Below are 288,358 nucleotides of genomic sequence, written 5' to 3'. Positions count from 1 at the left end.
CTCTCTCAAATAAATAAATAAAATCTTTAAAATTTGCTAAGAGGGTAGATCTTAAGTGTTCCTATCACAGAATAAAGATGATAAATAAAGAGGGCAGGAGGAAACTTTTGGAGGTGATAGATATGTTTATGGCAAGGATTGTGGTAAGGGGTATATAGTTATCTGCAAACTCGTCAAGTTGTATGCATTAAATATGTACAGCTTTTTTTTATGCCAGTCATACCTCAATAAAGTGGTTTTTTTTAAAAATTTAAAAGGATGGAAACAAACAACAAAGTTGTTCATTAAAGGGGTCAAGGTCTGGCAAGAAGGGGACTATATTAGTCACCTCCTTGCTCAGTGGTTGGCTGGGAGCAGCCTGTAGGAAGACTGGTGCCCAGGCCAGCACGGGGTAGATCCGGGATGTCAGCAGCTGTGGCCCTCAGTCATGCATGCCCCCTCTGCAGGAGATCTGAATGGCGTGTTTTCCTGGCCATCACAGCCTCCTGCCAGGTCCCCTGAAGGATGCTTATATCACTATTGTTTGTATGTCTTGTGAGTCATGCACTAATGAGGCTGGATTGAACCTCAGAGATGATTTCATCGAATGTCCTCATTTTAGAGATGAAGACAGACAGACTCAGAAATTCTAAATAAACTTTCCCAAGGTAGCACATCTCACATTCCTGGCCCCAGGATTAGATGCCAGGGGTCCTGCCACCCTGCATGGTGACAAGCAAAACTGTGCCTTCCCTTTCTAAGAGCTCCTTAGGGGTAGTGAGTCCCAGGTAGGACCACTGAACAGCTCATTGATACTAGAGTCAGAATTATTATGCAGATAGGACCCCTGTATAACGCACTTGCGTAGCAGAGAGCACCATATAACAAACAATACCCCACGGAACCTCCCCATTCCTGCTTCGGGGAGTGGTCTGCATCTTGGTAGCATTTATCTTGCTTATAGAATCTCCTTAGACATCGTGGGGAGGAAGACCATTCTAGGCAATTCTGTGATAGTTCAACTTGCCTTTTTTTTTTTTTTTAAGTAATGTTTATGGCCAACATGGGGCTCAAATTCACCACCCTGAGATCAAGAATCACATGCTCTATGACTGAGCCAGCCAGGGATCTCCACATGAGTGGGTGAAGAGTCCTTCAAAAGCAAACTGGTCCTTTTTCATCCTTTTCCCATACTGGCCCTCCCCACCTTTGCCCCCATCTTTCCCTTCTAAATAAATGACATCTCTCCCTCCCTACCATGTTTCCTGCTTCTCTTAACACCCAGCAGCAGCCAGAGAATATTTGTAAAATGTCAATCAGATTACATCACACACTTGCTTAAACCCCTACTGCCCTTAAAATAAAATCTGCATTCGGGGCGCCTGGGTGGCTCAGTCGGTAAAGGGTCTGCCTTCGGCTCAGGTCATGATCTTGGGGTCCTGGGATTGAGCCCCATGTCCGGCTCCCTGCTCAGTGGGGTGTCTACTTCTCCTTCTCCCACTGCCCCTCCCCCAACTCGTGCTCTCTCGCTCTCTCTAATAAATAAGTAAAATCTTTAAGAAAAATAAAATAAAATCTGCATTCTTTACCATGCCTTACAAGGCCCTTTATGACCTAGCCCCTACCTACCTTGCTGATCTTGGCTCCTACCGTTGCCCTATTCAATCACCATATAACAGCTCTGCTCTCTCTTGCTCTGTCCCTTAAATATGCCAAGCTCAGTCCTGAGCTCCTTTGTTGTTCACTCTGCCTGGAATATTCTCCCCAGGGTTTCTCTCAACTGGTTCCTCGATTCAGGTTTTAGTTCAAATGTCACCTTCTCAATGAGGCCTTCCCTGGCCATCCAAATGAAAGTAGCCCCCCTCCCACTATTATCCTCTAACTATTACCCTGTTTTATCTTTTTCATGTCACTTACTATCTTCTTTGTCTCCCTCATCTAGAATGTCAGTTTCTCTCACTCTCTCTCTTTTTTTCCTAAGATTTTATTTATTTATTTGACAGAGAAAGAGACAGCAAGAGCAGGAACACAAGTAGGAGAAGTAGGAGAGGGAGAAGCAGGCTCCCCGCTGAGCAGGGAGCCCGATGCGGGGCTCGATCCCAGGACCCTGGGATCATGACCTGAGCCGAAGGCAGACGCTTAACGACTGAGCCACCCAGACACCCCTCTCTCTTTTTTAAAGATTTTTATTTTTAAGTAAGCTCTACACCCAATGTGAGGCTCAAACTCACAACCCCAAGATCAAGAGTCCCATGCTCTACCCACTGAGCCAGCCAGGTGCCCCTAGAATGTCAGTTTCATCAGAGAAAGGGCTGTGTCTGTTTAGTTCATGGCTGCATCCCTAATGCCTGTCTATCCCAGCCTGGCCCAGGTTGGGGTCTCAAAAATATGTATTGAATGAATGAATGGTACCTTCGATGTACACAGGCTGTGCACATCCAATGTTGTTGCAGATTTTGATCATTGACTTAGATGATTAACTAAACAATCTTGGCTTTCAATATCCAGCATCCCAAATGCTGGGGTTATTATCTCAAACACTGTCAATTGTCACTATTGACTTCACCTCTCAAGTGATAGACAATATTTGCTAGTTGACAATGGAATATGTGTAATTTCAAGAGACTATTTTATAAACAAATGTGTGCGGGGCCCCTGCCCTCTGATGACGACTATCCTAATTTTATTGGATTGGGGGCTGATAATTTTTTTTAGCCTCTAAATTCAGTAAATACCTCCTCTCCCCCATCACATTTATACAAGCTGCCATCTCGAACAGAGAAGCAATCATGTTCTTTGAAAAACAACTAGTTAACTCTCAACACTTTTACATAAATTTTTAACAACCTCAAAAGTAAAATCAACATTCGTAAGTAATAGAATAAGGTGAACTACAATGATCATGTGAGCAAGAAACAAAAGGCTGGTCCATGAGCAGACAAAAATGTCTTGCTTCAATTTGGGGTGTGGGTCAGGAAGGTGCTGGTGGGGGGAGACGACATCTTTTTGTACTGATCACCAATCCCCAAAGGACTAAAGAGTCTTGCTGATAGAATTCTATCCAGGATAAAAGAGGAGGGAAACTTTTCTAAGAATGCTCACCATCCTAGACATTTCTGCTTTTTTCTCCCAAGGAATGTGAACTATCTTGTTTTACATTTTTTTAATTTTATCATTTAATCCATTTGCACGGCACTGTTGCAGAACATTTGAAAAACACATTCCAAAGCAGAATTCACTGGAAGGAAAGCCATTGGCTTCAAAATCCAGTGTCCAGCAGGGCCCTGGACCTAGTGGGCACTCAGTAAGTATACTAACCAGATCCAGAAGTCCGGAAAGGGTCCCAAAAGGAGATCAAGCCCTAGATCCCAATGGCTCAGTCATTGCTTTGAGAGCTCTAAAACAATACGAATTGAAGTTTCCACACGTACACACTCAAGAATTTTCCTAGACAGAGACCAATAGACCACATGCTATTACTGTCAGAAGCCCATAGTGAGGCTTAGATGTAAAGATAGTGGGCAGGTTTGCTGCAGACGAACAGAACATTGACTTTTCTAACCATTCTGTACACATTGCGTCCGTAAAATGGAGGTTATGGTGTGTGTCTGTCCCTGGATCTCCCCTGAGGGGTAGGGATTCCAGACTCTTGAAAGTCTCAGGTGGTGTTTGTGTTGTTGCCAGGTGGGGACCAAAGGCAAAAAGCAGTTGTTCCCGTGATTAGGTCCAGATTAAGTACAGCTTTATGGGCCAGGGCTGACATCTTGAATCCTAGCCTTCGGCAGATCAGCAGATGCCGCAATTCGCGGAGGGCAGGGATAATTGATTCTCTTGCTACTGGCCGCGGAGGAGGGGAGCAGCTGCGGTCTGCAACTGTTGAGGCAGATCGATTTCAAAGGAGGCCTGGTTCGAAGAAGCCCGTTGCAGGAGCCGGGCCAAAAGAGAGAGGCGTGGGTGACCACGGTGATTCCCCAGGGTGACACTCGACCTGAACCCAAGGAGTGAGAATCACACCCTGGTTCTCGATTCTGAAGTTAATCATTCACAGCGGCAGCAGCAAGCCTCTGGCTTGAGCAAGTACAAAGTACAAAGAAATGGAAGGAATGCCACCCCCACCCCTCCTCCACCCCACCCCACCCCACCCCCCTCGCGGGCCCCAACCTAGAACTTCCTTTCTGCGGAGAGACAGTGACCCGCACTAGACATGGATCTATAGTCTCCTCTTCTTCCAGGGCATACATTTCCCAGCCTCCCTTGCGTTAAGGGTGGCCACGTGACCGAGCTCCTGCCAATGAAACATGAGTAGAAGTGGCCCTTCTCAGGCCTGGCCCCCACACCTCCCACCCCAGCCGCCGCTCTCTCTTCTCACCCACTGGCTGGGTGGAGACAGCTTTGGGCAGCTGGGGGGGTGGGGAGCCATGGGTGGAAGGAGCCAGGCCCTGAATGACTACCGTCCATGGAGTAGGATTTGGGGATTCCCTACGACAATTAACGTACCCTAAATAACACTTCTGGGACTGCGACTGCTAGAAACCCTTCCCTGACAGAGGCTCACAGTCTCACTGAGGGAGTTGCTGGTGGGCCAGAGGTGGTTCCAAACGCGGGAGCTGCCTTCAGGATGCTTGCGCTGCAGGGCGTCCTGGCTTCCCTTCTGCACCCCCTTCCGGGGCTGCTGCCAGGGGAGAGGCAGCCTCCTCCACCAGGCGGGGTGAAGGCACTGGGGCTTCTCTCTATCCAGGAGCATGCTGGGAGAGTCTTTGGCTCCGCCCCCATGCCTTCTCAGTCCAGGGAAATGCTGGGAGAGTCTTTGGCTCCGCCCCCATACCTTTCCCTTCCAGCCTGGGGTGTGTGTCTGTGGGTGTTTGCCTGTTTGCTCATTTTTAAACGTGTGTGTTATAATATATAAAACAAAAAATTTGCCATTTTTACCATTTTCTTGTTTTTCTTCCTTGTATTACATTGTAGGACCCTAGGCCTTGGTAAGGATCACATCCCCGTTCAACTTGGGTCAATGACAATTTTCTTTTTAATTTATTAAAAGATTTTATTTATTTATGTATTTATTTATGTATTTATGTATTTATGTATTTATTTATTTATTAGAAAGAGAGGGAGAGAGAGTGTGCACACAACTGTGGGGGGTGGGGGGAGAGGGACAAGCAGACTTGGGGCCGAATGTGGAGCCCACAACCCTGAGATCATGACCTGAGCGGAAATTAAAAGTCAGAAGCTCAACCAACTGAGCCACCCAGATGCCCCTTTTCCTTTTCTTTTCTCCTTTCTTTTCTTGCCAAATGTAAGCTCTATGCCTAACATGGGGCTTGAATCCATGACCCTGAGATTAAGAGTCACAATGCTCTACCAACTGAACTAGCCAGGCCCCCCCAGAGACATTTTCCACAGCTACTTTTCCTCACACCTCCCAACGTAGTATATGGTGGCCATCCTTTCTTTCCCCTCTCTCTGTTTCCAGAATAGCCTCTAAACTCCACCAGTGCCGGAGCTGTAGATGGGCACTTCATCATGTGTGTGGGGCTGGCTCCCACTGTACAAAAAATTCCAAAAGGTACCTCGTTTTCATTCGCCCCCTAGCACAAACCTTAGGGTGTAATGAGCCTTTTCTGAGTGAACTAACAGGAAGTAGCCAGGCACTTAGGGAGTCTCAAAGAGAAACATGAGGACAGTTGGTGAGGATTCAGTTTTGCTTCCAGAGGAGGTTCTGGTTAGGACATGTTTATACCCACTCCAGAATTCAGTGACCCAGAAATCACAATGTGTATGTGGATAGCAGCTTCTCTCTTGCTTCTCCCCCACTGACAACTTTTCTACCAAAATTACTCCCCACTTTTTTTTGAGATTTTCATTTTTTTTTTAACTACTCTCTATACACAACGTGGGGCTTGAAATCATAACCTGGAGATCAAGAGTTGCGTGCACCATGACTGAGCCAGCTGGGCACCCCTATTCACGACTCTAGACACCCGCTTCTAGAAAAGCCATCTTTCACTGTTGCTGTTGAAGCATCCAGAGTTCCACTGGGGCACAGTTGTTTTTTTTTTTTTTTAATTTTTTTTTTATAGATTTTATTTATTTATTTGAGAGAGAGAATGAGATAGAGAGAGAGCACGAGAGGGAAGAGGGTCAGAGGGAGAAGCAGACTCCCTGCTGAGCAGGGAGCCCGATGCGGGACTCGATCCCGGGACTCCAGGATCATGACCTGAGCCGAAGGCAGTCGCTTAACCAACTGAGCCACCCAGGCGCCCTGGGGCACAGTTTTTAGCACATATTAGAAAAAGACTCCTTCTCTGGCATCTGCAGCCTCGCCCCAAGATCCCTAGCTTGCCTCGTGAAGGAAGGCTGGATTTTAGCCTCCATCTAGACCCCAGCCAGGTGCTTTGTGCAGTGCCCAACTTGCACACCTACAGTGCTGGCCCCTTCCATCTGACTACTGAAGTTTTCCTCCCAACATTGCCATGAGTTACAACCAGTCCCTCCCTCCTCCAGATCAGCAGTGTCATCCTGGGGGCCCAAAGGCATAGGCTTAGGGATCGTAAGGTGATTGGAAGTAGAGGTGACTTGAGTTACACTGTGTCAAATAGAATTCTATGGACTGACCTGAGAACACAACTCTCTCAACATCATCATTCCTATGGGGGAAATGTATTCCTAGGTCTTTTCAAAAAACCAACTCAGAAAAAGTCATAGGGCTTGACTATAATGCATTTGACTTCCTTCTCATCCTTAGGCTTGTGAATGTCTGTGGTTCACTCTAACTTTGGCCGTGGCAAGCTCAGATTTGCTCTTGGCTCCCTCAGACTTTGCCCTATGAGTTGCACAAACTGTGAAGAATAGATTTCTGGATGTAATGTTTTCTTTGAAACTTGAACTCCACACAGAGGATGTATCTTTGTCAATGACTGATTTAATTAAAAAGTGGACAGGCACTGATTATATGCATTTCTCTCTTGCAATGCTTATTTTGGTGTCTTCCTAAAAACTGATGTTTTGTGGCTGATGGGTAAGGAGAACAGATGTTCCAGCGTGGCCTTTTCTCCTTGATATTTCTCATCTGGGCATCATCATAATATCAAGGGACAAACAAAGCTGAACTCAACACCATCACTTGACCTCCTTTCTGATTTATGAATTCTCCTGCGACCATGCAATTGGAGAAGGCCGGTTCTGAAGTGTGTTTTGAATGTTAATGTCTTTTCATACTGGTCTCTTTTTTTGGTCAGCCACCATGTGTGTGTCTCCCTTAACTTGCTGACTAGAAAACTGAAACATACTTCTAGCTGGCAGCCAGCAACAAAGGGAAAAATTGTCTAAAGAGCTATTTAGCTGCCTGCATTGCCCCCCACCCCTCCCCCACCAACACCCCCTCACTTACATGAACAACCATCACAAGAATCTAAGCTGCTTTTGTATTAATGTCGGTCATGGCATTTCTCACAGGGTTCTGTGAGCACTGAAACAGTAAGGATTCTGCCATCTCGGAGTGTACTGTTCTGCCGGAAGAGGAGTTTGAGGGGTGTCTCCCATCCTCTGGCAAGCCAGATTCCAGGTTAAAAGAAGTGTCTAGAAACCTGGCTCAAGGTTATGTCCTTTTAACTCTGTCTGCTTCCTGGCTCCTTGGAAGCCAATCAGGATGGGTTCAAGGAATTGGCAGTGACTTCATCTGAAAGCATTTTCCCGAAACATGTAAATATTTATACCTCAGGGGACGCTCTGACTCCAGAAAGGCTGACCCCCAGCGGGTGCTCTGTGGAGGTGAAGCAGAACCCACAGGACACGCTCAGGGGAGACAACGTCTTACCTACCTGTCAAGAGAATTTTGAATTCCAGTGACAGGAACGATCCATAATAGGAAAGTTCTGTAGCAATGAGAAGCAGGGGGGTGGAAACCAGGCAGCGCCTGAAGAGTCGGGCTTCCAGATGTTAACTCGCTGGTGGAGGAGGCTCCTGGAAATATCCTTACCAATGGCAGTTGGTCTCTGAGTTTGTCCTGCTCTATGCTTTCTAATGGCATGCTGCAGATGTTGGGCCGTGAGAGCCCTGGACAGAGAAAAGAGGTGGTCAAGTGTTCAACACAAGGCTTCAACAGAGGACTTTAGGGCCACCTGGCGACAGGAAATGAGAACACCCCCCTCAAACCCGGACCCGCCCCTGGGAAGCCTCGCTATTACCTGGCAATGGAAGCAGAAGCGGAGGCAACCGAGTTCTGTCTGGAGAATCGCTGGCCGGGCTGAGGCTTCTGCGTGAATAAGCTTCCCTATCATTCAGCACTTTCTTAAGACACCTGTGCTTTTTGGCTGCCACGAGGGGGGAAAAAAGCCAAGCTCTTGGCAGCCTCCTCTGCTCTGGCGTTAACAGCATCACGCCAGTCACTTCCAGAGATTTATGACACTTTCTTTGTGTGGTTCCCATGCAGACATTAAAACACAAGATGAATTTTGTTCAAACGGTCTATCTTCTCTTGTAGTTTTTGAGATTCTGCTGGTGCTAGAATCACTCGCTTTATTCTTTCTGACAGCTAGAGGCCAAAAGGCTCAGAATTCATAGATTATGACGTTTATAAACTTCCTGTTACTCCAGATTTGTCCCGGTTCCCACTTTAACTTCTCTCATGCCTCCCTGAACCTTTCTTTCATGGATGGTATCACAGTTTTTAACTGTAGATTTATGTGTGATTATTTATTTTACATCTTTCTCCCATTAGACTGTAAACTTTATGAGAGGACAAGCCACATTTGTTTTGCTCATACTGAATCCCAACACCAAGCACAGAGAATGACATATGGTTGGGATCCAGTAAATATTTATTAAACGAATGCACAAGTGAATGAATGAATAAATGAATGAATGAAGCTTGAAGAGCCCAGAGAATAAGTCTAGTGCCATCACTTAGTAGATTAAGACACAAAACTAAAATGATTCATCTAAGTCTATGAAGCTTGCTTTTTTTTTTGCTTTATGTATATGAAGACACATTGAATTTGTCAGTTAATTTCAAATTATTAATTAAACATATATTCTGTTGTATTAGGGGATCCAAAGATGAATAAAATTCAAATCCTATTTTTAAAAAAAACAGCAGTTAGGGCGCCTGGCTGGCTCAGTCAGTGGCGCATGCGACTCTTGACCTCAGGGTTGTGGGTTGGAGCCCCATACTGGGTGTGGAGAGGACTTAAAAATAAAATCTAAAAACAAAACCAAAACAAACCAGCAGTTAAACTGTTAGGATAACAATAGTGACTATTCCTTAAGTGCTTACCAAGACATTATTTCATTTAATACTTACAACAGTCCTATGAAGTAGATCTTATTGTCCCCATTTAACAGATATGGAAAGGTGAACTCAGTAATAATATTGGTAAATTGTATTAAGCTTTTACTAGGTGCCAAAATTGTTCTACATGTTTTACCTCCATTTATAAGCACATTTAATCCTCAAGGCTTGACTAGGGAAGGAGCCACTTCCAAGCTCACTCATGTGACTGTGGTCAGGACTCAGGTCCTCACTCACAGTTAGCCAGAGACAGTTCCTTGCTAAATGGGCCTCTCTATGGTGGTAGTCACAACATGGCAGCTTGCTTTCCCCAGAGCAAGGGCTGAGAGAGACAGAGATCAAAGTGAAAGTCTTGGTAATGTAATTTCAAAAATGAGTTCCCATCATTTAATTATTGCTGTTTTCTATTCATTTTCCATTCTAGTCACTAGGTCCAGCCCATACTCAATAGGAGGATATTAAATAAGGGCATGAATACCAGGAGGTGGAGATGACAGGTCATCCTAGAGACTGCCTACCACAGCAAGGTTAATTTAATAACCTAAAGTCAATCAGTATAATTTGCCATATAAATAGTACAAAGAAGAAAAATATGATCACTTCAACAGATGAATAAAGTATTTGTGATATTCATTGATGATTAAAAAAAAAACCTTAGGGCGCCTGGGTGGCTCAGTCGTTAAGCGTCTGCCTTCGGCTCAGGTCATGATCCCAGGGTCCTGGGATCGAGTCCCACATCGGGCTCCCTGCTCTGCGGGAAGCCTGCTTCTCCCTCTCCCACTCCCCCTGCTTGTGTTCCTGCTCTCGCTGTCTCTCTCTCTCTGTCAAATAAATAAATAAAATCTTTAAAAAAAATAAAATAAAATAAAATAAAAAAATAAAAAAAAACCTTAAACTAGAAATGGAAGGTACTGTTCTTTTTTTTTTTTTTTTTTAAGTAGGCTCCATGCATGAGGCCCAACACAGGCGGAACTCAGGACCCTGAGATCAAGACCCAAGCTGAGACCAAGAGTTCCGCGCTTACCAGACTGAGCCACCCTGGTGCCTCTGGGATTACTCTTATTCTGATAAAGACATGTGATAGATTGCATTAATAGCCTTACTTTCTCACTCCTCCTGTACCACACCCTTTGCCACATGACTTTACAGGGTCCTCCCATCATGGGCAAAGTTACTGTTGATTGGATTGAGTCATATTTGGCAATAATATTTGGGATATTAGCACATGTGCTGCCAGCAAAGCTCGTAAGTGGGATTGCCTACTTCAGTTTGTTCTACTATTTAACATGAGAAGGATCAACCCAAGCTAGCCCACTGGCTCCAGAGCTTATTTTTAAAAGTCGGGGGTGGGAGGTGGGGAGCGGGTACACCTGGATGGCTCAGTAGGTTGAGCGTCTGCCTTCAGCTCGGGTCATGATCTCAGAGTCCAGGGATTCAGCCCGGCATCGGGCTCCCTGCTCGGCAGAAAGCCTGCTTCTCCCTCTCCCACTCCCCCCTGCTTGTGTTCTGCTCTCGCTGTCTCTGTCACTATCTGTCTCTCTCTCTCTCTCAAATAAGTAAATAAATAAAGTCTTTAAAAAAAAAGGTAACATTTGTAATGGTATGAAAAATAATCAAATACCTAGGAATAAAACAAAATATTTTTTTTTAATCTATTTGACAGAGAGAGCAAGAGCAGGGACACAAGCAAGGGGAGTGGGAGAGGGAGAAGCAGGCTTCCCGCCGATCAGGGAGCCCCGATGTGGGGCTTGATCCCAGGACCCTGAGATCATGACCTCAGCCGAAGGCAGATGCTTAACGACTGAGCCACCCAGGCACCCCAAAACAAAAGATTTTTAACGTCTCTGTACAGAAAACTATTGAGAGAAACTAAAGAAGCTATATCTTAAAACAAACAAAATACAAAAAAGGAGGGTTATATCATGTTCATGGATTAGAAGACTCTATGTTTTATTTATTTTTATTTATTTATTTTATAGATTTTATTTATGTATTTGACAGAGAGAGCACGAGCAGGGGGAGCGGCAGGCAGAGGGAGAGGGAGAAGCAGGTCTCCCACTGAACAGGGAGCCCAATGTGGGGCTCGATCCCAGGACCCCGGTATCACAACCCAAGCCAAAGGCAGACGCTTAACCAACTGAGCCACCCAGGTGCCCCAAGACTCTATATTTTAAATATGTCAGTTTTCCCCAAATTGATCTCCCCAAGTGCAGTCCCAATAAAATTCCCAAAAGGGCTTTTGTGAAAATTTACATATTGATTCTGAAATATGTTTGAAAATGCAAAAGGGCCAAGAATAGCTAAGCCAATCTTAAAAAAACAATATGGAAAGATTTAATTTTCTCAAAAAAGTTAAACCAATGTAATTATTATACAATAATATTAAATCAATATAAGTAATTATAAACCAGGGCAACTGGCTGGCTCAGTCAGTGGAGCATGTGACTTGATCTCAGGGTTCTAAGTTCAAGCCCCATGCTGGATATAGAGATTACTTAAAAGTAAAATTTTAGGGTGCCTGGGTGGCTCAGTCAGTTAAGAATCTGCCTTCAGCTTGGGTCATGATCCAGGGGTCCTGGGATAGAGCTCCTCATATGGCTCCCTGCTCAGTGGGGAGTCTCTGTCTCTTTTCCCCTGCCCCGCCCCTCTGCTCCCGTGCTCGCATGCCCTCTCTCTCTCACTCTCAAACAAATAAATAAAATCTTAACAACAACAACAAAAAAACATAAAGAGGGGCGCCTGGCTGGCAGTAGGTAGAATATCTAACTCTTGATCTTGGGGTCATGAGTTCAAGCCCCATGATGGGCAAAGAGTTTACTAAAAAAATAAATAAATAAATAAATAATAAATAAATAAATAAATAAATAAATAAATAAAGAGGTCAGTACACACTCCCAAGAATGACTAAAATTACAAAGACTGAAAATATCAAATGATGACTATGGAACAGCTAGAACTCCCATAAGTTGCTGGTGGGAGTGTAAATTACCACAACTACTTTGAAAACTGTTTGGTAGTATCTACTAAAGGTGAACATATGTATGTACTATAACCTATTATCTCCACACCTACGTATATCCTGAATGAGTAAGCATATGTTCACCAAAAGTCATGTACAAGGTGTTGATAACATTATTTATAATAGCCAAAATTTGCAACAATCCAAAGCCCATCAGTAGTCAAACAAACTGTGGTAGTCATACAATGGAATATTACACAACTATATATATATATATGATTCCATTTATATTAAATTGAAAATCGGGTAAACCGAATCTGTGTTGTCAAAAGTCCATAAAGTGGTTCCCTTTGAGGAAGGGGAAAGGGATCGTGATTGGGAGGGTGCCTGAGAAGCTTGATGTTGCTAGTGTTTTTTAATCTAAGTGGTGGTTGCATGGGTGTATTTATTTTGTGATGATTCATTGAACTGTACTCCTAAGAGTTATGTGCTTTTACGCATGTAAATTATACTTCAATCGTAAGTCTTCACTAGTGAGTTGCTGGGCTGAGCGCAGGGGAATGCCAAGGTCTGATTGGCTGAAGCCTGGACACCTCAACCAATCACTGTGGCAAGGGTGACGAGACATCTTGACTGATTGTACGCAAGTATTTTTCCACAGGGGTACTGTTGGCATTTGGGGAAGATAGTTCTTCACGGTGCAAGACCGTCCCACAGCACCCCTGGCTCCCCAAACATTAAATGTCACTAGACACCTCATCCACACACACCAATTCCCAATTTGGAGTGGTGGGGGAGCCCATTCTGCTTTGTCTGAAAACAATCCTTTTACACGGATTGGGACCAACTCTTGGAGCTGAAGTAAATCCCACCAAAGTCAAAAGGCTGATACATAATAAAGGAGGGTGCAGTGGCTTTGGGGAGAAAACAACAAAGGCCACTACATACTGATGAAAAACAGGGACTGAAACAAACATTAATCACCCCCCTTCTGTCTGCTCCAGCGTCTTTCATTTCTTTAAGAGGGAAATTCAATCTTCCGGGGGGAAGTAGTGTGTTCAGTGAGTGAAAATACTTATTTAATTGCTTTGATTGTTGAGAAACAGGTAAATGAAAATAATTGGTGACCTGGACGGCTTTTCTTTATTTGCAAGTTAGTCTAATATCTTAAGTGTCTATAAACTTGCGTCTGCTCAGAAAGGAGTTAATTTGACACATGCTGTTGTGAATGTACACTTAGCCTCTGAAAACTAATTTAAATCACAAAAAAGGGGCGCCTGGCTGGCTCAGTCGGTTAAGCGTCTGCCTTCGGCCTCAGGTCATGATCCCAGGGTCCTGGGATCGAGCCCGGCATCGGGCTCCCTGCTCGGCGGGAAGCCTGCTTCTCCCTCTCCCACTCCCCCTGCTTGTGTTCCTGCTCTCGCTATCTCTCTCTCTGTCAAATAAATAAATAAAAATCTTTTTAAAAAGATAAAATAAATCACAAAAAATTGGGGCTCCTGGCTGGCTAAGTCATTAGAGCATCTGACTCTTGATCTTGAGGGCAGTGAATTTAAACCCTACGTTGGGCATGGAGCCTACTTGAAAAAAAGTTTTTTTAATTTAAAAAAATGATCATTTTTGGGGAGCCTGGGTGGCTCAGTCAGTTGAGCATCTGACTCTTGATTTCGGCTCAGGTTGTGACCTCAGGGTCCTGGGATCAGCCCCAAGGCAGGCTCTGCGCTCAGCGGGAGTCCGCTTGAGGATTCTCTTTCTCCCTCTCCTGCTGCCCCTCCCCCGACTCACGTGTGTGTGTGTGTGTGTGTGTGTGTGTGTGTGTGTGTGTGTGTGTGTGTGCGCGCGCGCGCGCATAAATGAATAAATAAATCTTTTCAAAATGATCTTTTTGATGAAATGTGGGAACATGGAAAAAGATCAATGCTATTATGCAAAGTAGAGGACACAGGATACGCAGGGGCATGCACACTATGAAGGCAAATATATAAACCGTGAGTGCCTCTGACCAAGGATGGAAAGATGTTTTGCAAAAAGAATTGGTAGTGATCGTTTTCTCTTTTCTCAAAATGATCCCTAAAACTGTTGCATGGCCTTCTATGAATGACAAACTAAAAAAGAAGGGAAAGCCTTTCTTCCCTTGGAAAAAATCCCATTTTTCCTAGAAAGTACCATAGTTGAAGCTCTACTCTGATGAGGTTCTTTTTTTTTTTTTTTTTTAGATTTTATTATTTTTTTGACAGAGAGAGACAAAGCAAGAGAGGGAACACAGGCAAGGGGAGGGGCAGAGGAGGAGGGAGAGGCAGCCTTCCAGCGGAGCGGGGAACCCAATGCAGGGCTCGATCCCAGGACCCCGAGATCATGACCCGAGCCGAAGGCAGACGCTTAATGACTGAGCCACCAGGCACCCCCTCTGATGAGGTTCTTTAAAAAGGACTAGTCCACTTCATCGGCTGTGCTGTTGGGAATTCTGGCTTCTAGTTCCAGCCCTGGGGACAGACTGATGATAGACCTCATGCATGTCCTGGAAGTTTTCCATGTATGAAGCTGAGAACGGTCCCACCTGCTGCTGCCATTTACCTCAACGAGGTACATTTAATGCCCAGGAAGCTCACTGTGGTATTTCGTATTACTGTCTTTGAGACATTGGTGTTTATGAAGGAGAAAGAAATAGTATGAGTGCTGGCGTGTTGTTAGAAGTGAATTACTTTAACCAACTTTATTGTGCGGCTTCCATATGCAATGGACAGTATTTGGACTTATGAGGTATACACAAAAATGTCTAAATTACGGTTTCTGCCTTCAAGGAGCTTAGAATCTTATAATGATAAAAAATATCTAATATTTATTAATGGTTTACAATGTTACAGGCACTAGGCTTTATGTACATTCATTCTGTACAAATTAATTATGTATTATTTATCATTAAGATGTATTAATTAATATGTAATGAATTTATTTAATCCCAACAACATCCTAGGGAGGTGAGGATTATTAGCATTGTTTTATTTTATTTTTAAGTAAGCTCTACACCCAGTGTGGGGCCTGAACTCATGACCCTGAGATCAAGAGTCCCATACTCTACTGAGTGAGCCTGCCAGGGGCCCCTATTAGCATCATTTTAAGAAAAAAGTAAATTATGCAGTGCCTAGCTGGCTCAGTTGGTAGAGTGTGAAACTCTTGATCTCAGGGTCATGAGTTCAAGTTTCATGTTGGGTATAGAGATTACATACATACCTACACAAATAAATAAATAAAAAGACAAACTTAAAAAAGAAAAGTACATGTTCTTTATCACTCTCCTATACTGTTGCCCATGGATTAGTGTAACTGTCTTCCTCAGCTAGCTTGTAACCAATTAACCCTGTACATAGGTTCTGATCTATGGAATGATACTTTTTTTTTTTTAGTTCATGTCTTTTATTATTAACCCATATACAATTACTTGTCTTCTGGTTTGTTGTAGCAATAGGTCAGTCAACATTTGCCACAATAATGTCTGTCAAAGCAGTGCCCAGGTGGCTCAGTCTTTGGGTGTCTGCCTTCAGCTCAAGTCATGACCCCAGGGTCTTGGGATCGAGTCCCACATCGGGCTCCCTGCTCCGTGGGAAGCCTGCTTCTCCCTCTCCCACTACCCCTGCTTGTGTTCCCTCCCTCTCTCTCTGTTGAAAAATAAATAAAATCTTTAAAAAAAAAAATGTCTGTCGAAGTGACTAGCCATAAAAACTCCAGCACCACACTCATCTGAAGGGCACTCCCGATGAAGGCAACTGATTTTGCCATTCTCATCCATCTTATAGTATTTCAGGATGGCCATTTTAACCTTCTTTCTCTTATGCTTATTCTTCTTGGGAGTGGTATAAGACTTCTTCCTTTTCTTAGCACCACCACGAAGTCTCAACACAAGATGAAGAGTGGACTCCTTTTGAATGTTGTAGTCAGACAAAGTAGGTCCATCTTCCAGTTGCTTGCCAGCAAAGATCAGTCTCTGCTGATCAGGAGGAATTCCTTACTTATCGTGAATCTCGGCCTTTACATTTTCTATTGTATCCGAGGGTTCAGCCTCGAGAGTGATGGTCTTTCCCATAAGGGTTTTCATGAAAATCTGCACCTTGGTGGAGGTTCCACCACAGATGGTGGATCGGAAAGGCAAAGTTTATTCATTTTTTTAAAATAATCTCTACATCCAACATGGGGCTCAAACCCACAACCCCAAGATCAAGAGTGGTGCATTCCACTGACTTAGCCAGCAAGACACCCCACACAAGGCTGTGCTTTATCCTGAGAACTTATTCATCTTCTAGCTGCAATTTTATACCCTTTGTCCAACATCTCTGAAATTGTCAGTTGATCTAGAATGGTGGGATAAAAGTCATCACATTTAGTTTGCAATTAGGTGTTTTAATATCTGTTATTTTGGGGAAGGGAACGATGAACAACGACCAAATGTCATTAATAAACAATCTTTTCTTAGTGTTATAACTTTGCATTGTCAATTTTTTTTAAAGATTTATTTATTTGTCAGAGAGAGAGAGAGGGAGAGAGTGTGCAAGGAAACAGAGGGGCAGAGAGAGAGGGAGAGAGAGAGAATCCTCAAGCAGACCCCTTGCTGAGCACAGAGCCCCATGTGGGGCTCAATCCCAGGACCCTGAGGTCATGACCTGAGCTGAAACCCAGAGCCCACCACTTAACCCACTGAGCCACCCAGATGGCCCGATGTTGTCAATTAAAATATTTGTCTTTTTTCCAGAAGGGATTATAGGTTAAAGACCAGCTAAAAGGAGAATAGGATACAAAACTAGGTCTTTTTTGTGTTCTGGCTCTTCTTCCTTTTTTTTTTTTAAGATTTTATTTATTTAGGGGCACCTGGGTGGCTCAGTCGTTGAGCGTCTGCCTTCCTTAACGACTGAGCCATCCAGGCGCCCCTGTTCTGATTCTTCTGATCTACACCCCGTTTATGTCTCCTAAAGTCACAGACTCTCAAGTTTAGAAAGAATCTTAACTCCCCACTCAGTGGGAAATTGGCTTGAGATTCTCTCCCTCTGCCCCTCCCCCCATGCTCTCTTAAATAAATAAATAAATCTTTAAAAAAAGAAAGAGGGGTGGGGTACCTGGGTGGCTCAGTCCTTAAGCGTCTGCCTTCAGCTCAGGTCATGATCCCAGGGTCCTGGGATCGAGCCCCGCATCGGGCTCCCTGCTCCGCGGGAAGCCTGCTTCTCCCTCTCCCACTCCCCCTGCTTGTGTTCCCTCTCTCGCTGTGTCTCTCTCTGTCAAATAAATAAATTTAAAAAAGAAAAGAAAAAAAGAAAAAAAGAAAGAAAATGGGGAGCCTGGGTGGGTCAGTCCATTGGGTGTCTGCCTTTGGCCCAGGTCATGATCTCAGGGTCCTGGATTGAACCCCTCATTGGGCTCCCTGCTCATCAGGAAGTCGGCTTCTCTCTCAACCACCCCCCCACTCATGTGTGTGTGCTCTCTCTCTCTCTCTCAAATAAATAAATAAAATAGAAGAAAGAAAGTAAAGAAAGAAGAAAGAAAAAGAAAGAAGAAAGAAAGAAAGAAAGAAAGAAAGAAAGAAAGAAAGAAAGAAAGAAAGAAAAAGAAAGAAAGAAAGAAAGAAAGAAAGAAAGAAAGAAAGAAAGAAAGAAAGAAAAAGAAAGAAAGAAAGAAAGAAAGAAAGAAAAAGAAAGAAAGAAAGAAAGAAAGAAAGAAAGAAAGAAAGAAAGAAAGAAAGAAAACTTAAAGGGCATTTATAGTCCTATATTTTTCACACTGTGGATCCCAACCTATTAGAGGTTGTAAAATCAATGGACTGGGTTATGACAGGCATTTGCAAAAAATCAAGCAGAACAGAGTAAAACTGAATGCATACGGTAAAGGTAACTATCATTTAGCAAAACTTTTGTTTTAATTATCGTATTCGTTTCATAGGACTGCCATAAAAGAAGTACCACAAACTCTTGGTTTAAAGCAACAGAAGAGGGATACCTGGGTGGTTCAGTCCGTTGAGCGTCTGACTCTTGATTTCAGCTCAGGTCATGATCTCAGGGTCCTGGGATCGAGCCCCGAGCCCTGCATCGGGCTCCCTGCTCCACAAGGAGCCTGCTTCTCCGTCTCCCTCTGCCTGCCACTCCCCCTGCTTGTGGTCTCTCACAATCTCTCTTTGTCAAATGAATAAAAATCTTAAAAAAAATAAAGCAACAGAAATTTATTTTTTCGCAGTTCCAGAAAGTAGCAGTCCAAAATCAAGATATCAGTACGGCCGTTCTCCCACTGAACCTCAGGGTAGAATCCCTCCTTTTCTCTTTCTGCTTCTGATGGCAACCAGCCATCCTTGGCTGTCCTTGCTTGCAGCTGCATCCCTCCAGTCTCTGCCTGTCATCACATGGCCTCCCCTCTGGGTATGTGTCTCTGTCCAAATGTCACCCCTCTCAGAAGGACACCAGTCATACTAGATTAGGGCCTACCCCAATGCCCTCAGCTTAATTTGATTACATCTGCAAAAACCCTATTTCCAAACAAAGTTACATCCACAGGTACCAAGAGTTAGGACTTCAACATATTTTGGGGTGGGGGGGTACACAATTCAACCCATAACAATTATACATATGCAAAACTTATGTACGGAGTCACAGTGTGAAATGTGTTTAATATTAATTGTGATTTAAAAAAATCCGGCTGGCTCAGTTGGTAGAGCATGTCACTCTTGACTGAGGGGTTGAGTGTGAGCCCCACACTGGGTGTAGAGATTACTTTTAAAAAATATATCTTAGGGCGCCTGGGTGGCTCAGTTGGTTAAGTGACTGCCTTCGGCTCAGGTCATGATCCTGGAGTCCCGGAATCGAGTTCCGCATCCGGCTCCCTGCTCAGCGTGGAGTCTGCTTCTCCCTCTGACCCTCTTCCCTCTCGTGCTCTCTATCTCTCATTCTCTCTCTCTCAAATAAATAAATAAAATCTTAAAAAAATAAAATAAAATAAATAAAAATAAAAAATATATCTTAAACACTATTTAACCTCTCGTCCAGTTCTTAACCTTTCTGTAATAACTTGCCAATAGTAATTGGGACTATCCTGAGCCCACCAAGTGGCTGATCATCTCAGTAGACTCTCCGGGGGTCTATGGACAATTCTGATTGTTGGCAGGGCTTTTATCAGGGAAGAATTTATTAGGACTGCATACATAACTCCCAAGAGACCTAACAAGCACCTGAAACCACAGGATAGATTTTTTTAGTTGCAATTGTTGCAAGTAAGTGCTCTTTTGGAACAAATTATTATATGACTTGAAAGTAGTCATACCTAGTGATGAAGAGGATGCAGATTTTGTAAGAATTAGTTTTAAAGGCTGGGGGGTGTACTTGACTGGTTCAGTCAGTAGAGCATTCGACTCTTGATCTTGGGGTGACGAGTTCAAGCCCCATGTTGGGGGTAGAGTTTACTTAGAAATAATAATAATTAGTTTTATTTTTTATATATTTTTTAAAAGAGATTTTTATTTATTTATTTGTCAGAGAGAGAGCACAAGCAGGGAGAGCAACAGAGGCAGAGGGAGAAGCAGGCTCCCCACTGAGCAAGGAGCCCAACTCAGGGCTCCATCCCAGGACCCTGGGATCATGACCTGAGCTGAAGGCAGATGTTTAACTGATTGAGCCACCCAGGTGCCCCGAAGGTAATTTTTAGAGCTTGAAAGACACTTTGAGTAACTGAATCTTTTGTGTCTCCAGGACATTCAGGTTGGAAACAGTCCTACCAGTGACAATCCTTACCCTTCTGAGATTCTCGGGGGGGGGGGGGGGGTAATACTTATACTTTGGGAGGAATCAGAGGGGTACATCTTAGAATGAGAGGAAAGAAGGTATGGAGTTTGAAAAGATCTCATTCTGAAACAACTCCTTTCCATGTCCCACCTTCACACCTGTGAAGGAATCAGTACCACCTAACCTGCTTCTCCGAGGTGGAATCAGACCTGGGGGTCTTTCATGACTCTCCGCTGTGTTGTGTGCTTTACACTATAAAGCTTGAGCCAGAGTTCTGATTTGACTCTGCTGGTCATTTTCCTAAGATCTGGATTAGATTTTATTTTTTCAACTCTCACATGAGGGGCTGAAAGTGGAGAAGGAGCTTCACGGAGACACTAGTCATTCTAAAGTGCTTGATCAATGCTGGGACTCAGGGGCAGAAACCTCGGGGCTCTGAGCACCCAGGTTGAAATGAGCCTTCTACCTTTTGCTTGCTTCCGCAACAACAACACAGTCCTGCCCCTTCAGAGATCTCTTTCCCCACCTCTCACCCCACCTCCACCCTAATCTCTCCTCCAGGCAATGGGAGGACACACTTTGTCCTCAGGTTGGAAAACAAAACAGTCTCTACCCTCTGGCACAGTTGATGCAGCTGATTCGTTTGGGCTTTTTCTGAAATTAAAAAGGATCCCTTTTTTTACTCCCGGTGAATGGGATGAAAGCTCAAGTGTTCCGTGTCAGGCAGGGGAAGTCAGACTTGTGTTTCAGTCATGCCCCCGAGTTTTGCTGGCGCCAGGCATACGTGGCCCGTCTCCATGCCCCTCCCTCCAGGTCTTCCATCCCATCAGCCCTCAGGGTACTAGACTAGAAGAAACCAGGGCTCCTGCTCGTGGAGTTTTCTTGACTTCTTGTCCCCCCATCCTGTCCACTTCCTGTTTTCCTTTGAAGCTCCCTGGCAAGGTGTTATTTTGCATGAAGAATATGGTGGGTTTATGGGCACTATCAGTTTCTGGTGAATTTACATTTTAATCTCTGCCCAGGCTCTAACTTTGCTTCCATGGAGCCGCACGGTTGTTGCACAGAAACGGTGGGGTCCAACTGAAATCATACATCAAGGCGCTGATTACGCGCGAGACGCTGACCTTGAGCTTAAGCTACATGCTGTGTGGTGATCCAAGCCATCTGCACTCAGCAACAATTGAAAGCTTCAGATCTCTCAGGCGTTTCCTTCCTCTGATTATAACTTAGGGGTTGCAGCAAAACTCAGAAGGAAACAGAGTAGACTGTGGTGCCATCTTGATTTCTGCAGGGCAGTTCTGAACACAGAAATCTCCACTTCATATCTCCTCTTTTCTCAGCTGAACTGCAGGTACTTACCAACTAACAAACATTGTGCATTTAATCATTCTGATTGCCTGCCTCTTTTGCGCAGAGGGGAAGAGGGGCCTTTTGTTTATGGAGCCAAAGATTATGAGGTAGTTTGTCCTGGAGAGCTCAGACCTCTCTGTTTCCCACATCTCCCTTCTGGCTTCTCCTGCCTGCTCTTCTTACCCACAGAGGTTTTGTTGCCTTCTACTAAAAATGTCTAAATAGAGAAAACAAAGCAGAAAAAAGGAAAAGAAACTCAAGGCTCCATTCTTCACCTCCTTTCTCGTCCCTTAAAATTTCCACATCTTTATGACTGTGACTTTACCTGTGAATTCCAGAAGAAATGCATACAAATAAATACATTGAACCAAAGTGTGGCAGAAGGACACACTGTCACTCCTGGGAGGTGGAGGTGGGGAGGAGTAAGGAAAAGTCCTTACAAAGAGTAGACTTCTGATGGAAAGCATCAAGCTCTGAGCAAATCCCTGGGAGGGTCGGCTGGCTGGAGCACAAATAACACCATACCCTCTGCAGTATTATTCTACAGCAGCACTCTGGAAAAAGCATGAAAAGATTCTTTGAACTCAGGCTCTCCTGAAGGATGGAGGCTGCCAGCTTCAACCCAGGGACACCAATAGGGATTTCTTGGGTGACCTCTAAAAAATCCAAGACCATAAGGATTTCTTTCTCTGCCTGGGCACCAGGTTGGGGAGAGAACTTGGGGAATACGGTACTTTTTTTTTGAAGGTTTTTATTTATTTATTTGAGAGAGAGAGCAGGAGCAGGGGGAGGGGCAGAGGGAGAAGCTGACTCCCCACTGAGGAGGGATCCTGATGTGGGGCTCGATCCCAGAACCCTGAGGTCATGACCTGAACCTAAGGCAGACACCCAACTGACTGAGAACCCAGGCGCCCCTACAGTATTTTTTCTTAAGCGTGAAGATTTTTTTTTTTAAAGATTTTATTTATTTGAGAGAGAGAGAGAATGAGAGATAGAGAGCATGAGAGGGAAGAGGGTCAGAGGGAGAAGCAGACTCCCCGCTGAGCAGGGAGCCCGACGCGGGACTCGATCCCGAGACTCCAGGATCATGACCTGAGCCGAAGGCAGCCGCTCAACCAACTGAGCCACCCAGGCGCCCAAGCGTGAAGATTTGACAGAATAGCTTGTAACTCAGGTGCCAGTAACTGATGAGGGGGAGAAAATGAGACATTTCTCTCCCAAGTGCTTGATCAACACTCTTACTGAGTTTTGCTTAACATGTCTTTGACAACAGTCATCACAAAGTGTTAATGTCTATAAAAACTTTTATATTGCATCTCACTTGATCCTACTTTGAACCTTCTGAAATAGGTGTTTTCATTTTCTTTTAAAAAATTAGAGGGGCGCTGGGTGGCTCAGTTGTTGGAGCATGTGACTCTTGATCTCAGGGTTGTGAGTTTGAGTCCCACACTGGGCGTAGAGATTACTTAAAAATAAAATCTTCTAGGTGGCTCAGTTGGTTAAGCGTCTGACTCTTGATTTTGGCTCAGATCATGGTCTCAGGGCCCTGGGATTGAGCCCCACGCCAGGCTCCACACTCAGCAGGGAGTCGGCTTGAGATTCTCCCTCTCCCCCTGTCCTTCCCCGACTCATGCCCTCCTGCACTCTCTCTTTCTCTCTCAAAATAAATAAACGAATAAATCTTTTAATAAATAAATAAAAGCTTTTAAAAAATTAGAAAGTGAAAATTCCCCATAAACTCATTCTCCAGAGATAATCACTGATATATACTATACATAGTATTATTAATATCATCCTCATTTTGAGGATGAGAAAATCAAGATTCATGAAAAGTAAAATAGGTCCGCCTGGGTGGCTCAGGCAGTTAAGCATCTACCTTCGACTCAGGTCACGATCTCAGGGTCCTGGGATCAAGCCCCCATCGGGCCCCCTGCTCAGTGGGGAGTCTGCATCTCCCTCTCCCTCTGCCACTACCCTACCCCCCACCGCTGGTGCTGTCTCTCTCTCAAATAAATAAATAAAATCTTTAAAAAGAAAAAAGAAAGAAAAGTAAAATAGTTCACCCAAAGCCGAATGTTCTATCTCCAAAGTTGCATACCCTTTTTAAGTCTATTTTCCATGTCCCCTCCCCTTCTTTTTTTTTTTTTTTAAAGATTTTATTTATTTATTTGAGAGAGAGAGAATGAGAGATAGAGAGCACGAGAGGGAAGAGGGTCAGAGGGTCAGAGGGTCAGAGGGAGAAACAGACTCCCTGCCGAGGAGGGAGCCCGATGTGGGACTCGATCCCGGGACTCCAGGATCATGACCTGAGCCGAAGGCAGTCGCTTAACCAACTGAGCCACCCAGGCGCCCCCTCCCCTTCTTTTTTTATGGAGTGGTAGCTGATGTGTGTGTGTGTGTGTGTGTGTGTGCATGCGAATGTGTGTGTGTGTATGTGTGTGTGAATACGTTACATTTATTTTTAACTTTTCCCCAAGGAAAAAAAATAGCTAATAGTTTGAAAACAATCTGATGTGCCTCTTTTATGTACAAAACAGCTGTGCTGTCTTTCCAGGTTATAGACAAGTGCAATGTGAAATACATAGTTTTTTTAAGTAGGCTCTATGCCTCGGACGCCTGGGTGGCTCACTTGGTTAAGCGTCTGCCTTCAGCTCAGGTCATGATTCCAGGGTCCTGGGATCGAGCCCTGCATTGGGCTCCTTGCTCAGTGGAAAGCCTGCTTCTCCCTCTGCCTATGGTTCCCCCTGCTTGTGCTGTCTCTCTCTCTCTGACAAATAAATAAATAAATAAAATCTAAAAAAAAAAAAAAGTAGGCTCTATGCCTAATGTGGGGCTTGAACTCAGGACCTGATATTAAGAATCAAGTGCTCTGGGCGCCTGGGTGGCTCAGTTGGTTAAGCGTCTGCCTTCGGCTCGGGTCATGATCCTGGAGTCCCGGGATCGAGTCCCACATCGGGCTTCCTGCTCAGCAGGGAGTCTGCTTCTCCCTCTGACCCTCTTCCCTCTCGTGCTTTCTATCTCTCATGCTCTCTCTCTCTCTCTCAAATAAATAAATAAAATCTTAAAAAAAAAAAAAAAGAATCGAGTGCTCTATGGATGGAGCGAGCCAGGCACCCCTAAAATACATAATTTAATTTAAAAGACCTGGGTTTTGGGGCACCTGGGTGGCTCAGTCAGTTAAGTGTCTGTCTTTGGCTCAGGTCATGACCCCAGGATCCTGGGATTGAGCCCCGCATCAGGCTCCCTGCTGAGTGGGGAGTCTGCTTCTCCCTCTGCCTGCCGTTCCCCCTGCTTGTGCTCTCTCTCTCTGTCAAATAGATAAATAAAGATTTTATTTATCTATTTGACAGAGAGAGACACAGTGAGAAAGGGAACACAAGCAGGGGGAGTGGGAGAGGGAGAAGCAGGCTCCCTGCCGAGCAGGGAGCCAGATGTGTGGCTCAATCCCAGGACCCCGGGATCATGACCTGAGCTGAAGGCAGACGCTTAACAACTGAGCCACCCAGGCGCCCTAGATAAATAAAATCTTAAAAAAAAATTAAAAAAATAAAAGGAAAAGGACTGGATTTTGTTTGTGGGTCACCATAGGATTAATGTGTCTGATAATAATTAATAATAATTAATCCATAGGATTAATGTGTCTGAAGCCTGGTGGTGTCACAGTCCCCCCTCCCTTTCACTTGCGAGGTAAGGGACAGATGCTTCAGTGCAGAGAGTGGTATTCTGTTGGTATTTGCCAGGCAGGCGGCTGAGCTTCCACAGTTGTGGCTTCTATACTAAGATGCGAGGTCCTGGTTGGTTTTTATCATTCCGACCACTTACAACATGTAACTGTTTGAAGAATATGGAAACTGTAACAGTTCTATTTTTGTTCTAGTTAAAAATACTTCAACATAGACAATGGTATCTCAGCTGAGTAGAGATGATAGTATTTGGTTGTTTCATGGTATTAACTAAATGAATACCACCCCCTGGCTGCCTCTGTAGATTTCTATATTTATCAAAATCCATTTGTTAAAGGAGTACATCAGGAAAGAGTGAGTTATTCCAAGTTCTGCTTACATGGTTACTGAGAATATAGAGAGGGAATAGAAGGAAAATATCACAGGGGAATATTTCTTTGCATTTGGGCTTTTGTTTGCTGTGATGGATGGAAGATTGAACAGTTGAGTCAACTGTACATTTAGTAGTCCATTTCTGCTTGCAACAGAGTTGCTGGGAGCTGTGTATAATCATTATTAAAAATATCCATTATCAGGGCGCCTGGGTGGCTCAGTCTTTTTTTTTTTTTTTTAAGATTTTATTTATTTATTTATTAGAGAGTGAGAGAGAGAGAAACAGCATGAGAGGGGAGAGGGTCAGAGGGAGAAGCAGGCCCCCCACTGAGCCGGGAGCTTGATGCGGGGCTCGATCCCAGGACTCCGGGATCATGACCTGAGCCGAAGGCAGTCACTTAACCAACTGAGCCACCCAGGCGCCCCATGGGTGGCTCAGTCTTTAAGCGTCTTCCTTCAGCTCGGGTCATGATCCCAGGGTCCTGGGATTGAGCCCCACATTGGGCTTCCTGCTCAGTGGGAAGCCTGCTTCTCCCTCCCCCACTCCCCCTGCTTGTGTTCCTGCTGTCGCTATCTGTCTCTCTGTCAAATAAATAAATAAAATCTTTTTAAAAAATTAAAAAATAAAATAAATTAAAAAAATAAAAATATCCATTATCAGAGAGCCTGGGTGGCTCAGGCTGTTGAGCATCTGACTCTGATTTCGGCTCAGGTCATGATCTCATGGGTCATGGGATTGGGCCCTGAGGCTGGCTCCACCCTCAGCGGGGAGTCCACTTGAGATTTTTTCTCTCTCTCTCTCCCTCTTCCCCTCCCCACCCACCCCCACCCCCCCTTTCTAAAATAAATAAATAAGGGGCACCTGGGTGGCTCAGTTGGTTGGGCGTCTGCCTTCGGCTCACATCATGGTCCTGGAGTCCTGGGATCAAGGCCTGCTTCAGGGTCCCTGTACAGTGGGGAGTCTGCGTCTTCCTCTTCCTCTGCCCCTCACCCCCACTTGTGCTCTCAATCTCTCTCTCTGTCCAATAAATAAATAAAATACTTTTATTTTTATTTTATTTTTTTAAAGATTTTATTCATTTATTGGACAGAGAGAGACACGGGGGAGGGGGGAGTGGGGGAGGGAGGAGCAGGCCTCCCGCTGAGCAGGGAGCCTGATGTGGGACTCGATCCCAGGACCCTGGGATCATGACCCGAGCTGAAGGCAGACACTTAACTGACTGAGCCACCCAGGCGCCTGCATAAATTATTTTTAGACAAAATTGGGGTCCTGATGAATATTTTGTTTTGCATCCTACATTTTTTACTTGATATTAATTCATGAATATTTTTCCATAATTTCAAATAAGATGATTTTAATGTCTACATAATATAAACATACAAAAACTATTTTATTTTTTTAAAGATTTATTTATTTATTTTAGAGACAGAGAGAGAGTATGTGCTCGCACATGCCTGCAAGGGAATGAGGGGGGGTGCAGAGGGAGAGGGAGAGGGAGAGAGACAGAAGCAGACTCTCCACTGAGTGTGGAGCCCAACGCAGGGCTCCATACTAGGCCCCTGAGATCACCACCTGAGCTGAAACCAAGAGTTGAACGCTCAACTGACTGAGCCACCCAGGTGCCCCCAAAAACCTATTTTAATGTAACTTTCAATGTGGTTGAATACATTTAATGCATATCTTTTATTTCCTACATTTTTTTACATGTCTTCTTTTTAATTTTCAATCTGCAAAAAGCTGCTTTGACCCAAATTATAAGAAAACCTGAAGGAAAGAAAAAGAAACCATTACAGTGCCTTTTGAAATATAATAAAACAAAGTATTCAAATAATACCAAATGTGTTACATAAATCAAAGAACAAGAGCAACATGGGAATTTAGGTTGCAAGTTAATTCTCTTTTTCATGTAAGAATATTAGAGTAACCAAATAGTTAAAAATGACACTCCATAATTAAAGTCTAAAGATAATAGTCCTATAGTTAGGGCCTTCCCACATGCCAGTATTGCTTCAACAAACATGAGCATACTTTTAAAACATTTATGGATACTGTTTTAAATTAACTTTTTTCTCCCATAAAGAAAAAATGTTCAAGGCTTGCCCTGTAACAATGCATTCTGTGACTACTTGACGAACATTAACTTATTAGCTTAATTCTTCTCTATAGGAAGGAATGGAGCCAAGACAGCAAAACATTCTCAATAACCACTATGTTCTATCATGATTATTTTGTAGACATAGCCCATAAACCTGACTTTCAAATAAAGTAGAAGGGACACCCTTGGCTTCCAAGTAATGAAAAGGGGGACAGATGAACACACACACAAACACACACACACACACAGAGCCTAAATGCATAGTAACGTTTGTAACTAGTTCTTGATGATCCATTACATAGGAAATTGAGAGTTTTAAGTTGATCTAATATGAGAGCTCCTGGCTGCCTCAGTGGGTAAAGCATGGGACTCTTGATCTTGGGGTTGTAAGTTTGAGCCCCATGTTGGGTGTAGATATTACTTAAAAATAAAATCTTAAAAAAAAAAGCAAACATTGATCTAATATATATACTATTTAACCACAGTGCTGTAGTAAAAGCTAAGATACTATGAATTCTTATTTTTTTAATTTTTTTTATTAAAGATTTTTTTTTTAATTTATTTATTCATGAGAGACAGAGAGGGAGAGAGAGGCAGAGGGAGAAGCAGGCTCCCAAGGAGCAGGGAGCCCGATGTGGGACTCGATCCCAGGACCCTGGGATCACGACCTGAGCCGAAGACAGACACGTAACCATCTGAGCCACCCAGGCGCCCATGAATTCTTATTTTTTAAGATTTTTTTTATTTATTTGAGAGAGCAAGAATGAGAGAGAGTACATGAGAGGGGGGAGCGTTAGAGGGAGAAACAGGCTCCTCGCTGAGCAGGGAGCCCTATGCGGGACTCGATCCCGGGACTCCAGGATCATGACCCGAGCCGAAGGCAGTCGCTTAACCAACTGAGCCACCCAGGCGCCCAAATATTATGAATTCTAGTCTCATCTCTTGATGTTAATTTCCTCTGTAGTCTGTATAAAATAGTTGAACTGGCTGATAGGAAACCTGAATCCCAGTATCTGTTCAACTGTGATCCTAGACATATCGCTTAACTTCTCCCAGACTCAGTTTCCCATCTGTGAAGTGTCAGTAATTACAGAGCTTTTAGGTGAAGCAGAGATAACTATGTGAGAAAGTGCCCTAAGCATTTAAAAAAGCATGGCCTGGGGCGCCTGGGTGGCTCAGTCGTTAAGCGTCTGCCTTCGGCTCAGGTCATGATTCCAGGGTCCTGGGATCGAGTCCCACATCGGGCTCCTTGCTGAGCGGGAATCCTGCTTCTCCCTCTCCCACTCCCCCTGCTTGTGTTCCTGCTCTCGCTATGTTTCTCTCTGTCAAATAAATAAATAAAATCTTAAAAAAAAAAAAAAGCATGGCCTGAGATACATCAAGCTATTATTACTATACTCCTGTTATTTAGAAATGCAGCAATTAACTGAAATACCACTCAATGACATAGCGAAGCTTTATCTTTGAGATTTTTAAATAGCTTTGAAGATGAAAGGATGTTGAGAGGTTTCTTCATAGGAGCTCAAATCCCAGCTGAAGTTGTTTTTTGTTGTTGTTGTTGTTTTAGACTTTCATTTATTTGAGGGAGAGCGAGAGAACGAGAGAGAGAACACGAGAGGGGGGAGGGTCAAAGGGAGAAGCAGACTCCCCACTGAGCAGGGAGCCCAGTGTGGGGCTTCATCACAGGACTCCAGGATCATAACCTGAGCTGAAGGCAGTCGCTTAACCAAGTGAGCCACCCAGGAGCCCCTGAATTTGTTTTTAAATAGTGTAAGGGTTTGATGATTGTATTTCAGTAGAATTACTAAAAATAGAGATCTTATATTTCTTTAAAAAATTTTATTTTGAAACCTAACCTGAGAACGAATTGTATAATGAATCCCCATGTACACATCACTAACAGTGAAAATTTGTCAAGATTTTGCCATCCTTATTTTATCCATTCTTTTTCTTTCTCTTGCTCAAGCAATTCCCAGACATCAGGTCATTTTATCCATACATACTTCAAAATATATTTCCTTTTTTAAATTTTTTAAAGTTTTTCTTTCTTTTTCTCTTTCTTTCTCTTTCTTTCCTTCTTTCTTTCTTTCTTTCTTTCTTTCTTTCTTTCTTTCTTTCTTTCTTTCTTTCTTTCTTTCTTTCTTTCTTTCTTTATTTCTTTCTTTCTTTCTTCTTTCTTCCTTTCGGAGAGAAAGAGCACACACACATGTACTCTCTCAAATAAATAAATAAAATCTTTAAATAATAATAATAATAGGGGCACCTGAGTGGCTCAGTCAGTTAAGCGTCTGCCTTCAGCTCAGGTCATGATCCCAGAGTCCTGGGATCAAGTCCTACATGGGCTCCCTGCTCAGCGGGAAGCCTGCTTCTTCTCCCTCTGCCTGCCATTCCCTTTGTTTGTACTCTCTCTCTGTCAAATAAATAAATAAAATCTTTAAAAATAATAATAATTTTAAAAAAAGAAAGAAGCAGTGTCTTGCAGTAGTTTTAATTTGCATTTTTTTTGTGAGTGTGACTGAACTGCTTCTTGTTATTAATCTTAGGGCTGTTTTCGTTATTTTTCTGTGAACTATCTGACCTTATCTTTTGCCCATTTTTCAATTGAGTTATTGCTCTTCTTGATGTTTTAGAGTTAAGAGACTATGGATTATAGATATTTGCTGTCTGGGACAAAATTTGCAAAGACCTTTTCTTGGTTTGTTATTTACCTTTCTCCTCATTTAAAAAATTAGGGCATAATTTATACACAGTAGAACTCACCCTTTTTAGATCATGAGTTCAACAAGTTTTGACAAATGAATACAATTGAATAACCCACCACAACCACAATCAAGATTTAGAACAGTTCCTGTCATTTGCTTTTGACTCTGCCTATCATATTCTGTTTTGCCATGATTTTGTACTTTTTCTTAGTTACTATAACCATGACTTAATGTAAACAGTTTCTTTCAACAAATATTTCATAATTCCCTCCTGGGTTTTAAACAAACATTATACAGCCTAAATGTATATTCTACCTGGGGAGGTGAGGACACATATAACAAATAAAATGCATTTTTTTCTGTTAAAGGAACTTCTGCTTAAAAGTTACAAGTTTCTTTCTCTTTTTTTCGTCAAAGATTTCATTTGTTTATTTGAGAGAGAGAGGGAGTGGCAGAGAGAGCACACCAGCAGGGGCAGAGGGAGAGGGAGAAGCAGACTTCCCTGCTGGGCAGGGAGCCCTGGGACCCTGGGATCATGACCCGAGCAGAAGACAGACGCTTAACCAACTGAGCCACCCAGGCGCCCCAAAAAGTTACAAGTTTCTATAGCAACGGTGAATAGGATTGCTGTTTTCTATCTGAAAGATTATGGGGCAAGCAGTAGGCTGATGAAGCAAAAAGGAATATGGCAACCTCTAAAAGACTTTGGTAGTTTGGGTACTTCCAACATGGTAACTGAAAGGGATCAGGATATGCCACTCCAAAATATGCCACTTTGGCATAAGGATTTTTTGATTTGAAGGCAACTGAGCACCAGCCAGCTTGGGTGGGGGTGGGCAACTCTAAAACCAGAGTATAAATTTCCCTTTTGTAAAGGATATTTACATTTATAGAGGTGATTTTCATTTGTAAAAGTGTTTTCCTCTCCCTTTCTAGAAAGAGAATGACTCCTAAGACAGCTTTTATCCCCTGGGACGACTTGAGTCTGCTTAACAAACCTCAGAAACAACCCTGATTTACCATACACTCCCTAGTCACCGCCCTACAACCCACTCCCCCCAAAGTCCAAACCCCCCATCTCCACCCTGATATAAAGATACATAAGCTCCCAGTCTATCCGCCTCTTTGGGTTCTCACTCCTTTTCAGTGAAGCTTCCATATGCATATACATATGCAATAGACCCTTTTCTCCTGTTAACCTGTCTTTTGTCAGTTTAATCTGTAGGGCCCCAGATACTGGACCTCAGTGGGTGGAGGAAAAAGTTTCTTACTTTCTCTTCTGCGCATATCCCTTGAATGCTAGAGTTTAGCGGAAGATTGAATTTGGCTTCATTGTTTCCCACAAGAGCAGTCAGCAAGAGCAAAGTTCAAGGATTTGGAGTTACTTTCCCAGTGCCCAACCAGCGCTCAGCCTCTGGGCTGATCTGAGCGAGTCCCTCAGAAAACCACAGGAAGTTTCACAAGCAGTGGGCAAGCTTGTTTGTCTGCTCCTCGCGGGTTGGGGTTACAACACAGTCCCCCTCCCCGCCCCCAACTCTCTCTTCCCCAGGTCACCTCACTGGTAGTTCCCCAATTCCTTCTCTTTCAACACCTTGGCCCTCACCTCTCTGGTCAACTTTTCTCAACTTCAACTGTTTGCTTCAGCAGGAGAACAGGCTGTGCCTATTTTTGCTGGCGACCTCTCATCTCTGAACTTCATATTCTCTTCCTCTCTACCTACCTCCTTTATGACTCACTCAATCTCTTCACGCTTTCTCATCTTCGGTTTGCATCTTTTTTTTTTTAAGATTTTATTTATTTATTTGAGAGAGAGAATGAGAGATAGAGAGCACGAGAGAGAAGAGGGTCAGAGGGAGAAGCAGACTCCCTGCTGAGCAGGGAGCCCGATGTGGGACTCGATCCCGGCACTCCAGGATCATGACCTGAGCCGAAGGCAGTCACTTAACCAACTGAGCCACCCAGGCGCCCTTCGGTTTGCATCTTGATGCATTCTTCATACATTTATTGATTGCCTGAGTACAGTGTGTCATTTTTATGTAATTGTCCCATGGGATGTGATAGAAATTACAAGTGTTTGGAGGGCAGCAAATATACCTAACACTTACTTTGTACCTTACCAGCTTCTGTGGTGCTATGCATGTAGTGAGGTCTGAATAAATACTTTTTTAATTTTTATTTATTTATTATTATTATTTTTTAACGATTTTTATTTTATTTATTTGACAGAGAGAGACACAGCGAGAGAGGGAACACAAGCAGGGGGGAGTGGGAGAGGGAGAAGCAGGCTTCCTGCTGATCAGGGAGCCAGATGTGTGGCTCAATCCCAGGACCCTGGGATCATGACCTGAGCTAAAGGCAGACGCCCAACGACTGAGCCACCTAGGCGCCCCAATAAATAATTTTTTTAAAAAAAGATTTTATTTTTTTGAGAGAGAGTAAGAGAGAGAGAGACCATGAGAGCGGGGTGAGGGGCAGAGGAAGAAGCAGTCCTCCCGCTGAGCAGGGAGCCCGATGTGGGGCTCCATCCTGGGACTGCGGGATGGTGACCTGAGCCGAAGCCGAAGGCAGACGCTTAACTAACAGCCACCCAGGCACCCCCTGAATAAATACTTAATGTCATGAAGAAAATGGCAGTTGCTGAGCACCAAAAGAGAGCAGGGGAGCCGAAGTGCTCCTCCAGAAATCTCTTTCCATTGGCAATTGTTCTCCTCTTCCATGTGGGCAATTCATACAGCCCAGTTAAACTGCCCCTCAGGCCTCCTCCATAGCAACTCTGAGCTCACCATTAGTTTTCTATTTGTATTTATTACAAAGGATCATTATCTCCCTGGAATGTCTTTCCTGAGCAAAAAAGCATTTCTGTTTATCTAAAGCTGTAGTGTCAAGACACAGATTTCAAAGTCAGATACCTTGGGCTCTGGGTACAGGTACTACTTATTGAAAAAGAGTCGTCAGATTTCTGTCTTGTATTTGTGATAAACTGTCCATCTTTTGCCACAGAACACTTGTTATTTCTTCATTCCTTCCTCCACCTCCCAATCTCCTGAGATTAATGAAATCTCAAGCAAAACTTGCCAAAAAGGGGCGCCTGGGTGGCTCAGTCAGTTAAGCATCTGCCTTCGGCTCAGGTCATGGTCTCAGGGTCCTGGGATCGAGCCCCGCATCGGGCTCCCTGCTCAGCGGGAGCCTGCTTCTCCCTCTCCCTCTACCTCTCCCCCTGCTTGTGCTCTCTCTGTCTCTCTCTCTCAAATGAATAAATAAAATCTTAAAAAAAAACTTGCCAAAAAATGTCTTTTTGTTCTTCAGAAGTTAGAAAATGAACATGTCTACAGAGGGGGCATCACTTGACAAGAGGTGTCCCAATCGTGGATGGTGACTCTTCCTCTTGAGGACAGTAGTAATCTCCCAGGCACAGGCTCTGTTTTTAGATGCCCCTGCAAGAAGTAATGCCAATGGGAACCGGCCACAATAATGGCAACTACTCAGGGCTCCTGACTGGTGCGGTCAGTGACACATGTGACTCTTGATTTCAGGGTCAGGAGTTCAAGCCCCACATAAGAGATGACTTAAAAAAAAAAAATCTTAAAAAAAATAATGGTGACTACTCCATGGCAAAATGAATGCAGGTTCTCCCTCCTTGTTTTCAAAATAAGGCATGTAGAGCTACTAAGCCTTTAGCAGAAGCCGAGGGTAGGGTGGGGACTTAAATTAGTGGAAGGACTGATCAAAATAAATTTTGGAAATTCAGTGTCCTGGTCAATTGAATAAAAAACAATCCTCTCTCATTTCAAACTTCAAATAGCAAATCTCTCTCACACAAATACACTCTATTTATTAAAATTAATTCACTGCAAATTATTTCTGACTGACAGAGACCTGGTTTTTTGAGACGGTCTGACTCGACTCCCATTCTAGACTGGTTGAGCCCCGAAGGCAGTGTAGTCCAATGGTTGGGGGGGGCGAATTTAGGAGCTAAGGCAGCTTCACCATGTGGTAGCTGTATTGGGTACTGCCTGCTTCTCTCTCATCAGGGGAAAATGAAAGCTGTTGTGAGCAGTCAGTGAGTTAATATAGACCAAGCACTCAGGATCAAGCACATAGCAAGAGCTCAGCAAATGTTCAATGAATTTATTATTATTTTTTCCTTATTGAGGGATCCTCTTTAGGAATAATGTCCTAGAAATTAAAAACCACAACACCAATTGCTTCAGTTTTTGTCCTATAGGATTTCTTTCATTGGATATGAATAAACTAGTATTTTATTTTATTTTAAAGATTTTATTTATTTATTTGACAGAGAGAGACACAGCGAGAGAGGGAACATAAGCAGGGGGAGTGGGAGAGGGAGAAGCAGGTTTCCCGCGGAGCAAGGAGCCCGATGTGGGACTCCATCCCAGGACCCTGGGATCATAACCTGAGCTGAAGGCAGACACTTAACGACTAAGACACCCAGGCGCCCCAATAAACTAGTATTTTATTTTATTTATTTTATTTTTTTAAGATTTTATTTATTTATTTGACAGAGAGAGATAGCGAGAGAGGGAACACAAGCAGGGGGCGTGGGAGAGGGAGAAGCAGGCTTCCCGCTGAGCAGGGAGCCCGATGCGGGACTTGATCCCAGCACCCCGGGATCATGACCTGCCGAAGGCAGACACTCAACGACTGAGCCACCCAGGTGCCCATAAACTAGTATTTTAAAGAAGGCAAACAAAGTGTGTTTACTCAGTAAAATTCCCAATTATTTGAGGAACAACCCACCGAATTAAGTTTCAGTTTCAAATGCCCTTTGAAAGTCCTGTATGTTTGCCAAAATAATTCACTGTTAGTGTTTTCTTTGGGGGGAAGGGCAGAGGGAGAGGGAGAGAGAAAATCCCAAGCAGACTCCATGCTGAGTGCACAGCCTGATTTGGGGCCGACCCCAGGACCCTGAGATAGTGAACTGAGCTGACTTCAAGAGTCGGTCACTTAACCTGCTGAGCCACCCAGCCATCCAAAAATGTAATTATTTTTTAAAGAATGTAATTATTTGGAAAATTGCAATTTTTTATATGTCCTTTGGTTTTCTTTTCCTATTATAAAATTAAGAAATAAATTCAAAGCATATAAAAAACACAGACAATACTGCAAAAAAACACATTTCCAATACCCATACAAAATACACATTAACATTTTGTCGTATTTGTTTTCATCCTTTCTCTCTTTTTTTTTAACGATTTTATTTATTTATTTGAGAGAGAGAATGAAATAGAAAGAGCATGAGAGGGGGGAGGGTCAGAGGGAGAAGCAGACTCCCCATGGAGCAGGGAGCCCGACGCGGGACTCGATCCCGAGACTCCAGGATCATGACCTGAGCCGAAGGCAGTCGCTTAACCAACTGAGCCACTCAGGCACCCATCCTTTCTCCTTTTAATGAAATAAAATGCCACAGCTCCAGGTAAAAATTGCTCCCCATTCTTCTTCCCTTTTCTCTCCCAAATTTGGGGTGTAGTCTTCCCATTTCTGTCTTTTGGTTTTTTATCTTTGCATGGAGACAGGCAATTATTTTTTTTGAAGATTTTATTTATTTAACAGAGACACAGTGAGAGAGGGAACACAAGCAGAGGGAGTGGGAGAGGGAGAAGCAGGCTTCCTACGGAGCAGGGAGCCCGATGTGGGGCTCGATCCTAGGACCCTGGGATCATGACCTGAGCCAAAGGCAGATGCTTAACGACTGAGCCACCCAGGCGCCCTGGCAATTATCATTTAATGAGAGTGTTAAGGTCAAGGGCTTTGAGGGTCTGAGATATTAGGTAACATGATTAAGTATCAGAATGATGAAAGACTTTTTCACCAGATAGGTGCTTTTCCTTGGCCAGTTCTTATCAGAGTAATGAAGGGATGAAGAAGCCTAAGATGAAATCTACTTAGACACAGACACCAAACATGTGGTTATCCCCCACTCTCCAGACGTGGAACTGGGGCTTAACCAGGTTAGACAATTTGCTGTGGGTCACACCGTGTTAGCCTACATTTCAACATAGTGGTCTGATTTTTCTTTTTAACGTAAGCTCTATGCCCAACATGGTGCTTGAACTCAGGACCGCAAGATCAGGAGTCACATGCTCTACCCACTGAGCCAGCCAGGCATCCCTAGCAGTTTCTAAGCCCACATCTTTAACCACCTAACACACTGCCTTCCAGGTATTATATTGTTTATTTCTGTTGCTGTCACGAACAAAATGGAAGTAACCAGTGATTGTGGATGCCACAGGCACTATTTCTGACAAAGCAGAAGAGACACTAGCTACCCAGTGCATATTTTCTAAATACCAGTCCTGAAGTAACCAACTTCTATCATCTTTATCACAGAATTTTTGAGAGAGATTTTAGCACATCTCTTTTTCTTCTTTAAGGCCATTTTAAAGACCAACCCTTTGTGATGGGTTTGTTGGTTGGAATGTGACAGAGTGAATTTTCTAAATTATTTCCAGGGGAATAATTTATTTATCATCTTGAAAATCTTTTTTTTAAGATTTTATTTATTTATTTGAGAGAGAGAGCGAACATGGGCAGGGGAGAGGGGCAAAGGGAGAGAGAGAGAGAGAAGCAGACTCCCCGCTGAACAGGAAGCCTGACTTGGGGCTTGATCCCAGGACCCGGAGATCATGTCCTGAGCTGAAGGCAGATGCTTAACTGACACGGAGCCACCTAGGTGCCCCTCATTTTGAAAATCTTATTTCTGATTCTCTCTGTGCCTCCATTGATTCTACCCAATGTTGATGGAGAAGATTAGAACTTGGCAGAAATATGATGAGAGGGACGTTTCCAGCAGTAAAAATAAAGAAATGATAGGAACATATAAGGATGATATAGGCTGACTCACCTGGCTTAGACAATAAAGAAAATATATTGTAAGAAGGAGTCCTAATTAGGGCAGCTTCAGAGTTGGGTAATTCAAAGACCCATGTCATTTCTTCCCATCATCCTGCTTTGAGCCTATCAGTTTTGTCCATCAAATGGCTACAGAATTCACAGGTACCACAATCAGGCATGACAATGTCCAGTGCAAGAAGAGAAAGTGGTTTTGTTTTGTTTTGTTTTGTTTTGAGTCTCTTTTCAAGGTGAGGAAACTTTTTCCAAAAGCCACCCAGCCAACTTTCCATCAGGTCTCAATGTCTTAACAGCTATGAGACCTGCTCACACCTACACACCTAAAGCAATCCCCAGCAGGTGTCATGGGACCACTGCAACTGAGTGAAATCAGGCCTTACTCCTGACCTGGGATTGGACACCCTTCCCTGAGAGGGGAGGATTCCTGAACTAGAGTCCTTGTTTGGTTAACAAGGAAGTGGATGATGGATGTTGAATATACAACAAGGTCAATATTTGGGGCAAAAAAGACTAATATTTGCTTGGCCCTATTCTATGCCAAGGGGCTTTACAGGGATTCTCTTTTTTTTTTTTAAAGATTTTATTTATTTATTTGAGAGAGAGAGAGAATGAGAGATAGAAAGCACGAGAGGGAAGAGGGTCAGAGGGAGAAGCAGACTCCCTGCTGAGCAGGGAGCCCGATGCGGGACTCGATCCTGGGACTCCAGGATCATGACCTGAGCTGAAGGCAGTCGCTTAACCAACTGAGCCACCCAGGCGCCCCTACAGGGATTCTCTTGCTTAATCTTTATAGTAAACTAAGAGAATAAAATGGAACATTGTCTTCTGTTTTTTTTTTTTTAAGATTTTATTTACTTGAGAGAGAGAGTAAGTGAGAGAGCATGAGCAGGGAGGACAGGCAGAGGGAGAGGGAGAAGCAGACTCCCCGCTGAGCAGGGGCTTGATCCCACAACTCTGGGACCATGACCTGAGCCGAAGGCAGATGCTTAATGGACTGAGCCACCCAGGAGCCCTAAAATGGAACATTGTTATTCCTATTTTAGTCACGATGAACCTGAGGCACAGATAAGCTAATTAAATTGTTAAAGGTCAAAGAAGAGTTAGGTGACAATATTATCATTCACACTCAGGTTGGCCTGACCTCCAAGTCCACACTTTTTTTTTTTTTAAAGATTTTATTTATTTATTTGACAGAGAGAGACACAGTGAGAGCAGGAACTCAAGCAGGGGGAGTGGGAGAGGGAGAAGCAGGCCTCCCGCTGAGCAGGGAGCCCGATGCGGGGCTCGATCCCAGGACCCCGGGATCGTGACCTGAGCCGAAGGCAGACGCTTAACGACTGAGCCACCCAGGCGCCCCCAAGTCCACACTTTTCCATATGATATAGGTATCAAAGTAAGTTATCTGTCCGTGAGGTCTTTATGCTAAATCTCTCTGATAAATTTTCTTAGTTCTTAGCACATCTTAAGAATATTACCTACAATTATAGTTATACAAATGTAATCATATTACTCATGTTGTTTCACGACCTGCTTTAAAAAATACTTGCTGAGGCGCCTGGGTGGCTCAGTCTGTTAAGTGTCTGACTTTGGCTCAGGTCATGAATTTAGGGTCCTGGGATGGAGCCCTGCATCCAGCTCCCTGCTCAGCGGGGAGTCTGCTTCTCCTTCCCCCTCTGCCCCTCCTCCCACTTGTGCTTGCTTGCACACGCGTGTGCTCTCTCTCTCTCAAATAAATAAATAAAATCTTTAAAAAAAACTTGCCAGTTTCAGGGGCACCTGCTGGTTCAGTGGGTAGAACAAGCGATTCTTGATCTCAGGGTCCTGAGTCATGAGTTCAAGCACCATATGGGACATAGAGCTTACTTAAAAAAAGAAAAATACTAAGAAAACCCCCAGGCCTAGACAATTTCTTTCTTTTTTTTTATTTTAAAGATTTTATTTATTTGACAGAGAGAGACACAGCTAGAGAGGGAACACAAGAGGGGGAGTGGGAGAGGGAGAAGCAGGCTTTCCACAGAGCCGGGAGCCTGATGCGGGGCTCGATCCCAGGACCCTGGGATCGTGACCTGAGCCGAAGGCAGATGCTTAACAACTGAGCCACCCAAGGGATTTCTTTTTAAGATTTTATTTATTTATTTGAGAGAGAGAGCACAAGCAGGGGGAGTGGCAGAGAGAGAGGCACCCAGGCGCCCCATGAGACCTTGACAGTTTCATGAGTGGAAAATGTATCTTGTTGTTTTCATTTGCTTGAGTTTTCATAAGCCTTAACACTCTGTTCTCAACCCAGCAACCAAAGGAGTTCTTTAAAAAGGTAAGTCAAGGAGAGCCTGGGTGGCTCAGTCAGTTCAGTGTCTACCTTCAGCTCAGGTCATGATCCCAGGGTCCTGGGATTGAGCCCTACATCAGGCTCCTTGCTTGTTGGGTTGCCTGCTTCTCCCTCCCTCTGCCTGCCACTCCCCCTGCTTATGCTCTCTCTCTCTCTCTCTCTCTGTCAAATAAATAAATAAAATATTAAAAAAGAAGTACGTCGGATCATGCCATTCATCTGCTCAAAATCTCCAGTCATTATTCCTCTCAGAGTGAAAAACAAAATCAAAGCCTCTGTAAGTGCTCTTACAGCATTATAGGAACAGTAAGCTTTCTGTCTGTTATCTTTTGTACTGAAATTCCTACAACTTTCTCTTCCAATCACCTACTCAGACACACTGGCTTTTTTGTTCTTATTCAAATATGCCAGGGGTGCCTGGGTAGCTCAGTTGGTTAAGTGACTGCCTTCAGCTTGGGTCATGATCCTGGAGTCCCGGGATCGAGTCCCACATCAGGCTCCCTGCTCAGCAGGGAGTCTGCATCTCCCTTTGACCCTCCCCCCTCTCATGCTCTCATTCTCTCTCTCAAATAAATAAATAAAATATTAAAAAAAAACAAATATGCCAGCACATTCCTACCTCAGGGCCTTTGCACTTGCTGTTCTCCTTGCCTGAAATACTTTCCCCAAGGATATCTACATGGCCAGTTCCCTTACTGCCTACATGTCTTTGCTGAAAAGTGACTTTCTCAGCTAGAGCCTAAATAACAAGTTTATATAAAACATTCTTTATCTTTCTTCCATGATTTATGTGAGAGTACTTATTACCTTCTAACACACTATATAATTGTCATCTTTGTTTTGCCTGTCTCCCTCTAACCACACTAAAACATATGCTCTACTAGGACAAAAATTTTTGTTTGTTTTGTCCAGTGATGTAGCCTTTGTGTTGAGGTCAGTGTTTGGCAGATAGTATATGTTCATTTTTCCCCATTTTTTATTGTTATGTTAATCACCATACATTACATCATTAGTTCTTGATGTAGTGTTCCATGATTCATTGTTTGTGCATAACACCCAGTGCTCCACGCAGAATGTGCCCTCTTTAATACCCATCACCAGGCTAATCCATCCCCCCAACCCCCTCCCCTCTAGAACCCTCAGTTTGTTTTTCAGAGTCCATCATCTCTCATGGTTCATCTCCCCCTCTGATTTACTCCCCTTCATTCTTCCCCTCCTGCTATCTTCTTCTTCTTCTTTTTTTTTTTTCTTAACATATATTGCATTATTTGTTTCAGAAGTACAGATCTGTGGTTCAACAGTCTTGCACAATTCACAGCGCTCACCATAGCACATACCCTCCCCAATGTCTATCACCCAGCCACCCCATCCCTCCCACCCCCCACCACTCCAGCAACCCTCCGTTTGTTTCCTGAGATTAAGAATTCCTCATATCAGTGAGGTCATATGATACATGTCTTTCTCTGATTGACTTATTTCACTCAGCATAACACCCTCCAGTTCCATCCACGTCGTTGCAAATGGCAAGATCTCATTCCTTTTGATGACTGCATAATAGTCCATTGTGTATATATACCACATCTTCTTTATCCATTCATCTGTCGATGGACATCTTGGCTCTTTCCACAGTTTGGCTATTGTGGACATTGCTGCTATAAACATTGGGGTGCATGTACCCCTTCGGATTCCTACATTTGTATCTTTGAGGTAAATACCCAGTAGTGCAATTGCTGGATCGTATGGTAGCTCTATTTTCAACTGTTTGAGGAACCTCCATACTGTTTTCCAGAGTGGTTGCACCAGCTTGCATTCCCACCAGCAGTGTAGGAGGGTTCCCCTTTCTCCACATCCCCGCCAACATCTGTCGTTTCCTGACTTGTTAATTTTAGCCATTCTAACTGGTGTGAGGTGGTATCTCATTGAAGTTTTGATTTGGATTTCCCTGATTGTGCTCATTTTTTTAAAAGATTTATTTATTTGAAAGAGAGAGAAGAGAGAGAGAGAGAGAGCACATGAGAGGGAGGAGGGTCAGAGGGAGAAGCAGCCTCCCTGCTGAGCAGGGAGCCTGATGCGGGACTCAATCCCGGGACCCTGGGATCATGACCTGAGCCGAAGGCAGTCGCTTAACCAACTGAGCCACCCAGGCGCCCCTGATACTATGTGCTCATTAAATATTTGTTGTCTAAGTGAACATTTTATTATTTTCATTTTTATTTTAAGATTTTATTTATTTGGGCGCCTGGGTGGCTCAGTAGGTTAAGCGTCTGCCTTTGGCTCAGTTATGATCCCAGGGTCCTGGGATCATGTCCCACATCCAGCTCCCTGCCCGGTGGGGAGCCTGCTTCCCCCTCTGACCCTCCTCCCTTCTCCTGATCTCTCTCTCTCTCTCAAGTTCTCGCTCTCAAATAAATAAATAAATAAAATCGAGAGAGCAGCATGAGAGAGAGAGCAAGAGCCGGGGAAGGGCCAGAGGAGCGGGGAGAAGCAAGCTCCCCACTGAGTAGGGAGCCCAGTGAGGGGGCTTGATCCTGAGACCCCAAGACCCCGGGATCATGAGCTCAGCCTACGGCAGATGCTTAAAGGACTGAGCCACCCAGGTGCCCCTACTGAGTGAAAATTGTAATGTACAAAAGACTGATAAGTTACTTCTATTTTTCCTTTTATAAACTGATTGTCATGTCCTTTGCTTATTTTCCTATTAGTTGTTCACAGTTTTTATTGATTTGTATGAGCTCTTTGTATTGTAAAGATATCAGTTATATGGTAAATATTTCCCTCAGTTTTTCAGTGTTTTTACCATTATGTGTGTGTTAAAAATATTTAAAAATTTATGCAAACCTACAAATCTTTTCCTTTGTGATCTTGTGTTTTATTAGGATAAGTTTACAAAAGAAAAATTTTACTTTTAAATATATTTAGTTAAAGGGTGAGCTGTGCTGAACATGTTTTTTTCCTATATTGATTATATTTGAGTTTGTACTATTTGTGCTTAAAGAATGTGAATGATTTAAACTTGTAATCACATTTATAGGATAATTTTTCTCCTGTTTTTTTTGTTTTTGTTTTTTAGTAAGTTCTTTTTTTTAAAGATTTTATTTATTTATTTAACAGAAAGAGAGTGCACAAGTAGGCAGAGCACAAGCAGAGGCAGAGGGAGGAGCAGGCTCTCCGCTGAGCAGGGAGCCCGACGTGGGGCTCAATCCTAGGGCCCTGCAACCATGACCCCAGCCAAAGGCAACGGCTTAACCGACTGAGCCACCCAGGTGCCCCTGTTTTTTAGTAAGTTCCAACCCGAGTGTGGGGCTTAAACTTATAACCCCTGAGATCAAGAGTCGCATGCTCTACCCACTGAGCCAGGCAGGCATTTCTCTCCTGGAGGGCTTTATTGGGTGAGCAAGAAGGGTTAAACTGGGGCGCCTGGGTGGCTCAGTTGGTCAAGCGACTGCCTTCGGCTCGGGTCATGATCCTGGAGTCCCGGGATCGAGTCTCGCATTGGGCTCCCTGCCCAGCAGGGAGCCTGCTTCTCCCTCTGACCCTACCCCCTCTCTTGCGTTCTCTCTCTCTCTCACTCTCTCTCTCAAACAAAAAAAATAAAAAAAAAGAAGGGTTAAACTGTTACTGAAGTGTCTCCTTTTACATTGATTCAAGGAAAATGATTTGATGTACAGGATGATTAAAATTACAAAACATTTGTGTGTTTATAATTTTTGCATATATTTATTCAGTTTTTTTAGATTTATTTATTTATTTATTTGAGAGAGAGAATGAGATAGAGAGAGAGAGCATGAGAGGGGGGAGGGTCCGAGGGAGAAGCAGATTCACTGCCGAGCAGGGAGCCGGATGCGGGACTCGATTCCGGGACTCCAGGATCATGACCTGAGCCGAAGGCAGTCGCTTAACCAACTGAGCCACCCAGGCGCCCTATTTATTCAGTTTTAAATATATTCCATTTAAGATGAAAATACAAGGTTACTAGGCTATAAATTTAAATCATTAGGATCTTATATCACTGGAACATTCATGGTAATGGAGTCCCCTTACAAATCCTATTGTGTGTTTTTTTTTTAAGATTTTATTTATTTATTTGAGAGAGAGAGAGAATGAGAGATAGAAAGCACGAGAGGGAAGAGGGTCAGAGGGAGAAGCAGACTCCCTGCTGAGCAGGGAGCCCGATGTGGGACTCGATTCTGGGACTCCAGGATTATGACCTGAGCTGAAGGCAGTCGCTTAACCAACTGAGCCACCCAGGGGCCCACAAATCCTATCGTGTTTCACAGTAAATTCTTTCAAAGCTGAACTTGGTTGCATACATTTTATTTAGTCCACCCCCTTCCTTGCATTTTAAATGGTAAAAATGTCTAGTTGCATAATGTGACTTTTTTTTAAAGACATCAGTTTTTATTTTTTTAAAAGATTTTATGTATTTATTTGAGATAGAGAGCAGAGCAGGGGAGCAGAGGAAGAGGGAGAAGCAGGTTCCTCACTGAGCAGGGAGCCTGACGTTGGGCCCGATCCCAGGATTCTGGGATCATGACCTGAGCTGAAGGCAGACTCTTAACTGTCTGAGCCACCCAGGCGCCCTTAATGAGACATTTTGAATTTTTTAAATACTAATTTCATGAAGTAAATTTTAATATATTTTTTATCAAGAATACTATCAGAAAAATTTAGAAATATTATTATGATGCTTTTAGGAAAGAAAATGCCAATTCTTTCTTCCTTCCTTTTTTACTTTTTGTTGCTTAAAAGCACTTCTACTTCATTATTCAATTATGCCTTTTTGTTAAAACTGATTCTGATGATGTGCTGAGATATAAACATCCAGTCCTTTGGAACTTAAAAATAATACCATGAAAAAAATCTTTGTTATGGTATGGTGGATCATAAAACACTTAATTTAATTTATTTATTTAAAGATTTTTTAAAAATTTTATTTTTATTTATTTGAGAGCAAGAGAGAGAGAGAGCACAAGCAGGAGCACAAGCAGGGGGGAGGAGTAGAGGGAGAAGCCCACTCCGGGCTAAGCAGGGAGCCTGAAGTGGTACTCGATCCCAGAACCCTGGGATAGTGACCTGAGCTGAAGGCAAACACTTAACCAACTGAGCCACCCAGGTGCCCCATAAAACACTTTAATGTATTTTTCCTTTTAATATTTTTCTTGCAAGTATTCAGAAACTTTAATTAGCTCAGGTTGGGTTGTATCCCTCTTCCCATCCACAATAAAATAAGTTACTTAAATTCTTTAATGTATACATTACCCTTTTTTTCTATACATTACTCTTAAATTGGAGGTATTTAATAAAGATTAGGTTAATGTAATAACAGAAGCCAAATGACAAAAATCTATCGCAAAGTAAGAAAATCATCTTATTCTCTTACATTAGGTTATGTGCGTGTCACCAGCGATCAGTTTAGGCTGGGTAAGACAATATGGAGTTAGAATTCCTGGTTTCTAATTATTCAGTAGCTGTGTGGCTGGGAAGAAGGCTTTTTAATGTTGCAGTATCTTTAAAATGGGCTCTAACTCCGAGGCCTGCCTCTTGCAGTTGTGAATCACTTGGGGTAATGCGCAGCTTTGCAAGCTGGGTGTGTAAGCCTGAAGGTGGAGCAGGTTTGCAATCCTTCCTTTTGCCTGGGGATATGTTGACTCAAGAGCCAGCTCGCCCCTCCACTAGCGCATAAACGGGCACAGCTGACTGGGGCCAAGCAGAGGACCTAGAAGGATCTCTGCAGACCTTCAGATAAACACAAAGCAAATCAGAATGGCTCCAGGCCTACCACCTACAGCTACTTTCCTCTTTACACCTCAGCTGCTCTGGGTGTAAAAAGCATAACTCAGTACTAACTACTTTAGAGCTGTTTTGAGGATTAAAGGAAATATGCATTATCTATCTTTCTTGCATAGAAAGTTCAGCGATAATGGTGAAAATTCTCTTTTCTAACCCTTCTCTTCCTCTTTTAATGAAACCTCTTCTAAAGCCTGCGCACCCCAGCAGTGGCGGTGAAGCTTCAAAACAACCCCTTTTCAAGTCAAGATCTCTGCAAGGAAACTAGTATGATTTAAATCAGTTCAATAACACCAAGGTGTAAACGACTGGTAACCACAGGGGGCGTGGCAAAAATTTTGCATTCTAAAATAAGATTAACTGGAAGGATTTCGGAAAATATGGATTTTCTTTTTTTGGTAGGAGGGTGAATAGAATTCCCTGAACCCATTACCCCAACACAGAAACCATGCCTTGTAGGATCGTGGGAGGGAACATCGAAAACGCACATTTAATTAATAAGTCCTTGAACCACAGAACGAATTCACCCTCCACCCCCTTCACCAAGGGGCCTCTAAGATCATAACGACCTTGGCCGTCCTTATCTGAGAATGAACCTTCGCTAGAGAGAAGGCGAGAGGGAAGACCGAAGCTCAACTGAATTACCAGAAAGGATGTTTTCATTTGAATAAACTCTACCCAGTTGTTACCTCCCCACTCCTCTCCGCCTTTAAACCCTTCTGGAGGGGCGAGATGCTGGGGTTCAGGACGAGGCGAAACGGCCGCCAGAGGCCCGATGGGCTGGGGGATCCCGGGCGGGGCAATCTCCACTGCCGCCCGCTAGACCCCGGGAGGGGTAAGCAGGGCGGGGACAGCGGCGAAAGTTCCCCGGTCTGGTCCTCCCCAAAACCCGAGCTAGCGGAGTGGGGGGGCGGGTAGCCGGATCAGAGAGGACTTGGCAGTTTCCGGGAGGCTGGGGAAGCGACCCGGGGCACAGCCCGGCCAGACGCCGCGGTCGCAGTGGGCGTTCTGGGTTGCACAGACACTGCTGGGAAAGAGCAGGCTGGGAGGGCCGGCCGCACCACCCCCACCTGCGGCCGCGCGGGGAGTGCCCGGACCGCGTGGGCACAGCTCCCAGCCTCCCGGGGAGGGGCACACGGGAGTGGGCGGGGCCCCGGGAGGCGGGGTCGCGAGGCGCTGGGAGGCTAAAGCCGCGCCCGGAGCCCGGCGGGGAGGCGGCGGGAGGGGCCGGCAGGGCCGGAGTGAGCGGCGGCCGCAGCTGCAGCAGGACTGCCCGCCGGCGGCTCGGGGCCGCGCGCCGGGAACCTCGCGGGGCGGGCGGGCGCGGCACCCCCTGCCTGGCCGCCTGCGCCCCGGGGAGGCGGCCCACGCGCGAAGGGACCAGCAGCATGAGCAGCGGCTACAGCAGCCTGGAGGAGGACGCCGAGGACTTCTTCTTCACCGCCAGGACCTCCTTTTTCAGGAGAGCGCCCCAGGGCAAGCCCCGCGCCGGCCAGCAAGTGAGTGGCACGCGCGGCGGGCGCCACAGCCGGCGCCCATAGCTCCCGGGATCCCCGATTCCACGTGTATCAGTGGGGCGCGCTAGGCATGCCCGCGGGGAAGGAGCGGGGGCGGCCGAGAAGGGGCTTCTGCCTTTTGGGATCCCGGGGTCGTGCCTGGAGGTTGTGCACGTGGGCGTGCGGGCGTGCGCGGGGGGCGGCCAGCGCGAGGGAAGGAGGTGGAAGGGTGGGAGACCGAGGGCCCGCTCCTGCCTTCCGCGCCAGATGGCCTCTGCGGCCCTGCTTCGGGCGGCGGACTGCGGGAGAACACTTCTGAGAGCGTGGAGGCGTCCCCGGCCACTCCCGGCGTTTCCTCTGCGTCCCGGCAGTCGGTGGTCGGGGTCCTGGCTCCAGACTCCACTGGGAGTCGGTTCAGTTGGCAGTGAGCCCCCGAGTGGCTTGGGGGCCATGGTAATAGCCACGGGTGGCGTTGGCGACCTGGCCTCCGCTACCTTCCGGGTCCAGCACCTTGGTGGTGGGGTGGGGACGACAGCAGGCGCTCCCTAGACCTTGGTTGCGGGAGTCAAGGTTGTGCGTTTCCTGCAAAGTCAAGTTTATGAGTGCCTTCAATGTTTTGCAAACAAGTTCCGGTGCTAGGTAAAAACCAGCCGGGTAGAGTTGAGCCTTAGGCCGGTTTCTTCCTTTTTTGGAGGAAACATGCCGTGGGAAGTATGACTTGGGAAAAGATGGGAAGGGAACTTGGGCCGGTTTCGCCGACCCGGACTGTATTTCCCTGGAAGGCTTTCCCGAAGCGGGCCACTTGGGGTGGACTTCTCAGTCCCGCGCGTGAACCCGCGGCCTATTGGCCCGGGGAGCCACACCAGGAAGCCCTGCCAACCCAGCCGTGCTCCCATCAGATTAGTGAGGCTGTAATGGAACAAATTTGTTGCTCTTCAACAAAAGGCGCTCCCCGGACCATTGCTATGAGACCTCGTCCTGGAGACTGGAGGCAAGGAAAATCGTTCAGAGCCGGATGATGAGTTATGGGAGGGGTGAGGACGGAGTAATGTGTCAGGGTTTCCTCGCCAGACCTTTTAAGTTTACTTAACCACTTTCTGAGGTCAAATTTCTTTTTATGATTCGGAAGTTCTAGTCTTTTGCAGCCTCTTAATCCCAAACCAGGAGGGGGAGAGGGGATGGTGAAGGGCAAGAGTGAAGTCAAGTGCCCTTATTCAGTAGCACGTAATCCTGAGTCAAGTTCTGGGGCGGTAGTCTGTCCTCTTTATTGTTTCTAAGGCTTAGGACTGTGCTATTTACTAGTCACTTTGAGCGATGGCTTAGCTCAGGCTGCTGTGACAAATACCATAGACTAGGTGACTTAAACACAAATATTTCTCATAGTTCTGGAGGCTGGAGGTGGATCTCGGTGCCTGGCTGGTTGCTTGGGTTTTGGCGAGGACCCTTTGGCTCGGAGACTGCTGACTCCTTGCAGTGACTTCCCATAGAGAAAGGGCTAATTTTCTTCTTGTAAAGAAACGGATCCCATCGTGGGGGCCCCCTCATGGCCTCATTACCTCCCACAGGTCCCACCTCCAAATCCTTTCGCATTTAGGGCTTCCTCATATCAATTTTGGAGTGGGGGTCCACAAACATTCAGTTCATAGCAACTGATCCTTTATTTTCCGTAGAGTGTATTCTAATGGCTTGAGTTTGCTCTGAGGTTTGGAAGGCAGAAATACTCTTCCTCTCTGTCGGTTAGGGAAGAATTGCTTTTCCTTGTGCTTCTCTCGCTTGGCTCTTCTCTCTTGGCCTCTCCAGTCTTTCTTTCCTCTACTTTGTATTTTCTCCTGCCACTTAAGGCTGCCCTCACCATTTGACTAGAACTTGACAGAGGTGGTGTTTGAAGTTGATTCCAGAGGTGGCTCTTCTCCAGAAAACTTGCTGGTTCTCAGATTCTCTAGGTATGTGATGCTCCTTCACAAGGGCCAGAATATCCAGTTTGAATTGTGGAAGCATGTTTTAGTGCTTTAAAAAATAAAAATTTCTTTTTTCTGGGTTTAGACATACAGTGTTTCCATTCATTAATCTAGCATATATATTACATAATGTAACTTAGCTTTTAGAATTTAACATTAATATGTATTTTGGAGTATTGTGCTGAAAATCAGGACAGTAAGAACTAGTTATTTGCTTGAAGGGCTTGTTCTTTATATTCTGAAGCTTTATTGCCTGTGTGTTCCCCCTCCTAACGATAACACATGCAAGGTGCTGAGTTATGGGACTTACTTGCCAGGTGGCAGAAGTGTTTGAAACTGAATTTTTGTGGGCATTTTGGTTAAATTGACTGAATGTGTTAAAATTCCTGATGAGATTTGTGAGTTAAAGAAGTAAGACTCACAAATATAAAGCGAGGCATTCTAAGTATAGAACATTTCTTTTACCTAAGGTTAGATAATAGGTAAGCCTTTTTCATTTTATTTATTTATTTTATTATTATTTTAAGCAATCTCTACTCCCAGTGGGGCTTGAACTCATGACCCCGAGATCAAGAACCAGCCAGGGGTCCTGCGTTTTTCATTTTATTATGCTGGTGATTATAAGAATAAGATAAGCATTCCTTTTTTTTTTTAATTTTTATTTTTAAAATTTTTTATTTATTCATTTGAGACACAGAGATACAGAGAGAGAGAGAGCATGAGCAGGGAGAGAGGCAGAGGGAGAGGGAGAAGCAGGCTCCCCACTGAGCCAGGAGCCCAATGTGGGGCTTTGATTCCATGACCCTGAGATCATGACCTGAGCTGAAGGCAGACGCTTAACCATCTGAGCCACCCAGGCGCCCCAAGATAAGCATTTCTAACAAAGCATAAAAGCGAAACTTATCCTTTCTCTAGAAAGGTGGAAAGAGAGATGTTGCCTTAAGGATCTATTATTGCTAATAGTAAATTAAAAAAAATTTTTTAATTTTAAGTTTTAATTTTTTTGGTGCTGAACCACCTGGTGAAAAAGCCAGGAAAATTCAGTTTCTAGGACTCCTGAAAATATCCAGAGAGAGCAAGATGTTTGTGGTAAATGCAGGATGGAGAAAAAGGGGGAGGGGGATGAAGAATTTCTTTTCTTCTCTTGCCAGGCAAAGAACATAGCCCAACTTCTTTCTGTCTCCAACAAAAACAAAAATCTTATGGTTATAAGGAAAATGTTACCCTTTTCTTATGTTGGTACACTCTTAAAAAGAGAAAAAAAAGGCTTAAAAACCTGTCTGGAGGTCAGAAACAGGAATGAGAGGAGGCCTTTTTTGTGGCAGTTTGGTTGTCATGTTGATTGCTGTATCCCTGGGGCGTCCATTGGTACCGGAAACACAGTGATTGCTCAGTGAATATAGTTGTATGAATGAATGTTTTCCTCGTTTGATAATAATTGTCTCATTACAGGTTTTTCAAATGTACCCTTTCTTATGATTCTCACAATAACCCCCTGGAAAATTAACTTAATGAAAGGTAAGGCCTTGTTAAGTGATTCCCCAAAGGGCCCACATACTTTCCTTTTGGTTAATTCTCAGCCACCCCCCCAATTTTTTTTTTTTTTTTGAGAGAGAAAGAGCACATGCACCTGTGTGTGCGGTGTGGGGGTGGTGCTGCAGAGGGAGAGAGACATTTTTTTTTTTTAAGATTTTATTTATTTGACAGACAGTGAGAACAGGCAGGGGGAGTGAGAGAGGGAGAAGCAGGCTTCCTGCCAATCAGGGAGCCCAATGTGGGACTCGATCCCAGGATCAAGACCTTAGCCAAGGCAGACGCTTAACAACTGAGCCACCCAGGCGCCCAGAGAGAGAAAGAATCTTAAGCAGGCTCCACGCCCAGAGGGGAGGCCACTTGGGACTCATCTCACAACCCTGACATAATGGCCTGACCTGAAATCAAGAGTCAGATGCTTAATCAGCCGAGCCACCCAGGCGGGTACCCCCCAAATTTTAAAATTTGATTTTCTCTTTGCAGATATGGACATCTATAATTTAGGATTTTCTTAAAATGTCGACCGCCTGTTCCGCATATATGTTCATTACAGTGTTCATAATTCATGCTTGTGGATCCACTGTTGTTTCATACAGAACCGAGAATGTGGGCAGTTCTGTAATTCATAAGCACATTCAGACTTCCAAGAGTAGAAATGGACTAAAATTAATATAATCTATTGGAACGTAACTTACTCCATAGCTAAGGTAATCACTTTTCTTTCTGAGCCTTGGCTAGTTAATAGAAATAAGGAAATGAGACACTCTTTTTGCTTTAGCAGAATAGTCAAGAAGTTTTTTTTAAAGATTTTATTTAGTCACTTGAGAGCGAGCGAGCAAGTGAGAGTGAGCGCATGAGCAAACACACACACACACACAGACACACACACACACACACACACACGCTGGGGAGGAGGGTAGAGGAAGAAGCAGAGTCCCCACTGATCAGGGAGCTCTGTCCCAAGACCCTGAATCAGAACCCAGACTGAAGGCAGATGCTTAACTGATTGAGCCACCCAGGTCCCCCGAATAGTCAAGAAGTCTTAAAATTGTCTCTGAGCCACTCACACTTCTAAAAAGGTTATATTGAAGAATTGTTTATTAAGGCAAGCCTGTGCGACTCCACATAACAGGTCTCAAGTTCACCCTGTGGGTACTTTCCTTATTATAATTTAAATATTTTTCTGACTTGCTGTTTGGTTCTGTGTCTTGGTGCTAGAATCGACAGTAATGAGTTGCACTGTTTTATTCATGTGTCCATTAGAAGCTTTGGCAATAAATCACTGGGGGTAAAAGAATGGTTTACAACCTCAAAGGTATTTTGACTGTACTAACTCTTACACTCATTTTTGATCCCTATATTGTCGAATACAAACATTCCCACCAGTCCTTTTGCCTGGTGCACGGTGATTTGCACATTTCATCTCCATGTCTGATAAATTCTGTTTATACACAGTACGTATTAATCCATTGGAATTTTGTGTTTGTGTGAGCAGAACTCACAAAGACACATTCCCTTAACTCAATTTCAAGAGAAAATTAGTCCCCTCTTATATGAACAATACATTCTATATCCCGTTTCTTCTTCTGGCTGACTTGCAAGATTTGGAATTATTTGGAAAGCAGTGACACAAAACATTTATGAAAAGAAAAGCTAAAAATATCCAATAATGTGCTTATTCTTTTTAGACTTCCTTTGGCAGTCAGTGCATGTCATACTGTAAACATTCATTTTCTGGGAGAAGAAAAAAATGAAGCCGACCAAATGCTTTCTAATGTGGCGTGGTCCCCAGCTCTTAGCCCTGAGCATCAGCTCTTGCCTCCCCCCGCCCCCGCCCATAAGTAGCTGTCTTTTGATAAAGTTCCTGGTTTGAGGCTTGCTTTTCACTTCTGATTTGGCTCAAGACCATTATCTGGAAAGGGGGGGAGGTGTTCAGAAGCAATGGTGAAGTGACGGAGCAGGATAGGGGATAGATGCATGCGAAGGAGCTGCTGTTAGCTAAATTGGCCTGTTTGTATCCTTATCTCATTGAAGAACTCTGTACAGTGCCTAGGAAGAGGTTTAGTTCTAAGCAAGCATTAGCAATGTGACAAGGCCCTGCTTCTTGTTCATTCTCTGATACAACTTTTTATTTTTTTTTATTAAAGATTTTATTTATTTATTTGACAGAGACACAGCGAGAGCAGGAACACAAGCAGGGGGAGGAGTGGAAGAGGGAGAAGCAGGCTTCCCGCTGAGCAGGGAGCCCAATGTGGGGCTCGATCCCAGGACCCTGGGATCATGACCTGAGCCGAAGGCAGACGCTTAACAACTGAGCCACCCAGGCGCCCTGATACAACTTTTAAATAACTGCATGTGATGAGGACTAGTCATACTAGCCTCACTTCCTTTCAAGATCCATGATTCCCCATCGTAGAACCTTGGCCTGGGATTGCTGCCCTCCATTCTCCCTCCCATGTTAATTTACCTGTCCCCTCAGAGAAGTCTTCCTGAACCACCAGTCTGAAGTTGGTACCTGTACCCTCTTAAAGCCCTCTGTTCTTTCATAGCAAAAATTATAATATGTTATATTTAGTTTAATGAGGACAAAGACTGCCATGTTCACGGAGCACATAAAATAAATGCTCTGTTCTTAGTAGGTGCTCGAAGGAGTGAAAGCCTACTGATTTTGGATGGAAGTCGAAGTACTGGGTACTGGGAATGTTCCTTGATACACAAATGTACACAGTTCTTCCCCCTCCCCCAATTAGACCATAAGCCTCCACGGTGTCTTACACATTAGTAGTCATTTAAAAATAGATACTAGTGGGGCGCCTGGGGGGCTCAGTCGTTAAGCGTCTGCCTTCGGCTCAGGTCATGATCCCAGGGTCCTGGGATCGAGCCCCGCATCGGGCTCCCTGCTCCATGGGAAGCCTGCTTCTCCCTCTCCCACTCCCGCGGCTTGTGTTCCCTCTCTCGCTGTGTCTCTCTCTGTCAAATAAAATCTAAAAAAAATTAGATATTAGTAATAAGTGTTAATTACTAGTTTAGGTATAATTCACTTCATATATTTCCTCATTATTTTAAGAAAGCCTTTCTTTCATGATTCAATACTTTTATTCATTTGAGAGAGGGAGCGTGAGAGAGCGAAAACATGAGAGGGGGGAGGGTCAGAGGGAGAAGCAGACTCCCTGCTGAGCAGGGAGCCCGATGTGGGACTCGATCCAGGGACTCCAGGATCATGACCTGAGCCAAAGGCAGTGGCTTAACCAACTGAGCCACACAGGCGCCCCTTGAATTTATTTTATAAACAATTTATTTTTGCTATGAAGGGAAAGAGCAGAAGGTTTTTTTAAAGCTTTATTTATTTATTTATTAGAGAATGTGGGTGTGCTCCTGCAGAGGGGAGGGGCAGAGGGAGAGGGAGAAGCTCCCCGCTGAGCAAGGAGCCCCCTGCTGAGCAAGGAGCCTAATGAGGGGCTCGATCCCAGGACCCTGATATCTTTTTTTTTTTAAAGATTTTATTTATTTATTTGACAGATAGCACAGGTAGGCAGAGAGGTAGGCAGAGGGAGAGGGAGAAGCAGGCTCTCCACTGAACAGGGACCCGATGCGGGGCTTAATCCCAGGACCCTGAGATCATGACCCGAGCCAAAGGCAGACACTTGACCGACTGAGCCACTCAGGTGCCTGGAGAGCAGAGGGTTTTAAGAGGGGAGGGGTGCCTACTTTGTTTTGTTTTGTTTTATTTATTTTTTAAAAATATTTTTAAGTAATCTCTACACCCAACATGGGGCTTGAACTCAAAATCCCAAATCAAGAGTCACATGCTCCACCTACTGCCAGCCGGGCACCTCCATTTAATAATATTTTTTAAAAGCTTACCAAATAGAACATCTAATTTTTGTTTAAAGAGCTTGCTCCTTTAGCGCAAAGGAAACTCGTATGGGTTGACAGTTTTTCGGGGAACCACCTCTGTTGTGTGGAGTGTGATAAAGCTATACATCTGTTTAGATGGAAAGTTTACTGAGGTGTATCTCTGTAAAACAAGTCCCATTTTCCTGTTGACATCTGTTCAGAAACTCTAGATGATTGTGTTCCACAGAAACCTCATCATCCTCAAGGATAATGCGATGCATTAAACAGAGTTAATATTAATACCACTAACCAAAGTTTAACCATTCTTTATAATGAGGTTAGTTTTCCAGGTTTTTCTTAATAGTTAGCTCTGGTTTGGCTCTCAGTGGCTAGTCAAATGGTTTTTGTTTACTTGTTAATTTTTTTTTTTTAATAGAGAGGGCCAGAGATGCAGTAGGAAGGATGTCCAAGCCCATAAACGATGATCAAAATGGGATAGGCATGTAAAAATGTTACGAATAGAAGAGACCATCATTCTAGATTTATTTATTTTAGAGAGAGAGGGAGTGCACTTACAAGTGGGGGAGGGCCAGAGGAAGAGAATCTTCAAGCAGACTCCCTGCTGAGGATGTGACTTGATCTCATGACCCATGATAACATGACCTGAGCTGAAACCAAGTCGGATGCTTAACCGACTGTGCCACTCAGGCGCCCCTAGAAGTGACCATTATTCTAAAACTGGAATGGCCAGTATGGTAGCTACTGGCCACATGTTGTTGAGCACTTGAAATGTGGCTGGCCTGAATTGAGAGGTGCTGTAGGTGTGAAATATGCACTGGATTTCCAAGACAAATGAAAGAGAATATAAAATATATCAGAGTGATTGTTTAATATTGCTTCATGTTGAAATGATGATATTTGGGATATGCTGAGTTAAATAATTTTTACCTGTTTTTTTTTAACATGGCTACTGGAAAATTTAGAGCTATGTATGTGGCTCACATTCTGTTTTCTGCCGGACAATGCTGTTTGCTAAAGCAGAGCTAACTCTTGCCAGGGGTTTCGATCTCCCTCGTCTAGTGGCTGCAAATGGATGGATGGGTTGCCAGCCAGGCGTCCTGGGAAGATTTTTCTTCGTGAAGGGGAACTTGCCTTTTACTGTTGGGAATAGTTTTTCAGCCTATCGTGGGTCATGCATACCAGCATTTTGAGGTTATGAAACTTGTGTGTGGGGAACGTCCCTTTTTTCTGACCTATGAGCTGATAGGTAAAACTGTCTTAATGGCATTTTAAACTGCAACTCTGCCTTAAGTTTACAGAGAATGGGGTTCATTATTTCATAGAGTATTAAAACAGCAAGAGTAATACATATTTTATGGACTGTAATTGCTAACTGCTGCTACATGATTCAGTCAGCTAAGAATAATTTACTAATTATATATTGCAGCACTCAGTTGTTTTTTTTTTTTTCTCCAGACGCTAAACAAAGTGAGATAATTGGAGGAGGAAGAAGGATGAATTTGGGAATTGGAGGCCAGAAGAATAGATTGAGAAGATCTGGATTTAAGAGGTTTAGAATGCAGTCCGCAAAGTGTTTTTCATGAAGTTAATGTGGGTTAGACAATGTTTGTGTGTGTTAAGATTGTAAGGTAGTTTTCTAAATTCATTCCCGTGTTTACGGAATGTTCACAATGTGCTAGACTGGTGCTAGGGTTTCACTGAAGAAAACAGAAACCTGCTCTTAGGTTTAGTTGGTAGTCTGAGGGTGCCTGGATGTCTCTGTCAGGGGAGCACGTGACTCTCGATCCTCTGGGTTGTAAGTTTGAGCCCCATATTGGGTATAGAGTTTACTTAAAAATAAAATCCTTAAAAAAAATTTAGGTGCCTGGGTGGCTCAGTCGGTTACGTGTCTGCCTTTGGCTCAGGTCATGATCCCAGGGTCCTGGGATCGAGCCCCGCACGGGCTCCCTGTTCAACAGGGAGTCTGCTTTTCTCTCTGCCACTGCCCCTCTCCCCTTTCCCCCCTCGCTCCCTCTCCCTTGCTCGCTCGCTCTCTTAAATACAGTCTTTAAAAAAATTTTAGTTTGTAGTCTGTATAGATCATTTCTCATCCATGTGAAGAACAAGATCTTAGTCCAAAATTTGGCTCCCATCTTTGTTTTGTATGTCCTAAAAAGTAATTTTTCATAAACATGTCATTTTTACTGGAAGGATATTAAGGTTTTATAGGTAGCTGGAGCAATATGTTTTTGAAGTTTTTTTTTGATAATAAAGAGTATTCTAAAAATCGCATCATATAGTTTGGGGGAAAATGGTGCATTATCTTACTTTCCTAATCCAAATACTATTTTTCAGAATTGTTTTCCTAGTTTTGTCATTTGTCCTTTTTTAAAGTAATTTCTACCCCCAACATGGGGCTAGAACTCATGACCCCGAGTTAGGCGTTTCATGCCGTATGAACTGAGCCAGCCAGGTGCCCCTCATTTGTCTTGTTACATACATACAATCATACTGATTTTTTTTTAAATCCCATTTAAAAAAATTGTGGTAAAATAACACCTAAAATTTGCCATCTATACAGTTTTTGTTTACATAAACCATTTTTAAGTGTTCAGTGGTGTTAAGTATCTTTTCATTGCTATGTCTCCAGTTGCCAGAACTTTTTCATCTTGGAAACTGAAAGTGTCTCCATTAAGCTGCATGCACCCCTCCCCCTCCACATACTCTTGGCAGTCAGCGTTCCATTTTCTGTTTCTATGCATTTGACTATACATCTCATATAAGTGAAATCATGTAGTATTAGTATTTGTCTTTGTGTGACTGGCTTATTTCACTTAGCACAATGTCCTTAAGGTTCACCTGTGCTATAGCATTTGTTAGCATTTCCTTCCTTTAATGGAATATTCCGCTGTATGTATATACCACATTTTGCTTATCCATCCATCAGTCAGTGGGTATTTGGGGGCTACCACCTCCTGGCTATTGTGAGTAATGCTGCAGTGAACATGGGTATACAGATACCCCCTAGAGACCCTGCTTTCAGTTCTTGCAGGTATATACCCACAAGTGGCATTGCTGAACCATATGGTAATTATATTTTTAACTTTTTTAAGGAATTCTGACCTGACAAATTTGAATCTTGCTATTTAAACTTAGAATTAACGAGCTCTTGCTGAATGATTTCAGCTAGCACAGCTATCGTTTTCACGTCTGCCTTGTATTTTACTGAATAGGCATTATTTTCCAAATGTTGGAAAACTGGAATGTTTCTGATTTTTTTTTTCTTTTTTGGCTACCAAACATAACAATGTAGTGAACATTTTGAGCGAGAAACCTTTTCCATATGGATTAAATTTCTAGGATAGATGTACAAAATGGAATTTTGCTTAGCAATGATGATGGTATGGCCGTTTTATACCTCTTAGTTATCCCCTTAGTTCTACTTCTCATATCGCTAATTGAAGGCTGTATTTTTAACTAGTTTCCTTGTGCCCCTAGCTCCACTGGGTGTTGTCATTGAAATAGAGGGAAAACTGGGGCCCCTGGCTGGCTTAGTAGAGCATGCCACTCTTGATCTCAGTTTGTAAGTTCAAGCCTCACTTTGGGCCTGTTTACATAAAAGAAAAAATAGAGGAAAAACTTTGTAAAGGCACCTCATTGTTATTTAGTTGCATTCCTTTAAACAGTAAATTTAGTATTTTTCTGTACTACTAAGTGGATCTTCCTCTTGGTGTGAGCATTGTTCATGGCCTTTGACCATTTGCGAGGCAGGCAGGAAATCTCCAGAGAGCCTGTTCTTGAGTCCTGTGCATATTTAGCTGGGTAGATGGTTCCCCTTTTTTTTGTGGTCAGCTAAACTTCAGGTTATTTTTGACTTATTCTGTTCGTTACAAAGGGACATTACATATTCTGGCATTTTGAAATACTATAGAGTGTGCTCAGGCTGACATCACTGAAATTTGGAGCAAAAAAAAAAAAACCCTACCCCACTTTACTCCTATAATTATGAAAGGAAAGGCATTACTAAGAAAGCATCAGTGTCCTCTGAATACACTGTGGAATACAGAGGGTGGGAGCTGGATGATGTGTCTTTTACTAACCATGTTAAAAAAAAAAAAAAAAGTGACCGAAAGTGCCTGTTTATCGTTGAATTTCAATAAATTTAGTGCCAGATTTCCAACCACCCTGGTAGAAGTCAGAAGAACCTAAGTTTTATAATTAGACCAGGTATTGAAAAAAGGATTGTAGGGGCACCTAGGTGGCTCAGTTGGTTAAGTGACTGCCCTTCAGCTCAGGTCATGATCTGGGGGTCCTGGGATCGAGTCCCATGTCCCTGCTCAGTGGGAAGCCTGCTTCTCCCTCTGCCTGCCATTCCCCCTGCTTGTGCTTGTGCGCTCTCTCTCTCTCTCTCAAAAATAAATAAAATCTTAAAAAAAAGGATTATAGGACGAACTACTAAAAACCCCACCTACCAAAAAGGAGTTTTATACTGTTTACTTATAAGCTTATTGTCTTTTGTTGAAACATTGCAATTAGATAGAGTCTGGCATCGATACTTTAAGTCTTGCCTGTGTCAAACATTTTCGCTTAATCTTTTATAATCTGATTATTATAATCCTGGGTTGCCCTCATTTAATTTTTTTCTTGTTCAGAATATTTTAATTAAGTGAATCTTGTAAAGAGATGTAAGGAATTATTTCTGACTTTAGATAGATCATGAACCTTCCTTAGTCCTCATTCTTAGACAAACAAGTTTACTCTGAAAGTTTCCTATAAATACTTGTTTCGAGGAATCCTTCTTGTTATTTTGCCAGTGAAGTCATAGAAATTCATGTGTGTCTGATTACAGTTCTCAAACAGCAAACCAAAAACTGAAAAACTTGTATGAAAATAGAAAACAAAATAGCTGCATGCATTACATAGGAGGAAAAAAATACCAATACTAAAAATGAAGTTTAGCATTCCACAGTGTTGTACAGTTTGTGGAGCTTTCCAAGGGACTTAAAATGCAGTTGATTTCTTTGGACTCTAATTTCAGTGGAATTTGGTGAAGAGAAATTAAACCAGCAGAAGTTTTATTGGTTTAGACCTTCAGCAGATTGCAAGTTTTAATGGCATCACAGAGGTGAATTCAGGGATATTTGACTGGAGTTGGTCATTTCCCAGCTATGGGAGAATGTAAATATTATGTAGGTGGTTTAAAGAAACAATAATATTACTTTTGTCCATTTAAGGTCTGTTTCTGTTTGTTTAGACAGGCTTGTGGGTCACTTTTTCTTGCCAGTTTTCCTTTGTGGGGAGTTTACTGCCCTTTCAGATCTCTCTGAAATTTGCAAATTGCTTTCTCTGCTGACCGGTGTTGGCCACGCGGTGCAGTTGGTGGGAAGGACTGTGGTGGTGGGCCTGCTGCTGTGCGAGCTGGGGTCCTGTGGGCTCTGCTAGAGGAAATGCATCCTATGAACTGTACCCAAAGCATAATTATTCCTGCCAGTTGGTGCAGAGGATTAGAGGGAGCTCTTCCAGGGGAAAGTAGTACCTTTCAAGAAGACAAACGTAGGGGCGCCCGGGTGGCTCGGTCGTTAAGCCTCTGCCTTCGGCTCAGGTTATGATCCCAGGGTCCTGGGATTGAGACCCGCATCGGGCTCCCTGCTCAGCGGGGAGCCTGCTTCTCCCTCTCCCGCTCCCCCTGCTTGTGTTCCCTCTCTCACTGTGTCTCTCTCTGTCAAATAAATAAAATCCTTTAAAAAAACAAAAACAAAAAGGGAAACGTAGCACCAGTGTCAGCAAATCAGCTTTAAAATTAATTCTCACTGGAGGTAGTTCTGTGCAGTTTTATTATTAATTTATTTATGACTGTGCAGTTTTTTTTCATTTTTTATTTTATCTTTTAAGATTTATTTATTTGACAGGGAGAGAGACAGCGAGAGAGGGAACACAAGCAGGGGGAGTGGGAGAGGGAGAAGCAGGCTTCCTGCTGAGCAGGGAGCCCGATGCGGGGCTCAATCCCAGGACCCTGGAATCATGACCTGAGCCCAAGGCAGACGCTTAACTGACTGAGCCACCCAGGCGCCCCGACTGTGCAGTTTTAATTAACAATGGATCTTGATCTTTTGAGGTGAGGGCTATTAAAAAAAAAAAAAGGGGAACTGGATTTTGTTATGGGCCAAGAAGGGGTGTGTTCTTGACTGCTGACAGGCAGCTCTGTAAGGCAGCCTGGATTTAAATCCAGGCTAGCCAGCCGGTGTTTTGGACAAGGCCTTGCACCTCTTCAAGCCTCAATCTGTAAAGTAGCACCATGCCTGGCACATAATCTGTAATAAATATTAGCAATTAAAAAAAACTAGCTATTTATTTTTAAAAGGTTCTTCCATATATGGTCATGCACTTCATTTGAGTTTTGGGCTGAGTGGAGAACTGACCATGGATGGGAGATTCGACACTAAAGAATGAAAGTGGCAGGAAATTGGGTGTGTCTCTTTGGTTTTATTGACCAAAATGAACTGGGAATCTCATTGTCCTTGATCAGGAAGAAGCTTCAGTCATTCTTGGAGGCTTATTATTATTATTATTATTATTATTTTTTTTTTTTTAAGCCACTTTCAGTCTCACTGTAGTTGCTTTGTTTTCTGGTAAAGGGGTTGTTGTCTCCTGACCAAGCCGGAGGCCACCTATCAAAGTCTTCACCAACTTGTTTTCCCTTAAAGCCAGCCACCCCGGTGGAAAGAGGATGATCAGGCCTGTGAAAATGTGATTCTTTGGCTTAAGGGTTTATGTATAGGTTACTGAAGGGTTTTTTTTTTCTTCTTTGTCTTTCAACTCCCCCTGTTCTCCCTCTCTTACCTGCCTCTGGCCGCAGAGTTCTCCTCAAGGCTGCCGGCTTGACCTGGTGACAGATTTTGCTTCTTCCTGAGGGCTTTCCTTTTTCCTCCAGGAGGTGTCAATCACCTTGCGCTCATTGTTTAGGGACTTAGTCACCGTTTTGTTTCTGGTTTTCATGAGCTCAAATCCAGTGAGGTAACGGAGGGGAACTGTGTCACTCTCTGCAGAGGCAGAGCTGCGACTGTCATTCGAATCCCACCTCCACGCGTTGTGGCTGTGTTCCCAGCTGCGCTGCCCCCCCCCGCCCCCGCCCCCGCCCCGGGCTCCCACCCACAGTGTGTCAGCATTGCTGCACATGGCCGCGGTTCAGAAACAAGCCTGCTGGTGAGCTGTTGGAACACAGGCATCAAAGATGCTCAGCGAGTCAGTCTCATGATCTGTTCGGCGAACTCTTCAGAGTTCATGTATGCTCCATAAAACTGGCGTGAGCGGTGGAATCTGGTGGGGAAACCTCTTCCTTTGGACCACGTGAGCCTCTTGGGGTTTGTTCTTCCCTCTCCATCCCCAGTCGCCCCTTACTTTGGTTGTGTTTCTTAACAGTAAATTGGTTTTCTAAAGCTGGCTTTATATTCTTAATGCCACTGTGAATATTTTTAATCACTTGAATTGTAAATTAGCTGAACTGTAAATTTTACTGATCTGCTCCTATGTAAATATTATCACTTATTTGCATAAAAAACTTGGGACATTAACTAGCGTGTGAGTATGTGCTCATTAAAGGTTTACTATTCTAGTAGTATTAGCATTATTAAAAACAACTTGCTAGGAGCTTTTACTAAGAAAGTGTGATTTGGTAGAAGAATCTAGGCATCTAGAATTGGGAAATCTTCTTGGTTTTGAAACTCTGGGAGCTTTGAACAGGTTCCTTAACTTCTTGATTATCAGCTTGTTAATTTTTTTTTAATATTTTTATTTAAAAGAGAATGATAGAGCACTCGCTAGAGAACATGAGCTGGGGGAGAGGCAGATGGAGAGGGGCAGAGGCAGACTCCCTGCTGAGTGGGAAGTCCAACTCAGACTCCCCCATGAGCAGGAATGTGGGGCTGGATCCCAGGACCCTGGGATCATGACTTGACATTTAACTTACTGAGCCACCCAGGCGCCCTCAGCTTGTTAATTAAAACAGTTAATATAGAGGGGTTAAGTAAGATAATGTGTGTGGAAAGTATTCCCAGGTTATAAATTGTTACATAATTGCAAATATGACTGCATCACCAGTGTGTTTAAAGACTATAAAATTGTTTTCTTAATATTATAAATTGATTTTAAATTCTCAACCTATGGTAGTATTGGAGGTGACACTTGATAAATAGTTATTGAAAAATAAATTTATCCCCCATCTCACTCATGTATGTCTATTTTTAATCTGCAAGGTAGTGATTTGGTTTTTTTTGCTTTGTTTTTTTTTTAGGTTTTATTTATTTTATTAGAGAGGGAGAAAGCACAAGCAGGGGGAGTGGCAGGCAGAGCAGGCAGAGAGAGAAGCAGCCTCCTGGGATCATGACCTGAGCCGAAGGCAGAGGCCTAACTGACTGAGCCACCCAGGTGTTCCAGCAAGGTAGTGATTTGTATTTGGGGACCTGAACATTTTACATCTAAGCAGCAAGTTTAGACTAACCTTATGAATGAATTGTATGAAGCACTCTGATGCTTTGGAGAAAGATGATATTCTAGCTCATTATTGAATGATTCAATGCACTGGGGGCTTTGAGTAAATTTAGTTCTGAGCCTTCCAGATTATCCTGTGAGCTTCATGAGGGCAGACATGTCTTTCTTGTTCACCACTATATGTTCATTGTTAGTGTGGTACTTGTCACAGGGCACAGAATGAGGTCTGTTACTTTTTTTTTTTTTTAAGATTTTAAGTAATTTCTACACCCAGCGTGGGACTTGAACTCACAACCCCAAGGTCAAGGGTCACATGCTCTGCCAACTGAGCCTGCCAGGTGCCCCTGGTATTTATTTATTTATTTATTTATTAAGTAGGTTCCACACTTAATGTGGAACTCCAACTCATGACCCTGAAATCAAGGGTCACATGCTCCACTGAGCCAGCCAGGTGCCCTGTCTTTATTTGTTAATTGACTACCTGGTTTTCATTTGATCAGATTTGTGTCAGAATCATAAGCAAAAGAAGTTGGGTGAAGGCAGTGAAACATGTTTCTTTCAGGGGGAATAATGATAAAACAATGGTAATAAATTCTGTATCATGTGAAAGTGAGACATTTAGGTGAAATGGAAAATCTATTGGGCTAGGGATGTGGAGACCTGGGTCCTAGGCCTGTACTTTGTTCCTAAGAGCTAACTTTGGAAGTTAATGATTAATTGATTCTAGATCTGAATTTCTGATTGGAGGGAAGGTAAATCTTAAAAGTGTTAAAAAAGTCTTGAAAAGGATTATGTGACATGTATTGAAATGCCAAACGAATGAGTTTGGAAACAGCTGTATTAGGTCATATCTGGTTGGGTGGGGTTGAACTTAAGTGAATTGGTTAGTCATTGGTGTTTGAGAAATGAGTAGAATATGTAGAATTTTTTTTTTAAGGTTTCATTAGTTGAGAGAGAGATCTGGGGAGAGGGAGAAGCAGGCTCCCCACTGAGCAGGGAACCTGATGCGGGGCTTGATCCCAGGACCCTGGGATCATAACCTGAGCCGAAGGCAGACACTTAACCAACTGAGCCACCCAGCGACCCTGTAGAATTATTTCTTTTCCTAAAGAGGGAATGTTTTGGGAAAGAAATCAAGGGGGTCCTGGGTGGTTTATGGAACTCATCCCTATATAGTGCCAATAAGAATGGGTTTTGTGCAAGCCAAAGGGAACACTTAATTGTTTTGAACTTCTGTATTGCAGGATTTAGAAACATAGTGTCAAGAACTATTTAAGAAAGAGCCAACCAGCAGTGCCACATTCCTCGAGAACAGGGCAGGATGAGTGTGAGAGTCCTGCGCTTATGCTGTACTTCCTGAAGGATGAGTGCTTGTGGGCAGGTGCGCATTCCCATTTGGGAGTGAGGAAGTGTATTCATTTCCTGTGGAAGATTAAATTTTGCCTTTTGTTTCCAGTGTCTCTTTTATTCCAGTTGGGTCTGCATTTACTGTTGCCAGGTAAATGTTCCAAATAGATTTTTTTTTTTAGCAAGTTAAATTCTATTATAAAATATCAGTCTATTGTCTAACTCAATATATCCAAACATGAGGCTTCCAGAGGCTTCTATCCCTTTGCCCATACCCTGTGTAGAGTGCCTTACTCAGCCTCTCCATTCACTAATCCGTGGCTGTCCAGTTCAAGGCTCATTTCTTACAATGTCTTGTCCTCTGATTGCTACAGGTATATTTAAGTATTGCCCTCTGACAAGAATAAAAGCTCTTGAGGGCTAGGGGTCTTTGCTTTCTAGAGTCCATATTGAATGATCTGTGAGTGTGATGATTAACTTTATTCATTATTGAGACATTGTCTTTCCTGAGAAGAATTATCTTATTATTACTGTTTTTAAGGATTTTATTTATTTGACAGAGAGAGACATAGCGAGAGAGGGAACACAAGCAAGGGGAGAGGGAGAGGGAGAAGCAGGCTTCCCGGCCGAGCAGGGAGCCCAGTGCGGGGCTCGATCCCAGGACCCCGGGATCATGACCTGAGCCGAAGGCAGACGTTTAATGATTGAGGCACCCAGGCGCCCAAGAAGAGTTATTTTTAATCTGAGCAGTTTATTTAGAACTTTCATCTGTTTCTGATGTCATACAGACTTCAGGAGATACTTCAGCAAGACCCTATAGGGAAAGATATTTCTTTAAAATTGGACTTTTAAACATTTGAGGGATTACTGAAAATTTAGAAAGACAACTATCTCTAAAGGTATGGACTGGGTGGAATGGTTCCTTTTAATGGGAAGAGTCTTAGGTTTTCTGCTATTAGCTAGAAGGAACATGCTTAAATGCATAACTATAGGAAGTTTTGTTTTTAGTCATGGAAATCACAAAAAATTATTTTTCTAGTGACTCCTGTTCTTTTCGTTAAGTACATCCTAGCGTCCCTGAAATTCTGTGGTGCGCTCTAGATTTGGAAAATGTGTGATGTGACAATACGGATGGCAGATTCTGTAGCTGCTCCCATTTTGTGTTCATTTTAATTTGAAATGTTGGCTGCAGAAAAGGAGTATTGTGTCAGAATCGTTTATGTGAATCAAAATGGTGCATTGGCATTTTGTGGCAAGTAGAGTACCAAGACTCCAGACCCTTCATGTTAACAGTTATTAAGCATTATTTGAAGTATCTCTGAGTTTACATATAGGCATTGCATTCGTTTAGGCACTGATGGATTTTAACAGTTTCAGTGATCAAAAGGGGGAATGTGGGCTGAACTATAAAGTAATAGATTCCCCCAGCTGTGTAATTGATGTCATCAAAAAAGGTAGACACATAAAGTTAAAACTGCTTCAAAATACTGACCTGTTCTTTGTGGCTATTAGGACTTGCAGGAATGAGTTCTAGCCCGGCCTCAGTGGCTGTCTGGTGATTGAGGTGGAATGGAGGCAGTGAGAGTGGGGATGAAGTGGAAGAGGGGCCAGATTGAAGATACTGGGGAACTGGAGGGATTTGGTAACTCTGGATGTGGGTATTGGGGTGGTGAGAAGGACAAGGATGAGTTGTGGGTTTCTTGGCTTGGGTGACTCAGGAGGTGATGTGGTCACTTGCCAAGAAAGGGAATATAGAAGAAAAATGAGATTTGGGAGAGAGGGTAAGTTCAGACAACCTGTTGACTCCAGGCAGTCAATAAATAATGGATGAATGAATCGGGGTAAAGTTTTTTTGAGCTGTCTGTAGGGCATCAGATTTTCCCAGGCTTGTCCATAAGATAGAGGAGGTACACCTGATCTGGGGAGAGAGCTTTGGGATTTGTTGAAGCCATGGGAGGAGGAGGAGGACCCAGGCAAGTAGGACACAGTGGCATTTAAATGGTAAGTCCCGAAGAAGGGTGTGTCCCCAGAGAGCAAGTGGAGGGGCTAGAGAGGTGAGAAGAAAGCCAGGGGAGTGGTGTCCTGGGAGCCCAGGGAGGAGCCAGCCTCAGGAACAGGGGCTTGGTGAGTAGGGCAAGTGTAGCACACAGAAAAGCCAGGGAGCCAGGGACTGAAGTTGAGCCAGTAGGAGTCTCTGGAGACCTTGAGGAGCTCCTCTTCAGTGACCTGGAGGGGCAGTCCGACTGCAGAGGGAGGAAGAGTGAATAGCTGTGGAGGAGACAGGAAAGTGAGTGCAGGCTGCTCTCCAAGGTTTGGCTGGAAAGGACTGTGCCCTAAAATGAGGCCATGGGCATGTTGTCATCATTTTTATTTTTTTAAAGATTTTATTTATTTGACGGAGAGAGAGAGAGAGAGAGAGAGAGAGACAGCGAGAGACGGAACACAGCAGGGGGAGTGGGAGAGGGAGAAGCAGGCTTCCCGCGGAGCAGGGAGCCCGATGTGGAGCCCGATGTGGGGCTCGATCCCAGGATCCCGGGATCATGACCGGAGCCGAAGGCAGACGCTTAGCGACTGAGCCACCCAGGCGCCCCTGTCATCATTTTAAAATGAGACACCTGAGTAGAAAGAAAGTGGATGGTGATTAGAGGATATAGGTGAAGGACAAGGGTTCCTCGAAGGAGATGGCTGTCTTGGCTGCGGAAGGGATGGTGTTTGGACCGGAAGTGGGGGAGGACTGCTTAGAAAGAAGATGGCCCCTCTCGGAGAAGAGGGGAGGGGTTGAGTCTGGAAAACATGTACCTGATCTAGGTGGTGGGGACTGGCAGCTTGAGTCGTGGCAGATGTGCACTGATCGAGCAGGTGGGTATGCGCGTGCGTGCGTGCGGGTGTGTGGAGAGAAAGCCAGAGGCACGGAGACAGAAAAATAAACTAGCAGGAGAGTGGCGGGTCTGGTGGGTCTGGAGGACAAGGTGACGTTGTGGGTGGAGCAGATGGGGAAGGACACACCTGTGGGTGTGGTGAAGGGCTGGGAAAGGAAGCAGGCTCTCAAAGGGCCTTCCTTGCCCGGCTTATGGGTAAGGGGAGCCATGCAAGGAGAAGTAATGAGGTCAGATCGATGATTTTGCCGCGGATAGTAGTTTACGGCAGAGTTTGGGCAGAGACAGGGATATTGTTTGGGAGGCTATTGAAGTAACCTGGGTGAAGGTCATTCGGGCTTGAAATGGGGCAGTTGAGGTGGGAGAGGTGAGGATTCCTGAAGTTGACTTCAGGTTAGATGGGCATCTGTTTGACCAGGTGGGGAGAGAGGGGAGGAAATAGGTATGTGTATGGGGTGGCTGAGGACGGTGCTGCCCTTGTGGAACTAGGAGGAAGATAAGCCAGTCTAGCGACGTGGCACAGTTCAATTTCAGGCACATTTCAGAACATTTGTTTGTGTAGCATCTAGTTGGCAACTAGAATGAGGGGTCTGAAGCTCAGGAAAGAGATCTCTGCAAGAGACCGATTTGGAAGCATGAGATCATCATCCTTGATTTGGAAATGGTTAAAATTTATTTGAAGGAACAAGAGAAAAATAAATACTGATGTGGATATGGACTATAAAAAGTCAACTTTTCAGACCATTTCAGTATATTATTAACTTTCTTAGAATAAAGTCTTTGATGACCAGAATGTGGATGGGCCCCCTAAATAGCTCAAAAATTAATGACAAAAAGGTGTTAGGAAATAAATTGAAGAAAGTTTCGATATAAATGTTTTTATCTTGATAGTTTTTTTTCCTATTAGGTTGAAATCTCTTTTTTAATCCTTGTTTATTTTTGATAAGAGATTTGAGAAAACTGATGGGAACTAGCTGGTTGTACTTTTGACATGTCTTTGAAGATGAAATATACTCTCTTGAGTGTGCCATCATGGCATTTTACTCCCCAGGTTTGGCACCAGTGGATACCTAATAATTAGATATTCTAATGCAGTGTCCAGGGATGGATTTAAAAAACAAAACAAAACACTAAAGTGGTTTTCAGGAAATAGGCTGATTACAATTTATATTTAGCTAAATACTTGTTTGTAAAGCCTTACTTTGGATCTGCCATAAAATACACATATTTCTGTTTTCCTTCCCAAAATGTAGGAGCAAGTAATACTGCTAATCTGTGGAAATGTTAACTAAACAGAAGTTAAGTCTTTATTTTTTAAAGTTTTATTTATTTTCTGTTTATATATTTTTAAAAGATTTTATTTACTTATTTGACAGAGACAGTGAGAGAGGGAACACAAGCAGGGGGAGTGGGAGAGGGAGAAGCAGGCTTCCTGCCAAACAGGGAGCCCGATGCGGGGCTGGATCCCAGGACCCTGGGATCATGACCTGAGCTGAAGGCAGACGCTTAACGACTGAGCCACCCAGGCGCCCTTAAGTTTTATTTTTATTTACGTAATCTGTATACCCAGCATGGGGCTCAAAGTCATGACCTGGAAATCAAGAGTCTCCATCTCTTACAACTGAGGCAGCCAGGCATCCCCCCCTCGGGGGGGGGGGGGAAGTAAAATCTTTAGATCCTTTGGAAGTTGCAGCAGTGTGGTGGGTGCTTTAGAATCCGTATAGAGCTATGGGTGGTTCAGGTTCTCCCTTAACCCCCTGCCTCTGTTCTGAACTGCCTGCACTACATGTTGATGTGTGCTGTAGAAGAGTCCTGCTTTTATGGTATCAACATTTATTTTTTCAGAGATTGTATTTATTGAGAGAAAGAGAGAGCATGCACACGTGAACGGGGGAAGGGGCAGAGGGAGAGGGAGAGAGAGAATCCCAAGCAAGCTCCGTACTGAGTGCTGAGCCTCATAGGTATACAGTAGTTCACAATACAGTGATTATGTAAAAGTAGTGTGAATGCCTTTATAGCTGACCATCCAACTTTATTTATTTTTAAGATTTTATTTGAGAGACTGTGAGTGGGCGTGCGCGCGCCTGCACATGTATAGGGGGAGGGACAGAGGAAGAGGGAGAGAGAAAATCCCAAGCGGACTCTGCACTGAGTGCCCAGCCAGTCTCAGGGCTCAGTCTCACCACACCGAGATCATGACCTGAGCCGAAACCAAGAGTCGGACACTTGGGGGCACCTGGGTGGCTCAGTTGTTAGGCGTCTGCTTTCGGCTCAGGTCATGATCCCAGGGTCCTGGGATCGAGCCCCATGTCATGTCCGGCTCTCTGCTCCGCGGGAAGCCTGCTTCTCCCTCTCCCACTCCCCCTGCTTGTGTTCCCTCTCTCGCTGTGTCTCTCTCTGTGAAATAAATAAATAAAATCTTAAAAAAAAAAAAAAGTCGGACACTTGACCAACTGAGCCACCCAGGTGCCCGTGACTATCCAACTTTAAAAGATAACACTTTGTGGATGTAGTTGAAGCTCCTGGGTCTTCCTGGTCCCATTTTCTCTCCCGTTCCCTATCTCTCCAGTTTTTTTTTTAAGATTTTATTTATTTATTTATTAGAAAACGAGAGAGAGAGAGAAACAGCATGAGAAGGGAGAGGGTCAGAGGGAGAAGCAGGCTCCCCGCCGAGCCGGGAGCCTGATGTGGGACTCGATCCCAGGACTTCGGGATCATGACCTGAGCCGAAGGCAGCTGCTTAACCAACTGAGCCACCCAGGCGCCTCCAGTTCTTTTTTTTTATCATTGCCATCCATGTATTTAATACTTTTTACTACAGGTGTCAATGTAAATATTAATCATCAATAGTTAGTGTTACTTTACATGTTTTTTTAAAACTTGTGGGTGTGGTGTCATTGCATATTTTCTTCTGTAGTTCGCTTCTATTCAACTTTGTTGAGATTCTTGCTACTCCAGTTCATTCTTTAAGTGCTGAACACTTAAGCGTGTCCATTTTATGTTGATGGACATTTTGTATTTCCTCCCATTTTTCCCTATTACAAATTACATTGCAGTACACTTCTTTTACATGTCTCCTTTCACGTGTGTGTGAGACTTTCTGTAGGTTGTAATCCCAGGAATGGAATTGCTTAGTCATAGAGAAGGGAATGTGTATCTTCATGTTGGTTGGGCAGGTTCTTCAGTTCCATCTTTGAATTGGACAGCTTGAGGATTTATTTATTTTTTTAAAAGATTTTATTTATTTATTTGACAGAGACAATTGAGAGAGGGAACACAAGCAGGGGAGAGTGGGAGAGGGAGAAGCAGGCTTCCCGCTGAGCAGGGAGCCCGATGTGGGACTCGATCCCAGGACCCTGAGACCATGACCTGAGCCGAAGGCAGACGCTTAACGACTAAGCCACCCAGGCGCCCGAGGATTTAATTTTTAACTTGTATGTTAGTATTTTCTTGAAACCATAATGGACCTATGGAAATGTGTGGTTTGGGGAAAATTTGGAATACAGAATACGTCATATTTATTATGTGTTAGCTTTATAACTTTAGTGATGTGTACAGTTCCATTTAAATGATACGGTTTTATATTTTCACCTCGGATCACAATGAAAGCCTATAAAAAAAGAAATCACTAAACTGTATTTCTTTGGTTATCTGTGCTCACCTGAAGTTACACAGTGTGGCTTGGTTGGGGGGGGTGGTTAAACATTTTTATTGAGGTATAATTGACATGTGTTAGTTTCAGGTGTACAACATAATGATTCAGTATCTGTATATGTTCCAAAATGATCATCAAATCACCTTGTTACAGAATTTTTTTTCTTGTCATGAGAACGTAAGGGCTTAAAAGTACCTTAACTGCTAACTCTCTGAGCTCCTTTCAAATATGTGCCACAGTGTTAGTAATTGTGGCCCAGTACTGTACTGAAAATCTCTTCTATCTCAGTCCTCATTCTATCTCAGAGTGATCAAGCCGAATGGAATGAATGAAGAATGGCATAAATCCTGATGGGGATCTTTTTGAAGTCACCTGGCATGCTCCCTTTGGGTGAAAGAGGGTTCTGTTTTCTTAACATGGTCTTCCTCAAGCTGCCTAGGTTTAGTTTGTGGTTTCCAAGAGACTTGTTGGACTGGCTTTAGGCTGATACTAATCAGTTTCTTCATATTTCCTCCACGGCTTTTTTTAAATTAAATTAAATTTTTTTAAGACAAGTTGGTGGGGAGGGACAGGTGGAGAGGGAGAGAGAATCCCAAGCACGGATTCCCAAGCAGGAGCCAGACAAGGGGCTTGATTTCACAACCCTGAGATCATGACCTGAGCTGAAATCAGGAGTTGGACACAAGCGACTGAGCCACCCAGGCGCCCCTTCCCCCATGGCTTTTTTTTTTTTTTAAGGTTTTATTTATTTATTTGACAGAGAGAGACAGTGAGAGCAGGAACACAAGCAGGGGGAGTGGGAGAGGGAGAAACAGGCTTCCCGCTGAGCAGGGAGCCCAATGTGGGACTCGATCCCAGGACCCTGGGACCATGACCTGAGCCGAAGGCAGACGCTTAACGACTGAGCCACCCAGGCGCCCTCCCCCATGGCTTTTTATTTTTTTTTTTATTTTTATTTTTTTTTTTTTTAAAGATTTTATTTATTTATTTGAGAGAGAGAATGAGATAGAGAGAGAGCATGAGAGGGGAAAGGGTCAGAGGGAGAAGCAGACTTCCCGCTGAGCGGGGAGCCCGATGTGGGACTCGATCCCGGGACTCCAGGATCATGACCTGAGCCGAAGGCAGTCGCTTAACCAACTGAGCCACCCAGGCGCCCTAAAGAACTTCTGTATAGCGCTCTTTTCAGTCAGATCCAAAAACCATTTGCTATTATGGTTTAGTTGTTTCTATTTCCTTCTGGCAGGACTCAGTAAGAGAACTACTTCTCATGGACCTTGGCTACAAGTTTTGCCATGTGTCATGTCCTTAGTGGAAGTAGGAGGAAGATAAGCAGGTAAGACAGGAACAGTGTCGTCTGTCTCTCTGACAGATAAATTCTTTAAAAAAGTTTTTTTTTTTTTTTTTTTGCGCATAGCACACATTTACTAACCAAAGGAATGATCCTAATTAAATCAACACTTTGAAATAGATGCATGTAAAATGTTTGTGATAAAGATAATTGAACACAGTAATGAAAAAAAAAGCAGTATGGAGATTTGCTCATTGAACTGAGCTTGTTCATCCTCACAGCTAATTCCTGTCCACAATGAGGATGGAATTTTTGCTCTACTTTTTCATAGACCCGAGTACAGGTGACATTATTCATGACACATTCCACCACTAACTTCCCATTTTCCAATTTTCTTGTGATTGTGCTTTCCTTCCCATCCCATTCCTGATGTTGATCCAACGCGCCGTCTGTGAAGGTGCAGACTTGAGTTTTTCTGCCATCAGCTGTAGTTTCTTCAAACTTCTCTCCAAGGTTACACGACAGCTGTGTTGTTTTTGAAGTGCTCTCAGTTTTTATGGTGAGGTTTTTGCCGTCAGAAGAGATGGTACAATCTGGTTTGGCCATTGCACCCACTTTTCGCAGAGCCATTCCCACTCCTACCTCCTCCATGTATTCGTCAAAGCCTTTGCTTTCCACTAAGCGCCATCTTCTACCAGCTGCTGAGTGGTGGCCATGGTGGGCGCGGCCGGCGGGCCTAGCGAGCAGAGCAGAGTGGGGCGTCGGAGTGTGGCTTCCCGCCGGCGCCCGTGGCTGCTTTATCTAAAAAAATTTCTTTATGTTTATCTACAACACGACTTGATATCCACAGTGAACTGATTATTACAGTCAAGCTAATTAACATGTCATTTCCTCATGACCATTCTTTTTGTAATGAGAGCAACCTGAAATCTGTTGTAGCATATTTCCTGTTTAGTACGATATTAACTATAGTTATGCCTGTACATTCGCTCTCTAGACTTAACTCATTCTACAGAACTGAAACTTTGTACCCTTTGACCAACAAACATTAGCTTGTTAAAGTATTCAATACACAGATATTTACAAAAATTTTTAACTGGAAAAGATTTTTAAAACTGCATGTATAGTTTAAATACAAGAATAGAAAAACCCCCCAAAGGATTTATCTCTTTGGGTGATAGGATAATCTCATTTGACTTCTGTGTTTTTTTTTCTCCTGTAATTGTCATTTTTCTTTAGTAATAGAAAAAAATTTGCATATGATTTTATTCTGGTGTCTGTGGGTAAAAACACCCAGAGGTTCCTGGCAGGTTAATCCTAAAAAGGACAATTTGATTTTTCACTTTATCTTAGAGTTTCATTTGTTCCCCTTGATTGACTAATTATTTAAATAAAGTTAAGATTCACTGTGGCATGCATACAGTTGTGTCCAAAATACTCTTTTTTACAGTGGCAATTTCCTAAGGGTATCCTTCAAATTGCATATATTTGTTAATCTTATTGTGGTATTTTGTTTTTCTTAACTGTAGTTTCCTGTTCTTTGGATTTTTTGCATGTCGACATTACTGAAAATAAATATTTTGCTTTGCAGGGTTAGTAAGCCAGACAGAGTGGTGTTGCTAATTCAAGGAAATAGCCTAAGCCATCATCAGTTAAAATTGCATAAAAAGCCAGGTGTACCTTGATTAGAGGGTTTTTTTTTATGTTAATCACCATACATTACATCATTAGTTTTTGGGATTAGAGGTTCTAAGGTAGAAAGCCAGGAATATTCTATTCTTTTTTTAAATTTTATTTATTTTTGAGAGAGAGAATGAGAGGGGGTTGGGTGAGAGGGAGAAGCAGACTCCCCGCTGAGCAGGGAGCCTGACGCGGGACTCGATCCCGGGACTCCAGGATCATGACCTGAGCCAAAGGCAGTCACTTAACCGACTAAGCCACCCAGGTGCCCCAAGCCAGGAATATTCTAAATTCCTGGTGCCCATGCTGTTAAAACTGTTCCTGCAGTGAAGGTTGGGAGAGCGAAAGAGTCCATGGGTGGGTTAGGAGGAGTGAGGGCCAGCAAACCACACCTGCAGTGCCCACAGCGGGAGCTTACGCTTCTCAGCAGTGTTGTGTGTTCTCTTAGCAAATGGTTTAAGTAAGCCCACCTCAGGTATATATGCCATATTGATCCCGATGACCTTCGGTGCACCTCGGCGTGCCCGGAGGTTTGTATGGACCCCCCGGTATGAGAAGCACGGCCTAGACAGCTTGGGTTTTTTCTTAAGGAATCAGGTGGGAATTGTTGATGGTTTGCATGCTTTGAGGGAGCTTCTAGGTTTATTCTACTAATATCAAATGCCTGGTGGGCTGAGAATTTTTGAGGATTGGGCTGAAAGAGATTGAAGGAAATGGACATGGACAGAGAATTATGGCAAACCCATAAAGTGATGAGTATGTGCTATATGGACCAGTCGGTACTGTATTAAGTGCTTTATTACATTACCTCAGTTGATTATCATCCCAGAAATCCTGTGAGATAGGCCTTGTTGTCCGCTTTCATTTACAGGACAGTACACTACAGATGAAGTTAGCCTTTCTTTAAACATTTTTTTCATTTTGAAAGTTTTTATGTGCTTTAGGTATAGGTTTTATTAAGTGAAATCTCTTAACAAAAAAAGGAAAAAATACTTTGTTCCTGAGGTTAAGAATGGAGCATATTTTATCTTCAGACACAGAATCTTCATCTTTATTTATGTAGATATTTGAATTTTGAAAACTGAGGTATAACTAGAATAAGTAAAATGTGGAAATCTTAATTGCATAGCTTAATAAGGTTCTCTTCCTCACACTTTCTCTCCCTGCCCCCGCTCATTTCTGTACCCCAAAAGGTTCTTTTGTGTCCATGCCCCCCCCCCCCTTTTTTGCAAGTATATGTGCTGCTGAAGCGAGCACTTTTGTGTCCGTTCCTAATAAGTAATCTTTTCACCTTTCGGCTTGAACCACTATTCTGATTTTGGTTACTATAAATGAACTTTGCTTCGTCTTGAACTTCATATAGATGAAATAGTACGTACTCTTTCTGCAGCTGGCATCTTTTGCCCAATGTAATGTCCTATGGTTCAGCCACATGTGATTTATTCATCAAACATAAACGAAGGCCATATTTGTTTTATTCACAGGGTTAATTGTTTTTTGGTCCTTCTAGGAGTATGAAACAGAGTAAGTGGGAAATAAGTACAGATTTCAAGAGTGCTGTATGAGGTACCCAGAGAATGCATATGGCTGGCCATGATCTAGAAAGTGCAGAGGAAAAGTCTTGATACGCTGGTACCAGGCTTTGTGTAGAAGATGGAATGAGACCGGCACTTTGAAAAGTGGCTGGACCTCAGACACGTGGGTGGCAGAGGTTGGGTAGGGGTGGGGTGGAGTCTGTGCTCCCAACAGATACTTGTGTTTGACGCATGCGCGAGATGGATGGCGGGCATAAACTTGGCGCCCAGACCTGGACCAGGTCAAGGCGGTGCTTTCTTGAATGTGTGGCCATGAAGCCTTTGAGATATTTACCACTTCGGAAAGATTCATCGGGCAGTGGTACGGCATTGCAGGGATGTCGGCTGTGTAGCGCTCAGGGTCAGGAGGAAGATGTGGGCTGGAGAAAACACAAAACTGGTTGTAGCTGTGAGAGTGGACCAAGGCTCCTGGCTAGAGCTCTGGAGTAGTGGGGTTCACCAAGGGTGGGTGTCAGGATTGCTCGTAAGACTCCTGGAAGTGTACTGGGTGGGCCCGCCTAGGAGCTTTGATCGGTGCTTCGGGGGTCACGGCAGCTGCTTGGATTTTTGAAAAGCCGCTGTTTATTCTAATGTGCTTTCCCTCCCATGCTGCAGGGGGCAGTCAGTGAGGGAAGTGGGTCTTGGGCTCCCCTCTAGGACACACTCCCATCCCACTGGCCGGAGAGTCAGAAGACAGAAATCTTGCTATCTGGGTAGGCAAGAGAGCAGTGTTCAGTGTGTCCCAAGGGACTGTTTCCAAAGTGGTCATGGCGTCCTTGCTTAAACACTGCCCGAACAGGCAGCTTGCCAGCTTCCCAGGCAGCCGTTTTGGGACCAGTTTGAAGATCAGCAAAAGCTTTTCGATGGAATAAGTCAAACCGTCTCCGTGTATAGCTGTCGCAGAGTGGGCCTTGCAAGGAGCCCAGGCTAGTCCACCCTACATGTGATACTCATGGTTATGACGACGGTTTTCACAACTGCCCAGTTTCTTTTTCCCGTGCTCCCCAAGGCTTACTACTCTGTGTAGCTTTTGTTGTGATCCTCTTTAAGATGTTCCTTTTTCCACTATTGCTCTTCAAATAAGACATTACCCAAATTAGGCATTTTGACCAGCGCTAAATAGGGAGGGACCATTTATTCCTCTCTCGTTATATAGATAAGATACTTAAGCATTTTTTGAGGTGGAGTGGAGGGATCACAAGTGTAGACCTTATATATACCTTTAATTCATCTTGGATTCATTCTCTTCTTTGAGCCGGTGGATCTTAACTTTTGTCTGGCCCACCCTCGCTGATCCTCTGCAAGCAGAAGAGGAAGCAGAGCCTCAGAGCCCTGCTGAGGTTGCCTTGCCTTGATGTCCCCATCTCATGACTCCCGTAATGTGTTCAGTTCTAATCTGACAGATAAGACCAAATTCGAATATATTTTTTAAAGATTTTATTTATTTGAGAAAGAGCGAGTGAGAGAGCACAAGCAGGGGGAGCAGCAGAGGGAGAGGGAGAAGCAGACTCCCCACAGAGCAGAGCTCAGTGTGGGGCTCGATCCCAGGACCCTGAGATCATAACCTGAGCCGAAGGCAGATGCTTAGTTGACTGAGCCACCCAGGCGCCCCTCAAATATTTAATCAATACTTCACTCATGAATTGTCCTCGGTTGCCAAAATAAAATTGCCTTTGCACTCTAGGAGATGTTTATTAGGAAAGCAGTTTTAAGGGGTCTTGCCTTTTTCTGAAACTTAAAGAAGCAGTTGTACTAAACTTGCACCAAAGTTTTGGATGTTTCCTATTGATTCTTACACATATTTGCTTACAGTGTATCACACTCATTGGAAAGTCCCTGCCCTGAATATTTACTTGAGTCACACTGTCCTATAAATTATATGACCTGGGCATGTAAGGTTTTATGGCTGGATTTTTGCCCCCCCTTTTTATTTTTTATTGATTTACCCCCCCTTTTCTTAAAGATTTTTTATTTACTTATTTGACACACACACAGAGAGAGAGCATAAGCAGGGGGAGCTACGGAGGGAGAGGGAGAAGCAGGCTCCCCACTGAGCCAGGAGCCCAATGTGGGGCTCGATTCCAGGACCCTGGGATCATGGCCTGAGCCGAAGGCAGATGCTTAACCATCTGAGCGACCCAGGTGCCCCAAAATATTATTTTAAGCTGTCCTTTAATGTTTAATTGTGGACTTGATGATTGTTATGTATAAATTGTCAAACCTTTTTTTCTTTTTTTTAAGATTTTGGTTTTAAGTAATCTCTACACCCAATGTGGGGCTTGAACTCATAACCCTGAGACCAAGAGTTGCGTGTACCACCTACTGACCCAGCCAGACCCAAGCATTCTTTCTGAATTATTTGGAAGTGCTAAGGCAGCACCTTGAAATTTATAACACACTAGTTGGTGGTTAGGTATTAGATTATCCTGCTTTTCAGTGTATCAGCAATTGCCTTTTTGCATAGGGCTGAAGAGGGGTGGTATCAGAGCTACAGATTAAAGAGCTGAGGTGCTAATGGCAAAATAAACGTTGTAATCCTAAGGTTTCTTGAATAATGTAATTTTCCAAATAGACGACATATTTTTGTTTTGCTTTGTAGAACCAGGTCTGTGACTTCTTTAAAGGCATTGTTTTTAAACTTTCTCTATCTTTCAGTGTATGCCATAAGCAGAGTGCTTGCTTCGTGGCAGGTCTGTTTTTTTTTTTTTTTTAAACATACTCTAGGACCACGACTTTACAGGCATTATGTCTGTTTTTTTTTTTTTTAGAAGAAACATTAATTTATTTGCCCAGCCAGTGCTTGCACAGACCTCAGATTTGGGGACTTCTTTTCATTTAGGGTTGTCTTTTGCTCCCTTCTAACTTTAGGAGAGTTCCTTTGAATATGTGATGGGATTATGTCAGGTTCAGTAATCACATACTTCCTATCTAATGGCTTAGTCCTTGGAAGACTGTTTCAGTATATAATTTTCAGCGTAATTCTTTCTAAAGTTTTGGTATCTTCAGTAACCAGTCAGTAGCATATCTATGGAACGATGTCTGAGGATGATGACCGTGGATTCCCAACTCAGGGTTGCTCTCAAGGATCACCAAGTTGGGGGCGCCTGGGTGGCTCAGTCGTTAAGTGTCTGCCTTCGGCTCAGGTCATGATCCCAGGGCCCTGGGATTGAGCCCCGCATCGGGCTCCCTGCTCGGCAGGAAGCCTGCTTCTCCCTCTCTCACTCCTCCTGCTTGTGTTCCCTCTCTCGCTGTGTCTCTCTTTGTCAAATAAATAAAATCTTTAAAAAAAAAAAAAAGATCACCAAGTTGGTAGAGAGCAATTGTTAGTGGCGCTCCTCTGGATCAAGAGCAAATTCCTTTTGGAAAAGGGTATTATTGCTTTAGTGTCAGATTTGCCAGTTCTCCCTCTGTTTTCTCCATTCTAACTCCCACTAAAATCAATTTAGTAGCGCTGGGAGGAGTAATTTCTACCTTGGCACAATAATCTGGCCACTAGTCTAATATATATATATATATACACACATGCACACACACACTTACATATATATACACACACACTCTTAAGATTTTATTTTTCGACAGAGAGACACAGCAAGAGAGGGAACACAAGCAGGGGGAGTGGGAGAGGGAGAAGCAGGCTTCCCGCTGAGCAGGGAGCCCAATGTGGGGCTCGATCCCAGGACCCTGGGATCATGACCTGAGCTGAAGGCAGATGCTTAACGACTGAGCCACCCAGGCGCCCCCCAAGATTTTATTTTAAAGTAATCTCTACACCCAGTGTGGGGCTTGAACCCACAACCCTGAGATCAAGAGTCACAAGCTCCACTGATGGAGCCAGCCAGGTGCTCCTGGAATGTGAGACTATTAATTAGATATAAACTTAGAGGTAGCATAATGGGAACGAGTAGGCTCCAGGTACTAATGGGGACAGAGTTTCTTTCTGGGTCTGAGAATACTGTGAACTTAGATCTTGGGGACGTTTGTATACATTGTGAGTATACTAAAACCACTGACTTGTATGCCTCACATGGGTGAATTTTATGGTATGTGAGTTATATCTAAGTGTGTAAAAAAGATCCTATTAATGGATTTTTAGTGCAAAGAAGATTCCAGAATTGCTTGTGATTTCCTGCCTTCCTTTTTCCATTCTCCAGATCTCCCAAAGTAGTTGAAATAAAGATAAAGAACATTAAACACTCTTATCTTCTGGTGGTGGGGAAATGCTGAGTGGCCCTGAATTTGTGCAGTGAAAGTTGTTTACACAAGCCTGCGTCTGTAAGCCCAGAGATAAGAAAAATCAGGCTGAAGGCTCATTCAGGCAAAAAAGTGATCAGAAAATCACGCAAACATGTCTGATGGAAAATCTGGGATTTCCTGATACTGGTCCTTTAGTTATGGACCATTCCAGGCTGTCAACAAAGTAGTTGTCTAAAGTAAAATTCTGACACACGCTACAATGTGGATGAACCTTAAAGACATTAAGCTCAGTCACAAAAAGACAAATGTAGTATTCCATTTAGGAGAGCTACCTAGAGTAGTCCGATTCATAGAGCTAAAGTAGAATGGTGGTTGTCAGAGGCTGAGGGAGAGGAAAATGGGGAGATGTTGTTGAACAGATACAGAGTTTCAGTCAGGGAAGGTGAAAACGTTCTGGAGATGGATGTTGGGGATGGTTGCACAACCGTGTGAATTGTACTTAATGCCGCTGAACTATACACTTGAAAATAGGTAAAATGTGGGGAGCCTGGCTGGTTCAGTCAGTAGAGCGTGTGACTCTTGATCTCAGCGTCATGAGTTCAAGCTCCATGTTGGGTGTAGAACTTACTTAAAAAAAAAAAAAAAAAAAAAATATATATATATATATACACACACACACACACACACACATATATATATATATATATATAACAGGGGCACCTGGGTGGCACAGCTGGTTCAGCATCCGACTTAGTTTTGGCTTAGGTCGTGATTGTAGGGTTGTGAGACTGAGCCCTGAGTTAGGCTCCACACACCGCACAGAATCTGCTTGAGAGTCTCTCCTCTTCTCCCTCTGCCCCTCCCGTTCATGCTCGCTCTCTCTCTCAAATAAATAAATAAATCTTTAAAAAAACCTATTAAAAATGGGTAAAATGTTAAATTCTATGTTGTCTGTATTTAAACACAAAAAAGAACTCCATTAAGAGTAAAATCACTGGAGGGGCCCCTGGGTGGCCCAGTTGGTTGAGCCTCCATCTTTTGATCTCGGCTCAGGTTTTGATCTCAGGGTTGTGAGTTCAAGCCTGGTGTCAGACTCCACACTGGGCATAGAACCTACTTAAAAAAAAATAAAATCACTCTAAGGGGGTGGGACACAGGGGTCTGGGTTCTTTACCAGACTGCGCACTAGTTTCAGTGGCTTAGTTTCTGCTACTGTCCTGAGTGTCTGAGGAACAAACCAGATGCTCAGTGAGGTCTCCAACTGCTGTACCTTCCTTCTCATCCTTCCACCTGTCCTTCGTGGAGCACCTCCTGTGTCCCAGAAATTGAGCTCTGCACTGGAGAAAGATGAAAGTGTGCCCCAAGGCGTTGAAAATCCTGAGGGAGGTTGGGAGAGATGCGTTTGCTTTTTAAAAGTGTCATATTGCATAGTGCTCATCTGTGGTGTAGTGAGTGTGGGTGGCACTATTTAGGTAGTGTTTGGGGGAGGGGTGTGACCGTGAAATGTCTGGAAACCGAATTTAAAGTACTAAAATCAATACATGGCTGAAATTTGATACTCACAGATGCACTCTTTAAAAAGACAGTGCCTGTAAAAGAGTAAGAGTTGTTTATAGCCTGAAAATTCTTCAGGAAAGAAAGAAATCCTCATGGTGCCAGAGGAGCTAGGAACTTTCTGTGAGGAGCCACGAGCATGAGGATGAGGCAAACTATCTGGTGGCTCCTGTTTCCTGAGGCAACAGAAAGCAAACACAGCTAGCTGGTTCCTCAAGGAACTGATGGACTGGCCAGTGGAGGACACCAGAATACAAACAGGAGACAAAACGTGTTTACAGAGTGTCCTATCACAAAATACCGTAGACGAGGTGGCATATAAACCACAGGAGTTTACTTCTCACAGTTCTAGAGTCTGGGAAGTCCAGGACCAGGGGCCCGGCAGAGGGTCTGGTCTGGTGGAGGCCTGCTTCCTGGCTCACAGCAGCATTTTGCTGTGTCCTCATGTGGTGGGGGAGGGGGTGAAGGAGCTCTCTGGAGTCCCTTTTCTGAGGGTTCTAATCCCTCAGGACCTGATAACCTTCCAAAGGCCCCCGCCACCAAATACCATCTCCCTGGGGATTAGCACTTCAACGTACAAATTTTGGGAGGATGCAGACATTCCGTTGTAGCACAGAGTAATATATAAGTAATTGAAAATAACAGATTATGGAAGGGAAGCCTGAAAGTCCGATGGGTCAGTGACCACGAGCTTGGACAGTCTGGTTTCAGAACACATTTTAGACGCTGTTAATGTTTTTAGGGAGAGCTTATTCTTAGAGGCAGTGTTCATCTGTTAAATAAATTCTTTACCCCGGGGAGGAGGAGGTGCGGGAGGGTGGTGGAGAGGTGAAGTGAAGCAAGGATGTGATATTTTTGGAACAGTTTGAAATACAAAGTAATTTCCTGATAAGATTAGTTTCTCCTAAGTTAAACCCCAACTGTGGTCACTCTCTTAGTAATGAAGTAGTCAAAGCAAAGTGGACAAGCTTAGAAAAACTGGGTCCCTAGCTCTTGTGCTGAATTCTGAGACTGTGTCCTAAGCTCACTTGAAATTCACTTTAGGATAAGGGATGGATCAGTTTTTGTGGAGTACCTTATTTTGATTTGATTTGTTTGCGAATTTTACAATAAATCAGTCTGTTTTCCCCGTCAACTTTTCCACATTGGTGGTGGGGGGGAACGTTGCACCTATTTGAAATAGAGCAAATTATTTTTTTTATTTTGCAAATTTGAAAGAAAATGTACAAGAATGCTAAGGATTAAGAATTATTAACATTGTAACCCAGCAAATCCTGGGTTGTCCCCCCCCCCCCCCCGAAAGGGACATTAGAAAATAATTACACTAAAAGATATTTCTTTCTACTTGCTAATTTCATTATCATTCACCAGTTACATTAAGAAGCTGTTGTAATAGGCATTTATTTATTGATTTATTTTTAAAGATTTTATTCATTTGACAGAGACAGTGAGAGAGCACAAGCAGGGGGAGCAGCAGAGGGAGACGGAGGAGTGGAGTCCCTGCTAAGCAGGGAGCCCAACACAGGGCCCCTGAACCCAGGACCCCGGGATCATGACCTGAGCCAAAGGCAGACGCTTAACTGAGCCACCCAGGCACTCCTGTAATAGGCATTTAAAAGGAAATTATTAAAGAGCTGTCTCATTGTGTTTAAGGGTATGAACACAGAAGTTTATGTTGGCTTGTATTATAAGAAAAGTGTTGTCTAAACCTGGCTAGGTGCTGTTAGAAACAAATGCAACTTTGTATTTCATAAGTAAGGTTACCACTAGGTCATTAATCTGATTTCTCAACCTTTAAGGAGTAGGTCATACATCTTTTCTTATTTTAAATAGGTGGTGAAACTGTCATTTATCTTTTAAATGCAGGGAAATTTCTTTTTAAAGTAAATTTTTCCCAGTGACTAAGATAATACGGACTCAATGCACAATACTTGGAAGTTAGAAAAAACTGGAGACGTTTCTGGAAAATCTCTTCCTTTCAGGCGGTCTGTTTCAGGATAACTTTTGGTTGTGTTTTGAGGAAGCTTCATCCCTGCTGGTTTGCTTTTATCCAGACTAGCCATCCTTTCTGCTTTGTATGATACATTTGTGGACAACTTGTCAGAGACCCCCTGTCCGTTTCCTACCTCCTCTCTGGTGTTTTGAATGTGGAGGATTTGGGAGGCAATCACCTAGCCTCACCCCATCAGCTTCCTGTCTTTTTCATGGGTACACAAGGAACTTTACTTTGCATTTTTTTTTAAAGATTTTATTTATTTATTTGACAGAGAGAGACAGTGAGAGAGGGAACACAAGCAGGGGGACTGGGGGAGGGAGAAGCAGGCTTCCCGCCGAGCGGAGAGACCGAAGCTGGGCTCAATCCCAGGACCCTGGGATCCTGACCTGAGCCGAAGGCAGATGCTTAACGACTGAGCCACCCAGGCGCCCCTTTGCATTTGTTAAACATTAAAGCCAGTAAGGGTGCCTGGCTGGTTCCGTCCCTGGAGCATGCTAGTCTTGGTCTCGGGGTCGTGAGTTTGAGCCCCACATTGGGTGTAGAGATTACTTAAAAATCTTAAAAAGGGGCACCTGGGTGGCTCAGTCGGTTAAGCGTCTGCCTTCAGCTCAGGTCACGATCCCAGGGTCCTGGGATCGAGCCCCGCATTGGGTTCCCTGCTTATGCAGTCTCTCTCTGTCAGATAAATAAATAAAATCTTAAAAAAAAAAAAAATCTTAAAAAAACAAAAAAAATTAAAGTCAACAGAACATACTGCAGCAACCCTCTACTTGTGAACGTCTGTTCTTAGGGTTTGTTTCTAAGTCTGGGGCTTCGCAATCAGAAGGCTTTCTGTATAGGGGAGAGCCCTTCTGTGGGAGGCATTGGGTTCCGATTCTGGCCCCACTACTCAGTGGAATTGTAGCCATGACAGACAGGTTCTACTCGGTTTCTCCTGTGCAAGGGTAATAACGTTTGTTAGATAAAATTATACACGATTTACCGGATGCATAGCAGGCTTTCAGAAAGTGTTCTCTGAGGGCGCCTGGGTGGCTCAGTAGGTTGAGCATCTGCCTTTGGCTCGGGTCGTGGTCCCGGAGTCCCGGGATCGAGCCCCATGTTGGGAATCCCTGCTCGACGGGGAGTCTGCTTCTCCCTCTGCCCCTCACCCCACTTGTGCTCTCTTTCTCTCCCTCAAATAAGATATTTTTTAAAAAAAGTGTTCTCTCTATTGATGTTATGCCCAGCAAAACCTGTTTGTTTCTTTCATTCAGAAATGTTTGTTGAATACCACCTGTAGGCCAGGCTTTGCTCTAGGTACGGGACACCAAAACGGGGAAAAAAAATACCCCTCTCCATGGGGAGCTCAGATTCTTGTGGAGGAGGCAGTAATAAACAAGATAAATGCCTAATATATATGATATATTAAGTAGTGGTGGGTTCTAAGGAGAAAAGAGTATAAAAGCATGGAAGTGTGTGTGTGTGTGTGTGTGTGTGTGGTGGGAGAGGAAGTGTGGAGGTACTTAACCTGTAATGTAGCTGCATGTTGTTTCCATGTGTAATGGGTCTTTATGCTCCAATTGGAGGCCAAAACTTGCCCCTTTCTAGAAGTGGAACTTCTTTGCTGTTCCTGGCATGGTTCTGGGAGGAGGTGGGTTCTGATGTTGCCTGCCTGGGAATGCAGGCTCCAGTAACAGAGGGTTTGAGAGGTACGTGTACGTGCGGTCTTTGGATATATCACGGAAAGTTCTTGGAATAGTGTCAAGCATTCAGTAAATTTTAGTTCTTATATATTAATGCTGTTTAGCTATTCTCTGTCTTTTGTTATAAAACTGAAAAGTTTTAAATAGAAACCAGAGGGGCCACTTTCTTGGAAAAATTGCCCAGTGTTAGGAAGCAGTAAGTATGTCGGGGTCACGTTTGGAGCACAGACATGATGTGGACCCTCCTCCCCCCAGTTTCCCACACTGGTCACTTCTTTCTCCAGATCTCTCATTTTCTCTTTTTTCCCCTCTTGAACCCCTGCGGCCATTTGGAGGAATAGATTTTAAGGCAGGAACCATGGTTAATGTATGTAACAAAGACCATTTGTGTTACTATCTATTGAAACAGGAGGCGGAAGGAAGAAACACATTCTCGAAAGCATAGTCAGGTTTCTGAAAATGCACTTGGTTAAAGAGAAGAGGATAAAAAGTCTAGTAAAGGTGTGGTGCGCGCTGACTGACGGAAGAACAGAACACTCTTCCTAGGCTTGAGCCATGTCTTACTGAACGGCTAAATACGAGATTGGAAAAGTAACAAATCCATTCAGGGATGTGAGCTTATTCTGTGTGATCTATACCTTCAATTTCTCATTATTTCTCAGTGATGCTTTCTGGTTTAAGGAATATGGATTCTGTTACTGGTATTAAAAATTAATACTTAAAAAACTTTATCGAAGGCTACTGCTAATTATTTCAGTTCTTTATACATTATGTCTGCCCCAGTTTAATAATGGTCACTAAATCAGTTTTGTTTTTTTAAAGATTTATGAGAGAGAGGGAGAGCCTGCATAAGGGGGAGGGGCAGAGGGAAAGGGATAAAGGAGCTCAGGCAGACTCCCTGCTGTGCGTGGAGCCCCACGCGGGGTGCTAGCCCAGGTCCCTGAGATCACCACCTGAGCTGAAACCAAGAGTCAGATACTTAACCGACTGTGCCGCTAAGTCAGTTTCATTTTTTTTTAAGATTTTTTATTTATTTATTTAATTGACAGGGAGACACAGCGAGAGAGGGAACAGAAGCAGGGGGAGTGGGAGAGGGAGAAGCGGGCTTCCTGCTGAGCAGGGAGCCCGACGCGGGGCTCGATCCCAGGACCCCGGGATCATGACCTGAGCCGAAGGCAGTCGCTCAACCGACTGAGCCACCCAGGCGCCCCGCTAAGTCAGTTTTAATAGTAAATAAATGTCTGTTGAAAATATTAGAACTATCCCCCTCCCCCCAAAAAAGAAAAATCAAGAGGCTCAGAATTAAAAGATACTGGGTTCTTTGTTATCGTATTTTGTGAGTTAAATTATCCTCTAAAATCAGAAAAGCAATGATGTATAGTAGAAAGTTTAGCATGGTTCTGGGTTAGGATGTCAGCCTCTTTCTCAACCATTGCATAAAAGTGGAGACTGATCTTTGTCTCTGTTTTCTCACATGTGAAGTAATTATTACTATCCCAAAAGGTGGTTGTGATGATTAAATGAATTAATAAATGTGTAAGTGTCTAACACAAGGTAGATGTTAAAATTAAATCTGATTGATTTGGCTTCTGTCAGGAAGAGTTTATTCACTCCTGATGTTGACTTTGAGCGCCGTCAGATTGCCCAGTTGATAAACGTTAATTTTTATTTATTTATTTATTTACTTATTTTTTTTCCTTTAAAGATTTTATTTATTTGACAGAGAGAGAGATAGCAAGAGCAGGAACACAAGCAGGGGGAGTGGGAGAGGGAGAAGCAGGCTTCCCGCGGAGCAGGGAACCCGATGTGGGGCTCGGTCCCAGGACCCTGGGATCATGACCTGAGCCGGAGGCAGACGCTTAACGACTGAGCCACCCAGGCGCCCCTAAACATTAATTTTTAATGTTAGATTTTAATTTAATGTTACTGTTAAGCACTGGCTTTTTTTAAAAATTAAAACAATTTTTTTATTATGTTAATCACCATCCATTACATCACCAAGGCACTGGCTTTAATAATACTGCTAATAGGGAGCGTCTGGCTGGCCTAGTTGGTGGAGCACGCAACTCTTCATCTTGGGGGTCGTAAGTTCGAGCCCCGTGTTGGGTGTAGAGATTACTTAAAAAGGAAAATATCTTTTTAAAAAAAATGCTGCTGCTAGGAGTGGTGGTAATGATGATGACGGTAGGCAGCCTGCCACTGTAAAGTGCTTCGTGTGTGTTACCTCGGTTACTCTGAACAGGGACCCTCTGAGGGCAGGTTTTTCTAGGATGATCTTTTTTTGCTGACAAGAAGCAGATTAAGAGATTTAGAAAGTCATGAAAAAAAATGTTAAGGGATCACTTTTTGTTGGTCTAGAGTACAAGAGTCAAAAAGTCACGGGAGGTTGTTGATAACAGTTGGCAGCGAGAACTTTCTTTTGGAAGCAGTTCAGTGTTTGGCGGGACAGAAGCCAGGACTTGGCTCAGCGTGGGGCTGCGACACCTAACCACGCTTAAAGCACACGGTATTGGGCTTTTCGAAGGCTGATTAGATGGCATCCCAAAGGTCTGGGGTAGTTGCATAGTCTTCCTGAAAATTCCCAGAAAGTGTCTGCTTTTGCTTTCTTCTGCATTGAGCTGTCCACCTGGAAAATAAGTGGCTTACCGCTGGTTATTATTAGTTCGCACAGGGTTGAGAGCCCAGCCTGTAATCTCTGTTTTGCAGGGAAGGAAGTAGGCTGGAAAAGTACAGCAGACAGTTTGGTCCCCAGACGTTCCGGGCAGGCCCGAGACGGTCATGATGTGTACGTGTTCTCCTTCATTCAGGGTACCTGATGTTGGGGTTCTCTGGGCCCCTGGGAACTTGTGGTGAACCGGCAGTTGGCCTTCGTGACACTTGGCAATTTAGAACTTTGGATACACCCAATACCCTAGTTACCTGGAAAGGAAAATTCTAAGTTCTAGAATGCAACATTAGTTTTTCTCCTTATGTTTGTGCTTATTTCATCTTTGAATGCTGATCTTTTAGTGAATACAGAGAGAAGTTGATTTAACAGTGTTTTAAAAAGAGACCTAACAAACCAATATGAGCACCTTGACTGAATCAAAAGCAGCTCTAAAAGATCTTTCTGGAACGGATGGGGAACTCTTAATATGGAATGGATGTTAAGTTCTTAACATCCTTGATAAACACCTTAACACCTTGATAAAGGTGTTTTGATTATGTAGGAGAAGGGCCTTATTTAGAGGTTCATGCTTAAGGGTATAAAGGGGGAGTGCCCTTAGGTTGGCAGTTTATTTATTTTTAAAGATTTTATTTACTTGACAGAGAGAGCGAGAGAGGGAATGAATATAAGCGGTGGGTGAGGGAGAAGCATGCTTCCCGCCGAGCAGGGAGCCCGACATGGGGCTCGATCCCAGGACCCTGCGATCATGACCTGAGCCGAAGGCAGACGCTTAACCACTGAGCCACCCAGGCGCCCCAATGTTGGCAGTTTAGAAATGGTTCTGCAAAAATAAATGAAGCGCTCTTCCGCCTGCTGCTTCACCAAGCTCCTCAGGGGCAGGGTCTAGCTTTGGGAAGATTCAAAGCACCTTGTACAGGCACTCCCTAATCTGTTCATTGAATGGGGGAAAAATGTGAATAGCACAACCACTTGAAAGTACTAGCAGCAACCATTTCAAACTGAGCTGTTAGGTTTTCCTTGCAGACTTACTGACTGGCAGGAATCCAGGAATGAGGGGGCAGTCTGGTTCCTCATGGGTATTTTCAGGAAATCAGGCTGAGTTTGTAACAGATCTGAAAAGGGAGGGGCAGGGCATTGGGTGGTCCCGTCCAGATCTCCAAGACTGATGTATTTTTGCAGAAAATAAGCAGGTGCCACTGTGCGCAGTGAAAGCTGAGCTTTCTGGAACTTCCCATCCTATTCTTTGGAATTTGGTTTACTCTCAGGCTGGGCTGGTAGTCAGAGAGGTTTTAAGAGGCTGGTGGGTAGGCTTGGCGCTGCTCTCAGGTTTTGAAGTGTTGTTTAAGCTGTTCTTGGGTGGTATGGGAAGGGAGGGAAAACTTACCAGTTTGTGCTAATTTATTGCCTATTGCTCATAAGTGTTTTACCTTGTTCAGTGTTTTCTCAAGAAATGCAGTGAGAATAACAGCTATAGTCAACTTTCTTCCTTAATTGCTAAGCGAATATGGTGTTTAGGCAGAGAATGGGATTAGTTACAGAATGCTGATTGTTTATCTTCTGTTTAGGGTGAAAGAGATGAGGCACAAAGGAAGGGAACCATTTTGTTGATATATAAATTTGAAATTTTGTTCGTTTCTTTCTTTTTTTTTCTTTCTAATGAGACATTCAGTGGTTAACTGAAACAGCCTTCTAAAAATACCCGTTAGCAGCACAGAAAGTATTTTCTCTTTGTCTAAAATTAGCTGATTTGAGCTCTGTAGTCTGGTTTCCTAAATCCTTCCATGAGGTGCTCTAGCCGCTTCTCTAGTTTTATGAGCTCTGGGTAACATGTTTGGGGAAGCAAACTACGAATGACTTTATCTTTGACAGAAGAATTTACAAATATCTGAGGCTGGTTCCAGTTTAGATCTCACCTCTTCCAGGAAGCCTTCCCAAGCTGTTTCTGTCCTGTGCTCTCCTTTACTTTACTTTTCTTTTTTTTAAGATTTTATTTATTTTTTAGAGAGAGAGAGAGAGAGAGCGCGCGCGCACACACAAGCTGCAGGGGGATGGGTGGGGGGCTGGAGGCAGAGGGAGAAGCAGACTCCCCGCTGAGCAGGACCCTGGGATCATGACCTGAACCGAAGGCAAACACACTCAACCGACTGAGCCACCCAGGCGCCCCTGTGCTCTCTTTTCTGTCACCTGTCTTCCTCGATAGCACTGCTTTCCACGTCCCCCCCCCCAACCCCGTCCTGAAGGGCATAACCTGTGCCCTGCTCACTGTTCTATCCCAGTGATTCACATGACTGTTTGCTGAATATTTAGGCGCTTAACAAATATTTGTCAAATGTCAGAATTGGTCCATTTACTGAGCAGAAAGAAAGGGAGATATTATTTGGTGGTGGTGTTGACAAAGAGACCTATCACTTCACAGGAAAATTAAGGAAGTGGGAGCTGAAAAGAAAGCAGGAGAGAAACTGGTTGAGTTGGGAGCAGCCCGGAAGTGTTGATGAGGTTGGGGTGTGGTGGTAGAAAGAAGCCCACTGCCTAGTGGCCAGGCTGATGGGAACACCTCCATACCCACGTTTCCTCTGCCTGAGCCCTAGATGGCACTGGACACTTCTGGGGTGTGTTTATGTTTCTAAAATACTATATGTGCTTTCGAAAAATGTGGTTTACCTGCCTCAGGTGGGAAACAATATTGATTTTGTGAAAGTTAGGTATACTTAGCAGTTTGCATTTGTCAATTTCTGGAAATGTTTTTTAGTTATTTGGAGTGTGTGTGCTTTCTCTTCCAGATCCCTTGAAAGAAGGGGGTCCTAGCTTCTCTTTTAGACTCATAGCATTTCTGTCTTAGAAATGTTCCCATTTTACAGCCGTTGGAATATTCAAGGAGGACCACCTGTCATCCCATTTCCCTGCCCGAGTTCTGGATCAGTTAGTTGAGAAGGAAGACCGGAGTAAGGAAGATGGAGACCACAAGTTTACCTTTATTGCTGATAGTAGATGAAGCTGATAATGGAGAATGTGGCCTATTCCCGTGGGCAGGTGGTCTCCCCGAGGCTGAGCTCCAGTGCTGGGCTGGGGATAGCCCCGCTACGGGTTCAGAGCAGAATGTCGGCCCCCAAGTGAGGACAGAGGGAGAGGATGACCCTGCATGCACACCCGCTTGTCCTTCCAGACCCACTGAGGGTGGGTGCTCCTTCCTTGGGAGGAGGCAGGCTTATGGGGGGAGAGAGGAGGCCTTTTTCTATTAAGATGTAAGAAAATGACACCTGTAGAGGGGATGTCCTTTCCTAAAGTCACACAGCTAGTTGGCAACAGATTTTTCTCCTGGGCTCTAGAGGCCATTGGTATGCATAGAAAGGCCATGGTTTTGGAGCTGGCCAGGCCCCCCTCACACGCTACCTCTGTGACCTTTGTGTTGATTTACGCATCTGCACAATGGGGTTCATCTTCCTGCCGCAGGGACTCTTGGGGAGGGTTACAGTTGATTAACCCATGTTTAATAACCTGGGCTCATTCTCCATTTCCTCCTCATGAGTAGTGCAAAGCTCACCCAGCCTGTCTGCAGCATTTACCAGCCCGCATGTTCTCTCTTTTTAATCCTGGCCTAGAGCCTCAGGAAACTTAGTTATTGGGAGGTGGTTCTCAGCAGCGTGGGACTTGGAAATTGAGTATTTTAATTTTGATATTTTGGGAGGAGAAACCGTTGTTCCTAAGGAAGCAAAGTGCTACATTGAAAGAATTTTCCATGTCATACACACCATCGACAGGACTTGGGCGTTACACCTGGAATTGATTTTGTAGTCAGGAGTTGAACAGCGTGGCCTGTTTAACCTTGGGGAGCAGATGCCGTTCAATTCCAAATATTCTTATTTCTTTCCTAGGACATTCTTTAAGTGTCTGTTTTCAAGGTTTTGTTACACATGTTAGAGGACTATGAAAAAGTTCCTGGGGGGGGCGCGGGTTGGGGGCTAGGTGGAAGGGTGAAAATGGGAAACATTCACATCTTTGTGCAAGGAGGGACCTGGTCCAGAATGTGTCAAATGGGATGGAGCCCTGTGTCCACGTTTCTTGGGGTGTCCTGGATTAAACCCTCCCGGGCCTCCCCGGGATGCTGTGGCCAGAAGAATGCAGCTCTAAGCAGGCGCACATCCTGTGTTGAGCCCTGTGTGTTGACCTTCTCTCTCAGTGTCTGCTCCTTGCTTCCCGTCCAGATCTTCAGGTCAGTGAGGTGCAGCTGTGAGGCTGTGTCCACACAGCTTGGATCCACACACGTTTGCCTCAGACCCTAATGCTCAGACGTTCATTCAGTGACGTTCTGTTTCTCACCTTTCCACTTCAAGCCTGCCTTTTGCATTTTGTGCGTTCCCAGCCCCCGTTCCCCCACCCCCAGCCGCGCAGGCTGGAGGGGCCTGGTCCCACAGGCGGGCAGTGGCGGAGCCCCAGCACTGAGGAAAGGTGGGGCGGGAGGGCACTTCCTCCGGGGGCTCTGGACTTCCTGCGCGGGCCTGGAGGGAAGCGGAGCTGGAGGGTGTGTGAACCCTCAGGGTTGTACCAGCAACACAAACGTTCCTGCGCAACAAAGACGGTTTAAAATGCTGTAAACACCTCTTTACGCACCCCCCCACCCGCCCCCTTACTGGCAGCTCAATTTCCAGGGCAGTTTTGGGGAGGGTAGCTTTTAATTTATAAATTTGTTGATGGGAGAGGGTGATGGTAAAAACCGTCTTTCCTTTTGACAGTCTTGGGCCCTAGCAGTTTTTTGTTTTTCCGTGGTTAGAGAGGCTCTTTTCTTTCCCAGACCACAAGGGCCTATGTTTACCTAGGGCTCTGGTTGGTTCTCCTTAGCAGCTCCTACGAGGGTTTCAATGAGTGTGGCTGGCTGTCAGCATTGGGGGCAATGGGGGCCTTGCCGCCCTGGGCCTCAGTTCCGAATGTTGTCGTTTATCTGGAGGCGTCAGCATTATCAAAGTGTGTCCGTTCATGCTGACAAAGTGCTGACTTGCTTTGTGTTTACCTTTTTTTTAAGGTTATTTTTAATTTTTAATGATTTTATTTATTTATTTGACAGAGACACAGCGAGAGAGGGAACACAAGGAGGGGGAGTGGGAGAGGGAGAAGCAGCCTTCCTTTGAGCAGGGAGCCCTGATGCGGGGCTCAGTCCCAGGACCCCGGGATCATGACCTGAGCCGAAGGCAGACGCTTAACGACCGAGCCACCCAGGCGCCTCTATTTTTAATTTTTTAATACGTGAAAGTCTTTTCTTTCCCTGCTTCACAGTCCTACAGACTTCCGGAGAAGTTTTTGAAAATTTTGTGGAAGTTTTGTGCAGAAAGGAAAACCATCTCCAATCTCAGCATTCTGGCATAAGCACTGTTAACATTTAGGAATATTTCTTTCTAGTCTTTAGGCACGTTAAAAGATAAAATTCAACTGAGTAAATTTTATAAGATCTTATTGGCTTTAGTCAGTGATTCATGAATTGGGTGGCATCCCATCTGGCAGATAGAAAGGAGCTTGGGAGAGCTGTATGAAATGAAAGGGGGGGGGTTGCACGCAGGGTGCATGGGACAATGATGAGGAAGTTAAAAAAGCAAAGAGCAGATTGTGGCAAGGTCACTTTCCTTTAGGGGACAGCAGGGATCTCTCAGGCTGATGACCTCACTAGTGCGGACCAGGTGTTTCCAAATTGACTGGTTTGAGGTTCCGCTCCTGGGGGAGACTGAAACTGTAAGTTGGGTATTAAATCTTAGTTTAGGGACTTGGGCTTAGCACAAGTGACTCCATTTTGGGCTTGTCCAACTAGGCACATAGTTTGTCATACTGGATGTACAGTTTCTCCTCTTATTTTTTTTTCTTTTCCCATGAAAAACTCTTCTGTAGGGTTCATGTTAACAGCTCCTGTAGGGTCCCTCTGAGATTTGAAAGTATTATTAGCTATTTCCTCAATGCTGGGAATACAGTTTCTAATTTTTAAACTAATTCTCTGTGGTCCTGGCCAGATGACTAATTCTCTCTTTCTTTCCACCGCGGGGGCTTGAACTCATGACCCTGAGATCAAGACCTGAGCTGAGATCAAGAGTTGGATGCTTAACTGACTGAGCCACCCAGGTGCTCCCAGATGATGAATTCTCGAATAAATTGCTAGCTGTATTAGTGCCTCACCTTCCAAAATTTAGGTTGAACACAGTGTTTCAAAACAGCTAAGCCTCCAGAAGCCAGCAGTGTGTAGACCTGCTCTCATCTTGCTTTCACTGTCTCAGTCCGTGGTTGGTTTTTCCCTCTTACTGCTTTCTTGACTTAATGGGCTTTGGATCAGACGGACCCGGTATGAACCTTATTTAGCTTCTGCACTGACTAACTGCACATCCTTGTAAGCCTCCATTTTCCTATTTGCAAAATAGGGATAATAGTGGTACCCAATTATAGAGTTATTAGAAGAATTCAGAGTCAGGTTGTGAAGGGGGTGGCACAGTGTCTGGAGTTTGGTGGTAAGATTCACGGAGGGCAGCTGCTGTCTCACCTTCTGCCCTTCCTCAGCCCCTCCCAGGGACTTGGGTTGGCTAATTTTGCTGTCTGGTTTTGGAAGTGTGGCCAGAAAGGAAAGGGAAGCAGAATGGGGGAGGTATATCGAGAAGACCTTTTTTCCCCCTAAGTGCCTGGAAAGTTTGACTGTTTGTTTCAGGGATTGCCAGAACCCTCAAGGCAGTAGGTCTGGGCTGGGATTGGCCTGGGCGAGGCCCTTGGGCATTCTTCTTGTAGGGGGTCCTCCCTCTCTGGTCTCTATTCTTCTGGTCTTTCTTTGGGTGAGTTTGGGTGTCACGTAACTCACCCAAGCTGCTGACTGTGGCCAGCCTTGTATCCCTGACACTCTTCCTGTGACTTTGGTGTTTCTCACCCCATCTACGACTAAGCAGGAGGGCAGGAGAGGATTTCTGTAGAAAAAAGATACATGCATACAATTTGCTTATGTGAAACCCTTCTAGGTAATAATTCGCCTGCTTTTTATTTGAATTGCTGTAACATCTTTTACTTCAGAGTACTTGCACCTCCTTGGTAGGAGGATAGAAGGTGATTCCTCAGACAAAACCAACACCTGGGGCTGTATTTGTAAAAGAAAGGCTGCTAAGGTGAAGCTGGATGTGAAGGTGTCTTCTGAGAACAGAGGGCAGCAGTGGGGAGTCTTTGTCCTTCCTCAGGTATTGCCTGCCTGCCGTGTGGAAGAATGAGGCCTTCTACATGTGGTACTTCAGTCAAGCCTTCTAAGGGCTATGAACAGACTTACTGAAAAGAGCAGCCTTGAGTGGAGTGTAGGGGAGGATACTTCAGGAAAGGCGGTGGAGTGAATGAATGGGAATAAGAGTGATCGAAAACGGTTTGAACCCTCGTGGCCCCCTTTGGACTTGCAAGTTTGTCTCTTTAAAATCTTTCCTGATCTGGACATCTGGCCGGTTATGGTTCCATAACCAATCCAAGGACTGACGATTCTTTCCCATCCTCTCATGGTGCCACCTCTGTACGTCAGATGGTATGAGCGAACTTTACAAGTGTGTTTGGACTAGTGCATTAGTAAGGCTGCAATGAGTAAGAATTGAGGATTTAGAAATCCAGGCCTTAAGGAGTTAAATGTGACTTCCTGGACATTGCCCTCAACAAATTGCTGTCATCCACACTTTTTAACTCTGTGTTGCCTGAAAACATAGAACTGGTGTTAACTTAGATTCCATATACTATTAAAAAAAAAAAAAGCCAAAAACAAACCTTAGACTCCATATTATAATTGTAAAGGAAGAGCGCCAAGTACTTTTGGATAAGCTTGCTTCTGATAATTTTTCTTGTGAGTGCTGGCCCATACACATTTCTAATTTTCTCGAGACACTCTGTTCTCCGTTCACATTAGGTTGATGACTCCTATTTGCTTGCAGGCCTCTGCCCTTGATTTTCAGATTCCTGCTCTTGGTGGAGCTGTAGCAACCCAGAGCCGGCTCAGCTTCCCAGATGGGCTCCACCTGCCTCCTCCTGGTTGCTGCAGCATTCCCTCATGCTTCCTGTCTGGCTCGCCTCCAAATGAGCCTGCTCATTTCCTTTCTCTGGAACCCCCCCCTCCCCCTTATAGCCAAGGTTCAAAGGTTCCATAACCAATCGAAGGATGGGGAGGTCATAGACCTGACCTGCAAACTCTGACCTTTGTAAGAGCCTCCGGGATCTCTGGCCTAACCTGAACTGAGACTGTGGCTCCGGAGCCACGTTTAAATTGCTCTTAGCCAGTGGCAGGGGCTGGCTGCTGAGCAGTGAGAGGTTTTTAATCTAGAATTTAGGGAGGACACTGTCACCGCTTACCAGTGTGGTGTCTTTCTCACTTCCCTCCTGGCTTCCCAGGGGTCACTTAGATCATTTTTTCCAGTTAATTTTCCTAATACACAGTGGCGTAGATAGAATATTAGTAAACTGGGGCGCCTGGCTGGCTCGATCAGAGGAGCGTGCAACTCTTGATCTTGGGGTCGTGAGTTCGAGCCCCACGTTAGGTGTAGAGATTACTTAAATAAATAAACTTAAAAAAAGTATTAGAAAACTCATTGCTGAAAAGGACAGGGACCATAGTCCGGTGCTCTCTTAATAATCAGGGAAGCTGTCCTTGAGGACGCGCTTTCCCCTGGAAACCCAAGAACCCACCACTTCTCCCATCCTGACGGAAACCTCAGAGAGGTGGCCCGAGGCGGGCGAGTTGACTCACCTGTGGCCGCATTCTTTTTCCAGTTGTCAAAGCTGATGAGCTGGATTGGGATGTGCTTGCCTCTGAGGCCTTTAATAATCTTTCCTTTCTTTGTTACCCAGCTCACCTAGAATTTGAGAAAGTTAAATCAGTTGTGAAAATGTATCACCTTTCAGAAATGAACAGCATCTTAATTGACTCCCTTTGAAAACATGTCGAACTGGGATTTTTTGAAAACATGTCTGAGTGTAATCTGGTATGCCTTGAGGTTGGGCTCTCTGGCGGGGGCACTCTGAAGAGACTGGTCCCCCTCCAAGTTTGTTTTCTGGCTCCAAACAAATGAGTGGCTGTTTGACGATTGGCACGCGACCCGGGTTTGAAAGCACAACCATATAGGGTATTGCGGACTGGTAACCAGGGGCTTTTAAAAGTGAGGTCATGGAAGGCCCAGATGAAACTCTCTTCATGTGGATCACAACTGCAATTAATCTTATTAACACCCTGGGCCCGGGCCTGCTCTCACTGCCCCTCGTGTGTGAGGGTAGTTAAGGGGCATGCTTTGAAGGGCTCGCTTCTTTGATGGTGCAGATGGAGAACAGAAGCGTATAAAACTTTGTTTCTGGTGTTACAAAGGCCTTTTGTGTGCCCTTGCAGATGCATTTAGTTTTGAGAAGCAAACAGAAGAACCTCAGGCAGATTGATAAGCTGTACAAAAGCAGGGATGGATTGCAAATGCAATCTTGTAGATGTGGGCTCTGTGACCAGATAGCATCAATCCGTTGAAAAGGAATGTGCGACAGCCGCCTTCCAGCATCGAGCTGGTCCTAGCACTGTAATACGGAGTGGAAGGTTTAAAAAATGCTGTCAGGTTATTGGGAGGCAGGAGTAAACACAGGAAGCAGCTGATTGAAGAGGTGCTGCGGATGCTAGATCTGCATGGATGGGGTAGCCTAAGGGCTCCTGAGATAGGGAAGTGAGGGCTCTTCTGGTTAGGATGGCTTCCTGCGTGGGGTGGGCCTCGATGAGGAGGATCACAAGGTGAGGGGCAGGGTGGTGTGTGCACACGAACTCTTAGGGGAGAGTTAAGTGTGGCTGAGTGGTAGGGGTGAGGCTGGGAGGCGGTAGACCGCTCCTGTTGTCCTCTCTCCCAAGTGCATGTAAGAGAGGCCTAGTACAGTGCTCCATCCTTATAAGGTTACGGCCTGGTTCTATTTTTGAAGTCCATTTAAAAAAAAAAAAGTCATCTACAATACCCACCTAGACTCCCTTCTGCTGTTCTCTTTGTTGTTTTAACAAGTAGCCTTGAGACAAAGAGGTGGTTTAAAATTGTCAAGTTCAACAGATGTGGTTTGGGTCTGCTAATATCCCCAAATGAATACAGGATCCACTCACTAAGTGAATAATTAATTAAAGAAATATCTGTTCTTATATAATGTACCCATCTGCTCCTAATTAATGAATTTCACACTGAGAGCATTATTACAGGTCTGTTTTCTTTTAACCTGCGGGTCTTCTCCGACCCGGAGCATTCCAAAGTGCTTTGGGACTCGCCCAGGGGGTGGGAGAAGGGGAGGAAGACGAGCAGCACCCTTTCTGTCCACAGAACATCCCGGAGGAGCAGTGTTCCCCGGGGACGGGGGCTGTGGGGGGCGCTGTGCGTATTGCCCTCCCCCTCTCAGCTGCCCTCCCCCTTTGCCGGCTGCTTTTCCCACCCGAGATCGCACCGGGGCCTCTCTCCGTACGAGGAGGGGGAGGGGGCTGTGACAGTCTTTCCCTTCCTTTTTCTTTGCTCTTGGAAACGGGAACAGCAAACATCTTTTATGACCTGTAGCTCGGAAGGTGAACGTGGGCAAGATGAGCCCCTGAACCCTCGCCTGAAGGGAAATAGCACCCCAGCTCTATATCCCACTATTTATAAAAATCTTCCCATCTGGCAGGGGGAAAAGCCCTGGACTGGCCAGGATGAATCAGCACACCCTGGCCGTCCCCCCAAGATAAGCGTGAGTTCCTAGATGGGGCGCCCAGCCGATGGTCAGCACCGGTGCCGGGAGAACATGGCTGCGAGCAGCACCCTGTACTAATAAGGTCATGAACAGCAGCACCGAGCTCCCCAGAAACGAGTGTTCCTGTTCGTTCCTTCAGGAATAGAATGTCGTTTGCTCCACAACGGTTGTCTTTTGACTTTAGCTTCTTATTTTACATTGCTCTCTCATAGCTTTCCCCCACCTTGTTCTTCATTTACACCCGTGCACGTTACAGTCTCGATTCACGTTGTCCAGTTGAGCCCCACGAGCCACACATAACTATTTACATTTAAATTATTTACAGTTAAATAAAAATGAAAATTCCGTTTCTCATTTCAAGTGCTCACATGCCTCACGTGGGCTGGTGACTATTCTTTTGGACAGCACGGTTCTGGAACGTTTCCCTCATTGTAGAAAATGCTGTTGGATGGCGCTGATGTATATCAGCAATGCTGATCCTAATTTGAGAACTTTCTGGGCTCCCTCAGCACCCCTACCTACTTTTAGATCTTCGAGGTTGTGGAACCAAAAGTGAAGAACGTCTGACAGGCATCGAATGTACGTGCAAAGCTGTCCCCTGTGGCCCTTCTCACGCCCAGGACATGCTCCCAGCCTGAGAGACCCTGTCCGTGGCCTTAGCTCTGTGTGAGAGCCTTTCCTGTCTTCATCATGGGGTTTCCACTCTGCACACTTACAGGACATTTCAGGACAGTTTTTTTTTTTTTTCCCCCTGCTAAAATGTAGTGCAGGAGCATCTAACTTGATTCGTGGAGAGTTTCTTTTGACCCCCCAAACTGCTTGCTCACTAGCTGCTCGAAATGACTTGCTTAAGTGCAAACCTGCTTTGGTTTGCTGATAGGTCTTTCCCTGAAGGTTGGGGAAAGCTCTCTCCCAGAGAAGATTGTTCTGTTTTGGTGGGGTCTGCAACGCTTCGTTTGCTATCTTTGTTGGAACAGAGCCTGGAAGGAGGACCTTTAAAGAAGTCATTATCAAGGCTCCGTTCCACTGGAGCTGGCCCTGCCTCCATTCCATCTGCAGCAGGGGCCCCGTGCTCCAAGACAGGGCAGTACTTGGTGTTTTATCCTGTACCCAGGACAGGCATTTTTGTCCTCTGGGTAGTGCCCGGGGTCTCCCAGTCTGCTGGGGACATCATCAGGTGACTGTCCCTTCCCCACCTGGAAGATGCGATTGAAAGTAGGAATTCCCGAGTTTGGAATCTCGCCTCACCTCGAGGGAGCGCCTGTTGGCCTGGTAAATCTGCCCTCTTCCACCGACACAGGCTCGCCCTCACACCTGCCGGGAGTCCCAGCGGCTGCACGTGGAGCGGTGGGCCCAGCCACAGAGAGGCCTTGACACTGTTTTGCTGAGTGACCGTAGTCAGGCACTGTGCGCCCATTGCCCCCCACTCAGAGGACCTGTGCTAGTTGCGTTTTTTAAAGGGGCCGTAGCTTTATTTTTTAAAGAAAACGTGCAAGGGAGTGGGGCGGGAGTAGGACCGACTTGACTGGGCTGTGGGCGCGGAAGGCAGAGCGGCGGCCGCCACAGCTGGCTGTGTCCTGGCTTTCAGCGCTTGGCACCGAGCCGGGCGCCAGAGGGCACTCAGAATTGTTGAATAGTGAGTTGTAGTGTATTTTCGTAGCAGCTCTGTAAAGTACGCGTTGGTTTGCGCATTTTACAGAGATGAGGAAACAGACTCCGAGAGGTTAAATAGCTTGCCTTTGGCCACACAGCTAGGATGCCCCCCCCCCCCCCCCCCCCCCCCCCCCCCGGCCACGGTGGAGCGGGAGCCAGTCCTCTTGGGCGCTCTATCTTGTCGTCGTTGTCAGAATTTTAACTTAAAACGTTAAGTTGAGATAACATTTCGAGTTACAGAGAAGTTAGCAAGAAGGGCACGAACAGTTCTCAGACCCTTGGCCCAGAATTGTACAGGGTGGTCTGGATTTCACCTGGGACGGCCCAGCGGGGGGCGGGGCGGGCGGGGGACGCGGGCAGCACCCTGTACTTCTAAGGTCATGAACAGCAGGGCGGCAGAGCGGGGCCCTGTCGGGGGAAGTTCCCGGTGACCCCACCCAGGAAGCAGGCAAACCCCAGAGCAGCCCCCGGGTTTGCTGGGTGAAAACACGGGAGGAGAGGCTAGGGTTCATCATTTTCCGCGGAAGAAAGGAGATTCTGGAGGGTTGGGAGACTATAAAAGAAGAGTGGCTTATAAATAAAAGAGAGGACCTGCGGCTGCCCACGCAGACGCCCAGGGGCACGGCTCAGCAGCCTGCGCGCTGCGGGGACTAAGGCTGCACTCAGACGGCTGCACCCCATGCGTTTCCTGTCCTTGCCAGCGCAGGTCAGGGTTAATGTCTGTACTGTTTTCTCAGTTTTCTGTGTGTGCACTTGCCACACAGGTTTTGAAAAACCCCTCCTTATGTTCACCTTTTGCACCCTTGTACACACTCTCCCCCTTCTGGGTTGCATGTTTTTTCTCCTCCTCCTAAGGCTGTCTTCCCAAAGGCATCGCATTCGGAGGAAGGACAGGAGGATTCTTCCCTATGGGAGAGGAAAGAGGGGTGTCCTCTTTTAAAGGGGTAGGGGTAAAGATTTGGAAGTTTTCCAGCTCCAGAGACTTCCTCCAGTTCTGATACTAAAAGAAACCAGTGTTCTCCGCTCCGGGGCTTGAGCTTGTGACTTCTGTGCCTTTCCCCCTGCTTCCAGACTCCTCCACCCAGAAATTGCTTAGTTATCATTTCAGAAGCTTTTTTTCCCTCGCTCTTCCTCACTCCTGCTCAACCTGTGCTGGACAGTAAGTGCCGTGATGGTGGAGGTGTGGTGCCTGATGTCCCCGCGCTCCAGCTACGGCCTGGCACACAGCAGAAGCTCCGTCAATATTTGCTGAGAGAGCCGCCCTTGGTCTGTGGCTGAGGTGTGCAATTATGTGAGGTCAGTAAACTTCACATAAGAGAGGAGATCTTAAAAGTTCTCATCACAGGAAAAAAAAATTGTAATTATGTGAGTTGATGACGCCTGTTAACTTGTGGTCATCGTTTTGCAGTATATACGTATGTCAAATCCTTTTGCAGTACACCTAGAACAAATACAGTGTTATATGGCAGTTATATCTCAATAAAAAAAAAAAATCAGGGTCCCAGCCTTTTAGGTGTTAGCTGCTTCTCTGGGATCTATTTTCCAGTTGATCCTTTAATAACAGGGTGTTCTGCCTTGAAAGGATCTTGGAGGTCCTTGGGGCCACCTCTTTTCTGTTATTGCTCGTTATGGTTTCCTTGGTTTTTAATCTCTGAGAGGGAAGGATAGTTGTTACATGAGCATGTCTCAGTTATGCCTGTGTGGGTGATCCAGGGAAAGTTTCTCTTTCCAGACCAGCTAGGTCCTTCGGTTTCCCCCAAGCTTCTGGGAATGCTGACATGAGGAGGCCTAGGGATGATGGGTGCTTAGCTAAGCATCCGCAATTAAGAACTCACCAGGGGCACCTGGCTGGCTCAGTCAGTATACTACTCTTGATCTCAGAGTTGTGAGTTTGAGCCCCACGCTGGGTGTAGAAACTGCTTAAAAATAAATTCTTAAAGAAAAAAGAACTCAGGGCGCCTGGGTGGCTCAGTTGGTTATAAGCAACTGCCTTCGGCTCAGGTCATGATCCTGGAGTCCCAGGATCGAGTCCCGCATCGGGCTCCCTGCTCAGCGGGGAGTCTGCTTCTCCCTCTGACCCTCCCCCCCTCATGTGCTCTTTTTCGCTCTCTCAAATAAATAAATAAAATCTTTAAAAAAAAAGAAAAGAAAAAAGAACTCACTAAGTTGATTTGACCCTGCCTCTTTGCTCTTAATCACTCTCTCTATCCCTTCTCTTTTTCATTCTTAGGCTTCTCATCTCTTATTTAGGCAGTAAGCCCCTAGGGTGGATATATGCTACAGTATTTGTGCAGTTAGCTATTTTGTTCATTTTTAAACATGAATTTATTTTAGATAGAGAGTGGGGTGTGGGAGAGGAGCAGAGGGAGAGAGAGTATCTCATTCAGGCTCCACGCTGAGTGACGTGGGGCTCGATCTCACGACCCTAAGATCACGACCTGAGCCATAATCAAGAGTCGGATGCTTAACTGACTGAGCCACCCAGGCGCCCCTATCTTATACATTTTTTTTTTTTAATTTTGTACATGTTTAATGGTGGGCCTTTGGTTGCCTTGATTTCTTAAATGGAACGAGCCATCTTGCTCCATAGGCCACACTGGTGAGAGCTGCAGCAGATTTTGCAAAATTGCCCTGTTAGGCTAGGAAGCACCTTTGAGATGATTCACGCCGGTCCCTTTGATTTGATAGGAAGTGAGGGAGTGGACTCGGTCAGTGAGCCGAGGGCACGGGATCAGTGGGCGACAGACGCTGGGTCAGAGCCCTGGCCTTGCTGGAACTGGGTGGGCTTCCTTGTCACAGCGCCCTCATGCCCCTCCGGGGCCACATCTCACACCTGTGAAGTGGGGATCTCTTACTGCCCACTTCTTAGTATTTGCTTTGGAGTCTTTGGACAGTCTGTACTGAAAAATGAACGTCGGAACAAAGCCTCATTATCCTTGTCTGCCATGGCCAGCAAACTGTGGATGGGAAAGAGCCGGGCAAGCAGAGAGGTGCGATGTGTGTTCCGATTTTCCTTAGAAATAGTCATTGAATCTTCTGAAAAGTTACTTTAATCTACGGCCTTTTTTTTTTACCCCTTTCCTAACCAGTGACACCAAAAATAGGATTGCTTTGGGGTTTTATGTTGGCAGACAGCATGCTCCCCAAGGAACTTTGAGGCTCACTCCTCCCGCTGGGGAACGAGGAAGCTGTCTCTGTTTCTCCAGCATTACCAACAGGGGCCCGTCTGACTTCACTCCGATGCTGCTGAACTTGGGAAGTTACTGACCTACTTTATAGTCAGCATACCCCTGTATTCAGGCTCTGAATTAAAATAACTTGACAGCTGAGTGTATCAAGAGCCATTTTATGTTTTTTGTTTTTTGTTTTTTTTTAGATTTTTTATTATTTGAGAGAGAGCGACCACACATGCACGCAGATGGGGGGAGGGGTAGAGGGAGAGGGACAAGTGGACTCTGCTCTGGGCGAGAAGCTCGGCCCACAACCCCAAGATCATGATCTGAGCTGAAATCAAGAGTCGGACACCTGACTGGCTGAGCCCCCCAGGCTGCCCCTAGAGCCCTTTTGTGTTCTTTATTAAAGTGTTCCTGCAAGTTCTTTGGTTGCCACGCTGTGCGGCTCAGAGCACTAGCTCCCCGTGAGAATATGAGGACCAAGGCCAGCTCGGGCAGCCTCCGGCTGTGAGGATGGCCCGAGAAGGGACACCTTTTCGGACGTTTTATTGTGGGGGATAAATCAGTCCATATTAGCTGCTCTTCTTCTTTTTGACTTGAAGACGGTTAGGACCCTTCATCCTTTGAGCTGCTACTCAGGGTTGCGTGTGATCATGTAGCCTTTCTTTAAGTCTTCAAACACCCACACGGGAACAGTGGGGGCCTGCTTGTGTTAGTGGAAACAACATAGAGGACCTGGTTAAATTGGAGTTTGGTCTGTTAACCTAGCTGGGTTGTCCCCGCACAAGCCACACACCCCCCGAGAGGTCTCAGGAACTGGAGTTACTGAGGGTTGGTAGGCTTTGGGTCCAAGCGTCACTGCCACGGAACAGCTAAGTTTTTACTGGCAGGTGAATTTACTTAGAACTTGATCTCCTTTGGAAACTGGAATAACATCTGCTTGGGTAGGTCGTTGGGAGAATTAAACACAACACAAGACAGGTGTCTTGGATAGTTGGCTTCATGGGGTCCCAGCACACTGGGGTTTGGCCGTCTGTGATTGCATAGCCATTGCATAATGTCATGTGTTGGTTGAGCTCTTTAGACAGTAAACCATCGGCGAATCCTTCAGTGGTGAGAGGGTTCAACTACTCTCCTGTCCACAGTGTGGAGAGTCAGAGCTGGGGTGAGACTGGAGGGGTTGGGGACGGTGAGAGTGGGTGGGCAGGGGAAATCTTGCTACTTGTATCTTGACATGAGGATTTGTTTGGAAGGTAAATCACCCTCTGGTAGTTGTGTGTAATTAGGTCATTGATTGCCAGTTAATATTACTAATTACCATACTTTTTGCTTAATGAATATGGTGAAGCTGTAAAGACCATACAGTTCATAGAACGTGCTAAAGAGAAGCTTTTGGTATACATCCGTAAGTATTGTTCAAAATGGAAATGGCCAGTCTTGCAGGTACTCTTAGAGAATGGTGTTTGTGCAGAAGGAAAATTTAGCAAAGACAGTTTTACAAAATAAGTGAAGTGTTGCTTTTAGCTGCTGATGGATTAGTTTTATTCGATGTAGCCCTCAGGAGGACTTAGTCTGAAGGAATGAAAGCCATATTTGGTGGATGACCCTGAGATTTGAAAGTGAGAGGGCGTGTGTGTTAGTGCCTGTGTGTGTATGTCAAGGTGAAGTGCTCCAGAGTTCTTGTGTGGAATGTAAAAAGAATCCTGGCTTATCTGCATTTTTTTCTGTGCTTGTTCATGTGTAGCATGGCTTGTTTTTCTTCTAGGATGTGGAGAAAGAGAAGGAAACCTACAATTACCTCAGCAAAGAGGAAATCAAAGACAAAGTTCATAAATACAACCTAGCAGTCACAGACAAGTTGAAGATGACCTTGGTAAGCACCCATAGTACTGTTTGCGCTGACACGTCAAAAGACAAATACAAACTGTTGGTATTACCATCTGTATGTTTTAAAATCTCTGAATAGCATTTGCGGAAGTTTAATGGTCAAGGTATGCAGGACAATAGAGTATTTCTGCAGTTTTCAAATTGAAGCTATATTTTAAAGTAGCTTTATCGCACCATCGGTTAATACTTTAAAGTTTTATTGTAAAAGCTTTTTTTGACCCTCTGAAGGATTTTTAGCATTGAGTATTGCCATTGCCATTTGGTACCTCAAATTCTAATAAGGCGTAGATCAGTTTTATCTTGTGCAAATAAGTATGAAAGTGTGGGGAAGGGATTTCATGCCCGTGGTTTAGAATATAATTGAGCTAAGATTTCTCTGGGCTGGTTGTCATGGAAGATGGCGAATGTAATACTCAGCCTCCTACATGTTGTTTCAGGCTTCTGCAGTGTGGTACCAAACACTGAAGCTCAGTGGGGGGTGAGGATGTAGGAGGAGGAAGGCACAGGGCTTAGTGACAGCAGAAGGAGAGCCAGCAACAGAGCCAGAGTATTCATGTGCCTCAAACTGGACTGGCGTCTCTGCTCGTCCTCACGTTTGGTGACTTTCCTCGAGGCACCTGCCATCCCTTGGTACCCGTTTCCAGGGCCCTTGGACTTCTGCCTCTCAGGCTATTGACTGTGAACTGACAGTTCAGTAGAGGACAGGGTGACTGGTTTAGAACAGGCCCTACTGAATTCTGTGGCCTTAGGGGGAGGAGCGTTACATATAAGCCCTTGTGATAAAGGATCCCTCCCCAGTGGGACTCCCCCAGAAGGGGGGAAGCGGGACACAGGATCCCAAGATTATTCTTCATTACTCCAACAGTGATACTGTTTCAAATGCACTTTTCATCAAAGGAGAAATACTCCACTTGTCATGGGTTTTTCTTCCCTCCCCCATGGAGATGAAAACATGCAAGTTTCCATCTTGTTGCAAAAATAGAAATTTGAGGCGTTGTATAATACTTTCCACAAGAATGAACAAGTGAATCAGTACTGTAAATTGATCTTGTGGAAAGGAAGAAAAATAATGGACCAACAAGGAGTTTTTTAATGTTTAATTAATTTAACTGTCTCATTTCTGTATAACACCTGAGGCTTTGTTTTAATAAAACATTAGAATACACTTTTTTCTAAATATACTGGATGTAAAAAGAAAAAGTGAAGATCAGACCATTATTACTATTTTTGGTAACTAAGAAATAGTCTACCATCAGTTAAGACAAGTGCTAAACTCAGCAAGTTGTGTATATTAAATATGTACAGTTTATTTGTATAAGAAGCATACCTCAATAAAATGGGTAAAAAATAGTATACAGAAGGAGTTATAAACACCACGTTAAGACAAAAAAGACAAGTGTTAATGACTATAGTTCACATTGTAGCTTCAACTGGTTTTGCACTCTTGCTGCTTGAAGCACCTGAGATATGTCGTCACGCGCTATGTGGGGTATGTGCTGTTTCCAGACGTTTCGGTGAAATTGATAATCTAGGACATACCGTGATAGCCACTAGGAATGAGATGGCTTGTTTGCGTACTGTCCCCTCCAGGCTTGTTTAGGTGTTCCCAAGTCCCCAGAGACCTTCCTTTTCTTTCTTTTTTATTTATTTTTTAAGATTTTATTTACTGAGAGAGGTAGAGAGAGCGCACGTGCAAGCATGAGTGGGGGGAGGGGCAGAGAGGGGGGAAGATTCTCTGATGAGCAGGGAGCTCGATGCAGGGGCTCCATCCCAGGTCCCCGAGATCATGACCTGAGCCAAAGGCAGACGCGTAACCGACTGAGCCCGCCAGGCGCCCTGCCACCTTCCTTTTCTGTGTAATCTGGTCACCAGCTGCAGATGTTTCCTTTGAGCATTTGGCCCCGGCATGTCCCCCATGCACGCGTGCATCTTGGGATTTGGCTGGCCTCTGCTCTGCTGGACCGTAACCTCTCCAGTGGGCCCTGACCTTTCAGATGTCGGCTTCAGAGGCGTCCGTCTCGGACTGCGGTCCTCACAGCACGAGGAGGCTTCTGTCGCCATATCTGCCCTACAGACCCTGGCTCTGTAAGCACTTTGCCGGGGTGGTGTTAACCTCCCTCTGAGATCCTTTCCTTGGGGGCAATCTCAGTGAAGTTCTGTCACAGAGCTGTAAAAGCACAGAACAAGAGAAAGAGGGTCTCGCCTTCTCTCTAACAGTGTGCTTTTCTTCCTGCTTCAGAATTCAAATGGGATTTACACTGGCTTCATTAAAGTCCAGATGGAGCTCTGCAGACCCCCACAGACTTCTGGAAAACTCGCTCCCAGTAGCAACGGCTGTATGAACACGCTTCACATCAGCAGCACGAACACCGTCGGGGAAGTGATTGAAGCCCTGCTCAAGAAGTTTCTCGTGACCGAGAGCCCTGCCAAGTTTGCACTTTATAAGCGTTGTCATAGGGAAGACCAAGGTATGCTGCCAGGCCTGAGATGAAAATGGTCTCTGCTTTTCTGTCTGTCCTCATGAGCAGCAGGAACACTGCTGGGTGTGTGTATCTCAGAGCCCAGGGACAGATTCTGGAAGCTGTGGTGATTCTGGCTTACACCTTTAATGTTTCCTGGCTTTCCTGTTCTTGAGTCGGACAGTTGTGGGTCTGAGGAGCTCCAAGGCATCCACACGTGATGGGCATTTGTGGAGGATTTTGTGATGTGTGCATGGGGGGATAGCTTTGAAATTTTTTTTTTTAAGCCTTAATGTTCTTCAGAACAAAAAAGGATGCCGCTGTGCTTGAACGTTTCGTTAGCACATTCCACATTTGATGTGCGTCCGCACGTGGGGTGGTTTTGGGGACTTGCGTCCTCTGAGACTTGGAGGATGGGGAGGCACGTGTGTGTTACTGCACATTTCAGACTTAACTGATGTCAGTGGCACAGCCCTGGGGTCTTGTGTTTCCTGAGCTCGCCTCACTAGCTATATGACCCTGGTGCAGTGTAGCACCCCCCACCCCCCAGAGGCACATAACAGTGGATGGATGGCATTCTCCTCTGCGGTCTGCCAGTCTGAACTTAATACCCACATTCAGCAGGTAGGAAGAGAATATTAAGTAACTGCGTGAAACTGAGTATGGTAGTCAGGTACCCGAGCAGAAATTGATAACCAGGGGTGGATGGCCGTGATTCAGTGAGTCACCAAGTGCTCGTTTGAAAATGGTATAGATGTGTGGGCAGTCAGCTACTTAAACTGTTTTTTGGGGAGTAGAGCCTACAGCAGCAATGGAGGAGGTTATAGTAACTTGACATGCTAGAAATATCCTTCAGTTGTTTGGGGATGAAACGCAGCTAGTTACTGAGCGTGCATACATTTTTTTGAGCCCAAACCCAGACCATGGGCTGGGCCCTGCGGAATACAAAGAGGAATAGGCCAAGGTTCCTACCCTCAGGAGGCCCTGGGCTCAGAAGCGTGGGGTTTACATCTCCAGGGAAACCAGTACCTATGATGCTTCATTGCCTGCCCACTGGGCTGGAGCTGTGCGGACAGGCGGTGGTAGCGTCGTGGGCCGGCAAAATCTTTCATCACTGCAGGCAGTGCTAGGACCGCGTGCGTGCGCGTGCGTGTGTGTGTGTGTGTCTGTCTGTCTGTCTGTCTCTCTCTCTCACAGGAGACACAGCTGTGTCTGCCGCCAGCCGAGCCCGCATTCGGACTGCTTGGTTTGTTTGTAGCTGCTCACAATTCTAAGTTAATCTATAGACAGATTCGCTCTGATTTCATGTCCTTTGCATGGTATATTTTTACTGTTTCTTAAAGGGGTTGCAGATGCTTTTGTAAGTGTATTTTCTTGCTTTCTGAAAGGAGCAGCAGAATGAATTACAGGCCCATCTTGGGACTAACTAATGCCCATTTAAATTCATTCTGGAGGATTATTTTCTTTGTAATAGAGGCACAGTGTGTATTTGTGCAGCTAGAACGGAGGTAGTGTAGATTTCATTCCGCCGCAGGCTGTTCACGGTGATAGGGGCAGGAGGACAGTGACTTGGTGGCTGGGTGACGGGGGCTGTTGCCTTGATCTGGAGGAGGGGCTGGAAAGCGGGGCGTACGGTCCGGGGATCGACGAAATACTCCAACGGGCTGCCTGTTTGCTTACGCAGTCTACGCCTGTAAGCTCTCAGACCGCGAGCATCCACTCTACCTGCGTTTGGTGGCTGGGCCCAGAACAGACACACTGAGTTTTGTTCTTCGTGAACATGAAATCGGAGAGGTAAGTGATCGTTCATTCTTGCTTTACACTGTAGAGAGCACCTGGCCCTGTTTTACTGCTCGAATCTAGTGACTTTATTCCTGCCAGGGGGTGGGCATCCAGCTGTCTCTCTCTATCTCTTGGCGTGTGTGTGGGGGGGAGCTGGTCTGTGGAGGACAGGTGTTTTTGAATTGACCGAAATGAACCCAAAGTTAGCCTATGATTGATATGTGTATATATCAATATCTATCTATCTATATTTTTAACTATTCTTTTTTTTTTAAAGTCTATATTTTTGCCGAGTTTTATTTTGTATTTTATTTATTTTTTTAAAGATTTTATTTACTTATTAGAGAGAGAGAATGAGAGGTAGAAAGCACGAGAGGGAAAGAGGGTCAGAGGGAGAAGCCGACTCCCCGCCGAGCAGGAAGCCCGATGTGGGACTCGATCCCGGAACTCCAGGATCATGACCCGAGCCGAAGGCAGTTGCTTAACCAACTGAGCCACCCAGGCGCCCCTTAACTATTCTCTTGGTTTATAATTTTCAGAGGTGGAAAGAGCGCAAGCAAGAGATCTCCCTCCCACCCAAAGAGCCCTTTTCACTCCTGCCTCCAAATTACCCTAATCCAGCTAAACAATGAAAGTCGATACTCTCCATATGTTTGCTGCTAACATCTCCAGGCTCATTCGTTTAAAGAGAAATAAAAGGAAATGCAATCAAAAAATGAAATGTCAAAAAAAAAAGGTGCAGTTTCTTTACCACGAAAGATCTAGAACTTTCTAAAATCTTTTTTTCCTTTTGCCAAAGTGATTTAGAAATTATGTTTGTATATGCATCATTTGCCATTTTCTCTCCAGGGAGGATTGAATTTAGGCCAGTTCAGTTGAAGGAAAAACGCCCTTTGTACTGTCCTTCTAGATCAAACGCCAGCTTTAAAACGACACTTGAGTAAATCTTGCAAGCCCTGGGTCTCTGTCTTCTGCCCAGACAGGAAATGGCATGAATTGTCTGTGTAGAACATTGTGTGATGCAGTGAGAACAGTTTCAGGTTAAAAGTTAGGAAACCAGGACTCTGCTTCCTGCTGGTCCTCTTGTTAGCTTAGGTTAGGTTTCCTTGGGTAAATCTTCCAGTCTTTTCAGCCCTCAGTTTTGAATTCTGTAAAGTGGGACTTTAAAAGGTGGTTTTGAGTCACAAATTAAAAGTATACATAAACATGCCTTGTAAATTGTTTATCTGTAAGTTGGAGCTTGATCTGGAGAGTTTTAGGAAGACAGTGCTGTTTTAATTAACAGAATATTCTGATGTAGAAAGTTTTGTTCTCCTCCATGTTTCTTATTTTCCTTAATAACCAGGGCAGAATTTTCCAGAAAGTCTTCTACCATTGTGCCTACTTGGTGGTTTTATTCCATCTGTTCTACTTGTATTAGGTTATCTCTGGTCTTTTCCCTCCCCACACCCCTGGGAGTTCCCCATCAGAAATTGTTCCTGGGGCACCTGGGGGGGCTCAGTCCGTTGAGCGTCTGACTCTTGATTTCGGCTCAGGTCATGGTTTCTGGGTTGTGAGATTGAGCCCGGTGGGCGTAGGGCTCAATGCTCCACACTCAGCGGGAGTCTGCTTGGGATTCTCTCCCTCTCCCTCACCCCCTGCTTGTGTGGTTGTGCACGCTCACTCTCTCTCTCTCTCTAATAAATAAATCTTTAGGAAAAAAAAGAAAGAAAGAAATTGTTCCTGTTTGAGGCAGTGATTCTCAGCCCAGGACCCAGGGCCCCCTTTTGGAAGGGGAGGATGTGTCGCTTGAAAAACAAACAAACAAAAACCCTCCCTGGTGATGTCAAGTACCTTTCTTGACCTTTACTGATCAATTAAAATTTTTTTCTTAAACCCCACAAATGTTTACTTTGTGCCTACTAGGTACCAGGTGCTGTTGGGGAAACAACTGCAAAGCCCAGATAGAAGCACAACAGCTGCAGTGTAGGTAAAGTGTAGGTGAGGGAGATGCTGAGCAAATAATTGTCGTACTGTTTAAATCTTTTGTGATCAGGGCTACGATCAGTGAGAGCTTCTAATAGACATCGTCCTGGGTGGGAAGGAAGGGAGGAAGGAAATCATGGAAGTCTTCTTTGAGGAAGTGGCGTTTAAGCTGAGACTTGAAGGTTGAGTAGGAGTTTGCCAGGCATAGTGGAGAACGTGGGTAATGTGAGACAGTGTGAGAACGAGGGGAGCCAGAGGGGTCAGGGTCTTTCAGACTTAGCAGGAACAACCAGGGGAAGCCAGTGAAGGGTTCTAGCAGGGGAGGGGCATGCCTAGATTTGCATTTTACGAAGAGTATTCATACTCAGCCTGGCTGTTGGGGGAACAGAAGAGTGGAGTGAGGAGGTCACCGAGAAGGGTGAGGTTCTCCCGGGGCTGGAGAAGAGGATGGTGAATACATAGGGGGCAGCAGAGGTAGTAGAGAAGAGCAGGCCAGTTGGAGAGCTGCTTCGGAGCCAGTCAGATTGTGGGAGGTGAAAGGTGGCGGCAGTGATGGTGGTGACTGCAGGGAGAGGGCAAGGGCAGTGGTTTCTGATGCCTCAGCGGTCGGATGGAGAGGGGCCAGGTCAGCAGGGACAGTGTCTAGTGCACCTAGGGCCCGGAGGGCTTTGGCCCCACTGAGAGCTGTTGTGGGGAACTACGGGAGGCAGGCAGAGGCACGAGTGGGCCTGGGTGCGGGGGGAGGCCCCCCCCGCCCCCGCAACTTGCTCCCGGCCAGCATGCCTACATTCTGACTTCAGCACCTGGAATTTTTCCTTCTTGTGTCCTTGCGCAGTGGGAAGCCTTCAGCCTTCCAGAACTACAGAATTTCTTGCGCATCTTGGACAAGGAGGAAGACGAGCAGCTGCAGAGCCTGAAGCGGCGCTACGCGGCCTACCGACAGAAGCTGGAGGAAGCCCTCAGTGAGGTGTGGAAACCCGGTTAAGCACGGGGATCCCTGCCACTCACCAAGGAGAGGCGCGGGACCTGCGTCTGAACCGGCAGCCGGCGTCTCTCTTGTTGGAGGGCTGTCTTCGTGCCCCATGATGCTAGGGTCTCCGCCCTTGATCCCTAGATCTAGTTCCCTCCACCTGGTCACGCAGCGTCCCGCGCCTTCGGCCTCTTCTGTCCGGGATTCTGCCGCTTGGTCTAACAGCCCTGCGGGGTCACCTCTCGGGAAGCTGTGAATCTGCTCTCATCTGGAGCAATCTAGACGGCTTGGAAGCATGACTCTGGGTTTTGTTTGGTTTATTTTTATTCCTTACTTTGTTTTAGTTAATTATGTGATGAAGTTAAGCTTAAGGATGTGCAAATGATTTTTTTTTTTAAGAAGCTTAACAAGGAAATCTATCTGAATACTTGTCCTATGTTGAAACTACCTGTCCATTTTTTGTTTTGTTTTTAAATGTCAGAAGCGATCCATGTGAATTGAAAGGCACGGGAAGCTAGGAACTCGGGGGCATTTGTGAAGGATTTGGTTGGGAGTTGGACAGAGAACGTGAAGAGCAAGTTTGGAGGAAGGCACCAGTGGAAGTGGGGAGCTCTGCGGGAATGCGGTTTGGGTGGAGGGGTTGATGGTCGGGGAGAAAGGTGTATTTGGTTATAGACGACATGAAAGCATTCGGTTTTGAGATGTTAAACCCACTGTGGTATTGACTGATTTGGTGGTAAGATGTGGGAACAGAACCAGAGCAAGTAGAAGTTAGACCAAAGGGAGGAACTGGGAATCCCAGTTTGCAGCTGCCCAGACGATGGAGCGTCCCGGCAGGTGGACCTCGCAGGCCCAGACGGGGCGGGGGTCTTGCAGCGGGGGCTGCCCTCTCTGGGGACCGGTCTCCGTGCTCCCCCACCCTCCCGGGGGGGGGGGTTGGCATCTCCGGGCGGTGGGGCACTGACCGATGGCTAACTCCTGTTACGTTAGGGCCCCGGTCTCCCCCACCCCGGCTGTCTTCTGAGTGGAAAGGAGACTGGGTGGAGGGTGGCAGTTTTCCTGTTAGCTGGGAGATTTGTCAGGTAGAGAGCTCACTGCCTACTTTTGTGACAATCAGTCCGCTTCTTTCCCTGTTTTCCCTCTTTCCTCCCCTTCCCCTCTTCCACCTCCACTCTTCTCCCGCTGCCTTTCTCTTTTGCAAATTGCAGTCTGTTCTTCCATGAGGTAGAATGGGGATGTGGATTATAGACCCAGGGCCATCAGATCCTCCTTCCAAAAGGAGTACTTGACTCTGAGGAGGAGGGTGGCCAGAAAGGGAGGACCCCCCCCGCCCCGCCGCCCACGAGCTGACCATACAAGAGGGGTTCTTTCTGGAAATGCTTTAACAAAAGTGCATGTTCCTACCAACCAAAGAAAGGCATGTGCAATAGAAGCCTTCCTTAAAGCAGCTTAAATAACCTCATTTTTTACAGCAGTCAATCCGAAAACAATAGGAAAGCCGTGCTGTGGTTCTGAAGGGGCCTTATGATCTATTTTTAGTCTAGATATATTTTGTTTATAAATTCCCAAGGAATTGTCAACACTTTGGTGACACCTAATGGATTCTTTTTGAAATTCCAAGGTGCTTCATTTCTTTGCCTCTTAAGTGAACTGTGCCTTTTAAAAATTGCATTTCTGTTCCCCTCTTGGTGGCACTTCTGACTTTTCAGAGAGCACCCATCTTGTTGGAGGCAGGTGTACGCGGTGGTCTGCTGTGCACACAGTTACTGTTTACTGAGACAATCCTATCTTCCTAAGCTTTTTATTAAGGAGAGTTGGGGAAAAAAAAATAGAACTAGCTATAAAATATGTATGGCTCATCTTTTTTAATTTTGCATGTAACTTCTTTTTAGTGCATCGATGAGGTTTTAGTGACATTATCATCCAACACTTTACCTTTATTGTTCAGGGAATGCCTTCATGATTTTTATACTGGTTTTACCGTTCAGACTGCGGCTTGGGTTTAAGTATACTGTTATCAGCCACCTGGTCTTTTAATTGCCCACCCAGTAAGCTTATATTTTGTGAAGCATTTGTTTCTCAGAAGAAGACACTGTTAGAACGTAAAGTAGTAGCTGATGGTTATCTGTGAATTTTTTTTTTTTTTTTTTTTTTTTTTTTTTTTACTTGAAGTAGATTGTCTAAAATAGGCATCCTCCTCTGTAGTACCCAGCACCTCGCTCCTTGTGTGCACTACAAGTTGCAGTTTGGAAAACTTGCTGTATTGAAATTCTGTCAGTACTTAGTTCTTGGAATACTGACGTTCTCTCCCAAACACTGGTTCCTGCAGCAGCATTTTTCATGCATAAAAGAAGAAAGGCCACGATGGCCAAAGATTTTTAAAAATCATTGTACTAATTCTTAGGTTAAATTAAACTAAGCTTTGCTGTAATACTGTTTACTCTTCAGTATGTGATGGTACCGGAATGTTGTTAAAATGAAGGGGTGGTATTGCAGGGGAGCATTTTAAATTGCAGAAGTAAAAAAGTTATAATATTTATAATTTTGATGAGTTTATTTTTATAGGGAAGATTTTTCTTCCCTGCAGTTGTGTTTCTGGAATGGCAAATTGTTTCCATTATTAAAAGTCGAAGTTGTTAGTTGATGCTTGTACATGTGTTTTTATTTATGATAATATGCCAGGTAAAAGGTCACAGGAGTGGGAGGAGCTGCTTTTGCAGACCCATGAGGACACGTGCTGGAACGCAGAGATTTACTAGGCTTGAGTGGGGCACATTTGTTCTCCCAAATGTTGCTTTTCCTTTGTCTTATCCTCTGGAGAAGAAGACCCTGGCTGAGGTCTGCCCATACCATACATTCCTAAAACAATTGTTTTAACTGTGAAATACACATTCAAAAGTGTATAAAGCACGTGAACAAAGAGTTAATTTAAAGTGGACTCCCTGTGGCCCCTACCAAAACAGGAGGGGATCGTCCGTTCTTTCAGAATCCTCTCCCTGCACCTTCCCTTCCTGCCTCTAAGTCTCCCGTCCTTGAAACAGACCACTTGCAGCATTAAAAGTGTATTTTTTGGTCAGCATGACTGTCCCACGCGGGATGGTGGGATGGGGAGTGTTTGGGGGTCAGCAGCGGTGATTGGGTATAGGCTCTGTGCCCACCTCCGTGCCTGCTCCAGGCAAGCGTTTTTACTGCTGCACTGCCCCCTAGAGGCGGTGGTGAAATAGCAAAGCTGTATCCATGGGTGAGGGAAAAACATTGCAAGTACCATAGCTGTTTTAGAAGTGAAAATATTATGATAGAAAATGATGGCTTTGTGTAGATCTCTCTGGTGAAATATTCAATGGAATCTAGTTTGGGAGTTCAGCCTGGGTTTTTGGAATTTTTATCCCTTAAAGGGAGTGAGCTTCCTGCCCTAGGCTTTTTGTCAAAATTTGTCACCAATTGATAACTTGTTTAAATTTTCGTATTTTGCAAAATCCTCAAGAATGGTATCTTGCCTTCTGTGTTAGAAAGAAAGGGGAGGGGCACCTGGGTGGCTCAGTCATTAAGCATCTGCCTTCAGTTCAGGTCATGGTCTCAGGGTTCTGGGATCCAGCCCCACATCCCTGGCTCAGCGGGGAGTCTGCTTCTCCCTCTCCTTCTGCCCCTCCCCCCCAATGCCTGCTCTCACACACTCTCTCCCAAATAAGTAAAATCTTAAAAAAAAAGGGGGGAGTCTCTATACTATAATCGCAAATTCAAAGTGTTTACAGTGTGCCAAGCATTACTCTAAAAACCTTAATATGTATTAACTCATTTCCTCCCCCGTGAGGTAGGTATTGTCAGCATCCCCATTTTACAGATGAGGAAGCGCACTGAGGTCCCGCAGCTTGCCGGCGGCCACTCTGAGAGAGCGGCTGAGCCAGGTCCTGGCCGCTAAGCTGCCCTGCCACTCCGCTCCCCTGGAAGCTCTGTCCAGTTCTCCAGTTCAAAGTGCCGATGAAAAGCCCCTTCTGTTGCCAGTAATGGGCAGCTCATCTGAAAGCAAGCCTCTGGGTACAGCTGGGATTTGTGGGAAATGGACAGCTTTGATGTCTGAGTGCTCTATCACCCTTTTGTGTTGTTCATTTAGCACCCCATTGAAGTGATTGTAAGGGATGTAGTAGTGAAGCATCTACCTGTATTTTCATTCTGCAGGTTCTGTTGTGCGGGAGGGACTGACAGGGCCGCGAGCCAGGCCAGTGTTCTCACTGCAGTTAATACGAGAATTCCCTGGAACCACCCGAAGGAAGAGTAGCTTCAGGGAGAATTCAGAGTTCCCGGTTGCGAAGGCTGGAGCTTTCCTCCCCCAGGAAAGGGGGAGGATGAGCCCCTCCAGAGGAACACAGGAGACCAAGTATTGAAAATGTTTAAAGCGCACACTTGTCTGGTGTGAAGAACCGCGTGCTTAATTAGGTGTGCGAAAGAGCAGCTTTGTACGAGGATTAGGGGAGGAAATGGGGTAATGGGGTAGCCGGAGGGGGGTGGGCAGCATTAAATAACTTTGAGATGAAATGTCATAGGCAGGGGTGCTTTTTTTTTGGCTGGTGCTTTTTGGTTCCATTTGGTTTTTTTGGCAGACCTTTCCCTATAATCCTGCAAGGTGAGAATGGCAGGGTAGAGGACAGACCCTTTTGATCTTAAATAACAGTTTCCAAAGACACTTGTGACTCATGTTTGGCTGAGGCAGGACTTGGCAGCAGCTGAACCCCAAAAGCGCCTCTCTCCTTCCCCTCTTGGAAATGTGAATATTGGCATTTTTACATGTTTACACACAAACAGCAGAACACTCAGGGCTCTTTGAATACTTCAAAAGCAATTGGGGTTTTGGCTTTGTTTTTTGGAAGGGAGTTAACTTTAACCAGAATAGTTCCTTTCAGTCTTTCTAAATGAGTTTTACCTTTAATGCATCTGGTTCTTAAGTGGCCCAGATTAGGGGGTGTTTGCAACCTCCCCTCGTTTTTGCCACCCTTAATTGGCAAGAGGGATTAATGAAATCCCATGCAGTTCCTTTTCTCTGAAGTAGAGTGCCAGGGGGCTTTGCTCTCAAGGGCTTTCTGATTTTCTCTTTTTCTTTTTTTTTTTTTTTTTAGAGAGAGAGAGGGTGGGGGCAGAGGGAGCGAGAGAGTCTCAAGCCGACTCTGCTGAGTGCAGAGCTTGATGCAGGGCTCGCTCTTATGGCCCTGAGACCATGACCTGAGCTGAAACCAAGAGTTGGAAGCTTAACTGACTGAGCCACCACGCAGGCGCCCCGAGGCCTTTCTGATTTTCAAGTGCAGTAAGATTTGCTTAAATTTTAGGAATTCTGGACAGAACACTAGAATCCTTGAATTATTACTATTGCTGGTAGGAAGGCTTCAGCTTAAACTCCAATGTGTTATACTGAGCTATAAATGGGGTCTTCAGATTTTTTTCAAAATGGCAAACTTCAAATGTTTCTTCTTGCATGTGTTACCTCTCAAGGAACATGTTCAGAGTCAGTGACTTTTAGGTAGTCGGGCATATCATCTAATGCCTTATCAATAAGAGACCCTTGTCGGAGAATACAAAGTCAGCACCGTAATGGGGGACTTCAGGACAGTCCAAGTTCCATTGCCTTTCTTCTGGGTAAGCTTTCTAATTGGGAGTTTGTGTGCTGGGGAGGGGAATGCGCTTCAAGGAAGACAACCAGCTAGGGTGTAGGGGTGTGGGTGCGGCCAGGAACAAAGTTTCTGTTCCCTGTGTCACCCCGTGCCCGCCACCCCCCACTTACTTTGTACAACTTTGTTCTTTTGTACTTCAGGCAATGGAGTGGAGGTACAGGTCTCACGGAAAGTTACTTCTTACGAAGCTGGTGCTTGGGAAGGGGCAGTTCAATATCTGTTGGAAGAGCTTTCAAGACAAAATGAGGTTCCCATGCTAGTCACGGACTGCCTCCAGACCTACTGGAGGTGCTAATTTAATTTAATTTAAATTCAATTAACATATACTGTATTATTAGTTTCAGAGGTAGAGGTCAGCGACTCAGCAGTCTCATATAACACCCAGTGCTCATTACATCACGTGCCCTCTTTCATGCCCATCACCCAGGGACCCCACCCTCCCTCCCCCCCCAGCAACCCTCAGTTTGTTTCCTATGATTAAGAGTCTCTTATGGTTTGTCTCCTCTGATTTCGTTTTATTTTTCCCTCCCTTCCCCTCATGATCCTCCGTCATCTTTCTTAAATTCCACATATGAGTGAGATCATATGATAATTCTCTGACTTCCCTTAGCATAATACCCTCTAGTTCTCTCCACATCGTTGCAAATGGCAAGATTTCGTTGTTGTTTTTTTTTTTTTGATGGCTGTGTAATATTTCATTGTGTATATACACCACATCTTTCTCCATTCATCTGTTGGTAGACATCTAGACTCTTTCCATAGTTTGGCTATTGTGGACGTTGCTGCTATAAACATTGGGGTGGTGCATGTGCCCCTTCGGATCACTACACTTGTATCCTTGGGGTAATAAATCCCTAGTAGTGCAATTGCTGGGTCATAGGGTAGCTCTATTTTTAAGTTTTTGAGGAACCTCCATACTGTTTTCCAGAGTGGCTGCACCAGCTCGCATTCCCACCACCAGCGTAAGAGGGTTCCCCTTTCTCCGCATCCCTCGAGGTAGTAATTTTAAAAAGGCAGATTTTTCTGCATCCCACCCCAAAGCTGAATCTGTATCTTCAGTACGGGGTTTGGAGAATCTGCCATTTTAACCAGTGCCCCATACTTGTTCAAATACTAACTGCAGATCATCTTCAGAGGGCTTCAGAGGCTGAAGAGATACATGCGTGGGCAACAGGCATCCCTCTTATGCTTTTTGAAAAACACCCTTTTTTACTGTAGTTGACACAATGTTACATTAGTTTCAGGTGCACAACATGGTGATTCAGCAGCTCGGTACACGCCACTGTGCTCACCACAAGCATAGCTCCCACCTGCACCGTGGCCTGCTGCTGGAGTACCAGTAACTGTATTCCCTGTGCCATCCTTTTCTCCAGGGATGTGTTCATTCCCAAACTGGAAGCCTGTCTCTCCCGCTCCCCTTCATCCATTTTGCCCAACCCACCCCATCTTCCTCCCCTCTGGCAAATGTCAGCTCTCTGTATTTATCGATCTGTTTCTGCTTATTTGTTCATTTACTTTTTTAGATTCCACACATGTGAAATCCCATGGTATCTGTTTAAACAATTTTACATTGCGAGTAATGGCTAGCCTGCAAAGAGGCTCCCTGACCTGCAGTCCTTAGCCCTGGAAACGAGTTTTACATGTAGTACGACCCTGTGCCCCTGACCACGGCTGGTTGGATCTTAGACTGATACAGGCTGTTGAATCAGTTAGACTTTGTCAAAATTTTAAGGTAAAGCAGCACAGGAACTGTAGTTAGTCAGCAATGGGTACTCCTCGATCTCGAGGGCCTTGTGCTAGTGGGGGAGAGAGAGCGCAGAGAAAGCAGGAGAACGGGGCAGAGGGGAGCAAGGGAGAGGCTCTGCGGCCTCTGCGAAATGGAGAGTGAATTCAGAACCTGCCGGGCATATTGTAGCTGTCACCTGCTCAGGTCCCCCTCTTCCCTCAGTAAAGAATCCTGTGTCTGCATGCGCTCTGTACTAACGTGCCCATTTCCGCAATGGGATCAAGGATAGAAACGGAAATTTATAGCACTAAATGCCTGTTAGGAAAGATGAAAGGGCCCAAATAGATCTCAGCATCCACCCTAAGAACTAGAAGAAGAAAGGCAAACCCAAAGTAAGCAGGTGAAAGGAAGTACTAAAGAGTGGTAATTAATGAAATAGAAAACAGAAACAGAAAACCACTGAAACCAAAAGCCGGTTCTTCTAGAAACTGAGCAGAATTAATAATCCTCTGACCGGACTGCTCAGGAGAGAAAGCGAAGGTGCAAGTTACCAATATCAGGAGTAAGAGAGGTGACATCACTACGGATTGTACAGATGTACTCGGGAGGTTCATACTTTAGGTCCTTGCATTGAAATGGTTGCTTAAAAATTACTGTTATTGTGTGCCAAAAAAAAAAAAATTCTACACATTCCTAATTCAGCCTAGTTTCTGAACTGCCTGCCAAGTGACAAGTGCCAGTGTTGCTGCTGTTGCCAGCGTCTCGGTTCCTCAGCAATGATCTGTATGTCAATTTAAGGCTTATGATCAATGATAGAATCTAACACCATTTAAAATTTACTTTCATATCATTGGAGGTACGGTAGAGTTTACACTTACTAAGATGAATTATGATTAAGGTTCCGTCCCTCCCCCCCTACTCCCACTGCCATCCCCCTCTCTCCCTCTCTTCCCCCTCCTTCCTTCCTTCCTTCCTTCCTCCTCCCTGACGCCCTCCCTTTTTTCCTTTCCCAGTCAACAGCTTGGAATGAACTGTAATTATATTTGAAAATTGAGTCAATCTGGGGCACCTGGCTGGCTCTAGAACATATGACTCTTGATCTTGGGGTTGTGAGTTCAAACCCCACGTTGGATGTAGAGCTTACTTAAAACAAGTTCCAAAAAGAAAAATGAATTAATGTGATTTACTGTTGGATTCTGTGGTATCTGTGTTCTTATAGCCACCTGTTTGTTTTTTTTGCCCTTTCACTTTATATTAGTTCTGTTCTTTGCAGAAAAAGAAACTTGAGTAGAACCTGAAGTGTTCATTCAACATGTATCTACAAATTGCCCTGGAGATGTTAGGTACTGGGTGGATTATGGTGGGAAAAAAACCTCATGGCCCCTCACTTCATGGAAACCAGAGTCCACGTGGAATACACACTGCTAAGTGTTGTGATGGGAAAGTGCAGAGTATTATTATGAGCATTTACAAGGTTGGAGAAGGCTTCCTTCTGGAAGTGAAGGATAGGAGGAGGTGCCTTCTAGATTCCGTAACTTGCGTGAACATTCTCTACACAATGGGGACTGGTTCCTGAAGTCCATTTGGCAGTATGTTGTATCAGCGTCACTCTTGCTGTTTTCCCTCCATTATGAGAGAAGAACGTGAGGGCTAAATAACTGTTTCTAAGTTAAGAGTTCACCTTCGGCAAGGGCAGAATTAACACTTGCAGTGGCACCTGCTCTGGAACAAACCCTTTTCCCCTGTAAGGTGGAGAGAGCACCACTTGTTTGCTTACCTCCCAGGTCTGATGTGAGGACCAAGTACAATGACGAATGTGAAGGTACTTTGTCCACTGTAGAGCCCAGTATCCTGTAAGGTGGTGATATTTTCCAAGTTCTTGTTCCTAAAGTGGTGTTAATTAGGGGCCGCTTTACCACCTGGCTGAAATGCTTACTTATCCTGTTGACGCTAAAATTCATCTAGAGGCATCACCTAGAATGCAGTTTCCAGAAGGGACATTTTCCCAAGCAGAAACATTTTTTGTTTTGTTTTGTTTTTTTAAACCCTTGCTTAGGAAAGGCAACAAAGCAAAACTAAGCAAAAACACTCAAGATTCCTGGGCGATTGGCAGACCAGTAAATCAACTTCCAGTGCCTTCCCTTGCACTCCCCATGGATACAGTGGCAGAGTGTTGTCATTCTTCCCGGACAAAACTGAGCCACAGTGCTCAGGGCAGCTGGGACTAGGGATACCTGTGCTGTCCCGCCACCCAGACAGGCAAGAGTGATGCTGAGATACCCAGACCAGAGGGCCACACGTAGGTGCAGCCTGGGGCCTTCACCCCTGTTTCTAGGCAGTGTGGTCAGGCATGCAGATGCTCCCCCCCAGTAGGAATCTCCTTGGGGACTGGACCATCTCTGCAGCTCACTTTGTAGCTCTCCCAGCTGCAGGGCACAACGTCTGCAGGGCTTAGCACTTCATAGTCCTGTCTGGAAACAGCCAGTGGGCAGCTTTGAGACAGGCAGCTGCTCTTCTGCAGGCCGACCGTGAAGCCATGCAGTGTTCAGCCCTGGCTGAGCTTCGCTAGGGCCTCCCGCGGCACCCCACAGGGCGGGCTGACCGAGGCCCCGTTTTTGTTTTCCTGCGCTGCACTGAGGACTGGACTTGGTACCCCAGGCTTCATTTTCCGTGGGAGCATCTGTAAAGGCAGAGCCAAAGGTTGAAGGCTACCGTGACAGATGACAAGTTTTGCTAAAAGAACCCCAGTTGTCATGTTGGTCTCTGCTCACCCCATCTGAGAGGTGCTGGCGGATGGGACTTCGGGGGAAGAAACGTGTAGAAAGGAGCCATTCCTCGGACTTAAGCAGGAACAGCGTGCATGGCGCTTCTGAGCTACTTGGCTAGCATTGGGACGAGGCCAGGGAGTCGTGAGTGATGATCTTGTTTTGGACGGCAGGGGGCTTCCCAAACCAAGTCCAAATGTGCACGTGCTGCAGCAGTGGAAAGAGCCGTTCGCTCCCCGCGCCAGCCTCTGTGAGGTACGGAGACGCGCTGGAGAGAAGACTGGGTATGGACTGGAGCCTGCCAGCCAAGAGTCCATTAAAGTATCTTCCAACATGTGCTGAGAACATTTAAGCAACCATTCCAACAAAGAAGCTTCTCCTTGGTTTTGGAACCATAGCTGGGAGCCAGTGTTTATTTATATCCTTCATGTATATAATACATGTAAAACTCTTTCCCACTTTGGAGATAAGGTGAGCCTCTACCACTACACAGCTCTGCCCCGTCTAGAGTACCTACAGTTGAGTAGGTTTTGGCAAAAGGCTCGCCTCAGTTTCTTTCTTGGTAAACTAGTTTTGTCACTTTATTAGTCCTATATTGCTGCATAACAAATTACTTCAAAATCAGCTTAAACATAATATTATATCACATGGTTTCTGTGGGTCAGGAGTTTGTGAAGCAGCTTAGCTGGATGGTTCTGGCTTGGGCTTCTCTTCGGGAGATTGTAGTTCAGAAGACTGCAGCCCTGGTCAGCACCCTGTCTTGACTGGGGCTGGAGGATCTGCTTCTGAGATGGCTTGCTCACATGGCTGGTTGGCAAGTTGGGGCTGGTCATTTGCAGGAAGCCTCAGATCCTCACCACAGAGACCTAACCAGAGGACTGCTTGGGTGTCTGCATACCAGAGTCATCCGAGAGAGAAAGAAGCGGTCAGGTCTTTCATGATCTAGCCTCTGAAGTCACACAGTATCACAGTTATCTTGGTTGCTGGCTTACCACAGCTGTTCTGGAAATAACATGAGGTGTGAAGAGAGGAGCTGGTTTTGGTTTCTTTTCTAACAGCCATGCTGTGGAATGGGATAGAAAACCCCTTGCATGGTAGGGGCACCTCCCCTTCTTAGTCTGAAATTAGTTTCCCTGTAAATCCAGGTATTAGGGACAAGTCCCCCCATGCCCCCCTTTTTTTGCAGTCTGTAAATATTTGCTTTATATATTTAAGGTGCTATGTTGGGTGCAGAAATGTTGCAGAAATGTTACAGAAATGTTTAGAAACATTACATCCTCTTGTTGTATTGACCCCTTTACCATTATGTAATGTCCTGCTTTATTAGCCTTTGTTTCAGAGTCCATTTTGTCTGATACATGTATAGTTGCCCCTGCTTTCTTTTGGCTCCTTTCCATGGACATCCATTCACTCGAGTTGTGTGTACCCTTACAGCTGGTGAGTCCCTTGTAGGCAGCATGTAGACGGTTCTTGTTTTCTGTGATTGGAGAATTTAGTTTTTTTTTTTTTTTTTAAAGTAGGCTCCACACTGGGTGTAGGGGGGTCAGCATGCGGGTTGAACTCATGACCCTGAGATCAAGACCTGAGCTGAGATTGAGTTGGACACTCATCCGACATGAGCCACTCAGGTGCCCCAGTTCATTTACATTTAAAGTAATTATTGATAGGTATGTACTTATTGCCATTTTTAACATTTTTTTATTATTTTTACTGCCATTTGTTAATTATTTTCTGGCTCTTTTGTAGCTCCTGTTTCTTCTTGCTTTCTTCCTTTGTAGTTTGGGGACTTTTCTGTAGTGGTATGTGTGTCTATTACTGGATTTTGTGTGGTGGTTACTATGAGGCTTACAGGTAACTCCTATTTCTACCAGTCTATGTTAAGTAGATAAGTTGGAACACATTTTTACCCCCCCCCCCGCTTTAATGTTCTTGATGTCACATTTTACGTCTTTTATCTTGTGTATCCCTTATACTTTTATTACTTTTACCTTTTAACCTTATACTACTTTCAAGATTAATCCACTACCTTTATACTTAGCTTTACCAGTGAGATTTATACTTTCCTATATTTTGTTGCTAATAATTAGCACGCTTTTTGGCTTAAAAACGTCCCTTTCACATTTCTTGAAAGGCCAGTTTAGTGGTGATGAACTCTTAGCTTTTGCTTGTCTGGAAAACTCTTTCTCCTTCAATTCTGAATAACTTTGCTGGACAGAGTATTCTTGTTTGGAAGTTTTTCTCTGAAAAGTCTGTATACTGTCCTAGATGTCAGGAACAGTAATCCACTTCACGACCAAGCTCACTGCCAGGCTGTGTAGGCACTCATATGTATAATGGAGGAGGGAAAAATCCTTTTTAGATCAGAGACAGCACAGTTTAACAGAAAGATGGCTTTGAAGCCAGATCTTCTTTGAAATCCTTATTCTCTAATTAGCTTTGTGAGCTTGGATAAATTCAGCTGAAGGAAAAAACCTATTCTGCAGAGGTCTTCTATCACAATAACTACTAATTACAAGCACCCTTTGAATCTCTCAATCCTATCAGCATCAGTCAGACCTGCCGGTTAAGAGAATATATTTTTTTAAGATTTATTTATTTTAGAGGGGGGAAAAAGAGTGTGTGTGCATACATGAGCGGGGGGGGGGGCAGATGGAGAGGGAATGAATCTCAAGCAGACTCCTATATTGGTGTGGAGCCCGATGTAGGCCTCGATCTCACAACCCTGAGATTACTTAAATGAAAAATCTTAAAAAAATCGATCTGGTAGCGTCTGTACTTAGCCTTACTTTGTCTATACAAAGAAATACTCTTTTTCATTGGATTCACCTTGTGATACACTCAAGTTACATTTTTGGAATTTACCTAAGCAGTAGGAAAGTATATAGAAATATACTTATGTTTGGACTTTTTTTTTTTAGATTTTAAGTAATTTCTCTACCCAATGTGGAGCTCGAACTCACGACTCCAAGATCAAGAGTTGCATGCTTTACCCACTGAGCCAGCCAGGTGCCCCTCAAATTATTTTGATAGTGATCTGGCAACTCTACGGGTGTCCTCTGACATCTTATTTTTCTACCTGGTTTTCATAATTTGTAAGATACAAGGCAACCACCTAGGTCAGGGATTGGCAAATTCTGGCCTGTTTTGGTAAATAAAATTTACCAAACATAACCACTAAGTACTGTGTTCCAACAGGAGAGGTAAGTAGTTGTGACAGAGACATCCCTTGAAGAACAGGTCTGTCAACCCCCGTCTAAAGTCCTTCTTTGTTTAGGGCAGTGCATCACATGAGTGGATATCAAGGGAAAGCACCTTGGAAGTTAAGCTTAGTTTTATCTAATTTAAAGTCTGCCAGGATAAGACTTTTTTCCTGCAAAGCTATAAATGCTTAAAGATTTATCATTTTTCTCCATGGAGCTCATTCAAAGCTATCGGTCAGTAAGAGAGCATGTATAGAAGAGCTTTCTAGGTAGAGACTATAGCACCCAAGGAGGAAAGGCCCGTCTTGAGTCCTAGGTGAGTGATGAAAAGATTAACCAGCATCAAGGGGGGGGGGAGATCTTGTCAAAATTACTACTTGTGGACTAAAACAAAGGACACATTCCCACTGGAACAGAAATAAATTTTAATTTGTTGAAAAGTGCAGCAGTGAACAGGGTCTTTTGAAGGGCACTTTCTAAGTCAGGTGACTGAGATGACACAAAGCCAGGGCAGAGTAACTTCTAGGAACAGATGACACAAACACAGGAATTGACAGAGGTCATGGGACCTAAGTGGTGGTCAAAGTAAAAAACCCAAATATTCCCATCTAATTCATTGGCAGATTAGCTGAAATATCCTTTGCTTTCTCTTATTAAGGACCCTGGAACAATCCATCTTATTTTGTTAAAGCACTAATCCTTAGACACCAAAAATAAATTTAAGAACGTTTCTCACAGATTAAGGTGTAACTTCCATGACTACTGTCACTATTTTGTACAAAATCCTTAGTATTGTGAATTAAAATGTATTTTGCAACAGTACCGTTGGACAAATTCAAAGATGCTCAAAAGGGGTTCCCCACTGGGTATTTGGGGGGGGAGATTTTAATACGAAATCTTATAAGGCAAAAATCTCTATTCATTCCTGTGGCCTTGGGTCAGTTTTCTAATGGTTAGTTTTCTCCTCTGAAGGGCACCAACCAGTCCAGACCTGCCTGGCCTTGTAAAAGAGAAAACAATCAAAATCCAAATTCATACAATTAAGAGACTTGGCTTGCAACGTGTTCCTTGTACATATACATTCTGAAAAGTTCAGTGTGTTGAAGTCTGCTAGGCTATGAACTGAGTCCTCTTTATGAAAGATGATTTTAGCACAGATTCAGAATGAAGCCAGTCTAAGAGAAAGTCAAATTATAGGCCATTCCGAAGTTAGTAGGAAATGTACCAGATATAGGAGAGGTACACAGAGTGGGCATCCCATCCCCACCACCCAAACAGAAGTCCGTGGAATGTTAAGAGCAGTGTGGCAGGGTTACTATGGGCAGCTGACTTGTGTCACTCTTACGACTTTGCCGGCTCTCAGGAACCAGCATCACAAAACTGAATAATAGGACATCACAATAAAAGACCTGGTAAGAGTTGGTTTCTTTTTATTTGGGAATAACTATGGTCAACTTTCAGTAAGGTAGAAGAAGTTGACTGATTAATGTTAAGAATCAAAGTGTAGAATAAAGCTGATACCCATATTTAACATTGTAGTTTGCTTTTAATTACAAAATATTTAGAATTTCTTTTCCTAAAACATTCACAGCAGAGGTGTTCATTTCACTTGCCGATTTCACCTCTAAATACCACCAGTTACTGGGATTGCATGAGGTAAAGGAACAAACCCAATGGCTATTAACCCAACATGGCTCCAGATCTGGAGTTCGGATAGAGAAGTTACTTACAGCCATGTCTTACAAAGTGCTTAAAGCTCAACCTAAGACCTTAAATAAAGCTAAGATCACTATTGCCTGAGTTGAACAGGTTATAAACCACAGCTCTTCCTCCTCCCCCTACCGTCCCACCACAGATTAGCTTTCTTGTGAAGAAAACAACAGAAACAGGATTGGTCTTTGAGCCCAGAAACCTACAAATGTAGGTGTTCTAAACAGTGAGGAAACCTCAACAAGGTCTGACTTTGACCAGGGAATAGTGAATGAGGCCCAAATTACCCAAGACTCCAAACACTCAGGAAGAACTTCTCTAAAAGGGAAGAAAGCAGGGTAAAGCAGTTGGAACTTTGCATCAACTATACCAGATGAACAGAATGTCAACAAAATGCAGAGTCAAAACTGAACCCAGGCTCTCTGCTACACAGGCACTTACTCTTTCTCAACTATAGCCCTTCAGCCTGTCAACCCAAGAGCCCTGTCTTACAGCAGGCCCTCAGAAAATGCAACCTTCACCAACCCTTGGAAGTTCTTTTTCTCTGCTGAGATACCTAAGCCACTTTGTTTTTCAGATCTCAGAGGGGTAATTATCAAAAGAGACATTCCCTCTTGTGGTTAGCATGTGGTTAGCAGCCACCAGAAAGGAGATGGCTACAACCTTTTAGAACTACCTAGAATTAGCCTTTACCAAAAACTTAATGTTCTATGTCAGTGTAGCACCAGCCCAGAATGCAAAAGAAATGAAACAAGAAAACAACAAAAAACAGTGCTTGGTTGACAGATGCGTTTTGAATTTGTGACCTTATCACATTGTGACTAATCTGAAAATGGTGGTACTTGTTCTTGCTCTGATGGTTATTCAAGCCATGTGATGTTGGTATTTTTGATAGTGAAGTGGTCAAGCTGTAAAATACCCCCCCGCACCCCAAGTATTGCCATTTATCTGAATGGATTTACTAAATCAAATTCAGACTCTGACCACATGGGGAATAATCAAGAACTGTAACCCCAGGAAAGGGTATGGTGGGAATGAAGACCTCAGGAGCATTCATGATTAGCTGAGTGAAGGGACCAGGGCCAGCCACTCCTGACATAAGGGCAGAGTTCACAGTTTAACACTTTGCACAAGGAAGTCCGCCAATTGGGTTGCTTTTTCAAACAGGACTGAGAGCCAGTCCAGAAACTCTTCCAGGCGTGGTCTTGAGGACTAGCTACCGATAGCGACTACAATCACTCCATCAGGCAGAGGCGTGCGGGGACCCAGCTGCAGAGGTCGCTACAGAGGATGCTTTGAAAACCTTCGCGTCCTGACCCTGCCATGACTGTTGAACATGAGCCGAGGGTCAAATCTGTATCTGGGGAAGGAAAGGGGTCACATTAACTCGAGTTAGCTGCTGAGCACTTCCTTCAGCATGTTCAGCGGAAAGCATAGCAGGAAGGGAGAGAGAAGGAACTTAAATCACCAGAAAGGAATTGAGTGGCAAAGTCTGTAGTACGGAAGTACTGAATAATGAAGAGCATTTCCAGCACAAGGAAGCAAGCACAAAACAATGTGGTAAAAAGCCAAGAGGAGGAAAAACAAGTAAGATTAATCTTGAGAGGCATTAGGAGGAGGCAAGATTTGAGCTGCCTTTTTTGGTTTTTTTTTTTTTTTTGAGAGGGGTTTGGAGGCATCCTGAAGTTTGGTTAAAGCAGCCTAATGGCAAGAGTCTAGCCCTTGCTGGAGCCCTACCAGAGCCCTTTACTTCACAGTTCAGACAGAATGACAGGTAAGAGCCCAGGTGTGCACCTCAGACACAAGTTTCCATCTGGCTCATTATGAACTCAGGTAAGTCATTAACCTCTCTGGCTACCAATAAAATAGTAAGGCAGTGTAATTCATGTGAAATATCTGGCACATACTATAAGTTGGCCAAGTGTCAAGTTACCATTCAGCTTTTACTCTTTTTCGGTGGTAAAATTAAAGAAGGCAGATTGGCTGGAAAGACATTTTACATGTGTAGGCTAGACATAACATTGTACTTCACTTTTATCCTGCAATCTCTTGGGATAAACATATTTAGCATTATTTTAGAACAAGGGTGGACCATACACTCTCTGTTCCAATGACTCAACTTTGTTACTGTATGTAAATGAATATTTGTGGCTATTTTCAAAGGGTGGTGGCTGGATGGGGCCTGTAGGATCTAGTCTGCTGACCCCCATTTTCAGAGGCTTCTACAGGCCTAAGTGTTTGGTAGGAAAGAATAAGCTACTGCTAAGGAATTTAAAAAGAAATCAGGTGGTTTAAATAGCTGAAGCTAACAGTAAAGCCAGCATCTACAGTCTCGGTTATAAGCTTCTTAGAACGTGAGCAAGACAAATTATAGTTACACCAAACACAGCTTGCCTGGGAGTCACGAGGTCTTGCTGTATCAGTTCTAACCGTGACCCTTGGGCAAATTTCCTTCAGGGGTCTAGCGACTGCTTGGAAGTTCTCTGGTTAAATCCTAACACTTCAGGCCTGATGCTCACGTTCCATTTGAGGATGGATTTAAGTCCCAAGAGTCATCCAGAGACTGCTACAGACAACTAATTTTACTTGATAAAACACTAAGCAAAGTAGCTGTTGGAAACTGCAAAATCATTATGTGTCAACTAGAAGTCTTGTGCCTTTTACTTTAGAGAATGAATTTCCTACTTCAAGGAACTGGTGTAAGTGAGGCTGCATTTCACTAACCTGGAGGAAAGCTCCAAACTGGGCAGTGAGAATGCTTGACCGATGCGTTCTGACCGATTAACAGGGTTATCCATATATAAAAAAAGGCTTAAGTGATATAAAATTATGATAAATGTCTTTTTATATTATTGTCACCTAGTTTTAGTTTGCTGACCTCCACATGTCTCTGGCTCTATATATGGTATTTAGAAGCAAAAATGTTTTTTTTTCCTTTTAAGATTTTATTTGAGAGAGCGAGAGCAGGGGGAGGAGCAGAGGGGGAAAGAATCTTAAGCAGACTCTGAGAGCTGAGTTCAGAGCCCGGCGGAGGGCTCAATCCCACGACCCTGCGATCATGACCTGAGCCGAAACCAAGAATTGGGACGCTTAACCGACTGAGCCACCCAGCTGCCCCTACATTTCTTTAATAAACCGTCTATAATCCAGTTTCTCTGCTCATTCGCACAGATTACTCTCTAATGTGTACTGAAGACATTTTACACAAAGACAGATAAATAACTGAGTTACTACTTAAGTTACTATTTTCCATCAAGCTTAGGACATCAATCTTCCCTCTTTCCTACTATCAAAATAAGAACTAAAATAATCCTTTCCTGGTGAAAATTAAACTTTAGATCTCATAATCTTCAAGCATAAAATGACACGTTTCTTACCACAGGCAGTTCAAATTCATGGTATGCTGAGACCCACTGTCACTGGTGAAAAGTTACTATTTCAGAGGAATGAGTGGGAGGAACAGAGCTGGCTTAGGAGGTGATGAAAATCTTTTCTGCCTTCATATACTACAGTGGTCTTACGTAGTTCAACATTTCAGAGTCTATACCTTCTAATTCATTTTGTGTGTTTAGCATATTAAATTTACTGGCAAGCATTCCAGTTCCTCTAATTGGGGTTTCTGAGAAATGAACGAAGGCATATCCTCTCAGAAGTGCTAGGGAACAGGGCAGCACTTGGTCGGCTTACTCTAAAAAAGCCCCACCTGTCACCTGTGCAACCGACAAGAGCCACAGGAGGAAGGGCAGGAAGCAGAGCCCCACGCGCCGGGGGTCAGGGCTAGGCCTCCATGTAAAGCACCAACTGGAACCAGAGAGCAAAAGTTTCCAAGAACTTATTTTCTCAGCACAACAGACACAGTATTCCTACCACAAAGCAGAACACTGAGAAACACAGCTTAGCTCAAAGCCAAAAGGGCCCCTCAGCTGCCTCTGCCTTCAAGGATGGCATGATTGCTACAGACAACTTGGCAAAGCCATCGAAGACAAGGGAAACTTACCCAGGGTCAAACACCCCTGGAGTGCGACAGGTTGGTCCAGAACAGGACTGTAACATCATTAGCCGGTAGTTCATTTTTCCTAAAAGCTCTGGGTCTATACTTTTAGCAATGTTTGTGATTTGGTCTGGATCTGCAGTCAGGTTATAGACTTCTACAAATACCTGCAAAAATGCGAACATGGGGGAAAGAAAAGAACAAGCATTATATTTGAAGTACTCCTCGTGTGAATGATTTCTAAATGGGAAGGGAACAGGTGGATAAGCGCAGTGCCTGGGAGAACATCATCTGGTCTCAACGTCCTCAGAGAGCCCAAGGATAAATACGAGACCATGGAGCATCTGTTCTCAGGGTTAAAGGGCTTCAGGTCCATGGCCCACGCGCTGGAAAGGGGCCTCCAGCACCCTCTGTGCCTTTCAGCAGAGATAGGACAAATTTACTACCTTTTATAATAAAAGCAGAGAACAGAATGCAGGACCCTCAAATAGGCTCAGAAAGTAGACTGCTAATATTGTTAACAAAACAGAGCTGACATTTGATGGTTTTTGCTTTAGAATTGTTAAGATTCAAATGAGAATAGATATGAAAGTATTCTAAACTGTGTTGTACAGATGCTAAAGTTTCCTGTTTTAAAAAGCAGTTTTGGATGTCCACCACCAATTGGGAAAGGACACAATCCCATTATTTCTGACACTGGATAGATCTAATAATCACTATCTCCCCCCCACCCCCATACTTTATTCTCCAAGTGACAGGCTAGGAAGATGACACGTAAACATTATGGGGGAAAGGAGGAACAAGAACTGATTCCGAACGATGTTCTTCTGCTGCTGTCCACAGTGCTTATGAGCCGCAAACGAGTGGTAAGTCCATTTCTGAGAAACACAATGAGCATCGGCTCCATACAGCAAGATGTGTATGCCAGATGAGCACATGCTGATAAACAGTATGAAACCACAAGGGACTGCAGGGCATGAGATCCTCAGACAATCCATAATGATCTCTGGTGGCTAAAAGCCACCTTCTTACAAGGATGGAGCCTCCTGGTCTTGCTTTTGATGCCCCACTGCTGATCTATTTGAGAAGCTCTGGACTGCGCTGTTGTGGGGACAGAAGTTTCTGAACAAGCTGGTTGTCAGTAAGTAGCAAATGTTCCGACTCCTTTTACCTCCACAGAAGTTGAGGTGTCTTACTCTGACCCCAAACTATCAGGGAAGCCAAGAGACCAGGCATGTAGCAATCTGAACAAGTGGAGGGTGCATTTAAAGTGTGTTTGGGTGGTGCTGGGAGTGGAGAAAATCCCATCTGGAAAGGGCACAGTTAGAGAAGTGTGGTATGGCTTTGTGGCTTTTTTTTTTTTTTTAAAGATTTGAGAGAGAGCGAGCAAGTGCTTGTGAGTGGGGGGAGGATAACGGGGGAGGGAGAAAGTCCCAAGTAGACTCTGCTTAGTGCAGAGCCCAATCTCAGGACCCTGAGATCACGACCTGGGCCAAAACCAAGAGTCAGATGCTTAACTGACTGAGCCTCCTAGGCTCAGGCCCCTCTATTTTCTCTACTGAAGGAAGCCTAAGTGTAAGTATAGGTAAGAAACCGATCTTCCTTAGGGAACATCCCTGCAGTTGCTCTCCTGCCAGCACATCCAGCCAACAGAGCACTGGCACTAGGACACAGAGGGGTGGGGGAGGTACGGGGCCTTCTTACCTCCTGGTCATCAAACTCACAATACTGTAAATCCCACTGCGCCGACAGGGTCCTCACACAGGCGTAGGTGTTATTGTAAGCATCTTCACAGACACAGTCTGGGAAACATTGCTGTAGGGATATTGAGAAAGTTAAATCAGGACAGTTCTGTAGTAACAAATACCACTTGCCTACAGGGACAACCAAGTTGGCTCAAGTCAGACCTACCACTGGACAGAAATTAGGAAACTTTCCACAGAGAAGTAAATCAAAGATAGATGTGGGGCTTTGTTCCTTGTAGCTAACTTGATTAAGGAACATGTTTGTGGTAATTCTGTTTGTAGACTCTTGCCATCACTGTCTGCTAATCTCATGACAAGAATCTGCTGTAGCGAGCAAGTGGAAAATGGATGGGATGGATGGTAAGGAGACAAAACCAATCTCCTAGGAGTCATGTCTAAGGTATACTAGGAACTGTCATCTTAATGGGTTGGAGAAAAAGGCTCAAGTGAGCTTTGTGGAATCAGCTGCAGGTAAGTTATTTCTTCATGTCTTCCTTACCAACTTTTCGTCGGTTCTTCGCTATTCCTTACACGTTGGTCTTAGGCTTCTCTCTGGAGTTGACTTTCCTATTTCCCATTATCCAAAGTGAGACCAACACTGCTCTTACCACCTTCATGACCAGCTTGGCTGCCACCAAGCAAGACACTTATGATGGCAGTTACATATAACTGTGGCAACCCCGTATCTCTACTGAAGGCCACTGATAACCTGCCTCATAGACAATGGTACACTGCTATTGGGAAGGGTAGGAAAACAAGAAGGGAAATGAATAAGAATATGGGTAGATACATGTGCTTATTACAAAAACTGAAGAATTCAAGGTGCACATTCTGACAATAGGTCAGAAACATCGTTTTCAGGATTACTAAATTTGTCTTGTTTGTCTACTAATCTCTACATCAAGTGACAAAGTCAAGTGAAAGAGGACCAAGACTCAGATTAAGGGTTTTAATACCTGACACACCTAAATCTATGCCTTGCTGTGCTATTGGTAAGAAAACTGTCTGAGCCAACTCAAGCTATTACTCACAGATACCCCAGGACTCAGTGAAGGACAGGTTGGGTCGGTGACATTACGGCCTTCTCCTTGATACTCCACCAAGACATCTGATCGCCAAGTCAGACCGCTGGCACCTTTCTGGAAGGAAGAGCAAAAGTGGTTTCTGTGAGGCATATAGATTGTGATAAGGATCACAAAGTTATATTCTGCTAAAGGGGATGTGGGAATCAAAACTAATTGGGACTATTCATTTAGTAGCTAAAGAGAATGGCAAAACCTGATGCAGATGAAGGCTTCTAAATAGCATGTTTTGTACTTACAGACGATAGTCAAATGCTTTAAGCATTAATACTTCTGTGAAGCAGGTTGGGAATGGAAACTATAAACTCTATCTAAGAATTCTTCTAGGGGCACCTGGGTGGTGTACTTGGTTGAGTGTCCAACTCAGGTCTGATCTTGGGGTCATGGGATCGAGCCCTGTGCTGGGTTCCATGTTCAGCGTGGAGTCCACTTGGGTTGCTCTCCTCTCTCTGCCTGCCCCGCCCCCCCCAAACAAATAAAATCTTAAAATTCTTCTAAACCCGTCTGATGAAGAAATTTATAGCCAATTACATACAAGGACAAAAATATTAAACACGGCTGGTGTGCTAAGGACTATAACAGGTTCAAATTTGTTCTTAGTCAGAATGAAGATACCATACATATATGAACTCATTTATTCACTGCACATTAGTGGAAGGAAAGAAGAAACAGCATTTGAAATGGGAGAGTTTAAGACAGGCACACAATGGTGAAAGGAAGAAGGCTAAAGTAATAAAAGTTCTGGATCAAAAGGACAATATGAGCACTGGAAGGAAGCAGAACACTTAGTAGTAAGGTTTCCCCAAATCCAGCTTTTAGACAAGGAATGGAGATACGGGTGGTAACCAGAGAGAAAAAGGTGCTGACAGGAGGCTGCCCCCTTGTTCTGTAAAGAATAGCAGGTGGTGGGAAGCAATGGGAGGTTTTTAATCAGGGAAGGAACACAATTAAGGCTGTGCTTTAGAAAAGTCCACCCTAGTAGCAGAGTCTAGAGATGGGGTAGAGAGAGAGAGATAGGGAGATCAGGTTAGAATGTGCTCTTAATATGGTCTACAGCCTTACTAATCAAAGTCTGGTTTGTGGTGTTAAAAAGGAGACAGCAGGCCTAAAAAGGAGTCACTTGTGCTAAACCCCACATCAACAACCAAGACTTAATCCCTAACCTAACCTAGTTGCAGTTTCAATCCTCCAGGAATGTAACTTTCACCAGTCAACTTGAAATTACCTGGTTAGCACTAGTGAGGTAATCTGCCCCATAGGCCTTTCTGTTCCCCTTGGGAGGGTGACCTTACCTGAAACAATGCACTCTTTGCTAATAATTTCCATTATCCACCCCCTTTCCACCTTAAAAAACTTTTCCTTTTCTACAGCTCTGCAGAGGCTACCTTCTATCATAGATGAGTTGCTGCCTGATTCATGAATCACTGAATAAATTTTTAACAGATGGGGTGGCAGTGCCAGTAGCTGAATCAAACTTCTGACAGCATTCTGGGACAATGAGAACCATTGGCATGATACTTGCAAACTCCTTTTTTTTTTTTTTTTAAATTCAAGACTTGAACTCATGACCCTAAGATCAAGACCGGAGCTGAGATCAAGAATCAGATGTTCAACCGAGCCACCTAGGCGCCCCTTTGTAAACCCATTTTTGAGTTCACGGTCCTTTCACCATTTCTGAGGGCTGTGGGTACTAAGTTGTGATCCTAGTCTAGTTGGCTTTCCAGTCCAGGGCTTAGCTGGTCACCTTCAGCTGGCAGAATGTTCCATTCAGAAACCAGTTCCCCAGCTCTTGGTTCAATCTGCAGTTCCCCAGTTACCTGGGACCTCTGTCCAGTCCACAGTCCCTATTTGCTGGTTTAGTCCATGCTGGAAATTGCTGGTGGTGCACACAGCCTTCTCTTGGCTAGTTCCCAGTAAACCTCTCTTGCTTACTGCTGGTATGTTAAGGTACATATTTATTTGTCATCTTTTCTGTAGATAAAAGCTACTGCTAATGAGGATCTTGGAAGCCAAAAAGCCACAAAAATTAGTGGACACGAGTATTTTACAGTGTTTGTCATCCCCAAGATGACTCCTGTGATAGGATAAATTGGTCATAGGATGGGTTAGATGGACAGTTGGTCACCCACCAACTTCAAGAAAATTTCTGTGCAACAACGTACACTGTAAAACACCAACCCCCAACCCAGTGGCACCTTTTAGGTATTTAGATTGGCTCTGAGAAATCCAAAGTCTTAGGACCTGAAACTCTAAAAAGTCAAGTGCACAACGTTCTGGCACACTTGCATACTTTATGTCTAAAAACTATGGTTCCTGAAATCATAAATATTTACAAGAATGGCAAACTCTTACTAAAAACAGCCCAGAGTTAAATGGGCCTTATGGGGACAAGTAGACAAGATCGCTCATTTTAAGAAACATACTTGCCCTGCCACACCTGGCAGGCAGCCTCGGCCAGCACCAGAACTTTCCCAAGTGACCTCTTGCTGTGCCACACCCTGTGGGAGGCCTTGTCTGACGCTAGTGCCCCTGCCCCTGCACTCTGCACACGAGAGTGCCTGCAACAGTTAGCTGGACTTCACAGCCAGCAGCACCAGAAGGCTGCCCTGCCCACAGCTCCTGCAGCCAGCTGTACCAGACAACTGCCCCACACACCACTGAGCCCACACCAACTGCAGCCCAGCTGTGACAGGAGGGTGCACACAGCCCACATGGGACATCCCTGGGACACATGGCTTAGGTGACCAGGGGAGTTTGCCCTACTAGGTCCTCTAGGATAGCTTTGGCTTAAAGCCACTTCTTCAAGATTGGGAGATGTAACTGATCTACTTAATATGTAGAAACAAATATATTTAAACAGAGGCAAAATGAGACAGAATATGTTCCAAAGAAAAGAACAAGACAAAAACCTTGGAAAAAGAGCTAAACAAAATGAAAACTGGAAGAAACACATGTGCAGGCTAAGAGCAACATGCTATTAAACAACCAAGGGGTCAACAAAGAAATAAGAGAAAAAAAAATACCTTGAGACAAATGCAAATGGAAGCACAACAGTTCAAAATGTAGGAGACACAGCAAAAATAATTTTAAGAGAGAAGTTTGGGGCACCAGAGTGGCTCAGTCAGTTAAGCGTCTGCCTTTGGCTCAGGTCATGATCCCAGGGTCCTGGGATTGAGGCTCGAATCAGGCTCCTTGATCAGCAGGGAGTCTGCTTCCCCCCCCCACCCCCTGCCGCTGCCTCCCCCTCCACTGCTCTCTAATAAATAAAATATTTAAAAAAGAAAAAAAGGGCGCCTGGGTGGCTCAGATGGTTAAGCGTCTGCCTTCGGCTCAGGTCATGATCCCAGGGTCCTGGGATCGAGTCCCGCATCGGGCTCCCTGCTCCTTGGGAGCCTGCTTCTCCCTCTGCTTCTCTCTCTCTCTCTCCCTCTGTCTCTCATGAATAAATAAATAAAATCTTAAAAAAAAGAAAGAAAAAAAAGAAAAAAGAAAAAAAAAGGGAAGTTTATAGTGATACAGGCCCACCTCAAGAAAAATCTCAATCTGACCTTACACCTAAAGAAACTAAAAAACGAACAAAGCCCAAAGTTAGTAAAATAAAGGAAATAAAAAGAACAGTGAAAGTAAACACTGGTTCTTTGGGGTGCCTGGGTGGTTCAGTTGGTTAAGCATCTGCCTTTGGCTCAGGTCATGATCCCGGGGTCCTGGGATCAAGTCTCGAGTCGGGCTCCCTGCTCAGCAGGGAGTCTGCTTCTCCTTTCCCTCTGCCTGCTGCTCTGCCTACTTGTGCTTGCTCGTGCTCTATTAAATAAATAAAATCTTAAAAAAAAAACTGGTTCCTTGAAAAGATAAAATTGATAAATGTTTAATCAGACTCATCAAGAAAAAAACATAGAGGGTCCAAATAAAATTAGAAGTGAAAGAGAAGTTACACCAAAAGGGACAACTTAGGAGAAATGGATAAATTCCTAGGAACATACAATTTTCCAAGATGCAATCAAGAAGCAGGAAATCTAAACAGACCAATTATTAGTAATGAAACTGAATCAGTAATCAAAAAACTCCCATCAAACAAAAGTGCAAGACCAGACAGCTTCACAGATGAATTCTACCAAATATTTAAAGAAGAATTAATACATATCCTTCTTAAACTATTCCAAAAATCAAAGAGAAAGGAATGCTTCCAAATTTCTCATTCTGTAAGGCTAGCATTACTTGGATACCAAAAGCAGACAAATCCCCACCCCCCCAAATTATAGGCCAGTATCTTTAATGAACATAGATGCAAAAATCCTCAACAAAATATCAGTAAACTGAACTAAGTAATACATTAAAAAAAATTATATACCATGATCAAGATTTATTGCACAGATGCACAGATGGTTTAATGCCTGCAAATCAATCAACATGATATACCACATTAACAAAAAGAAAGCTAAAAATCAGGGGCACCTGGGTGGCTCACTTGGTTAAGTGTCTGCCTTCAGCTCAGGTCATGATCTCAGGGTCCTGAGATCAAGCCCTGCATCACATAAGGCTCCCTGCTCAGCAGGGAGTCTGCTTCTCCCTTTCCCTCTGCCCCTCCCCCACACTGCTCATCCTCTCAAGTAAAATCTTAAAAAAAAAAAGAAAAAGAGGGGCACCTGGGTGGCTCAGCCTCATTAAGCGTCTGCCTTCGACTCAGGTCATGATCCCAGGGTTCTGGGATCCCTGCTCAGCAGGAAGCCTGCTTCTCCCTCTCCCACTCCCCCTGCTTGTGTCCTCTCCCTTTGTCTCTGTCAAATAAGTAAATAAAATCTTAAAAAAAAAAAGTATTTGATGAATTCAACATCCATTTAAAAAAAAAGTATTTGATGAATTCAACATCCATTTATAATAAAACAAAGTGGGTATATAGGGAACATTCAACATAATAAAGGCCACATATGACAAAACCACAGCTAACATGATAGTCAATGGTGATAAGCTGAAAGCTTTTCTCCTAAGACCAGGAATGAGACTAGGATGCCTACTTTTGCCACTTTTACTCAACACAGGATTGGAAGTCCTAGTCACATCAGACAAGCAAAAGAAATAAAAGGCATCCAAATTAGAAGAGAAGTAAAACTCACTATTTGCAGGCAACAGGATACTATATATAGAAAACAATAAAGACTCTACCAAGAAAGTGTTAGAATAAATGAATTCAGTAAAGTTGCCAGATACAAAATTAATATACATTAATTGGTTGTCTCTGTATACGCTAATAATGAACTATGAGAAAGAGAAATTAAGAAAACAATCCCATGTACAATCTCAGCAAAAGAATACCTAGGAATAAATTTAACCAAGGAGGTGAAAGACCTGAACTCTGAAAACTGTAAGACAATGATGAAAGAAATCAAAGATGACACAAATAAATGGAAAGATATACCATGCTCATGAAACTATTAGACTTAATATTGTTAAAATGTCCATACTACCCAAAGGAATCCACAGATTCAATGCAGTCCCTACCAAAATACCAACAGCATTTCATGAAACTAGGCTAAATATTCCTAAAATTGTATGGAACCACAAAAGACCCTGAAGAGCCAAAGCAATCTCAAGAAAGAACAAAGCTAGAGGAATTATGTTCCCTGATTTCAAACTATATTACAAAGCTATAGTAATCAATACAATAGGGTACTTGGCACAAAAACAGACATACACTCAATGGCACAGAATAGAGCTCCAGAAATAAACCCAGACTTACATGGTCAATTAGGCAAGCATATACAATTGGGAAAAGATGGGAAAAAATTTTTTTAAAGATTTATTTATTTTAGAGAGAGATCAGAGGAGGGACGGACGGAGGGGGAGAGAGAGAAAATTCTTAAGCAGAGCCACATAGCACAGAGCCCGACATGGGGCCCAACCCCACAACCAGAGACCACCACCTGAGCCAAAACCAAGAGTCAGACACTCAACCGACAGTGCCACCCAGGTGCCCCAAGATGGTCTTTTATAAATGGTCTAGGAAGAACTGAAGAGCTGCATGCAAAAGAACGAAACTGGAGCACTTTTTCTTACACGATATACAAAAATAAGCTCAAAATTGATCAAAGACTTAAATGTTAAACCAGAGGCCATAAAACTCCTGCAAGAAAACAGGAATATTTTTTTGGACCTGTCTCCTCAGGCAAGGGCAACAAGGCAAAAATAAACAAGTGGAACTACATTAAACTAAAAAGCTTTGGCACAGTGAAGGAAACCAACAAAATGAAAAGGCACCCTACTAAATGGGAGATGTCTGCAAATGATACAACTGATACAGGGTCAATGTCCAAAATATACAGAGAACTCACACAACTCAGTATTTTAAAAAATCCAATTAAAAAGTGGGTAAGGACCTAAACAGACATTTCTGCAAAGAGAACATACAGATGGCCAAGACATATGAAAGATGCTCACATCACTGATCATCAGGAAATTCAAGTGAAAACCACAATGAGATTACCACACACTTGTCAGAATGGCTAGTGTTTAAAAGACAAGAAATAACAAGCATTGGTGAGGATGTTTAGAACACGGAACTTTCATGCACTGTTGGTGGGAATGCAAAACGGTACAGCTGCTATGGAAAACAGTATGGAGGTTCCTCAAAAGTTAAAGACAGAATTACCCTACGACCTAGTAATCCCACTTCAGGGTATTTATGTGAAGAAAATGAAAAGACCAATTTGAAAAGATGTATGCACCCCTATGTGCACCGCAGTATTTACAACAGCCAAGATATGAAAGCAACCTAAGTGTTCACTGACAGATAAATGGTATATACATATATACAATGGACTGCTACTCAGCCATAAAAAAAGAATGAAAACTTGCCATTTGAGACAACATGGATGGACCGAGAGGGTATTATGCTAAGTGAAGTAAGTCAGTGAAGGACAAATACTATCGTATTTATATGTAGACTCTAAAAAAACCCAAATAAACAAAACAGAAACAGACTCCTAGATACAGAGAACAATCTGGTGGTTGTCAAGAGAGGAGGACGGCGAGGCAGTCGGCAAAATAGGGGAAGGGGATAAAAAGGTACAAACTAACAGTTATTAAATAAGACAGAGATGCCGTGTGCAACACAGGAAATACAGTTAATAATGTAATAACTCTGTACGGTGACAGAGGGTAGCCAGATGAACTGTGGTGATCACTCTGTATTGTATATAAATGCTCTACACCTGAAACTAATATTGTACAACTACACAATTAAAAGAAAAAAGAAATGTACTTGAAAGTAAGGGTTCCTGAATTAAATGAAAAGAATGGGATACCTATTGTTTTATTTTATTTTTTAATTTTTTACGATTTTATTTATTTATTTGAGAGACACAGTGAGAGAGGGAACACAAGCAGGGGGAGTGGGAGAGGGAGAAGCAGGCTTCCCGTGGAGCAGGGAGCCCGATGCGGGGCTTGATCCCAGGACCCTGGGATCATGACCTGAGCCAAAGGAGACGCTTAACGACTCAGCCACCCAGGTGCCCCTGGGATACCTATTTAACTGGTATGCAGAGGTTTCCAAAAGGCTTCAAGATTCTAAAATAGCCTCACTAAAGGATTCATTTCAAAAGACCAAAGAAAAATTAAAGACACAGAGGTACCTAAAAGATTGAACTGACTTGACTCCTACATTCTTCTCTATCCTTCTTTACATTGAGTACTCACGTTTTACTAATTCTGTCAAAATTGCCTTTCCACTCTAAAGAGACTATTAAACTGTTACCTTTAAAAATAAAGCCACCTGAGGTTGCAAGTGATCCTTCTCAGATCTCTTTCACTCCTTGGTCAAAGACCGAACTAAGGGTCATAGCTAAAGAATTTCCTGAACCTAAGGAAGAGCCCCGAGTTTTCTGAAGAGTTTAGAATCCTTATGAGTGTCTATGACCCCAGGCTGCCAGATCTTTATCAGCTTGTACACATGTCGGTAGAACCTTGTGAAGGTTCCCAAAAATGGATTTGGGAAGCAAAATCCCAAGGATGATAATCAAGATCCTCAATCACCAACACAGTCCTTGTATGGACCACAAAAATCTGGAAATATATCAACTGATATTTAAAAAGCCATTCCTAGAGTCTTCCCTGCCTGCACTGATTGGTCTGGTATCCAAACATGAAAATAAAAGATGGATCTGTGGCAGAATCTAAAGCCTGTTTGGAAGTGTTCTTCCTATGTCACTCCTGATTCCATACAACCTGCTTAAGCTGCCCTATTTGTAAATGGATTATTTCCTGAGATTAGTGGCTTAATAAAAAGGCAGAATATAGGATGAGAGGCTACTGGCTTGACTGAACTTGTGACCACAGCCAAACACTTTGACAGGATCTGGACCAAAGTCATAAACAAAGGTCTGCCAAACTAATGGCCTTACCGGGTCTCCCACATCATACCCTCCTAGAAGTCCATCATCAAATGGCTGGCCCAGGGTCCATTATCTCATTTGTAATCAACTGGGGCACTTTAGAGAAACCGTCCTCAAAGGTCCCTCCTCAATATCCCCAAGGAAGAGCTCCCATATGGGCCATTCCCAAAACTGGGCTCCAAGGGACCCTCCAGTAAAACTGCTATCAGTAACACCCTAAACATCCAAGGGGAAAAAAAAAATTAATCAAGTACTTCGCTAAATTCTAGTAGATACCAGGGCTACACTTTCTACTTTATTTTTTAAAAGATTTTATTTATTTATTTAAGAGAGAGAGAACACAAGCAGAAGGAGAGAGAGAAGCAGACTCCCCACCAAGCAGGGAGCCTGATGAGGGGCTGGATCCCATATGACCTGTGCCGAGGGCAGACGCTTAATGACTGAGCCACTCAGGTGCCCCCTAAACCCCACTCTCATAGGACAACAAATCCCTTAGAGTGAAAAGAAGGTTTATATACCAGGGATGTCTAATAAAGTTCAGACAGAATTTCTATCTTGACCAGTACAAATGACTTTGGGACCTTTACTAAAAAGCCTTCTTTTTTGCTCTATGATACAGCCCCAATTTATTAGGAAGAGATCTCCTTTCCAAATTAAAGGGGCTAATACATTTTGCTTCGAACGTGACCTCACCTTAGAATTTCCTGACCAACCTGAACCTGATCTTATAATCTTTATGATTGGTCTTTGATATAGATGAGGAAGAATTCCAAAAGAAATCCCCTAATTGAACTGAGATGCCTGAAAAATCTGTGGGCCACTTCTAATTCTGGACAGACAGGACTAAACCTACTCCTGTATTGCCCTACTGTCCATTAAGGCACGAGGCCATACAAGGCCTCACACCTTGTGCAGGGGTTAATCATTCCCTGTTCTAGTCCCTGCAACATGCATAATTTGCCAGTCTGGAAACATAATGGGAGGGGATGGCAACTTGTCCAGGACTTGAGAGCTATTAACGATTCATTCCCTATTTCCCAGTTGTTCCAAACCCAAACACCCTTTTGTCACAAGTTCTACCAGACTCAAATGGTTCACTGTTGTAGACTTGTTCAGCCTTTTCCAGCATCTCTGTGGACTTCAACAGCTAATATCAATTTCTTTTACTTGGAATAATCGATAATATACCTGGACAGTCAGGCCTCAAGGATTCATCGAGGTCCCTTATTACTCCCATGTACTCCACCAAGATTTCATTACCCTTCAGTTCCCTGGGAAATCAGTCCTTTTACAAGATTCAGACCTTCTCTTTCTATGCTGTTACCAAAGAGGTATCCATAAAGGATTCCATTTACTTGCTGTAGCAGTTCGCTGAAAAGGGATATAAAGTCTCCGAGGGAAAAAAATCACAATTCTTTCTAGACACTGTTGATTACCCAGGTCATAATTAAGCACTAAAGGAATCCAGTTATTTCGAAAAAGGATTAAGCTGAGCACAGCTTTGGGGATTTCTAACTTAGCTGGCTATTACACATTACGGGTTTCTAAATTTTCTCTGTTGGCTTCCCCACTCTATGAATTTACTAAAATTCCAGTCCCTGAACCCCTTGCATGGGAAGATAAACATGAGCAGGCCTTTTTAAGACAAAAATAAGCACTAGAAGATTCACCTGCCCTAGAGTTACCAAACCCAACCCTTTCACCTCATTTGTGCATGAAAGAGATAACCAAGCAGTGGAAATGCTCCTGCAAGAATATGGCAATGAACATAGGCCTGTTACTGCCTATTTACTGGATTCCATTGCTAGAGCCTGTTCCAGCTGCCATAAGGCTGTAGCTATAGAAGCCTCAGTGAATTTAACGTTAGGAAATGACATTTCTTTGTAAACTCCAAACACAGCTTCAAGTCTTCTCGATTCAGAACTGACCCAACACTTTTGCAAACAGACTAAGCTCCCGTGTGCTCTTTCTGCTCCTGCCGCCTCATCTGCATCTAAATGTCTGACCTATCAGGTCTGCAATCTTGGAAAAACAATTTTTGTTCCCAGAGGCCTCAAACCTCCTCCTTCTGGCCCCTTTGAACAACTGCAACTGGACTTCATTCAGTTGCTACCTTGTATGGGTTATCCCTATGTTCTTGTATGCATGCCTTCCAGATAGATTGAGGCCTTTCCCTGCTGCAAGGCTGATGCCCTTACAGTAGCAAAGAGACTGTTAGAGAACATGTTTTCCACCTCTACACATTCCAGTGATTGAGGCACCCATCTCACTGGGCAAATCATACAAGCCTTAACAAAAGCCTTGCAAACCTCTTTAAAATGATCACTGTGCCAATCACCCTTGATTATATCAGGCAAGGTTGAGAGAACTAATGGGATCTTCAAACTCTAAACCTCCAAATCAAATTGATGAGGCCGAGAAGCAGGTGACTTCAAAGTAGACTGCTTCCCCCTGGATCAAGATTTCATACTTCAACTGAACATGAAAACTTTTTTTCCTTCTCCTTCTTTCCTTTATTCTGGTCTTGCCCTGGAAAGGTAACACCCTCGATCTGTTATCTCCCGGGCCAGTGCTTAGTAACCTTTCAGACTGCTGAATTTGTCACCAAAGACTCTGATCTATCCAAGAGGCTAGAGATCCCCTGGTCTTCCCTGTGACCAATTTCTCTTCTCTTCCCAATTACTACAATGTTACTACCTCCCCCCTCACCCTTTAAAAAGCTTTTTTACCAAGTTCAACTTTTATGGCTAGAACATCCTGTGCCTTTTTACCTTTCTCCATTTATAACTGCTGTGTGCCCAGTCAGACACAAATATCTCCATAAATCTTGGTACACCTGCATCCCCATTTTCTCATGATTCACTCAAAGATCTCACCAGCAGCACACATCTTTGCAAGGCATTTAGAACTACCCTATTTCAAGTTAGGAGATTTTCTTCCCATCTGTGCTGAAAACCGAACTGACCCCTGGCTTGAACGGGTAAATGCAGTAAACTCTGTGAACGATTCTATTAATAGGACCATTTTAATGGAGATGGTCTGCACCCTGACAGGGTTTGTCTTTGTGGTTCTCACTCTCCTTGGGCCTATGAATGCCTAGACAGCTGGCACATAGCTGGGCAATGTCTTAGGTCATCTAGTTGTGCCCCTTACTTTCCAGAACGAACTATGATACCTCACTGGTTGACTCCCTTGGATTTATACATCAAGTTAGAAAGAAATTACCAGGAGACATTCATGACACAGGAATCACCTGCTTTTGCAGGGGCACACTTCTCTGGCTCTCAGTAAATATGTTAGGATATGATTAGAAACCTTAACTCAAAATTATTGCAGAATCCATTGCTAAGACAACAGCTGTTCAACGAAGATCCTTAGACTCTCTGGCCAAAGTTGTTTTTGTTAATAGCATAGCCCCTGATTAGATTTTGGCTGAACACGGAGATGTCTGAGCTATAGCCAACATTAACTGCTATTGCTGGATTAACACTTCTGGAGAAGCTGAAACTCAGTTGTGTAAGATTACTGAAAAGCCACTTGGCTCAAAAAGGTGACTCCTTCAGCGGGGTCTGTCTTTGATTTTGATTGGTCTGGGTCTTGGGGACTCCAAACATTGGAATTATCCTGTTCATAATAATAATCCTCCTGGTGTTCTCTCAAAAGCTTTAAATGTGTGTTCACAGCCACTCACCGTCAAGCCAATGACCTCCCCAAAACTGGAATGTCGTAAAAGGAATGCAGAGAATGACTGACTTAAAGATTTTGAACCTGAAGTCGTGGCTTGTGAATATCACAGAGATTAAGCAAAAGACGTCATGACCTATGAATACCATACAAAGGATGGACAAAAGCTGCGAGAACTACAGAGCAGAAGTTGAGAGTAACACTAATGCCTTAAATTCTTATCACATCTCTCAGTTAAGATTAGAGTCTGATCAAAAGGGTTACGTAAACTGTTAAAAAAGAGATAACAGGCCCAAAATGGAGTCACCGGTGCTAAACCCCATGCTGGTAAACCAAGACTTAATACCTAATGACAGTTGCAGCCCCCATCCCTCCCTACCCCCCTTAACTTGGATCAGTCAACCTGGAATTATCTGGTATTAGTGAGGTAATCTGCCCATTGGGCCCTTCCATTCCACTTAGGGGGGGAGCCTTACCTGAAACAATGCATTCTTTGTTAATTTTTTTCTGCCCCATTTCTGCCTTTAAAAACCTTTGGTTTTTTCAGCTTGGTGGAGCTCCTTTCTATTACCAAATGAGATGCTGCCCAAATAATGAATCACTGAATGAAGCCAATTTGATCTTTAAATTTACTCAGTTGGATTTTTAACAGTAGTCTATCAGCAATACCTGGGAGCTCGTTAGAAATGCACAATCTCAGGCCCTCCTCTATCCTTAATGAGCCATGGTCTGCATTTTAATAAGATCCACTGGTGATTCATATGCACAGTAAAATGTGAGAAGCAACTCTGAAACAGTGGTTCTCAAGGTGCTCCTCCAGCAGCATTAGCATCATGTAAGTCTTTATTGCAAATGCAAATTCTTAATTCCTACTTGGGGTGGGAAACCTCCTAGCTTGAAATAGGATTGTTCTAAACCCCTTGTAAATGCTAGTCTGAGAACTGCTGCACTAAGGACGTAAGTGGACCCACATAACCTGATGTGCACAGTGGGAATGAGGGATAGCCTGTGCAAGGCCTCGGAATGCCACAGCTGCCTGGAAAGGGGGATGCAGAGACAGGAATGCATTTCCTAACCCACTCTTCTATAATGAACCCTGAACAATCCCATGCAGGTCAAGGGCTCAGAAATCCAAGTCACAGGAGAGTTCGGAAGCCACCAACTCCTCTGTAAGCACCCACTCTGCCAACTCTGAGCCATGGTAGCAGGGACTCAGGGGAAGAGCTTATCTGTCTAAATCAGTGGTCTCAAACTTTGCTACATAATAAAATCACTAGGGGAGCTTTAAAAATCGCAAGGGCCAGGTTATATCCCATGTCAATCAGCATGGTCAGGAAGGCTCATTAAACATTTTCTGTCAAAGGCCAGACAGTAAATATTTAGGGTCTGTTATATAGTCTCTGGGGCAACTACTCAATATTTTGCTGTTGTACCAGGAAAGTAGGCCTAGACAATATATACATGGAAGAGTGTGACTGTATTCTACTAGAACACTATTTACAAAAATGGGAGTGGGCTAAATTTGGCCCACAGGGGTTGCCAGCCTCTGATCTCTAGCAGCACTATCCATAACTTTCTGATGGAAATGTTCTGTATCTGTGCTATGCAATACACAATGGCTTCTGGGGCACTGGGTGGCTCACTTGGTTAAGCGTCTGCCTTGGGCTCAGGTCATGATCCCAGAGTCTCGGAATCAAGCCCCGCATCAGGCTCCCTGCTCAGCGGAGAGTCTGCTTCTCGCTCTCCCTCTGCCCCTCACCCCACTTGTGTGTGTGGTCTAATAAATGGAAATTAAAAAAAAAATACAATGGCATCTAAGCACTGGCTATCTGGCTAGTGACAGGGAGGAACTGAATTTTTCATTTTAGTCTGGTTCACCTAAACAGCTACACGTGGCTAGCAGCTACTCAATCAGGGCAGAACTAGAGCTGTAACAGCACGAACTGCTCTGTAACCATACACACCAGTAATTTCACTAGAGCAGCTTCCAAAACAAAACAGGAACTAGGAAAAGAGCTGAGTCCTGGTGGCACCGCCACAACTGTGCAGAGAAATTAAGTACCGTCGACCCTCAAACAATACAGGGGTTAAGGGCACCAACACTCTACATGGTTGAAAATCCGAGTAGAACTTCTGACTCTCCAAAAACTTAATTACTGCCAGCCTACTGTTGACTAAAGGCCTTACTGACAACATAGCCGATTAACATGTCTTGTATATGCATTATATACTGTATTCCTACAATAAAGTATGCTAGAGAAAAGAAAATATTAAAAAAAATCATGAGGGAGAGAAAACATATTTATAGCACTGTATTTCTCACACCATAAGTTTGTCATCTGTTTACAAGATGATCTGTCTTTCCTACCTATATTACCAGCTTACGTGATACAACACACTGTACATGTTATACATATTACCAACACTAGACATCAAAAATGAAAAAACGTGAAAAAGAAATTCATGTTCATTTACAGGTATAGTAATTCATGCGCTGGTAACAAAGCAGCAGCAATACCATTGCTTTAGCTGACACAGCTGCTTGATTCATGGTAGCCTAGCTTAATGAATGCTTATAAAATTTTTAGGGCAAAAAAAAAACTTATAGCAGACAGTGGTATGTCATATTTGTAACACAGCACTGGAAACATTGTTACATCAAAAAACTCTTACTGGCGATGCTAGGCTGATACTCAGTTTCTCCCACTATGAGAGAGAGAGAGAGTGTATGGTAATGTAATTCTTTGAAAGCAAAGACAGTAAGCAAACTAACACGTTATTATTAATTTTATATTAAATACCACTCACCTTATGCCTATGTAAGGATAGGCTACCCATGTCCATCAAGTCTCATACACAATGTTCTACACGCTGAATACATAGGTGATGCTGCTGCTGACACAGTTCTTGCTGTACAGTTCTTAGATTTTTGCACAGACACAAACCTACACAATGTAAATTTATTATCTGTGGCGTGGGGACTCTTCACCCTTAAGGGGACCATCATAAATGTCTTCATCCTAGTCATCTTCTTGTTGAACAGGCTGAGGAGGACGAGGAGGAGTCTTGCTGTCTCAGGGGTGGCCGAGGTGGAAGGGGAGGCAGGCACACTCAGTGTAACTTTACACAATACATCATAATTTTGGTCTTTTTTGCCTTTCATTTCTCTAAAAATGTTTCCATGTGGTACCAATCCTTCTTCCACTGATTGATTTAGCTTCAGTGCCTGTATCATAGAAGGGTCCATGTCATTAAAGAAGTCAAAAGCAGTCTTGAATAATCAAAACCCTTCTGCCAGATTGCTGTCAATTCTCCAAGATCCAGATCTTGAAACCCTTCAACACTCCCCCCCCTTTTTGCTATATCCATAATCTCTTTTACAATTTCCTCTATTATAAATCTTGTGAAGGTAGGCACATCTGGACACAGTTTTCTCCAGCAGGAATTTATTGTTTTGGCTGTGGTGGCTTTCTCTATAACAACATCTTCAATGGTGTAATCTTTCCAGACTTTCATGATATTCTATCAGGGTTCTCTTCCATAGTGTTGACAGTCCTTTCCATAGAGTACTGTGTGTAATGAGCCTTAAAGGTCTTTATGACCCCTCATTTAGAAACTGAATTAGAGACCTGTGTTTCAGGGCAAGTAAACCACTTTGATGCATTCAGTGTTGAACTCATGGGGTTCTGGGTGGCCATCCTCATTGTCCAATATCAAAAGAATTTTAAAAGGCAGTCCCTTATTGGCAAGGTACTTTCTCCTGACTTCAGGAACAAAACATCGATGGAACCCATCCAGAAAAAGGGTCCTCACTCTCTAGGTCTTCTTATACAACCAAAAGACTGGTAGCTGGTATTTATCTTTTCCCTTCAAGGCTCGGGAGTCTTGATCATAAATCCAACTGCACAAAACAGTAGGGGTTAACTTACAGCTTCCTGCCTTAAATCTTGGTTTTTGCTTCTCTTCCTTACTAATAAATGTCCTTTGTGGCATTTTTCTCCACAATAGGGAACTTCTACCTGTACTAAAAACCTGTTCAGATAGATATTCTCAATGATTTTTAAGATCTTATTTATTTGAGAGAGAGAACACGAGCGGGGTGTGGAGGTGTGGGTGGGCAAGGGCAGAGGGAAAGGGAGAAGCAGACTCCCTGCTGAGCAGGGAGCCCAATGCGGGGCTTGATCCCAGGAACCTGAGATCACGACCTGAGCCGAAGGCGGACGCTTAACCAACTGAGCCACCCAGGCGCCCCTCAATGATTTTCTTAATGGCATCTGGGAACTTGTCTGTTGCCTCTTGGTCAACGGAAGCTACTACTTCTGTTACACTGACATTTTTTAAGCCAAATCTCTTTCTAAAATTAACAAACCATCCTTTGTTGGCATTAAATTCTCCAGCTTTAGATACTTCATCTTCCTGTTGCTTTAAGTTGTCATATAATGACTTTGCTTTTACTTAATCGTATTAGAGTCTATAGGTGTGCCTTTCTTATAGCAATCCTGCACCTACACAAAGCTACATTTTCAATAAAAGATAAAAAGGTATTTTGCAAAAAGTGTAAGGTTTTCACACCTGGCTTCATGAATTTCCTTTTCTTTTTTTTCCATAGCGGTCTTTATGCTGGATAAATTGATCTTGAAATGGTGGGCAACCGGAGCTGCAAACCTCAATCTATGGTACATATATCAAGCAATTCAACTTTTTCTTATAATGTCATAACTTTTCTCAGGTTCTTGGGAGCATTTCCAGCATCCCTAGTGGCACTTTGCATGGGTCCCATGGTGTTATTCAAGGCTTATGGTATTGCATGAAACACAATGAAAAATACACAAGAACCGGAAGAGATCACTTTTTACGATGATACCCAATTTACTGGAGAGACAAGCTGTTCATGCAGAGATGATTAGCACATCACATGGCATTTTAAGCAGATACGATACTTAAGCTCACTGTAACAGCAAATGGAGGTGGCTAGGAAATTATACAGTAATACAGTATGTATCACAGTTAATTTTATGCAGTTATGATTTACTACTACATCATTATATTTCTCTCGACTAAATGGTGTCATGTATATTCTGTGTAAGTTTTGATAAACTTTTAACTTTTTACAATAGATTTGTAAATATTTCATGGTAATAAGTAATAAAATAGAATCTACATATATTTTATGCATTCATGACATACCTAGCTTTTTCTTATTTTCTTCAATACTTCTAGGCTACATGGTTCATCTGCTAGTTTTTAAAAATTGTTGCAAATCTCCAAAAAAATTTTCCAATGTTTATTAAAAAAAAAATCTGCATGTAAGTGGACCCACACAATTCACACCCATGTAACAACAACAAGGATCAACTGTATACTCTGCATAGTAATTTCACCCCCACAGTGAAGATTTTTTTCCTAACTGGAAATAAATAAGGTACATACTATAGAGTTTGTGGGAGAATATTAAAAGACGTAAATTTTCCTCTTACTGATCTATAGATTCAATGCAATTCCAACCAAAAATCCAACATGAATTTTCAGTTACCTTAAAAGCTGTTTTTAAAGTTTGTATCAAGAGTGGTAGCTAGGGTCCCCAAAAGGGCAGAGGTTTGCCTTTACAAAGATTTAATTACACAGCTTTATAACAAGACAAAATGATACTGCTACTAGGACAGACAGATCTGTGGAACAGAAAAGACAACTGAGTATATATAAAGAAAAAAAAAAAAGAAATTGGATCCCTGTCTCCTACCGTACCAGATAATCAATTCTAGGTACATCAAGGACTTTCATGTGAGAGGCAGAAGTACAAAACTTTTCCAAGAAAACCTAGGAGAATTGTGTTTTGATCCAAGGTTCAGAAGCAATTTTACAAGCAAGATACAAAGAATACTAACCATAAGAGATGATTTATACATTTAACTCCTGGGTTCTCATATCTCATATGTAAAGAAAAGACAAGTCACAAACAGGGAGAACATGATGGGCGAAAAGAGGTATTTCACAAGGGAAGCAACATAAAAGGCAATCTCCGAAGAAGATACACAAATGTCCGAGAAACACACAAGATGTTCAACATCGTTAGTCATTAGGGAAACGTGTATCAAAACCACAATAAGATACCACCTCATACCCACTACAATGTAATAAAAAGCAAATGCTGGAAAGGATGTGGAAAGTTTTGAACCCTTGTACACTGCTGATGGGAATATATAAAATGGTGCAGTTACTTTAGAAACAATCTCGCAGTTCCTCAAAAGATTAAAGAGAGGTCACCATACAACCCAGAAATTCTATTCCTAGGTGTACAGGTATGTACCCAAGAGAACTGAGAACATTTGTCCACACAAACACTTGTACACAGGATGTCCACAGCTGCATTATTCGTACCAGCCAAAAAGGGAAAACAACTTACCAACTGAGGAATGGATAAACAAATGTGGAATATCCACACAATGGAATATTATTTGGTAATAAAAAGGAATGAAATACTGATACATGTGACAAAGTGGATGATTTTTGAAAACTCTACACTCAGTATAAGAAGCTAGTCACAAGAGGCCACATATGCATGATTCTATGTATACAAAATGTCCACAACAGACAAATCTATAGCACTAGAAAGTAGACCAGTGCTTGCCTGGTGCTGGGAGAGGGAGCAATGGGGGAGAGACTGCTAATGGACCTAGGGTTTCTTTTTGGGGTGATGAAAAGATTCTAAATTTAGATTATGGTATGGTGGCACAACTCTGATATACCAAAAGCTACTGAACTATAAACTTTAAATTAATGAATTGTATGAATTAAGTGAATTAAACTGTTAAAAATGATTCATTTCATTAATAAATAAGGAAATGCACAGTAGGACCAAATATAATTTTGGTCTTTTCTATCCACTAGATTGGCAAAAATTAAGTTGTCTGATGGTTTCTTACAGAACAAAAGGAATTCTCATACCATGCTGGTGGGAATGTAAACTGATGACCATTTTATAAAAATAACTTGGTAATATTTGTAGAAATTACAATGTGCAGTTCCTGTATTGGTATATACACGTGTTCACTGGAAGACATGTCTAAATATGCTCTAACAGCACTGTTCCTTTTTTTTTAAAAGATTTTATTTATTTGAGGGGGGGGGAGAGAGAGAGAGAGAGACAGAGAGAGAGAGGGAATGACCGGGGGGAGGGTGAGAGGGAGAAGCAGACTCCCTGCTGAGCAGGGAGGCCTGATGTGGGACTTGATCCCAGGACTCCAAGATCGTGACCTGAGCTGAAGGCTGAAGCTTAATCAACTGAGCCACTCAGGCGCCCAACAGCATTGTTCCTAAAACAAAACTAGCACAACAGAAAGGTCTACTGACTAATAAGAAAACAGATAATTAAGTTTTGATGCATACAATGGAGTATTAGGCATCTGTGAACAACATATATCAGTTTGGGAAAAATACTGAATTGAAAAAAGTCCCAGATTACATTATTATTATTATTTTTTTGAGTGCAAAAAAAGTATCAAAACGAAGGTATCTTGTTTAAGGATACGTACATGACAATTACTAAAAAATAAAATCCAGAGAATAACCATGAAATTCAGGAATATCACTCCTATGGGGCAGGCAAGGGATACATGGGTAGGATGGGAAGGGGCATATAGGTAGATGCATCAGTACTGGGAATATTTGAGTTCTTAAATGGGATGATGAGTTCCTGGGTATTTCTTGTGTTTTGTAACTTATGTGAGTGACATGTATTCTCTTGTATGAAGCACATCCTACCTAATAATATATTGTAACACATTCAGACAAATCAATGATTAATAGTCACCTATAATGAGTTACCCTAAATGGCTAACACATTTTAATACTGATCCTTCCAATTTAATATTGATTGTTCCACAGATCCTTAGCTCTGTGCACTGCCAGACACACAGTGGGTACTCAAATACTTCCTGAGTTAATTTTTTTTCTTTGGAATAAATTCCCAGATGGAACCGCTTAATGTGAGTTTTCTATTTTTTTTAAAGATTTTATTTTTTTAAAAAGATTTATTTTAGAGAAAGAGCAGGGTGAGGGGCAGAGGGAGAGAGAGAATCCTGAAGCAGACTCCCCACTGAGCAGGGAGCCCAAAGTGGGGCTCGATCCCAGGACCCTGAGATCATGACCTGAGCTGAAATCAAGAGCCGGTTGCTTAACGAACTGAACCACCCAGGTGCCCCTAAGTTTTTATTTTTAACTAATCTCTACACCCAGCATGGAGCTTGAACTCACAATCTCTAAAACAAAAGTCACATCTACCGACTGAGCCAGCAAGGTGTCCCTTAAGGTATGTATTCTGAAGTGAAAGGTCTTGTCAAATTAGCCTCTTGACAGCTCATACTGACTACACTTTTATGAATCAGTCTGAGTAGTTTTCATTTTTCAGACTTCTGCAAATACTTGGGTATAAATCTTTTTAATCTTTGCCATTCTGTAGGCAATAAAGGCGTCCTTCAGTTAAGCATTTCTTTGATCAGTACTGGAGCAATCTTTTTTGCATTTACTGTGGCCATTTCTAATTCCTCCATGAGTTGATTAGTTCCTTCTTTTGCCCATTTTTCTACTGGGATACTAATCTTTGCTTTCTAGGAACTCATCTATTATGATCAAGAACTCATCTATTATGACCAAGAACCCTTTTTCATATATGTTACAAATATTTTCCCAATTTGTCATCTGTCCTCACTTTGTTTATGATGGGTTTTTGGGGGGGGGAGAAGGGAAGAAGGGAGGATACAGATCTGTTTATAAGTGGTCCAATCAGTCTTTTAGAAGGCTCCTTCTCACCACAGAGAAGAGAAAAATTCTATTCTGTTCCTCAAATTTCACAGTTTAAGATTTAAATTTTTAATTCTAAACTTGTACAACCTGGAATTTATTTCGGAGTATTGGCTCAGGCCTGATTGAGGGCTTTATACTCACCAAAATGGGCAATAAAGACATCCCATCCATCTGTGTCTTATTTGGGTTATATCCAGCAATATCCAAAATAGTAGGACCCAAGTCAATGTTGGCAACGAGCATCTAGGAGAATGAGAAAAAAAAACAAGCAATCTAGAACACAGCTGGTCTGGTTTTCCTTTTCTATCTATAATAAAGCTCTTCCCCCACCGCACCCATGAGACAAACAGCATTTGTTATTACAGCCCAGACTTACTGAGGTCTTACTGATTCATTGATTTACTTAACTACAATAACTCAAAAAACAAAACATAAAGGTTTATAAGACTTGTAATACATGCCCCTGGGAAGTTATGTATCTATTCAACCCATACTGTTATTGATCAAAAAACATTTTTCGAAACTTCTTTGGGACTGCCCCAAGTCTGAAGAATCATGAGAAAATGTTGGGCTAATTATTTTATACAAAGTGTTTACAACTTGTATTTCTACAGTTCACTACATTTGATTTCAAATGGACTCCTGACATGCTTCTTACCAAGGAAGATATTAGCCCTTTTTGTAGTTTCTCAAAGTGATAACACTACTAAAAAATGTTTGCAATAGGGAGGTGAAGGAGGGGGATTTAAAAAAAGATGTTTGCAACAGGCTATGGGAGACTGTAGAAAACTCATTCCAACAGTGCATCGATAAAAGTTTCCTTAAAGAGCACAAAACTAAGATGTGCTAAATAAACACTCTAGGAATTAAGGTTACTGTCCTGATTTATACCTTGCCTTATTTCTTTGGTTTATTAGACTATTTTCCTTCTGTATACAAATCCTCTTTAGGACCTAAACCAGCATAGTCCCGTAGGAATACAATGGGACCACATATGTATTAAGATGGTCTAGTGACCACATTAAAGTAAAAAGAAAAATAGGAAGAAATTCATTGTATATATTTTATTTAACTTGATATATCAAAAACAGTACTGTTTCAAATGTACAATATAAAAAATTTAATGAGATTTTATCTTTTATTTTTGAACCGAGTCTGAAATCCGTCACACATCCCGGTTTGGACTATCCCATATATTTTGGCTCAACAGGCGCAGTGGCTGGTGGCCACTGTAGGCCTACATAGGACCGAAGCATACACCTAAAGTCACTTAAATCACAGGCTAGGGAAAGCTTTCAGAGTGGTGAAGACAATCCACCAGGGAAACCAGGGGAACTAATGTTTACTGAGCACCTACTCTGTGCCAATCCTTACAGTTTATCCTCCGTTAATCCTCACCACGACCCTCGGATGCAGTATTTCCCCTGTTTTACAGATGAGGAAGTGAAAGAGAAATAATCGAAACAGAATCAACAGCTGGTAACTTGAAAAGCTACCATTTACTGAAAGGAAATAAGTCTTCAGGATTGTTGAGAAAACTTAGAGCATTTTAGGAAAGGCCAACGGGGGATGGAAAAAATAAAACCTAACTTAGGCACTTTTCATTTAAAAACAAAACCAGAAGTACAGACGTGAAAGGCAAGAAAACATCTTCAGAGCACTGTTCATAGGGGCCAGGCCTCCTGGCAGCTAGGATGGCTCTTGTAGGGCAGAGTGATAACTTACCTTGGCTCTGAATCAATTAGCTTAATGCTGAGCTGTCAGAAATTACCATTCAGTGGTAAGCCACTCATGGGAAAAGGAATCCTTTCTTTACTTTTATACTTAAGTGATAAGAGAGAATTAGATTCTAATTTTTTTTTTAAAGATTTATTTATTTATTTATTTGACAGTGAGAGACACAGCGAGAGATGGAACAAAGCAGGGGGAGTGGGAGAGGGAGAAGCAGGCTCCCGGCTGAGCAGGGAGCCCAATGCGGGGCTCGATTCCTGGACCCTGGGATCATGACCTGAGCCAAAGGCAGACGCTTAACGACTGAGCCAGCCAGGCGCCCCTAGAGTCTAATTCCAGATTCAAGAAGTAGAATGGATACTGTGGGCCCATGATCATAATGACTTCTAGAAACACGAACAATTCAAGTCCTAAAATGATACTGCTTCTATCGTTAAGTATAAAAGTTACTGAGGAAAAACCCCACAAAAACAATGTCAGGGCGCCTCAGTTGTTAAGCATCTATCTGCCTTCGGCTTAGGTCATGATCCCAGGATCCTGGGATTGGGCCCTGCATCGGGCTCCCTGCTCGGCGGGAAGCCTGCTTCTCCCTCTCCCACTCCCTCTGCTTGTGTTCCCTCTCTCTTTGTGTCTCTCTCTGTCAGATAAATAAATAAAATCTTAAAAAAACAAACAAACAAAAAACAATGTCTCTAGGGATCATGCAAGACCCAATGTAAGAGATATCTTCCCTAATTCCAAGTCTCCCAGGTGGACTGAGCCACTCTGAATACAGTCAACAAGAGTGGGTATGAATATGGAAGAGATCATGGCAGGAAAGAGACAAGCAGAAACGTAACCTCCAGAAACGGATCAAGGCCAAAAGACCCTGACGTGTGACTAAAAGATCTTCAGTCATGTCTAGAACATGAAGTAAAGCCAAATCCACAGATAGTACTAACATGTCCAAAGCAGTTTTATAAGGAAAAAAAAAAGTAAACACCAAAATAATAAAACCCAGAGATATAAAATGGACAGCCTGTTTCATCAGAACTGCCTTAAGAGCCATCAGCTATACGATGGGAGGCTCTCTCAAATGGCAGTCTTCTCCATGGGGAGAAAGGTCTGTAAGTTTCAGTACAAATCAAAAGTCACTAAGATTTGTCCCAAGTATCATAGACATCATCTTAGGACTCTGTTCCCAGCTATCCACAATAATTACATATTCCCTAAAAAATAATGGACAAATTTTCTTCCCTTCTAGGCTTTGGTCTAAGAGATAAAGAATCTCAAAATCAGCATACTATGTCAGAAGATGGGAGACTTCTAGTGGATATGGGGTATGAGTGAAGAATCCAAAAGAGAATTCTACCTGTCTCTGGTTTTTACAAACAAGAAATAGAATGGATACTATAGGCCCATGATCATAATGACTTCTAGGAACACTAGCAATTCAAGTTCCTAAAATGGTATTGCTTTTATTACTAAGTATAAACTTAAAGATTCATTTATGGATTGGAACTGAAAAGCGCTGACAAGACCAGAAGTAAATTATTTCATAAATCACAGCCTCCCAGTTTGGGAATGTTCTTAGGATTTATGTATATAGATATTCTGATCAAATAAAAGCTCTTAGAAAATTCTGGGGCATGAAATCAAAGGATATCATGCCTTGGAGCTGCTTATTTTTTAGCTCTAGAAGAATGACAGAGCTACAGAATTACAGAGAAAAAATAAGACAGCTCTCTGGAGGATACATCGGGTTTCCAAATGGACATTTAAGCCCTGGTATTACAGGATTCATGTAGAGTTATCAAAGGAAAGACTGCGAGCACACCAGAGAGCACCCCAAATCCATGTAGTGAAAAGCACTGAACTGCATAAGAAAGGAGAGGGCTCCCCACATCTTGGGCTACTTCATCTGGATTTATCCCTCAGCCCCATCTTCCCTGTAAGGAAGAACCCAGGGCATCACTGAGTTACACTTGAGAGTTTTCCACTTACCATTCTCCCAATTTCACACAGGGAAACAAGGCCTATTTGGCCAGTCTTAAAGCCAGTATGTTGTCTTCTTGACACCCAGTTCAGTTCTGTTTCCCCTGGATCATGCTGTGTCATTTTTTTCCTACTAACCTTTTCCTTTCTTAAAACGCTTTTGAAGAATTTCTACCACCAAATCTAAAGCTAGATTAACTTCCAGCCAGGAGAGAAAACCTCAATAAGCCAGTCTTTGGCATCCACACACATCACCTGCCTCTGCTCTCCAACAGCTAACACAAAGCTAAGTCCACTGGTCAAACGTGCCCTGTTTTGGCCACCAGCTTTTGTGAGCTCAGCTTATTATGCCCAACTCATAACCCTGTGCCACTCACACAGGACAACTGGCACCGAGACAACTATGTTGCCAACACATGATGAATCACCCACCATCTCTGACATTCTTTGTTTTAGGTAGAGGCTGAGCATTTCGTACTTCTCAAACTACATCTGTCAGCACAGCAGTGCAACACACACACACACACACACACACACACACACACACACACGGATTTTAAGAACAGACAATTTTCAGTCCTGGTTCTGCCACTTACTTTGTGACCTTGGTAATAACCATTCAGGCAACATGGATGTCCCCCCAGTGTGTGTTAAGGGCTCGGTATTCTAAGCTTAGACAGTGCCTTTCTTCTAGAAACTCAAGTAAAAAAAAAAAAAGTCAGTAGGGTGTGGTAAGTGTGAGGGCAGCTAGGCACATGGGAAGGGCACCTACCCCAAGTGGGGGCGGGTGTCTGTAGTGACTCTCCAGACAGAAGCCCCAAACTGAAGCTCTAAAGGACAATTAGTGAGGTGCAAGGGGCATAAGCGGGGCATTCCAAACAGAAGGAGCAATCAGCCATACAAAGACAAGGAGGTGAGAGAGATGGTACACTTAGAAGTGAAAGTAGTTCAGTACAGCTCCCATTCTGTCCCCTGAACAAGCCAAGCTCATTCTCAGATGTGTGCTTTCACATTTACTGTTCTGCTCAGAATGCCCTTGCATAGATCTCTGCAGGACTAAATCCTTTTCAACACCCAGGTCTCTGCTCAAATGCCTCAGAAGCTTTCATTGACAACTGTAGCTGAAGGATCTGGCTCTCTGGACACTGGGAGTTAAGAACCAATCTTCCCTGACTGCTCAGTGCTGTGTATCCAAGCCTGCTAGCACAAGATACTTAAATATTTTCTGAGCTATATGGTAATGGTTAAGTATAGACTCTGGAGCCAGACTCTGGTTTTTTATAGCTACATTATCTTGGGCAAGCCATTTAACTTCTATACCTCAGTTTCCTCATCTGTGAAATGGGTATAACAGTATCTCTATCTCATAAGGCTGTGACAAGGCTGTGACAGTTACATGAATTGATATAGCTAATACACTTAGAATAGCACCTGTCACACACTAAGCAGTCATTAAGCAATAGATATTATTGTTGAAATGGTTTCCTAGGAACCAGGTTTCATTTAGACTGCTTAGAGAAGGTGAACTTCTCTACTTTAATATTCAGATGCCACTGTTAATTTGAAGATAAAAGGAACAGTTTGTTTGATGGCCAGCTGGCTGACACATTCCATTCTGTTCTCATTCAGCCTCCTTCCCCACGCTGGTTAGAAGTGGCCCTAGTAGCCCTGTTCCTTGGAAATGCACACAGCTGCCAATATGTTCTCCTGAGTCAACTCCCAACACCAAGATCAAGAAAACGCTTTTAAGACTAAGCGAAATAAGTCAATCAGAGAAAGACAATTATCATATGATCTCACTGATATGTGGAATTTTTTTTTTTTTTTTTAAAGATTTTATTTATTTGACAGAGAGAGATAGCGAGAGCAGGAACACAAGCAGGGGGAGTGGGAGAGGGAGAAGCAGGCTTCCCGCGGAGCAGGGAGCCCGATGTGGGACTCGATCCCAGGACCCTGGGATCATGACCTGAGCCGAAGGCAGACGCTTAACGACTGAGCCACCCAGGCGCCCTGATATGTGGAATTTAAGAAACAAGGCAGAGGATCATAGGGGAAGAGAGAAAAAAATGAAACAGGACAAAACCAGAGAGGGAGACAAACCATAAGAGACTCTTAATCTCAGGAAACAAACTGAGGGCTGCTGGAGGGGATGGGGTAACTGGGTGATGGACATTGGGGAGGGTATGTGTTGTAATGAGCACTGGGTATTAAATAAGACTGATGATTCACAGACCTGTACCCCTGAAACAAATAATACATTATATGTTAATTGAATTTAGATTAAAAAAGTAAAAAACTCAAATAAATAAAGGCTTAAAAAAAAAAAAGACTTAATGGTCCTCCAAACTCACCTATCTCCTTTGAAAGGAGACCCATTTATAGGGTATTGAATTTGTTGGGAAGTGACTGGCTTTAGGAATGTAGGTGTTAAGAAAAAAAGAAAACTCAAAAGAAATTATGAAGGCCATTTTACCTTTCTGAAAGAATTTCAACATAATTCCACCATGAACATTACAAAAAGAAGTGAATTAGACACTTAAACATTAAACACCAAAATTAGACTAAAGTACCTAGTATACCCAGAAAGTCTGGTCCATTTTCCAATTTTAGCTTAAATGATGTATTTGCTCATTTTCTTTTGTCTCACAGAGCTAGGACTGAAACTGTGTTATTACAGAAAAGACGACATAACTAGTAGAGCTTATCAATTCTTATCTTCCAAGCATTAGACCAAAGTGTTTTGGATCAGAGTGCCCACAATCTCCAGGAACAAAGTGCCTCAGTATTAGGTACCCAGTTTGGAAAAAGACACTGAAACCAAATGGAAATGGCAACAAAAGAAAGTGGTACATTATGACAGTTCTAGGAGAAAGAATCAGTAAAACAGCAATGCTTTAGTGAGGAAGAGTCCCACAGAAAGAGGGACGAAATCCTGAGAAAACATGCTTTCTATAGGTGATACTCAGTGAGGTCAGACTGGCAGCAGCTATCAGTTGGGAGGTCAGAAATGCAGAATCAGAATCTGTATCTGCATTTTAACACGGTCCCCAGGGCGATCAGCCTGAGGAGCTCTGATCTACTGGATAGTGGGCCCCAAACTGGGCTGCCTCTCAGAATTATCTGTGAGCTGCAGAAAAAAAAGCAGAGGCTGGGTCTCTATTCTAGTCCAAGTGAGTCCATTAGAACCATTCTGGATGTTGAACCTTTCACAATTTCAGAAGGTGATGCTGATGAGGACCATGGTGGAAAGTCACTGCTCCAGGAAAAAGTAAAGATTTACAGTCTTGAAGGACAAATAAAAGATACTCATACTGATAGGATATGTATATATCGGGGGGGGGTGGGGAGTACAGTTAATAGAAGGTGCCCAGGAGTTAAAAAAATAAAAGTAAAAAAGGGACTCATCATCTCCAAGGCTTATTAGTACTTATAAGATCTTAAGCCGATCAGACTTCATCCTCATAGGAGGAGAAATCTAATCAGCCTCCTCTTTAGAGGAGCAGCCTTCTTTCCTCAGGCAAGTGCTACCTGTAAACAGCATCAGTTTCTCAGGCACCTACCTTGCTTGTCTGATTTGGTTTGATCCCAGGTCCTCGAACCAGCAGTGGAACTTTGATATCAAACTCATATAGCTGTCTTTTATCTATTGGCAAAGAAAATTGTCCTGAAAACAAAACACAGAGGGTAAAGATGGAGCCAGGAGCCAGGACAGAAGTGTCACTTCACACATTCGCTCAATTGACAGTAAGAATGAAAACAACTCTGTTCTACTATTTATGGGGCTTTAATGGAAAGTTTACAATTGCTTGGGTTTCTTATTACTACAAGGCAGGAAATGAATTAATCTTTTTTTTCTATTTTTTTTTAAGATTTTATTCATTTATTTGAGAGACAGAAGCATGTGAGTGAGAGAGCACAAGCAGAGGGAGCTGCAGGCAGAAAGAGAGGGAGAAGCAGGCTCTCCACTGAGCAGGGAGCCTGATGTGGTGCTCGATCCCAGGACCCCGGGATTATGACCTGAGCCGAAGGCAGACGCTTAACCGACTGAGCCACCCAGGCGCCCCATGGGTTCATCTTCTTTAAACAAATGACTAGGGGGACTCTCTGGTCTAAGATAGGACAAATTCAGCAAAAACAATGACTGAAAAGTACTGAAACACAAACACATCATTTATGTATGATACACAACCTGACTACAACTGAATAAGGTTACTCTAAAAACTGTATATAAAGGAACAAAATTTTATCTGGCCTTTCCTGAATAAACTGCATTTCAAGATAACCAAACAGTTGAGTTCTTCTCTAAGGAATTCCAACTAATAAACGCAGAAGGAAGAACAGGGTTATGAAGTCATCATTTTGCCATTTTTGAGAGAATAGTGGATTAAAGCAACAATCATCAATGGAAGCTTCAGCCACAAAAGGTTCATAGGACAGGCCCAGGCTGACACCACATGAGCCACTGATTAATAGCAGCATTGATAAAGTGAGTCAACCAGACACCATCATGAAGTGATGTAATAGGAAGTACTTATCAGTATCACCAAGGAAGCATTTTCGCTGAAAATGTCCATTTCTATTAAGACTCTAGATCTAACTACCAATCTACAGAAAATGCTGACTACAGAAACACAAGTTAAGGCATCATGAGAAAGCGATTAGCCAAACCCAGAATGTGAGATATTCTAAAGAACAACAACAACAAAAACTCTTCCCAATAAATCAGTGGCAATAACCAGCCTCAGAGCACATAAAAAATACAGGTAGCATGTGGACTTTGTCTAGACCCTGATACATAATAGACTAGTCAGCACAATGTAGTGTTGATGTACAGGATCACAATGAAGTTTCTTCAAAACCCTCTAAGCTAAATAAAGACAAACATGGGGAAGGTAGGAAGAATTTGAAAGACTGGCCATGGGTAGCTGAAAACTGAAGCTGGAAATGGAGGTTATTTTATTAGTCTCTACTTTGAGTGCTTAAAAATATTCACAACAAAACATTAAATGCCTCATCAATCTGCTCCTATGCAAGCAAGCCTCAGGTTAGTAGTTTTCAAGTTTATGAAATTGATAGCTGGGGAAAGACAACATTCATTTTTAAGAAAATCCAAGCGGAAAAAAGGAAAGTCAAGGATATGGGGTTGACTCATGGTTTTGAAAAGACAAAACATAAAACAAAAACCACAAATATCCACACAAGCAAAAAAAAAAAATCAATAAAACATCTCATAATTTCACAAGAAAGGGCTTTTCCCCCAAGACAACCTTTTCTTGGTCTTTCTGTATAGAATCTCTTACCCCTAGTCTCTAAGGTCTACTTGCCCTTTAAATCTAGTTCAGTTTTGGTGAGCCTGGGTGACTCAGTCAGTTAAGCACCTGCCTTTGGCTCAGGACATGATCTCAGGGTCTTGGGATGGAGCCCCGCATGGGGCTCCCTGCTCCTCAGGGAGCCTGCTTCTCCCTCTCCTTCTACCACTCCCCCTGCTTGTGCTCCCTCCTTCCCCCGCTTCAAATAAATAAAATCTTTAAGAAAAATAAATCTAGTTCAGTTTCTTACCTTTTTCCTAAAGCCTGCCTCCAACCTAGCAAGCCCACTCTCTGATCCCAAATCCTAGTACATCATTTAATTTGGCACATGAAATATCAAATAACGAAACCTGATCTCTCCATGTGCAAATGAGTTGACCCTCTAACCAGAGGGGTCTTGAGGGCAGCACCCTCCCCCTCTGGCCTATCCATTGCTACAATAGGCCTAGAGCTCTGTGTTAGTGCTACTGACTGGGTGAAAAAGGAAAGGCACCTCATCAAGGCCACAGGAACACCCCAGTCTGCCCCTTACCTGTGTGATAGCCATTGTCTGAGGTATAAAAGATGTACGTGTTGTTAAGTTCCCCATTGAACTCCAATCTCTTGACCAGTTTCTCCACAAGGTCATCAACTGACAGTAAAGTTTGCCACCTGGATGTACACAGAGGGTGACAACAGGATTTCAGAAACAATGGCTGAAGGAATGCTATCTTGCCAAAAAAGCAGGAGAGAAGTCCGAAACAAAACCACCCAAAGCACCCAAACCACGCTCCCCAAAAGCTCAAATCCCAAATCTCCTTTCCTCAGACCACTCACTTAAAAAAAAAAAAAAAAAAAAAAGAAAATCCCAGAACACAGTTAGTTGATTATAAATTTAACTGTTCTCAAAGAAATAAACGAGGCTTTTAATCACCAGCTAGCTTTATTAACACTGGTGATGAGAGCAGAAACAACTGGAAGGGAAAGCTGTCAATTCAGTACTGATGAGCACAGATTAATTCAGATAGACCCATGCCACAACAACGTTTAAGGGTCTAAACTAGGGGTTGGCAAACTATAGCAATGGGCCCGTTTGCCCACTGTTTTTATTTTTAAATTATGATAAAAAACACACAACATAAAATTTACCATCTTAACAAATTTTAAGGGTACAAGCAACAGCATTAAGTATATTCACACAGGGAAGCAGATCTCCAGAACCTTTTCTTCTTGCAAATCTGAAACTCTGTACCCATTAAACAACTCACTATTTTTATATAAAGTTTTACGGGAACACAGTCGTGCTCATTCATTCATATATTGCCTAGTTTTACTCCAATAGCAAAGCTGGGCAACTGTGACAAAAACTGTCTGGCCTGACAGGCTATAATATTTACTTTCTGGCCCTTTACAGAAAGTTTGCTAGCCCCTGGTATAATCTCAATACATCTTAAGAGACTGTAATGAATTTTTAAGAACTGACTTAAAGAAATTCCTTGAAATTTCAAATAGCAACGGCAAATATTTTGCTCTAGTCTAAGCCCTTGGGTCTTATGCAAATATTGGGCCTGAGCTCTTACAAAGTGACCTTTTCTTCAGACATAGGGAGAAAAAAAAATTTTTTTTTTAACCAAATGGCTCCAGCTTGCAATTATGTTTTAACAAGTCATAAAAATGAATTGTTTTGTTAGTACCCCCCAATCAAAGAGTCTCTCCCACCAACTTGCTACCTTCTGATTTTGTCTCAAAGATAACCACATTGTGGTTCATGGGCTGATTTGGAAGGTCCTCAAAGACCAACCAGATTGAGAAAGCAGCAGCTCTTACCTTTTCCGAAATGCACTATCTAAAAACTGTATTGAAGAATTAGTCATTGGGGTCTTGGCTTGCCTAATTAACCAGTGCTTATTCTAAAATTAAAAAAAAAAAAAAAAGTTAGCACCAAGTCACTACAATCAAATAAACTACTAGAGTACATAATGGAAAGGAGCATTTTATACTTCAGCAAAAAGGAACTTACCGGAGCATTTAAGGAACTTAAGACTTCCTCTCCCCTGCCCCATGTACTCCTAAAAACACTCTCTACAGATTATCACTCATTCTTTAGCTTCTTCCCAGTAGCTCCGAAGGCCTGGGCTCCTTGTTAGCAGCATTAATCAGCATTCCAAGAGATTTAGTGAAAGATATTGGGAAACTACTGGTTAAAAGGAGACTGAATCTATTAACACCTAGTCTATGCTTTGGGTCTACTACCCAGGCTACAAAAGGGTAAATATTAACTTTATCTTTCAATAAGTTTTGCCCTAATAAGCCATCATTCTATCACCCTCTATTTTCCTACCCAAGATATTGATTATCCTAGAACTCTGGGAAAAATCTCATCATAGCAATTTCCCAAAACCTCAAGCCCAAATCTAGAAGGTTCTTATCATTTAAATAAAGCACTCACAGTTCTAAAGAACAAAAACATTCCCATATATCATTAATTCTCTCCTCTCTACTCATAAAGCCCTAAGTTACCATCTCCCAAACTATCAGCCTCAAAGGGTTCTTAGTTAATATGTTTGAGAAACGTTATACAGCATATCCTCCTGTTGGAAATTCATGTTGGAACAGGAATAACTCTGAGAAATTATGTAATAGAGTGACTTAGTTAAAATTTCTAAACTTACTTGCTTAAGGGAACTTCTATTAACTTCTTTTGGAACATAGAGAATGACCCTCTAGTTCAAAACTCCATTCTCTCAGCTTTAAAAATCCTACTTAAAACATTTGCCTACAATGTGCCAGGCAATGTGCTGCATATTTCTATGTTCTTTAATCCATATTGCAGCTGCATAAGGAAAGAGGACCTTCCACTTTATTTCTCCCACTTTAGACAGAAAAGCAGAAGTTAAGCATCTTGCTCAGTCAGGTCATTTGGTTCGAAAGTGGTAGTGCTGAGTCTAATCCAAGACTCATTCAGTCTACCACATCTCACCAGCAATTAAGATTTCTGGGCAACAGGCACAAGGCAGTACAGAACTTCTGCCTTTGAACCAGTGAACAGCCTACACTCTGTGCCAAGGAAAGTATAAGTAACTGGCATATTAGGCAAGTATTTAGGTTGTGGTCCTTAATTATATTCCCTGCTCTGGCTCATCTCTCCATTCAACTTCCCTTTCTAATCATATTGCACTATGTTACCCCCTCTTTCCTATGCCTCAGGCCTGGTGAGGGCCACCCACAGGAAGCTGCTGCAGCCCTAGCTCAGCCCCACGGGACGTGTCTCAGTCACTGCCACATAGGAGGAAAGCCAGCATAGAGATTTAGCAGGAGAGCCTGTAGTCAAGAAAGATAGCATTTCTTTAGTATTTCCTGTGGACTCTCCAGCTGTTAACTGGATGTGTGGCAGGAAGCTTATCTGTCCTTCTGAAGCAAGTTTATGCTATCTATTATATTCAAGATAGGTACAATTACCTTTAAAAAGATCTGGAAGGAAAACCAACTACATGGCTCAAAGGCTCCCTAACAAGGTAATATACAGTTACTTATATCAAGTGTTTAATTCAAGGGTTAAGGGAAGCTACCGTTCCATGGATGTTGAAGTTCTTATTTCTTGGTGCAAAGACGTTCTGGAAGGTCTTCTGGTACTGAGGTGCGGCTGTCCAAGGAGAATGAGGTGCTGGTGTGGAGATCATCATGAAGAACGGCTCAGAGTTGGACTTGTAGTCCAGGAAGCCCAAAGAGATATTAGCCTGAGATATACAAATATCTGTCATCTTCTATCTTACCCAACAGTTCAGGACTTGAGAGATGCATGTTCTCAGGTATACAGGAGGTATAGGGTCATATTAGTTTTTAATCAATCTTAAAAATTTTAACCAATTTTAATGTTAACACAATCTATGTCACAGTTATTTACAAGTGTGTTGTTGGAACAAATATTTGGGTTTTAGGCAATACTTATTTAAAAAAATAAGTATAAAAAAAGCATACCATCCTAAAAAGCAAGTAAGATCTTAGTGATTAGACATGACCTAAAAATTGTTATGCCTCCCATAAGGAAAGAAATAGTAATTTGGCCTTTTAAGGATTAGCCTGCATTAATACGGCTTAGAGTATGCCTCTGATACCTTGAAGTATATAAAAAGAGAGTCAATCTAATTCACAGTGGGACAGGTGGATTAAGTTACCTTATTCTTATAAAAATATACAGAGCGTAGATATCATAAGTTATGCCAGCTAAAGCAGCTAAGCTAAATGAATAACATTAAATCCAAATACCTCACACCAGGATTTTAATTTATATTGACTTACATTTTTCATTTGCTTATCTGGAGACACATTACGAAAATGAAAGCATCCCACATACATGCTATGCGTTTAATTGTTCTAGTTGATTTATAGCTTCATTTATTTCCATCACTAAACTCAAAGGATATTGACCATCCGACCCACCTGCTTACTCTAGCCCTGTCAGAAGCCTGTGGTCCCAACATGCCAAGCACACTTCTGCCTCAGTGCCCCCACAGCCATTGTTCCCTCTGTCCGTGCACCCTTTCCACTGATCTGCACAAGTCACTCTCACCTCTTTAGACGTTATCTAAGTAACCCCCATACCTTGTCTTATTTGTCTACCTGATCACCAAGAGGGCTTCTGCTTCATTTACTGAACACCTGCTATGCTGGGTGCTGAAATATTTGGTGAATAAATACTCTGTGGAGGGCTGTCATTAGAAACACCTCAGACAGGAAAGGAAAGTCCTAAATTCACCCAGTTTCAGTAATTTTTATATAGAAATCCACAAAGCCTTAAGAACTCCCAGTCCCTAGCTCCTCATCCTCATGGTGAAGCTGTCCTCTCATAGCCTGTGAGTGAATCTGGGGTCAAGAGTAAGAACCTCTAAAGTAAAATCTCTTCAAAGTAATCTCTACAGTCTTAGAGATTAGCCTTTGGAAAAGGATTTGTTGCTGGAATTTCAAGAACATTAACTCTGAGCCTGGCTTATATACAAAGAAAAATGCCCTCAGGAGTCTTTAATCAGTTGGAAATATTTTTGGCAGGTAAATGAAGTCATTATTCATTTACATTACTCAACATGACCAAGTCCAAAGGTTTTCTAAGCAGAGGTTTCAATCAACTGTGAGCCAAACCTGCAAGGACAGAGCTTTGATAACTCACCAGAACATCTGTCAGGTAGTCCACACTGTAGTTTTCACCATGCTTCCGTGCCTTCCCATTGATAGAGAGGGTGTAATTATAGTATTTAGAATTCTTTTCCTATTAGACAGGAAAGTAAAATTTGTTAAGAGGTCAGCACACCAAATGAAAGTCAGAAATCATGCAGGGCTAAACTATACTGTTTAAATAGTAGTAAGACATTTTGGGCCAACTGGGTGGCATGGTTGGTTAAGCGTTGGACTCTTGGTTTTGGCTCAGGTTGTGATCTCAGGGTTGTGAGATTCAGCCCTTCATCAGGCTCCACGCTCAGCGTGGAGTCTGCTTGAGACTCTCTCTCCTTCTGCCCCAGCACCCCCCCGCCAGCCCCAGTCATATAAATCTTTAAAGAAAAAAAAGGCATTAAAAAAAAAAGGTAATTACTGAAGTTAGTACTGAACTGGATTTTCTGACTACAGTTTTATTAACTATTAGCATAGTTTCAATAATCTGTCTTGGTTTAAAAAGCCACAAGTGGATCAGATAGAACTGACAAATATGTAACTAAACCTTGTGTGATGTAGGAAAAAAATCCCCCAGAGGAGTGATTCCCAAATCAACAGACTTGCTTTTAAGAGGATAAAATGGCTAATCATAAATGCAAAGCAACTTATATCAAAATCAGAGCTAAATTATAAACATATTTTACTGTAGGGCTGTGTATAATTGTCACAGACTTCAATAATCACTCACCAAGGCATACCAGTAACTCCAGCCTAGAGGAACGTGTTCTAGTCCACCGGCATCTGGGGCTCCATACTGAAAAGCAAGACAAGCAGGACATCAGAAATGCTTAGACATGACCAGATCAGAAAGAAAGAGGAAACTTTTAGAATCCTTTTAGATCAGTGTCTGAAACCAGGTGCTCAATTTTCCCCAACACATAAATCCAGTCAAAAAGTAAAGAACACTATAATCCTAGGAACTTCTGAAGCAGGAGTTTGCAAACTATGGCCAGCAGGCCAAATCTAGCCTGCCGACTATTTGTATGATCAGCAAGCTAAGAATTTTTTTCCAACCATTAAAAAATACAAACAGCAATCAATAGAGGAATATTTTGTGACATGTGACAGTTTTAGAAAATTGAAATTTCGGTGATGAAGTTTTTTTGGAACACAGATGCACTCATTTTGATTTGTGTATGTCTATTGCTGCTTTCATGCTACGATGGTAGAGTCAAATAAAGGACTCCCCATTATTTGCAGTTTCATTTCCCATGGTTTCAGTTAACCAGGGGTCAACTGTAGTCCAGAAGCAAATGATCTTCCTGTCAGAAGGTCCCGATGCCTGTCATTGCCCTCACGTGATCGCATCATGTAGGCACTGTACCACCTCATGTCATCACAGGAAGGGGGAGTGCAGTGCACTAAGATATTTTGAGAGACACAACATTCACATAATTTTTATTGCATTATATGGTTGCAATTGTTCTATTTTGTTATTAGTTGTTGTTAATCTCTTACTGTGCCTAACTTAGAAGTTAAACTTTATCACAGGTACATACACACAGATAAAAACAGTATACATAAAGTTTAGTACTATCGTGGTTTCAGGCATCTCCTGGGGGTCTGGGAAAGCATCCCCCATGGATAAGGTGTGTGTCGGGGACTACTGTCATCACAAAAGAGACATACGGCCTGCAAAGCCCAAAATATTTACTTCTGGCCCTTTCTAGAAAAAGTCCGCATGGCTTAGGCCACAGAGTTCATTTCCTGAGGCAGAGACTGAATACTCCAACTGAGCTTGTGGCTAACAACAGCCTAAATAATCAGACTGTGAGCTCTCAGCCTATAACTTCATTTGTCCTGATGATGAAACCTACTTTTGGAGCTTAATTTATTTGATGAGATGAATTAAGTGACCACAGAATCATCCCATTTTATCTCAACAAGGTTTAGTATTGCCCATTTAAGGAAGAATTTAATACATGAGAAATCTTTGTATTTTATTGAATTTCTCCGAATTTTGTATATAATTAAATGTTCTTTGATATACAAAGTGGTATAAATTCTCTTTATGACCCACAGCCTTATCTCAATAACATAGTGTCGGTACTTATTTCTCATGATTCTTTTCAAACTGACTTCTCTTCCTTCAAACTCACTAGGTTGCAAATTCTCCCAATTATTGTGGGGAGGGGAAGAATGAACAGAAAATTCAGATCAAATATTAGTATCTCTAGCAACCATGGATAAAGTATTTTAAGAAAATGTACATCTTTTCTTTATCCTGCATCCCCAGTTTTACTCTAAGAGATAACCGAGATACTCTCAAATAAACTATTTCCTTTAAGTTTGAACTCTGACTAAAAAGCTAAGGCCAATGTGGTGAACCCGGGGGCCATGAAATCTGGCCTTGGCAGGCTATAATGGGTATCCCTCCATGCAGGCGCACAAGAGGCCAGCACATCCACCACTAAGCCATATGCTTTAGTGGCCTGAATATCCCAGGCTCTGGGTGTTTTCCCTCTATCACTGATCTCTCCCATTTTTTCAAGTTAGAAAATGGAGTAAGTCTTAAGTTGTTATAATGCAGGAAAGGGGGTAGGAGGAAAAAATTCTTCATTCTCATCCTGATAAAGGGGAAATGGAGACAAAGATACCATGACAGCCACATGAGAAGCAAAATTCTTGAAGAAAAAGGGGAAGATGCATCAGATAGCAGCAGTCATAGGACAACTTTTAAATAAATGCTATGAGGCTATTTAAAGGAAGAAGAACTACAGTACTTAAATCATGTAAACATGCTCATGTAAGTAAATTCTTGTTTAATGGGCAGATTAGGAGAAAACAACATATACCAAAAACATTTTAACATGACTCAAATGGATAGTAACTAAAAGACAACATGAATTACATTAATTCACATTTATAAACCTTTTTTTTTTAAAGGAATAATTAGATCATTCAACCTACCTCATTTAAGTATTTCCCTGCGAAAAAGGTCTGATAACCACACATCGATCTGAGAATTGCTGGGAAAGTATTTGGTTCTTGGATCTTCTGCCAAGACTTACTACTGCAGTTCCCCTCTAAAGTGTTGTTAACAACGTGATGATTATGTGGGTATTTCCCTGTCAAGATACTGGCTCTGCTCGGGCAGCAAAGAGCACTTGGCACATACTACAAAGAGAACAGAAGCAAAAAACCAAGTTACACAAGAAAGATGGATTTCTCATCATTTCTAAAGAGAGTAAAGAAAGCTACTTAATACTCTTTGAATTTCAAGTTTCCCATGGAATAGAGTTTTTTGGGTTTTTTTTGGTAACACGACACACTTCTGAGCTGTTTTAAGTCACACAGTAGGAAGTAAACCAGATAAAAGAAACCAAGAGAACAGATTTTTCAGTTGGGTTTCTTTCTGCAGAATAAGTTATTCCAATCTCATCTGCCAAAGAAACATTTACAGGACAGGAGCTAGGTCTTTTTTTTAAGTAGGCTCTATGCCCAGTGTGGAGCCCAAAATGGGGCTTGAACTCAAGACCCTGAGATCAAGACCTGAGCTGAGATCAAGAGTAGGACCCTGAACTGAATGAGCCACCCAGGCGCCTCTAGGAGCTAGGTCTTAACCAAAAATAAAGACTATTACTTGAATCTAATGTAGCTGAGAGGCACAGGTTCATTTTCAGGATAATCTGTAGCTTTATATATTTCCTGTATCACTTAATACACTGGACATAGATTATTCTTTCTACTCTAATTATATTTCTATTAGCTACTATCATCAATAAACTTTGCCCATTCTACCTAATATTTGTATACGTCTTAGTACACATCACCAAGCCACTTTACAGAGAATAATACTAGTTTATACTCTCACCAGCAGGGAAAGAATGCTCATTCAAGTACACCCTTGCCACAATTACATATCATCCCTTTTAAATAATCGGCATTTCTTTGGCCTTTCAAACTGGATGTGGCATTTTTAAATACTGGTGAGGATGAACATTCTCCACATGCATACTGACCAACTGTGTTTACGTGAATGATTTGTTCATGTGCTTTGTACATTTTTTCCTCCTGGGGCATCAGCTTCTTGTACATATAATCTGAGTTAAGGGAGGAATTCAGTCATGTTACATATATTTGCCATTTTTTACTTCTGCTTTTTAAATTTTGTCAGATATTTGACTTCTGTAATTTTTACATTGGCAAGCCTTTCAATCCTTTTGCTTTTTTGTCTGCTGACCTATTTTTTGATCAATCTCACACTGTTTACTGTATCTTCATATTACATTTTATTATCTGGAAGGGCAATTTCCTCCTTTAAGAAATTACCTTGATTGTTCTAACCTACTTATAATTCCAGATAAATTTAGAATCACTTTTTTCAGCCTAAAAAAAAAATCTTGTTGAGATTCTGATTAGGATAAACTAATCCTGGGTCTTCCCACAGAAAATGACGGGTGTGTCTACATATTAAGTATTATTATTACATCATGCACAAAGTTCTGTAACCTTATTTATATAGGTCTTAACCATTACTGGCCACCACCAGCTATACCTAGAGTCTGCATTTTCCAGCTGTATGAATGGGCTCTATTCTCTCTCCTCCTCAGTACTTCTCTAACTGGTTATACAGGAGAAGATTATTTTTATTTTTCATTTCTACTTTACTAAACTCTAGTAATTTAAAAAGTTTTCAAACAATTCTACGTTTTCTAGGTAGAAAATACAAAGAAGTGGAAATAATAATTGTGTCTCTTTCCAATATTCCAGTTAATTCCGCAGGGCTTGTGCCAATGACTAGACAATTCAGAACAGCATTAAATTACAAGTATTAGGCCCCTGTCTCATCTCTAATAGCAGTGGCCTGAGTCTTTCACCTTAACTATAAGGTGTGCTATTTGTTTGAAATACTCATCATAATAAGGATGTATTCTTCTAACAGTTTAATACATTACCAGGAAAGGATGCTAAAATTTCAGAGGACTTTCAAGCGTCTATTAAGATTTTGTCTTTCAACTACTGATCTTGTTGGACAATATAACAACTACCATTATGCAGTATGTACTATAAGTCAGGTGCTGATATAAGTGCTCGCTTTACACCTATCTACTCATTTAATATCACAGAATCCCGAAACAGCTTTTAGTACACCCAGTTACAAATGGGGAAACCAAGGGCCGCAGAAAGGTTAATAACTTGCCCAACGTCACACAGTTAGAAAAGAGGCAGAGAGAGCATTCGAAACTAGGTGATCCAGCTCTAGAATCTGTGCTCTTAAGCAAAACACTATGTTTTGCTGTTTAATGGATTTCCTGATAAGCTAGGCTACTACTTACTTGGTTATGTGCATGGTTCCTGAATTTGATTTGTTAGTATTTTATTACGGATCTTTCCATCTCTTTGCATCTCCTTCCTTTTTTCCTTCCCTTCCTTCATCTGGGCTCCACACCAGGCCTGAACTCACAACCCTGAGATCAAGACCTGAGCTGAGCTCAACAGTCGGACGCTTAACTGACTGAGCCACCCAGGCGCCCCGCACCTACGTTTATATATACATATATATATATTTATATTTCACATACACACATATATGTGTATATATACACACACAGATGTTTGTTTTGTTTGGTTACTATTACCTTTCTCAGGTTTGACTGTCAGGGTTAACTGGGCTTTGTAAAGTGGCCCGCAAGCGTTGACCACAAAGCAATTTACACAGCATGAACGTTAACTTGATTATTCCAATCCATTTCAAACCTCAAACAGTGAGGCTTTAAAGAAAATTCTCTAGTTCTGAGCTATAAATCAAACTGGCTTAGAAAATACCTACAATTAAGGTTCAATTCGTAAAAAGTAGTATTTCAATTAAAAGAATTTAAATCACATTAAATAAAGTCCTTCCTTTAGATCAGGCATTTAACTAGGGAAAAAACCACAGAGATTAGACTCCCCAAAAGAGAGTGCTTCTTCTTAGAACATGAACAGAAAGTCTCACAAAATTAAGTTAACTTCAAAACTTACAGCACTGGAGAAAGTCATCCCCATTTCTCCAATGAGAGCCTTGGTTTTCTTTAGTGGTGTCTGTGAAGTAAATAATCATCTGTTAAACCATTTCCTCCAATAAACAAAACACACAGACCAAAACTCATGTTTTTTGCATCTCATTTGCAACGATCAGCTCCATTTGACACTAAGAAACCACGAAGAAGAGTCCTGTGTGATTCTGGAGATGAACCAAACAGGTTTGGTTATAGTCAGTTATGTCTCATGCAAAAGATTAAAGGGGTCATAATGCCTGAAGGAAGGGAAAGTTCACAGCTCATTGTTGCATTATTCTAGCAATACTGATTTCAATGTAAAGAAATTTTGGTGCTATCTTTCGTCACCAGCCCCCTCACAAGATAGATAGGGCAGATCTCCATTAATTCATCTTTAAGGAGCAAGATGTGGGCTAAGAGATGAAAGGAGCCTTCCACCCTTTAAAACAGAAATAACGCCTAGGTTCGAAAGCCAGATAAGGTCCTGAAGCCCAGAAAAGGACTCAAATATCACAAATCCAGTGATGGGAGTCCAAACGCACGCTTTTCAACTGTAAGCTCAAAACCTCATGCACTAGACCAATCACTACCTCAGGCAAGGACTTGAACCAGATGGCAAATAGTACTGACAACAATTAATCTCAAATCCTAGAGTGAGGATAAAAGTATGAAGAAGGTCATTTAAATACAAATAAAAGGAACACTAACAATCTTTATTCAGATTCCAGACAACAAAAATGTACCACTGAAGAGACTCTAATTTTAGTTGTATTGTATGAATCAGTTCATGATGATTTTGAAGTACCTTTGAAATCTAAGACCATATTTAGTGTTTTAAGTATACCTTATTGTGCAGTAATTCCTTAAAGATAATCTAAATGTATAATTACGTTAACAAGGGTCTTGTTTATAATACTGTATAAATGACTCTCCCCCACTGTTTTATATAGATAGTAAAAAACCTAAAGAACCCATAAGCTCAAAAGGATGAGGATTCTAATTTATTTAAGAAGACCTTTCATAATTTCATGAGTAGATCCATAACAGTTTCCCAGGAGATGCTACAGATGTATAAGGTCTTTGTTAACCTTCAGAAGCAATGTCACCAGCTATGATCTCCACAAAACATCACTGGGTGCTACCTTCAGGTAAAGAATATTGGGCTGAATGAAACACTGGTTTGACAAGAAATCTGAATTATGATGACACAGGAAGGGGAAATAAGAATACAAAGTGTAAGTGGGGAAAGGACTATGTGAGTTGATTATATGGGACTTAATCCTCAAACTGGTAAATATGCAAAACTACTGAAGAAATATCTGCTTTACAGTAAGACCATACTGTGTGATTATAACCCATTTGTTAAACACTTAATGTGTGCCAGGCACTGATGGAGACCAGGACGGACAAAAGACAGAAGGCCCTTAGCCTCATGACCTTTGTACTCTTGGGGACTTAAAACAACTAACAGGTAAACAATCATTTCAGGCAGTGAAAAGTGCTATGAACGGAATAAACCAGGATGACGTGCTTACACCTGGTGAGAGGAAAGGGGGAAACTACTTTAGAAGGGTGGTCAGGACAGGCCTCTTTCAGGAGGTAACTTTGGCACTCAGAGTCACATGATGAGGAGGCCAGCCATGCAAAGATCCAGGGGAAGGTGCTTCCAGGCTGAGTGAATAGCAAGAACAAGGGCTGCTGGAGAAGAGGCACATGTGAGGAACAGAAAGGCGGCGAATGTGGTAGAAGCAGCACAGCAAGTAAAGGAGACTATGGTATAAGACAAGGTCAAGGCGTTAGGCAGGAGCCAGCAGATGATGCAGGGCTGCACAGGAACACAGATTTTAGTGTCAGTAAGAAATTTATATTAATGATCATAATTTTTATACTGCTAACACTAGTACAGTGATAACCATAATCTGTGCTAAACCAAACAAATCCTAAACAAGAACCACACTGTACTGAAAATGTGCATGTCCATGCAATCTGAATGCTAAAATGGACCCTTAAGATGTCAGAAAAGATACTCCAAGGCTGGTCAGGTCAAGGCTGTACAACATTGCTTAAGCAGTAGCCAATCTTATACCTGAATACGGGTAAATGTGTTACTTTACTCCTCCAAAGCAAATCCCTTCCATAAAAATCCTAAGGAGTCATTTACTTTTTTGGCTCCCATGTACAGCTGCTCTGAAATAAAATATTAACATTTCTAATAATCTATGGCTAATTTTTCTTTTAACAACGAAAGACCACCTTGCTTTTAAGCAAAGACATGATGTAGTCTTTCCCTATATTTCATCATGGCTCCTTCCTTCACTTCCTTGAAGTTTTGACCAAATGTCACTTTTTCTAGAGTGAATGACTTTAAAAAGGGCAAGCTGTGCTTTTGTGAAGAACAGTGTGATCATCCTGCCATAATAACATTCAAGTAAAATAAAAAAATAGGAACTGTTCCCTAAGCAAAGTCCCACAGATGATATTGCAAGAAATACAGTGCAATGTTAAAGATGATGCATAAAAGACGATTTCAAAGATGACTGAAAGATTCTACGTGAAAAAACAATCACACAAGCACTATAATCCTTTGACCTGAGCTGATCTGGTTGATTGGACTACTGTTCATTTTGCCAACGATGGCAGCAATTCATAATCTTTTTTGTCAGACCTCACTCTCTCCACAAAAATGAAGATATAATACAGAGTATTACGTATAAATTAAGGACTTCCATGACCTCCCCCCCTCAACACACACAATGTCCCTGAGTATCATCTTCAGAATCTCTGATCTGAGGTATAATAAGTGGGTATAATAAGTGAGTAGCTGATGTGGGTATGTGGAATGACATCTGGTAAGTATTATCACAATATTCTAGAATATGAGAAAAAATGGGGCTTTGAGATCATAAGACACCAGGCTTTCCTACTTATTAGCTATACTAACTTTGGCCAAGTTACTTAACACCCTCTAAGTTATTACTTTCCTCTTATTTAAGGGAAGGACAATACGTACAGCAGAGGACTCCTGTAATGACTGAAGCACAAGTATAAAATACTTCATACTCTAACAGCTCCAAGTTGGTTTTCAAATGCTGTTATTGTCTTAGTGCTTTCCCTTCAAGTCCTGTTTGACAACTAGTGGTAGAATACTCTGGAAAAGGCTACAAGAGAAGCCAGAATACCCCAGTGAGTTGGGAGCATTAAATTTGACTTGTTCCCTCCACTCAATTTTGGCTCTTCTCTCTAGTATAAGCACCTATAAAAAAGAATCTGATACTAAAGAAGCAAATACGACTAACATGCTAAGGAGAAGATAACTCAAATCTACACAGACCACATTTGTGGTAAGAATTAAGAAACTCAATTCTGAACACCTTATATTTCAGTGATAAATTTATGTTTTCAACAGAGATGTAAAAGCTTGACCTTTTAATTGTTTTAGTCACTAAGCTATTACTAATTTTTGATGGAGATGGATTGCCTTTTCTAGACAAAACACTTTTCAAGGACACACACACACAAATTTTTTTCAAGGAATTTTGTGAGGAGGGTCAGTGTAGTGGTGGGAATGGGAAAAACAAAGTAAATTCCAGGAGGGCAATTAAGTCAAGACTCTTCAACGTCAATGTGGCAGAGCAGAAACTAAAAGGCAATGAGGCATATGTGGCAGGAAGAAGTGTGGAGTCAAAACGCAATGTTTCAGATGAAACAAACTAGAAAAGTTTCTCAGAGTCATGAACACAGCCCTGAGTAAGAAATACATTTTCATTCACAACCAGAAATATATATATGGATATGTGTACCTTTACCATATGTACCACATGTATCACACAGACATTTTCTATTCTACTTTATTCCACAGGAAAGTAAAAATCTGGTAGCTACTCACTAACCTAATTTCACAACTCACTTATGGGTTGAAATCGGCAGTTTGAAGGACACTGAGCTGAAAGCAAAAAGAGAACTGAAACGAAGAAATAAAGGATATATATATTTTCTTAAAGATAAAAGAAATGCCCTACCCAATCAGAGCACTCGTCAGGATTCTGACCTGTTTCAACTACTCAAGCGCCTTGGGAAAGCCACTTTCTCGGGCCTCCATGAGTAGGGGGTTGGGTGAAAGCTCCTGAAGGTCATAAATTCCAGAACTCTAAGATACAGAAGCAAAATCCACTCTGGGAAAGAATGAAGTCTCATGACCAAACGCATTTAAAATGGAACACGGACAATGGTAGCGAATGCATCGGCCAGGTGTTCAGTTAGGCTAATTGAATTTTCTCGATTCTTGTGAGGCAAAGCGCACCCTCGATAGTTCGACAACCTACCTACCAGATTAGTTCATTTCAGCACTTATTTTACAAATATCAGGCACAGACATTGTACACGGAGACAAATACAGAGGTGTCCTAGGTCCTTCAAAGAGAGGGCTGGACTTGTCCTCAGATCCTCTAATAAAAGAAAAACACAGCTTGCGTGCTCTTAGCTAGCACCTGCTCCTCCTTGGTCCAGCCCATCCCTAACTGGCGTCCACCTGTTTATCTTGAGCTATGAACGCGAACTCCGCAGCACTAAGGTCCAGACTAGGAGCTGTGTGTGGTGCGTGCATGTGTGCCTACTCAGAAGAGACGCGGGAGGAAGACGAAATACAGTCCTGCGGCCCCTCAAACTTGCGTAAGGGGTCTGGCGTGACAAAAGCAAAACTATCCTGGGCCAAGGCAGCCAGCTGAGGGAATTGGGGTGGGGATGGGGAAAAGAGGACAAGAAACCTGGGGGTCAGCCCGGGAGATGGAGGGGCGGGGCAGAAATAGAAGAGTTACCATGCCGCCGAGCACTTCATCCTGGTCGTCGGTGAGGAGCAGCACCACATTGGGCCTCCGAGAGCCCGCCACCACCCCACAGACCCCCAGGCAGCTCCCCAGCAGCAGCAGCAGCGCCGGGCTGCAGGAAGGCAGGTGACGGGGGCTGTTCCGCCGGGGCCCAGTTGGGGCCAGAGGCAGGAGCCACATGGCGGACAGGGCTCCGGGGGGGGGGGGGGCGCGGGACCGAGTAGAGGGACGCGCAGGTGACTGAAGGGCGAAAGGCGGATGAAACGCCGGAGGAAGAGGGCTGCCCGGAACAGGCCGGGGGCTGGGGTCAGGCGTTTTCTCCCCTAGCACGATCACGTGAACCGGGGACAGGGGGCGGAGCACGCCCTGCGGTCACGTGAGGACCGACGGGGTGGGCCTGCGGGCGGAAAAGGAGGGAGGACGGATCCGCGGCCCGGAAACCGGAAGGGGGCGAAGAGCGGGTCGGAGAGGGCGATTTGCATTTTCTTCAGTCTGAGGCTCGGGTTGGGTTCTCGGGCGATGTGAATGTGAACGCTTGGTGCAAGGATTAAAATGGAGCGAAGGTGGGGCGCCTGTGTGGCTCAGTTGGTTAGGCGGCTGCCTTCGGCTTAGGTCATGATCCGGGGTCCTGGGATCGAGCCCCGCATGAGGCCCCCTGCTCAGCGGGGAGTCTGTTTCTCTCTCCCTCTGCTGTTCCCCCTGCTTGTGCTCGCTCACTCGCTAAATAGATAAATAAATAAATACATACGTACATACTAAAATGGAGAGACGATAAGATGAAATGGAGGAGGGAATCAGCTCACAGTAAGCGATTAAGAGAAGGGAAGAATGTACCTACCAGATAGTAAGATCAGCTTATGGGCAAAAGTCTGGTCTCTATCGTATTTTATCTTCGAGTCAACAGACACTTATGAGGGCCCTTATATTTAATCATTTCTAATTTTCTCTACAACTCACCTATTACATTTGAAGCTGGATTCTGAGTCAGCTTTCTTAACTCCAAGCCTCAGCTGATAACGTGATTTCAAACAAGCAAACAACTTAGGGATATCCTGACAACCTAATATTACTCGGTGAATTTTTGAAAGCCCTCTTAGAAGATGTTGGAGAATATGCACATTGAACAAAAACAAAACCCCTGAAACATGGTTACCCAACCACATTAAGTAATCTTTAGGGGGAAAAATTCCATGAACTAAGGCTCCAAATATTTCTGTGGTAGCTCTAGCACAGCTCTACCTCAACCCTCTGCTGAAGTCTATGAAAACAGAATTATCCCTGGCAAGGTGAGGGGTCAAGCCTTATTCCCAGCTTACAGCAACAACCTGTACCTCCTGGCTCCTAACAAAGTGTATTTTCTCTAAGCTAGACCATCCGGCATAAAAAGTGTTTTAAAACTCATGAAAGCACTATACTATTAGGTAAAAATAATTGTGGAAGTACTTTGAAATGGCATATATACAACTATAAGCCTTACACAAAAGGAAGTGTTACCTTTTTGGAAAAAAAAAAAAGGCTTACAGAAGGCAAGAGAATCTTTACAAAATGAAGTAAAGGTCCACTGCAAGAAAAATTATTCTGGGAATCTGGTCAGAGTAGTTCCCAGATGACCATGGTACTGGGTTACAACCTCAAACTAGGCTCATTTTGCAAGCTGGTACAATAATCCCTAAGAAATCAAGACTTCCATGAAGACTTCTGGCACAAAAAAGAACTTGCATTGATGCCCCAGATTTTAAGATTATATCACTGTTCTTAGTACAAGGCTAGATTATGAACTATTTGATGGCAGAGATTGTATAATTAAGGGCCAGCTTTATTGCAGATGCTAGACTAATGCTGAGGAAACACTGTTCCTTTTTCATGGAACTTGCAGTCTAGTTGCAGAAATATATACAATCTAATAATCACAGAGGTGTATAATTACAAATAAGGAGACATGCTATGAAGGAAAAGTAAAGAGAGCAATGAACATTTAAGGAGGTGGGGGGCTGACCTAATTTAAGGATTCGTTGAGGAAGTAAACTTTCAGTGGCCCTGGGGAGTCTAAATAGGAGATAATTTGTTAATGGGACAGTGGGGTGGTAGAATGTCTCCTAGGCACAGGGTACAGCATGTGCAAAGATCTTGAGGTAGTGTATTCAAAGAACTAAAAGATGCCAGTGTAGTTGGAGCAGAGGGAGAGAAGGAGGTGGAGAGGTAGACAGGGCCCAGATCCTATGTCAAGGATTTTGGTCTTCATCATAAGGCTAATGGGAAATCACTTGAAGAGTAGGGGAGAAATAAAATCATACATGAATTTGTATAGGGTCCTTTATGCTGTGGTGTGGTGTACAGATTAGAAGAGACAAGAATGGATGAGGATAAGAGAACAAATCCAGATTTTGTGGGGTTTGAAGCTTATATGTATACAATTTGGCAAGGGTGGCTCCTTAAGTAAAAGAATAACAATTATAAATACAAAATTAGGTGCAAAAGGTGAATATTTATTTGGACTAAGAAAAGAAATAACCATATTATAGATTTTTAAAAGTTGAAAAATATTACAAATTACAAATGCAAAATTTTAAAATATAATATTTTTATTACTGAGCTACCAGACACACCTCTCCATGCTTCCCCCCTGCAACATTTTATGGCTACGTACACATCAATCATACCTTCATATGACAGTGGCTTTATAATATATTCTATAGAGAGAATAAGAAGATAATTTAGTCTTTTCTCTAGTATAGTTGATCAGTATTCATTTTTTATTACTGATAGTTAAGAAATTTTTTTCATCCTCAGTTCATTATTGGTTATACACACACACACACATACTTATTGTAATCATGTATTATGAGTTTATATCCTCTTCATGTCAATTTGAGGTCAAATCAAAAATAAATTTAATATTTTTAATGAGTTTATATGATTCACTTTCTTCACAAATTGATTATCAAACTATTTATTACTTTCATTTGCAATTTATCTCTTCCACCATTCCTGTTTTTGTTATGATCTGCAAAAAAATGATTATTTACTTTTCAATGTCAGGATAATTTCTTTTTATTTTCTCACTCATCTTTATCACTTTGATTTAATATTCATGATTTTTTTTACCTCAGTTTTATCTCAGTGCTTTAATAAAATAAAGATGACATAAGAGGGCGCCTACTATATACATCTACGTCAGGAGTCTGAAATTTTTCAGTTGTTTAATTGAAATGTTCCAAAGTGTCTTTCTAAATGACAGTTAAAATATTATGTTTGGGTTTTATCAACTGTTAGGTAAGTTTGTATTTTTTAAAAAACATCTTATTTATTTATTTATTCGAGAGAGTTAAGGGGGAAGGGGCAGAGGGAGAGAATCTTCAGGAAGACTCCCCACTGAGCGTGGAGCCCAACACCAGGCTTAATCTCAAGACCCTAAGATCATGACCTGAGCCACCTAGGTGCCCCTGCAAAGTTGTTTTTATTTTATTTTATTTTTTTTAAGATTTTATTTATTCATTTGAGACACAGGGATAGAGAGAGAGAGAGAGAGCGTGAGCAGGGAGAGAGACAGAGGGAGAGGGAGAAGCTGGCTCCCCACTAAGCCAGGAGCGAGATGCAGGGCTCGATCCCAGGACCCTGGGATCAGGACCTGAGCAGAAGGCAGACACTTAACCATCTGAGCCACCCAGGCGCCCCTGCAAAGTTATTTTTAAAGAGCATGTAGCCCTTTGTTCTAATCATCATAATAGTTGTGCTGACGTATGACTGTAAATGTTGTTCAACCGCAGATTAAAATAGCTCAAATATTTTTTCACCTTGTTGAATAAAGTCTCATAAATGTTTCAGTTGGGTACAAAAGTTAAAAATTGCTAATAGGGGTTCCTATTAGAGGAGTAGTGAACAATAATTGACAACTGATCAGTTTGTCACATCCAGAATAAAATATGTAATATTATTTGGTGTCTGGTTATATATTTGATTTACCACTTTTGAAAACATTTTTCCATGAGGGGCGCCTGGGTGGCTCAGTTGGTTAAGCATCAGACTTCAGCTCAGGTCATGATCTCAGGGTCCTGGGATGGAGCACTGAGTCGGACTCTGCACTCATTGGGGAGTTTGCTTGTCTCTCTCCTTCTGCCCCTCCCCCCCACTTGTACTTTTGCACACTCTCTTTCTCAAATGAACACATAAAATCTTAAAAAAGAATGTAAAAAATGTAGTTTTTTTTTTTTAAACAGAAAACAAAAAAACCCCAAAACATTTTCCCATCAGGATGTCTGGTTGGCTTAGTTGCTAGAGCATGCATCTCTTGGTCTCAGGGTTGTGAGTTTAAGCCCTATATTGGGTGTGCAGGTTACTTAAAAATAAGGTCTTTGAGGGCGCCTGGGTGGCTCAGTCGTTAAGCGTCTGCCTTCAGCTCAGGTCATGATCCCAGGGTCCTGGGATCGAGTCCCACATTGGGCTCCCTGCTCTGCAGGAAGCCTGCTTCTCCCTCTCCCGCTCCCCCTGCTTGTGTTCCTGCTCTCACTATGTCTCTCTCTGTCAAATAAATAAATAAAATCTTAAAAAAAAAGTCTTTGAAAAATTTTAAGAACATTTTTCCATTATTTAAATTAACTTTTCATAAATTGTGGTAAAATAAGTCACTTTTAAAATTTTTAAATTTTTTTCCTACACCTTAAGCAAAAATGGATTAAACCCAGCTATTAGTTGAAGAATTCCCATAAGATTTCCCTTATGGGTACAACACTACTTTTTATCATGACCTTTGAAGTAAAAATATCTTTAACTTAAATATTTAATAACCTTAAGACCTCCATCTCTGACCATGATGGAATAATAGGGCACACTAACCTTTTTGTAATAGACAACCAGAAAACAGGACAAAATATGTTTCACACAATGGACAACAGTTAGTGCGGGACTATGATCCATGTGTAAAAAGGAAACAGTTGTCCCCACTTTCAGTTTGTAGGCACATTCTGAACCAGGTAGCCAGAAAGAGGATCCTATGTAGAACAAAGATGAGTTGAGGGGAGAGAGATTAAGTTTGGGGGAGGCTGAGGTAGCTGGAAGTTGGGAGACAAAGTTCCAAAGAGGAGGAAAAGCTCCATAAATCTGCAAATATCTTTTTGAGATTTTGTTGAACACTAAGATGTACATGTGTAGGGTGAAGCTATCATATATAACGTAAGGCAATGAATAACCAAGGAGATGTAAGAATTCTCAGAGGAGATATTTGAGATCCAACCAGCCAGAAGAGAGTCTTCTTTTGTCATCAGGGCTATTTAATAGAGAACCCAAAAAGGTCATATCCTAGTAGTAGGGCTAAATTATCATGAGTGAAAAGTACTGTATACCTGCAATGACAACGTTTATTTATTTTTTAAAGATTTATTTATTTATTATTTTAGAGAGAGAGAGAGAGAGCAGGGTCGGGGCGCAGAGGGGCAGAGGGAGAGAAAGAATCTCAAACAGACCCCCCCCACTGAGCACAGAGCCTGGTGAGGGGCTTGATCTAATGACCCTGAGACCATGATCTGAGCTGAAATCAAGAGTCAGATACAACCGACTGAGCCACCCAGGTGCCCCTACAATGACAAAGTTTAAATATAAAAATATCAAGCTGATCTGCAAGAAATTTAACTTGCCTTTGAGAACAAGGATCCACACTCTTCAAAGGAAAACTACAAAATCTAGATGCTCATCAGTATGAAATTCCCAGGATTACACAGGATATCAAATAAGAAAATAGACCCATAACCAAGGAAAAATCAGTCAATGGAAACATAATAAATGACACAGATGAAGGAATTAACAGGTTGGGGATTTTAAAACACCTCTTGTATAAGTATATGTCATAGTCTAAACAGATTTAGATTGTCTGGGCATCCTGCTGAATAGCATATCCATCCATTGCATTGATGACATGCTGTCCAGGCAGGATGAAGAAGAGGCAGCTAACATACTGCAATTTTGTTTAAAGATTTTATTTATTTATTTGACAGAGAGGGGTCACAAACAGGGGAGCTGGAGAGGGAGAAGCAGGCTTCCCGCTGAGCAGGGAGCCTGCTTGGCACTTCACTAAAGGATGGTAGGTGTCCAGGGGTAAGCCACGTCATTGCCTTCGAAGTAAAAACAAATTGCTGCATCTTGCTTTTCTTATTACAAAGAAGGAAGCACAGTGCTTGTTTGACCTTTTTGTATTCTGTATGCAACTTATTTGACCTAGGAATACTGCCTCAGCCTGTATACTGAGTGACACGAAAGCCTGCCAGCTTTGAGTGGGGCCTGGAGCAGGAAAGCATGCTAGAGCAGACAGGGCCGGCTGTGATATCTGTGGGGCCTAGTGTGAAATAAAAATGTGGGGGGAAAGTGCCACTAAAGGTGCCAAAGTATAAATCCTTTTAAAAATATTATATTACCGGGGTGCCTGGGTGGCTCAGTTGTTAAACATCTGCCTTCGGCTCAGGTCATGATCCCGGGGTCCTGGGATCGAGCCCCGCATCGGGCTCCCTGCTCCGCGGGAAGCCTGCTTCTCCCTCTCCCTCTCCCCCTGCTTGTGTTCCCTCTCTCGCTGTGTCTCTCTCTGTCAAATAAATAAGTAAAATCTTTAAAAATAAATAAATAAAAATATTATATTACTAACAAAATGCAATGGGGATTATAGTGATACATGAGTAACACCATAATCTTACAAACTACAATTAACATTTTTGGTGTTATAATTTATATATCCAATCAACATTGATATTTTATTAATGTGATATCTTGACTGTTAATATGTTTTTTTCTGGCTTGCTTTCCTGCAAATTCTTTTCTTAGGCCATCAAGATGTATACTTTTAGCCACTTCATTTGATATAATTAATAGTAATGATAATTTTTTTTTATGGTTTGTCTTCAGGTGTTTATTCGCGGTAAAGATGAAGAGGAAAATCTGAAACGGACACAGTTACACTCTCCCATCCTGAGTCCCGTAAGAGGAGGCAGGTGACTGGACAGCTCAGGTACTCTGGGTCAGGGGCCTTGGCCAGGGGCCCCGGGCCCGGGGCCTGGAGCCCTTCCGCAGGCCTATGGAGAGAGGCCAGACAGGCAGCCAGCAGCCCACCCTCCCCTGAGTGCTGGCAAGACGCTGGCTCTCTCTCCCCAAGGGCTAGGGCACTTTCCATCAGTGTGACTGCCCAACACTTGTATTCCATCAAGAATGGAATACATGGTTTCTGATCTTGGTAATGACCACTAGCAACATTCACAGCATTTGAGGGGCCTGGGATTTAATCTGACTCATGGGATACACTAATGTTCAGAGGTCAGTGCTCCTCTTAGATACCATGGAAAACACAACCCCCCCAAGAATGGTAATATGAGATGTCCCCAGGCTTCCAGCAGCCCCAACAGGACCTTATTCTTAAAGCCCCAATCACCCTTACCTCAAGCGTGTAAGAAAGTTGCTAACTTTTGAACTACTTTGGTCATTTAAAAAAACAGCCTACACCCACATACTGTGTCCTTGAAGGGGAGGTGGGGGCTCCAGGCCTTCAGTGACACCTGACTCCCACAGCAGAGGATACAAGTTTGTTAATAATTTTTAATTTTAAGGAGGATCTTTCTTCTGATGTAACTATTACTGGAGCTAGTAAGAGTATTTTATAGGCTGTATAACAAAAGGAAAAATTTTTGATAGATTATTTCCAAATAGAAATTTTAGAACACGTGGAACTGATGATTCTTGTGGAATAATTTTTCTAAAGGCATGTGAATCTTGGCGTGCCTGGGTGGCTTTGGGCTCCACACTGGGTGTGGGACCTACTTAAAAATATAATAAAATAGGGGCACCTGGATGGCTCAGTCGGTGGAGCGTCTGCCTTCAGCTCAGGTCATGATCCCAGGGTCCTGGGATTGAGCCCTGCATTGGGTTCCCTGCTCAGTGGTGAGTCTGCTTCTCCCTCTCCCTCTGTGATCTCTCTCACTCTCTCTCAAATAGATAAATAAAATCTTTTTAAAAAATACATGTAAATCTTCTTGTAGATCAGTTTTATTTTGATATGAATTTAATTTAATTTTTTAATTTTTAATTTAATTTAATTTTTTAATTAAAAATTTTATTTATTTATCTGACAGAGAGAGACACAGCGAGAGAGGGAACACAAGCAGGGGGAGTGGGAGAGGGAGAAGCAGGCCTCCCACGGAGCAGAGAGTCCGATGCAGGGCTCAATCCCAGGACCCTGGGATCATGACCTGAGCCGAAGGCAGATGCTTAACGACTGAGCCACCCAGGCACCCCTAATTTAATTTTTTTAAAGATTTTATTTATTTGTTTGACAGAGATATAGAGCTAGAGAGCACAAGCAGAGGAAATGGCAGAGGGAGAGGGAGAAGCAGGCTCTGCACTGAGCAGAGAGCCTGATGCGGGACTCGATCCTAGGACCCTGGGATCATGACCTGAGCTGAAGGCAGACGCTTAACCATCTGAGCTACCCAGGCGCCCAAGATATGAATTTAATTTTAAATGTAAATCATAAGTTATTGTAATTTTGCAATTGTAAAATTGTCACTGGTATGATAGTTACATTGTGATGTTTCCTTTGACATTTCTTGTAACTTGTGGAGGGTGCACAAGAAATCTCAAGTGACTTCAAACTTTAATATATAGTAATTGAAGGTGTCTGTCTATTCATTCTATCACTGCATCTTCAATTACAAGGAAAAATTAATTTTAAATTGTTTTCATCATTAATAATTGGTTCGTCTGGAGTTTCACATGAAAATGGTGTTATTTTTTATTTATAAGCTTGTGGGTATTTGATTTGCCATGTTGCAGAAGTTTTCTAAACTCTTTGGAGAATTCTAAACTCTAAATTCTAATAATTCAAATAATTCTCTGATTTGCTTGATTTCAGTGTTCACATGTGTGCTTTTATTTTGTAATAATTCACTGACAAAGTGTATTGCCTGAAAAGGAGCAGTTCCCATTGTAGCTCTCAAAGATTTGTGCAAAAATCACAAAGATGGGATTTGGGGAGTATATGGGAACCCCCACAACAGGTCCCAGCACTGGCCTTGTGTAGAGCCCCTTTCCCTTCCTTTTGCTCTTGCCACCACTGCTGCTTCTCCAATGTTCTTTCTGCGGTTGCTGCTACCAGTCTGGGCTCTGGTCTTTTTTGGCCACCTTGGGGCCCTGAGACTCCCTGACTGCCCTGAAGCGTGAGCATGTGACAATTCCTTGGTGCATGACCCCTGCTTACTGTACTGCTTGTCCTAGTTTATCTCTTCTGCTCATGCACATGTCCCATTGGACTTTATTTTCAAAACACAAGTTCAAAGATAAAATTGTTAATAATTTCAAGTTGGTGGTCCCAAAGCATAAGCCAAGTGTGGGGACCTTCTGAGGGTGAGACTATGTGCAACTACAGGGTCCACATCTTGAAGTCCATCCTTGTGGCAGGTCCCACCTGTGAGACAAGTAACCCTTTTCCTTGCGCCATACACTCTGGCAGACCCTATGATATTCCAGGTGTCACTGATGAGAAAAGATGCAACGTGGAACAAGCCCCAGTGAGAAAATTACAATGCAGACCCCTGGGGTTTGGGAGCAGGGTCATGTTATCTACAGCAGGAACTACACATCTTTTGAAAAACAGCTCCTGGTGTACTGAGCACTGATAGAGATAGAACTCTTAGCCATGAGACACCAAATGACCATGCTTCCCATCATGAGTGTGTCCCCTTGGACCTGCCAAGTCAGAGTTGGTCAGGATCAGCAGTAATTTCACATGTGATGAACTGTTACATCTGGAACCAAGCATGAGCAAGATCAGAGGGCATAAACAAGTGCATTGAAAAGGTAGCCCAGACTCCCATATCGCCCAGCACCCAAAGGAGGAGGAGAAAGTCTAAACTTGGTTTATGGCTAGAACAGCTTGGTATATTGGTGCTGGGTAGAAATGGATGGTGGGTTGCATTACAGCCTCACTCAGGACTGGCCTTGAATGACAGTGGTAAGAGAAAACCATCCTAATGGGCAAGACTTTGATTGGTGCACCTGACCAAAAGGTAAGGGAGGTGGTCTGAGGTTAGCATATATATGCATTCAATGATAGTGGTGAATGGCCTTGGCTGGCCCCATAATGAGTATGGAAAGAAAATGACTGGAAGATCGGAAATAGGGAGGTTTGAGGTAGAGGCAAAAGAATGGACATGCAAGAATAGGCACAAAGTGTGAAGATCATTGTGTGACATATTTATGCTCACCAGAAAGTAATCACCATGGATGTGGCACTAAACAATAAATTAGACAAAATAGCTTGGTCAATTTAGGTTAGCCACCCTTTGTCAGTGGCTACCTAAATGCTGGCATGGCAGACACCTCACTCTCAAAGAATGTCATGTGAGTACAGGTGGGATATCAGAAGTTTGGATCCCAGCTGATATGCATTGAGCAATCACAATTTTTTACTATTATAAAGAAAAGGTTATATTCTGTCACTTTGAAATCTAGTGTAACAACAATTAACTAAGCAGTAGTCAGATCTCCAAAGTTCCTCTAAGCACTCAAATTTTTGACTTAAATGTCAGTCACCATTAATAGCCTTTGTTTATTGACTGTCTACTACGTATTACTATGTATTTCCTAAGGTCTGTCTAAAGCTTGATTTTTTTTGTTTGTTTTTTTAAAGATTTTATTTATTTATTTAGTTGACAGGGTGAGAGAGAGAGAGACAGCGTGAGAGGGAACACAAGCAGGGGGAGTGGGAGAGGGAGAAGGAGGCTTCGGGCCAAGCAGGGAGCCTGATGCGGGGCTCGATCCTAGGACACTGGGATCATGACCTGAGCTGAAGGCAGTCACGTAACCAACTGAGCTACCCAGGCACCCCGGCTTTATTGTTTTTAAGAGTACTAAAATTCCTTGTTTACCTGGCATCCCAACTTTTTGGACTGAAAAATATGAGTCTTCTTCATGTACAGTTATTAAAGTGAGAATAGAGATTGTATTGTAGTCCAAGCATATAAATAAGTTCTAATCAGCAAAAATAAAGAGCAAAAATGAGCTTCCATGAGCAGAAGCTGAAACCCAGCAATGACCTTTTGAATTTCTCTTATGCTTGGGAATGAGTAATCCCTGAAGGATTAGAGTGAAAGATTAAATGCTAGATTTTAGAAATCAGCCATTCCAAGCATAAACAAAGCTTTCGTCATAGCAGTTCAGTATTTATGTGCGTGTCTGAACATGCTGAAAAAAATTATCAAATTATCAAAAATGTTGAGAGTCTTGTTAAGGTTTTTTTTCTTTAAAGATTTTATTTATTTATCTGACAAAGAGACACACGGAGAGAGAGGGGAATACAAGCAGGGGGAGTGGGAGAGGGAGAAGCAGGGAGCATGATGCAGGGCTCAATCCCAGGACCCTGGGATCATGACTGGAGCAGAAGGCAGACACTTAACGACTGAGCCACCCAGGCGCCCCTAAGGTAGTTTTTTTTTTTTCCCCAAAGATTTTATTTATTTGAGAGAGAGAGAGAGAGAGCACAAGAGGGGGCAGGGTCAGAGGGAGAAGCAGACTCCCCGCCGAGCAGGGAGCCCGATCTGGGCCTCTATCCTGGGACTCGATCCTGGGACTCTGGGATCATGACCTGAGCAGAAGGCAGACACTTAACTGACTAAGCCACCCAGATGCCCAAGGTAGGTTATTGTTTTTTTTTTTTTTAACAAGCATTAATTCACTTTATTTTTTGTTAGGTAGTTTTAAATGATGGGTATCAGAAAGTTATTGACAAGACCCTGATACCTGTTTGGAAATAATTTAAATGTTCACAGCCTGTAGCTTGTGCACTAGATTCACGTAAATTGCATTCTGTAGATTTTAGTAAGTTGTACTCAACTTAGAGACAGATGCTTCTTAGCTCCTTGTAAATATAATGCAGCACTAGACCTTGTATTTGGTATAAAATAATTAGTATAATTATTTAAATATTAAAACTAAGGTTCTAAACAAGTTGATATACTGATTATCAGTAGCATAATTAGCCATAGTAAATTTAACTTTAGCTATTACCTTTAGTCATGATCAGTTTGAAATCATATTCTGTGAGACCAGTAGTTCTCTCTTATTGCCAATTAATTGGCTTCAGAGCTTCAGGGAACTCACCTGGGGCCTTCCAGTCACCAAACAACAGTAATGTAAGGTCCAAAAATGGGCTGCTCTTTGCTAACAGCACTTCTAAGATTCTTTTTAATGAGAATCTCTTTTCATAGGAAAGCAGGTAGTTCGTTGATCTTTTGTCTAGCTTGATGGGTGTACATCAGTGAACAAAATAGACAAAAATTCCTGCCTTACTGAGCTTACCTTTTACTGGCAGAAGGTAGACAATAAATCAGTAGATGATATAGTATATTGGAAGGTGGAGTATATTATGGAAAAAAGAGAACAAGGAGGGGGAATAAGGGAGGGTAGGGAGCCACAGTTTCAAATAGAGTGGTTAGACCCACTGAGAAGATGATAGAGCAGAGACTTGGCCCTGGTGAGGTAAGAGTCATGTGCATACCTGGGGGATGATCATTCCAACAAGTGCAAGGATCTTGAATCTGTTTTCCTTGTTATCTTTTATTTTGCCAATTTCCTCTCCTCGTGTGATTTGGTACTGATGGGAAATGAGAAATAATATTTGAAGTTCTGATTAATTTAGAAATGTTGACTGCCAAAGACCTATTGTGTTTACTGGTCTCTTTCACCATCCTCTTCAGCTCACTTTGAATTTCTTCATCCATAGGTCCTGGTAGAGATACCTAACATGAGGTGGTGAAGACTAGTAATCACATCTCTTACTGGATGGAGTTAGAGAAAGGGCTGGGAAGTCAAATAAGAAAAGAGATCCAGGGGCGCCTGGGTGGCTCAGTCGTTAAGTGTTTGCCTTCGGCTCAGGCCATGGTCCCAGGGTTCTGGGATTGAGCCCCGCATCGGGCTCCCTGCTGGGCGGGAAGCCTGCTTCTCCCTCTCCCACTCCCCCTGCTTGTGTTCTCTCTCTCTCGCTGTGTCTCTCTGTCAAATAAATAAATAAAATCTTTAAAAAAAAAAAGAAAAGAGATACAATTTCAGTGTTTCCCTTTATGAAAGTCCTGCTTGTTGCAAAGTTTGGCATATGAAAGAAGGCTCCCAGGACTCTATTCAATGCTGGAAACAATAGTTAAAAGAAAAAAAAAGCTCAAAAGACAAAATGAAATAATTTCATTTTTTTCTATTTCACACATTTTAAAGTTAAATGGATATAGTAGTAGTTAATACAGTTATAAAACCTAAAATAATAGTTCTAGAATAATTTCAAATTCTGGATACTTAAGGAAAAAGTTATTAGCATTTCACTTTTCTTATATTAACTCCAATTTCAAAAAGGGTCCTATTGCTCTCACTCTTTTTACAAGTATTGTGGTGGTAGTGCCAAGAGACATCAGGTTATTACCTGTAGGGTCAGGCTCTATTATGAAAGTGCCTTGAAAAGTAAAAAGTGTGCTAAACAAACATAAAGCACCACTGTTGTTCACTAGGTGCATTGTGGCTCCTTTTAGAACTATGGCAAATATTTAATAGTGCTAGGAGATAGACAAATACGTATTCATCCATTATGGAATATGTATTTATCCATAATGAAAACCAGACACTTTAAGCTTTAAGAGAAGTTCACTTTATTTTTTGTGATGGGCAGTAATTCAGCTTCTCTGTGCCTCAGCTCCCTCATCCGAAAAGTGAGGATAAAATAGCACTTACCTTTGTAATTATGTATGGTGAGGGATGTTAACTAGACTTATCCTGGTGATCATTTGGAAATATACTCAAATATTGAAGTGTTATGTTGTACACCTGAAATTAACTTTAAAAAAAAAGATTTTTTATTTGTCAGAGAGAGAGGGAGACTGAGCACAAGCAGGGGGAGTGGCAGGGAGAGGGAGAAGCAGGCTCCCCACTGAGGAATGAGCCCGATACTGGACTTGATCCCAGGACCCTGGGATCATGACCTGAGCCGAAGGCAGACCCTTAACCAACTGAGCCACCCAGGCTCCCCTGAAACTAACTTAATGTTATGTCAATTATACCTCAATAAAAAAAGTATTTTTTTTACCTGCTTTAAGGGTTAAAGTGAGAATTAAATAGTATAATTTGTGCAAAGAACAAGAACAGTTTCTGGCACACAAGGGCTCAAAAACTGAAAATTGTTATTAAATTCACAAAAATACATACAGTGGAAGAGCATCTCGGAGTTCTTCCATTGAGATCTAATGTAAAGATACATCTCTCAGGATATCACGTAAACTTTTGATTTTACTGTCAGAATCAGCCATGTCAATTTATTGGGTTGGTCATCTCATGGACATTTATTAAAACCCTCATTCTCTGTTAGGTCTCATGCCTGGGAACTAGTTGATCTTAATCTAGCACTCTATTTTTCACTGAAGGATAAAAGTTCACGGCGTTATTAAATCTCAAGTACATGCCAAGTCTTTGGAAAGGTTACTGTCAGGAACTAAGAACGCCTTGAAAGGAGACCAGATCAGGTAGGAAGGTGGGAAGGGCTGGGCATTGTGCCCGGACTATGAGAAGAAGGGAGCTCCTGGCCTCGGCCTATTGAGTGGCATTTAGAACTCCCCCGGCATGATTTCTAGCCGGTGGCTGAATAGGATGCAAGAGTTGTCTGCCCTCTTTTTGAGTTAAATCACGTGCTTAAACGTGAAGGTGGCAGCGGCCAGGGCGCCCTCCCTTCTCCGGCTGAAGGCTTCATCCTCATGTGTTCTGGCCACATCCTCCTCCTTGACGCGGATCACCTAGCGCTCCCAGGAGAAGTGGGGCCTCACCTGCTGCAGGTGTCCCAAGGTAGTCCGGAGGCGTGGCCGCACCGCCACCCCGCCCCTCCGCTCCTCCCCGCAGGGAGCCGCGGCTCCGCGGCGCGAGTGCCGGCAGCCGGGAGGTCAGCGTCTCGGGTTCTGGGGCCGGCTGGCCAGGCGCCCGGCCAAGGGCACCCCCGGCGTCGATGAGGCCGCGCCTCCTCCCGGAACTGACCCGTGCGGCTGGGCGGGAGGAGCGGCAGGAGCGGCAGGAGCGGCAGGAGCGGGGCTATCGCCCGCCGCGGGCCATGGAGGGCCTTCTCGCAGGCGAGGTGGGGCGCCCGGAGCCCGGGGCAGGGCCGGAGGACGCGGCGGAGGAAGCGGTTCCCCGAGTGCCCCGAGCCCCGTGCCTGCGAGGGGCGCCCCGGGCGGAGCGGCCTCGGGGCTCCTGGGACTCCTGGGAGGCGGAGGAGGACCCGGAGTCCGGCGAGCCGCGCGACGGCCGGACGAGCCGCACGGCGTCCCTGGTGAGCGGGCTGCTCACGGAGCTGTACAGCTGCGCAGAGGAGGAGGAGGCGGCGGGCGGGGGCCGCGGGCCCGGGGGTCGCCAACGGCGCCGCGACAGCCTCGACAGCTCCACGGAGGCTTCCGGCTCCGACGTGTTCCTGGGCGGCCGCGGCAGCGCCGGCGACTCGCGCGTGCTGCAGGAGCTGCAGGAGCGGCCGAGCCAGCGGCACCAGATGCAGTACCTGCGGCAGAAAGGTGAGCGCCGCGGCCGGGGGACTCGGGGGCTGCCGGGAGTCCGACCCCGCCGCGTCCGCGGGCGCTCCAGAGCTCACCTGGGCGCCCCTGGCTGAGCCGCCGAGCGCTCAGATGGTACGTTTGGGGCGTCTCCTCTGACCCAACGCTAGTGTCCACAGTGTCCCCAATTTATGACTAAACTTAGTTCTTATTGCCCCCCACCCCGCCCCCATTCCCTCTCGAGTTGTCCGGTGGAACCTCAGTGGGTGGGGGTAGTAGCGGCGGGTCTCTCCTCACCTCGCCATGTGTTTGCGGAGGCCCAAAGGGAGAGGCAGTGCACCTTCTGACTTCACCAAAACCGCTGTTAGGGCAGGTTTGGAGTTTCTGATACGTGTATCAGAAGTTACCTGGGGGGCGTCCGGAGAAGAGAGGCGACTCCTGCGGCGGCTGATTTTTTTTTTTTTTCTTTCCCCTACTCCGCCCTCCCCTGGCTACAGCACTAGGATAGTGTTTCACTAGTGAGGCAGAATAATTCGATAATGCAGTTTCTAAGCAGAGCGGATGAATTCCATTTCTGCCGGCCTGTCTGGTTTCGGGAAGCTCTAGGTGGATTTTCCTTCCCCCCGTCGGTGGAGGATTAGTGGAGGGTCCTACTGTGTTGGCACTATCACAGGATTTGACTGCTGGTACCTTCAGTTGGAAAGGTCGATCTGAAAATGGCCTTGCTTTTGGTGGGGCAGAGGCTAATTTGGTATTTCTTTCGTTATCAGACTCAGATGCTCACGTCCTAATTGAGATCCCCCCCCAACTGTTCATAATAGTTTGCCTTTCAGGCACTAACACAGTTATTACAGTTGCCTTTTTTATAGGTATATCAAGACTTCAATTTACAGAATGAAGTGGGATGTGGAAAACATGCTAGGTCACCATAACAGTTCTTGAATTAATGTCCTTGTGCTAAATTACCAGGAGAGGGAGGAAAGAGAGGATACTACAGAATGGTCTCCTGTCTCCTAATTGTAATCAGTCTAGCTGGTGCCAGCGAGGGGGAAAACACACACACGCCAGAAAAGGAATAAATCTGTCAGCTTTCTCAAATCTATGTAAACAGCTTTCAACTTCCTCTTTTGGCTTCCTAGCAAAGTTTTTTTTTTTTTTTTTTTTTTCCCCCCCAGCTGATTGTTACAAATGGCTTACACCTTCCTCCCCCTGCCTGGGACTTTGCCTGGAATAGTGCCATTTCATTTTATACAGTTATTTGGCTGTTCTCAGTGTCTTGTTTATGCCAAGAGTTCCGTAGGGCAATAGTTCTTTCAGAATCCAACAAAGTCGATTTTGAAGAATTATGATTTGGCTTTCTGTTTTTACAAGACTGTTCACTTTTCATTACTGAGCAAATTCTGGGGATTGGTAATTTCCTTTTGGAAGAGGAAATTTGGCAAGCTAAATTGTAAAGAAGAGGTAACAGTACAGCTTTGCACATGGATTTCAAACCAGTGACCACTCTATTAATTCATAAGACCTCTAAGAGTCTGTTTTTTCTAAGTCTCAGTCTTCTTGTATGGTTAGTTGCCTGCTAACCTTTTCTTTCCTTTAAGTGAACCCTCTTAGAATGAACAAAAGTGCCATATTCTAACAGTCTTACACACAGACACCCCTTTATTGATGAAGATCATTAGAATACTAAGAATAAAGAAACAGGTTGGAAGCACCTGAAAACAGCTGCCTGCATAATTTCATAGTTTATTAGATTACTTGATTTTTTTCAGGGTCAAAAAATGTCCCTGCTAACATAATGCTTAGTAAGAATTTCATATAATGCAGATAACTGGTGTGTTAATTCACTCTTCTCTCTATTAGGAATTTCGCTGTAGCACCTATTTAAAGATATTTAGCATATGTGGGTCCTTCATTTATGTGAGGCGTGAAAATGATTTCTCAGGAAATCTTGGCTCCTCAGCATTTTCATAAAGGCGGTGGACTTTGAGGTCAGAATGGAGCTGAGAGCCTGCCACTCTTCATTCCTAGCTGTGTGACCTTGGACAAGCTTTTTAACCTTTCTGTGTCTCATTTTCCTCACTTACAGATGGGGATAATAATAACATCTAACCTGAGAGAGGGCTGTGGTGATAATTATATAAGTTAATGTCTGTAAAATGCTCAACAAATGTTAGATAGTATTTTTATTGTTATCGTATACACCAGAATGCCTTAGAGAGGAGGTTGTCCACTCCTTGTCAGTTGATGGTCTCACTTTTGCTCATTTATTTAACACTCATTTAACAGCAAAAGTGGCTGATGTGGTGGGGCATACAAAGATAAAGGAGACCTTATTTCTGTCTTCAGGACAGAAATACATCAGCAGATATTGCTGTAGAAGACATTTCTAAACTCACCTCTGAAGATTTTTCCCATATTGGACAATACATAGAATTCAGAGAATCACAGAGCTGTAGGTACCTAACAGTCACTAAAAATGACTCTTTTTTGGAAGAAATCTATAATGTAAATGCAAGATGATGATATTCCTACCCTTTTTCTTTCTGGAAGGAAAAATTTTCAACATTCAAATAAAGGCTCTTCGCTCTGTGGAAGGAATCTAGGAACGAACAGCCTCTGATCTCCTCTTGTAACTTGTTTCCATATGTAATTGTCCTTAAAGCACAAATATTATCATTTAATGTAAATGTGCTCTTCCCACTATATACCACCATGTTTAAACTCAAGGTAAGAGAAATAACTGGCCTTTGTTCTCTTCCTCATAGTAATCCCTTATTCTTATTTTAGTGTTCTTTATATTGATGTTTATAAAGAGTATTCACATTTGTTTCTCAGAATAATCTTGTATGCTAAGCAGAATTTGCGACTCAGAGCACTACCTTGCCTACAATCACAAAGATAGTCGCTTGGTCCAAAGGGAGTTCTTTTTTTTTATTTTTTTATTTTTATTTTTTTAAATTTTATTATGTTGTGCTAGTCACCATACAATACATCATTAGTTTTTGATGTAGTGATCCACGATCCATTGTTTATTTATTTATTTAAATTTTATTATGTTATGTTAGTCACCATACAATACATCATTTGTTTTTGATGCAAAGGGAGTTCTTTTTAAGGTCAAATGCATTTTCCATGATGTGGTCAAATACGACTGCTGTTAAAGGACCCCCCTTGCACTTGCACTTCTGTTATACAGACCCCCAAAGTTCATTTTCTTTGATCTCTGGAATTTTTTTTTACTTTCGAACACTTCTTTTCTTTTCTTCTGGTCCCTACTAGTTTTTCCAAATCCCCTTAAAAATGAATGGATCCAGAGGTGCCTGGGCGGCTCACTTGTTAAGCGTCTGCCTTCGGCTCAGGTCGTATTTCCATGGTCCTGGGATCGGGCCCCATGTCAGGCTCCTAGCTCAGCGGGAAGCCTGCTTCTCCCTCTCCCACTCCCCCTGCTTGTGTTCCCTCTCTCACTGTGTCTCTCTCTCTCTCAAATAAGTAAATAAAAAAATCTTAAAAAAAAAAAAATGAATGGATCCAAATCCCACCCAGGACGTTTAATGAGGGCCTAGCCAATGCCAGGTTGAATGGAAGCTTCTTGCCTGACTGGCAGGTCACACTGTAGAGACTAGTGATAATATCAGGTGACAAATGGGTGGCTGGATTGCTTAGTTGGTTAAGTGTCTGCCTTTGGCTCTGGTCGTGATCCTAGGATCCTGGGATGGAGCCCCGTGTTGAGCTCCCTGCTGAACAGGTAGCCTGCTTCTCCCTCCCCCTCTGCCCCTACCCCCACTTGTGCTCTCTCTATCAAATAAATAATAAGTTCTTTAAAAAAAACTGTGAGTTCTGTGACAAACAGAACTCCCAAATTGTAATGATTATTCGTATAAAGATTGTCAATAGTTTTGATTCCCAAATCTTTTTTCACTTGTGGAAAACAGCTGTTGGGAATATTAATTTTATGAATGTAGAATTATCCTTAATTTATCTGTTTAAAGGAAATGTATTTTCTATAATATTTGAAAAATTGCTGAGTTTCTAAAATGAAATATTGTACCTAATAGTCAAGCTATTGGAAGACTGTATATTTAAAACAAAACCAATATTGCTATATTCATCTACATTAGAAAATGTGGTTCTATTATTTACTTTTAACTGATCATGTACAAACATGTGAGTGCTTTTAAAAATATTTGTTATCAGCTATTAGGTTTATCATTGATATGACAGACTCAAAAGGATTCTTTTCTTATAAGCTTACCATCTGAGCACTTTAATGATACAAAATATACATGCCAATTTTCAGCAATGGAAGGTAAATTTGTAACCAGAGCTAAATAGGACAAGAGTCTTTGCTTACATGTTGCAAGTAGCTTCAGGGATGAAATTTATCTTACAGTATTTGTTTCCGTGACAGGACAGGAAATGGGTAAGTGACTTATTTGATCAGAATATCTCAGCTGGGTGCGCCTGTGTGGCTGAGTGGGTTAAGTGTCTGCTTTTGGCTCAGGTCATGATCTTGGGGGTCATGGATCGAGACTCCCTCCTAGGCGAGTGGGGGGAGTTTGCTTCTTTCTCTCCTTCTGCCGCTCCCCCCCACCCCTGCTCCTGCTTTCTCTCTCTCAAATAAATAAATAAAATCTTTAAAAAAAAAAGAATATCTCAGCTGAATACATACACGTAATCCTGGGTGAGAATCCAGAATTACCTGGTTTAAATGGATATTCTAGATGTTTATCCTATGATTAGTATTATATTGGAATTTGTATTCCTCTCTGGGTATTTATTTTATTTTTTCTTTACTGATAGACACTACTGAACTGAAGACAATCCTTCGAGAGCTAAAGTACAGAATTGGCATTCAGTCGGCAAAGTTACTCCGGCAGCTGAAGCAAAAAGACAGGCTTCTGCACAAAGTACAGAGAAACTGCGATATTGTGACTGCATGCTTGCAGGCTGTGTCCCAGAAGCGAAGTAAGTGCGGGAGTGCGGGTTAGCCCTTTTGCCACATGTGTCTGGAATGTTAGTGGAGCTGAGCCAGTAGTCATGTTTTTGACTATATTGCAAAGTTTTAAATAGAAGCTTATAGGATTGGAACTAAGAACTATGAACAACTCAGTTTCGTAGTCTTTCGGTTGCAATGTATAGGTCAAGTCTGATGTTACAAACTTAGTTTTATTATTCTGGATTTGAAGCAGCACTTCATTTTGACAATGGTTATTTTTACCTGATGCTAAACAATGACTAAAATCGTTATTTTTAGAATGACATCAAAGAGACACAACCTAAAAGACATATCTTTGTTTTCTTATGCTGTGTCACTCTAATAAGTGCATTAAAAATTGACTTAGAAGGACACTTTTGTAATAGGATCTTACAACTTGCTTTGAAATATAAAAAGGACAAAATATTTTAACAAATGAAATCTGTCTCAGGGGTCATCCATTCATAGCTAAGAGCTGCGTGGTTTGTTAATTGAGTTAAAAATGTTAAATCCCTGATCCATGTTAAATTCTAGATACAAAAGCTTGTGAATTAATTTTTAAATTCTCCATGCAGTAGTTTTATGTTTTATTCTGCTAACATGTCCTTATTTTTGTTTTGTATTCTTTATTAACATGCAGCATGGCAGAACAGTATGTTCAGGTATGGCAAATAGAGGTACCAATGATGCTTTGATAAAATGCCTGTGACAGCTTTTTAGGTGCATGTGCAAGTTAGTTGCCTTACTTTGTTTCTTTACCCTGTCACATTTTATATATAAAGTGATACCTTTTACAGTTTTTTTTTTTTAATTCCAAGTTAAGATGTGTTTGTTTTCATAAAGCAATTTTCAGGGCTTCATTAGTTTCAGATAATAAAAGGAATGGCTTAAATTCTGCTTATTATTAAAAGTAAATACCATGTTTTCTTCCTCCTGTTTTATTTGACCGCTTTTTGTTATCCCCAAATTATTATTCTTGCTGTTTACTAAAGAAGGTTTCAAACTAATGTATATTAAACAGAATGTTGCTTAATTATATAATGATATAATGGTCCATGCAGAAAGCAGGGGTGTCATTGAATAGACGGGTTTTGAATAGGGTTTTCTCCAGAGCCAGGCACTTGTCTGAAATAGCTAGAAAAGGAGAATACAGACGTAGATGGACGTACACATCTACGTATATTTATATATGTCTATCTACAAAAATTAGCATGTGTTGTAGGTATTTGATATTTTTCCATAGATTCTGATGGATTCCCAAGTGTCTAGTAAAAATGCTGTTATTTTCCCCTTTTATTTTGAAATAACTTGATTTTTCTGTCAACTGTGTTTTCATCTATCCATTATTATTGTTTGTACCAGAAGCACAAAGTGGTAAATGCATGGAGTTTGGATGTGTGGGAAAGTCTAAGGGGGGATGGAACCAGTGTAAGGAGACAGAGAGGAATGTCTGACTGGCACAGGATCAGGGGTTGATAATTACCAGGGACTCTGATAATCGTTTAGAGTTTAAATTTACTTGACTGGTAAAAGGACTGGCATTTGTGTCTTTTTAGAAAAATGTGTTCACAAGCACCTAATTCAATTTGTGAATTTGTGAATGCAGCCTTCCTATGTATTTTAGAACTTATCTCTTTAAATCTAGCCACGATTTTGTATTTCAGAGAGTATGGGCTTAATGCCTTTTAACCTTGGGAGTTCAATGATCACCTTGGTAATAAGACTTAAAACTAAATGGAACAGAATGTTTTTTGTTGAATTAAGAAATGACAGTGGATCAGATTTATCATTCTCATCATATGATATTATATTATGACATAGACATTGTTCAAGATTTGACTGAATAGTTATTTCTCCAGAGTTTAGATGTTTTGTGACTGTCTGATTCTTGTAGTTGCACATTTTGCCTCTTTCCTCAAAGTCAACTAATAGATACATTTGATTAGAATTCTAAAGAATTTAGATTTCACTATTTTATACTGAATAACTGAGCTTTCATTTTAGTAGTGATTGGCAGTGATGCATTTAAGAACAACATGCGTGTTGATTTCTTTGTTTTTAATATGCAAAAGTCCAGATAACCCCCATTACCCCCTCTGTATATGGATCCAGTGCTTATAATTCTTTCCATAAATGATGTTCCCCCTTCCATTACATGTTATAATATAAAACTATTTTAATTTTTAATTAAAATGGGTCATTTCTTGTTGATACACCAAAGGGGATGTAGTGATTTCATAAGTAAGTGTGGATTATGAGCCAAAATGACTAGATCGTTTTTATTTTGAACATGTATGATGTAACTGCCTGGATTTTATAGTTTCCTATACCAAGCCTTATGGTAGAATCCCTTTATTTTAAAACAGGGATGGGGTTAAGAAGAGCAGGATCGCTATTTGCTTTCTAGAAATGCAGATTTTCTCCCTATATTTAACTGTCTAAGGATAACCATGGTATAACCAAGTTAATATTAATAACAAAATTAATGATAAGAATGAGAGCAGTGGTCACTGTTCATTAGGTACATGGAGTTGTGCAGGAAAATCCACCTCCCGGCTTCAAGACAATGAGAAGAATAAGATGAATATTTGGCCAGGAGTTTGATTCTGATGTTAAGATTTCTAAGTGATTTGCTTATCTTATGGTTTAACTATTTTTTCCTGAAGACAGAAGGGAGGCCCTTTTAATTATCAGCATTTCCTAATTTTACAATTTTCTGCATTGGTGTAGTAAATACTTAAGTTATTTATGCTGGTTGCGTTTGTGAAATGGTAGTATAAGTCAAGTGATAAAATTTAGCTGTCGTTGGAAAACTGTGGTAAGAGAAAAGAATGGAAAAAATGTGAACATTCATGGAAGTATGGTCTTTATTTTAGCCTTGTCAATAAGCACAAGAATTTTAAACAGCTTACAGCCTCGTTTGATTTATGTGTCTACTCTGGCATCTTGAAAATAATGAGATTAAATCTTGCTATCATGAATGCCTGGCAGACACTAACACTTGTCAAATGGTCAATGGGCCTTGTTCCTCTTTTCCTGTGGTTGTCTTCTCTAGAATAGTACCTTGTTCTCTGCTGCAGGAGAAGGAATTTGTGTGGCTCTGAGTTTGGTGGAACTGACATTCAACATTTCCCGCTAAGAAACAATTCTCTGTGTTTTTAAAACAAATTATAAAAGTAAATATTTGCATAAAAAAAGTAAATGTGCTCAACCAGCCATTCCACTCCTAGAGAATTGAACATAGGAATGTTCATAGCAGCATTATTCATAATGGCCCCAAAGTGAAAACAACTCACATGTCTATCAATGGATGAATGGATTAACAAAAGTGGTATATCCACATAATGGAATAGTATTCAGTCATAAACAGGAATGAAGTACTGATTCATGTTACAACATGGATGACCCTTGAACACATTATACCAAGTGAAAGAAGCAACACACAAAAGTCCATGTATTGTATGCTTCTATTTGGAATGTCCAAAAGAGGTAAATCCATGGAAATCGAAAGTCGATTAGTGGTTGTCAGGGGCTAGGGTAGGGAGAATGAGGACTAACTGCTAATGCTATGGTTTTTTTACTGGGGTAATGAAAATGTGCTGTAATTAGGTAGGGGTGATGGTTACACAATTTTGTGAATATACTAGAAATTGCTACATTATACAGTTTAAAAGGGTGAATTTTATGGTGTGTGAATTATATCTCAATAAACAGTGTTAAAAATAATATACTTCTTATGGAAACTTTGGAAAATACAAAATTATAAAAAGAAGAGGAAAAATCATTTTCTAAAGATAATCTTTTTATAGTTCTAAATATTTATTCAAGTGTTTTTTTAAAGATTTATTCATTTTATTTTGAGAGAGAAAGAGAGGGAGCACGAGCAGGGGGAAGGGTAGAGGGAGAGGAAGACAAGCAGACTTCCCACTGAGCAGGGAGCCCGATGCTGGGCTTGATCCCAGGACCCTGAGATCGTGACCTGAGCCAAAATCAAGAGTTGGGCGCTTTAACTGACTGAGCCACCCAGGTGCCCCTCAAGTTGTTTTTTATCAAAGTTTTTCCAAAGTCAGTGTACTAAATAACATTTATGTATCCTGCCTTTTCATGTAATATCACAAGCTAGTGCCATTGACATAAATTATCCGTAAATAGAATTTTGAATGATTAATGTACTGCTTTTCAGTCTATCGTTTTGTTTTGTTATAACAATGTAATAGTGAAAAATCTTTCAGTCATGAGTACAGAAACACAACTTAAACTGATTTAAGTGAAAAAGGAAATTGATTGGCTTACGTAATTAAAACTCCAGGGATGTGGCTTCTGGTGTAACCAAATCAGATACAGCTGTTCAAATAGTTATCTTTAAGACTGATTTCATCTCTTAGCTGTGCTTTCCTCTGCATTGAATAACACCAAAATGGCCAAAATAGCAGCTCCAATTAAACAACCTTACCTGAAAGAATGGATCTCTTTTTCTCTTTTTCCATAGAAAGTTCCATAATTCACTTTCCTTAACCTAGCTGGGTCACCTGCTCACTAAAAATCAGTAAGTATTTATGTGTGTAAGAAGCTGGTAAAGTGATAAGTACTATAGGAAATTAAAAAAAAAAAAACACAGGTAAAGGCAGATTTGGAGTGGCCAACAATTGGTACTAATGTTGCCAGTCTTTTAAATTTTAACTATTCTAATGAGTGTTTGTTTAGTATCTGTGTGATTTTTATTTTCGTTTTGCTGATTACTCATGTGGTTCAGTACCTCTTTGTATGTTTATTGGCTGTTTGTCTCCAAAGAAAAGGATTGTCTACTTTTTCTTATAGATCTGCAGGAGTTTTTAAAGTGTTCTGCATATGAAGTTATTTATTTTAGATAGAGAGAGGAAGTGCAAGCTGGGGGAGGGGTAGGGGGAGAGGGAGAAAATCTCAAGCAGGTTCCCTGCTGAGTGTGGAGCCCAACACCAAGCTCCACAAAGGGCTTAATCCCAGACCCAGGAGATCATGACCTGAGCCAAGAGTCAGATGCTCAACCAACTGAGCCACCCAGGTGCCCCAAGGTCTTTTACCTCTTTGCTTAGGTTTATTCCTAGGTATCTTATGGTTTTTGGTATATTTACAGTTTTCTGTGTAGAGGTCTCACATATCTTTTACTAGATTTATTCTTAGATAGTTGAGGTTTCTTGATGCTATTTTAAATTGGTATGTTTTAAAAAATTCATTTTCTATTTGTTCCTAATACATAGAAATATGGTTGTTCTCTGCATATTGACCTTATATCCAACACTCTTACTTTTTTGTTGTTGATTCTAATTAACTATAAATTCTTTTGTATTTTATATTTTTTGATTTTTTATTTTATTTTATTTTTTAAAATATTAGAGAGAGAGAGAGAGAGAGAGAGAGAGAGAGCACAAGCTGGGGGAGGGGCAGAGGGAGGAGGAGAAGCAGACTCCCCGCTGAGCAGAGAGCCCAATGCGGGGCTCGATCCCAGGACTCTGGGATCAAGATGAGCTGAAGGCAGATGTTTAACCGACTGAGCCACCCAGGCACCCCTATTTTATTATTTTTAAAAGATTTTTTTAAGAGAGGGGAGGGGCAGAGGGAGAGAGAGAGAGACAAAATCTTAAGCAGGCTCCATGCCCAGCGCTGAGTCTGTTGTGGGGCTCAAACCTGAGCCAAAATCCAGAGTCAGATGCTTAACTGACTGAGCCACCCAGGGGCCCCAAAGATTTTAGTTTCTTTTAAGTAATCTCTACATCCAATGTGGGGCTCAAACTGACATCCCTGAGACCAAGAGTCACATGCTCCATTAACTGAGCCAGCCAGGTGCCCCAGTAAATTCTTTTGTATTTTTTTAAAGAAGATAACCTTTATCATCTGTGAATACTGTTAGTTTTATGTCAGTTTTCATTACCATTCTTTCATTTCTTGTTCTTGTTTAGTTAGGACAAGGATAACCTCAACCTGGTTATGACCTCCAGGATAATGTTGAATAGAAGTAGTGATAATGGGGTGAAATTTTTATCGGAGGTACAATCTCAGAGGGAAAGTTTTTTTTTTTTGCCCTATCATTTCCCCATTAAGTACAATGCTTACTGAAAGTTTTATGTAGAAATCCTTTATCAAATTAAGGAAATTCTCTTGTTCAATTTGCTAAGACATTGAACTTTATCATATACTTTATTGCCATATTGAGATAATATGTTGAATGTTAAAACAACTTTGCATTCCTGCAAATATCCTGAGTCATGAGATACATGTACATATATATACATACATATGTATATATGTGTATGTGTATATTGCTGGATTTGATTTGTTAATATTTTGTTGATGATTATTATGGCTATGTTCATGAGTGACAAGCCTATAATTTTACTTTCTTATAATGCTCTTGTCAGGTTTTTGGAGCCTCATAAAAGAAGTTTCAGAATGTGCTCACTTTTTCCATTCTTTGGAAGAGACCATGTAAGACTGGAATTATTTCTTTCATGTTTGATAGAACTTGCTGATAAGGAGAGCCTAGGTGGCTCAGTTGGTTAATTGTCTGCCTTCGACTCAGGTCATGATCTCCGGGTCCTGGGATCAAGCCCCGTGTTGGGCTCCCTGCTCAGCGGGGAGCCTGCTTCTCTCTCTCCCTCTGCCCCACCTCCTGCTCTTTCTCAAATAAATAAATAAAATCTTAAAAAAAAAAAGAATTTGCTGGTAAAATATTTGGGCCTGAAGCTTTGTAAGAAGGTTTTAAATTATGGATTCAATCTAAAAAAATAATTATAGGCTTATTTATATTTTCTATTTCTTCTTACATCAGCTTTGGTACTTTATATAGAATTTGCCCATTTCACATAACTTTTCACATTTATAGGCAGAAAATTTTAAAGACTATTTTTGGGGTTTCTTTGGTGTTTCAGGATATTAAAACAATTTCACTGATTTAAACAGGAATTCGATTACTACTTAAATTATCTTTTATTATAGAATGTATCATCATAAGAAGAGCATTCTAACACATATATGTGTTAGAAATAAATTAAAAAAAATAAAGTCCTATGTAAGTGGATATCTACCTACCAAGACTGAGTAATAATTACTAGCACATTAGAAGCTCCTGAGTGCTCCTCCCTGGTTGAAATTACCTCTCTTCCTCACATCTGTGTTAATCATTCCCTTAATTTTCTTTATAGCTTTTCTAACTCTTGTATACATTCCTAAACAATGTATAGTTTTGAGAAACTGAGTGGCAAGCCCAAGTCTGGTTGTACAGGGAAAGGGTAATTAATGTTGCCTCTGTTAGACAAAGGCTCCCCAAAGATAAACCAGTCTCTGGGTCACAGCCTGATGTTGGGTTCTCCTGAGAATGCACAGGACCCCCTTCTGGGGAAGCCAGGGAGCAAGGTTATAAACGAGTCCTGTGGCATCTTTTGCTGAGTGATCAGCTAAGTTGGGGGAGTGGCCTGCTTTTTATTTTTGATTCAAAGCTGACCACCGTGGCCTTGCTCTTGCTTGTATAAAGTAGGTCAAAGCAGAACACTTTTGTGGACATGGAAGGGAGGAGAGAGTGAGTGCTTTGTCAGCACATTGTGAGATAAACAAGTACAGATGAGAATGTGGACCTACTCTCCTAGGCATTCTGTCCTTGAGTTAGAAAGATGGTCCAGTAGCAGGAAGGATCTTGTGTTGACTGTCACTTGCTACACTCTGGACTGGTTGTGCTCAGTCTGGTGCACAGCTCTTACCTTGGGATTTCCCTTCCCTCTCTTTGCCTCTCTCCTGTGTTGGAACTTTTGTTCCCTATGTCCTATGTTTTCTTCTTTCCTGATTATTCTTTTTACATCAGTGCCCATATCCCCTTGACCAAGAGTGCCTGTGAAGTAGAATTTTGGAAATTGTGCAGGAATGAAAATGTCTTTATTAGATCCTCACTTTGACAACTCTGTACTTGCTCTGTTGACTTCTTCCCTTCTTGCTCTGGAGAAGTCTGAAGACTTTCTGATTCCTCATCCTTTGTCCTGGATTGTTTTGTTTTCTTCTTCTTTGAAAGCTTGTGGAATCTTCACTTTCTCCTTGGTGTCCTGAAATCATCATGTTCGTAATTATGTTGCTTGGTGTGGATCTGTTTTCACCCATTGTGCTGGGCGTAGATAGACACTTTCAGTCGGGCAACTTACATCCTTCAATTCTGGAAAATTTATGTGAATTATTTCTTTGATGCTTTTCCTCCCTCTTCTTTTTCTTCTTTCTGGAATTCTATTTTTTGGCTGTTGGAACTTCGGGACTAGTTCTGTAATATTTTTTATTTTCTTCATTTCGGTCTCTCTGTTTTTGGTGGGTTTTTTGTTTGTTTTTTTTGAAAGATGTATTTATTTATTTTTATACAGAGAGCGTGAGTGTGCATGAGCAGGAGGAGTAGAGGGAGAGGGAGAGAAAACTTCAAGCAGACTCTGTGCTGAGTGTGGAGCTTGACATGGGGCTCGATCTCACCACCATGAGATCGTGACCTGAGCGGAAACCAAGAGTCTGACACTTAACTGTGCCACCCAGGTGCCCTTTTGTTTTTGTTTTCTGGTTTTTGCTTTACTTTCTTGGAGACTGTCTCAACTTTATTTTCCAATCCTGTTATTGAGACCTCTTTTTTTGTGGTTCTTATTTGAATGTTTGTTTTATATATATATAGAATTCACAGATTCATATATTTTCTTATTGCCTTAAGGATATTAATGATAGAGACTAAAACAGACAAACAGAAAACAACAATTTGGAGTAAAGAGATTATACAGGGAGGAAAGAAACTTTCAAAACTGTTATTATATTTAGAGTCTTTTCTCAGATATCTAGTAGTCCTTGGCTGTCTGCTTATAATTAAGTGTCGGAGTCTAAAGTAATGACTTGGACTCTGAGGTGTCCAGTAAGACTTATTGATTTTGAGCTTCACTGAAGAGTCACCTGGATGGGCCCCCAGGTAAGTATCTTCAGGTCTTTCTTTTGGGATTGCTCAGATTCCTCAGGGAAGAGTGCTGACCTGCTTGGACGGTGAATGTCTGTGGGGATAAGAGCTGGGGTCTCTGCATTCAGCAGTCAGCATGCAGGTGGTCGCTGAATCCCTTTGTTTTAGGTAAGGTACTCACGCTCAGTTGACTCTCCAGCAACTCCCTACTTTAACCTTCTTTAGAAATGAAACCTTCCAACTCTTGTATAGATGGGAGAGGAGTAATTGCCCAGCCTCACGAAGTAGAGGAGAGGACCTAGGGAGGCAATTGTTTCTCAACGGCTTTCTCCACGTCTCCTTATTAAGCCTCCTCAAGAGCTGGCTGCCTGTCTCTGAGAGTGTTTTGGGGAATATGTGGTGTAATAAAGCTTTGCCCTGTCAATTTGGGATTTGGCTTTGTAGGATCTGCCAAGTCAATTTCTGCTTGTCCATGTGCTTTTTCAGCTTCAAAATTCTGGTGTTATCTGTTTCTTTTTTCCCTGGTCCTTGGAGGTTACAATAAAAATCGCCTTACTGTGTTTTTAGTGGGGACCAAAATTACATGCAATTTTTTTTCAGTCTTTCTTCATAACCCAGATGTGCACATTCCTTTTTTATGAACTTACTTGTTTTGATAGGTGAAAATAAATCAGCATTTTTCCCCAGTTTTACTGAGATATATTTGACATATAGGGAAGTTAGCATTTAAATTAAGATAGATTTGCCTTACTTATATTTGGAACTTTGTGGCAGAATTGTGAATTTTGGCACAGTTTTGTTAATACTGATAACAGATTTAGGTATGTTTTAATATATAATTCTCAGCTTGGTCTGCCCTGAAATAACCTAGTAAGGATTTCACTAGATGAAATCCATGGGATTGTAATTACTTACAATATTTTTAGCCACAGTTTCCTCTCATTTCCTTTAAACTCTTTAGTGTCTTGCAGCTAAGGATTATTTTTTTCTGTTTTGTCCTAATTTGCTTGTTCTTATGCATACTGCAAGTTTGTATGATATTTGAAACAGTAATGGCTTTTGAACCTCCAACTTCTGAGAGATTCTCGTGGCTTTGAAAAAAAAAAGCAGTAGATGTTTCTTGTGAGCCTTTACAAAGGGAACTGGCTTTTATAAAAAAAGTCTGAATCTCAAAGTTGTAATCATTTAGAGCCAGAAGAGAATTTAAAGCTGATTTTTACTTACTTCCAACCTTATGGTTGAGCAAGGTGAGGTGTGGGGGAGTTGGGAGCTTTGCTAAAATTCACTCAGCTGGTTGGTGACTCGGGAGTTCCCTGGTTGGTATCCTTGCTGTCAATTATGACAAAAGAAAAATATATATACAGCCAGCAGGGGGAGTTCTCATTCTCTTTTAAGCTTGCTTGCTTGCTTTCTTTTTTTTTTTCTTTTAAGCTTTCTTAAGAGCAGTATTCAATTTATGTTCTCTGTACAGTAGACCTCCCTTCTCCATGAGCAGTAGGTTCCAAGACCTCCAGTGGATGCCTGAAACCACAGATAGTACTGAACCCTCTATGTACTATATTTTTTACTATACATCCATACCGATGATAAAATTTAATTTATAAATTAGGCACAGTAAGAGATTAACAATAATAAAACAGAACAATTATAACAATATACTATAATAAAGGTTATGTGAATATGGTCTCTATCTCTCTCTAAAAATATCTGATTGTGCTGTACACACTCTTTCTGTGATGGTATGAAATAATACAATACCTGTATGATGAGATGAAGTCAGGGTATGACACATCAGGAGTATTATTTGCTTCTGGAGCATGGTTGACTGTGGGTGATGGAAAGCGAAACCAGATAAGGGGGAACTTCTGTGTGGTCTGGGCTTGAATCCCACTTCTGCCACTTACTGGATGTGCAATCTCATGCAAGTTTCTTAACACCCCTGTGCTTCAGTTTTCTCATCAATAAACAGGAGATGATGATAATACCTATTTCAGAGGGTTATTATGAGAATTAAGTGAGTGAAAGTATGTAAAATGGTTAGAATAGTGTTGGCTATATTATTTACTATTATGCCCATTATTGTGGGAAGGTTTAGAGACTGCCTTTTCCATCAGCATTTGGATACTCGCCTTTTTAAGGCAACTGTGAAGGTTGCTAAAGCTCCTCATATTTAAAAAAACCAATGTGGGGAGGGGGGTGCCTGGGTGGCTCAGTTGGTGATCCCGGAGTCCCAGGATCGAGGCCCCACCTTGGCCTCCCTGCTTCTCTCTCTCCTCCTCCCCCCACTCATGCACACGTGCTCTCTCTTATAAATAAATAAAAAAATCTTAAAAAAGACCCCAGTGGGATGGGGTTATTGGAGGAGGAGACAGCAAACAGTCATCATTAAGTTTTTTACATTTTTTAGCTTTTTGGGAAAGGAGAGCTTACTCTTCTCCAATAACATGCAAGGGGAGTGTTCCTCTTTTATGTGTTTCGATTGGAAAGAGGATATGTAAACATGTTTTGGGGCACACATTATATCTGAAAGTAGGCAACTGCCTGTCTGCAATAGGAGCAAAGATGAGAATCACCAAAATCCTCCTTGAAACATCTCAGAGAACTAGGATCAGAAGCATGATAGACATGTGCCATGCGGATGAGCATAGGAGGGGTGGGGAGACATTTCAGGCAGAGATAATGGTGCAGACTGTGAGAGCATCAGGTATTTGGGAGACATTTAGTACTCTAGTGTTACTGGGTATAAAACTGGAGGCTGGAGGCCAGTGGCAGAGCTTGAGGCTGGAGTTTACATGGTGTCCTCTAGCACCACTGCTGAGCACCAGAGTGATGTTGGATTTTTATTTCAAGGGTCACTTGGGCATGAGTGAGGAGCCCAGGCCAGAGAGGGTGAGTGGACATGAGGAGTCTCGGGAGGAGGCTGACGCAGTAGAGCAGTAGAATTGGGCCCTGAGAGAAGGAGCCCTGGGAACGGAGAAAAGGCAGTGAGGTATTTAGGACCGGGAGGGTGGTATGAGAGGAGGAGGAACCGGTAAGGCAGGGGTGGGGGGCATCGGTAAGTGCTTACAGCTGACACCCCTGAGGGGCACCACGTGGGGGCTGCTAGGGAGGAGTGTGGAACGGCCAGAGCACAGAGGAGCCCACAGAGGAGAGCCGTGTGGGAGAAGCTGGTGGAGGACAGAGACAGTTTCCCGGAGATGCAGTTTTAGCTTCTAGAGAACAGTTCTCAAGAACTACAGTACAGCACCTGTGGCGGTACATGTAATTACTACAGAGAAGTCAAATACGAAAATGATTGGAAAGGGCATTGGATTTTGCCTTTTTAAAATGATGGCGAGGAGTGTCCGTTTCAGTCGAGTGGTGGAGACAGAAGACACATGACACTTGATTTATACAGCAAGGGTGTTATATTCTTTCCAAAGTTTTTTGGTCATGTGATGAGATGGGTTGAGAACTAGGCTTGTCCTGACTTCCTTGTATGGAGCCTTTTCTGTGTGGTCTTTTGTTATTATTGATTAACATTTTCCTCCTCTTAACCCCACTGTTCACTAACCTTAGTTCTGTCAAAGCACCAATAATATATATATAAAAAATATATATATATAATACTTGTGGTAATTTGTTTCTTTATACATCTGTTTATTTCCTTCTCCCCACCATTAGACATAGATCTCCTGGTGGAGAGGCCGTATCATTCACCTTTTTATCCTCAGCATCTGTTACAGTGTTTGGCATGACAGCGGAGCTCACTGAAGGTCTGTTGGATGGGTGGATAGCTGGGTGGGGGGTTGCATAAATTAAGAGATTGGATCAGAGTTACCATGCACATGTGAGGCAGGCGACTCGGTGATGGAGAGAGACAGGCAGAGTAGGCTCAGAGCTTGTGAACAACAGTGCATATTTGCAATCACCGCTTTGATAAACGGGAAAGGGACTGATTAGGAAGGAGCAGTATCAGGATTGCTGAGATTGGAACTTTCTAGTTAGTAAATGTGCAGAAATTTTGTGAAATTATAACATCTTAGAATTTTGGAGCTAAAGGGTTCCTCGGAATTAATCAGTGTCCCTGTTGTTGAACACAGGACGCTAGTGAATGTGAACTGCCTTCCTAGCTAGATTGAAAGGTATTTGAGAGTTTGGCTATTTGGCAAGTACGTCTTTATTAATTGATAATGTTAATGCAGTCTTAGCCCTATGAGTAGAGAAAAATTAGGCTATATCATACTAGTTAGAAAGAAGGTCTGAAAAAATGTTTGCAAATTTATGTATCAGGCAGGAGGACAATAGCAAATACAGATAATTCAGCTGTATTGTCTTTATCTCCTTAACAGCATTATAAAAGTTTACTTACCTGATTCTAAATATGACTCTAAATAGAGTCAGCATCTGACTCTATCTCCCTCCTCAGGATGTTGGATATTTTTTCCTACCTGCTTCTTGGTGTTTTTGTCATGATTTTTACTTTTGATGGGTTATATATCACTGAACAATAATGTAATATCATTTTTTTCCCCTGGTAATTGCATGAACAGGTAGGTGTTAGCAACAGACTCTATAGGAATATATATATGTATATATATCTTAAAGATTTTATTTATTTGAGGGAAAGAACACGAGAGAGCACATGAGCAGGGGGAGGGGCAGAGGGAGAAGGAGAAGCAGACTCCCAGGGGGAGCAGAGAGCCCCATGCAGGGCTCGATCCTAGGACCCTGGCATCATGACCTGAGCTGAAGGCAGCTGCTTAACCAACTGAACCACCCCGGCACCCCAGAAATATATTTTGATATCTTATGTTGGGAAAGAATAGCTTCTAATGAATGCAATATCACAATCCATGCCTAGCCTTTTAGAGGGAGCTTTTTTTTTTTGAAAAGATTTTGGTTATTTATCTTATTTGAGAGAGAGAGAGAGCAGTAGAGGGGCAGAGGGAGAGGGAAAAGATCTCAAGAAGACTCTGCGCTGAGCGCAAGGCCAGATGCGGGCCTGATGCCACCACCCTGAGATCATGACCTGAGCGGAAACCGAGTCCGCTGCTCAACCGACTGAGCCACCCAGGCACCCTAGACAGAGCTCTTTTTTTGGTCACATTCAGCATTGCCTTCTCAACACCATTTACAAAAAGGGGTTCCACTAGGGCAACATCAGAGTTGCCATTTGGCCTGTGATCCCTCCCGTAAGGTTTCTGATACGTATGAAACTTGTAGATGGGCACTTTGGTTTTTTGCGGGTCTGGATCCCCTAGCTGAAAGGGTCTCATTCTCAGATCTTGCTGCCACTATGCAGGCTGGCCAGTAGAGGGCAGGCTTGCTCCTTTCCCTGATCAGGGGCTTGGACCCACCTTCCCGCCCCTCTCCTTCCTGTCTCCGTCTTTCTCATATCCAGCAGTTTTCTCATTTGTCAGATCACACAGTTTCCAGAATCAATATGTAATATAATTAAAGACGAATGGAAAAAAGGCACGAAAGTCATTTCTTTGTTTTCTCCACACAGCGTGACTCTTGGGGCAGATCTCTTTCAGCCCATGTTGGTGGCCTTCTCTGAGATTTTTTTGCCCTAATTCTCCCAAGAGCAGCCACAGAAAGTATAAGGCACTCAATCTTTGGTCCTTATGGTTTTCAGGTGTTAGATGATGACTTTTAATAGAACATTAAAGGGGCGCCTGGGTGGCTTAGTCGGTTAAGTGTCTGCCTTCAACTCAGGTCATGATCCCAGGACCCTGGAATCAAGCCCCATGGTCGGCTCCCTGCCCAGTGGGGTGTCTGCTTTTCCCTCTGCCTCTCCTCGCTCTTGCTCTCTCTCCCTCTCAAATAAATATGTAAAATTAAAAAAAAATCTTTAAAAAAATTAAAAAGGCTTCTCATGTTTCATCCCCACACCAAGGTCCTCAATGCTTCAACACTCCCAACAAAATTTTATGGAGCGAAACAGTCTGTACACATCCATATTAATAGGTTTTGCTGCTGTTGTTCTTGGAAAGATGTGATAATAATAATCCTCCCTTTTAGAAGAGGAGCTAAATTTGTGAACCCTATTGGACTGTGAGTTCAGGAGTCCTGGATTCTGTTTTTGATATTACTGTTTTTTTCTGCAGATCATCCTGCTTGCCTGTTTGTAAGCACGGTGTTCTTCCCAGGCACTTACAGGTGACTCTTCTCCAAGGTGTCTCATTGAGAAAATATATTTCCTCTTTCGAAGTTTTACTTGCTGTATCTGGGAGTGGGGAGGATTTACCCCATACCAGAAAACATAAAAGATTTCTTGGGGGTAGTGACCTCTTCTCTCTGCCATCCCAGCCTGACCATTTTTTAATTTAGTTGCAATTCTATCTCTAAGTTATTTTTTTTTAAAGATTTTATTTATTTATTTATTTGAGAGAGATAGAGCACAAGCAGGGGGAGGGGCAGAGGGAGAAGCAGACTCCCAGATGAGCAGGGAGCCCGATGTGGGGCTCGATCCCAGGACCCTGAGATCATGACCTGAGCTGAAGGCAGACGCTTAACCGACTGGGCCACCCAGGTCCCCCTAAGTTCTATCTATAAGTGAACGTTGAACAATGAGTAGAAGGCATCTCTATTAAAGTCACTGCTAATAGTCAATCCCACCTGTGTGTGTGGGTGAACTATAAAGTTTGCTCCAGCTGTGTGGACCCATCAACTTCAGTATCCAGTGATATCTATGCCCTCTCTGTTGATGGCTGGGACCCGACTCTTAAACTTTCCCTGCACTTGGATTTTAGTCTGTGTTTTACTTGAAACCACATCCAGGGTGTGTGTCACTGCTGTGAATATAGTTAGGGAATGAGAGTCTCAGAGTGATTAAATGATCTGAGTTTTCCCAGGAAATCAACCTAATTCTCCCCTCAATTCATGGATTGATGAAATTTGAGATCCTTGGGGATCAATTTAATGCAATGTACTCATTTTACAGATGATGAAATTGAAGGCTCAGAGGAGCTAAACAAGATGTTTAAAACCACCTTAACACCTATTAGGAAGGCGCCTATAAAAACAACAACAACAACAACAACAGAAAATAACAAGTATTGGCAAGAATGTGGAAAAAATGGAAACCCTTTGTACATTGTTGGTGGGAAAGTAAAATGGTGTTGCTGCTATGGAAAACAGTATGACATTTCCTTAAAAAATTAAAAATGGAATTATATGATCCAGCAATTTTACTTCTGGGTATATACCCACAAGAACTGAAAGCAGGGTCATTTGTATACCCATATTCATTGCAACATTATTCATCATAGCCAAAAGGTGGAAGCAACTCAAGTGTCCATCAGTGGCAGAACAGATAAACAGAATGTGCTATATACATGCAGTGAAAAATAATCCGGTCTTTCTGACACAGGCCACAACATGGACAAACCTTGAGGATGTTAGGCAAAATGAAATAATGCAATCACAAAAAGGCAAATCCTCTATGATTCCACGTACATGAGGTACCTAGAATAGGCAGAATTATAGAGACGTAGAGTGGAGTGGTGGTTGCCAGGGACTGGGAAGAGGGAGGAAGAGGGAGTTATTGTTTGATGGGTACAGGGTTTTAGTTTGGGGAGTTAAATAGAGTTCTGGAGACAGTTGTACAACAGTGTGAATGTACTTAACACTACAGGATCGTAGACATAAAATGGTTAATATGGTAAATTTATATTCTGTGTATTTTAACACACACACACACACACATACATGTGGCCACGTGGGTAGCTGGTTTCTGTATTCTCACCTTCTATTCTGTGCTTGTGCTAATATGCCATTCCCCCCCCACCCCACAAAATTACTCATGGATCAGAAGCTAAAGCACACTTCCTTCAATTGGTTTATCACCATCCAGAAAAATAATTTTCGTTGTTGATGTGTGGAGGCTGTTTGACTCTCTACCTTCCCTTCCTTCACATCACTTCCCACTCTGTGCTCCAGACAGGTTGAGTTACAATGCAGCACTTAAAACTCACCGTATGCTCTCCAGCCACGACTTCCCCTGCCTGCTACTCTTGTCTCCACCACCTCTATACGGTAATTCCTTCCTTCCTTCCCTCCTTCCTTCCTTCCTTCCTTCCTTCCTTCCTCTTTCTTTCCTTTCTTTCTCTTTCTTTCCTTTCTCTTTCTCCACTGCCTCTATACGGTAATTTCTCTTTCTTTCTCTCTCTTTCTTTCTTTCTCTCTCTCTCTTTCTTTCTTTCTTTCTCTTTCTTTCTTTCCTTCCTTCCTTCCTTCTTTTCTTTTCTTTTCTTTTATCTGTTCACTTGACAGAGAGAGCACAAGCAGGGGGAGCGGCAGGCAGAGGGAGAAGGAGAAGCAGGCTTCCTGCCAAGCAGGGAGCTTGATGTGGGACTCGATCCCAGGACCCTGGGATCATGAACCGAGCTGAAGGCAGATACTTAATGACTGAGCTACCCAGGTGCCCCTATATGGTAATTTCTGTTTTTAGGGTCCAGCTGAGCCGTCAGCAATCCTGCAAAGTACTTTTGACCACATAGTCTGAATTAGATGTTCACTCTTTTCAGGGTCATCCTCTCCACATGGAATTGCCATACTTTGTTTCCTGGTCTGTATCTCACACTGGACTTGATGTTTCCAGTGTCTAGCACACTGTCGTATAAGGTAGATGCTGGAAAATGTTTGCCACAGATGAACCGTACCTTGGAATACCTTGCTATAAGGGACACATATTCAAAATTGCCTGACACCAAGTGCCAATCTGCAACTCTCTGGCTTTTTTCTTTCAAGGGTATCTCTCATTTTTTTTTTAAGATTTTATTTATTTATTCATGAGAGACAGAGAGAGAGAGAGAGAGAGAGAGAGAGAGAGATAGGCAGAGGGAGAAGCAGGCTCCCAAGAAACAGGGAGCCCGATGCAGGACTTGATCCCAGGACCCTGGGACCATGACCTGAGCCAAAGGCAGATGACCAATCATCTGAGCCACCCAGGCACCCTCTCTCATTTTTTTAAAAAAGATTTTATTTATTTATTTGACAGAGAGGGACAGAGAGAGAGCACAAGCAGGGGGAGCGGCAGGCAGAGGGAGAAGCAGGGTCCTGCTGAGCAGGGAGTCCAATGTGGGGCTCGATCCCAGGACCCTGAGATCGTGACCTGAGCTGAAGGCAGATGCTTAACCGACTCAGCCACCCGGGTGCCCTCTCATTTTTTTTTTTTTTTAATTGTGGTAAAATACACGTAATGTAAGCTTTACCATCTTAATCACTTTTAAGGGTATAGTTCAGTGGTATTAAGTACCTTTATATTGTTGTACAACCATCACCACCATCTGTCTCCAGATCTTTTTTCATTCTGCAAAATCACACCCACTAAACAAGAACTTCCCATTTGTCCCTCTCCCCAGCCCCTGTCAACCAGCATTCAGTATTTGTCTTTTTGTGAACCAGCTTATTTCACTTAACATCAAGGTTCATCCATGCAGTAGCATATGTCAGAATTTCCTTCCTTTTAAAGGCTGAATAATGTTCCACTGTTCGCATATGCCACATTTTGTGTATTCATTCATCTGGTGATGGACACCTGGGTTGCTCTCACCCCTTAGCTACTGGGAATAATGCTGCTACAAATTTGCTCTGACTTTATAAACACGGCAAGCCTGTCCTTGTGCCATTCATACAGCACTACATCAGAAACACACCTTTCATACCCTGTATTCTTTTTTAATTTTTTAAAAAAGATTTTATTTATTTATTTATTGGAGAGAGAGAGAGAGCGAGCGAGCACAGGGGGAGAGGGAGAGGAAATCCCAAGCAGACTCTATGCTGAACGTGGAGCCCAAGTGGGCTCTATCTCTTGACCCCAAGACCATGACCAGAGCTGAATTAAAGAGTCTGACACTTAACCGACTGAGCCACCCAGGTGCCCCTACCCTGAATTCTTTATAGCCTTCATCCTGAACCATTTTTCTTCATCCATCTGCTTTCTGTCCTGTTCTGGTCTCCCCAGCTTTGATCTTGTGATTTGTTTTTCCTCGCTTAAAATTGCTTCTATGGCTTCCCTCTGCCTCTGTGATTCATACCCACTGACTTGTTTGAGGGTTCAGGTCAGTCATGCTACAGGTCCAGTCTGAAGACTTGCTACTATACCTCATGGACTATGGGATCTTTTGATAGAATGTCTTCCCCTCCCTCTTGCATACTTTCTCCTTCCCTCCACGTCTTTACCTTCTGCTTTTCCCAGCTATTCTCAACAGAGAAAGGATTCTCTGGCAGTAGCTCTCCCATGAAGCCCCCCTTCCTTACCCTTTATTCCTGCTGCTCCCCTGGCCCCACATCTCCCACGATTGCAAAGCCTTGAAGAAATGAAAAGTGACCTCCTGTACTAGAGACAACTGATAGCAAAATACAGCCCCTGCTCCCAGCAGCCCTTGTTGGTGGATCTGGGTGGGGGCAGCAGTGTGTTTCCCATCCATTCTGATTCAGCCATCTGACTTCTCCATTGCTCTGTGCTCTCTGCCCCCACAGTGCATCTTTCCTCCTCATTCCTTTGCTTCACTCTCAGCCTGCTCCTCCTTTGTCATTCCCCAAAGTACCATTGGCATGAGGCTGGTTGTGAGTTACCTGAAGTTTCCAGGGTAACGTGGAAGAAAGCTACAACATGCATGGAAGGACACAAGAAATGGCTGACTATTGAATTAAGTCTGAGATAATATTGTTGTTAAGTATTCTTTGGGCTTCTCCCCTGAAAACTTCTCCTTGACAGTCATTTCTGTTAGGCCCTAGTAATCTGTTTTATTTTATTTTAAAGATTTTGTTTATTCGAGAAAGAGTGAGAGACAGAGCCCAAGTGGACAGGGAGGGGCAGAGGAAGAAGAAGTAGCAGACTCCCCGCTGAGCAGGGGATGCACGTGGGGCTCCATCCCAGGAACCCAAGATCAGAGATCTCAACCTGAGCCTAAGGCAGACACTTAATTGACTGAGCCACCCCCCGGGCGTCCCCCCTCCATAATTTATTTTAGAGCTCAATTGTCCTTATTGTTAGGAAGCCAGAAGACTTAGGAGGTGGAGAGTGAACTCACATTGCTGGCCTAATCTGATTTTTCCCTCCCAGAAGAGTCAGTCATAGAGGAATTTGCTGCCTATAGCATCCCTCTATGTGGTTCTAACTCACCTGGATGAGGTCAGGTGGGATGGTGGAAGCATCCTAAACATTTCTTTTTCACTAAAGTTCATTTTGAATCAAATTGTACATCAAATTTTGTAATGCAAATGTTGGACATGTCGCAAGGGAGCATCTGAAGTGTTGACTCACTGCATCAAATCTTCAGCATCAGTAAGTAGTTAATGAGATTTTGCTACCGTGTGTGATATTGTGCAAGAGTTTTCAAACACTTTTTTTTAAAAAAGATTTTATTTATTTATTTGACAGAGAGAGACACAGTGAGAGAGGGAACACAAGCGGGGGGAGTGGGAGAAGGAGAGCAGACTCCCCACTGAGCAAGGAGCCCGATGAGGGGCTCGATCCCAGGACCCTGGGATCATGACCCGAGCTGAAGGCAGATGCTTAACAACTGAGCCACCCAGGCACCCCTCAAACACGTTTTGAAAAGACTGGGCAATTTGTTTTGAATCATCTCAAAGGTTATCCTAACTCCGAGATGTAGTAATTACAACAGCTGCTCCTTGCACATGAGGGAATGCAACAATGGCACGAGCATCATTTAAGACTGATTATACCCTGACTCGGCATCATTTACCATTTGCTCTCTAAGAAGAGGGTCTTTGGTTTGTTGCTTTCTCAGCTAATTAAACCAGCTTCCTGTTTCCTGTTTCACATTTGGCAAATTATTTTTAGAGATAATTCATATCTGTAGTTTTTTGGGGGAACTTCAAGGTGGCCCAGATTTTCCTTGGCTGAGTCGTGGGGTGAGTTTGATGCAGAAAGACATGCCCCATGGGCTCTCCACCAAGCCTACCTCTCTGAGGGCACTAATTAACTCCTGCATGCCCCACCATGTTGTCATAAAAGATACAGCTGGTTTTCTGTAATCCTAGCCTAAGAACTTCCCTCATTTGCTCTGGCATCATGGATTTTTTTTTTTTTTTTTTTTTTTTTTTGGTTCACTGCTAAGCTAAACTGACCTTATTGAAGCAGTTCCTTTGTTACCTCTACCCATATTTTGTTTTAGTGGTTAATAGAATAGGGGAAGTTTGAGGAAATGATGGGTATTTTATTCACTTTTTGGTAACATAAATGGGGCTGTGGACAAGTCTTTCAGAACTTCTAAAATGTTTTTGATCCTGCTCAGATAAAAAAATATCTGGTTATATTTTACTGGCTTAGCAGATAGAGTGTGGCTTTAGAGTGAGACAGACCTGTGTTCAAATCCCAGCCTCACCACTTATTATTTGTATGACCTCTGGAAAGTTATTTTATCTCTTGATTTGTTTGTTTATTCCTTCTTTCCTTCCTTCCTTGGTTCCTTCTTAGGGAATAAAAAAAAGTCAGAAAAGTACAAGGAAAAATACAGGAAGCTCCCATATTCCCACCACCCAGAATTAATAGTATTGGATTGTATTTTTCTTTCAGTCATTTGTTTCCATGCTTAGCAAAAAATTATCCTGATAATGTATGCATACACTTCCTTTTCCTCCCCATATCTTGGAAGATAATATCTACCTTTTTGAGTTAAAATGAGACCATTAAAGCACCTAGCTTAGTGCCGATTCAGAGTAGACAATTGGTACAAGGGGTTGTTATTAGTTGTTCTTCTTTTATCCTTGCTTCTTTCTTTGTGCATCTCCCTTAGAAAATATAGTCCTGGGAAGTTGACAGACTTATAAAAATGATTTTTGGGGGGGCAAGCTATTTCTCCTTCTAGGATGTCTTTGCTACCCTCAACTTGAGGAATTAGTGTTAATACATGTAAGAATGTGGAATACACCGTAAAACTTATTTATATTACAAATGAAAATTTATTGAAAGACCAGAACTTTCTAATAAATGATGGCCTACATTTGGGAAACGCTTTAAAATAAAATTATTGAGCCAAATTTCAGAAACTTGGCATGCATTATTTAAAAAGTTATAATATTGGTGGAATGGAAAGATTGAGAAGAAAATTGCTTACTTAAACTGTGCTGGGAGAGATTGATTTCCTGCTTGTAGTGATCTCACAGAGCGAGTGGCTGTTGGGTAATTAATCCTGGGGCTTTATTAATGTATGAAGAGCAGGGAAGGATTATCTTATCTGCATTGAAGTGAATTCTCCTCAACATGTTAAAAAAATCAGGATGATGAAAAATGTGAGCAATTTGTCAATTTGAATGTTCTTTTTTATGGGCTTTCTAGACTAGTTTTGCACTAAAATGTGTATTCTATTCCAAAATGGGTAGTGACATAAGAAAGAACAAAGAAGCTAGAGTGAGCTGGTGGCATCGTTTGTCATCTATAGCAATATTGATGTATTAGTTTAAAATGTCTTTCCTTTAACAGATAGTCCTGGGGCGCCTGGGTGGCTCAGTTGGCTGAGCGACTGACTCTTGATTTTGGCTCAGGTTGTGGTTTCAGGGTTGTAGGATCGAGCCCTGCCTTGGGCTCCAGGCTCAGCGTAGAGTCGGCTCGTCCCACTCCCTTTGCTCTTCTCCCTACTGTCTGTCTCTCAAATAAATAAATAAAATCTTAAAAAAAAAAGATAGTCAAAGTACCTTTTGTACTATATATATTTAAAGATTTATTTATTTATTTATTTTGGAGAGAGCATGTGCCCTTGATATATTAATGATATAATAGGTCATATTTATATAGAGCTTACTGTGGGCCAGACAGTGCAGCAGGTACTTTACTTGTATCATAGGATCATCAGAATAACTCCTATGAAGTAGGTACTTTAATTGTCCCATTTTGTGGATGGGGAAACTGAGATGATGAATTTACCTCAGCTACATAGCTACTGAGTGGTAGAGCCAGGTTTCAAATCCAGGCAGCTGGTTCTAGAGTCTGTGATTTTAGCTACTATATTATGCTGACTGCCATTATATATAACATTTCAAGAGCATCTTTCACCTGTTAAGTAGAGCGAATATGTGACATTTGAGCATCACATCTTTTGGAAACTTGTCAGGGAGACTAAGAATAGTGTTTGTGGATTTTTTGGTACATTGTACAAATGTCAGTCAAAATAACTGTTTATAAACACATCTGCTTATTTCTCTTGTAGTTGAATGAAAAGCTCTTTTTCAATGAGTGGGAAGGTATGGCTCTCTTCTTGGCATGATGAATTTATGATGTTATTTGTTTTTAACATTCATGTACCGAGTACCAAATGTGTACAGAGTTCCAGACTCGCTGCAGGCAGGGGAGGGGAGAGATACTCCCTACGCTCAAAGGAGTTTATGATCTATTGAGAGGGAAAGATCGGCTGATAAATAATTCAAAGACCACATATGAATCAGCTGTGGGGTTGGGAGAAGTGTGTCATATGGAATATAGGTGTTAAGGCAGGTACTGTTTGTAAAAAATTATTGAGAAATAATTGACATATGATATTGTATTAGTTTTAGGTATACCACACAATGATTTGATATATGTATATATTGTGAAGTGATTACCACAATATGCAGGTGCCGTTTTTATTTTTTTATTTTATCGTTTAAAATTTTTATTTGAGTATAGTTGGCACACAATATTACATCAGTTCCATGTGTACAACATAGTGATTCAGCTTCTTGTATATTATGCTGTGCTCATCACAAATGTAGCCAGCATCTGTCACCACACAACACTATTACGATATCATTGACTACATGCCCTATGCTGAACCTTTTATTCCCATGCCTTATTCATTCCGTAACTGGAAACCTGTATCTTTCACTCTCCTTCATCCATTTTGCCCCTTCCTTCTGGTAACCATCAGTTTTCTATTGTTCTGATTTTGCTTTTTGTTAGTTTATTCATGTATTTTGTTTTTTAGATTCTGCAAATGAGTAAAATCATATGGTATTTGTCTTTCTCTGCCTGACTTATTTCATTTAGCATAATACCCTCTAGTTCCAATCACGTTGTCGCAAATGGCAAGATTGCCATGGCTGTGTAATAGACCCGTGTATATTTATACCACATCTTCCTTATTCATTTGTCTATCAGTGGGCCCTCAGATTGCTTCCATATCTTGGCTATTGTAAATAATGGTGCAGTAAACATAGAGATGCCTGTATCTTTTTGAATTAGTGTTTTCGTTTTCTTTGGGTAAATACCTAGTAGTGGAATTATTGGATTGTATGGTATTTCTATTTTTGATTTTTAAAGGAACCTCCATAGTGTTTTCCACAGTGGCAGTACCAATTTACATTCCTACCAACAGTGCACGAGGGTTCCTTTTTCTCCACATCCCCACCAACACTTGTTATTTCTTGCTGTTTTGATTTTAGCCATTCTGCCAGATGTAAGGTTATATCTCATTGTGGTTTTGATTTGCATTTCCCTGATGATGAGTGATATTGAACATCTTTTCATGTGTCCGTTGGCCACCTGTATGTCTTCTTTGGAAAAATGTCCATTCAGGAGCTCATGCAGGTACCATTTTTAAATGTTTAATCCAGGATCGCGATCTGATATTCTTCGTGTGTCATAGGGGCAATTAAAAAAAAAAACAAAAAACATTTACTGAGTGCCTATGGTGTCTCAGGCCCGGTGCTAGAAAACTATTTAGAATTTTTCTAAAATACATCGTGGTACTTAGTTTCCAAGGATCAGGAAGGTTTAAAATTTAGAGAAACCAGAAGTAACTTTCCTTTCTTCTAGACATTATCTATTCCCTCCCTAGGAGCTGGCATATCTGGTTGATTCTGGCATTAGGCCAGACTGACATACTGCCAAGTGACACTCTGGTAATCTGGGACTAAAGACAGTGGTAATTAAAGGCATCAGCACTGCCCTATCAAGTACATGAGTATAATAGGGCCACATTTGTATTGATTCTAGAGGAGAAGGAGCACATAGAAAGTGTATTTATTAAGAGCTGTCTGCCTCTTCAAGAGTTTGTCTCTATTACCAAAACTTTAGGTTGACTTTCAAAAGCTAGACACATATATGACCATTTCCAAGGATACAGTGGTGGATTCCTAAATCTGTATGAAGGTAGAGGTAAAAGTGAGTGTAAATCACCAGATAGGCTACACTGAGGACTGTGTTGATTGATATACCATAAAATTCCTCTTACCCCCAAGTATCTGTCACCCACGTAATTCAGGGGATATGCAATTTCCTTTTAATGTAGTTCCTAACATGATTTGGAATTCCTTTCTAATTCCTGTCTTGGACTCTTATAAAAATAATGATCTAAAGATAATGTAAGACTCTTAATAAATACAGAAAAATTCAGTTTGTTCTGAATATTCTTTTTAAGTGAAGAAAGTACAATATTACATTTTAAAAGTATTCTTAATGAGGACTAAAGCCAAAGGATCTTTTTTTGCTTAAATTTCAGTTTACCTGAAAATATAACACCCCCAACTGTATTCTCTATGCATCACAGTTGGTAAACATATTAGATCGAGGACTTCTTACAGAGTAATCAAATCTGAATATCAGTTAAATTGAAGCTATTTCACTGGTATTGATTGTTGAACCATACCTCATTTTACATGTACTTCCAGGGTACTCCTGACCGCTGGGCGTGCAGCTTGGGAGCTGCAAAGGACAGGGCATTTAAGACCTTCTGAAGCTCTGTGTTTTATTACGGTTAGAGTGTTCTTTAATTTTGCTGATATCTGCCTCCCTGTAGCTCCCATGTAGCAGTTCTGATTCAGTCCTTTGGAGTACGCATGTAGACTCTAATCTCAATATGCCTATCAAGTGAGTGAGGGCAGTAGGGTAAGAAGGTAAAAGAGGAACATCTGGTGAGGACCTCAGTGAGGTGTTCTGGCCACTTAGACTCTCCTGTGGACCCGGTCCTGGGTCCTCTGCAGTCTGGGTAGACTGCGCACCGGGCCGTTTTAATGTTTATCCTGTAACAACAGTAACAGCAAGTACTAAGAAAAAAAGGACACCAAATGTAAATATCGAGTGCCTGCTTTGCACCACTATGTGCTAGACTCTTGACTTGTTACGCCATTGCATTTTCACAAGAACGCAAATTGGTATCGCTGATTCTAAAGGTGAGGAAACTGAAACCCAGGAATTAATTAACTTGTTCAGGGACATTGAGCTAGTGAGTGTGGGCGTTAGAATTCTAACCTTGTCCGCCTGCCTTCAGAGGCAGCGCTTTTGTGACATACCACATTGCCTCCTGGAGGGCCGGACAAGGTGCGGAGACTGCTTTCACACACTCCCTCATTCGTCTGCACATTCTGCATCTTCTCTCTGAGTGATCTGAGCCTCCCAGGCCAGCCAAGCCAACATTAATGTCCGTTCTAATCTCTCCTTCCCATACTCTTCTCACCACCAAAATTCAGTATGTTCTTTTCCAAGGCATGATCCTTCTCTTCTCTATGAACATATATTTCTAATTGGCATCAATAGGCATCAGAAACCCTCTCCTTTCATATCCCTTGACTGGGTCAAAGGAATCTTAGAAAGGTTTGGTGCAAAAGGTTGGGAAAGCTAAGCTAAGTAGTTAATCATGATTGGGTTGAACAATGATTTCATCTTCTAAAGTAATGGTGTAAATCTTCAGTTCCACTCTTGATGTGGAAGCAAAGAGCCAAATACCATAATTGTAAGAGCAGAGATGAGCTTTGTCCTTGGCTTGTTTTGAGTTAAAATATAATAGCTCAATGAAATAAAGCCCTGGGAAAACACTGGAATATGTAGTCCTTAGGAGGAGGTAAAGATAATGCTATCCCTCTAAGGACTCACATAGTATTTTATTTTATTTTTTATTTTTTGAGAGAGAGAAAGGGAGAGAGAGGGAGAGAGCAAGCGAGTGCAGGGGAGGGGCAGAGGGAGAGAGAGAGAGAGAGAGAATCCCAAGCAGACTCCACGCCTAGTGTGGAGCCCAGCCTGGGCTTGATCTCAAGACCCTGAGATTGTGACCTGAGCTGAAATCAAGAGTTGGAGGCTTAACTGACTGAGCCCCTCAGGTGCCCCTCATATAGTAGTATTTTAAACCTTTCACACTGTCTTATCACTACCCACTTTGTCTCTCCTTCAGTAAACTGTAAGTTCTCTGAGGGTAGAGAATGTACTAAATTCATACTTTTTTTTCTCACAGACCATAGCATAATGCCTTTTCAACAGCAATTGACAAATAAATGTTTATTTCATGAATGAATAAGTAAACAAAAGAAATAGAAAGATGTCTTTATATGGTCAACATAAACCTACCTTAAGTAGTATTAAATCAGCTTCAGTTATTTTGAGGCAAGAAACTACTTCACAGAAAATAACTGGCCTAGAGGAATAATATGATGGTTTCTAAAATTTTGGGTTAGCTGTGTATCTGAGGTTACGTGGACCTACCTTGCTGCAGGATTTTAAATACCCTTCTAGTAGGGTACCCTGAAATGGGACTTCCATTCCCCTTGTGAATTAAATTATTATATTGTTTTTAATTTAAAAATTTCTGGTCTGTAGATAAAACTGATTATTCTTAAAATACTTCATCCAAAATATTTCAGTGTGTTTGGGGGAATGTGAGGAGTGGTTTTGTTCTTGAAAATATCTGATTAAAGGGAATGGTCCTGGGAAAGCATCAGCAGGGACTCTCAGGAGGCAGAAGGTGGTGCTGAGTTGATTTGGTATTGGAATTTAAAAGCTTCCCTGTTTCATGCTTGATAGAATCCTTTCTCTGAAGTAAACCAAATACAAAAGTCACACCTGATGCTCTTCGAGGATGCATGTATTCACATAGAGAAATCGGTTTTTATGGCCGAGGGGAGAAAATCATACAAAAAGAAAAGAAAATGTTCCCATGTATGTAAAAAGGTGATGTGTCAAATAACTGTAAGGTTTTTCTTCCTGCTTCTTCCTCTGTGCCTCTTTCTTGAGGGGAAAATGGTTACGGAGCTCGTCACCATGAGCTCATAGTGTGTGGGCTTCATCCTGGATAATGGGTTGAGGGAGCTACTTATTTCGGCCTTCCTTTTAGGTAGCCCTGAGGAGAGGGCCAACTTCCTACAGTTCTGGCCACAGTTACCATCCCTTTAGAGGAGATGATATTTTTGCTATTCAGGAGTTGCTCACAAACCTTCAAAAGTTGTGGGGAGAGCAGAGAGGAGCCTAGTGGCTTTGTGCCACCAGACCCCAGCCGTTTTTATTAGCAGGAGTGCAAAGACATGGCAGCCACTGTCCACCCAGTGGGAGACACTCTAGAGCTGCCCTCTGCTGAGACCTCTTCTGACCCTCAGAGGCTCACGCAGTCCTGAACACCTGCCAGGGGCCTCTGCTGCTGGAAGGAGGAACTCCAGGACCATTTCCCCAGAGCAAGCCAGCTCCCCGGGGGTTTTCTCTCTCCTCAAAGCAGGCTTCCTGGGCTTTTTCTCTTGGCAGTTGTCACCACTTGTTCTGTGCAGTCCCTGAAGATAAGCACGTAGGCCCTTTTTAAGATTTTACTGTGAAACAGCATTAGGAAATCACAAGAGTCCAAGACCTGATTTCCATTTGGAAGCCCCTTGGGACTCCTTAAGTTGGGCTCTCTGTTCCTTCTGGCTTTTTCCCCCTTCTCCCACTGAAGGGAGAGTTTGCTCTCAAGGAAGCCTCACTCCCAGCTCGTGTGCCTGAAGGGGCAGGGGGTAGCCCAGTGGTCCCTACTTCTTGGGTCAGCCTGGCAACTTCCCTCTCTGGGGATGTCCCACGGGGCCTGGATTCTCTGAGACATGCAGGATGTTCCCTCAGCAATCCAAGGAAGAGCCTCAGCCAGTGTGAAGTGTTCACCCAGCCTGCCTTTCCCCAAATTCAGTTTCAATTGTAAGTGCCCTGGACTGGGCCAAGGTACAATCTGCCCAACTGTGAATTCACTGATGTTATTTGATTAGCAAAGATCACCTGATTAGTAAAGAGGGAGGTGAAGTTGGCCTTGGCTGTAAATCTCACCACCCGAGAGCTTCAAGCAAAGTTCGCACTGGCATTGTTTCTGCTGCAAGTTGACTTTAGGTGACATCTTTTGCTTCTAGAAAACAATATTCCAGACATGAATAAGAAACTATGAGTCATACAATAAGTATAATACTAGGCTTGTGCCATGACTGCTTTTAGACCATTGTATTTTAGTGCTTGTTTAATTATCTGTTTGCTATAAAAGTTGGCAATCTTGGTTTCCCTCCTAATGCAAACAAAATATTACTTAATTCCCTCACTGCTTATTGGTATAATAGTAGAAACTTTTAATTTTTTTTTTTTTTTTTTTGCTGTTTTCCATTTCTATGTAGTTTAGAATGGGAATGGGAAGTTTTCAAGGAAACTTTTTTTTTAAGTCGGCTCCACACCCAGCATGGAGCCCAGTGCAGGGCTTGAACTCACAACCCTGAGATCAAGATCTAAGCTGAGATCAAGAGTCGTAACTGACTGAGCCAACCAGACGCCCTAGACACTTTTTTTTTCTTTTTTAAAGAGTCAGTTTTTCCTTGTGATAAATCTGAGGTAAAATAGAATTTTTATCAACAAGCCCCTGTTACTAATGGCAAAAAAAGTGCCTGGACTTTTTGTCAGCCATGACACATCTAGGTGGCTTGGCAATCTAGGGTCTAGATTCTGCTTTGGCGGTCCAGAAATTCGATTTCCTCAGCTCCCTGAAAGTTGAGTGAATTCAGGGTTATTGGCTGTGCTGTTAACCAGTCTGTACATTCTCTCCTTTGCAGCAAAATCTATGGGAAGTCAGATGATGTTCAATGTTTGCTTGGTGAGCATGGAGTCAGAGCCAAAGCCGGGGGGGCGGGTGTTCTGAGCGGCATATGTCAGCCAGCTGTGGGAGCTGGATGTCCTTTCCCCTCCAGAGGCACTATTGTAGAGCAGGGCCCGTTGCTCCTCCTCTTGGCTGCTGAGGCTGTCTTTCCTGCTGGCCCAGTGCTGGAAACGGAGTGTGAATAGCTTCTCTTGTTAAAAGAGAACACAAAACCCTCTAAGGTTTGAGCAGATGAGAGCTCTGGAAGACGAGACTGTGCACGCAGACACCAGCCTGTTTTCGGATTTTCCCTCTCTTTCCAGTTCTCTTCCTTTGATTCTGGCCGTTAATCACCATCTTCACCCCCAGGGGCCTCTGGTGCCCTCTAAAAAATTGGCCAAAGCCAAACATCAGTTCTATTTCTGTTACTGTTCTCAGCACAGCTGAGATAAGCTGAAATAGTCAATGGACATCTTATTAAAATTAAGAGAAAGCTAAAGAAATGAACATGTACTGAAGCTATGAAATCATCAGGCTGATGAAGGATAGATTTTTGTACCCGAGCTTGGTGTAAAATGTTGGGAAATCTAAGCCAAGCAGTAAATCATGACCAGATTAAACAATGAGTTCATCTTCTCAAGTGATGAGGCAGAGTATTGCCTTTTCAAACCACTTTTCCTCTGGTGGGGCAGGCGTGACTGAGTAGGTTATATATCCCATCTGAGCCAGGTTTACTTTTGCAGATTAACAATCTCATTGTAACAGATTCTTATATATGAAATGTATATTTCATGCTTAGAGTTGTGTCAATTCTGACATTGTCCTCAAATTCTGGGCTACTTCACAGAGCCCAGAAATTACTGATTACCAAATAAGTATGCCAGAGTCATAGTAATGACTTCTTTTCTAGCTCTTTCAGAGTCTCATTAGGAATGCAATTAAAAAATATTCAATACTTTTCAATCAATAGCAGCCATTGTTTTTGATGCTCAAAATTTTCCATCTTTGGCCAATAGTAGCCTATTCATGTGACTTTTATGTCCTTTTGACATGACCCCGTTAGTCTTGGAGTACTTCCTTACTTCCTTAGCTCATCAAAATGGTTCAGGCTCATCTTACACTTTTTTCTGGCTCAGACCTAGAATCAGTCACACTTCGAAGGAGCCCTGGTTCTTTTTAGCAAGGAATGGTTTTTGGAGACCACAACCTGGATGCTGCAGGTATTCATTGCTGTTGGGTTATCCTTCGTTCTAAACCTACTTAGTGGGTATACAGTTGACCCTTGAACAACATGGGTTTGAACTGCATGGGTCCACTTATAAGTGGATTTTTTTTTTTGAGAAGTACTGTAAATACATTTTCTCTTCTGTATGATTAAGATTTTTTTCTCTAGCTTTATTGTAAGAATACATATATAATACATATAACATACCAAAGTGTTTTTTTATTTTTTTATTTTTAAGTACTATCTACACCCAATGTGGGGCTCAAACTCACAACACTGAGATCAAGAGTCACATGCTCTACCAACTGAGCCAGCCAGGTGCCCCAAAAGTTTGCATAGCAATTAATTTTTTTAAAGATTTTATTTTAGAGAGTGTATGGGCTGGGGGAGGGGCAGGGGGGAGAAGGAGAGAGAATCTGAAGCAGACTCTGGGCTGAGCATGGACCCCAGCACTGCCTGGCAGATCCCAAGACCTCAAGATCATACCTGAACCAAAACCAAGAGTCCCCACTCAACCGACTGAGCCACCCAAGCACTTCAGGAATTAATTTTTTTTTAAAGTAATCTATTTACTCAACATGGAACTCAGGACCGAGAGTTGCATACTCTACGAACTGAGCCAGCCAGGCGCCCCATCCAAATATGAGTTGATTGACTGTTTATGTTACTGGTAAGGGTTCTGGTGAATAGTAGGCTATTAGTAAGGTTTTTGGAAGGTCAAAATTTATTTGCAAATTTTCCACTGTGGGAGGGGAGGAGGGAAGGTTTACACCCCTAACTCCCCTTTGTTCCTTGTTCAAGGATCAACTGTGTATGTATTTTGGGGAAAAAAAAAGGGCACTTGGGTGGCTCAGTCCGTTAAGCGGCTGCATTTGGCTCAGGTCATAATCTCAGGGTCCTGGGATCAAGCCTCTCCACTCCCCCACTCACCCAATGCTCCCTGCTCAGCAGGGAGTCTTCTTCTCCCTCTCCTAGATAGTGCCCCTATCCCCACTTGTGCTCTCTTTCTCTCTTCCTCTCAAATAAATAAAATCTTAAAAAAAAAAAGAAAATTAAAGACATTTGACAATGTCTGGAGACGTTAAAAAAAAAAGAAATGAGTTCATACTAGTATTTCCAATTTAAATAAAACGTTGCAGGATTTAAAAAACCTTAACTTCTTTGTACACTTGTATTTTTCTGTCACACTGAAAAGATCTTGGTTCCTTTTGACATTAACATAATTATTTGCTGTAGTGTACATAATTAAAAAAATCAATATCATAAATAACAATGCTACTTATTGACATTTAAGACTTCTTTGCAGCTCTATTTGCCCTTAATGTACAGTCATAATACTGTATTCTAAAGCAACTTAATTTTTTCTGTATTTTTGTGTTATCAACAAGATATTCGGTTAGGTTCATTTGTTTTTTTTTCTTTTTATTAATATGTTATTCCAGAGTGAAAACTATATAAGGCACATCCAGAATACCTCTCAGTTTTCCATTCCTCTCTCTTCCACACTGTTCCCTCCCATATACTTTTTAGTTTTGATTTATCCATGTAGTGTTCCTTTTCTAAATATTAGCAGATACAAATGTCTCTATTTCCTTCCACATTCCTCATTCATTTTTATGATTAATATTCGATTGGTTAATGTCATAGTTTAAGAATGACTTTTTTTTTTTTAAACAGTAATAGTTAATGGTTCTAAACTACTTAAGTCTCCGGCTGGAGAGATGAGGAAGCACTTTAAAAAAACACTGCTTTTAAATGTGAACACTTTTTTTCTTGAAGTCTTATTCTTCCAAGAGAAACAACCACTATTATTATTTTTTACGTGTTTTCCATGCCTCTCTGAGCTGCTAGGAAAGAGTTTAACTCAATTTGGGATGCAGCTTGTGCTTCATCATCTGCCAGCTTCTCTGCCACGCCGCCAGATTCGCCAGATTCGTCTTTCGGTCTGCTAACTGTCCCTTCTGACGCCCACGTAGGTGGGCACCTGCGTCTCTCTGATGTTCTGCACCTGAGACTTGCCCCCCCCCCCCCCCCCCCGCCTCCCCAGCCCCTCCTAGATCTTGGGAAAAGCACAGAATCTCCCGCTGCTTCTGGTCCCCGGGCGCAGTTGTTCACCCGGCTGCTCTCCAGTTCCGAGGCTCCGGGGGTTCCAGGCTCTGCCACTCCAGGGCGCAGGTGGCAGGAGCCAGCTGGGCGCTGGGGAGCTAGGGCCGCCCCGCCTGCGCACAGTGATGGCGGGATTGGGGGCGGGAGCACCGCCTTAGTCTCCCGCGCGCTCGCTCGCTCCCGCCCTCTTCCCCGCCCCAAGCCCTCTCCTGCCTCAGCCGTGCAGGCTCCGCACTGCAGATGCCTGCCGACCGCCCAGCGCTCGGCGGCTCCAGCGGTACCCCCGAGCGCCGGCCGCACACTCGCTGCTCCGGAGGGGCCCTCGACTAAGCGGACTCGCCAAGTGCGGCGCGAGAAGCGGCTACGCCGGCGGGGCGGCGGGGCCCCAGGCGGACGGTGGCTGCGCCGGAGCCCGGGGCGCTCTCGAATGCGGCAGGACAAGCTGACCGGTTCCCTGAGGCGCGGAGGGAGATGCCTGAAGCGGCAGGGTGGTGGCGGCGGCGGCGGCGGAGGCGTGGGCACCATCCTGAGCAATGTGCTCAAAAAGCGCAGCTGCATTTCTCGGACCGCGCCCCGGCTGCTCTGCACCCTGGAGCCGGGTGAGGACCCGGGGCTGCAGATGGGGCACTGGAAAGTAGCGTGGCGCCCCGGAGCTGGTGCCTCTGCCTCAGTTGGACTCCGCCTAGGCGGGGGAGCGCTCGCGGGCCGCTCGGTGCGGGGTACCGCGGCTCCGCGCAGGCGGGGCTGGGTCGGTCTGGGAGGGAAGAGCGCGGACGAAGGCCTGGGCGCGGGCAGCGGCCTCCCAAGGCTGGGAGGACCCGCTGCCGCCGGCTCCCGCCGGAGGGTCCCGACTCCGCGGCCTGTGCGCGGTCTAGTCCTGTTTGTGCCGGGAGCTGCTGGCGAGCGGTGCGCTCGGCCTTGTGCGCGTGGTGGGGCAGTGCGGGCGGCTACCCAGGCTACCAGAGGCCGCGCAACCAATTGTGCAGCGGGTTCGCAGGAAGCCAGATCTTGAAAGAGGTGTGTGAGGTGGAGAAAGGCACAGGTTTGATACTTGAGGACGGAGGGGAAGGCAGCGGCTGCGAAGGAAAAATCGGGTGCATTTTCCTGAGGGTCTGTGCGGCGTGCCAGGGTCAGCTCGCCTGGAGCCTCTTAAATTTGTGTGTCCGTGTGGGGAACGGGTAGGAAACACTTGCAAGTAGAGGTTCTTTCTTAGAGCCAAAGTCCGGGAGCGCGCTTGCGTGCTATGCTAGGCCCTTTATGCCGCTAGCTTGTGTTTACACATCCCTTCTTCTCTAGGCTGCATAACCCCGCGTCTGCTCCACCACCCAGCATCCTTCCCTGGGGTTTTACGGGCCCGGCCCTGGCGCGAGCGCCTGGGCAGAGAGCTTTCCGGCAAGGGATGGCCGCAGAGGGAGCCGGCTGCACTCTCATCGGTGCTTAGCGCCGCTTGCTTGTCCCCAATGTGGCACCAGCGGGGTTCCGGACGAGTTTGTCCTTCTCCAGCCCCTGCCTCCCAGCGCCACCGGGGACCTGCTATCCTGAGGCTGCTGGAGAAAATCTGACGAGGCGCGGAACCCTAAAGGGTGGAACGCGTGACTGCCTTTACGAACCTTGTGGTTTCTTTGTTTTTCTCCCCAAGGAAGTGTCTAATTGCAGAGACTGTAGTATTTATTCACCATCTTCCTTTGCCCTTAAAAAAATCTCCTTCCCACGTAAAAGTGTTTTGTATTTCTGAATCCGGAACAGCCGTGACTAGCAGATGAAACATAAACCTTCTCCCCTGCCTTACTCAGTTAGAAGAAAAGAGGAGAAAATGACCTGATTTCAGCAATCGCATGCAGGTGGTGAATGATCAATTCCAGTTAAATCCTGTGACTCATTTTAGATCATGAGAAAATAGTTTAGACTAACCCCAGCCGGTTTTCAGAACCTGATGCCCAGCAGGTGCTCTGAAAAAGCCAAGGGAGCGTATTCGGTCATACAGACAGGGAATCCAGAGCTTTTAGGTCAGTTGAAATAAGTCAGCGCGGGATCGAATTCTCTTGCCTTTGTTACAATAAAGCAAAAGTCATGACGGTATGCTCCTCCGTTCAGCACCCCGCATCTGGACAGCAGCCTTACAACAAAGTGTTTCTCATAGTGCCTTAAATCATTTGCTGCAGCTGTAGGCAATCATGTGGCCATTGTGTCATTGCTCTGCACTGAGGCAGGACTTCATTTAAACCATCTCAGAGAGATGAGAATTTGCAAGGGTACTTGATATACCCTTGGGGAAGGAAAGCTAATCTATTTAGGCAGAATATGCTTGTGGCCCTGAAGCCTTGAAAAGACATCAGGGCATTGATTGGATGCCTGGGATTCTGTACCACAGCTTGACTTTAGAAATCTAGGACCCAACTCTTGTATTCATAGTACTCTTCCAGGACTCCCAAGAAGGGCATCTGCATACTGTCATGGGCTTGGGCAAATCATATACATCTCTTTCCAGCTTCTTGACTGCATATATATATGTTTTTAAAAAGGACAAGTCTACTTTATTATTGTAATTTTAAATTCTGAAGATCGTTTCTATCTACATACCAACTCCTAAGCAGTGGAAGTTGTGGGGAGGGTTTCAGTATGCCTACTCTGCAATCAACATCTTAGAAGCAAACATATTGTCATAATTAACAATCATAAATTGTAAAACTGAAATGCTATTAATGTTTGGTATATCTTGATCCTTGAACTTTTAAGTAATAAGTCTTTAAAAAGGTGACCTGAAATATGATTTAATTGATTTTGAGATTATAGAAAAAGAACATATAACATTTTCAGATTTGATTATATTATTTTAATAAAATTTACACGGGAATAAAAATTGTCACGTAATTTCACTTCAGGAACAACAGCCCATACTTCTAACATGGGATTCTGAATAAAAGCCCAGTATGAATATAGCATATAGTCTTTGTATATTATAAACACACTGTCTTGATATATTCTCCCATTTTTTTTTTTAAGATTTTATTTATTTGACAAAGAAAGAGACAGCCAGAGAGGGAACACAAGCAGGGTGGAGCAGGAGAGGGAGAAGCAGGCTTCCTGCTGAGCAGGGAGCCCGATGCGGGGCTCGATCCCAGGACCCTGGGATCATGACCTGAGCTGAAGGCAGATGCTTAACGAATGAACCACCCAGGTGCCCCTCTCCTATTTATTTTCTTCTCTTCCTTAGATTTGGGATTGGAATCAAAGAAGTTTATTTAAAGTTGTAGACAACTTGGAATTAGAGCTCATTATATTTTTAGCTTGTAGTCTATGATTAAACATACCAACTGTTTTATCTTCAATGAGCAAGTGTATCATGACAGAATTTTAAGATAACATGAAAATCTTCAAATGAGATTGTTAACGTGGATTATTCCACAAGTGAGAAGACAGTGATACTATTTTTTTCCTTTTATTCTTCATTTTTTAAATTATGTTAATCACCATACATCATTAGTTTTTGATGTAGTGTGACAGTGATATTATTTTTATAACTTTTAATATTTGAGGTTTCCTTCATAGACTTAGTCCATGCAAATGTCTTAGAAAACAAATTCTGTAAGTAGAGAATTCTCTTCCTAAGTTTCATAAATATTAATTATACTCTGCTGGGTGATTTATAGTTAAACGTCACAACAATCTGCTGAGATAGATATTATCTTCATTTTAAAGATAAAGAATTGAGGGGCACCTGGGTGGCTCACTCGGTTAAGCCACCAACTCTTGGTTTCGGCTCAGGTTATGATCTCACGGTCCTGAGATCCAGCCCCGCCTGGGCTCTGCTCTGGGCATGGAGCCTGTGTAAGAGTCTCTCCCTGGCCCTCGTCCCCCGGGCTCCCCCCCCCCCCCCCCCGCCATGTCCTCTCTCTCTCAAAAAAGAAAAAAAAAGAATTGAGACTGAGACAAGTTAATTTGTTTGACACTAGGAACCAAAGTTGAGTGGGGGATCTGAGTAACTCCAAGTCTGTGGTGTCATGTTTTTGGATTTTTTACTCTGCTCCAGACCACTGTGGAAGCGACCATTCTATGTGATAAGCTCTATTCTAGTGGCCCCGGGATATTTTTCTATTTTAGAAATCAATATTATTACCTTTTATTTTAGCAAAATTGACTACAATTTAGTAAAAATATGTTTTAAGAATTTTATGATGACTCAGTAGAATCACATTAATTTTTACTTTTATTTTTGACCTAACTTGTTATTTTCTTCCAAAATAACAGTTATATATTTTTCTTCTAGGAGTTGATACAAAGTTGAAGTTCACTCTTGAGCCGTCTTTAGGTCAAAATGGTTTTCAGCAGGTAACTGTTTTTGGTTTTTGAAAATACTCTTATTTGGGGGTGTCTACAAGGTACACTAAGATATATTCTCAAAGTAGGACAATTAGTGTATACTTTGACACATAAGGTGAGTCCATTTTTAAAATTATAGATAAATTAGCTTACAAGCCTACAAGTGGCCTGGATTTATACCTGCAACGAAAAATTTTGTACTTGCTATTAATGGTGCAAGTGTGAAAAAAAATTAAAAAAAACCGAATATCTATTATTTTGAATCCGTAATACATGTTTTTGTTTCTGAACTAGAGCTTCCCAGCCATTGTGTGTGCACATGGGTCCCAGGTGTATTAAGAGTGCCTAAAGTTGGGGTTGGGCAGCCCTTGGAGCCTGGCTGAAAGAAGCTCTGTTTACCTCAGTGTGCTGTACAAATTTTATCATACTCTCTGGATGTCAAAATAGGAAAAAGGTTGAAAAGTGCTTATCCAGGTCAATATTATCACTTTGCCAATGTTTCTCCTGTGTTCCTAGTGGTATGATGCTCTCAAGGCAGTTGCCAGACTATCAACAGGAATACCGAAGGAATGGAGGAGAAAGGTAAGGAGGATTCAGAGGGCTAAAGTACAGAACGATCAGCACTCTGTTCCTCTTTAAAATGTCTGAAGTGTCCAAAAGAATATTCTAGATTTAGTAATTTGAAAGCTGTCTCTCTTCATTATTAATTCATTTAAGAAGCATTTATTGATTATCGATTCTGTGCCAGGGACTGTTCCAGGTACGGAGGATACAGTAGTGGGAGGATAAAAAAACAGACGAAGGTTTTTGTCCTCATGGAGTTTACAATGAGTACAGTATAAAGTATGTCAGATGGTGATAAGTGCCATGCATAAAAATAAAGCAGAGAAAGAAATGAGGAGAGCCAAGTGGGGGTAGGGGAATGGAGGTAAGGAGGTGGAATTTTAAATAGCAAGGTGATATTTGAATGGGACCCTGATGGAGGTGAGCGGCTGGGGAGGCAGCTACCTGAGGGAAGAGCACTGCAAACAGAGGAAACACCCTCTAGTGAGAGCATCTCAGGAGTGTGCAAGCAAAAGCAAGAGGCCGGGGTGACTGAAGCACAGTGAACAAAGGGGAAAGCAATTGGAGAGCGGGTTATAGAGGTAAAGATGATAGGGGTAAGGGGATGGCAGATCATGTAGACCTTATAGGCCATATAGTAGGACCTTTGCCCAGTCTGAGATGGGAAGCATTGGGAAGTTTTGAGCTGGGGAGTAACATGATAAAACTTATGTTTTAAATGGGCCTCTCTGGCTTGATAATATGATGGACAAGGGTAGAAGCAGGGAGATCAATGGAAGACTTGGGATAATTCAGGTAAGAGGTGGATCAGGGTTGCAATAGTGGAGATGGAGAAAAGGGGTCACAGCCTAGATATATTTTGAAGGCTGAGTTGACATGGATTCCTGTTAGATTAAATATAAGGTATGTGATTCTGATGCTTGGGGGAAAAATCTGGCTGGGGATATTGATCAGTGTTATTCCTGCTAAAGTATGTTCAAATACTAAAACTTGAAATGCTTTCTTAGTATATTAATTTATAAACCTAGTCTTCATACCCCTAGAATTTGAACATTGGGCATTCCTAAAAATATACATTAAAAATCTTACAGAAACAGCTTTTCAGGATAAAGTAATCAAAGGAATAAAAATATCCAGTGACTCTTTTAAAAAAGTTATTCATTATGGGACCCCATCTGTCAGTTTTGTGTGTGTGATAGAGATTGAAGGATGATTTAAAGGCAGAGTCCGCTTCATGGTGAAAAAAGACCCATTCTCCATGAATTGCCAAGTACAGAGAGCAATTCCGAGCCAAATGTAACAAGCTCAGAAGATACTATAGCTAATCCAGTGAACTGAAATGAGAGTTGAAATTTTTTTTTTCTTAACAGTATCCCTAATGGCTGAATCATTGCTTGGTGCATAGTAGGAACTCAACAAATATTAATGGAAAGAATAAATGAAAGACCCTAATTGGTGCAATTCAGTATAGCAGACATTTCAATGAAAAGTTGATTTCTACTTGTGGGCTTTATTTGGTCTAGGATCAGTTCCCATTTTCTTGTTAGATGTAATAACTATTTTTTAACAAAGAAAGGTGAAATTATATATTTTACATTAGCGTTCTTCTTTATCTCTTGATATTTTAGGTTTGGTTGACCTTGGCAGATCATTATTTGCACAGTATAGCTATTGATTGGGACAAAACCATGCGCTTCACTTTCAATGAAAGGAGTAATCCTGATGATGACTCGATGGGAATTCAGATAGTCAAGGTAAGGCCCCTGAGTTTGGCCTCTTGTCCTGACTTAGAAGGAGGTTTCTAAGAACCAGATGTTCCCTGGACAGAGGATCAAACCTTATGGTCTGAATGTCCGTATATATTCTACTTTCTTTTTCCATTAGTTAATAGCCTTTTAATGGGAACTTTGACTATGTCTTGTTTTCATAAATTTGCATGTTGGCAGTAAGAAGAAAATGTTCCTACTCATATTCTATTTATTTATCTTGCTCACTTGATAGGAGATTGAAATTTCTTTCTTTAGCATGGGTCAGTGCTGTTAGCTGGATTTTTACATAAAAGTTACAGGTTAGGAAATTTAACGTTAAGTATATTTCATATTAGAATAATTGGGTTCTTATTAGGGTCTTTGATAATTTCTTACCTGCCGATTTATGAAGATAGATTGATGGGTCTACTTAAAACCAGATGGTCAAGGGTTCAGGCCAGCTGTGGAGGCAGCTGTGATTTGCCTACTGGGATTATTACAATTGATTAGGGCCTTTTGCCAAAAGCCAAGGTTGCTGATTCAATTTGATCCCACTCTTGTTCTCTTACATAAGCCTCTAGCACATGGCTTTTGATTTTATATGAGTTCATTACACTGTAACGCTAGGCTGGGGTTTTAAAAGGGAAGTTGTCTCTCATAAATTTTGGTCACCAAAGTTTGGTTAAGGTTTTGACAGATTTGAAGATACTTTTTTCATGAAGAAGTACTAACTGAAAGGAGCTACTTTGTGACCTAACTTGGTCCGTTTCAGACAAATATTAAAAACGATGAAATTCTATTTTGTATGTTTTAAAAGCCTGGGCACTATCCATATTTCAGCTGTATATTTGGGATTTCAGAATATTTCTCAGAGATGAAGCATTCCATATTTGAAATATTTTCTCTCTGTTTAAGTTGTGAGTTAAAGCGGTATACATTTTATAACAATCATGTTATTAAGAGGATCTTTCATTTTTCTCATTGAAGTGAATGCTGTGTCAGTAAAATGACATTAGCTCCTGAAAATCATAGTCTCTGCTTAGTTATTATATATATTGCCCTCATTAAATATTAAAGTGCAAGAGATGTTTTTGTATTTTTTATACAAATTTATAAAACAATTTGGATAGATTTTTCTGTCTTGGACAGAATGATTTTCCTGTCTCTCTACAGTGCAGATTGCATTTTTGCTATTTTTTTTTTTTTTTACATATTGCCAGTTCATTTCTTTGATCCAGTTTGACAACATCAACATTAACTGATTCCTGAACTGATATGATATGTACTTAATGGCAATTTTTCTTTCAATTCTTCTGGTCTGCGCAGAGGAGGCTCTTTGTAGGTGCCTTCCTAACAACAGCTCATACCTGGAATTTACATTTTTACCATACCATTTAGATGCAGTGCTAAGGATTTAAAATAAATGCTGGCAGCTGGAGACCTTTTTTTTCCCCTTTCCTTCTGTCATTCACCTGCACGTATCTCAGGATACCTAACTGATCCAGGGTGAGTGTTGGTAGTAAGGTAACAGCACAAAGAAGTCTATCGTTCTTTCCAAGACGATGAAAGTATTTAGGGAGATTTCTAGTTAATAACCTCTCGTTTGAAAGATAATTAGTGCTGTCTCTTTAAAAATGTCTTTTCAGTAGCTCACTGGAAATAATGGGTTCTCATTGTCACTGTTTGCCTTGACATCACATCACCTTCAGACCCGTGATATGAATCCCAGACCCAGACTGGCTGGAATCTGCATGGTTTCTCCTTAATATTAGAATTTTGATAGCTGGATATTACATTGTGTTTCAGAGAAAGGAATAATGTTAGCATCTGTCCTACATGTGTTGAAATGACTCTTGTTTTATCTGAGACATAGTATTAAACTGTCAATTTCTATAGAACTATAATGTAATTTTTGTTAATTCTGAGTCATTTTTGTATTAATTCTGGAAACACTTTAAATTTTAACAGAAAATTATAAAGAAGTTTAGAAAATTTGCCTGACTGAAATTCCCCTTGACAGTGTTCTAATAAGTCCACTACATCTCAATAAAACTGGAAAAAAAATGTATCTTAGCATATTAGAAAACATTAGGAAAAATTCAAAAAATTGTTTTCGCTCATGTGTATAGGGTACATAAACATTTTTAAAAACTAAAATCCATGCTGATAATCTGATTCTGTTTAATGCTGAGGCAGAGTTATAATTTAAGTCATTTTTTGGAGAGAATATAAGGAGCCATTTAAAAAAAATATTGTTTGCCTTCCTCAGGATCTTCACCGCACAGGCTGCAGTTCTTACTGTGGCCAGGAGGCTGAGCAGGACAGGGTTGTATTAAAACGGGTCCTGTTGGCCTATGCCCGATGGAACAAGAATGTTGGGTACTGCCAAGGCTTTAACATCCTGGCCGCTCTAATTCTGGAAGTAGTGGAAGGCAATGAAGGGGATGCACTGAAAGTGAGTATGAGGCTCTGAAGAGAGCAGTTGAAATTCTTCTGAGAGTGAAATACTGGAACTGTAATTCCTCTTTCCTGATGTCCCACCCCCTTCCAAGTTATTTGCTGCACCTTTGTAATGACCCATAATCACCATTTCCCCCACGTTAAAGCCAGGTCAAGTGATGGACTCACGTAGCTGCCAAATGTGAGAATGATTATGTTTTTGGCCCCACTTATAAAAGCATCACATTTTTAAAGCAAGTTGAATACTAATTGTGTTAATTATGCATGGCTTGTAACGAATTAGCTACTTAAAATAGCAAACATGGTTTACCTCACAGTTTCTTTGAGTCAGGAATCTGGGTGCACCTTAGGTGACTCAAAGTCCTATCATTGTGGCATCCAAACTGTTGGCTGGGTCTGCAGCCTCATCTGAAGGCTCAGTTGGGGACAGCATTCACTTCCAAGTTCATGTGGTTGTTGGCAAGACTTAATTCCTCACACGTGGCTGGACCAAGGGCCTACGTTCCTGGCTTGCTATTGGCTGGAGACCTTTTTTAGTTCTTTGCCATGTCTCCATCTTACAACAAGGTGGCTGGCATCCCTCAGAGTGAGTAAGAGAGTAAAAGAGAGTGAGCAAGGTAGGAGAGATTAAGTTGCAGATTTGTGACCTAATCAGAAGTTACATTCCATCATTTATGCCGTATTCTGTTCATTAGAAGCCAGTCACTAGGTCCAGCTTTTACTCAAGGGGAAGGACTTGTATAAGAATGTGACTACCAAGAGGCGGAAGTCACAGGGTGTCATGTTTGAAACTGCCTACTCCACACAAGTTATGTTTAATTCTGGTTGGATCTTCTTATTGGGTTGCTTTACTATTTCATAGATGGGGGGAGGTATGGAGGAGGTAAGCTGAGAGTATGTGTATATGATGGAAGGTATTTGCATGGAGAAAGGTTATGGAAGTGAATTATATTTTATTATCTTTTAATCTTCGATGCCTGGAACCTTTATTAGTAAAAACATTCTGGAAACACTTTGAGATGGGTTACAAGCAATTTAAGTTTATAAATTGGAATGTGAGTCCGTGCGTCACCAGAAATAATCTTTATGAGAAATGAAGCATTTCACATGCACAGGATGGCTACTTCCTTATGAGCTTGGGGCAATATGGGGTTGCTAATTCATATTTGAACCCTCAAACTGCTGTTGGTTGCAATGCTTTGTGATGGGTGGGATGGATACTTAGTCTTGGTATTCAAGAGCCTCCCCCAACCCCAGCCTTATGTTTGATTGTGGTATATACCTTAGTGATAGTCCCAGTCACTGACTAATGTCATACGGAAAAACAAACAACTGTTCCTCCTGGTTTCATGTGCATCATGGTGGAATTAATTATAAACCCAGCCCGACCTAGTCTAAATCTGTATTCACCCTTTCCTTTTTTCCATTTCTGTACTTAAGGAAAACAGCTCTGAAACTACTTGTTCATCAAATAAAGTGGGGGAGGGGGAGCCAATGACAAATCAAATACATGAGTTTAAAACATTTTTTACTAGGCCTTTTTTTTTTTACTCAGTCTATCAGCTTTAGTTGATTTTTTCTTTTCAGATGTAATTTCTGTGACTATAAAATGAGAACTGTTGAAAAGTTGGAATAAGCAATTTGGGTTAGGAGTGAGGTGGGGAGATCTGGGGGAGGGGACATACATGCCAATCAAATCATGAAAGAAACTCCCTGAGAAACTAAAAATTCACATAAAAAAGATAGATGAGATAAAGCTGAGGAACTGAATATTTATATTTCTGCTTCGAAGAAAATGAACTCTGAAATGAAATGACATCATCGTCATTTTGGAATCTTGTGGTTAGACAGTGAATATGCAGAGGAAGATTGGATTCATGAAGAATCACTTCAGATGCAAAGGAAAATATTGGGGGTCAATGTTTTTCAGCAGCTGTTTTGGCCCCTGCAAGTTTTAAATATTAGGCAAATATATAGTTTATTTGAGAAGTAGGTAAGCCATTTTGCGTGCTTTTCTGCACTTACTGTTTTTTCTTAACTGTTTTTAGCTATTTGTTAATACATTGAGGCTCCTTCGTTATTTACTTTTAAAAAAATACATAATTTTTTTTTAGAGCAGTTTCAGGTTCACAGCAAAATTGAGAGGAAGGTACAGAGATTTTCCATATGTCTCCTGCCTCCACACATGTACAGCCTCCCCCACTACCAACATCCCCCACCAAAGGTACATTTGTTACAATCCATGAACCTATATCAACGTGTCATAATCACCTAAAGTGCATAGTTTACATTAGGATTCACCCTTGGTGTTGTACATTCTGTGGGTTAGACAAATGTTTAGTGACATGTCTTTATAATATTCATACAGAATGTGTTTACTACCCTAACAATCCTCTGTGCTCTGCCTGGTCATCCCCCCTACCCTCCCCCCCCCCACCCCCCCGGCAAACACTGATCTTTTTGCCATTGCCCTATTCAGAATGTCACATAATGGTTGGAATCATACAGTATGTAGCCTTTTCAGATTGGCTTCTTTCACTTTGTAGTATGCATTTAAGGTTCCTTCCTGTCTTTTCATGGCTTGGTGGCTCATTTATTTTTAGTGCTGAATAATACTCCATTGTCTGGATGTGCATAGTTTGTTTATCCATTCACCTACCAAGGGACATCTCTGTTGCTTCCAAGTTTTGGCAAATATGAATAAAGCTGCTATGAACATCTGTGCGCAGGTTTTTGTGTGGACGTGAGTTTTCAGCTTCTTTGGGTAAATACCAATGAGTGTGATCGCTGGATGATACGGTAAGAGTATATTTAGTTTTCTAAGAAACCCCACCAAACTGTCTTCCATAGTGGCTGTACAGTTTTGCATTCTCCCCAGCAATGTGTAAGAGTTCCTGTTGCTCTACATCCTTGTCAGCTTTTGGGGTTGTGAGCATTCCAGATTTTGGCCATTCTAATAGTTGTGTGCTGTGGTATCTCATTTTAATTTGAATTTCCTTGATGACATATGATGTGAAGGATCTTTTCATATACTTATATCCCATCCCTAAGTACCTGTTAAAGTGTTTGGCCCGTTTTTAGTCACATTATTTTACCTTGAGTTTTAAGAGTTCTTTGTGTATTTTGGATAACAGTCTTTTATCAGCTATGTCTTTTGCAAATATTTTCTCCCAGTCTGTGGCTTGCCCTCTCATTCTCTTGACATTGTCTTTCACAAAACCGAAATTTTTAATTTTGAAGAAGTCTTGCTTACCAGTGATTTCTTTCATGGATCATGTCTTTGCTGTTGCATCTAAGAAGTCATCACCATTCCCAGGGTCATCTAGGCTTTGTTACCTTCTGAGAGATTTACAGTTTTGCACTTTACATTTAGGTCTGCAATCTCTTTTGGGTGAATTTCTTTTTGTGAAAGGTGTAAGGTTTGTGTCTAGATTTATTTTTTGGCATGTGGATGTCCAATTGTTCCAGCACCATTTGTTGAAGAGACTGTTTTTTGCTCTATTGCCATTATTTATCCTAACTTTTTTTTTTTTTTAAGATCTAATGTGTGGTCTTCGAAATATATTAGTGGGTGGAGTGACATACCTAACATTACACTCAGGACCTTCTTTCTCCACACAGATGGAATATAGTGTACTCCTTTTATTGCTAAGCTCCACCTGCCAAGTCTTGTAATAAAGGTCTCAGAGGGACCCTCTCAAGAGTATGGCCCAGCCCTTATTGACTTAGTCAAAACAATTGCCCTAAAAAGTAGAAATTACAAGCCAGAGATGAGGGAAAGATGGGCCCTTGTCAGGTCTGGGAGATAATTTTCTTGGAAAATAGTTTCGTGTTAGACTGAAAATTAAAATGTGAGACCATCATATAGGGCCAGCTATGATTTTATTCTTAATTTTGTTTTTCCTGTGCTCTGGGGAGGGGGTGGTCTTCTATGGAGGGAGGAACACAGCAGAGAATATGAGCTGACAGGGGAAGGACCAGAGATTGACATATAGAACTCTTGTGTTTTGCTGGGTCATTCTTGTGGTTCTTGACCTCTTAGCAAAGGTAACACAAATTAAACAAATAAGAATGAAAGTAGTAATTTGAAGAACTTGTGAGACAATCTTATGAAAGAAATCCAGATTTTGAAAGTACCATGTGTTCAAACAAAACTCTTGTTGCATTCACCTGGGAGAGGAAAGTGGATCAAAGTCCGCTCCCAGTTCTAATAACTGGGTTATGCTAAGTGCATCTCGAGACTTGCTTTCGTTGCGGGGCGGGGTGTTTATGGTGGTTCAGCTCTTGGTTTTCATAAGAAGGTTGTGCAACTGCTGACATCAGGGAGCCAGTATTGGGATTCCCACTGGCTGCTGATGGGGCATGTGCTTTACCACTTCTGAGTGAGGCTGAGGGTTGTACCAGCACAGCTCCTTAGGGGCTGAACTCAGGTCTAGTGCCCCATCTAGAAACTTTAGACAGCAGTGGACTATGGGTCTGAGTTACTTTAATAATTATGCCACTCACTCCTTACCTGGCATGGAGATGAGCCTTGAAAGTCCAGAACATTCGGTATTGACACATTGGAAGGATGGTGTGCTTTGGCTAACTGCATTTTTGAATATGTTCCTTCTATTTAGGACATGTGGGGATCCCAGTTTTTAGGAAGCAATCTTATTCTTTATCTTTTCCTTCAGATTATGATTTACCTTATTGATAAGGTACTTCCTGAAAGCTATTTTGTCAATAATCTCCGGGCTTTGTCTGTGGATATGGCTGTCTTCAGAGATCTCTTGAGACTGAAACTCCCCGAATTATCTCAGCACCTGGATACTCTTCAGAGAACTGCGAACAAGGAAAGTGGAGGTAGTGATGACTCAGTGCTGTTATACCTTTGAGAATATTTTACTTCCCTGATTCCACAGTACACCTGAGCCTAAACCTTGAGCAGAAATACTTGTTTTCAGGTATTTCTGTTAATGAGCATTTGGTGCAATGAAATAGGTGGCTAGAGAACAAAAACACAACCGAAAAAAATCATAGGGCCATATGTTGAACCTCCGAGTGGTCCTGGTTGGGAAGTCCGTCAAGAACTAAATACTTTACCAGTACTGGATTGACACCTAAAATGATATAGTGCACTCTGGATGAAGAGTGGAGTCCATGTCTTACCATTTAGTTAAACTGCTCTCAGCTGGTACCAACCCACAGGAGTTCTTTAAAGCTGAGCAATAGTACAATTTCGCACAGACTGTGGTTTTCCCTGAACCATGGAGCCTGTAGACAGAGGAATACACATCTTCCTTAAGTTTTAGGAGATAAACCAACAGTCTTTTGGATTAAAATTTCAGTGCTCCTTTTATCTATCCATGGTAAGGGTATTTAGATTTACTGAAGATGGATGGCTCAGCTCTTTCTGGAGAAGGGCTTCCTGGGACCTCCAGGTAGCTTCGGAGCCCTGGGTTGAGGCAGGGATGGAGACTCTGCTCTGCAAGCGGCCCCAGGTCGCTGCTTTCTGGTGGGCATCGCCCAGCTTGCTGAAGCGCCCAAGCTCACGGCTGTGGTTGTACCCACTGCCTGCACTTGCCTGGCTAGGTGCAGGATACCAGGAAGAATAATGAAGTCTGTTGTGTTTCCTGTAAATGGTTGCCAATTCCCCACCCATGCATTTAAATCTGGGAAAATATGAAAGGATGTGAGGACCTAATCTGTAATTATAGGACCTTGGAAATTTTAGTGATGCCTGGGTGTCTCTCAGCATTTCCTTCTCAGCCATTTGAATAATCTCCTTTACTTTGGTTGCGCAGTGTCATTGTGCACCTGTGGGGATTTCATAATGCGTCCAGATAACACTGCCTGTCCCATGTCAGACATGCTTTCCTGGGCTCCACTTTTTCCTCCAAATGTCCTGCACTTGCCCATAAGCACTGCCCTCAGATTCTAAGTCTCTGAACAACAATGCTCCTTTGTTCTTGAGGAAGAAGAGAGAAAATGAGTGCAGGAGAATAGAGCTCTTTTGGCTTATCCTTGGGTAAATGCGTAGTCTAATTCAGAGGGAGGATCAGTTTAAATATCTACATTTTTATGTTTCATAAAATACATACCTAATGCCATCAGGGGAAGTAGGAGGGAGCTCTGTGTTTTTGGCGAACTCAGAAACTTCAGTGTGAGCTGTGTGTATAGTTTAGTTCACAGTATTTTAAAATTTCATGTTGTTTAATCTCCAAATACTTTGGACTTTTCCAGCTCTTTTTCTGTTATGATTTCTAGTTTAATATCACTGTGGTCTGAGAGCTGGGCATAATTTAAGAAGTAGACAAGTAATGAGCAATGTTTTATCATCAGCATTTGAATAAAAGTGGACTTTATGAGGTTTTGAAAATTGGATTCTGCTTTTAAAAAGAGGCTAAAATCCTTTCTTTTTATCCTGTTTTTGGTGAGGAGAACACACTCCTTAATTTTCAGCACCCCACAATAGGTAGAGACAAATTAAGTTTTAGGTTAAGATATCTGCAATATCAGGGCACCTGGGTGGCTCAGTGAGTTAAACGTCTGCTTTTGGCTCAGGTCAGGATCTCAGGGTCCTGGGATCAAGCCCCAGGCTGGGCTCCTTTTCCCTCTCCCTCTCTCTCTGCCTGCCACTCCCCCTGGTTGTGCATGCGGTGCTCTCTCTCTCTGTCAAATAAATAAATCTTAAAAAAAAGATTTCTGAAATATCATAAATAATTTGTGAAAATTCCTTATTGAGATTTTTTTTTTTATCAAACACACCTATGTTCTTCCAAAAAGAGGAAAGAGAAAAAGGAGGAAAGAACCAGAATTTAGAGATCTAAAGAAATCAGCCAGGAAATGTAACATGTTTGGTGGACATGGATGATTGAACAAGACTATTTTATATCTTGCAAAGCATCTATTCTGAAGAAACACAGAGTGTTTGTTTTATTTCAGGTGGATACGAGCCCCCACTTACGAATGTCTTCACGATGCAGTGGTTTCTGACTCTCTTTGCTACATGCCTCCCTAACCATACAGTCTTAAAGATCTGGGATTCAGTCTTCTTTGAAGGTTCAGAAATCATCTTGAGAGTGTCGCTGGCCATCTGGGCAAAATTGGGAGAGTAAGTGATTTCCCCATTTTGTTCTGTTCCGTGGTGTGGAGGGCCTTAAGCAATTTTGTGCTCTAGTGTGAAAAGCATCTATATTTAAGTAGGAGCAATAGAGAAAGTTGGGAACTTAGTTGAATTGCTTTAGCCTTCTGAAATCTTAGTTGGCTGATTCTTGATTGTTGGGGGGCAAATGGAATATATGTTGGGGAAGGGGGCAGGCTTTTCCAGGTCTGTAGATCTCCTCCTCCTCAGTGCTAGTGTCCTGGCTGGTTTACTCTGCAGCCTCTCCCCAGTCTCTAGTTGGGAAGATGGGGAGGGCGAGGAACTGAGATAGAAGAGGAAGATCGGAGAGGAGTAGCTGGGTTTGTTGATTAACATTCACGATTTGGATGATTTTTGAATCCTTAGTATTTATTTAGTTCTGTCCTTCAGGGTCATTATAAAATTAAATGAGATAATATGTATAAGGTATCTCTGTGGTGCTTAGTACATAGTCAAGAGTAGAACACACAGAGGGCACCTGGCTGGCTCAGTCGGTAGAGCATGCAACTCTTGATCTCAGGGTCGTGAGTTCAAGCCCCACTTTGGGTGTGGATCCTACTTAAAAAAAATAGTAGAACACATGGAACTTCTTTCTTTTCATCAAGAATTAATTCTGTGATGAAATCTGTTACTACCAAACATATTACCACATAGATGTTACTTACATTTGTTACCAGTAGCAGGACTGTAAAAAGGAGGATATTTTCACCCATCTCTAATATATTATGACTGTTATGTTAAAATTCTACCTTCTGGGTAATGGAAGGGACATTAGGATGAAATTGTTATAGTTAAGAGGCAGAGAAGTTTTTAATGTTTCTTTCCTAGAGCTATAAATGACTTGAGTGGATACTCCTAGACAACATGTCAGAAAACTAGTAAATCACTGCCAGTATTTTGTTTCAAAAACCTTTTAACTAGCCTTTTTATTTATGGTAAGTTGTTTCCTGGGAGACTTGCAGTATTTCATACTTTTTTGCAAGAAAGATCCACCAACTATCAATTCAGGGATTTAGAAAGATCGTTATTGTGTATAAATATTTTGAAACATCACATAGCTATCTCCATTGCCTTTGTTTTATGGTACACTGCTTTTCAGCTGGACAAATAAATGAGTCTGCTGGGGATTTGGCATGCTGTTTACTTATCTTTTCATTTCCGCCCAGTAACTAGATCTTTCTGCAGTCCTACATTTCCAACCTCCTCTATGCCTGAGGCTCTTTGAACTTTGATAGTGTCTGTGGGTGGGATAGTCCAGTTACCGGGTAACTAGTTTATGGGATTAAAATAGTGTAGCACTTTACTGTGTGCTGGGTCCATTAGAGTCACCTTTGTGCTAGTTCTTAGTTATGGGGCAGGAGGAAAAGAAGAATTCTGGTTTTATTCCTCCCTATCCATTATGTGTAGGATCAGAATTTATTCGTCTGGTCCTCCCAGGGATGTCACACTGTGGACCGGCATTGCTCTAAGCACTCTAGATGTGAAGCTAACTCATTTAGTCCTCACCATCATCTTATGAGGTAGGTACTGTTCTCACCCCCGTTCTACAGATGGGGGAACTGAGCCACAGAGAAGTTAAGTGAATTGCCCAAGGTCACCCAGTAAGTGGAAGGGCCTGATTTTGAATTCAGATATCCTGGCTCTAGGAGCTGCACTTTTTTTTTTTTTTATTTAAGATTTTATTTTTAAGTAGTCTCTACGACTAATGTGGGGGCTTGAACCCACAACCCTGAGATCCAGAGTCACGTGCTCTACCACCGACTGAGCCAGCCAGGCGCCCCTAGAATCTGCACTTTTAGTAATGTGAATCTACTGATACTGAACAGTATTGTTTATGAAGTTCAGGGGATATAGGAATCACACTGGTGGGACTTTAAATGTTTCCGAGTCTTTGCTCACTACACTTCTACGTTTTTTGAGCATGCCACTTGTTAACGTGAAAGGACGGGCGGCCAACACAGGTCACCAAGCGCCTACAGTGCTGTCATTATGTCAGGCAGCTTAAACACATGATCTCATTCGGTTCTCCGCATAACCCTGGGAAGTAGGTAGGATTTTTCTCCTGCCTTTCCCAGTACGAAAGCTACCCCAGGAGGGTGAATTGACTAGCTCATGGTCACATAGCTCATTAGTCGCAGAGCTTGGGACTTAATCCTAGCTCTTTCTGGCTCCAGTGCCTGTATCCCTCTCCCACAAACTTTCCACTGGAAAAATCATGAACAACAGATCCTTGGGACGTCTCTGTTCCCCTTACTCCTGCAACTTGGCATTTCTTCTCACACCACAGGTCCTTCGGGAATATGTAAGCTGGGGCCTCTCGGCGCACCTTCCCTGGTGTCTCTCATGTATCCGTTCTCTGACGCTCTGCGTTGCCTTGCTCCCTCACATGGCATCCTGGCCCAGTGCGGTGTTTCCTCCCTGGGCTCCCCGTTATACCCCACACTTGCCACGGGACCTCCAGCCAACCTTGCCGAGGGCACATCTGTTCCCACACTCCCTGGGAAGTGCCTTTCAGTGACTCTTGCCCCGAAGAGGCTCAGCAGGCACGTGCCCTCTGCTGTCTGCTCCTTGCAGGACCTGGAAAGGGCCTGCCGTCTCCTGCATCCACGTCTTTGGAAAGTTTTTTCTTCCTTTGTCAGCCTGGAGAATATTTTTCAGAACTCATCTGAAGCATTATTTCCCTTCCTCACCCTCCAGGGTAAACTTAACCACTTTTTCAATTATGCCCACATGCCACTCTGTAGTTTTGTAATAACATTTCAACAGTCTATTTCATTTAATGGCAATGGGATTGAAGAGCACTCCAGAAACTGAAGTTTTTCCATCATCATGTTTCTTTTGGACAGCCCTGTGGAAATTCCCCGACATTACTGTATGTTGAAGTGTATGTCTTATGGTTGGTGGGCAAATATAATTATCCTACTGTACAAAGAACTTTGTAATAGAGAAAACAAACACATAGTACTTTTGCTTTATTTTCAAATACATATTTATTTACTTATTTGTTGGTTTGTTTGTTTTTCTGTGCCAGAAGCGTTGTTTTATTAAAGCACGGGGGCAGGACCCGTGGGCGGGAAGAGCTGCCCACAGTGCTCTTTGCTTTAGACTATTCCTTTTTTTCCCCTTCTAGACGAAGGATGAAAGTCTAACCTGCCTTATAGGTTGCCAGATGACAGATTTCTTTATTTACATGTAGAACCAAATGCAAGAAGCAGGGTGTAATTTCCAGCTGGCTTCGGTGCCCAGAGAAGAACTGAAACATTTCTGTCCGTGAAAGCATCCTGTGAATGATGAAATAGGCAGAAAAGTTCTTATTCTTGTATTTCTCATCTTTCACTTCTGTGGTTTGGTTTTAGTCTATCAATGATATCACCATTTTGCAGATGGAGAGCCCTAGATTCCCTACAGGGGGTAATTGTTCTTCAGTACCCAATTTTGTGGTTATTAATTTTGATCGGTGGTGGGCATTCTGATGTGTAGACTGTGTCACAGGAAAATAATAAAGATGCCACAGGTGGGGCTGTGAGGCTGGTGAGCAGATAGGAAAAATAGGAACTCACCCTGTAATAAGTACCTCTAAGCTGCCTTTGATGTTCTTTTGCAGACTGTGTACCAGAATTGTGATTTTTAAAAAAATCAGCAAAAATGGGTTTATTTGGGAATAGCAGAGAATTGCAAGCCAGGACATGCAAACTATGACCAAACCATAGGCAAGTGCCTAGGATTGTGATTTTTGTTGATTGCTAACTTGATTTTTGTTCATTGCTAACTTTGATGGCAAGAGGCGACACATCCTGTTGCACCTGCAATATATACCTGATAAACACCATGGGGGTCCTAAACATTCTTCTTCTGTCCTTTCTTTACCTAGGCAGATAGAATGCTGTGAGACAGCAGATGAATTCTACAGCACCATGGGGCGCCTTACCCAGGAGATGCTAGAGAATGACCTTCTGGAAAGCCACGAACTCATGCAGGTGAGTGGGCAGCATGGCCTCACCTCAGGGAACGTGGGGAAATATGTTGGGCCAGCCCTCAGATTTAGTTTTTCACTTGACCACGAGTCTATATATAATTTGATCAGAATCTATCTATGTCACAAGAGGAAGGAAGAAATGGATAATGGATATTTGTTATGCTTCCATTCAACTGTGTTGCTTAAAAGTCCAACCTCCAAAAAAATCCCCCAAACTTCCGAATCTGATTTTTTTTTAGATTTATTTATTTCTTTGAGAGAGAGAAAGAGAGAGAGAGAGAGAGAGACTGTGAGCAGGGGGAGGAGCAGAGGGAGAGAATCCTCAAACAGATGCCCCACTGAGCAGAGAGCCTGCCATGGTGGGGGACTTGATCGCAGGACCCTGAGGTCATGACCTGAGCTGAAATCAAGAGTCAGATGCTCAACTGACTGAGCAACTCAGGCACCCCTGAATCTGATTTTTAACCTTTTAAAGGGAGACTTGTGGGGCAACATAAATATTTTGGGGGAGAAATTGAGGATAAAAAGGAGCTTATTCTTTTTATTTTATTTTATTTATTTATTTGAGAGAGAGAGAGAGAGAATGAGAGAGAGAGAGGGGAGGGTCAGAAGGAGAAGCAGACTCCCTGCCAAGCAGGGAGCCCGATGCGGGGACTCTATCCCGGGACTTCAGGATCATGACCTGAACCGAAGGTAGTCACTTAACCAACTGAGCCACCCAGGCGCCCAAAAGGAGATTATTCTAATCAGCATTTTGGTTTGTTTTACCCACATTTTCTACTTCTGTTATTGTGTGTTTTTTTAAGATTTTATTTATTTACTTGAGAGGTGGAGAGAGTGAGCACGGTGGGGTGGGGGTGTGGTGTAGAGGGAGCAAGGAGCAGGGAGCCTGGCGCAGGGCTCGATCCCAGGAACCTGGGATCTATGTACCAGTCGTAAGTTTTAATGTGAAAGACTTGAAGGGTTTTGTTATTTTCTGGCATGTTATTTTTTTCTCAGTATCATATTCATGAAGGCATTAAAATTGATAGTATAGAAAAGACAGCAAATTTGTTAACATTGTCTCTTCTGTTACCCTTATCTTCCTCTGATGCTCCTGACCCCTTTGCCGGTCACTCCCCTTGCCCACTGTGGGTCTTCTCCAACGCTGCCCTTGGGCCTTGTTTCCTCTTTTCTCTGTGGTTTCTCCTTTATCTGGGTTTCAGTTTTTACCCTTATGTTGGGTTCTATGTGTGAGGTCGTGTTTGGGTGCTGGGCCCAGTCAACAGATTGGAAAACAAAGACTCAGACCTACCCTGACTTAGGGCGTGAGAAGCGGGGAGTTTCTATTCCTCTGTTCGTTTCCTGGCGTCTCTGGCTCCTTCTCAGAATCCCTGATTTTTAGCAGACAGCTGCCTGACTCATTGAGAATGTTGACTACCCGATAGAACTTCCCTCAGCATTTGTGTTTTTTATTTCAACTTTTCTTTGCATTCTCATTTCTTCTTCCTTCTTTCGTGTCTTGGAGGAGGAAGGGGTCTGTCTGACACTGACATCGATGCTCTGATCCCGACTCTTCTCACATATCCCGGGGTCATTGCTGCATCGTCGCTCATTCTCTCTCAGAGGGAGGTACCTTTTATTGAATAGGGCTCTGGGTGCGGGTCCATGCTTGGCATTTTCTATGTATGGGGTCCTCTATGTCCCGCAGAACTGCCTGAATCGTATGCCCAAGGCAGGACTTTGGGATATTGTTCCTTCTCCCTCACTCATGAAACTTCAGTGGCTACCTCCATGTACTGCCTACAAAATGAAGCATGGATTTCTCAGCTTAGCATCCAGTGCTCTTGACTGTCTGGCATTAACCTATCTTTTCAGCCATGGCTGCTCCGTTTTGTACCCTTGACTTATTCTAGTCCGGTCACGCTGTCTTCCATGCTCCCAGAAATCCCTGGGAATATTCCTCCTCTGTTCCTGTGCCCCCTCTGCTTAATCTTTCCCTTCTACCTCCACATGTTCAAGGCCTGCCTCTTCCTGAGGAGTTCCAGTTCAGATGCCATCTCCTTGGTGGAACATTCCCTGAGAGTCTCAACGAAAATCATCTGCCATTTCTCTGAATCACCATGGCATTTTCTTTGTACCTCTCTCGTGAGCATTCATCACATTCTACCTTAATTGAAGACCATCTTATTTACTTAGTGATATTTTTAAGCTCCTTGAGGACAGGGACTATGCTTTGCTTATAAACCCTTAGCACTTTGCCTTTTACTAGAGCTGCTCAATAAATTTATTACTTCATTAAGCAAACACCTGTTGAGAGTCTGCGATTAGTTTCCTGCCTTCTCTCTTTCAATAAATGTTTGCTGAATTAAATAACACTCACAGATGGTGGCCCTCCTTCTAGATTCTCTCTGCTCTAGTATGATCGGCATTTTGCTGCCAGAGTGATCATCCACACTGCTTGGGTCATTTCGTGGTTCTTTGTAACGCCTTCAATGATTTCTTGTTATTAACTGCAGTAAATAAAATGCTTCAGCCAGTTTTCTAGGCCCTATATTAACTTCTCCAAATATTTTTGAGCATTTCTGTCAGAAGACTTCCTTGAGGAAGATAATGTCTGGTTTTACCTTTAAGGATGGCGTTGGTCAGGCTCTGTGTATGTGTGTGTATGCGTGGGGGTGCCTGCACACATGAGATCGTGTGTGTGTGTGTGTGTGTGTATGCGTGGGGTGCCTGCACACGTGAGATTGTGTGTGTGTGTGTGTGTGTATGCGTGGGGGTGCCTGCATACGTGTGATCGTGTGTGTGTGTGTGTGTGTGTATGTGTGGGGGTGCCTGCACACGTGAGATCGTGTGTGTGTGTGTGTGTGTGTGCGCGCGCGTGGGGGTGCCTGCACACATGAGATCGTGTGTGTGTGTGTGTGTGTATGCGTGGGGGTGCCTGCATACGTGTGATCGTGTGTGTGTGTGTGTGTGTGTGTGTGTATGCGTGGGGGTGCCTGCACACGTGAGATCGTGTGTGTGTGTGTGTGTGTGTGTGTGTATGCGTGGGGGTGCCTGCACATGTGAGATCGTGTGTGTGTGTGTGTGCGCGCGCGCGCGCGGGGGGGTGCCTGCACATGTGAGATCGTGTGTGTGTGTGTGTTGGAGGCAGTGGTGCAGAGCAGGAAGGGGATTCATGGTTGAGGGAGTGGCATGAGCAAAGGCTTAGCCAGTGGAAAACTTTGCGGTGTGTGAAGGAAACTACAAGGAGTTTGGTATTTGGGGTGCGTATGGAAGACCACAACCCGTGGTAAGGATTGGACTTGACCTTTTAGGTCAGTGGTTGTGAAATCGTGCTTGCTGGAATTCTAGGCATTCTGTGGAGCCTTTGGAAAGGGAAAAAAGAAGACCTGAAAGGTCCTAAGGAGAGAAGGAAAGTGGTCCGAATTGTGGCTTCTGTCAGATGCAGGCAGGGGCAGCTCTGTGAAGGGTGAACTTGAAGGGGTCAAGTCTGACAGCAGGAGCCCGTGAGAGGCAGGGACGGGTAGAAACAAGGATGGAACAGAGATGATACTTAGATGGCGAAGTTGATAGGACTTGGCCGTGGAAAATGGATACGGGGTGAGGGAGAAAGAAATGGGGAGACAAAGGCAACCGACAGGCTGCCTTTGGGTCTCTGGCTTAGGAAGGCGAGCAGAAGGGTGTGGGGGGAGGAAGACTCCATTTTGGCTGCCCTGTGCCTTACCTGTGCAAGGTGTTCCCACTACTTCGCGGCCGGAACCTCTGCACCGGTCAGAGCTGTCTTCCCACCCGGCCCTCTCTGCTCATGCCTGGGCTTTTGGGTCCCTCTGACACTCTCTGTGCAAAGCTATATGCCCGCCTGGGCCCCGCTCAGTCCCTTCTCTCCCCCACCCCCACCCCCACCCCGCCTCTCTCCTCTCAGCCCTCACCAACGAGGCCACTTCGGTGTTCCTTCAGCACGTAAGAGTTTCAACTGACTCGATGCTAATTAGAGATGATTTTACATTTGTTGGTATTTTAAAAAAATATGTTAATCTTATTTCTCCAATGAAGTGGTAAATTCCTTAATGATAGGGGCCTCATTTTACTCTGTATCCTCATAACACCTAGAGTACTGTTGAGAATATACCTGGTTGCTTAGTGAATACACAGACTCGTAGAACACGAACTCGAGGCAGTGGTTCTCAAACTTGACTGTGTATGAGAAACCTCTCAGGAGTATGTTAGAATGCAGACATTTAGCCCATGGGTGATTCTGATGCACGTGGTTTTTAAACAACACTTAGGGAAACAGTGGTTTATTTTTTTTTATTTTTAAATTTTTAAAAAGATTTTATTTGAGAAAGAGAGAGAGAGATCATGAGCAGGGGGGAGGGTTAGAGGGAGAAGCAGACTCCCTGCTGAGGAGGGAGCAGGATGTGGGACTCCATCCCAGGACCCTGGGATCATGACCTGAGCCGAAGGCAGACCCTTAACCGACTGAGCCACCCAGGCACCCAGAAACAGTGGTTTAAAAGAGGCTGAAAGGGGCGCCTGGGTGGCTCAGTCAGTTAAGCATCTGTCTTTGGCTCAGGTCATGATCTCAAGGTCCTGGGATGGAGCCCCGCATCGTGGTGGGCTCCCTGCTCAGTGGGGAGCCTGCTTCTCCCTCTGCCCCTCCCCTGGCTCTTGCTCTCTCTCTCTCTCTCAAATAAATAAAATCTTTAAAGAAAAATAAAAGCTTAAAGATCAACTAACCTGATTCTCTCACTTGACAGAGAGTGAGCATGTGGCCAGTTCCTTAGGTTGTCTGGCAGTGGACCCAGGACCGGGAGCCAAGTCCTCCACTCCTGGCCTGCTACTTTTTCCCTACCACCCAGCATACCGCTTCCACCTTATTCAAAACATGTCTTTCTCAAGGCTGAAGTCCCCTTTAGAAAAATAAAGCAACATTTTATTTCATTTAAAAGTTGCCAGAACAAAGGAGAGATATGTTGACATTACTCCATCTTTGTTCTATAAAAATGTCCGATCTTAGGAATTAGGAGAAAAGAGAACCACCTCATTCCCCTGCTTTAGGAGAATCCTAGAGGGAAAAATGCAGGCTGTGGTTTGATTGATTAGATGCCATTTTAGTGGCTTTTCTTCTGCTGAGGAAAACATCTGGGTGGAGATGAACTGAGCCTAATTTTGTGCAACTTATGTTTTCATTTTTTTCTAATGCATGTCTGTCATGAAAAAAGAAATAGAATTTTTTTCCAGCAGTATCTAAATATAAATGTCTATTTAAATGTACCTTGGTAGTTGGGATCATAAATTGACTTGTTATTTTTCCTTGGCATCATAAGGTGTTACGGAGAGAAATGGTGAATGTCATTTCAAGGCACACTCTTTCCTGTATTCACTCTTTTAAAAAAATGAATTCAGTGGCTGGGATCCAATTCTGGTGGGCCATAAATCCATCAGCAAACCTGAAATGGCTCCAGATGAAAAATGTGGACTGCGTGTAAGGTCTTTATTTTCGACCTGAAGCTGTGGAAGGAGTCTCCCTGGTGGTCTTCCCCAGTTCTTTCAGTTCTCAGTGCCACACACAAAATAATCTGCTGGGTTTTTTTCCTTCTGTACATCACATCGCTCTTTTTTTTTTTTTATTAGCAATGGCTGGTTTTTAAAAATTGATAGTGTCTGGAAAAGAGATTGGGAGGATGCTGGTGAAATAGTGTATATGGATTTCACTAAGACGTTTGACAAAGTCTCTCATGACTTCCTTGAGCGCAACAGAGAGAAAAATTAGGTGCTGTTGTTAGACAGGTCTGTAGGTGCTTGGGAAAACCTATGCCAAAGTGCTTGTCAGTAATGATTGTTACCTGGTGGGGGAGGGGAGTGCTCCGGTGCCATGATGTAGGATCTGCCCTTGGACTGTTCACTTTTTTTTCTTTTTTTAAAGATTTATTTATTTGAGAGAAAGCGAGAAAGCACACCCGTGAGGGAGAGGTGGGGGGAGGGGCAGAAAGCGAGGGAGAAAGAGAGTTCCAAACAAACTCCCTCTGACAGAGGGCTTGATCCCAGGACCCTGAGATCATGACCTGAGCTGAAACCAAGAGTCGGACACTCAACCAACTGAGCCACCCAGGCACCCCTGGACTGTTCACTTTTTTTCCATCAGTGATGGTGTGGAAATTACAAGGATGTGGATCCTTGTCCAATAGAAGGATCATGTTTGATTAATTAGTGCTGTCAAAAATTGTAACCGTCTGCTCTGCAAAATAATGTGTGCCTGTAACTGGAAGTGTTTAAGTGGTGCCTTTGTGACCATCTGTTGGAGATGCTCTAGAGGGAATTTCTGCTGCAGAAGAAGGTTGAACTAAATTATGTTTACATTCCTTTCTAGCCCTAAGATTCTATTAATGTACCATATTTGGCTCTAAGGTGATTCATAACATATCTTCCTTGGAATCTTTTGTAAATCTCTGATTTATGAAGTTGGGAACCTAAAGCTTCTCAGGTACTCTGAGGACTGTGGTGATGTGTGGTGTACATTCTTGGCATAAACTTGCCTTCAGATGTGAGACCTTCAAATAAGTGAGTGAATATATGTGAAGAAGTACTATAAACACATTCGTTTCAGGAGCACTGATTTCTTCTCTGAAGGACTAACTGAAAGTAAAGGATAGAGGAAAAAAGACCAAAAATAGAGAATGAAAGCACCGGTGGGGGCAGTTTTCTTTTTGGTCAGATGTCTGAAACTTGAAGGAGCTTCCTAGGAACCTGGGCTAGTTACCCTGGGTCAGCATGGGATGAAGTAGGGGCAGGATGGACTTCTCATTCCTTTCTTGTCAGCTTCCTTCATGAGGCTGGACAAAGGAATATTTTCTTAACTTTTAATAAAGCTGGCAAAAATAAAACGCAAGTGAATCTTTAGCTGGTTACCCTACTGTCTTCAGTGAGACATCTTATTTCATCTATAAGGAATTTTGAAATTCCTAGCATTGATAATTTCATGTTTTAAATTTGAATCCAAATGGTATGGGTTTCTTTTTTTAAATTATTGAGGTATAGTTGACATATAACATTGTTAGTTTTAGGTTAATGGCTTCCTGGGAGAAATGAAACTGTGATTAATATACATTTTCTGGTGAATAAGTACCTGAAGGATTGAAGAAATATGTTTGGAGCAATTAAATTTTAATGAAATTAAGAGAGCAAATAGGATTACTTTCCTCTTGCTGATAGAGTGATATATAATTTTGAAATTCTGGAGGAAGCACAGGTGCTTTTCCCATTTTTATTTATAGATTTTTAACAGCCTATGCTTTACACCCTGTCACTTTTTTTTCCTTTAAAAATAACAGCTAACAATTTTCACCTAGAACTCATTCACAGGCATTTGAAAAGGTATCTTTGGAGAAAGCATGCAGCTGATCACAAAGTCATCCACTAGACTTAATTTTGTCCAGAAAGTTGACATTAAATGTCTATAAAAATCATCAAAGCTTTGAAAAATAAGCACTGCATATGAAGATCATTGATGGGTACTTTGTTAAAGAAGTAATAGGGGGCACCTGGGTGGCTCAGTTGGTTAAGCATCGGACTCTTGATCTCAGCTCGGGTCTTGATCTCGGGGTCGTGAGTTCGGGCCCTCATGAAAAGAAAAAAAAAGAAGTAATAGGAGCTTGTGAAGTTCTGAATTAACCCATCTGTCACTTGGGCCCAGAGGGAGTCAGATTGCTCCATCTGGCACCCATGTTCACCACTTGGAATGCCCAGTCACAGCTGGATTGATTTGAGAACTCAGCATTGTGTTTATCAGTACTCTTTTGTCTTTCTCTAAAGCAGGTGAAGAGCATTGAAGTAGAATCTCTCCACCTGCTGTGTAAGGAGCAGAATCTACCTCTTCACATCCAAATCATAAAACTTTAATGTCTTTCCAGGATTGATAAGAGTTGTTTAAGGCCACTGTTTCAGACTTGGCATTTTTGGTTTTGTTTTTCAGACTGTTTATTCTATGGCTCCATTCCCTTTCCCACAATTGGCAGAGTTGAGGGAAAAATACACCTACAACATTACACCATTCCCAGCCACAGTTAAACCCACCTCAGTTTCTGGGTAAGGTCTCCCCCCCTTTTCTTGTTTTCATGATGGAAGACTTAGTACTTTAATGTGTTATTGTAACTTCCTATTTGTTAAACCCCAGATATATATTTTCAAAGTATTTTGGTACTTAAAATCTGAATGTTTCTTTCCCAAAGGTTTTGATTGAAATTCAAAAGAGAGATTTTAAAACTGTACTTTCCAAAAAAGATTGGAACATAAACTAAAGGAATATTTAGAAACTTATTTAAAAATATAAAACATTAAACATTTGAATAATTAAAATAGTGTAGAACTATTAAAGAGGTACTTTAAAATGTAAAGACTGAAATTGACAAATATATAGAAATTTAGTGTTTGAAAACAGCATATCAAATCAAAAGTGAAAAGTGTATTTAAAAGGAAAAAAATGAAATAAAATTAGCAGAAGAAAATGTGAAAGAATATCTTTAGTTCTTTGGAACTGGGAAGGCCTTAACTGATTCAAAAACACTAGGGAAAAAGTTAAGTACTTTAAAAATAATTTTCTGCACGACTGAAAACAAAACAAAACCTCCATAAGCAGGCACGAAAATATTTGTGAAAAAATATTTGTAATCAATATCTCTCATATATAAAGTTCCTAGATATCAATAAGAAAATGACCACCCGATTGAAAAATGATGAGAGAATGGGAATAGGTAGTTTACATAAGAGGCAACATCACTTGTATTGAGAAATGTAGCTTAAAACTAGATTGAGACTCTTATCTGTCAGATTGATAAAAATTGAAAAGGTTGATGTGCACTCTGTTGATGAGGCTATAGGGAAACACTTTTTCACATTGCTGGTTGGAGGTTATTACAAGATTTGTGGCAGGCAGTTTGGCAGTGTTTCCCCAGATTACTAGTACATATATCCCTTGACCCGGCAATTCTGCCTTTATGACTTATCCCACAAATGTATTTGTGCACCTGCAAAACACAGTATGTATAAGGTTATTTATGGCAGCATTGCTTATGATAGTATGGGAGTGGAAACCACTCTGGTGCGCATTGTTAGTGGCCTGGTTCCATAACGTGGGCTACATGCGTACAATATAGTGCACTGATAAAAACAAGATGAGGAAGCTGTGTGTATGTGAATATGGAGAGATTTTTAGGTAAATAGATGTGAGGTGCAAAAGAGTGTATGTAGTATGCTAATGTTTATTCGAAAAGAGGAGAAAAATAAGATGGTATAGTTATATTTGCTTACTTATGCAAAATGAAACTGAAAAATACATCAGAAATTAGTAACAAGGGTCACCTTTGGGAATTAGGTGGCAGGGGCCAAAGTTGGACAGGGAGGGGAGGGAGACTTTTTATATGTAAGTTATATGTATACTTATATATAAAAGTTATGTATATGTCATTTAAACCACATGACTATCATTTATTTTTAAAAAACACCACTATTTTCTTTGCATACTTTTTTTTTCTTCTTTTATGTTTTCCAAGACGACATGGTAAGGTCAGAGACAGTGATGAGGAGAACGACCCAGACGATGAAGATGCTATCGCTAATGCAGTGGGGTGTCTTGGGCCTTTCAGTGGGCTCCTGGCACCTGAACTGCAGAAGTACCAAAAGCAAATTAAAGGTAAAGAGGCGGCTTTCTGTGTCGGTGATCCTAATGTACTGGTTCATTGTAGCAAAGGTGTTATTGTGTCTGATAAATGCCTGCTGTTTCCTGGTCTGATTACCAGTACTAAAGGTCTTTATTAAAGTGTCTTCTGTCTTACATTATCTTCTAGAAGATTTATTTATTTTTGAGAGAGCGCGCATGTGTGCGCATGCCCCACGCACATGGGGGAGGGGCAGAAGGAGAGAAAATCCTCGAGCCGACTCCCTGCTGAGCACGGAGCCTGAGGCAGGGCTCGATCTTGTTACCCTGAGGTCACCCGCTGAGCCGAAGCCCAGAGTTGGTCCCTTAACTGTCTGAGCCACCCAGGCGCCCCTACTTTATCATTTAGTAGGCTCTCTCTGTTTGGTGTTGGCTACATCATACCTATCTTTTTCTTTCTGATATGTTTTGCCGCCCACTTTATCTGATTTCACTTTGCTTTATTCCTTAGCTCAGAACCTGGCATATAATATATGCTTATTACCACATGCTGTTTAATTGATACAGATTGGCTTCTTTTCCACTATAGAAATGTCCTCTGAAACATTAGGATAGCCTCTACTTGAATTTGAGTGCTTAGAAACTCATTATCTTTTATAGAAGACATTTTGCTGGATCTCTCTGCTTAGCCCATCGTATCTAGTCGTGAAGAGATAAGCTCCACGTACCAGTTCTTTTAATAGTTCTTTTGAACAAAACAGAACAAGTCTACTCCCTCTTCTATTGGACGTCTCATCAAATCTTTGAGAACAGCCATACATCCCACAAATCCTTCCCTATGGCCCAAGTTCAGAGTTTTTCAAAAGATATGACTTCCAGAACTTTTAATATTCTGTATATTCACCTTTTAATGCCCTGCAGTTTGGTAGTGTCCCTCTTTGAATTGGATGCTATGCGACATTTTTGTTTCTTGTGGAGAACGGACTTCCTGTGGTCTGGACACCACCGATGGAAGAACTCTTTGGAAGCAGCTCATGCTCCTCCCACTGTGTTCTTTCCTCTCTTGGGGGGCGGTTCCTCCCTTAGGACATTTGTTCTACATCTTCTAGTTTGAAGACCATTCTCCTTGTGAAAGAGGACTGAGACAGGAGCTCTCCGGTCCCTCTGCCTTCTCTTTGCTTTCTGCTAGCTTCCTCCTACCTTCCCAGATTTGTGGGGCTATTTTCTCATTTTTGTTCTTCGTATGTAGAAGGTTTATGTTTGTTTGTTTGGCTGTTTTCTTCTGCTTGTGGTAGTTTTGTGGTAGTCTGTTCTTCAGGCCCTCGCTTGTTTTGAGTTTTAGCCTGCTGTGTAGTTTTGGTTCACGTGCTTTGGTGTGTATGTCCTTGCTATGTACTCTCCTCTCATCTCTCTGAATGGCTTTTAAAAAACCTAAACTTGGCAAGAGTCCTATTGATTTTGTCATGCCCTCTACCCATTCTTTTCGTGACCTGAATTTCAGCTTTTGGTGTTTAGCCACGAAATCAATATGTATTTTAACTCTAAAATTTTTGCATCTGCATTTCTGTAGTCTGGGTATGTGTCCCCCCCCCCCCCCTTTTCTTTTTCCCCTTCTGTTTTTCTTTTTGTGTAGCTGTTATGTGCTTCAGGATGATAGGATCACTTTCTCCTAAGTTTTATCCTGAGCCTTTCTTGTCAGTTTTAAGTAAGTTCAGGTTAACTGGTTCCCTTTAATTTTTTTTCTCCTTAAAAAAGTGTTTTCAGTGAAAAAGGAAGGAAATTTATCTGATGTTTAGGCTTTATCTGAATAACACTTTTAGTAGATGTTAGCATAGTTGAAATCCCCCATTAATTACTTTTTAAAAGCTGGTTCCCAGGCCACTTTTCCGTATTGTGCTAGAAAATCCTGTGGAGTATGTGTATACACTCTCACACAGTGCCTATTTCTGCTTCTTAGATGTAATCTCAATTTTACTTAAGGGCCGAATCTACTAGTTGTAGGTGCCGCCGGAGTAGAAACCACATCGGACAAAACACACATAGTAGACAGCAGGAAATGTTTGTTAAAAGAAAAAAAAAATTCATTGCTAGAGATGCAGTGATCTGAAGTTTTGATGATTTTATAGAATGTGTTGCTATTTTTAACTTAAGAAAAACTCACTTCTAATGACTGACTAAACTCTATAATCAGTCTGTATATCACAGTTATGTGCAAATCTCTAAATGGACTTTAGACACCTGGGGTTCTGTCTTCCTAAGGAATTTTAGAAAACGGCAGTGACTTTTATGTGGAAACAGTTGATCTTAGGTCTACATAATGACCAAAGTGGTAATAAAAAATCCAACAGTGAACCCACACAGCTCATTTCAGATCCACAGTTAGGCCAATAAGAAAATGCAGAAATCTTTTCAGGGTCAAAGAAAAACACATACCAGACAAACTGTAGTGAACGTTTATTTTTTATTTTTTGGGTTTGAATTCCCTGGAAATTAAGATACTACCCCGGGGCATAGTGTCATCGGGACTCAGTCCCTTTCTTTTTTCTTTAAAGATTTTATTTATTTATTTGAGAGAGAGAATGAGAGATAGAGAGCACGAGAGGGAAGAGGGTCAGAGGGAGAAGCAGACTCCCTGCTGAGCAGGGAGCCCGATGTGGGACTCAATCCCGGGACTCCAGGATCATGACCTGAGCCGAAGGCAGTCGCTTACCCAACTGAGCCACCCAGGTGCCCTCAGTTAGTCCCTTTCTAAACCTCCATGACACCGTGTTCTTCTCTCTCTCCCCTGGAGCGCAGAACCGAATGAAGAGCAGAGCCTGCGGTCTAATAACATCGCGGAGCTGAGTCCAGGAGCAATCAATTCCTGTCGAAGTGAATACCATGCAGCTTTCAACAGTATGATGATGGAACGCATGACCACAGATATCAACGCGCTGAAGCGGCAGTATTCTCGGATTAAGAAGAAGCAGCAGCAGCAGGTGCATCAGGTGTATATCAGGGCAGGTAATATGATTCTTTGTTTGAATCGATTTCACCTCTGTGTCCAGTTGTGAAAGAAAGAACAAGTATTCCCAGGATAGCCTCCAAATTGCAACTCTCTTCTAGCTCAGCATCCACAAACACAGCTGGCTTGAGTTGATCCCACATTTAGCATCTCATTTTTTTTTTTTATCAGGCTCTGCAGAAGAAAAAGACCATGGGTTCCTTTTAGGTACCAAGAGCCAGACAGTTGATGGTATTAAACAAATCTTTACTATGTGTGCTTGTGGAGAGGGGTTGACGGATGATTAAAATGTTGCAAAAGCCATGCAGTCCTTGGACTTGAGACATTTTGGAGCTATTGTCTCCAGAACGTATTCATCTGTGCGCTAGTAAACTGAGCTATCCACCAGTCATTTAGGTAGTCATATAACAGATAGTTGTGGTCAGAGAAAAAGGGAAAAAACATTCCTGTGCCTCACTGATGGGTTAGCAGTGTCTTGGGGGTCTGCTGAGAAGAACATAATTGGAATGCAGTTGGAAGTGCTCTTTTCCAAGGACTGTCAAACTGCCTTTTTCTTTTTCTTTTTAAATTCCCAAAATCCCAGTGAACAGTGCTTTATTATTTGATACATGCTGATTTGGGAAGTGGTTTGTCTTGTTCTAAGTGAAATCCTAATGATTATGATGCCTGTCCAGTATGAATCAAAATATGAGTTGACATGTTTTTAAGAGCCTCGTGAGCATGTGACTGATCTTGCACAAAAACTGAGCTTACCTTCCACTTGTAAGGGAGGAGTGGGCAACTTGCTGAAGATTCTTACTTCAACCTGAATCCTTAAGAAAGAAAGAAAGTGGTTTCAAAGGATTGGCTCATACGTATCCTCATTTGTCCTTAAAGCAAGTCTGTGAGGAACGTAAGGATGGATATTCTTACATCCTTTTAAAAGATGAGGAAATGGTGACTCAGGAAGGCTTAGCAGGGTTACGTAGCTATGGTGGGTGGTCGGGCCAGGGCTAGACCCCTGTGTTCTGATTCTTTGCATAGTCCCTTTTCAACCGCGCCATACACATCTTTGGGTGGGATGGTGAGCAGTGGGTATTGCCAGTGGGTATTAAGTCAGCCCAGTGCCTTGTACTCTAGTCAGGGGTCAGTAAACTATGCTCCCCAGGCCAAATCCTGCTAGCTGCCTGTTTTTTATAAATAAAGTTTTATTGGAACACAGGCATGCCCATTTATTTACATATTGTCTATCACTGCTTTTGCACTACAATGTCTAAGACATTTACAGTCAGGTCCTTTACAGGAAAAGTTCACTGACTCTTTATGTATTTTTTTTTTTTTTTTTTTTTTTTTTGGGAGAGATTGTTGCTTGAAGGCAAAGTTCTAGAGCATTGCTTCTGAAACTTCAGTGTGCATATAAATCACTTGGGGATCTGTTAAAATGAAGAATCTGTTTCAGCAGGTTTGGGGTAGGGCTGAGATTATGCATTTCCAACAAGCTCCTAGGAGATGCCTGTGCTGCTGGGTGGGGATCCCAGTTTGAGTAGCAAGCTTTTAGAGGCGATGGTATAAGGTGGGATTAGCAGCATAGGTGGAAAAGGTTGCACCTGACCTCAGCTTCTGAGATGTAAAGGAAGATGGTAGGATAGTGGTTGAGGTACCAACTTCCCAGGTTAGGGAGGACAGGAAGTTAGGGCCTTTTGGATCTGATAGCTTTTGTTTTTGTGGAGCAATTGGAGGAAATGTCCTTTGCTTGGGAGTAAGTTGGAGAGCAGAAGTAAGGAAGATTTGGATGGGTCATGGAATGGAAGGGAAGAAGGAAAGAGAAGGATTGTTCTGTGCCTTTGAGGACCCAACACAATAGGAAGTTAATGAATCTGAAGGGCTTCAGTCCACATGTTTGTGTGATTCTCCCCCACCCCCGTTTTGGAAAAGATAATGTGATTTGTGGGTCCAGGTTTGGGATTTTGCCAAGTATAAAGGCATGGGGATGTTGAGAATGTGTGGTTATCAGCGAGGCAGCAGCCCCAGTGATCAGCCATGCGTCTAGCCTGGTTGGGGTGTAAGTGACTCAGAGACAGACGAGGGGTTATGGGAAGCTTGAAAGATTGAAGAACCAAAGTCTCTTTGGTGCAGTACCATAGATGGCTATATTGAGAGCCTGAGAGCTAAAAGAGTCAAAGATTAGGAGAGTTACAGTATTTTTCAGGGAACGTAGGTCTGAGTGATGAGGTTTAGGGTGGTAGAAGAAGCATGAAGATGGATCAGTCAGAGAAACAGTAAAGTAACTGAGGGGCATCATAGTATATGAGGTGAAGAGGAGACAGTTGTCAGCATCTTCAGGAAGGACTGGAGTGTGACCAGAGGTAGATGACAATAGTCAAGAAGTGTAGAAGTGAGTTCAGCTGATGACGTGGACGTCAGGAAGAAGGTGGTTCACATGAAGATGGTGGGGCCTTCTCCCTGGGGCCGTGTGTGTTTGCGCACCATCTGAAATAGGGGCTTGGTCGTAGCCACGGGAGGAGGAGCATAATAGTACTGTCAACGGTGCCCTCCAGGAGCACACAGCTTTTGGTGCTTTCCAGTTTTCAGTTTCCTTTCAAAGTCCATTGAGGACACAGGAATGGGTTTTCGTACTTAAGACCAGGCATCGGGGAGCAGTGACTTCACTGCGTTTTTACGACCTTCTTACCGCTTCTCTCATCCTGCTGTCTCTCACTTCATCATACGCAGTGTGTTCTTTTCCTACCCCTCAGAAGCTAACAGCTGATAATCCATATGGCCATAGTGTTTGACTTATTTTTAAAAAAGTCTTCTAAGATTTTCTAGATATAAGACCTCTGAGGTTGTTTCTCAGAGACAGAAACTGTTGGGAAGAAAACAGTAGGGCATCTGTACTTGAATTAGTAACGAGGGGCCAGAGTCTGCTTCTTTTGTATCCTCAGCCTCGTGTCTCCTCCTCTCTGAAGAGGAGGGAATAGGCACCCCGGGCTCTAGGATTGAGTTCAGTTTTTGTTACCTTCAGTCACATGGCTCTGCCAAAACCTGGGAAATACACGGCCAGGATTGGGGGACAAGCTCTATGTGATTCCTGTGCCACAACGGATGGTTTCTCTGTGGTCCGTTTCATCCAGCCTTTCACCATTTCTTTCAGACAAAGGGCCAGTGACCAGCATTCTCCCATCTCAGGTAAACAACTCTCCAGTTATCAACCACCTTCTTTTAGGAAAGAAGATGAAAATGTCAAACAGACCTGCCAAGAATGCTGTCATCCACGTCCCTGGTCACACAGGAGGCAAGATGTCTCCTGTCCCCTATGAAGACCTGAAGACGAAGCTCAATTCCCCATGGCGAACGCACATCCGTGTCCACAAAAAGAACATGACGAGGACCAAGAGTCAGCTGGGCTGTGGGGACACCGTGGGGCTGATAGAGGAGCAGAATGAGGGCTGCAGGGCTAACAGCCTGGGGGCAGCGGAGGCTTCCTCCAGGTGTGCGGCAGCAGCTGGGAGAGAGGGTCGCTGCTCCGAAGGCTGCACCGGGAGGACGATCGAAGGGCAGTCTCCAGAGCCCGTGTTCGGGGATGCCCATGCTGATGTGTCTGCGGTCCAGGGGAAGTTAGAAGCCTTGGAACTGAACCGGAGGGATGCTGCTGCTGACCCTGAGCCCAAGGCACACCCACCCTGCCCGCAGCACTTCCCAGAGCTGCCTGATGCCCCTGGTGAAGCCAGAGCCCCCAGCAAACCTTCCCAGGGCAGCCACCTGAAAGCGCCCATCTTTAGCCCTTTCCCCAGCGTCAAACCACTGCGGAAGTCAGCCACCGCCAGGAATTTGGGACTGTATGGTCCTACAGAAAGAACCCCAACCGTGCACTTTCCTCACATGAGCAGGAGCTTCAGCAAATCGGGTGGTGGAAACAGTAGCACTAAGAAACGATGATGGCCCTCAGAAACTGAATCTAGATTCACCTTCTCATGGCCGTCTAAGGGGTCCAGCTGAATGGCTCCAAAAGAGTTTTGACTGTCCAGTGAAAACGAATAGATAGTGAGATGAACACCAGTCTGTGAAAATGGGAACTGGAAGTTTTATAATGGGAGCTAGAATGGGTATGTTTTCCCCCACCCACCGATAACGGATCCAGTGAATTCTTGTGGCAGAATAAATATTGTAGTTTTAAAGTGTGAAGTTTTCCCAATTTTTCATTGTGAATTGTTTAGACAAGACTGTGGATCTAGACTGTTAACCCCCTCTTCCTTCCTGTTCTGAGGGACCTTCAGGGTCCCTGTGACTGCCCTCCCCCCAGACCTTCTCTGGTTCTCTGGGTGTTACTGATCCTCAAGCATGCACACACTAACTTGCTAGAACAGAAACTGTAAAAAGGAAGTAAGTTTCTTAGTTGCAAAAAACTTCCCAATTTCCCTCTTCCTGCCCCACTGAGGGAATGTTTGTGTGTGTGAGTTTTTCTTCAGTAGTTTCTTTCGGCCAGGCTCAAGATTGTTTTTTTATTCTTATGCTAAAGTGCAGGAGAAAAATGCAGATAGCCTTTCTTTCTCTTTCTACCTGCAAAATGAAGAAAACCTCTATCTGTTGAAATTTAGGTTGGTCCACCAACTTGAAGATCTTATGCAGAGAACACACATGGGATATGCATTAAACAATCGCCCTGAACAGCTTGCTGATTCCGCGAAGCTTTTCCCAAGGTTCATTTTCTCCTCTGACGAAGAGTTACAGTCCTCAGTGGTGGGGAGGACTCGATGGGCTCCATACGGAGCTTGTCCTGCATCTTCTGCCACGTAGCTCATTTACCTACCAGCTCTTCTTGGCAGATGCCGCGAGGCCTCTGCTGCTCAAAAGCCAGAACATAGCACCTGCAATTCTGTTACTTGAATTTTGTGCTTTTTTGATTGGAGTACTTTGTTGAGTACTTTGTTACTTGAACACTGCCTTTCTTTGGAGAAGGCACTAGTGCTTTCTAGCTCTCTCTTACCCACCTCTCCCCCGGTCCCAGCGGGTCAGAGAGCACCTGTTATTTCCACTATGCAGCTGGGAACTCTGAGCCACAACAGGGGTGAAGTAGCACTCAGACACTCAAGGTAAATACTCCTGGTATTCAGTGTGACTCAGTCACGTCTCCTCCAGCACCATAGGTGGATTTAAGGCTCTTTGTACACAGATGCATTGGCTACATGGGTTCTAAACACCAGGACCGGGAAGCCATTCACTATGCTCCCTCCTGATTCAGAGGACCTTTCTCCAGGCGTTAGGGTCCTGTGATGGCATTTCACAAAACCAGCTCTAACCTTTTTACCCAAAAAGGTATCTCATTTTAAAAATGCTTCATACAGCTGTCATTTGTCTGAACAAAGGCTCACTCCTCAGCCCCCATCTCTTACTGTCAATAGAAGAATAGACTCAGCATCTTAATCCTCATCTCTGAAAGACCTTGGCCGCACTTCCTGGCATATTGTTGATGCAGTCGATGTTAATTTGAGCTAATTGGGTTGCTAGTTCTGAAACCAAAGCTATAATTTTAGAGAAGGCTTTTACTATGAGAGGTATTAATTTTTATAATAGAGAATGTGGTTGTGTGGGCTCTTTTGAACAGAAAACACAAGAATGACATACAGTGAGAAAAGCCATTTTATCCTTTCTGTGCTATTTTTACCCCCGAAGGAGCTGAAGGTGGAAAGTATGACTAATAAGTCATTGAGGTTTGGGTCTTGAATTCTGTGCCATCTGAAGTGAGCACGCAGCTTCTTAAAAAGCAGCGATGCCCACCACCTCTGTCTTGGGAAGAGTGTAGGTGGAATGTTGGGCTTACTTTGCATTCCACCCCCAGGGGATGGGACCCACTGCATTTTCCAAAATTAAGCAAATGACATGATTTTCTTCCATCTGCTAAAACTTTACAGATAAGAATGACTCCACCTTAGATTCTTTTCTCCTCCCCCGACCCACATGAGTCAGAATAGACTCATTCCTTTGAGGGATGTCTGACTCGAATAGAGAATTGTTCTTTCTTCTCTTGAGGCCGCTTCCAGCTCCCTGAGGATCTGGGTTCAGGGAGGTGGGGCATGGGGTGGAGGCCACTTGCCACCACCCTTAGGATGGCGCTGTTGCTATCTACCAAGCACCTTGGACTTAGCAGTGCCTGCCCTGCCCATTTCCCCCATGTTGGTCTTTCTGAGAAAGGGACGGATGAGTTGGCACATGCTTTGGAATAAGTACTGATCCCAAATGAAAGAATGAAGAAATGAAAGTGTAATAATCCTTTGAGGTAAAAATGACCTTGTCAGGATTTTAAAAACCGATGGGTTTCTGTCGAAGCACTGTACCAATAATGTGCATGCATTGTCCTGTGTACTCACGATGTGAATCGGTCAATTTTGGAGCCTTGCCTACTTTAGAAAATGAAGACGTGCAGTAGCCTCTACCACACCGCATGGGCAAAGACCAGTATGGACTTGTTATCGTCTGTGTGTATTGGACACTGTATGCAAGCACCAGAAGTACTTACCAAGTAGCGGTTTCTTTGTTTCTAGCTAGGTCTGTCCCCTGTCAGCACTTGTGCGGGGAGTCGACTCCTTCCGATGCTTCTGCACCCCAGTCCTCTTACAAAAACCTCCAGATGATTTAAACCTAGTTTGTAATGTTGACCCCTGGGCCGTCACTGAAACATTGTATTCCTTTTTTGGGTCTCTGTTGTTCTGAATGATTGTACCGATTACAGAGATATGTGCATAAAGATTCTCATTGTTGTAGCTTTTGCACTGTTTTTATCTCCGAGCTCACGCGTAGAATACTGTTGTGCCATTGACATGGCACTGTTGACCTCTTCAGCTCCCCCTGCCCCGGTCATGTGATCCAGGGAAACCGCCCAGTAAGCTCCATCTTCCTCCATTCTAATCACTGGGTTGCAAGGTGGCCTGTGACCTTTGGAGAACTTGGCAGAATAGCGGGTTCCCGAGTATGAGTAAACGGAGAGTTTGTTTAAGAATGTGTGTGTGAATGTACGTGTGTGTTTAAAATTAACCTTTAGATTTGTCATTTTCCTTTGTTTTGATAGAACAATAAGAATGCAATTTAGCTTCCTGGTCTTATGGATTCTAGATGAATGGAGAGTTGTGATCATGTTTATAGCTGCAGCCTGCCCCCCTCCTAAAGTCTCCCTTTACTCTTTCTGAGCCACTTTCTTTGCTGCCTACAGCAATCATTTGAGGCAGTATTTAAAATGCAGTATTTTTTCTAATTAAAAAAGTAGCATGTATTTTAAGAAAATTTGCAAAACAAAGCATAAGGAATCATCAGTATTCTGATACGGGCTTTTCCAGTATGTTCTTGTTTGTGTGCGTGTGTGTAGACACACACAAAAAGGTAGATTAAAGCTGTCTTTCCGGTAAATGCTCTTATACAGCAGTATTTTCAGTGACTAGTAGGCCATCACGTGGTCATGCCAGAATTCACATAACCAGTACCTTGTTGTTAGACAGGCGGTTCCTGTTCAAGGTAGTTCTTGAGAGAGTGCACCTTAATACTCAACATCTTTGTGTACAGCCTTAAGTGTTTCCTCCAGGTGTGTTCACCGTGGTGGTGGTGCTGGGTCAGAAAGTATGAACATCTCTAAGTCCTATATATTGTCAAATTGCCACTCTTAAAGGTCGAACTTCTCATACAAGCCGTGAATGAGAATATGCCTGTTTCTCTACACCCTTGGATGAGGCAGCAGTCTTTTTTTTTCTTTTATCTTTTCTTCTAGGACCTCCAGTATTGATAGAAGCAGTGATAACAGGCATTCATATCTCATACCTGACTTTTAAGGGAACCATTAAGTAAGATGTTTGCTGAGATTTCTGGTAGGTATCTTTATCAGGTTAAGGAAATTACCTTTTATTTTTTGCTCGCTAAGAGGTTTTCAAAAACTCCTTAACAGGTACAGTTGACCCTTGAACCATAGGAGTTTGAGCCCCTCAGGTCCACTTATATGTGGACTTATTTGATAAATACAGTACTGTAAATAAATTTTTTTTTACCATTTTCCTAACATTTTCTTTCCTCTAGCTTACTTTATTGTAAGAATACAATATATAATGCATATAATGTACAAAATGTGTGTTAATTAACTTTATGTTATGGGTAAAGTTGCCGGTCAACAGTAGGCTATTAGTTAAGTTTTGGGGGAGTCAGAAGTTACATGTGGATTCTTGACTGTGCCCCTAACCCTCACGTTGCTCAATGGTTAACTGTTTTGAACTTTATCAAATGATCTCCAATTGCATCCTTTGAGAAGAAAGTAGTGTTTGAGATTTGAACTTGAACTTGAGAAAATAACCATTAGCAGGTTTCATCAAAGAGTATTAGATATTTTAGAGTTGCAAGTGATGGCAGTAAAAGTTTTATGTGCAAATTTTCATCATGGTAAATTTACTAGGAGAAATTTGGAAAGAATGTAAACATCTGAGGCTGGGGGAAATGGTTGGTTGGGTGAATTATGGCTCATCCATAGATGGAAATGCAGTGGCCGACGAGTGTTTGGCCCGTTGAAATGACTATTATTTATTACCCACATAAAGCAGTTCAAAGTCAGCAAAGTCTGGAGTCATAGAGCCACTGGGGTATAGTTGTGGATGGGAAGCCCGTACTGGATGGTGGCGAAAAGTAGGCAGGAAGAACCAGGCCGTGGTTCTTTTCACACAGGCAGCTTGTGCTCAATCAGATGGGGACTGAATGGGGACTGGGAGACTGTAGGGTTGGATCAGCTCCCAAGAGGTTCTGGGCTGGCCATCTCCTGAACCTGAATCTGCATCTTTCCTGGAGCTCAGCTCTGGTCAGACCCACTGATGTCCTGAAAAGTCGTGCTCCGTCCCGTGCTCTTCACCTGTTCTCGCACCCCCAATCTTTATCTGATTGCCCCACTCTGCACCCAAGGGGCCTCAAGAATCTTGGCGTTAAGAAAACCAGAGAATTGACTATTCCTTAATATTCGCATTCCTGCTACAACCCTAGTTTTCCTTTAGGCAATGCCGATTCTTGGCAAGGAGGCCATCAGTTCCCTTAAGGGACCAATAGGGCTGGGTGGAAACTAGCTGATCGCTCAGCCCAGGTGTTTCCCCACTGCTGAGGAGTCCCGAAATCTGTACCAAAACAAACAAAAATCCTAGTCATTTCGACACTGAGCTAGATTTTGGCAACCACGGGTCAATCTAACAATTCTGATGGTCTCTTTACTAGACCCCCACTCCACCCCCTACCGCTGTAATTACATATCGCTACCAGAGTGATCCTTCCAAAATGAAAAACTAATCAGGCCACCCCTCTGGTCAAAGTCCTTCCATTATTCCCCATCTTCTGGAGGATCAAATCTAAAATCCTTATCCTAGCATGATCTGACCTATTGTTATTTTTTGAGTTTATTTTCCTACCATCTTTCCCGCGCGTCACCTTCTGCAGCTTCTCAGCACAGTATTATCTACCATTTGTTCAGTTTCTCTGTGCTAGGTGCTGTCCTAGTTCCTTTATTATGTGAGCTTGCTTAGTCCTCCCAGCAACTCCATGAAGCATATTACCCCTGTAGTACAGACGATGATGTGAGCGGAGCGGTTTTGTCCTTGCCCACGGTCACCCCCTGGCAAATCGTTATTTGCCGTCAGAGTCCTGATCCCTCTGACACCAGACTGAGCTCTTTTCTTTGCTGCACTGACAACGTCGCAAACAACTTGAAATCCCCTGAAAACTTCTTGCCCTCCCAACATCCTTGGAACTGTGTATTCACAGACCTCTGCCCAGAGCCGCCTCCTTGCCCCACTCTGCCTGGGAAACACCCCCTCATCCTTTTTTAATCTTAGCCCACTCAGTATTCAGGTCAAGTCCAATCCGTGCCACTTTCCAGTTCTATGATTTTTGTGCAAATCACCTAACAGCTGGGACCTTTGATTTCTCCATCTGTACGGTGAGAATAGTATTTTCAACCTCACAAGTTTTGTCCTGGACTCTGCTATTTTTGCTGCCCACAATTAACTATCTTCCTTTGGCAGCAATGCCCTGATTTTGCTAGGCGAGCTGGTCCTGCTCCACTTCCATCTGAGTACTTCTGGTGAGGTTGATGCCCTTGGAGCACGGGGCCCGAGCTGAGCCACTCCGCATTCTCCTTCCTCCCGGCTATGCTGTCTAATCTATGGACAAGCCGTGGGCACAGAAACTCAGTTGCTGGGTCTTGTTTTGAAGTCTTGGGGAAGCTGACTTGCTCATTTCTAACGGATTTGCACCTGGAAGGAAAATCTCACGAGTTGCTGCTGGGAACAGTCTTGTAATCACGAGGGCAAGGCCTGCCGGAGAAGACTCAACACTGAGCAAGCAGAGCTGAGAAACAGAAACCAGCCCCTTTTCCTATCAAGTGATCCCTGGATCAGGTCATACCTGAAACTAAACCTGTCTCTCTCCGGCATTTTATTACATCAGCAGACATTCCAGTGTTTGCTTTTAGCCCGGTTTGGTCAGGCTTTCTATCGTCCATATTAAACATCTCTTACTTGGAACAGGGATGTTATGAAGATTACAGATGATAAAGGCAAATCAGTGGATGCATTATCAGTGAAAAATAATATTTTTTACTGTATAGTGCTTCAAGCCTCTCCTGAGCCGCCATCTGTTATTTTTGGCTTTGTTCTCCCTAGCATAATAATAGTGTAAAGAGGGGCGCCTGGGTGGCTCAGTCGGTTAAGCGTCTGCCTTCGGCTCAGGTTGTGATCGCAGGATCCTGGAAGCCTGCTTCTCCCTCTCCCTCTGCCCCTCCACCTGCTTGTGTGTTCTTTCTCTCTCTGTCAAATAAATAAAATCTAAAAAAATAATAATGTAAAGAGGTGAAGAGTCAGGGAGTATGATTCTTGTTTTATGAAGAGGGTTCTTACCTCAAACCCTGCAGTCTTCTTTCGCCTTATATCTCCTTGTCACAGAAGGAGAGGTGATTCTGAGTATGAAACTGTCTTTGGCTAATTTTGCCTACTATTCTAGCCCCATCTGCATTCATGGCTGAGTCCTGTGGAGAGCAGAGGGACTGTAAGCAAAACACAAAAGAGATATTTTCACCAAATTCCACAAAATATGGGAGCCCAAGTAGCATACTTGTGGAACTCCCCTCACAGAGTGTAACAGAGGTAGAAGGCGGGTTCCCTCCACCTTCATTAGGTGGCCATGCAGCTCTCCTACAGAGAAGGCTCCAGCATGTCTCATGTGGTGTCTGCTGGGAAGCTGCAGGGCTGGACGTGGGCATGGTCCTCATGGGGATCTGTAGCTGGTTTTTTATTTTTTTTTTTAAAGATTTTATTTATTTGACAGAGACACAGCGAGAGAGGAAACACAAGCTGGGGAGTGGGAGAGGGAGAAGCAGCCTTCCCGCAGAGCAGAGAGCCCGATGTGGGGCTCGATCCCAGGACCTTGGGATCATGACCTGAGCCGAAGGCAGACGCTTAATGACTGAGCCACCCAGGTGCCCCGGGACCTGTAGCGTTTAGCCAGAGCCATGGGGGCACGTGGTGGGACCACACCTATTTGGGAACACCTAAGAGCACCCCCTGAGGATTTCAAGAAAGCCTTGCCCGGTGTTAAGAGGACGGGAAGACTTACTGTTTCAAAATATGTCTGTGAGAATAGTGATTTGCGTCATTGCTGTTATAGGGACCCCATCTGGACTAAAAAGTTGCTGAGGTCTGGGAAAAATCAGGTTATATATAACTGTTACATGGTAAATTCCACAAATGTATGTGCGGCAGAACCTAACAAATGGTGAAAAGCTTAAAGATTTTCTTTGCATGTGGAGCTATGGATGAGAATTTCTAGTGCATTTTTCAAGTGGGAAACAAATCGCAGAGTATGGAATTATTAAAAGTGTATTGGAATAATGAAATCATTCAATGTCAGATCGAGAGATCATGTAGCTCAGTAATTTTCAAGGTTTTTTAAGCAACAGAATTCAAAATGATTAAATGTTTAAACAGGTAGTGTTTGCATATGGTGAAAATTCAAAATGTACAAAAAAGCATGTAGTGAAAACTAGGTCTCTCTCTGTACCTTGACCTTGAGCCATCCAATTTCCTTACCTACCTGAAAGCACTGTTAGCACTTTCATTCAGATCCTTCCAGAAGTACTTTGTGCATATTCAAGCATGTTCGTATGCATGCACCCCCCCACCCCCCCACCCCCCCACATGTTTTCATAAATAGGAACATGATAATATTCTGACTCTCTTTTTTCACTTAATGTGTCAGGGAGACTTTCCTAACAGTGCAGGTAGACTGACCTCATTCCTTTTACTGCTTCATCTGTTCCCACTCTAGGTCCGTGCACAGTGAATTCATCTTCTTGTCCATCGTCAGAGGATTTTTTGGCTTCTGATTCCACACATATGGAATATGCATGTCCTTGTATATATGTTGTTATATTGCAAATGGGCAAGTTTAGCTACAGGATAAATTCTTATATACGGGATTACTTGTCAACAATGTACATTTTAGATTTTTTAAAAAAATTTTATTTGACAGAGAGCATAAGCAGGGGGAGTGCAGAGGGAGAGGGAAAAATAGGCTCCCCGCTGAGCTGGAAGCCCCATGCGAGGCTTGGTCCCAGGATCCCAGGCTTGTGGCCCAAGCCAAAGGCAGACACTTACCTGACTGAGCTACCCAGGTGCCCCTAAATGTTAGATTTTGATAAATTTTGCTAAATTACTCTCCACAGATGTTCTATAAATTCCTCACATGACTCAATACCTTATCAAACTTTCTGATCTTTCCTGATTAGACAGGTATTGATGTCCTTTTAAAAAATATGCATGAGATTAACGTATGTTTAAAAATCGTTTATAGGTCCTTTGTTCATAGCCTATGTTCCTTTTTGGTCTTTTTTTCTTATTGATACAAGTTCTCTATGCATTAAGAAAAATGTAATATCTCAATATTCTCATTTCTTCTGGTTATCTTCGGACGCTATGCTAATGTACTGACCTGTATGTAGATTTAAAACATTTATTCAAATTCAGTCTTTTATGGCTTCTAGGTCTCATATGATATTTAGAAAGGCCTTCCCCACATCTTTGGAATTATTTGAAAATTCCTTTTTTTTCTTTTTATGGGTTTCATTTTCCATGCTTAAATCTTTGATCCATCTGGAATTTACTTTTGTGTAAGATGTGCACTAAGGTTCCATCTTAACGTTTTCCCAAATGGTTACTCAGTGGTCTCAACACCATTTATTAAATAAACCATCTTCTCTTTTTTTTATTTATCCTGTACTCAATACCTGTGTGTTTTAGGGTTTATTTCTGGACTTTCAGATTCACAGCAAAACCCTTTATTCAAACCAAATTTGAGCAATATCAAAGCTTCTGTAGTTGAGCTTGGGGCAGAGGGGCCAAATCCCTCCCCACTTATTCCCCTCTTGTTGCCTGAGGTCACCCCCAAGCTGCTCTGTGCAGGCCTTGGGGGTCTGGGGAGTAAAGTTTGCAAATTACTGATCTGGCCCTCTCTCTCTGTCACTGATCACAACTGTAGTTCAGAGAAATTATGTGCCATAAAATGATGTTCTGGTAATGTGTGTGTGTGTCCGTCCCTTTCCCCCTTGTGCGCATGGAGTGTGTACCGTGGGTGTAGGAGCTGCAAGGTGGGGGGGGAGGGGCACAGGAAACGGGCCAGAGGGCGGAGTCAGGGGCCACTACTGTGTCACAGGTCCTCCTGCAGGTGTTTGGGGAGAGAAGTTCTAGGCAGAGGGAAGAGCAAGTGCAAAGTTACTGGGCTACATATGTACACATAGAGACATAGGGAAAGACAGAAATCGGACAGGCACAATCTAGCTCATGTAGAGAGGCAGAGAGATGTAGGTAGATCTAGACATTAGACGATACTTCACCTAAGTGCAGGAAAACTTTCACCTGGCATGCCGTTCATATGAATAAGAATGGGTTCCTATATTATAATATTCCTAGCCCACAATCTACGCATCATATTTCTTTTCGTGGCGCTCCTGGATTGAGTGGAATCATCTCAAAGTGTTTCCAAGAAGCAAGCATTTCCCTCCAAATCCTGCTCTACTACAGTGGTTTCAAATGGGGTTTTGGTGCCAACAGCTCAGAGTTTTGGCTGATACAGTAACTTCTCAAGTTTCTAGAGCAAGGGTGGTGAGGCGGGGGGGGATGCCCTGTGTTCTAGAGCCTTGTGGAGAGAAAAATATAGGCTCTGCCCACAAAGCAGGCAGCTCCAGGGAGCCCTGGCACTACCCTCCTTTTGAAAACTGTCAGAGATAATCAATCTCTGGAGCCTACCCGTCTCCACCGGATGCAGAGAATGAACCACTGCATGAGTTTTGAGTGTCATAGAGGGACATAGTGACTGTGATGTCACTTCACAGATTACACTTGAGCTCAAAAGGTCGATAAAGAATAAAACACTATTAAGAGGGTCTCACTCAGGGGCACCTGGTGGCTCAGTTGGTTAAGCGTCTGCCTTCAGCTCAGGTCATGGTTCCAGGGTCCTTTGGTTGATGGGATACAATTGGGAACACAGACTTGAAACGTATGCCTGTTCTGACTTCATCCTAATTGCTAAAACATGACTGCATGTGCTTATTTGTTCTACAGGAACTTTGAAAGATTCTGACTAATTTTTGCAGAATCTGATTTCACAAGGAACATGAATGAAACTTCTCTTGGGTTTGGCACTCTATTTATCATTACATTATAAAAATGGTGTTTTAAAAAATTTTGCAATGGTTACTTAATTCAACATTTTTTTTGGTAAAATTTAGTACATATAGGATTGAGCCCCGCATTGGGCTACCTGCTCGGGGGTGGGGGGAGCCTGCTTCTCACTCTGCCTGCCACTCCACCTGCTTGTGCTCTCTCTCTCTCTCACTCTCACTCTCAAATAAAATCTAAAAAAAAAAAAAAGAGGGTCTCACTCAGCAATATTTGTATAAAAGCTTGCCAAAACTACCACCATCAATCAATCCAACCTATAATGATGTAGAAATAACAAGTAATGATTAAGTCACGTGCAATTATTGGATTTCCAGAATTAAAAAAAAAAAAAACGAGACAAACCATAAGAGACTCTTAACTATAGAGAACAAACTGAGGGTTGCTGGAGGGGAGGTGGGTGGGGGGATGGGTTAAATGGGTGAGGGGGATTAAGGAGGGCACTTACTGGGATGAGCACTCGGTATTATATGTAAGTGACGAATGACTAAATTCTGCTCCTGAAACTATTTTTACACTATATGTTCACTAACTGGAGCTAAACAAAAAATTTTTAAAGATTTTATTTTTAAATTTATGAGAGTGAGGGGTAGAGAGGGAGGGAGAGGGAGAGAATCTCAAGCAGACTCCAAGCTGAGCACAGAACCCACACAGGGCTTGATCTCACGACCCTGAGATCATGCCACGAGCAGAAACTAGGAGTTCGACGCTTAACCAACTGAGCCACCCAGGTGCCCCCCCAACAAAAATAATTTCTGAGAAAGGAATTATGTTAGGCAAATGTTTGAGTTTCCTTGAATTGGCTCTCTTCCAAAACAAAAAAAAACTAAAGAAAAACAATAGCAGAAAATAATTGTATCCCATGAACCAAATGGATGGATTCCAGGCATGATATTAGTCAACAAGCAAGCTTGGTCCATGCAGTAGAGTAGCGGGGCTCTGGCCTTCCGTGTGGCCCTCATCTGAGTTTCTGAACCAGAGGGTGTGTGGTAGGCTCGGGGTAAAGTGTTTGCCTGCCCCTTCCACCAGCAGCTGTGTGTTTATGTCCAGTTTCATTGACCTTCTAGTCTGTGCAAATCCTCCCAGTTTTGCCAGTGAGCTGACTTGGGGCCTGCTGCTCTGTTGGTACTAACACTGGGAAACCTGGACGGTGCTATGGGCCACAGCTGCTACCTGCCAGGTGTGGTCTGGGCACCCCAGTGCGTCCTTTCGTGGAGGCCAGGAAGCCAAGACTCTTTTCATGACCACACTGAGACGTGACTTGCCTTTTCCACCCTCCTTTTCTCATGAGCGTATGAGGAGTTTTCCAGAGGCTACATGATGTGTGACATTAGAACATTGATTGCAGGAGCAGGTGGGAAAAATAAACTATCTTCTTAATAACCTGACACGAAAGAGATTTGCCAAAGCGTAAAAGCATTGCACCTCTCTTACCAAGTATTCTTGTTATGGAGAATGCAGTTATTTTTCATAAAATGTTATTTATGTTCATGGATTTATTGTCATTTAAAAAAAATTCAAGTATTTTGATTTGGTGTATAAAATGGTAAATGTCAAAAGATATAACACATATAAACTTAAGAACTTAGGGTCCTTTTAATTTTAAAGAACTTATGTAAAGGGGTCCTAAGACAAAAAAGTTTGAGAACTGCAGGTTCTATGGGATAAACACAGAATACCAATAATTATTGGTTGAATGCTTCCTGTTTGCGAGGCCCTGCGCCAAGGGCCATACATGGATTACCTCATGTAATTCTCATAACCACCCCAAGAGTAGGGGCCAGTGTCCTTTCTTAAGTTCCAGATGAGGAACCTGGGCTTAGACAGGATAAGGAGCTTTCTCAAGACCATAGAGTTGGCAGAGGTTGAAGTGGCAGAGGCTAGAATCAAAGCCAGGGAGTGCAGCTCCAGGTCTCACACCCTAAACCATTTATTGGCAATGCTTCTAGAAGCTGGTACCTCCACCTGCCCTCATGCAGCCTCCTCCTCCCAGTAAAAAAATTGATACAATGAGAGGCAGACCCGGGAGGCAGCTGGAGAAGTGTGCTGGGATGCTTCCAAGATCCTGTCTCTACGTCAGGGATGGACTAGAGCAGCTGCTGGCCTCCTGTGGCGTGGTGGATGCCACATGGGGAACTAGATCCCCCAACACTGAAACCCACACTGCTGTCTTTCCCCTTCTAAGTTAGACTTGGAGCGGAAGGGCCATGGTTATTAAAAAGCAGTAAGAGACAACGATAAGAAAAAAAACCCTATAGAAACCAGTGGAGGAAATCTTGTTTCACAGGTGTCTTAAGGTTCTCGTGTATTTAAAGAAACAGAAACTGGATACTGTAGATGATGGATAATGTTTGGTTTCTGCAGCATGGACTAGCACCAACTCAGTGGGTTGGCCTTCGGGACAGGAATTTTGGCTGTACGTCAGTGGTTGGAAGCATAGTGAGATATATTAAATATTTAGTAACTCTGCATGTGTCATTTTAATGATTCCATGTTTTACTGACTTTCCCTATCCCCCAGCCAACTTGTCATCAGGTCTGGTTGGGTAAGAGGAACAAAGGGAGGTTGGGGAGAAGGATTAGGTTTTTATCAGTTTTTCTCACATCTACGGAGGAAGCATGTGGTTACCCTATGTCACCACTAGGTGCCACTGTTGCTTCATGCAAACATCACCAGACCGCCGGCTTCTGGCAATATGCGGCTGGTCTTACTCCAGTGTGTTCAGGATGCTTGTGTGAAGAAGGGAGCAGGAAGTTGCATCTCCCCTCCCCAGGACTCTCATCTCATTAAGTTTTAAAAAAGTATGTAGAATTGGTTCTTGGATAGGGAGCACTTAGGTAAAAAGTTCCCAGCCAAAGATCTTTTTGTCTTGAAGAATGACTTCAAAAACTGCTTCCTTTTCCAAACAAGTAGAGTGGGAGGCATGGTAAGGGATAACAAGTGCTATGGCTGGTTTAGGGCATAAGGCGCTACCCAGTGTCCAGTGTAGGTCACCCTGTGACAACAAGGTGCCCCTCGGGACTGCTGTCTGTGGCTGTGCAAGTGGTAGAGTTGCAGCCTGGAGCCCAACAGCATCACCCTTTGAAGACTAGGATGCAGGCAGGGGCTTGCTGGGGAGGGGAGCAACACTAGCTGGACTGTGTTCCAAGCCAGCTATGGACATACCCTCTGTCGGCTCTGACACCTGTCTAGGTTGCTCGACTAAAAGAGCTTTTGGAGGCCATCCATTTCAATCTTCCATTTAGTATAAGCAATTCTTCGGTAACATCCATGGTAGATGAACGTTCACCTGGTGGAACACTCTCTGTGCTAAGATTCCTGCCTTGTTGGGCATCTCATTTCATCATGCGGCAGCTCTGCTAGAAAGTGCATGCTGTGTTAAGCTAAAATCCACCTCCTTTCAGCTTCCCATAATCATTTCTCATATGATTTCCAGACTCTTCTGTATCAGTTCAGGGTAATTCAGTACTTACTTATTGAACAGCTTTAGGTCCAAGGCCCTGTGCTAAGCAATCTGGGGGCATGCTCTGGAGAAAATCGGGATTGCTAATGGCCTTCTTATTATGTCTTTCCTGGAACAAAACATAACATTCCAGGTGAGGTCTAATTCATCCCAAGTATAGGGACAATTACTGCACTTGATCTGGAAGCTTCCATGCAATAAGATTGTATTATCTTTTTATATATTATAACGATGTTGGTTCATTTGAGTTTGAGTTGAATTTCAATTCCCAGGGCTCTTTTCTCAGGATTTGTGTCAAGCCAGTTTTTTCCATCCTGGACTTTTTTCACAGAAATTTTCACTATCAGCTCCGGTCTTTATCTTTATGCTCCATTCGTTCAATTAGTGGGTATCGAGCACTCACAGTCCTACATGTCACTTAGGTAAGAGCTATGACAATTATTCCACATTTTCTTTCATCTAGTGAAACAGACCCTTCCTTCCAGGGCTGCATCATTCACAGACTTGAAACGTATGCCTGTTCTGACTTCATCCTAATGGCTAAAACATGACTGCATGTGCTTATTTGTTCTACAGGAACTTTGAAAGATTCTGACTAATTTTTGTGGAATCTGATTCCACAAGGAACATGAATGAAACTTCTCTTGGGTTTGGCACTCTATTGATCATTGTGTTATAAAAATGGTGTTTTAAAAAATTTTGCAATGGTTACTTTAATATTTTTTTTGGTAAAATTTAGTACATATAGATACATGATTATGTTCAAGGAGTTAACAGAATAATAGTGCATATGAGGAAAATCATATGGAGTAAGACATCCTCTTACATTGCTGATATTTAGTTTCAGGAGCTCAGTTATTGTTTGGGAGGAAATATGACCTTGAAGGCCTTCTTTATTTATTTTTTTTGTACACCTGCTCTGAGCTTCTGATTTAGAAGGATGATCAGAAGCAAAGTTTAGGCAGCCTCAGCTTCATGGGGGAGGAAATGTTTCTAAGAAGCCATCTAGAAACACATTAGGCATCTTTTTTCTTACAAAGACGGTGACATGAGTTCCAATTCTGGTTTTGTTTGTACCTTGCTTGCTATGGTAACTCATGAATGTCATACTCACCAGATCAATACTCATCTGTATCACTGGAAGAAATAGCCAAGTGAAGTGGTTCCAAATGCTAAGTGTGTGTTGGGCTAACCTCGAAATTAACTAAGTAATATATTGTCTGAATAATATCAGATTGATGATTAAATATTAGCCATTTTGTGTTTAGGGGGTTTTGTTATGAGGAAGTTTAGAGATAAGAACTCTTTCCCCAGCTGTGGTTTTTAGTTACTCATTTTGGTAAATGACAAGATTAATAATTAGATAATGTCAAAATACACCTAAGATACTAGTCACACCTGTTGATTTGGTATTTCTCCCTCCATATGCCCTATTTGTGTAACACCTTAGCTTTCAGGTTAATTAAACTGTGGTAGCATGATAAATAGGAAAACAGACGGACATTAAATGGAGACAAGACCCTGAACTGCATGAACTGCATGAACTAATGTGATAAATTAGTGGATAATTAAGCATTGTGATGAAAGAAATATTTACATTGTGTTCTGCATTTTCCTACGCAAGTGGATTGTACATTTCCTAGAGAAGTCCCTAAGATGAATCTAGTTTTAGTGAGAAACCTTTGATTCACAGACTTTAGTTCACTGATGGATTGTTTTCAGACTTAGCCTGTAGGACATGACACTCTCTTGGCTTCCCCTCTACTTCACCGATTGCTGCTTTTCAATCTCCTTTGCTAGTTGGTTCCTCCTTTCCTTTCCACTCACTTAATATTAGGATGCCTTGAGGCTCAGCTCTTGGTTCTGTTTGTCTTTATCTACTCCCTTGGTGACCTGCTCCAGGCTTATGTCTTTAAATACCATCTCTGTATTTTTTTTTTTTTTTTTTTTTTTTTTTAGGCACAGAGTTTGCTTTAAATATTTTTTGGGGGGAAAGGACACCACACTTCTACTCAATTAAGAGAAACATTTTTACAGTCTTGAGGTCTTTTATTTTCTTTACATTTATCATGCCATGAGTTCATAGGGAATGGGTTCCAGCAGTTCAGGCTCCTTTCCATTAGTTCTCACAAAGTGTGCTTCTCTGGGTGGGGCAGGCTGGTGCTTCAGTTGAACCCAAGTACCTTTCTCTTTGGCTTTCTTCTTTTTCTGATCATTTTCCTTCACATGCTTCAGGAAGCTGTCTCGGCTCTTTGAGTGTTTAATATGCTCAATGCATACATTAATTCTCTTGGCAAGAATCTTGCTCTTAACTTGTTTGTTTACAACAATGCCAACAGCATGCTGAGTAACATTGTAGACTCTTCCAGTTTTGCCATGGTAACATTTGTGGGGCATTCCTTTTTGAACAGTGCCCATTCCCTTGATGTCCACAATATCACCTTTCTTATAGATTTGCATGTATGTGGCCAAAGGAACAACTCCATGTTTTCTAAAAGGTCTAGAGAACATATAGCGGGTACCTCTCCTCTTTCCCTTTGTGTTGGTCATTTTGGCAAATTACTGGAAGATGGCAGTTCCGGCCGAAAGGCTAAATACCATCTCTGTATTTAAACAACTCCCAACATTATACCAACAACTCCTAAATTATACCTCCAGTCCAAAATTCCTCTGAGTTCCACACTTAAAGATTGGGAAGGAGAGTGAGAATCTTAAGCAGGCTCCACACCCAGCATGGAGCCCAACATGGGGCTCAATCTCACGACCCTAAGATCATGACCTGAGCCAAAATCAAGAGGCACACACTCAACTGACTGAGCCACCCAGGCAGCCCTTAATAGTTATTCATTTAAATAATCTCTACACCCAACGTATGGCTCCAATTTATGACCCCAAGATCAAGAGTCACACACTCCATTGAGTCAACGGCGATATAGTATCTCCACTAGATATAAAAGAACATCCAAACATGAGCTCCTGGTTGTACCTTCCAATCCTGCTCCCCTCAGCTTTCTCATCTCAGATGATAACGGAAAGGAACTTTATAAGGTCAGAGAGGTAACAAGGGGTTAGATTATGTAAGGACTAGTAAGGACTGACTTTCCTCTGAGTAAGATGTGAAGACATTGGAGGGGTTTCAGCAAGGAATGAAATGATCAGGCTTATATTTTAAAAGGCTCATCTGGGGCACCTGGGTGGCTCAGTCAGTGGAGTATGCGACTTTTGATTTTGGCTCAGGTCATGATCTCAGGGTCGTGAGATTGAGCCCCTGTTGGGCTCTGAGCTGGGTGTGGAGCCTGCTTAAGATTCTCACTCTCCCTCCACCCCGACCCCCAAAAAAGGCTCATCTAACTGCTTTGCTGAGAAGAGCTAGTAGGGGCACAAGGATATGACCAGGTGTGAGATCATAATGACTTGGGTCAGGTGGTAAGAGTAGAGATGGAGCAAAGTACTTAGATTCTGGATGTATTTTAAAGGCAGAGTTAATAAGATTTTTTTGGCAGGATGTGAAAAAGAGAAGTCAAGGATGATGCCAATACTTTTACTCTGAGCAACTGGAATGATGGAGTTAACTTCAACTGAGATGGGGAGGACTGCATTTTGAGTTTGGGATATCTGTTAGATACTGAGGTGAAATATTTGAATGGGAAATCGGCCATTCTAGTTTAGAGTTTATGAGTGAGGTCCAGACTGAATATATAAATCTGGGAGTCATTGGCATATAGATAGTATTTAAAACCTAAAGCCTAGGAGAGATCACTGAAGTCTAAAATATTTAAAGGAGCGTTTCCTGTAGACCTAGAACAGTGGTTCCCAACCAGAGGTGATTCTCTCTTCCATCCAGGGGATATTTGGCAATGTCTAGAAACATTTTGGATTGTCACAACTAAGGGGAAGGATTGCTACTAGCATCTAGTGAGTAGAGGCCAGAGATGCTTCTATATATCCTATAATGTGTAGGATAGCCCCCTACTGTCAAACAAAGAATTATGTGGCCCCAAATGTTAATAGTGCCAAAGTTGAGAAACCATTGTATAGATGAGAAGAGAAGGTCAAGGACCCAGCCTGGGCTACCCAGCAACATGTAAGCAGAACCAGCAAAGGAGACAGAAAAAGGGCAATCAGGCAAGTAGGACAAATCCAAAAGTTGTGGGTCCTAGAAGCCACGTGAAGAAAGTTTATCAAGAAGAAGATGTGTCAGATGGTTCTAATTAGTCACATAAGATGAGAACTGAATATTAATCATTGTATTTAGGAACAGGCATGTTTTTGGTGATCTTGACAAAAATAGTTTCAGTGTATGTGGTAGGTGGGTTTGAGATAGAATAGAAGGCGGGGTATTAATGGAGACAATTAGTACTGAAAAGTCTTTGGAGAGGTTTTGCTGTAAAGACAGCAAAGAAACAGGGCAGTGGCCAGAGGTAAGTGTCAGAAAAGTGGACATAATATTTGGGTGCTGACTGTAAGAACG

General features: G+C 42.8%; 4 protein-coding genes and 1 pseudogene across 10 annotated transcripts; 2 read left to right on the top strand and 3 right to left on the bottom strand.

Annotated features, from left to right (window-relative positions):
• Window positions 1-15,662: 15,662 nt before the first annotated feature.
• LOC113922382 lies at window positions 15,663-16,368 on the bottom strand (annotated as a pseudogene).
• A 29,989-nt stretch (window positions 16,369-46,357) lies between these two features.
• On the top strand, window positions 46,358-114,224 carry RASSF3 (Ras association domain family member 3). The gene is made up of 5 exons (XM_027594506.2): window positions 46,358-46,660; window positions 104,285-104,392; window positions 106,646-106,874; window positions 108,550-108,659; window positions 111,448-114,224. Exons 1-5 carry the CDS (start codon window positions 46,550-46,552, stop codon window positions 111,595-111,597), a joined length of 708 nt encoding a protein of 235 aa, XP_027450307.1. The 5' UTR covers window positions 46,358-46,549; the 3' UTR covers window positions 111,598-114,224.
• On the bottom strand, window positions 46,730-72,354 carry LOC113921622. The gene is given in 4 exon segments (XM_035729149.1): window positions 46,730-46,956; window positions 47,152-47,292; window positions 71,770-72,330; window positions 72,333-72,354. Coding segments are annotated over 4 exon segments (951 nt in total).
• An 11,114-nt stretch (window positions 114,225-125,338) lies between the features above and the next one.
• Window positions 125,339-179,676, bottom strand: GNS (glucosamine (N-acetyl)-6-sulfatase). The gene is made up of 14 exons (XM_027593913.2): window positions 179,325-179,676; window positions 174,494-174,553; window positions 171,440-171,646; window positions 169,218-169,283; window positions 168,489-168,587; window positions 166,894-167,061; window positions 165,152-165,234; window positions 163,878-163,996; window positions 161,597-161,700; window positions 154,473-154,574; window positions 133,411-133,518; window positions 132,339-132,449; window positions 130,641-130,801; window positions 125,339-128,003 (listed from the first exon to the last, which is right to left on the bottom strand). Exons 1-14 carry the CDS (start codon window positions 179,511-179,513, stop codon window positions 127,925-127,927), a joined length of 1,656 nt encoding a protein of 551 aa, XP_027449714.1. The 5' UTR covers window positions 179,514-179,676; the 3' UTR covers window positions 125,339-127,924.
• A 14,655-nt stretch (window positions 179,677-194,331) lies between these two features.
• TBC1D30 (TBC1 domain family member 30) lies at window positions 194,332-269,864 on the top strand. 7 transcript variants are annotated; one of them, XM_027595120.2, is made up of 14 exons: window positions 194,332-194,887; window positions 199,667-199,831; window positions 237,143-237,204; window positions 237,712-237,777; window positions 239,388-239,513; window positions 241,777-241,962; window positions 246,644-246,812; window positions 248,895-249,063; window positions 252,965-253,070; window positions 261,024-261,136; window positions 262,600-262,739; window positions 265,500-265,706; window positions 265,879-265,938; window positions 268,841-269,864. In XM_027595120.2, exons 1-14 carry the CDS (start codon window positions 194,332-194,334, stop codon window positions 269,623-269,625), a joined length of 2,910 nt encoding a protein of 969 aa, XP_027450921.1. In that variant the 3' UTR covers window positions 269,626-269,864. The 7 variants fall into 7 exon arrangements, with proteins under 7 accessions (XP_027450921.1, XP_027450923.1, XP_027450924.1 ...); XM_027595122.2 differs by having other exon boundaries at window positions 194,377-194,887; window positions 268,913-269,864; XM_027595123.2 differs by lacking the exon at window positions 265,879-265,938 and having other exon boundaries at window positions 194,377-194,887; window positions 268,913-269,864.
• The last annotated feature ends 18,494 nt before the right edge of the window (window positions 269,865-288,358 follow it).

Source organism: Zalophus californianus, chromosome 9, assembly GCF_009762305.2.
Source record: "Zalophus californianus isolate mZalCal1 chromosome 9, mZalCal1.pri.v2, whole genome shotgun sequence".
Classification (NCBI taxonomy): domain Eukaryota; kingdom Metazoa; phylum Chordata; class Mammalia; order Carnivora; family Otariidae; genus Zalophus; species Zalophus californianus.
The sequence above is the reverse complement of the archived record's forward strand: the minus strand, read 5'-3'. Positions and strand labels throughout refer to the sequence as shown.

Coding starts and splice junctions, on each gene's coding strand:
- RASSF3 (XM_027594506.2), top strand. CDS start 46,550: ATGAGCAGCGGCTACAGCAGCCTGGAGGAGGACGCCGAGGACTTCTTC. Junction 106,875..108,549: donor TTGTCATAGGGAAGACCAAG/GTATGCTGCCAG, acceptor TTGCTTACGCAG/TCTACGCCTGTAAGCTCTCA. Junction 108,660..111,447: donor GTGAACATGAAATCGGAGAG/GTAAGTGATCGT, acceptor GTCCTTGCGCAG/TGGGAAGCCTTCAGCCTTCC.
- GNS (XM_027593913.2), bottom strand. CDS start 179,513: ATGTGGCTCCTGCCTCTGGCCCCAACTGGGCCCCGGCGGAACAGCCCC. Junction 167,062..168,488: donor ACTACCTGACAGATGTTCTG/GTGAGTTATCAA, acceptor TGTATATCTCAG/GCTAATATCTCTTTGGGCTT. Junction 128,004..130,640: donor CCAGGGGTGTTTGACCCTGG/GTAAGTTTCCCT, acceptor TTCCTTCCCCAG/ATACAGATTTGACCCTCGGC.
- TBC1D30 (XM_027595120.2), top strand. CDS start 194,332: ATGAGGCCGCGCCTCCTCCCGGAACTGACCCGTGCGGCTGGGCGGGAG. Junction 239,514..241,776: donor TGGGAATTCAGATAGTCAAG/GTAAGGCCCCTG, acceptor TGCCTTCCTCAG/GATCTTCACCGCACAGGCTG. Junction 246,813..248,894: donor TGCGAACAAGGAAAGTGGAG/GTAGTGATGACT, acceptor GTTTTATTTCAG/GTGGATACGAGCCCCCACTT.